General features: G+C 49.3%; 3 protein-coding genes across 4 annotated transcripts; all 3 read left to right on the top strand.

Moving 5' to 3' along the window:
- Positions 1-152,855: 152,855 nt before the first annotated feature.
- KIF17 (kinesin family member 17) lies at positions 152,856-211,844 on the top strand. Of its 2 annotated transcripts, XM_077260435.1 has the most exons (14): positions 152,856-153,556; positions 159,499-159,645; positions 159,841-159,942; positions 176,073-176,262; positions 176,746-177,198; positions 177,384-177,472; positions 179,600-179,747; positions 180,113-180,174; positions 187,776-187,906; positions 200,078-200,309; positions 200,417-200,675; positions 208,085-208,149; positions 209,102-209,219; positions 211,373-211,844. In XM_077260435.1, the coding sequence occupies exons 1-14, from the start codon at positions 153,326-153,328 to the stop codon at positions 211,579-211,581; spliced, it is 2,436 nt and encodes an 811-aa protein (XP_077116550.1). In that variant the 5' UTR covers positions 152,856-153,325; the 3' UTR covers positions 211,582-211,844. The 2 variants fall into 2 exon arrangements, with proteins under 2 accessions (XP_077116550.1, XP_077116551.1); XM_077260436.1 differs by lacking the exons at positions 159,499-159,645; positions 159,841-159,942 and having other exon boundaries at positions 153,178-153,556.
- Positions 211,845-226,125: 14,281 nt separating this feature from the next.
- On the top strand, positions 226,126-232,282 carry DDOST (dolichyl-diphosphooligosaccharide--protein glycosyltransferase non-catalytic subunit). Its single transcript, XM_077260434.1, has 11 exons — positions 226,126-226,434; positions 228,715-228,825; positions 228,947-229,033; positions 229,143-229,246; positions 229,330-229,424; positions 229,497-229,590; positions 229,681-229,829; positions 229,922-230,069; positions 230,212-230,332; positions 230,418-230,524; positions 231,885-232,282. Exons 1-11 carry the CDS (start codon positions 226,284-226,286, stop codon positions 232,032-232,034), a joined length of 1,317 nt encoding a protein of 438 aa, XP_077116549.1. The 5' UTR covers positions 226,126-226,283; the 3' UTR covers positions 232,035-232,282.
- Positions 232,283-233,248: 966 nt separating this feature from the next.
- On the top strand, positions 233,249-282,031 carry DDI2 (DDI proteasomal shuttling factor 2). Its single transcript, XM_077260433.1, has 10 exons — positions 233,249-233,513; positions 259,685-259,829; positions 261,831-262,055; positions 262,126-262,252; positions 262,808-262,935; positions 263,010-263,138; positions 263,913-264,016; positions 265,246-265,438; positions 271,442-271,500; positions 280,516-282,031. Exons 1-9 carry the CDS (start codon positions 233,376-233,378, stop codon positions 271,456-271,458), a joined length of 1,206 nt encoding a protein of 401 aa, XP_077116548.1. The 5' UTR covers positions 233,249-233,375; the 3' UTR covers positions 271,459-271,500; positions 280,516-282,031.
- The last annotated feature ends 6,327 nt before the right edge of the window (positions 282,032-288,358 follow it).

The raw sequence follows: 288,358 nt of genomic DNA, 5'->3' as shown, positions 1-288,358 counted from the left end.
GCCACTCTGGGTCCGATTTGGCGGGCGGCGCCACTCTGGGTCCGATTTGGCGGGCGGCGCCACTCTGGGTCCGATTTGGCGGGCGGCGCCACTCTGGGTTCGATTTGGCGGGCGGCGCCACTCTGGGTCCGATTTGGCGGGCGGCGCCACTCTGGGTCCGATTTGGCGGGCGGCGCCACTCTGGGTCTGATTTGGCGGGCCGGGTCACTCTGGGTCCGATTTGGCGGCCCGGGTCACTCTGGGTCCGATTTGGTGGTCCGGGTCACTCTGGGTCCGATTTGGTGGGCCGGGTCACTCTGGGTCCGATTTGGTGGCCCGGGTCACTCTGAGTCCGATTCGGTGGCCCGGGTCACTCTGGGTCCGATTTGGTGGCCCGGGTCACTCTGGGTCCGATTTGGTGGCCCGGGTGACTCTGGGTCCGATTTGGTGGCCCGGGTCACTCTGGGTCCGATTTGGTGGGCCGGGTCACTCTGGGTCCGATTTGATAAACGCGGGTCACTCTGGGTCTGATTTGGTGGGCCGGGTCACTCTGGGTCCGATTTGGTGGGCCGGGTCACTCTGGGTCCGATTTGGTGGGCCGGGTCACTCTGGGTCCGATTTGGTGGGCCGGGTCACTCTGGGTCCGATTTGGTGGGCCGGGTCACTCTGGGTCCGATTTGGTGGGCCGGGTCACTCTGGGTCCGATTTGGTGGGCCGGGTCACTCTGGGTCCGATTTGGTGGCCCGGGTCACTCTGGGTCCGATTTGGTGGCCCGGGTCACTCTGGATCCGATTTGGTGACACGGGTCACTCTGGGTCCGATTTGGTGGCCCGGGTCACTCTGGGTCCGATTTGGTGGGCCGGGTCACTCTGGGTCCGATTTGGTGGCCCGGGTCACTCTGGGTCCGATTTGGTGGCCCGGGTCACTCTGGGTCCGATTTGGTGGGCCGGGTCACTCTGGGTCCGATTTGGTGGGCCGGGTCACTCTGGGTCCGATTTGGTGGCCCGGGTCACTCTGGGTCCGATTTGGTGGCCCGGGTCACTCTGGGTCCGATTTGGTGGGCCGGGTCACTCTGGGTCCGATTTGGTGGCCCGGGTCACTCTGGGTCCGATTTGGTGGCCCGGGTCACTCTGGGTCCGATTTGGTGGCCCGGGTCACTCTGGGTCCGATTTGGTGGCCCGGGTCACTCTGGGTCCGCTTTGGTGGCCCGGGTCACTCTGGGTCCGCTTTGGTGGCCCGGGTCACTCGGTCCGATTTGGTGGCCCGGGTCACTCTGGGTCCGATTTGGCGGGCGGCGCCACTCTGGGTCCGATTTGGCAGGCGGCGCCACTCTGGGTCCGATTTGGCGGGCGGCGCCACTCTGGGTCGATTTGGCGGGCGGCGCCACTCTGGGTCCGATTTGGCGGGCGGCGCCACTCTGGCGGGCGGCGCCACTCCGGGTCCGATCTGGCGGGCGGCGCCACTCCGGGTCCGATTTGGCGGGCTTCGCCACTCCGGGTCCGATTTGGCGGGCGGCGCCACTCTGGGTCCGATTTGGTGGGCGGCGCCACTCTGGGTCCGATTTGGCGGGCGGCGCCACTCCGGGTCCGATTTGGCGGGCGGCGCCACTCCGGGTCCGATTTGGCGGGCGGCGCCACTGTGGGTCCGATTTGGCGGGCGGCGCCACTCTGGGTCCGATTTGGCGGGCTGGGTCCGATTTGGTGAGCGGGGCAATAATTATAATAAGACTATAGATAGTGCTTTGAAATTGTGCTGTGCTATCAAACTGTCCTGCTAGGGTCATGTACAGTTCGCAGGCGTTGGCATAGTAACTGGGCCTGACTGAGCATATCAATGAGCTAATCAGCCAGGTGGCAGGTACATTTCAAATTGCCTCAGAAACCCGGCCATTATAACCTATGTGAAAATTTCCCTATTGAAAAGCATTACAATGAGGGGAAAAAACATTTTCAAACGCAAATTGCGCCAAAACTACAAATCCGATCGACACGAAAAATACTTAGCACACCTCTTGGGGACGCTGGCTTCGAAATGACACCTCACTGGAGTCTGTGAGTGAAGCGGTTCGGGCCGCATTACGTGCGGACTGAATAATAATAAGAACTAGATGGGTATTTCCTGAAGGAACTACAGATAGTGCTTTGGAATGGTGCCCGGGCTGCCCCTGCAAGACTTTCACACTTGGGTGCCCCTCAGGCGCTGGCTTGGTAGTTGTAGCCCCTAAAGGGGTGAGGCCACTCTGGGACAGATTTGGCGGGCGGGGTCACTCTGGGACCAATTTGGCGGGCGGCGCCACTCTGGGTCCGATTTGGCGGGCGGCGCCACTCTGGGTCCGATTTGGCGGGCGGCGCCACTCTGGGTCCGATTTGGCGGGCGGCGCCATTCTGGGTCCAATTTGGCGGGCGGCGCCACTCTGGGTCCGATTTGGCGGGCGGCGCCACTCTGGGTCCGATTTGGCGGGCGGCGCCACTCTGGGTCCGATTTGGCGGGCGGTGCCACTCTGGGTCCGATTTGGCGGGCGGCGCCACTCTGGGTCCGATTTGGCGGGCGGCGCCACTCTGGGTCCGATTTGGCGGGCGGCGCCACTCTGGGTCCGATTTGGCGGGCGGCGCCACTCTGGGTCCGATTTGGCGGGCGGCGCCACTCTGGGTCCGATTTGGTGGGCGGCGCCACTCTGGGTCCGATTTGGCAGGCGGCGCCACTCTGGGTCCGATTTGGCGGGCGGCGCCACTCTGGGTCCGATTTGGCGGGCGGCGCCACTCTGGGTCCGATTTGGCGGGCGGCGCCACTCTGGGTCCGATTTGGCGGGCGGCGCCACTCTGGGTCCGATTTGGCGGGCGGCGCCACTCTGGGTTCGATTTGGCGGGCGGCGCCACTCTGGGTCCGATTTGGCGGGCGGCGCCACTCTGGGTCCGATTTGGCCGAACGGCGCCACTCTGGGTCCGATTTGGCGGGCGGCGCCACTCTGGGTCCGATTTGGCGGGCGGCGCCACTCTGGGTCCGATTTGGCAGGCGGCGCCACTCTGGGTCCGATTTGGCGGGCGGCGCCACTCTGGGTCCGATTTGGCGGGCGGCGCCACTCTGGGTCCGATTTGGCGGGCTGGGTCCGATTTGGTGAGCGGGGCAATAATTATAACTAGATGGGTATTTCCTGAAGGAACTACAGATAGTGCTTTGGAATGGTGCCCGGGCTGCCCCTGCAAGACTTTCACACTTGGGTGCCCCTCAGGCGGTCCGATTTGGTGGGTTGGGTCAATCTGGGTCTGATTTTGTGGGCGGGGTAAATCTAGGTCCGATTCGGTGGGCGGGGTCACTTTTGGTCCGATTCTGTGGGCGCGGCCACTCTGGGTCCGATTCGGTGGGCGGAGCCACTCTGGGTCCGATTTGGTGGGCGGGGCACCTTAGGGACCAATTTGGTGGGTGGGGTCACTCGGTCCGATTTGGTGGGCTGGGCACCTCAGGGTCTGATTTGGTGGGCTGGGCACCTCAGGGTCCGATTTGGTGGGTGGGGTCACTCTGGGTCCGATTTGGTGGGCGGGGTCACTCTGGGCCCGATTTGGTGGAAGGGGTCACTCTGGGTCCGATTTGGTGGAAGGGGTCACTCTGGGTCTGATTTGGTGGAAGGGGTCACTCTGGGTCCGATTTGGTGGGCGGAGCCACTCTGGGTCCGATTTGGTGGGCGGGGTCACTCTGGGTCTGATTTAGGGGGCGGGGTCACTCTGGGTCCGATTTGGTGGGCCGGGCCCCTCGGGGTCCGATTTGGTGGGCCGGGCCTCTCGGGTTCCGAATTGGTGAGCGGGGTAATCTACTATCTAATTATCTAAGGGCACTTCCGTCTTTCTGTCTCACAACACCGCTACGTCATCATCTCGTGAGACCGCAATGCACTCTTGGGACCGGAGCGCGCAACAAGCATCGGGTACCGGCCACTCCAGGTGCAACAAGCATCGTGTACCGGCCGCTCTAGGAGGTGCAACAACCTCCTATACCGGCCGCTCCAGGAGGTGAGTATGTAACTTTTTTATTTTAATTCTTTTTTTTTTTAACAGGGATATGCAGTATACTATGTGACTGGACAATATACTACGTGACTGGGCAGTATAACTACGTGGCTCTGCGCTGTATACTGCGTGGCTCTGTGCTGTATACTGCGTGGCTCTGCGCTGTATACTACGCGGCTCTGCGCTGTATACTACGCGGCTCTGCGCTGTATACTGCGTGGCTCTGCGCTGTGTACTGCGCGGCTCTGCGCTGTGTACTGCACGGCTCTGCGCTGTGTACTGCGCGGCTCTGCACTGTGTACTGCGCGTTCTGCGCTGTATACTGCGCGGCTCTGCGCTGTATACTGCGCAGCTCTGCGCAGCTCTGCGCTTTGTACTGCGCGGCTCTGCGCTATATACTGCGTGGCTCTTCGCTGTATACTACGCGGCTCTGCGCTGTGTACTGCGCGGCTCTGCACTGTGTACTGCGCGGCTCTGCGCTGTGTACTGCGCGGCTCTGCGCTTTATACTGTGCGGCTCTGCGCTCTGTACTGCGCGGCTCTGCGCTGTGTACTGCGCAGCTCTGCGCTGTATACTGCGCGGCTCTGCGCTGTGTACTGCGCGGCTCTGCGCTGTGTACTGCGCGGCTCTGCGCTGTGTACTGCTCGGCTCTGCGCTGTGTACTGCGCGGCTCTGCGCTGTGTACTGCGCGGCTCTGCACTGTGTACTGCGCGGCTCTGCGCTGTGTACTGCGCGGCTCTGCGCTGTGTACTGCACGGCTCTGCGCGGTATACTGCGCGGCTCTCCGCTTTATACTGCGCGGCTCTGCGCTTTATACTGCGCGGCTTTGCGCTGTGTACTGCATGGCTCTGCGCTGTGTACTGCGCGGCTCTGCGCTGTGTACTGCACGGCTCTGCGCTGTGTACTGCACGGCTCTGCGCTTTATACTGCGCGGCTCTGCGCTGTGTACTGCACGGCTCTGCGCTGTGTACTGCGCGGCTCTGCGCTGTGTACTGCACGGCTCTGCGCTTTATACTGCGCGGCTCTGCGCTGTGTACTGCACGGCTCTGCGCTGTGTACTGCGCGGCTCTGCGCTGTGTACTGCGCGGCTCTGCGCTTTATACTGCGCGGCTCTGCGCTTTATACTGCGCGGCTCTGCGCTGTGTACTGCGCGGCTCTGCGCTGTGTACTGCGCGGCTCTGCGCTGTGTACTGCACGGCTCTGCGCTTTATACTGCGCGGCTCTGCGCTGTGTACTGCACGGCTCTGCGCTGTGTACTGCGCGGCTCTGCGCTGTGTACTGCGCGGCTCTGCGCTGTGTACTGCACGGCTCTGCGCTTTAAACTGCGCGGCTCTGCGCTGTGTACTGCACGGCTCTGCGCTGTGTACTGCGCGGCTCTGCGCTGTGTACTGCGCGGCTCTGCGCTTTATACTGCGCGGCTCTGCGCTGTGTACTGCGCGGCTCTGCGCTGTGTACTGCGCGGCTCTGCGCTGTGTACTGCACGGCTCTGCGCTTTATACTGCGCGGCTCTGCGCTGTGTACTGCACGGCTCTGCGCTGTGTACTGCGCGGCTCTGCGCTGTGTACTGCACGGCTCTGCGCTTTATACTGCGCGGCTCTGCGCTGTGTACTGCACGGCTCTGCGCTGTGTACTGCGCGGCTCTGCGCTGTGTACTGCGCGGCTCTGCGCTTTATACTGCGCGGCTCTGCGCTGTGTACTGCGCGGCTCTGCGCTGTGTACTGCGCGGCTCTGCGCTGTGTACTGCACGGCTCTGCACTGTATACTGCGTGGCTGTGCAATATACTACGTGGACATGCATATTCTAGAATACCCGATGAGTTAGAATCGGGCCACAGTCTAATAATCATAAGACTACGGATAGTGGTTTGGAATTGTGCTGTACTGTCACTTTAAGAGCTGATATTATCTGACAAAACTTGTGACCTGGTGAGCTGATGTAGATTTCATAGGAGTTGGCATAGTAACTGTGTCTGACTGCGCATATCAATGAGCTAATCAGCCAGGTGGCAGTTATTTTTAGAAATTGCCTCAGAAACCAGCCCATTATAAACGTATAGGAAAATTTCTCCATTGAAACGCATTGAAAGACTTTTTTCAAACACAAATTGCGCAAAAAGTACAAATCCGATCGACACGAAAAATACTTAGCACACCTCTCAGGAACGCTGGCTTCGAAATGACACCTCACTGGAGTCTGTGAGTTTAGCGGTTCGGGCCGCATTACGTGCGGACTGAATAATAAGAATAAGAAGAAGTTTACCACGGTGGAATAACAGTATAGTGCTTTGTTCCAAAGCACTATAATAAGAACTAGATGGGTATTTCCTGAAGGAACTACAGATAGTGCTTTGGAATGGTGCCCGGGCTGCCCCTGCAAGACTTTCACACTTGGGTGCCCCTCAGGCGGTCCGATTTGGTGGGTTGGGTCAATCTGGGTCTGATTTTGTGGGCGGGGTAAATCTAGGTCCGATTCGGTGGGCGGGGTCACTTTTGGTCCGATTCTGTGGGCGCGGCCACTCTGGGTCCGATTCGGTGGGCGGAGCCACTCTGGGTCCGATTTGGTGGGCGGGGCACCTTAGGGACCAATTTGGTGGGTGGGGTCACTCGGTCCGATTTGGTGGGCTGGGCACCTCAGGGTCTGATTTGGTGGGCTGGGCACCTCAGGGTCCGATTTGGTGGGTGGGGTCACTCTGGGTCCGATTTGGTGGAAGGGGTCACTCTGGGTCTGATTTGGTGGAAGGGGTCACTCTGGGTTCGATTTGGTGGGCGGAGCCACTCTGGGTCCGATTTGGTGGGCGGGGTCACTCTGGGTCCGATTTGGTGGGCGGGGTCACTCTGGGTCCGATTTGGTGAGCCGGGCCCCTCGGGGTCCGATTTGGTGAGCGGGGTAATCTACTATATAATTGTCTAAGGGCACTTCCGTCTTTCTGTCTCACAACACCGCTACGTCATCATCTCATGAGACCGCAATGCACTCTTGGGACCGGAGCGCGCAACAAGCATCGGGTACCGGCCACTCCAGGTGCAACAAGCATCGTGTACCGGCCGCTCTAGGAGGTGCAACAACCATCAGATACCGGCCGCTCCAGGAGGTGAGTATGTAACTTTTTTATTTTAATTCTTTTTTTTTTTTTTAACAGGGATATGCAGTATACTATGTGACTGGACAATATACTACGTGACTGGGCAGTATAACTACGTGGCTCTGCGCTGTATACTGCGTGGCTCTGCGCTGTATACTGCGTGGCTCTGCGCTGTATACTACGCGGCTCTGCGCTGTATACTACGCGGCTCTGCGCTGTATACTGCGCGGCTCTGCGCTGTATACTGCGCGGCTCTGCGCTGTATACTGGGCGGCTCTGCGCTGTGTACTGCGCGGCTCTGCGCTGTATACTGCGCGGCTCTGCGCTGTATACTGCACGGCTCTGCGCTGTGTACTGCGCGGCTCTGCGCTGTGTACTGCGCGGCTCTGCGCTGTGTACTGCGCGGCTCTGCGCTGTGTACTGCGCGGCTCTGCGCTGTGTACTGCGCGGCTCTGCGCTGTGTACTGCGCGGCTCTGCGCTTTACACTGCGCGGCTCTGCGCTTTATACTGCGCGGCTCTGCGCTGTGTACTGCGCGGCTCTGTGCTGTGCACTGCACGGCTCTGCGCTGTGCACTGCACGGCTCTGCGCGGTATACTGCGCGGCTCTGCGCTCTGTACTGCGCGGCTCTGCGCTGTGTACTGCGCGGCTCTGCGCTGTATACTGCGTGGCTCTGCGCTGTGTACTGCGCGGCTCTGCGCTGTGTACTGCGCGGCTCTGCGCTGTGTACTGCGCGGCTCTGCGCTGTGTACTGCGCGGCTCTCCGCTTTATACTGCGCGGCTCTGCGCTGTGTACTGCGCGGCTCTGCGCTGTGTACTGCGCGGCTCTGCGCTTTATACTGCGCGGGTCTGCGCTTTGTACTGCGCGGCTCTGCGCTGTGTACTGCGCGGCTCTGCGCAGCTCTGCGCTGTGTACTGCGCGGCTCTGCGCTGTGTACTGCGCGGCTCTGCGCTGTGTACTGCGCGGCTCTGCGCTGTGTACTGCGCGGCTCTGCGCTGTGTACTGCGCGGCTCTGCGCTGTATACTGCGTGGCTCTGCGCTGTGTACTGCGCGGCTCTGCGCTGTGTACTGCGCGGCTCTGCGCTGTGTACTGCGCGGCTCTGCGCTTTATACTGCGCGACTCTGCGCTTTGTACTGCGCGGCTCTGCGCTGTGTACTGCGCGGCTCTGCGCTGTGTACTGCGCGGCTCTGCGCTGTGTACTGCGCGGCTCTGCGCTGTGTACTGCGCGGCTCTGCGCTGTGTACTGCGCGGCTCTGCGCTGTGTACTGCGCGGCTCTGCGCTTTATACTGCGCGACTCTGCGCTGTGTACTGCGCGGCTCTGCGCTGTGTACTGCGCGGCTCTGCGCTTTATACTGCGCGACTCTGCGCTTTGTACTGCGCGGCTCTGCGCTGTGTACTGCGCGGCTCTGCGCTGTGTACTGCGCGGCTCTGCGCTGTGTACTGCGCGGCTCTGCGCTTTATACTGCGCGACTCTGCGCTTTGTACTGCACGGCTCTGCGCTGTGTACTGCGCGGCTCTGCGCTGTGTACTGTGCGGCTCTGCGCTGTGTACTGCGCGGCTCTGCGCTGTGTACTGCGCGGCTCTGCGCTGTATACTGCGCGGCTCTGCTCTGTGTACTGCGCGGCTCTGCGCTGTGTACTGCGTGGCTCTGCGCTTTATACTGCGCGACTCTGCGCTTTGTACTGCGCGGCTCTGCGCTGTGTACTGCGCGGCTCTGCGCTGTGTACTGCGCGGCTCTGCGCTGTGTACTGCGCGGCTCTGCGCTTTATACTGCGCGACTCTGCGCTTTGTACTGCGCGGCTCTGCGCTGTGTACTGCGCGGCTCTGCGCTGTGTACTGCGCGGCTCTGCGCTGTGTACTGCGCGGCTCTGCACTGTATACTGCGTGGCTGTGCAATATACTTCGTGGACATACATATTCTAGAATACCCGATGAGTTAGAATCGGGCCACAGTCTAATAATCATAAGACTACAGATAGTGGTTTGGAATTGTGCTGTACTGTCACTTTAAGAGCTGATATTATCTGACAAAACTTGTGACCTGGTGAGCTGATGTAGACTTCATAGGCGTTGGCATAGTAACTGTGTCTGACTGCGCATATCAATGAGCTAATCAGCCAGGTGGCAGTTATTTTTAGAAATTGCCTCAGAAACCAGCCCATTATAAACGTATGGGACAATTTCCCTATTGAAACGCATTGAAAGACTTTTTTCAAACACAAATTGCGCAAAAACTACAAATCCGATCGGCACGAAAAATACTTAGCACACCTCTCAGGAACGCTGGCTTCGAAATGACACCTCACTGGAGTCTGTGAGTTTAGCGGTTCGGGCCGCATTACGTGCGGACTGAATAATAAGAATAAGAAGAAGTTTACCACGGTGGAAAAACAGTATAGTGCTTTGTTCCAAAGCACTATAATAATAAGAAGAAGAAGTTATCCACGGTGGAATAACAGTATAGTGCTTTGTTCCAAAGCACTATAACTAGATGGGTATTTCCTGAAGGAACTACAGATAGTGCTTTGGAATGGTGCCCGGGCTGCCCCTGCAAGACTTTCACACTTGGGTGCCCCTCAGGCGCTGGCTTGGTAGTTGTAGCCCCTAAAGGGGTGAGGCCACTCTGGGTCCGATTTGGTGGGCGGGGTCACTCTGGGACCAATTTGGTGGGAGGGGTCACTCTGGGACCGATTTGGTGGGCGGCGCCACTCTGGGTCCGATTTGGCGGGCGGCGCCACTCTGGGTCCGATTTGGCGGGCGGCGCCACTCTGGGTCCGATTTGGCGGGCGGCGCCACTCTGGGTCCGATTTGGCGGGCGGCGCCACTCTGGGTTCGATTTGGCGGGCGGCGCCACTCTGGGTCCGATTTGGCGGGCGGCGCCACTCTGGGTCCGATTTGGCGGGCGGCGCCACTCTGGGTCTGATTTGGCGGGCCGGGTCACTCTGGGTCCGATTTGGCGGCCCGGGTCACTCTGGGTCCGAATTGGTGGGCCGGGTCACTCTGGGTCCGATTTGGTGGGCCGGGTCACTCTGGGTCCGATTTGGTGGCCCGGGTCACTCTGAGTCCGATTCGGTGGCCCGGGTCACTCTGGGTCCGATTTGGTGGCCCGGGTCACTCTGGGTCCGATTTGGTGGCCCGGGTGACTCTGGGTCCGATTTGGTGGCCCGGGTCACTCTGGGTCCGATTTGGTGGGCCGGGTCACTCTGGGTCCGATTTGATAAACGCGGGTCACTCTGGGTCTGATTTGGTGGGCCGGGTCACTCTGGGTCCGATTTGGTGGGCCGGGTCACTCTGGGTCCGATTTGGTGGGCCGGGTCACTCTGGGTCCGATTTGGTGGGCCGGGTCACTCTGGGTCCGATTTGGTGGGCCGGGTCACTCTGGGTCCGATTTGGTGGGCCGGGTCACTCTGGGTCCGATTTGGTGGCCCGGGTCACTCTGGGTCCGATTTGGTGGCCCGGGTCACTCTTGGTCCGATTTGGTGGCCCGGGTCACTCTGGATCCGATTTGGTGACACGGGTCACTCTGGGTCCGATTTGGTGGCCCGGGTCACTCTGGGTCCGATTTGGTGGGCCGGGTCACTCTGGGTCCGATTTGGTGGCCCGGGTCACTCTGGGTCCGATTTGGTGGCCCGGGTCACTCTGGGTCCGATTTGGTGGGCCGGGTCACTCTGGGTCCGATTTGGTGGGCCGCGTCACTCTGGGTCCGATTTGGTGGCCCGGGTCACTCTGGGTCCGATTTGGTGGCCCGGGTCACTCTGGGTCCGATTTGGTGGGCCGGGTCACTCTGGGTCCAATTTGGTGGCCCGGGTCACTCTGGGTCCGATTTGGTGGCCCGGGTCACTCTGGGTCCGATTTGGTGGCCCGGGTCACTCTGGGTCCGATTTGGTGGCCCGGGTCACTCTGGGTCCGCTTTGGTGGCCCGGGTCACTCTGGGTCCGCTTTGGTGGCCCGGGTCACTCTGGGTCCGATTTGGTGGCCCGGGTCACTCTGGGTCCGATTTGGCGGGCGGCGCCACTCTGGGTCCGATTTGGCGGGCGGCGCCACTCTGGGTCCGATTTGGCGGGCGGCGCCACTCTGGGTCGATTTGGCGGGCGGCGCCACTCTGGGTCCGATTTGGCGGGCGGCGCCACTCTGGCGGGCGGCGCCACTCCGGGTCCGATCTGGCGGGCGGCGCCACTCCGGGTCCGATTTGGCGAGCTTCGCCACTCCGGGTCCGATTTGGCGGGCTTCGCCACTCCGGGTCCGATTTGGCGGGCGGCGCCACTCTGGGTCCGATTTGGCGGGCGGCGCCACTCTGGGTCCGATTTGGCGGGCGGCGCCACTCCGGGTCCGATTTGGCGGGCGGCGCCACTCCGGGTCCGATTTGGCGGGCGGCGCCACTCTGGGTCCGATTTGGCGGGCGGCGCCACTCTGGGTCCGATTTGGCGGGCGGCGCCACTCTGGGTCCAATTTGGCGGGCGGCGCCACTCTGGGTCCGATTTGGCGGGCGGCGCCACTCTGGGTCCGATTTGGCGGGCGGCGCCACTCTGGGTCTGATTTGGCGGGTGGCGCCACTCTGGGTCCGATTTGGCGGGCGGCGCCACTCTGGGTCCGATTTGGCGGGCGGCGCCACTCTGGGTCCGATTTGGCGGGCGGCGCCACTCTGGGTCCGATTTTGCGGGCGGCGCCACTCTGGGTCCGATTTGGCGGGCGGCGCCACTCTGGGTCCAATTTGGTGAGCGGGGCAATAATTATAATAAGACTACAGATAGTGCTTTGAAATTGTGCTGTGCTATCACTTTAAGAGCTGATATTATCTGGCAAAACTAGCTGGTGTGGTCATGTACAGTTCGCAGGCGTTGGCATAGTAACTGGGCCTGACTGCGCATATCAATGAGCTAATCAGCCAGGTGGCAAGTGGCAGGTACATTTCAAATTGCCTCAGAAACCCGGCCATTATAACCTATGGGAAAATTTCCCTATTGAAATGCATTACAATGAGGGGAAAAAACATTTTCAAACGCAAATTGCGCCAAAACTACAAATCCGATCGACACGAAAAATACTTAGCACACCTCTTGGGGACGCTGGCTTCGAAATGACACCTCACTGGAGTCTGTGAGTGAAGCGGTTCGGGCCGCATTACGTGCGGACTGAATAATAATAAGAACTAGATGGGTATTTTCTGAAGGAACTACAGATAGTACTTTGGAATGGTGCCCGGGCTGCCCCTGCAAGACTTTCACACTTGGGTGCCCCTCAGGCGCTGGCTTGGTAGTTGTAGCCCCTAAAGGGGTGAGGCCACTCTGGGTCCGATTTGGTGGGCGGGGTCACTCTGGGACCAATTTGGTGGGCGGGGTCACTCTGGGACCGATTTGGCGGGCGGCGCCACTCTGGGTCCAATTTGGCGGGCGGCGCCACTCTGGGTCCGATTTGGCGGGCGGCGCCACTCTGGGTCCGATTTGGCGGGCGGCGCCACTCTGGGTCCGATTTGGTGGGCGGCGCCACTCTGGGTCCGATTTGGCAGGCGGCGCCACTCTGGGTCCGATTTGGCGGGCGGCGCCACTCTGGGTTCGATTTGGCGGGCGGCGCCACTCTGGGTCCGATTTGGCGGGCGGCGCCACTCTGGGTCCGATTTGGCGGGCGGCGCCACTCTGGGTCCGATTTGGCGGGTGGCGCCACTCTGGGTCCGATTTGGCGGCCGGGTCACTCTGGGTCCGATTTGGCGGCCCGGGTCACTCTGGGTCCGATTTGGCGGCCCGGGTCACTCTGGGTCCGATTTGGTGGGCCGGGTCACTCTGGATCCGATTTGGTGGGCCGGGTCATTCTGGGTCCGATTTGGTGGGCCGGGTCACTCTGGGTCCGATTTGGTGGGCCGGGTCACTCTGGGTCCGATTTGGTGGGCCGGGCCACTCTGGGTCCAATTTGGTGGGCCGGGCCACTCTGGGTCCGATTTGGTGGGCCGGGTCACTCTGGGTCCGATTTGGTGGCCCGGGTCACTCTGGGTCCGATTTGGTGGCCCGGGTCACTCTGGGTCCGATTTGGTGACCCGGGTCACTCTGGGTCCGATTTGGTGGCCCGGGTCACTCTGGGTCCGATTTGGTGGGCCGGGTCACTCTGGGTCCGATTTGGTGGGCCGGGTCACTCTGGGCCCGATTTGGTGGGCCGGGTCACTCTGGGCCCGATTTGGTGGCCCGGGTCACTCTGGGTCCGATTTGGTGGCCCGGGTCACTCTGGGTCCGATTTGGTGGCCCGGGTCACTCTGGGTCCGATTTGGTGGCCCGGGTCACTCTGGGTCCGATTTGGTGGCCCGGGTCACTCTGGGTTTGATTTGGTGGCCCGGGTCACTCTGGGTTTGATTTGGTGGCCCGGGACACTCTGGGTCCGATTTGGTGGGCCGGGTCATTCTGGGTCCGATTTGGTGGCCCGGGTCACTCTGGGTCCGATTTGGTGGCCCGGGTCACTCTGGGTCCGATTTGGTGGGCCGGGTCACTCTGGGTCTGATTTGGTGGGCCGGGTCACTCTGGGTCCGATTTGGTGGGCCGGGTCACTCTGGGTCCGATTTGGTGGGCCGGGTCACTCTGGGTCCGATTTGGTGGGCCGGGTCACTCTGGGTCCGATTTGGTGGGCCGGGTCACTCTGGGTCCGATTTGGTGGGCCGGGTCACTCTGGGTCCGATTTGGTGGGCCGGGTCACTCTGGGTCCGATTTGGTGGGCCGGGTCACTCTGGGTCCGATTTGGTGGGCCGGGTCACTCTGACTGACAGCAGGATAAGGGAATGGCTGATAACAGAGAATAGTCTGACAGCAGGACAAGGGAATGGCTGATAACAGAGAGAATAGACTGACAGCAGGACAGGGGAATTGCTGATAACAGAGAGAAATAGACTGACAGCAGGACGGAGAATGGCTGATAACAGAGAGAATAGACTGACAGCAGGACAGGGGAATGGCTGATAACAGAGAGAATAGGCTGACAACAGGACGGGGAATGGCTGATAACAGAGAGAATAGACTGACAGCAGGACAGGGGAATGGCTGATAACAGAGAGAAATAGACTGACAGCAGTACGGGGAATGGCTGATAACAGAGAGAAATAGACTGACAGCAGGACGGGGAATGGCTGATAACAGAGAGAATAGACTGACAGCAGGACGGGGAATGGCTGATAACAGAGAGAATAGACTGACAGCAGGACGGGGAATGGCTGATAACAGAGAGAATAGACTGACAGCAGGACAGGGGAATGGCTGATAACAGAGAGAAATAGACTGACAGCAGTACGGGGAATGGCTGATAACAGAGAGAAATAGATGGGTATTTCCTGAAGGAACTACAGATAGTGCTTTGGAATGGTGCCCGGGTTGCCCCAGCAAGACTTTCACACTTGGGTGCCCCTCAGGCGCTGGTTTGGTAGTTGTAGCCACTCTGGGTCCGATTTGGTGGGTGTGGCCCCTCAGGGGCCGATTTGGTGGGCGCTGTATACTGCGGGGCTCTGCGCTGTATACTGCGCGGCTCTGCGATGTATGCTGCGGGGCACTGCGCTGTATGCTGCGCGGCTCTGCGCTGTATACTGCGCGGCTCTGCGCTGTATGCTGCGCGGCTCTGCGCTGTATACTGCGGGGCTCTGCGCTGTATGCTGCGGGGCTCTGCGCTGTATGCTGCGCGGCTCCGCGCTGTATGCTGCGTGGCTCTGCGCTGTATAATGCGCGGCTCTGCGCTGTATACTGCGCAGCTCTGCGCTGTATACTGCGCGGCTCTGCGCTGTATACTGTGGGGCTCTGCGCTGTATGCTGCGTGGCTCTGCGCTGTATACTGTGGGGCTCCGCGCTGTATGCTGCGCGGCTCCGCGCTGTATGCTGCGCGGCTCCGCGCTGTATGCTGCGTGGCTCTGCGCTGTATAATGCGCGGCTCTGCGCTGTGTACTGTAATAATAATAAGACTACAGATAGTGCTTTGAAATTGTGCTGTGCTGTCACTTTAAGAGCTGATATTATCTGGCAAAACTGTGCTGGTGTGGTCATGTACAGTTCGTAGGCGTTGGCATAGTAACTGGGCCTGACTGCGCATATCAATGAGCTAATCAGCCAGGTGGCAGGTACATTTCAAATTGCCTCAGAAACCCGGCCATTATAACCTATGGGAAAATTTCCCTATTGAAATGCATTACAATGAGGGGAAAAAACATTTTCAAACGCAAATTGCGCCAAAACTACAAATCCGATCGACACGAAAAATACTTAGCACACCTCTTGGGGACGCTGGCTTCGAAATGACACCTCACTGGAGTCTGTGAGTGAAGCGGTTCGGGCCGCATTACGTGCGGACTGAATAATAATAAGAACTAGATGGGTATTTCCTGAAGGAACTACAGATAGTGCTTTGGAATGGTGCCCGGGCTGCCCCTGCAAGACTTTCACACTTGGGTGCCCCTCAGGCGGTCCGATTTGGTGGGTTGGGTCAATCTGGGTCTGATTTTGTGGGCGGGGTAAATCTAGGTCCGATTCGGTGGGCGGGGTCACTTTTGGTCCGATTCTGTGGGCGCGGCCACTCTGGGTCCGATTCGGTGGGCGGAGCCACTCTGGGTCCGATTTGGTGGGCGGGGCACCTTAGGGACCAATTTGGTGGGTGGGGTCACTCGGTCCGATTTGGTGGGCTGGGCACCTCAGGGTCTGATTTGGTGGGCTGGGCACCTCAGGGTCCGATTTGGTGGGTGGGGTCACTCTGGGTCCGATTTGGTGGGCGGGGTCACTCTGGGCCCGATTTGGTGGAAGGGGTCACTCTGGGTCCGATTTGGTGGAAGGGGTCACTCTGGGTCTGATTTGGTGGAAGGGGTCACTCTGGGTCCGATTTGGTGGGCGGAGCCACTCTGGGTCCGATTTGGTGGGCGGGGTCACTCTGGGTCTGATTTAGGGGGCGGGGTCACTCTGGGTCCGATTTGGTGGGCCGGGCCCCTCGGGGTCCGATTTGGTGGGCCGGGCCTCTCGGGTTCCGAATTGGTGAGCGGGGTAATCTACTATCTAATTATCTAAGGGCACTTCCGTCTTTCTGTCTCACAACACCGCTACGTCATCATCTCGTGAGACCGCAATGCACTCTTGGGACCGGAGCGCACAACAAGCATCGGGTACCGGCCACTCCAGGTGCAACAAGCATCGTGTACCGGCCGCTCTAGGAGGTGCAACAACCATCAGATACCGGCCGCTCCAGGAGGTGAGTATGTAACTTTTTTATTTTAATTCTTTTTTTTTTTAACAGGGATATGCAGTATACTATGTGACTGGACAATATACTACGTGACTGGGCAGTATAACTACGTGGCTCTGCGCTGTATACTGCGTGGCTCTGTGCTGTATACTGCGTGGCTCTGCGCTGTATACTACGCGGCTCTGCGCTGTATACTACGCGGCTCTGCGCTGTATACTGCGTGGCTCTGCGCTGTGTACTGCGCGGCTCTGCGCTGTGTACTGCACGGCTCTGCGCTGGGTACTGCGCGGCTCTGCACTGTGTACTGCGCATTCTGCGCTGTATACTGCGCGGCTCTGCGCTGTATACTGCGCAGCTCTGCGCAGCTCTGCGCTTTGTACTGCGCGGCTCTGCGCTATATACTGCGTGGCTCTTCGCTGTATACTACGCGGCTCTGCGCTGTGTACTGCGCGGCTCTGCGCTGTGTACTGCGCGTGTCCGTGCTGTGTACTGCGCGTGTCTGCGCTGTATACTGCGGGGCTCTGCACTGTATACTGCGGGGCTCTGCGCTGTATACTACGCGGCTCAGCGCTGTATACTGCGCGGCTCTGCGCTGCATACTGCGTGGCTCTACGCTGCGTACTGCGCGGCTCTGCGCTGTATACTGGGTGGCTCTGCGCTGTGTACTGCGCGGCTCTGTGCTGTGTACTGTGCGGCTCTGCACTGTGTACTGCGCGGCTCTGCGCTGTGTACTGCGCGGCTCTGCGCTGTGTACTGCGCGGCTCTGCGCTTTATACTGTGCGGCTCTGCGCTCTGTACTGCGCGGCTCTGCGCTGTGTACTGCGCAGCTCTGCGCTGTATACTGCGTGGCTCTGCGCTGTGTACTGCGCGGCTCTGCGCTGTGTACTGCGCGGCTCTGTGCTGTGTACTGCTCGGCTCTGCGCTGTGTACTGCGTGGCTCTGCGCTGTGTACTGCGCGGCTCTGCGCTGTGTACTGCGCGGCTCTGCGCTGTGTACTGCGCGGCTCTGCGCTGTGTACTGCACGGCTCTGCGCGGTATACTGCGCGGCTCTGCGCTTTATACTGTGCGGCTCTGCGCTCTGTACTGCACGGCTCTGCGCTGTCTACTGCGCGGCTCTGCGCTGTGTACTGCTCGGCTCTGCGCTGTGTACTGCGCGGCTCTCCGCTTTATACTGCGCGGCTCTGCGCTTTATACTGCGCGGCTTTGCGCTGTGTACTGCATGGCTCTGCGCTGTGTACTGCGCGGCTCTGCGCTGTGTACTGCACGGCTCTGCGCTGTGTACTGCACGGCTCTGCGCTTTATACTGCGCGGCTCTGCGCTGTGTACTGCACGGCTCTGCGCTGTGTACTGCGCGGCTCTGCGCTGTGTACTGTACGGCTCTGCGCTTTATACTGCGCGGCTCTGCGCTGTGTACTGCACGGCTCTGCGCTGTGTACTGCGCGGCTCTGCGCTTTATACTGCGCGGCTCTGCGCTTTGTACTGCGCGGCTCTGCGCTGTGTACTGCGCGGCTCTGCGCTGTGTACTGCGCGGCTCTGCGCTGTGTACTGCACGGCTCTGCGCTTTATACTGCGCGGCTCTGCGCTGTGTACTGCACGGCTCTGCGCTGTGTACTGCGCGGCTCTGCGCTGTGTACTGCACGGCTCTGCGCTTTAAACTGCGCGGCTCTGCGCTGTGTACTGCACGGCTCTGCGCTGTGTACTGCGCGGCTCTGCGCTGTGTACTGCGCGGCTCTGCGCTTTATACTGCGCGGCTCTGCGCTGTGTACTGCGCGGCTCTGCGCTGTGTACTGCGCGGCTCTGCGCTGTGTACTGCACGGCTCTGCGCTTTATACTGCGCGGCTCTGCGCTGTGTACTGCACGGCTCTGCGCTGTGTACTGCGCGGCTCTGCGCTGTGTACTGCACGGCTCTGCGCTTTATACTGCGCGGCTCTGCGCTGTGTACTGCACGGCTCTGCGCTGTGTACTGCGCGGCTCTGCGCTGTGTACTGCGCGGCTCTGCGCTGTGTACTGCACGGCTCTGCACTGTATACTGCGTGGCTGTGCAATATACTACGTGGACATGCATATTCTAGAATACCCGATGAGTTAGAATCGGGCCACAGTCTAATAATCATAAGACTACGGATAGTGGTTTGGAATTGTGCTGTACTGTCACTTTAAGAGCTGATATTATCTGACAAAACTTGTGACCTGGTGAGCTGATGTAGATTTCATAGGCGTTGGCATAGTAACTGTGTCTGACTGCGCATATCAATGAGCTAATCAGCCAGGTGGCAGTTATTTTTAGAAATTGCCTCAGAAACCAGCCCATTATAAACGTATAGGAAAATTTCTCCATTGAAACGCATTGAAAGACTTTTTTCAAACACAAATTGCGCAAAAACTACAAATCCGATCGACACGAAAAATACTTAGCACACCTCTCAGGAACGCTGGCTTCGAAATGACACCTCACTGGAGTCTGTGAGTTTAGCGGTTCGGGCCGCATTACGTGCGGACTGAATAATAAGAATAAGAAGAAGTTTACCACGGTGGAATAACAGTATAGTGCTTTGTTCCAAAGCACTATAACTAGATGGGTATTTCCTGAAGGAACTAGAGATAGTGCTTTGGAATGGTGCCCGGGTTGCCCCAGCAAGACTTTCACACTTGGGTGCCCCTCAGGCGGTCCGATTTGGTAGACGGAGTCACTCTGGGTCCGGTTTGGTGGGCGGGGTCACTCTGGGTCCGATTTGGCGGGCGGCGCCACTCTGGGTCCGATTTGGCGGGCGGCGCCACTCTGGGTCCGATTTGGCGGGCGGCGCCACTCTGGGTCCGATTTGTCGGGCGGCACCACTCTGGGTCCGATTTGGCGGGCGGCGCCACTCTGGGTCCGATTTGGCGGGCAGCGCCACTCTGGGTCCGATTTGGCGGGCGGCGCCACTCTGGGTCCGATTTGGCGGGCGGCGCCACACTGGGTCCGATTTGGCGGGCGGCGTCACTCTGGGTCCGATTTGGCGGGCGGCGCCACTCTGGGTCCGATTTGGCGGGCGGCGCCACTCTGGGTCCGATTTGGCGGGCGGCGCCACTCTGGGTCCGATTTGGCGGGCGGCGCCACTCTGGGTCCGATTTGCCGGGCGGCGCCACTCTGGGTCCGATTTGGCGGGCGGCGCCACTCTGGGTCCGATTTGGCGGGCGGCGCCACTCTGGGTCCGATTTGGCGGGCGGCGCCACACTGGGTCCGATTTTGCGGGCGGCGCCACACTGGGTCCGATTTTGCGGGCGGCGCCACTCTGGGTCCGATTTGGCGGGCGGCGCCACTCTGGGTCCGATTTGGCGGGCGGCGCCACTCTGGGTCCGATTTGGTGAGCAGGGCAATAATTATAATAATTATTATTACCCCACCCCCCCATGTCCGTCCGTCATTAGGACCTGTAGAAGCGCAGCCGCGCGAAACAGCTGTTGTCCTTTCTTTTGCACGTTCTTCTATCTTCCCCGCGGATTTTTGTCTCTATGTTTCAATAAAGGACATTTAGTACTGGACCCGTGAGTGCGCATCATCTTCTTGTGTTTTACCTTTGGACAACTATCATTACTCCTGGATGCAGCACCTGAAGTGGCCAGAATAGGAGGCATTGGAATAACAGCATGATGGCAACAAGGCTAACACACGAGGGGTAAGTCAGCTGCAGCGGTGCTGATTTTTTCCTTTTCTTCTTCTGTTTGTGATAATTATAATAAGACTACAGATAGTGCTTTGAAATTGTGCTGTGCTATCACTTTAAGAGCTGATATTATCTGGCAAAACTGTGCTGGTGTGGTCATGTACAGTTCGCAGGCGTTGGCATAGTAACTGGGCCTGACTGCGCATATCAATGAGCTAATCAGCCAGGTGGCAGGTGGCAGGTACATTTCAAATTGCCTCAGAAACCCGGCCATTATAACCTATGGGAAAATTTCCCTATTGAAATGCATTACAATGAGGGGAAAAAACATTTTCAAACGCAAATTGCGCCAAAACTACAAATCCGATCGACACGAAAAATACTTAGCACACCTCTTGGGGACGCTGGCTGCGAAATGACACCTCACTGGAGTCTGTGAGTGAAGCGGTTCGGGCCGCATTACGTGCGGACTGAATAATAATAAGAATAAGAATAAGAAGAAGTTATCCACGATGGAATAACAGTATAGTGCTTTGTTCCAAAGCACTATAATAAGAAGTTTACCACGGTGGAATAACAGTATAGTGCTTTGTTCCAAAGCACTATAATAAGAAGAAGTTATCCACGATGGAATAACAGTATAGTGCTTTGTTCCAAAGCACTATAATAAGAAGAAGTTATCCACGATGGAATAACAGTATAGTGCTTTGTTCCAAAGCACTATAATAATAAGTTATCCACGTTCGGATTACAATATAGTGCTTTGTTCCAAAGCACTATAATAAGTTTACCACGATGGAATAACAGTATAGTGCTTTGTTCCAAAGCACTATAATAAGTTTACCACGATGGAATAACAGTATAGTGCTTTGTTCCAAAGCACTATAATAATAACTAGATGGGTATTTCCTGAAGGAACTACAGATAGTGCTTTGGAATGGTGCCCGGGCTGCCCCTGCAAGACTTTCACACTTGGGTGCCCCTCAGGCGGTCCGATTTGGTGGGTTGGGTCAATCTGGGTCTGATTTTGTGGGCGGGGTAAATCTAGGTCCGATTCGGTGGGCGGGGTCACTTTTGGTCCGATTCTGTGGGCGCGGCCACTCTGGGTCCGATTCGGTGGGCGGAGCCACTCTGGGTCCGATTTGGTGGGCGGGGAACCTTAGGGACCAATTTGGTGGGTGGGGTCACTCGGTCCGATTTGGTGGGCTGGGCACCTCAGGGTCTCATTTGGTGGGCTGGGCACCTCAGGGTCCGATTTGGTGGGTGGGGTCACTCTGGGTCCGATTTGGTGGAAGGGGTCACTCTGGGTCTGATTTGGTGGAAGGGGTCACTCTGGGTTCGATTTGGTGGGCGGAGCCACTCTGGGTCCGATTTGGTGGGCGGGGTCACTCTGGGTCCGATTTGGTGGGCGGGGTCACTCTGGGTCCGATTTGGTGAGCCGGGCCCCTCGGGGTCCGATTTGGTGAGCGGGGTAATCTACTATATAATTGTCTAAGGGCACTTCCGTCTTTCTGTCTCACAACACCGCTACGTCATCATCTCGTGAGACCGCAATGCACTCTTGGGACCGGAGCGCGCAACAAGCATCGGGTACCGGCCACTCCAGGTGCAACAAGCATCGTGTACCGGCCGCTCTAGGAGGTGCAACAACCATCAGATACCGGCCGCTCCAGGAGGTGAGTATGTAACTTTTTTATTTTAATTCTTTTTTTTTTTTTTAACAGGGATATGCAGTATACTATGTGACTGGACAATATACTACGTGACTGGGCAGTATAACTACGTGGCTCTGCGCTGTATACTGCGTGGCTCTGCGCTGTATACTGCGTGGCTCTGCGCTGTATACTACGCGGCTCTGCGCTGTATACTACGCGGCTCTGCGCTGTATACTGCGCGGCTCTGCGCTTTGTACTGCGCGGCTCTGCGCTATATACTGCGTGGCTGTTCGCTGTATACTACGCGGCTCTGCGCTGTGTACTGCGCGGCTCTGCGCTGTGTACTGCGCGTGTCCGTGCTGTGTACTGCGTGTGTCTGCGCTGTATACTGCGCGGCTCTGCGCTGTGTACTGCGCGGCTCTGCACTTTGTACTGCACGGCTCTGCGCTGTATACTGCGGGGCTCTGCACTGTATACTGCGGGGCTCTGCGCTGTATACTACGCGGCTCTGCGCTGTATACTGCGCGGCTCTGCGCTGTATACTGCGTGGCTCTACGCTGTGTACTGCGCGGCTCTGCGCTGTATACTGGGCGGCTCTGCGCTGTGTACTGCGCGGCTCTGCGCTGTATACTGCGCGGCTCTGCGCTGTATACTGCACGGCTCTGCGCTGTGCACTGCACGGCTCTGCGCGGTATACTGCGCGGCTCTGCGCTCTGTACTGCGCGGCTCTGCGCTGTGTACTGCGCGGCTCTGCGCTGCATACTGCGCGGCTCTGCGCTGTGTACTGCGCGGCTCTGCGCTGTGTACTGCGCGGCTCTGCGCTGTGTACTGCGCGGCTCTCCGCTTTATACTGCGCGGCTCTGCGCTGTGTACTGCGCGGCTCTGCGCTGTGTACTGCGCGGCTCTGCGCTTTATACTGCGCGGCTCTGCGCTTTGTACTGCGAGGCTCTGCGCTGTGTACTGCGCGGCTCTGCGCTGTGTACTGCGCGGCTCTGCGCTGTGTACTGCGCGGCTCTGCGCTGTGTACTGCGCGGCTCTGCACTGTATACTGCGCGGCTCTGCGCTGTGTACTGCGCGGCTCTGCGCTGTGTACTGCGCGGCTCTGCGCTTTATACTGCGCGACTCTGCGCTTTGTACTGCGCGGCTCTGCGCTGTGTACTGCGCGGCTCTGCGCTGTGTACTGCGCGGCTCTGCGCTGTGTACTGCGCGGCTCTGCGCTGTGTACTGCGCGGCTCTGCGCTGTATACTGCGCGGCTCTGCGCTGTGTACTGCGCGGCTCTAAGCTGTGTACTGCGCGGCTCTGCGCTGTGTACTGCGCGGCTCTGCGCTTTGAACTGCGCGACTCTGTGCTTTGTACTGCGCGGCTCTGCGCTGTGTACTGCGCGGCTCTGCGCTGTGTACTGCGCGGCTCTGCGCTGTGTACTGCGCGGCTCTGCGCTGTGTACTGCGCGGCTCTGCGCTGTGTACTGCGCGGCTCTGCGCTGTGTACTGCGCGGCTCTGCGCTTTATACTGCGCGACTCTGCGCTTTGTACTGCGCGGCTCTGCGCTGTGTACTGCGCGGCTCTGCGCTGTGTACTGCGCGGCTCTGCGCTGTGTACTGCGCGGCTCTGCGCTTTATACTGCGCGACTCTGCGCTTTGTACTGCGCGGCTCTGCGCTGTGTACTGCGCGGCTCTGCGCTGTGTACTGCGCGGCTCTGCGCTGTGTACTGCGCGGCTCTGCGCTGTGTACTGCGCGGCTCTGCGCTGTATACTGCGCGGCTCTGCGCTGTGTACTGCGCGGCTCTGCGCTGTGTACTGCGCGGCTCTGCGCTGTGTACTGCGCGGCTCTGCGCTTTATACTGCGCGACTCTGCGATTTGTACTGCGCGGCTCTGCGCTGTGTACTGCGCGGCTCTGCGCTGTGTACTGCGCGGCTCTGCGCTGTGTACTGCGCGGCTCTGCACTGTATACTGCGTGGCTGTGCAATATACTTCGTGGACATACATATTCTAGAATACCCGATGAGTTAGAATCGGGCCACAGTCTAATAATCATAAGACTACAGATAGTGGTTTGGAATTGTGCTGTACTGTCACTTTAAGAGCTGATATTATCTGACAAAACTTGTGACCTGGTGAGCTGATGTAGACTTCATAGGCGTTGGCATAGTAACTGTGTCTGACTGCGCATATCAATGAGCTAATCAGCCAGGTGGCAGTTATTTTTAGAAATTGCCTCAGAAACCAGCCCATTATAAACGTATGGGACAATTTCCCTATTGAAACGCATTGAAAGAGTTTTTTCAAACACAAATTGCGCAAAAACTACAAATCCGATCGGCACGAAAAATACTTAGCACACCTCTCAGGAACGCTGGCTTCGAAATGACACCTCACTGGAGTCTGTGAGTTTAGCGGTTCGGGCCGCATTACGTGCGGACTGAATAATAAGAATAAGAAGAAGTTTACCACGGTGGAATAACAGTATAGTGCTTTGTTCCAAAGCACTATAATAATAAGTTTACCACGATGGAATAACAATATAGTGCTTTGTGCCAAAGCACTATAATAAGAAGTTATCCACGGTGGAATAACAGTATAGTGCTTTGTTCCAAAGCACTATAAATACAGAAAATCACATTGTATAAATTATATACATTTATTTGCATTTTGCAGTGAGAAATAAGTATTTGATCTCTCGTGCAAACAAGACTCAATACTTGGTGGTAAAACCCTTGTTGGCAAGCCCAGCAGTCAGATGTTTTTTGTAGTTGATGAGGTTTGCGCACGTGTCAGGAGGAATTTTGCTCCACTCCTCTTTGCAGATCATCTCTAAATCATTAAGATTTTGAGGTTGTCGCTTGACAACTCGGAGATTCAACTCCCTCTGACCCGTAGAAGCGCAAAGCACAGCGCGAAACGGCCGTCGTCTCCTTCCTTCCCTGCTCACACGAGCTTCGGCTCCGACGTTCCCGGCCATGAATTTTATTTATATGTATTGCTAATAAAGACTGAAACATGAAGACCGGTGAGTGCCCTCTATTTTTCTGTTTTTGGATTGATATCTATATGTGTGTAGTGACATATGTCTAGGGTTATATGTGTGACTAGTGATAATGTAACATCTGTCCTGAAGGCAAGTCGCACCTAGGTGTTAATAGGTACTTCCTTGGGACTAGTAGAAATTGTGTCTCCATATCTCACCAGGAGGTCTAGCTAGGGCCAAGAAGAAAGGTAACACTTGACACCTCCTAGCTCTTGGAGGGGAGATGCTAATTGCGGCCTGAGGTCATTTCTGGGAGAGCTGTTACACAAAAGATCTCAAGAGAAAATAATGTATTCATTTGGGGCGCGGCCGTGGCCCAATCAAACAGGCAGCAGTTATGATATTGACCTGAGGGGCCGGTCTAGAAACCTGACCTCCAGACCAAAGCTATAAGTCCGATATAGGATATACTTGGCACACTCTCGTGGGTCTGATGCAATAAAGTGTTTATTATGATACATACAGTATTCACAATGTTCACAAACGTTTCGGTCATAGGACCTTCATCAGTGTGCTCTAGAAGTAAACAAAAAAAGTGCATAGACATAATATAAACAAAATACCAAAAACAAATAAAGTATATACAAATCAATACATATGGTCATATATTTTAGAACGATAGAGAACAGTAGGGACCTACCAAACAATATCACTTACAAGCCCCGTATGTACGGTGCATAAATAGAATGCAAGGAAAATCCATGAGACACCGGTCCATGGACTACATACTGGAGAAAAAAGGAGGGGGGGGGGGAAGGAGAAGGTTAGAGTATATGCGGTGCTGATAGGTATTAAGAGGAGTACATACCTATAAAAGTGGAAAAAGGGTATATGGCACAAACCCTTAAAAGAGAGTATTTGCATCTGCAGTGAGACAAAATATATAGGTATGCAAAATGCATATATATGTGCAGTCTAGCATAGTGGCTAAAATATATACCTATGGACATACCAAAAACATGTAGCAAGCAGGACATCCTGAGGTAGAGGGCTATAAGCCAGCTGATCTATAAGGAGATTGGTGCTGTTAGGATAAACGCCAGTCCATGTAGCATATGGGCGCTCATATGAAAACACACTTACCAAGCCATAAGTGGGGCTTGGTAAGTGTGTTTTCATATGAGCGTTCTAAAATATATGACCATATGTATTGATTTGTATATACTTTATTTGTTTTTGGTATTTTCTTTATATTATGTCTATGCACTTTATTTGTTTACTTCTAGAGCACACTGATGAAGGTCCTATGACCGAAACGTTTGTGAACATTGTGAATACTGTATGTATCATAATAAACACTTTATTGCATCAGACCCACGAGAGTGTGCCAAGTATATCCTATATCGTATCTTAAGGTCTGGGCACCTACTTCTCTGGCACCTCCACCCTCGGGCTGTGCTTACCATCTATCGTACTACAAAGCTATAAGTCCGGCCTGTGTACAGAGAATTGTGTTCACATAATGGGGGCAGCCTGAGAAGCTGGTGTGATCCAATCTACATTCGTCCTACCCTCAGGGAGCAGAAAGCAACTACCAGTTAGATAATTTCTGTAAGTTTCTCCTCTTTATTTTATACTGTTTTGCATAAGTTGTATGTCTTTTTATTATATTTTTATACCTTTTTCTTATTGTAAGCATTGAACCTTTTGTTATTAAAGTATAAAACTTTAACAAGTTAAACCTTGAATGTTCTAAAAGAATCCATAGCCTAAGGTGTGTGAGCCTTATGAGTGATAGACATATTTTTATTAGTATTAATTCCGGGACTCATCGCCCGTGTATTCGATGAGTGGTGGCAGCGTGTATGAGCGGGTGTGTGGCCTGGGTCAGGGTGTGATTTATGCTCCCATTACAGCATAGGACAGAGGTTGAATGCTGAACTGAGAGTGGGGAGATAGATTAACCCTTGCAGGCACAACCCCAAGTCACGTGTGAGAGCGGGCACGTGACGAATAAGTGGCACCACGGAGAAGGGATCCGTAACAGTGACCCAGATCGATGTCAATTGATAGTCATTTTGTATTTCTGCCATTTTCTTACTATTGCACCAACAGTTGTCTCCCTCTCACCCAACATCTTACTTATGGGTTTGTAGCCCATTCCAGCTTTGTGCAGGTCTATGATCTTGTCCCTGATCCTTAGAAAGCTCTTTGGTCTTGCCCATGTTGTAGAGGTTAGAGTCTGACTAATTAATATAGAGTCTATGGACAGGAGTCTTTTATAAAGGTGACTATGTAAGACAGCTGTCTTTAATGCAGGGAACAAGTTGATTAGGAGCGTCTAACTGGTCTGTAGGAGCCAGAACTTTTAATGGTTGGTAGGGGATCAAATACTTATTTCTCACTGCAAAATGCAAATACATTTATATAATTTATACAATGTGATTTTCTGGATTTTATTTTTGTTAAAATTAACCTACCCTTAAAATTATAGACTGTTCATTTCTTTGTCAGTGGGGAAACTTTCAAAATCAGCAAGGGATCAAATACTTATTTCCCCCCACTATATACATATACACATACAAATACACATGCATACATATACACATGCATACACATATATACATACATATATGTCACGGATCCCACAGTGTTGCCACCAATTTATCACGTTCCTGATCTCACACGCGACTTGGGGTTGCGCCTGCAAGGGTTAATCTATCTCCCCTCTCTCAGTCCAGCATTCAACCTCTGTCCTATGCTGTAATGGGAGCATAAATCACACACCGACCCAGGCCACACACCCGCTCATACACGCTGCCACCATTCACCGAACACACGGGCGATGAGTCCCGGAAATATTACTACTACTGTCTGCCAATCATAAGGCTCACACAGTTTAAGGTTATGGATTCTTTAGAACATACAAGGTTCAACTTGTTAAAGTTGTATGCTTTAATACAAAAAGGTACAGTGCTTACAATAAAAAAAGGTATAAAAATATGGTAATAAAAAGACATACAACTATGCAAAACAGTATAAAAATAAACAGGAGAAAACTTACAGAAATACCTAACTTTGTAGTCTGCTTTCTGCTTCCTGAGGGGGGATGAATATGGACTGGAACACATCAGCTCGGCTGCCCTCAATCTGTGAACAACTTTGTATGCGTACAAGCCTAATTTATAGAGTTAACTTGGAGGTCAGGTTTCTAGAACAGCCTCAGGTTAATATTATAATTGCTTGTTTTTGATTGGACCACGGCCGCTCCCCCAATGAATATATTGTTTTCCTCTGAACACTCTTTGCCTAAAGCTTCACACAGATAGATAGTGTCAGGCCGTAATTTACATCTCTCTTCAAAAGAGCTAGAAGGTGTGAAATGTTTCCCTTTCCTGGTTCCCAGCAAGACCCCCTGGCGAGATTGGAGACAGCAGACTGCTTGCTCAGGATACCATGTGCTGTGACCCCCTGTGAGACCTGCAGTCTCCGGACAGATGTTAAATTATTGCTAGTCACACATATATACCTATACATATTTCACTAATATATATATATATACATACATATATACAAACAAACACCCCCACCCAAAATCAGACCATCGGAGGAAGAAGACCACCATGGAGGAAACCATCGATTTCACACAGAGACACACAAAACAGAGGCATCCAGAGCAGAGATATACAGAGCAGAGATATGGAGGAGATAAGGACTCTGTTCAGCACATTGTGCAGGAGACTAACAGGACTGGATGGAACCAACATCATTACTAAACCAGTCAGAGATCCGGTGTGTCCTACACAGCCACACTCGTTATTATTTATTTATATAGCACCATTGATTCCACGGTGCTGTACATGAGAAGGGGTTACATACAAGTTACAGATATCACTTACAGTAAGCAAACTAACAATTACAGACTGATACAGAGGGGCGAGGACCATGCCCTTGCGGGCTTACATTCTACAGGATGGTGGGGATGGAGACAATAGGTTGAGGGTTACAGGAGCTCCGGTGTTGGTGAGGCGGTAGCTCCGGTAGTGATGAGGAGGCAGCGGGGTCAGTGCAGGCTGTAGGCTTTCCTGAAGAGGTGGGTTTTCAGGTTCCGTCTGAAGGATCCGAATGTGGTTGATAGTCAGACGTGTTGGGGCAAAGAATTCCAGAGGATGGGGGATATTCTGGAGACGTCTTGGAGGCGGTTGGGTGAGGAGCAGATAAGTGTGGAGGAGAGAAGGAGGTCTTGGGAGGACCGGAGATTACGTGAGGGAAGATATCGGGAGATTAGTTCAGAGATATATGGAGGAGACAGGTTATGGATGGCTTTGTAGGTCAGAATTAGTAATGTGAACTGGATACGCCGAGGGAATGGGAGCCAGTGAAGAGATTTGCAGAGGGGCGAAGCGGAGGAGTAGCGAGGAGAGAGATGAATTAGTCGGGCAGCAGAATTAAGGATGGACTGGAGAGGTGCAAGAGTGTTAGCAGGGAGGCCACAGAAAAGGATGTTGCAGTAGTCGAGGCAGGAGATAAGGGCATGCACAAGCATTTTTGTAGATTGATGGTTGAGGAAAGGACGGATTCTGGAGATATTTTTGAGCTGGAGGGGACAGGAGGTGGAAAGAGCTTGGATGTGCGGTTTGAAGGACAGGGCAGAGTCGAAGGTTACTCCGAGGCAGCGGACTTCCGGTACGGGGGAAAGCGTGATGTCGTTAATTGCGATAGATAGGTCAGGTATGGAAGATCTATGAGATGGAGGAAAGATGATGAGTTCAGATTTGTCCACATTGAGTTTGAAGAAGCGAGAGGAGAAGAAGGAGGATATGGCTGATAGACACTCTGGGATTCTGGACATCAGAGCGGTGACGTCTGGGCCAGAGAGGTAGATCTGAGTGTCATCAACATAGAGGTGGTACTGGAATCCATTGGACGCTATGAGTTGTCCCAGGCCAAGTATGTAGATTGAGAAGAGTAGGGGTCCTAGAACAGAGCCTTGGGGGACTCCAACATTGAGAGGGTGGGATGAGGAGGTAGTGTATACACACACACAAGTAATAAAAAAATGACTTCACTTAAAATTAGCAGCTGGAACATCCAAGACCTGAACACCTCGGCATTTGGATGTTAAACAAATTACCCGGATTTTATACAAAGACTGAAAAACATATAGACATTCAGATTCTAGAAACATGGACCAGGGCCGAAAATGAATCCCTGGTGCCCATCGGGAAATCTGTGTCCCTGCCCTGAAAAATAAAAAACATTAAACAGGGCCGCTGCTCAGGAGGAATATATAATAATAATAATAATAATAATAATAATAATCTTTATTTATGTAGCGCCAACATATTCCGCAGTGCTTTACAGGAATATTGATCTGGCATAAAGAAGAGCTCCACCAGTACATCAAACCGGTGAAGAGAGGAGACAGCCACATATGGTTTAGAATCAGCAGCTCCATAGTCACCTCTCAGTCTGATGTCTGATGTCTATGTCTGTGCCATCTATATAACACCACCAGAGTCACCCTACTTCAATCCAGAGAGCTTTGAGATCTTATAAGGAGAAGCCGCCCATTTTCAGGCCCTGGGCAAAGTTCTCATCATCGGAGACCTCAACGCAAGAAATGGGAGAGAAAAAGACTTTCTGACCACGGATGGAAACATCTACATACTTGGAGCAGAGGCTGACAGCCATGACTCAATACACATCGAGAGAAACAGCTACGACAGTACAGTCAACAAAAGTGGCAAAAAGATCCTGAACCTATGTAGAAGTTTAGGACTTAATATTCTTAATGGCCGCACCAAGGGAGACTCCCTAGGAACATATACATTGGACTCCCATGTAGGAAGGAGTGTAGTAGACTACGCCACTATAGATATGGACATGGAAAATATCGGCGGCTTCATAGTCACCCCACAAACGCACCTGTCAGATCACAGACAACTTCTTCTGTACTGTACATAAAATCTACAAAGAAACCATCGGCACAAAAGCCTCAGCAGAGCAGCCTCTTCAACCTGCCTCCATCCTATAAATGGTCCAAGACGTCAGCAATAAAATATCAAGAGGTTCCCAGCAGACCCAGAATACAGGAGATGCTCCACCACTTCTACAACTACGAGTACAAGCCTAACCCAGAAGGAGTGAACCAAGCTACAAAAGACCTCAATGATATATTCTACACCATGGCCGAACTGTCCGACCTTAAAAAAGTAAACTATAAAAGGCCAAAAGAAAAACAGACCAACGGTTGGTTTGACAGAGAATGTAAAGCCATACGGAAGATCCTGAGAACAGCCTCAAACAAGAAACACAGAGACCCCAACCATCCGGGCCTGGGGGATGCCTACGACACCATACAAAGGCAATATAAAACCATCCTCAAGAGGAAGAAAGAGTTACATCTCCACCAAACTAAACCAACTCCAAGAGGCCCTCCCGGACAACTCCTTCTGGGAACTATTGAACCACATGTGCACAAAAAACAAGAAAAACAACATCCATATCCAAAATGGCAATATCTGGCTTCAGTACTTCAGAGAACTCTACAAAGACATCCCGAAGGAAGAACTAAACCAAGAACAGAAAAACATAACGGAAAAACTAAAAGCTATGGAAGAAAAAGTCAAACATTTCCAAAACCCACTGGATACACCAATCACACTTCAGGAAGTTACAGAGAGAATATCTTCCATAAGGTGTAGAAAAGCCAGCGGCCCGGATGGAATCCCACCAGAAATGCTGAAATACAGCCCACCGGAAATACAGGCAGCAATGGTTAAACTGTTCAATATTGTGCTGAGTGCTGGATGCTTCCCTCATACCTGGAATCAAGGCCTCATCTCACCCATTTACAAGAGTAGGGACAGGTACGACCCTGCCAACTACAGAGGAATATGTGTCAGCAGCAACCTGGGGAAACTGTTCAACAGCATCCTGAACAAAAGGATCTTTAATTTCCTCATCGAGCATAACCATGACCTGGAGCACGAGGGTAAATAGAGCAGCCAAAAAATACCACAGAATGCTTACACGGGCATGTGCACCCTAAAGGAGGTTTAGTGCGGGCAGCAGACACCCAACGCGTGTCGCCACACTGCGGTGGCTTCGTGTAAGCATTCTGTGGTATTTTTTGGCTGCTCTATTTACCCTCGTGCTCCAGGTCATGGTCCTTTATTTCCTGGTGGGTATTTCATCCATGTCAGCTTATAATATGCTGTCCAAGTCTGGTTACATATAATGCTTAGGATTGTGTGCATTTTTGTCTTTTTCCAGATTGCATGTCATCATTAGGCATGCACCTTATTTCTGCAATTTGGTGTTAGTGAGCATTGGGGGAGCCGGTTATTTTCAGCCATTATTTCAAGCCATCACACTATTTTGTAGGATAGGCTATTCATCACTTTGGGCATGTGCAAATAATACCCCTTTGAGGGTGGTGTGGTGCTGTGGCCGTATTATGGGCCTCTTGGTTCACTTAGGGATATGTTACATCCCTTTGTTTTTAATGTTTTTAAATGTTCTGTCTCTTGCATATGTGTGAAATAAAGCTGTTATCCTGTTATTTATATGGTGGTGACTCCCGCTTTGTTAGGCCTAGCCTTTTCTCTCTCTATATGCTTTACAATGACCAGACCACATATTACCACCACATAGTGACTGAATACTGCAATACTGATCATTAATAAAAAAAAACCCTCAATACGAATATCACCATATGTGCCATTATACACAGGAAATCTGTACTTAGTATGCAGTGTCCGTGTACAGGTTAACACACTGACTCACCAGTGACGTCTCTAGATGAAGTCCTTAAGCCACGCTTTCCATCTTCATCCAGCAGACCGCCATCACGTCTTCCAGCCAGGACTTGTCTCTGCAGAAAATAACAGTTATCTAGAGCTCCTCTTGCAGAACACATTGCTTAATTTTTTCCACAACTTCTACACTACACCAGATGAAGAAAAAAAGGCGACAGTGTCACTCTACACAGCAACAGGACCGCCCCCCATTTAAAACAGTATCCTCTAAAAATAAAATAAATACATCACTGCAGTAATAATATCCCTTTAATTAGACCCTGTGGTAATAATATTCCCCATCCTGGCCCGTGTATCTCATTCCTGGCTCCAGCCATATGTTCTCACATTCTGCCCCCATATGATCTCCCCATCTGTCCCATGATCCTGCCCTATCTGTCCCATGATCCTGACCCATCTGTCCCATGATCCTGCCGCCCCATCTGTCTCCATCGTATCCATCCTGCCCCATCTGTCTCCATCCTGCAACATATTCCTGCCCATCTGTCTCCATCCTGCCCCATCTGTCTCCATCCTGCCCCATATTCCTGCCCATCTGTCTCCATCCTGCCCTATATTCCTGCCCCATTTGTCTCCATCCTGCCCTGTGTGTCCATCCTGCCCCATGTCTCCATCCCGCCCCATATCCCTGCCCTATCTGTCTCCATCCTGCCCCATGTCTCCATCCTGCCCTATATTCCTGCCCCATTTGTCTCCATCCTGCCCTGTGTCTCCATCCTGCCCCATGTTCAACCGTACTTTAGTCCAAAGTAATGAATGAGGACCCGAACTTTGGAGCTGGAAAAACTCTGTCTACATCAGTAGAGCAGCTGAGGTCTCTGATTGGCTGCAACGCTGCTGAGGTGACATCAGGTGGGTGAGTAAAACAGTTTGGTTTTCAACTTATAGGAAAAACTTTTCTGGAAGGACAACCTCTGTAATGGATAACGTGCAGTGTTTTTTGTTTTTACAATGGCTGACACCTGCCACTAAATGCCCATACAGGGTTTGGTGGCTCCCGACAAACATCTAATGCAGAAAGACTGAAGAGACCTATCTAGTCACAGATGCCAGAATTATGGGCCACTACGTGCTGCCCGGACCCCATCAGGCCATCCCCATAGGACGGAGCACAACACTGGCAATCCAGTGCCCAGCCTGGCTTCCTCAGCAGCCTCACCATGGCAGGAGGCACCACAGTAGCTGGGTCACAGGACACCACAGTGCTCACTCAATGTACCTCAGCAGGGACAGCGCCAAACACTCCTGTGCCCTGCATGTCCTGTCTCCTAGTGCCAAAGCCAGAAGTGTGAGATGAGGTGGTGGAGCCTGCAGACATGGGTGACAGTATCAGCTGTGAGGTAAAGAGCAGGAAGAGCCGTCCACAGTCCTGTCATACGTAGTGTCCCGACTAGTGTTGAGCGATACCTTCCGATACTTGAAAGTATCGGTATCGGATAGTATCGGCCGATACCCGAAAAATATCGGATATCGCCGATACCGATACCCAATACCAATACAAGTCAATGGGACACAAGTATCGGAAGCTATCCTGGATGGTTCCCAGGGTCTGAAGGAGAGGAAACTCTCTTTCAGGCCCTGGGATCCATATTCATGTAAAAAATAAAGAATTAAAATAAAAAATATGGATATACTCACCCGTCCGGCGGCCCCTGGACCTTACCGATTGTAACCGGCAGCCTCCGTTCCTAAGAATGAGGAGTTTAGGACCTGCGATGACGTCGCGGCTTGTGACTGGTCGCGTGAGCGGTCACATGAGCGGCACGCGACCAATCACAAGCCGCGACGTCATCGAGGGTCCTAAACTCCTCATTCTTAGGAACGGAGGCTGCCGGTTACAATCGGTAAGGTCCAGGGGCCACCGGACGGGTGAGTATATCCATATTTTTTATTTTAATTCTTTATTTTTTACATGAATATGGATCCCAGGGCCTGAAGGAGAGTCCCCTCTCCTCCAGACCCTGGGAACCATACACTGGGAACTTCCGATTCTGATTTCCGATACCACAAAAATATCGGAACTCGGTATCGGAATTCCGATACCGCAAGTATCGGCCGATACCCGATACTTGCGGTATCGGAAAGCTCAACACTAGTCCCGACATGTTCAGCATCCCTGGTGCAGTCCTGTAACAGTGCTGCTCCCTGTCATCCCATCCTCTGCCACCATCCTAGGACGGATCCTACCTGCTGGATGATAGCGTTGTCCGGCCGCAAAAGATTAGTCAGTATGGCCTCCAGTATGTGCGTGATACCTAACGGCTTCTTTCGGTCCTACCAAAGCCAGCAACCGGGAACTGCCACTAACTGTCTCCTCCTCGTGGTTGACAGGCAGAGCGAGGACCGAGCATAGCGCCACCTGCTGCTGGGAGGAGAAGAGCGCGCCGTTCCTTCACATGGAGGAGGTCACTGGATTCAATGCTACAGGGCCGGGCCCGATGGGCAGATGAGACGGGGCCCGATGCGGGACCCCTCTGCCCACCGGGCCCCATACAAAAGTCACGGCCATAATGCCCTGATGGCGGCCCTGTCTACATTAATGAGCTGGCCACTGCTCTGGAATCTTCCACGGCACCAGGTCTCACACTCCATGACGCCCAGGTGAAATTGCCTGCTGTATGCAGATGACCTACTGCTGCTGTCAAAAACTGAGAAAGGTCTCCAAGAAAACCTGAAAATCCTGGAGAAATTCAGCTCCATATGGGCACTACCGTTCAATGCAAAGAAAACCAACATCATGGTGTTCCAGAAGAGAAAGCCAAGACCGTACCAGCACCTTCCATTCGTGCTAAACAGCGCTTACAGAAACAGACAAATATATCTACCTGGGCCTAGAAATTCACCAGTCAGGGAGCTTCAAACAAGCCATAGAGACCCTGAAGGTCTCAAGCCATAGAGACCCAGGGGCGCATTTCGAAGTCCAGCAGCCCCGGTGGTGCGTTTTGAGGTCCGGCAGCCGCGGGGGCGCGTTTCAAGGTAAGGCAGCCGCTGGGGTGCGTTTCGATGTACGGCAGCACCGGCGGTGCGTTTCGAGGTCCGGCAGCCCCGGCGGCGCGTTTCGAGGTCCGGCAGCCCCAGCGGCGCGTTTCGAGGTCCGGCAGCCCCGGCGGCGCGTTTCGAGGTCCGGCAGCTGCTGGAGTGCGTTTCGAAGTCCGGCAGCCCCGACGGTGCATTTCGAGGTCCGGCAGCTCTGGTGGTGCGTTTCGAGGTCCGGCAGCCCTGGCTGCGCATTTTGGGTTCTGGCAGCCCCAGCAGCGCATTTTGAGGTTTGGCAGCCCCGGGGGCTCGTTTCAGGTTCCAGCAGCATGTTTTGAGGTCCAGCAGCACTTTTCGAGGTCCGGCAGCCCCAAGGGCGCATTTTGGGTTCCAGCAGCCCCAGTGGCGTGTTTTGAGGTCCGGCTGCTACGGCGACACGTTTGGAGGTCTGGCAGCCCCGGCGGCGTGTTTCGGGTTCCGGCAGTGTGTTTCGGGTTCAGGCAGCCGCGGAGTCGTTTTTCGGGTTTTGGCAGCCCCGGGGGCGTTTCAAGGTCTGGCAGCCATGCAAAGCGCTTTTTGAGGCCTGGCAGCCGCATGGGGTGAGTTTCGAGGTCTGGCAGCCCCAGGTGCGCGTTTCGGGTTCCGGTGGTGCGTTTCAAGGTCCTGCAGCCACGGCGGTGCGTTTCGAGGTCCTGCAGCCCCATGGGCGCGTTTTGGGTTCCAGCAGCTCCAGTGGCGTGTTTTGAGGTCAGGCTGCTACGGCGACACGTTTCGAGGACTGGCAGCCCCGGCGGCGTGTTTCGGGTTCCGGCAGTGTGTTTCGTGTTCAGGCAGCCGCGGAGGCGTTTTTCGGGTTTTGGCAGCCCCGGGGGAGTTTCAAGGTCTGGCAGCCATGCGAAGCGCTTTTTGAGGTCTGGCAGCCGCATGGGGTGCTGTTGTGAATTCTGTTGTGGGTTCTGCTCTTGGGCTCCCTCCGGTGGTTATAAGTGTAGTGCTGCTGTTTGTCCTTCACAGCAGTCATCAGGTGCTTCCACTTTGGACGGGGCTATTTAGTCTGGCTTCACTCTTTAGTGAGTGCCAGTTGTCCATTGTTTTCTGGAGGATTAACATCTCTGCTTGGTTTCTCCTGCTGGATTGTCCAAATCATCAAAGATAAGTCCTGGCTTTGTTTTTGCAGTACACATGCGGTGGACTTTATAGTTCAGTGAATTGCTATGTTTTTTCTTGTCCAGCTTTGTCTGTGTAAGGATTTATTCAGCCAAGCTGGAAGCTTTGGAGTCGCAGTTACCCTCCATGCCTTTAGTTAGGTGTGGAGATTTTTGTATTCTCTGTGGTGGATTTTGTAGTATTTTAATACTGACCGCACAGTACACTGTCCTGTCTTTTCTTTCTAGGTAGCGTGGCCTCCTTTGCTAAATTCTGTTTTCAGTCTGCGTTTGTAATTTCACTCTCCTCTCACAGTCAATATTTGTGGGGGCCTGTCTTTCCTTTGGGGATTTTCTCTGAGGCAAGATAGTTTTCCTGTTTCTTTCTTTAGGGGTAATTAGTCCTCCGGCTGTGACGAGGTGTCGAGGGAGTGACAGGAACATCCCACGGCTGCTTATAGTTGCGGTGTTAAGTTCAGGGTCTGCGGTCAGTATAGAGGCCACCTACTCCAGAGCTCGTCCATGCTGCTCCTAGGCCACCAGATCATAACAGGGTGCGTTTCGAGGTCCGGCAGCCCAAGGTGCGCGTTTCAGGTTCCGGTGGTGCGTTTCAAGGTTCTGCAACCACGGCGGCGCGTTTCGAGGTCCGGCAGTCACGGTGGCGCGTTTCGAGGTCCAGCAGCCGCTTTGGTGATTTTCTAGGTCTGATAGCTGCGGCGGTGTGTTCCGAGGTTCGGCAGCCCCGAGGGCATGTTTCCAGTTCTGGCGGCACGTTTCAGGTTCTGGCAGGCGTGGGGGAGCATTTCGGGTTCTGGCAGCCCCAGGGGCGCATTTTGAAGAATGTCAGCCGCTAGGGCGCATTTCAAGTTCCTGCAGCCCCGGGGGCACGTTTTTCGGTTTCCGATAGCTCCGGCGGAGCGTTTTGAGGTCCGGCAGCCTCTGCGACGCGTTTCGAGGTTTGGCTGCCCTGGGGTCACATTTCGGGTTTTGACAGCCTGGGTGGCACGTTTCGAGGTCCAGCAGCCCCTGCGACGCGTTTCGAGGTCCGGCTGTCCCGGAGACACGTTTCGAGGTCCGGTAGCTATGGTAGCGTGTTTTGAGGTCCGTCAGCAGCAGGGGAGCGTTTCGAGGTCCGGCAGCCGCGGGGGCGTGTTTCGAGGTCCGTAAGCCTCGGCGGCGTTTCAAGGTCTGGCAACCGCGGTGGGTGCGTCTTGAGGTCCGGCAGCCACGGGGGTGCGTTTCGAGGTCCCGCATCCCCGGCGGTGCATTTCGAGGTCCGGCAGCCCAAGGGGCGGGTTTCAGGTTCCGGCAGCCCCGGGGGTGCGTTTCGGGTTCTGGTGGCGCATTTCGAGGTCTTGAAGCCACAGCGGCACGTTTCGAAGTCCGGCAGCCCCGGCAGCGCGCTTCGAGTTCCGGCAGCCAATGCGATGCGTTTCGAGGTCCGGCAGCCCCTACGGCGCGGTTCGAGGTCCGGCAGCCCTGAGGGTGTGTTTGAGGTACCGGCAGCCCCTGCGAGGCATTTCAAGGTCTGGTAGCCCCAGCAACACGTTTCGGGTTCTGGCAACCCCGGCGACGCATTTCGAGGACCGGCAGCTCCATGGGTGCGTTTCGGGTTCCTGCAGCCCCGGCGGTGCATTTCCAGCTGCCCTTGGGGCACTTCTCGGGTTCCAGCAGCTGCAGGGGCGTGTTTCGGGTGATGGCACCTCTGCGGCTGTCGAAACGCACCTCTGCAGCTGCAAAACCTCAAAAGGCACATGTATGTATGTATGTATGTATATATGCTGCACATCTCGTATCGTAAGGCAATTGTCTATGCTGTGAAGATACGAGATGTGCAGCATCTGAAACAACGGATGCTGGAAGCCTGTGCTAGCATTTCTTCTGCGGTGTTGCTATCAGTGTGTCAAGAGTGGGAGAGAGGATTGCATTTACAATCCAACCCAATGGGCAGCACTTTGAACACATTTTATAAGTGGTCATAAACTTGTAAATAACTCATGAAAAAACAAAGTCACGTTAAAACCAAGCACACCATTGTTTTTCTTGTGAAATTCTCAATAAGTTCGATGTGTCACATGACCCTATTCCCATTGGAAAAAATAAAGTTGGATACATATGAATACATGTAGATTTTAAGCTTGCGAGCAGGGACCTCACTCCTAATGTCACTGTTTAAATTGTCTTAACTTGTATTGAATTTATTGTCTGTACATGTCCCCGCTAATTGTAAAGTGCTGCGGAATATGTTGGCGCTATATAAATAAAAATTATTATTATATATATATACATACATACATACATATATACACACTGTCACAGATCCAACTCAGTGCTGATACCAATTCGTCACGTGCCCGCTCTCAGCACGTGACTTGGAGTTGCGCCTGCAAGGGTTAATCTATCTCCCCTCTCTCAGTCCAGCATTCAACCTCTGTCTTATGCTGTAATGGGAGCATAAATCACACACCAACCCAGGCCACAGACCCGCTCATACACGCTGCCACCACTCACCGAATACACGGGCGATGAGTCCCGGAAATTACTAATACTGTCTGCCAATCATAAGGTTCACACACCTTATGCTATGGATTCGTTAGAACATTTGTGACGGGGTGTGCGACAGAGCAAGCAGGGACAGCAGACCGATGAATAATCCAAGAGACCTTTATTGCAACTGAGAGAATATTCCGACAAACAGTGATCAGGTTCTTCAATTTACAATAAGGCCGCAACAAAATAACAAATCCAGGGCGACACCCGATAATACGACTCCAGGGAAAACAAAACACTAGTTCATAGACAGGCACCAGGATCTGGCCACAGCAGCAGATCCTAGCTCCTCACACCACACAGGTCCCAGAAGAATGATAGTATATCCATGGGCTTATTGTTCCACCCTCTAGGGATCAGCCCCTTGGATGGGTGGAGGGGCTCACACCCACCCTCAAACATTTGTTACCTGGAGCTGAAAGTATAAGAGGCTCCAGATGTCCAGTCCCACTGTCCCAGCCAGTCTGAGAAGCCCCCTGCAGAGAGCAACAAATGAACACAATGACCCCCACCAGGAGCAGGGTAGGAAATGTTAATGAAGTATGGTCTATGAAATCAGGGTGGGGGTGGTACTCCGTAATTGTTCAACTGTTAAAGTTTTATGCTTTAATGCAAAAAGGTTCAGTGCTTACAATAAAGAAAAAGGTATAAAAATATGGGAATACAAATACATACAGCTATGCAAAACAGTATAAAATAAACAGGAGAAATCTTACAGAACTAGCCAACTTGTAGTCTGCTTCTGCTCCCTGAGGGGGGATAAATATAGACTGGATCACATCAGCTTCACATGTGAACAATTTTGAATGTCTACAAGTCAAATTTATAGTCACCCTGGAGGTCAGATTTCTAGACCAGCCCCTCAAGTTGATATTCTAATTGCTTGTTTTTGATTGGACCACGGCCGCGCCCACAATGAATATATTATTTTCTCTGAGATCCTTTGTGTAAAGCTTTCCACAGATAGATAGTGTCAGGCTGTAATTGACATCTCTCTTCCAAAGAGCTAGGAGGTGTCAAATGTTCCCTTTCTTCTTGGGTCCCAGCAAGACCCCCTGGTGAGATTGGAGACAGAAGTCTGCTGTTTCAGGAAAATACATATTAACACCTGGGTGGGACCTGCAGCCTTCAGGACAGATGTTCAATTATTACTAGTCACACAATAAACCTATACATAGTTCACTGCACAAATACTTTTATACATATTTCACTACACATACATATATACATACAGCGTGTTCCAAATTATTATGCAAATTGGATTTAAGTGTCATAAAGATTTAATTGTTTTGTTTCTCAAATAAACTCGTGGATGGTATTGTGTCCCAGGCCTCAATGGATCACTGAAATCAATCTTAAACACAAGTGATAATTAGTTTTGCAGGTGATTCGAATTAAAGGAAAACTACTTAAAAATAATGTTCCACATTATTAAGCAGGCCACAGGTTTCAAGCAATATGGGAAATAAAAAGGATCTCTCTGCTGCCGAAAAGCATTAAATAGTGCAATGCCTTGGTCAAGGGATGAAAACATTAGATATTTCCCAAAAATGTAAGAGTGATCATCATACTGTTAAGAGATTTGTGGCTGAATCTGAGCACAGACAGAGTTCATGCAGATAAAGGCATAATGAGGAAGGTTTCTGCCAGACTAATTCATTGGATTAAGAGAGCAGCTGCCAAAATACCATTACAAAGCAGCAAACAGATATTTGAGGCTGCTGGTGCCTCTGGAGTCCCCCGAACCTCAAGGTGTAGGATCCTTCAAAGGCTTGATGTGGTGCATAAACCTACTATTCAGCCACCCCTAAACAGTGTTCACAAGCAGAAACGGTTGTAGTGGGCCCAGACACACATGAAGACTAATATTCAAACAGTCTTGTTTACTAATAAGTGTTGAGCAACCCTGGATGGTCCAGATGGATGGAGTAGAAGATGGTTGGTGGATGGCCACCATGTCCCAACAAGGCTGTGATGTCAGCAAGGAGGTGGAGGAGTCATGTTTTGGGCCGGAATCATGGGGAAACAGCTGGCAAGGCCCTTTAAAGGTTCCTGAAGGTGTGAAAATGACCTCTGCAAAGTATATAGAGTTTCTGACTGACAACTTTCTTCTATGGTATAAAAAGCAGAAACGTGTCTTCAGGAGCAAAATCATCTTCATGCTGACAAAGCACCATCTCATGCGGTGAAGAATCCCTCTGAGTCATTGGCTGCTATGGGCATAAAAGGAGATAAACTCATGGTGTGGCCGCCATCTTCCCCTGACCTCAACCCTATAGAGAACCTTTGTAGGATCATCAAGCCAAAGATCTATGAGGGTGGGAGGCCGTTCACATCAAAACAGCAGCTCTGGGAGGGAAGAAATACAAGCAGAAACTCTCCAAAAACTCACAAGTTCACGGTAAAGTCCTTCTTTGACATCTTTTTGTTTCCTGTCTGGAAGGCCATTGGAATGCTGGTCAGTGCTCGCTTTAGGGTAGTTTTTCCGCTGCTGTTCCTCCTTTTTCTACATATATTATAGCTTTGTCGCCTTAAAAGGAGAGGGCCCAGACACATTTCCTGCACAGGGGCCCCAAGCTGTGTCCGCTCCTGCAGTGACACTATGGATTCTTTACGGTAAGAGCAGTGAGACTGTGGATTCCGCCGTGTCATCCACCAAGCAGGCCACATTACCAGGAACCACCGAACACGACAAAACATCTGACAGGAGTAATGGGCTACAAGCGGCAATGTGGCCGGGGACGGGTTTTTTTGCTGGGGGGTGATGGGGGCAGGGGATTTATTAGGGGGGTATTCCTGGACGAGGCTGAAGTTGGTTTCTTATTCGTTCAGTTTCTTATTCGGAGCTGAAGTTGGTTTCTTATTCGTCAGTTTCTTATTCGGCAATTTTTTCTTTTCTGTTTTTTATAGGTTTAACAACAAAAAATAATCATCACAATAATAAAACACAATGCAGTGAGGAGCCCTGATGTGAATAAGCTTAAAAAGGGCTACAAAAACAATAAAACTGGCACAAAAATGGGCATCAAAGTGGGCACCAAAGAGCGCTGAAGAAAGGGTTAAATGCCTTTGGGCCACTGATCTCACACTGCTGACATATAGAACAAGGCGCCCCACATCCAAACCAGTTATTTCCAGCCTGGCCCAAATGGGTTCTGGGCACCAGAACTGGCATCAAAGTGGGCAAACAGCCCATTTTCACAGATTTGAATAAGTAACTGATGTTTTTAAGGGGTTAAATGCCTTTGTGCCACTGATCTGACACTTAAAATACACAGAAAGTGATGCCCTGCATCAAACCCAGGTCCCTTCAGCCTGGCCCAAATGGGTTCTGGGCACCAGAACTGGCATCAAAGTGGGCAAAGCCCATTTTCACAGATTTGAATAAGTAACTGATGTTTTTAAGGGGTTAAATGCCTTTGGGCCACTGATCCGACACTTAAAATACACAGACAGTGATGCCCTGCATCAAACCCAGGTCCCTTCAGCCTGGCCCAAATGGGTTCTGGGCACCAGAACTGGCATCAAAGTGGGCAAACAGCCCATTTTCACAGATTTGAATAAGTAACTGATGTTTTTAAGGGGTTAAATGCCTTTGGGCCACTGATCTGACACTTAAAATACACAGAAAGTGATGCCCTGCATCAAACCCAGGTCCCTGCAGCCTGGCCCAAATGGGTTCTGGGCACCAGAACTGGCATCAAAGTGGGCAAACAGCCCATTTTCACAGATTTGAATAAGTAACTGATGTTTTTAAGGGGTTAAATGCCTTTGTGCCACTGATCTGACACTTAAAACACACAGACAGTGATGCCCTGCATCAAACCCAGGTCTCTCCAGCCTGGCCCAAATGGGTTCTGGGCACCAGAACTGGCATCAAAGTGGGCAAACAGCCCATTTTCACAGATTTGAATAAGTAACTGATGTTTTTAAGGGGTTAAATGCCTTTGGGCCACTGATCTGACACTTAAAATACACAGAAAGTGATGCCCTGCATCAAACCCTGGTCTCTCCAGCCTGGCCCAAATGGGTTCTGGGCACCAGAACTGGCATCAAAGTGGGCAAACAGCCCATTTTCACAGATTTGAATAAGTAACTGATGTTTTTAAGGGGTTAAATGCCTTTGGGCCACTGATACGACACTTAAAATACACAGACAGTGATGCCCTGCATCAAACCCAGGTCTCTCCAGCCTGGCCCAAATGGGTTCTGGGCACCAGAACTGGCATCAAAGTGGGCAAACAGCCCATTTTCACAGATTTGAATAAGTAACTGATGTTTTTAAGGGGTTAAATGCCTTTGTGCCACTGATCTGACACTTAAAATAAACAGAAAGTGATGCCCTGCATCAAACCCAGGTCCCTTCAGCCTGGCCCAGATGGGTTCTGGGCACCAGAACTGGCATCAAAGTGGGCAAACAGCCCATTTTCACAGATTTGAATAAGTAACTGATGTTTTTAAGGGGTTAAATGCCTTTGTGCCACTGATACGACACTTAAAATACACAGAGAGTGATGCCCTGCATCAAACCCAGGTCTCTCCAGCCTGGCCCAAATGGGTTCTGGGCACCAGAACTGGCATCAAAGTGGGCAAACAGCCCATTTTCACAGATTTGAATAAGTAACTGATGTTTTTAAGGGGATAAATGCCTTTGGGCCACTGATCTGACACTTAAAATACACAGAAAGTGATGCCCTGCATCAAACCCAGGTCTCTCCAGCCTGGCCCAAATGGGTTCTGGGCACCAGAACTGGCATCAAAGTGGGCAAACAGCCCATTTTCACAGATTTGAATAAGTAACTGATGTTTTTAAGGGGTTAAATGCCTTTGGGCCACTGATACGACACTTAAAATACACAGACAGTGATGCCCTGCATCAAACCCAGGTCTCTCCAGCCTGGCCCAAATGGGTTCTGGGCACCAGAACTGGCATCAAAGTGGGCAAACAGCCCATTTTCACAGATTTGAATAAGTAACTGATGTTTTTAAGGAGTTAAATGCCTTTGGGCCACTGATCTGACACTTAAAATTCACAGAAAGTGATGACCTGCATCAAACCCAGGTCCCTTCAGCTTAGCCCAAATGGGTTCTGGGCACCAGAACTGGCATCAAAGTGGGCAAACAGCCCATTTTCACAGATTTGAATAAGTAACTGATGTTTTTAAGGGGTTAAATGCCTTTGGGCCACTAATATGACACTTAAAATACACAGACAGTGAAGCCCTGCATCAAACCCAGGTCTCTCCAGCCTGGCCCAAATGGGTTCTGGGCACCAGAACTGGCATCAAAGTGGGCAAACAGCCCATTTTCACAGATTTGAATAAGTAACTGATGTTTTTAAGGGGTTAAATGCCTTTGGGCCACTAATACGACACTTAAAATACACAGACAGTGATGCCCTGCATCAAACCCAGGTCTCTCCAGCCTGGCCCAAATGGGTTCTGGGCACCAGAACTGGCATCAAAGTGGGCAAACAGCCCATTTTCACAGATTTGAATAAGTAACTGATGTTTTTAAGGGGTTAAATGCCTTTGGGCCACTGATCTGACACTTAAAATACACAGAAAGTGATGCCCTGCATCAAACCCCGGTCCCTTGAGCCTGGCCCAAATGGGTTCTGGGCACCAGAAATGGCATCAAAGTGGGCAAACAGCCCATTTTCACAGATTTGAATAAGTAACTGATGTTTTTAAGGGGTTAAATGCCTTTGGGCCACTAATACGACACTTAAAATACACAGACAGTGATGCCCTGCATCAAACCCAGGTCCCTCCAGCCTGGCCCAAATGGGTTCTGGGCACCAGAACTGGCATCAAAGTGGGCAAACAGCCCATTTTCACAGATTTGAATAAGTAACTGATGTTTTTAAGGGGTTAAATGCCTTTGGGCCACTGATACGACACTTAAAATACACAGACAGTGATGCCCTGCATCAAACCCAGGTCTCTCCAGCCTGGCCCAAATGGGTTCTGGGCACCAGAACTGGCATCAAAGTGGGCAAACAGCCCATTTTCACAGATTTGAATAAGTAACTGATGTTTTTAAGGGGTTAAATGCCTTTGGGCCACTGATCTGACACTTAAAATACACAGAAAGTGATGCCCTGCATCAAACCCAGGTCTCTCCAGCCTGGCCCAAATGGGTTCTGGGCACCAGAACTGGCATCAAAGTGGGCAAACAGCCCATTTTCACAGATTTGAATAAGTAACTGATGTTTTTAAGGGGTTAAATGCCTTTGGGCCACTAATACGACACTTAAAATACACAGACAGTGATGCCCTGCATCAAACCCAGGTCTCTCCAGCCTGGCCCAAATGGGTTCTGGGCACCAGAACTGGCATCAAAGTGGGCAAACAGCCCATTTTCACAGATTTGAATAAAAAACTGATGTTTTTAAGGGGTTAAATGCCTTTGGGCCACTGATCTGACACTTAAAATACACAGAAAGTGATGACCTGCATCAAACCCAGGTCCCTACAGCCTGGCCCAAATGGGTTCTGGGCACCAGAACTGGCATCAAAGTGGGCAAACAGCCCATTTTCACAGATTTGAATAAGTAACTGATGTTTTTAAGGGGTTAAATGCCTTTGGGCCACTAATACGACACTTAAAATACACAGACAGTGATGCCCTGCATCAAACCCAGATCTCTCCAGCCTGGCCCAAATGGGTTCTGGGCACCAGAACTGGCATCAAAGTGAGCAAACAGCCCATTTTCACAGATTTGAATAAGTAACTGATGTTTTTAAGGGGTTAAATGCCTTTGGGCCACTGATACGACACTTAAAATACACATAAAGTGATGCCCTGCATCAAACCCAGGTCCATTCAGCCTGGCCCAAATGGGTTCTGGGCACAAGAACTGGCATCAAAGTGGGCAAACAGCCCATTTTCACAGATTTGAATAAGTAACTGATGTTTCTAAGGGGTTAAATGCCTTTGGGCCACTAATACGACACTTAAAATACACAGACAGTGATGCCCTGCATCAAACCCAGGTCTCTCCGGCCTGGCCCAAATGGGTTCTGGGCACCAGAACTGGCATCAAAGTGGGCAAACAGCCCATTTTCACAGATTTGAATAAGTAACTGATGTTTTTAAGGGGATAAATGCCTTTGGGCCACTGATCTGACACTTAAAATACACAGAAAGTGATGCCCTGCATCAAACCCAGGTCTCTCCAGCCTGGCCCAAATGGGTTCTGGGCACCAGAACTGGCATCAAAGTGGGCAAACAGCCCATTTTCACAGATTTGAATAAGTAACTGATGTTTTTAAGGGGTTAAATGCCTTTGGGCCACTGATACGACACTTAAAATACACAGACAGTGATGCCCTGCATCAAACCCAGGTCTCTCCAGCCTGGCCCAAATGGGTTCTGGGCACCAGAACTGGCATCAAAGTGGGCAAACAGCCCATTTTCACAGATTTGAATAAGTAACTGATGTTTTTAAGGAGTTAAATGCCTTTGGGCCACTGATCTGACACTTAAAATACACAGAAAGTGATGCCCTACATCAAACCCAGGTCCCTTCAGCCTAGCCCAAATGGGTTCTGGGCACCAGAACTGGCATCAAAGTGGGCAAACAGCCCATTTTCACAGATTTGAATAAGTAACTGATGTTTTTAAGGGGTTAAATGCCTTTGGGCCACTGATACGACACTTAAAATACACAGACAGTGATGCCCTGCATCAAACCCAGGTCTCTCCAGCCTGGCCCAAATGGGTTCTGGGCACCAGAACTGGCATCAAAGTGGGCAAACAGCCCATTTTCACAGATTTGAATAAGTAACTGATGTTTTTAAGGGGATAAATGCCTTTGGGCCACTGATCTGACACTTAAAATACACATAAAGTGATGCCCTGCATCAAACCCAGGTCTCTCCAGCCTGGCCCAAATGGGTTCTGGGCACCAGAACTGGCATCAAAGTGGGCAAACAGCCCATTTTCACAGATTTGAATAAGTAACTGATGTTTTTAAGGAGTTAAATGCCTTTGGGCCACTGATCTGACACTTAAAATACACAGAAAGTGATGACCTGCATCAAACCCAGGTCCCTTCAGCCTAGCCCAAATGGGTTCTGGGCACCAGAACTGGCATCAAAGTGGGCAAACAGCCCATTTTCACAGATTTGAATAAGTAACTGATGTTTTTAAGGGGTTAAATGCCTTTGGGCCACTGATACGACACTTAAAATACACAGACAGTGATGCCCTGCATCAAACCCAGGTCTCTCCAGCCTGGCCCAAATGGGTTCTGGGCACCAGAACTGGCATCAAAGTGGGCAAACAGCCCATTTTCACAGATTTGAATAAGTAACTGATGTTTTTAAGGGGATAAATGCCTTTGGGCCACTGATCTGACACTTAAAATACACATAAAGTGATGCCCTGCATCAAACCCAGGTCTCTCCAGCCTGGCCCAAATGGGTTCTGGGCACCAGAACTGGCATCAAAGTGGGCAAACAGCCCATTTTCACAGATTTGAATAAGTAACTGATGTTTTTAAGGGGTTAAATGCCTTTGGGCCACTGATACGACACTTAAAATACACAGACAGTGATGCCCTGCATCAAACCCAGGTCTCTCCAGCCTGGCCCAAATGGGTTCTGGGCACCAGAACTGGCATCAAAGTGGGCAAACAGCCCATTTTCACAGATTTGAATAAGTAACTGATGTTTTTAAGGGGATAAATGCCTTTGGGCCACTGATCTGACACTTAAAATACACATAAAGTGATGCCCTGCATCAAACCCAGGTCTCTCCAGCCTGGCCCAAATGGGTTCTGGGCACCAGAACTGGCATCAAAGTGGGCAAACAGCCCATTTTCACAGATTTGAATTAGTAACTGATGTTTTTAAGGGGTTAAATGCCTTTGGGCCACTGATACGACACTTAAAATACACAGACAGTGATGCCCTGCATCAAACCCAGGTCTCTCCAGCCTGGCCCAAATGGGTTCTGGGCACCAGAACTGGCATCAAAGTGGGCAAACAGCCCATTTTCACAGATTTGAATAAGTAACTGATGTTTTTAAGGAGTTAAATGCCTTTGGGCCACTGATCTGACAGTTAAAATACACAGAAAGTGATGACCTGCATCAAACCCAGGTCCCTTCAGCCTAGCCCAAATGGGTTCTGGGCACCAGAACTGGCATCAAAGTGGGCAAACAGCCCATTTTCACAGATTTGAATAAGTAACTGATGTTTTTAAGGGGTTAAATGCCTTTGGGCCACTAATATGACACTTAAAATACACAGACAGTGATGCCCTGCATCAAACCCAGGTCTCTCCAGCCTGGCCCAAATGGGTTCTGGGCACCAGAACTGGCATCAAAGTGGGCAAACAGCCCATTTTCACAGATTTGAATAAGTAACTGATGTTTTTAAGGGGTTAAATGCCTTTGGGCCACTGATACGACACTTAAAATACACAGACAGTGATGCCCTGCATCAAACCCAGGTCCCTTGAGCCTGGGCCAAATGGGTTCTGGGCACCAGAACTGGCATCAAAGTGGGCAAACAGCCCATTTTCACAGATTTGAATAAGTAACTGATGTTTTTAAGGGGTTAAATGCCTTTGGGCCACTAATACGACACTTAAAATACACAGACAGTGATGCCCTGCATCAAACCCAGGTCTCTCCAGCCTGGCCCAAATGGGTTCTGGGCACCAGAACTGGCATCAAAGTGGGCAAACAGCCCATTTTCACAGATTTGAATAAGTAACTGATGTTTTTAAGGGGTTAAATGCCTTTGGGCCACTGATACGACACTTAAAATACACAGAAAGTGATGCCCTGCATCAAACCCAGGTCTCTCCAGCCTGGCCCAAATGGGTTCTGGGCACCAGAACTGGCATCAAAGTGGGCAAACAGCCCATTTTCACAGATTTGAATAAGTAACTGATGTTTTTAAGGGGTTAAATGCCTTTGGGCCACTAATACGACACTTAAAATACACAGACAGTGATGCCCTGCATCAAACCCAGGTCTCTCCAGCCTGGCCCAAATGGGTTCTGGGCACCAGAACTGGCATCAAAGTGGGCAAACAGCCCATTTTCACAGATTTGAATAAGTAACTGATGTTTTTAAGGGAATAAATGCCTTTGGGCCACTGATCTGACACTTAAAATACACAGAAAGTGATGCCCTGCATCAAACCCAGGTCTCTCCAGCCTGGCCCAAATGGGTTCTGGGCACCAGAACTGGCATCAAAGTGGGCAAACAGCCCATTTTCACAGATTTGAATAAGTAACTGATGTTTTTAAGGAGTTAAATGCCTTTGGGCCACTGATCTGACACTTAAAATACACAGAAAGTGATGACCTGCATCAAACCCAGGTCCCTTCAGCCTAGCCCAAATGGGTTCTGGGCACCAGAACTGGCATCAAAGTGGGCAAACAGCCCATTTTCACAGATTTGAATAAGTAACTGATGTTTTTAAGGGGTTAAATGCCTTTGGGCCACTGATACGACACTTAAAATACACAGACAGTGATGCCCTGCATCAAACCCAGGTCTCTCCAGCCTGGCCCAAATGGGTTCTGGGCACCAGAACTGGCATCAAAGTGGGCAAACAGCCCATTTTCACAGATTTGAATAAGTAACTGATGTTTTTAAGGGGATAAATGCCTTTGGGCCACTGATCTGACACTTAAAATACACATAAAGTGATGCCCTGCATCAAACCCAGGTCTCTCCAGCCTGGCCCAAATGGGTTCTGGGCACCAGAACTGGCATCAAAGTGGGCAAACAGCCCATTTTCACAGATTTGAATTAGTAACTGATGTTTTTAAGGGGTTAAATGCCTTTGGGCCACTGATACGACACTTAAAATACACAGACAGTGATGCCCTGCATCAAACCCAGGTCTCTCCAGCCTGGCCCAAATGGGTTCTGGGCACCAGAACTGGCATCAAAGTGGGCAAACAGCCCATTTTCACAGATTTGAATAAGTAACTGATGTTTTTAAGGAGTTAAATGCCTTTGGGCCACTGATCTGACAGTTAAAATACACAGAAAGTGATGACCTGCATCAAACCCAGGTCCCTTCAGCCTAGCCCAAATGGGTTCTGGGCACCAGAACTGGCATCAAAGTGGGCAAACAGCCCATTTTCACAGATTTGAATAAGTAACTGATGTTTTTAAGGGGTTAAATGCCTTTGGGCCACTAATATGACACTTAAAATACACAGACAGTGATGCCCTGCATCAAACCCAGGTCTCTCCAGCCTGGCCCAAATGGGTTCTGGGCACCAGAACTGGCATCAAAGTGGGCAAACAGCCCATTTTCACAGATTTGAATAAGTAACCAATGTTTTTAAGGGGTTAAATGCCTTTGGGCCACTGATACGACACTTAAAATACACAGACAGTGATGCCCTGCATCAAACCCAGGTCCCTTCAGCCTGGCCCAAATGGGTTCTGGGCACCAGAACTGGCATCAAAGTGGGCAAACAGCCCATTTTCACAGATTTGAATAAGAAACTGATGTTTTTAAGGGGTTAAATGCCTTTGGGCCACTGATACGACACTTAAAATACACAGACAGTGATGCCCTGCATCAAACCCAGGTCTCTCCAGCCTGGCCCAAATGGGTTCTGGGCACCAGAACTGGCATCAATGTGGGCAAACAGCCCATTTTCACAGATTTGAATAAGTAACTGATGTTTTTAAGGGGTTAAATGCCTTTGGGCCACTGATCTGACACTTAAAATACACAGAAAGTGATGCCCTGCATCAAACCCAGGTCCCTTGAGCCTGGCCCAAATGGGTTCTGGGCACCAGAACTGGCATCAATGTGGGCAAACAGCCCATTTTCACAGATTTGAATAAGTAACTGATGTTTTTAAGGAGTTAAATGCCTTTGGGCCACTGATCTGACACTTAAAATACACAGAAAGTGATGACCTGCATCAAACCCAGGTCCCTTCAGCCTAGCCCAAATGGGTTCTGGGCACCAGAACTGGCATCAAAGTGGGCAAACAGCCCATTTTCACAGATTTGAATAAGTAACTGATGTTTTTAAGGGGTTAAATGCCTTTGGGCCACTGATACGACACTTAAAATACACAGACAGTGATGCCCTGCATCAAACCCAGGTCTCTCCAGCCTGGCCCAAATGGGTTCTGGGCACCAGAACTGGCATCAAAGTGGGCAAACAGCCCATTTTCACAGATTTGAATTAGTAACTGATGTTTTTAAGGGGTTAAATGCCTTTGGGCCACTGATACGACACTTAAAATACACAGACAGTGATGCCCTGCATCAAACCCAGGTCTCTCCAGCCTGGCCCAAATGGGTTCTGGGCACCAGAACTGGCATCAAAGTGGGCAAACAGCCCATTTTCACAGATTTGAATAAGTAACTGATGTTTTTAAGGAGTTAAATGCCTTTGGGCCACTGATCTGACAGTTAAAATACACAGAAAGTGATGACCTGCATCAAACCCAGGTCCCTTCAGCCTAGCCCAAATGGGTTCTGGGCACCAGAACTGGCATCAAAGTGGGCAAACAGCCCATTTTCACAGATTTGAATAAGTAACTGATGTTTTTAAGGAGTTAAATGCCTTTGGGCCACTGATCTGACAGTTAAAATACACAGAAAGTGATGACCTGCATCAAACCCAGGTCCCTTCAGCCTAGCCCAAATGGGTTCTGGGCACCAGAACTGGCATCAAAGTGGGCAAACAGCCCATTTTCACAGATCTGAATAAGTAACTGATGTTTTTAAGGGGTTAAATGCCTTTGGGCCACTAATATGACACTTAAAATACACAGACAGTGATGCCCTGCATCAAACCCAGGTCTCTCCAGCCTGGCCCAAATGGGTTCTGGGCACCAGAACTGGCATCAAAGTGGGCAAACAGCCCATTTTCACAGATTTGAATAAGTAACTGATGTTTTTAAGGGGTTAAATGCCTTTGGGCCACTGATACGACACTTAAAATACACAGACAGTGATGCCCTGCATCAAACCCAGGTCCCTTCAGCCTGGCCCAAATGGGTTCTGGGCACCAGAACTGGCATCAAAGTGGGCAAACAGCCCATTTTCACAGATTTGAATAAGTAACTGATGTTTTTAAGGGGTTAAATGCCTTTGGGCCACTAATACGACACTTAAAATACACAGACAGTGATGCCCTGCATCAAACCCAGGTCTCTCCAGCCTGGCCCAAATGGGTTCTGGGCACCAGAACTGGCATCAATGTGGGCAAACAGCCCATTTTCACAGATTTGAATAAGTAACTGATGTTTTTAAGGGGTTAAATGCCTTTGGGCCACTGATCTGACACTTAAAATACACAGAAAGTGATGCCCTGCATCAAACCCAGGTCCCTTGAGCCTGGCCCAAATGGGTTCTGGGCACCAGAACTGGCATCAAAGTGGGCAAACAGCCCATTTTCACAGATTTGAATAAGTAACTGATGTTTTTAAGGGGTTAAATGCCTTTGGGCCACTAATACGACACTTAAAATACACAGACAGTGATGCCCTGCATCAAACCCAGGTCTCTCCAGCCTGGCCCAAATGGGTTCTGGGCACCAGAACTGGCATCAAAGTGGGCAAACAGCCCATTTTCACAGATTTGAATAAGTAACTGATGTTTTTAAGGGGTTAAATGCCTTTGGGCCACTGATACGACACTTAAAATACACAGACAGTGATGCCCTGCATCAAACCCAGGTCTCTCCAGCCTGGCCCAAATGGGTTCTGGGCACCAGAACTGGCATCAAAGTGGGCAAACAGCCCATTTTCACAGATTTGAATAAGTAACTGATGTTTTTAAGGAGTTAAATGCCTTTGGGCCACTGATCTGACACTTAAAATACACAGAAAGTGATGACCTGCATCAAACCCAGGTCCCTTCAGCCTAGCCCAAATGGGTTCTGGGCACCAGAACTGGCATCAAAGTGGGCAAACAGCCCATTTTCACAGATTTGAATAAGTAACTGATGTTTTTAAGGGGATAAATGCCTTTGGGCCACTGATCTGACACTTAAAATACACATAAAGTGATGCCCTGCATCAAACCCAGGTCTCTCCAGCCTGGCCCAAATGGGTTCTGGGCACCAGAACTGGCATCAAAGTGGGCAAACAGCCCATTTTCACAGATTTGAATTAGTAACTGATGTTTTTAAGGGGTTAAATGCCTTTGGGCCACTGATACGACACTTAAAATACACAGACAGTGATGCCCTGCATCAAACCCAGGTCTCTCCAGCCTGGCCCAAATGGGTTCTGGGCACCAGAACTGGCATCAAAGTGGGCAAACAGCCCATTTTCACAGATTTGAATAAGTAACTGATGTTTTTAAGGAGTTAAATGCCTTTGGGCCACTGATCTGACAGTTAAAATACACAGAAAGTGATGCCCTGCATCAAACCCAGGTCTCTCCAGCCTGGCCCAAATGGGTTCTGGGCACTAGAACTGGCATCAAAGTGGGCAAACAGCCCATTTTCACAGATTTGAATAAGTAACTGATGTTTTTAAGGGGTTAAATGCCTTTGGGCCACTAATATGACACTTAAAATACACAGACAGTGATGCCCTGCATCAAACCCAGGTCTCTCCAGCCTGGCCCAAATGGGTTCTGGGCACCAGAACTGGCATCAAAGTGGGCAAACAGCCCATTTTCACAGATTTGAATAAGTAACTGATGTTTTTAAGGGGTTAAATGCCTTTGGGCCACTGATACGACACTTAAAATACACAGACAGTGATGCCCTGCATCAAACCCAGGTCCCTTCAGCCTGGCTCAAATGGGTTCTGGGCACCAGAACTGGCATCAAAGTGGGCAAACAGCCCATTTTCACAGATTTGAATAAGTAACTGATGTTTTTAAGGGGTTAAATGCCTTTGGGCCACTAATACGACACTTAAAATACACAGACAGTGATGCCCTGCATCAAACCCAGGTCTCTCCAGCCTGGCCCAAATGGGTTCTGGGCACCAGAACTGGCATCAATGTGGGCAAACAGCCCATTTTCACAGATTTGAATAAGTAACTGATGTTTTTAAGGGGTTAAATGCCTTTGGGCCACTGATCTGACACTTAAAATACACAGAAAGTGATGCCCTGCATCAAACCCAGGTCCCTTGAGCCTGGCCCAAATGGGTTCTGGGCACCAGAACTGGCATCAAAGTGGGCAAACAGCCCATTTTCACAGATTTGAATAAGTAACTGATGTTTTTAAGGGGTTAAATGCCTTTGGGCCACTAATACGACACTTAAAATACACAGACAGTGATGCCCTGCATCAAACCCAGGTCTCTCCAGCCTGGCCCAAATGGGTTCTGGGCACCAGAACTGGCATCAATGTGGGCAAACAGCCCATTTTCACAGATTTGAATAAGTAACTGATGTTTTTAAGGGGTTAAATGCCTTTGGGCCACTGATCTGACACTTAAAATACACAGAAAGTGATGCCCTGCATCAAACCCAGGTCCCTTGAGCCTGGCCCAAATGGGTTCTGGGCACCAGAACTGGCATCAAAGTGGGCAAACAGCCCATTTTCACAGATTTGAATAAGTAACTGATGTTTTTAAGGGGTTAAATGCCTTTGGGCCACTGATCTGACACTTAAAATACACATAAAGTGATGCCCTGCATCAAACCCAGGTCTCTCCAGCCTGGCCCAAATGGGTTCTGGGCACCAGAACTGGCATCAAAGTGGGCAAACAGCCCATTTTCACAGATTTGAATTAGTAACTGATGTTTTTAAGGGGTTAAATGCCTTTGGGCCACTGATACGACACTTAAAATACACAGACAGTGATGCCCTGCATCAAACCCAGGTCTCTCCAGCCTGGCCCAAATGGGTTCTGGGCACCAGAACTGGCATCAAAGTGGGCAAACAGCCCATTTTCACAGATTTGAATAAGTAACTGATGTTTTTAAGGAGTTAAATGCCTTTGGGCCACTGATCTGACAGTTAAAATACACAGAAAGTGATGCCCTGCATCAAACCCAGGTCTCTCCAGCCTGGCCCAAATGGGTTCTGGGCACCAGAACTGGCATCAAAGTGGGCAAACAGCCCATTTTCACAGATTTGAATAAGTAACTGATGTTTTTAAGGGGTTAAATGCCTTTGGGCCACTAATATGACACTTAAAATACACAGACAGTGATGCCCTGCATCAAACCCAGGTCTCTCCAGCCTGGCCCAAATGGGTTCTGGGCACCAGAACTGGCATCAAAGTGGGCAAACAGCCCATTTTCACAGATTTGAATAAGTAACTGATGTTTTTAAGGGGTTAAATGCCTTTGGGCCACTGATACGACACTTAAAATACACAGACAGTGATGCCCTGCATCAAACCCAGGTCCCTTCAGCCTGGCTCAAATGGGTTCTGGGCACCAGAACTGGCATCAAAGTGGGCAAACAGCCCATTTTCACAGATTTGAATAAGTAACTGATGTTTTTAAGGGGTTAAATGCCTTTGGGCCACTAATACGACACTTAAAATACACAGACAGTGATGCCCTGCATCAAACCCAGGTCTCTCCAGCCTGGCCCAAATGGGTTCTGGGCACCAGAACTGGCATCAATGTGGGCAAACAGCCCATTTTCACAGATTTGAATAAGTAACTGATGTTTTTAAGGGGTTAAATGCCTTTGGGCCACTGATCTGACACTTAAAATACACAGAAAGTGATGCCCTGCATCAAACCCAGGTCCCTTGAGCCTGGCCCAAATGGGTTCTGGGCACCAGAACTGGCATCACAGTGGGCAAACAGCCCATTTTCACAGATTTGAATAAGTAACTGATGTTTTTAAGGGGTTAAATGCCTTTGGGCCACTAATACGACACTTAAAATACACAGACAGTGATGCCCTGCATCAAACCCAGGTCTCTCCAGCCTGGCCCAAATGGGTTCTGGGCACCAGAACTGGCATCAAAGTGGGCAAACAGCCCATTTTCACAGATTTGAATAAGTAACTGATGTTTTTAAGGGGTTAAATGCCTTTGGGCCACTAATACGACACTTAAAATACACAGACAGTGATGCCCTGCATCAAACCCAGGTCTCTCCAGCCTGGCCCAAATGGGTTCTGGGCACCAGAACTGGCATCAAAGTGGGCAAACAGCCCATTTTCACAGATTTGAATAAGTAACTGATGTTTTTAAGGAGTTAAATGCCTTTGGGCCACTGATCTGACACTTAAAATACACAGAAAGTGATGACCTGCATCAAACCCAGGTCCCTTCAGCCTAGCCCAAATGGGTTCTGGGCACCAGAACTGGCATCAAAGTGGGCAAACAGCCCATTTTCACAGATTTGAATAAGTAACTGATGTTTTTAAGGGGTTAAATGCCTTTGGGCCACTGATACGACACTTAAAATACACAGACAGTGATGCCCTGCATCAAACCCAGGTCTCTCCAGCCTGGCCCAAATGGGTTCTGGGCACCAGAACTGGCATCAAAGTGGGCAAACAGCCCATTTTCACAGATTTGAATAAGTAACTGATGTTTTTAAGGGGATAAATGCCTTTGGGCCACTGATCTGACACTTAAAATACACATAAAGTGATGCCCTGCATCAAACCCAGGTCTCTCCAGCCTGGCCCAAATGGGTTCTGGGCACCAGAACTGGCATCAAAGTGGGCAAACAGCCCATTTTCACAGATTTGAATTAGTAACTGATGTTTTTAAGGGGTTAAATGCCTTTGGGCCACTGATACGACACTTAAAATACACAGACAGTGATGCCCTGCATCAAACCCAGGTCTCTCCAGCCTGGCCCAAATGGGTTCTGGGCACCAGAACTGGCATCAAAGTGGGCAAACAGCCCATTTTCACAGATTTGAATAAGTAACTGATGTTTTTAAGGAGTTAAATGCCTTTGGGCCACTGATCTGACAGTTAAAATACACAGAAAGTGATGACCTGCATCAAACCCAGGTCCCTTCAGCCTAGCCCAAATGGGTTCTGGGCACCAGAACTGGCATCAAAGTGGGCAAACAGCCCATTTTCACAGATTTGAATAAGTAACTGATGTTTTTAAGGGGTTAAATGCCTTTGGGCCACTAATATGACACTTAAAATACACAGACAGTGATGCCCTGCATCAAACCCAGGTCTCTCCAGCCTGGCCCAAATGGGTTCTGGGCACCAGAACTGGCATCAAAGTGGGCAAACAGCCCATTTTCACAGATTTGAATAAGTAACTGATGTTTTTAAGGGGTTAAATGCCTTTGGGCCACTGATACGACACTTAAAATACACAGACAGTGATGCCCTGCATCAAACCCAGGTCCCTTCAGCCTGGCCCAAATGGGTTCTGGGCACCAGAACTGGCATCAAAGTGGGCAAACAGCCCATTTTCACAGATTTGAATAAGTAACTGATGTTTTTAAGGGGTTAAATGCCTTTGGGCCACTAATACGACACTTAAAATACACAGACAGTGATGCCCTGCATCAAACCCAGGTCTCTCCAGCCTGGCCCAAATGGGTTCTGGGCACCAGAACTGGCATCAATGTGGGCAAACAGCCCATTTTCACAGATTTGAATAAGTAACTGATGTTTTTAAGGGGTTAAATGCCTTTGGGCCACTGATCTGACACTTAAAATACACAGAAAGTGATGCCCTGCATCAAACCCAGGTCCCTTGAGCCTGGCCCAAATGGGTTCTGGGCACCAGAACTGGCATCAAAGTGGGCAAACAGCCCATTTTCACAGATTTGAATAAGTAACTGATGTTTTTAAGGGGTTAAATGCCTTTGGGCCACTAATACGACACTTAAAATACACAGACAGTGATGCCCTGCATCAAACCCAGGTCTCTCCAGCCTGGCCCAAATGGGATCTGGGCACCAGAACTGGCATCAAAGTGGGCAAACAGCCCATTTTCACAGATTTGAATAAGTAACTGATGTTTTTAAGGGGTTAAATGCCTTTGGGCCACTGATACGACACTTAAAATACACAGACAGTGATGCCCTGCATCAAACCCAGGTCTCTCCAGCCTGGCCCAAATGGGTTCTGGGCACCAGAACTGGCATCAAAGTGGGCAAACAGCCCATTTTCACAGATTTGAATAAGTAACTGATGTTTTTAAGGGGTTAAATGCCTTTGGGCCACTAATACGACACTTAAAATACACAGACAGTGATGCCCTGCATCAAACCCAGGTCTCTCCAGCCTGGCCCAAATGGGTTCTGGGCACCAGAACTGGCATCAAAGTGGGCAAACAGCCCATTTTCACAGATTTGAATAAGTAACTGATGTTTTTAAGGGGATAAATGCCTTTGGGCCACTGATCTGACACTTAAAATACACATAAAGTGATGCCCTGCATCAAACCCAGGTCTCTCCAGCCTGGCCCAAATGGGTTCTGGGCACCAGAACTGGCATCAAAGTGGGCAAACAGCCCATTTTCACAGATTTGAATAAGTAACTGATGTTTTTAAGGAGTTAAATGCCTTTGGGCCACTGATCTGACACTTAAAATACACAGAAAGTGATGACCTGCATCAAACCCAGGTCCCTTCAGCCTAGCCCAAATGGGTTCTGGGCACCAGAACTGGCATCAAAGTGGGCAAACAGCCCATTTTCACAGATTTGAATAAGTAACTGATGTTTTTAAGGGGTTAAATGCCTTTGGGCCACTGATACGACACTTAAAATACACAGACAGTGATGCCCTGCATCAAACCCAGGTCTCTCCAGCCTGGCCCAAATGGGTTCTGGGCACCAGAACTGGCATCAAAGTGGGCAAACAGCCCATTTTCACAGATTTGAATAAGTAACTGATGTTTTTAAGGGGATAAATGCCTTTGGGCCACTGATCTGACACTTAAAATACACATAAAGTGATGCCCTGCATCAAACCCAGGTCTCTCCAGCCTGGCCCAAATGGGTTCTGGGCACCAGAACTGGCATCAAAGTGGGCAAACAGCCCATTTTCACAGATTTGAATTAGTAACTGATGTTTTTAAGGGGTTAAATGCCTTTGGGCCACTGATACGACACTTAAAATACACAGACAGTGATGCCCTGCATCAAACCCAGGTCTCTCCAGCCTGGCCCAAATGGGTTCTGGGCACCAGAACTGGCATCAAAGTGGGCAAACAGCCCATTTTCACAGATTTGAATAAGTAACTGATGTTTTTAAGGAGTTAAATGCCTTTGGGCCACTGATCTGACAGTTAAAATACACAGAAAGTGATGACCTGCATCAAACCCAGGTCCCTTTAGCCTAGCCCAAATGGGTTCTGGGCACCAGAACTGGCATCAAAGTGGGCAAACAGCCCATTTTCACAGATTTGAATAAGTAACTGATGTTTTTAAGGGGTTAAATGCCTTTGGGCCACTAATATGACACTTAAAATACACAGACAGTGATGCCCTGCATCAAACCCAGGTCTCTCCAGCCTGGCCCAAATGGGTTCTGGGCACCAGAACTGGCATCAAAGTGGGCAAACAGCCCATTTTCACAGATTTGAATAAGTAACTGATGTTTTTAAGGGGTTAAATGCCTTTGGGCCACTGATACGACACTTAAAATACACAGACAGTGATGCCCTGCATCAAACCCAGGTCCCTTCAGCCTGGCCCAAATGGGTTCTGGGCACCAGAACTGGCATCAAAGTGGGCAAACAGCCCATTTTCACAGATTTGAATAAGTAACTGATGTTTTTAAGGGGTTAAATGCCTTTGGGCCACTAATACGACACTTAAAATACACAGACAGTGATGCCCTGCATCAAACCCAGGTCTCTCCAGCCTGGCCCAAATGGGTTCTGGGCACCAGAACTGGCATCAATGTGGGCAAACAGCCCATTTTCACAGATTTGAATAAGTAACTGATGTTTTTAAGGGGTTAAATGCCTTTGGGCCACTGATCTGACACTTAAAATACACAGAAAGTGATGCCCTGCATCAAACCCAGGTCCCTTGAGCCTGGCCCAAATGGGTTCTGGGCACCAGAACTGGCATCAAAGTGGGCAAACAGCCCATTTTCACAGATTTGAATAAGTAACTGATGTTTTTAAGGGGTTAAATGCCTTTGGGCCACTAATACGACACTTAAAATACACAGACAGTGATGCCCTGCATCAAACCCAGGTCTCTCCAGCCTGGCCCAAATGGGATCTGGGCACCAGAACTGGCATCAAAGTGGGCAAACAGCCCATTTTCACAGATTTGAATAAGTAACTGATGTTTTTAAGGGGTTAAATGCCTTTGGGCCACTGATACGACACTTAAAATACACAGACAGTGATGCCCTGCATCAAACCCAGGTCCCTTCAGCCTGGCCCAAATGGGTTCTGGGCACCAGAACTGGCATCAAAGTGGGCAAACAGCCCATTTTCACAGATTTGAATAAGTAACTGATGTTTTTAAGGGGTTAAATGCCTTTGGGCCACTAATACGACACTTAAAATACACAGACAGTGATGCCCTGCATCAAACCCAGGTCTCTCCAGCCTGGCCCAAATGGGTTCTGGGCACCAGAACTGGCATCAATGTGGGCAAACAGCCCATTTTCACAGATTTGAATAAGTAACTGATGTTTTTAAGGGGTTAAATGCCTTTGGGCCACTGATCTGACACTTAAAATACACAGAAAGTGATGCCCTGCATCAAACCCAGGTCCCTTGAGCCTGGCCCAAATGGGTTCTGGGCACCAGAACTGGCATCAAAGTGGGCAAACAGCCCATTTTCACAGATTTGAATAAGTAACTGATGTTTTTAAGGGGTTAAATGCCTTTGGGCCACTAATACGACACTTAAAATACACAGACAGTGATGCCCTGCATCAAACCCAGGTCTCTCCAGCCTGGCCCAAATGGGATCTGGGCACCAGAACTGGCATCAAAGTGGGCAAACAGCCCATTTTCACAGATTTGAATAAGTAACTGATGTTTTTAAGGGGTTAAATGCCTTTGGGCCACTGATACGACACTTAAAATACACAGACAGTGATGCCCTGCATCAAACCCAGGTCCCTTCAGCCTGGCCCAAATGGGTTCTGGGCACCAGAACTGGCATCAAAGTGGGCAAACAGCCCATTTTCACAGATTTGAATAAGTAACTGATGTTTTTAAGGGGTTAAATGCCTTTGGGCCACTAATACGACACTTAAAATACACAGACAGTGATGCCCTGCATCAAACCCAGGTCTCTCCAGCCTGGCCCAAATGGGTTCTGGGCACCAGAACTGGCATCAATGTGGGCAAACAGCCCATTTTCACAGATTTGAATAAGTAACTGATGTTTTTAAGGGGTTAAATGCCTTTGGGCCACTGATCTGACACTTAAAATACACAGAAAGTGATGCCCTGCATCAAACCCAGGTCCCTTGAGCCTGGCCCAAATGGGTTCTGGGCACCAGAACTGGCATCAAAGTGGGCAAACAGCCCATTTTCACAGATTTGAATAAGTAACTGATGTTTTTAAGGGGTTAAATGCCTTTGGGCCACTAATACGACACTTAAAATACACAGACAGTGATGCCCTGCATCAAACCCAGGTCTCTCCAGCCTGGCCCAAATGGGATCTGGGCACCAGAACTGGCATCAAAGTGGGCAAACAGCCCATTTTCACAGATTTGAATAAGTAACTGATGTTTTTAAGGGGTTAAATGCCTTTGGGCCACTGATACGACACTTAAAATACACAGACAGTGATGCCCTGCATCAAACCCAGGTCTCTCCAGCCTGGCCCAAATGGGTTCTGGGCACCAGAACTGGCATCAAAGTGGGCAAACAGCCCATTTTCACAGATTTGAATAAGTAACTGATGTTTTTAAGGGGTTAAATGCCTTTGGGCCACTAATACGACACTTAAAATACACAGACAGTGATGCCCTGCATCAAACCCAGGTCTCTCCAGCCTGGCCCAAATGGGTTCTGGGCACCAGAACTGGCATCAAAGTGGGCAAACAGCCCATTTTCACAGATTTGAATAAGTAACTGATGTTTTTAAGGGGATAAATGCCTTTGGGCCACTGATCTGACACTTAAAATACACATAAAGTGATGCCCTGCATCAAACCCAGGTCTCTCCAGCCTGGCCCAAATGGGTTCTGGGCACCAGAACTGGCATCAAAGTGGGCAAACAGCCCATTTTCACAGATTTGAATAAGTAACTGATGTTTTTAAGGAGTTAAATGCCTTTGGGCCACTGATCTGACACTTAAAATACACAGAAAGTGATGACCTGCATCAAACCCAGGTCCCTTCAGCCTAGCCCAAATGGGTTCTGGGCACCAGAACTGGCATCAAAGTGGGCAAACAGCCCATTTTCACAGATTTGAATAAGTAACTGATGTTTTTAAGGGGTTAAATGCCTTTGGGCCACTGATACGACACTTAAAATACACAGACAGTGATGCCCTGCATCAAACCCAGGTCTCTCCAGCCTGGCCCAAATGGGTTCTGGGCACCAGAACTGGCATCAAAGTGGGCAAACAGCCCATTTTCACAGATTTGAATAAGTAACTGATGTTTTTAAGGGGATAAATGCCTTTGGGCCACTGATCTGACACTTAAAATACACATAAAGTGATGCCCTGCATCAAACCCAGGTCTCTCCAGCCTGGCCCAAATGGGTTCTGGGCACCAGAACTGGCATCAAAGTGGGCAAACAGCCCATTTTCACAGATTTGAATTAGTAACTGATGTTTTTAAGGGGTTAAATGCCTTTGGGCCACTGATACGACACTTAAAATACACAGACAGTGATGCCCTGCATCAAACCCAGGTCTCTCCAGCCTGGCCCAAATGGGTTCTGGGCACCAGAACTGGCATCAAAGTGGGCAAACAGCCCATTTTCACAGATTTGAATAAGTAACTGATGTTTTTAAGGAGTTAAATGCCTTTGGGCCACTGATCTGACAGTTAAAATACACAGAAAGTGATGACCTGCATCAAACCCAGGTCCCTTTAGCCTAGCCCAAATGGGTTCTGGGCACCAGAACTGGCATCAAAGTGGGCAAACAGCCCATTTTCACAGATTTGAATAAGTAACTGATGTTTTTAAGGGGTTAAATGCCTTTGGGCCACTAATATGACACTTAAAATACACAGACAGTGATGCCCTGCATCAAACCCAGGTCTCTCCAGCCTGGCCCAAATGGGTTCTGGGCACCAGAACTGGCATCAAAGTGGGCAAACAGCCCATTTTCACAGATTTGAATAAGTAACTGATGTTTTTAAGGGGTTAAATGCCTTTGGGCCACTGATACGACACTTAAAATACACAGACAGTGATGCCCTGCATCAAACCCAGGTCCCTTCAGCCTGGCCCAAATGGGTTCTGGGCACCAGAACTGGCATCAAAGTGGGCAAACAGCCCATTTTCACAGATTTGAATAAGTAACTGATGTTTTTAAGGGGTTAAATGCCTTTGGGCCACTAATACGACACTTAAAATACACAGACAGTGATGCCCTGCATCAAACCCAGGTCTCTCCAGCCTGGCCCAAATGGGTTCTGGGCACCAGAACTGGCATCAATGTGGGCAAACAGCCCATTTTCACAGATTTGAATAAGTAACTGATGTTTTTAAGGGGTTAAATGCCTTTGGGCCACTGATCTGACACTTAAAATACACAGAAAGTGATGCCCTGCATCAAACCCAGGTCCCTTGAGCCTGGCCCAAATGGGTTCTGGGCACCAGAACTGGCATCAAAGTGGGCAAACAGCCCATTTTCACAGATTTGAATAAGTAACTGATGTTTTTAAGGGGTTAAATGCCTTTGGGCCACTAATACGACACTTAAAATACACAGACAGTGATGCCCTGCATCAAACCCAGGTCTCTCCAGCCTGGCCCAAATGGGTTCTGGGCACCAGAACTGGCATCAAAGTGGGCAAACAGCCCATTTTCACAGATTTGAATAAGTAACTGATGTTTTTAAGGGGTTAAATGCCTTTGGGCCACTGATACGACACTTAAAATACACAGACAGTGATGCCCTGCATCAAACCCAGGTCTCTCCAGCCTGGCCCAAATGGGTTCTGGGCACCAGAACTGGCATCAAAGTGGGCAAACAGCCCATTTTCACAGATTTGAATAAGTAACTGATGTTTTTAAGGGGTTAAATGCCTTTGGGCCACTGATACGACACTTAAAATACACAGACAGTGATGCCCTGCATCAAACCCAGGTCTCTCCAGCCTGGCCCAAATGGGTTCTGGGCACCAGAACTGGCATCAAAGTGGGCAAACAGCCCATTTTCACAGATTTGAATAAGTAACTGATGTTTTTAAGGGGTTAAATGCCTTTGGGCCACTAATACGACACTTAAAATAAACAGACAGTGATGCCCTGCATCAAACCCAGGTCTCTCCAGCCTGGCCCAAATGGGTTCTGGGCACCAGAACTGGCATCAAAGTGGGCAAACAGCCCATTTTCACAGATTTGAATAAGTAACTGATGTTTTTAAGGGGTTAAATGCCTTTGGGCCACTGATACGACACTTAAAATACACAGACAGTGATGCCCTGCATCAAACCCAGGTCTCTCCAGCCTGGCCCAAATGGGTTCTGGGCACCAGAACTGGCATCAAAGTGGGCAAACAGCCCATTTTCACAGATTTGAATAAGTAACTGATGTTTTTAAGGGGATAAATGCCTTTGGGCCACTGATCTGACACTTAAAATACACAGAAAGTGATGCCCTGCATCAAACCCAGGTCTCTCCAGCCTGGCCCAAATGGGTTCTGGGCACCAGAACTGGCATCAAAGTGGGCAAACAGCCCATTTTCACAGATTTGAATAAGTAACTGATGTTTTTAAGGGGATAAATGCCTTTGGGCCACTGATCTGACACTTAAAATACACATAAAGTGATGCCCTGCATCAAACCCAGGTCTCTCCAGCCTGGCCCAAATGGGTTCTGGGCACCAGAACTGGCATCAAAGTGGGCAAACAGCCCATTTTCACAGATTTGAATTAGTAACTGATGTTTTTAAGGGGTTAAATGCCTTTGGGCCACTGATACGACACTTAAAATACACAGACAGTGATGCCCTGCATCAAACCCAGGTCTCTCCAGCCTGGCCCAAATGGGTTCTGGGCACCAGAACTGGCATCAAAGTGGGCAAACAGCCCATTTTCACAGATTTGAATAAGTAACTGATGTTTTTAAGGAGTTAAATGCCTTTGGGCCACTGATCTGACAGTTAAAATACACAGAAAGTGATGACCTGCATCAAACCCAGGTCCCTTCAGCCTAGCCCAAATGGGTTCTGGGCACCAGAACTGGCATCAAAGTGGGCAAACAGCCCATTTTCACAGATTTGAATAAGTAACTGATGTTTTTAAGGGGTTAAATGCCTTCGGGCCACTAATATGACACTTAAAATACACAGACAGTGATGCCCTGCATCAAACCCAGGTCTCTCCAGCCTGGCCCAAATGGGTTCTGGGCACCAGAACTGGCATCAAAGTGGGCAAACAGCCCATTTTCACAGATTTGAATAAGTAACTGATGTTTTTAAGGGGATAAATGCCTTTGGGCCACTGATCTGACACTTAAAATACACAGAAAGTGATGCCCTGCATCAAACCCAGGTCTCTCCAGCCTGGCCCAAATGGGTTCTGGGCACCAGAACTGGCATCAAAGTGGGCAAACAGCCCATTTTCACAGATTTGAATAAGTAACTGATGTTTTTAAGGGGTTAAATGCCTTTGGGCCACTGATACGACACTTAAAATACACAGACAGTGATGCCCTGCATCAAACCCAGGTCTCTCCAGCCTGGCCCAAATGGGTTCTGGGCACCAGAACTGGCATCAAAGTGGGCAAACAGCCCATTTTCACAGATTTGAATAAGTAACTGATGTTTTTAAGGGGATAAATGCCTTTGGGCCACTGATCTGACACTTAAAATACACATAAAGTGATGCCCTGCATCAAACCCAGGTCTCTCCAGCCTGGCCCAAATGGGTTCTGGGCACCAGAACTGGCATCAAAGTGGGCAAACAGCCCATTTTCACAGATTTGAATTAGTAACTGATGTTTTTAAGGGGTTAAATGCCTTTGGGCCACTGATACGACACTTAAAATACACAGACAGTGATGCCCTGCATCAAACCAGGTCTCTCCAGCCTGGCCCAAATGGGTTCTGGGCACCAGAACTGGCATCAAATTGGGCAAACAGCCCATTTTCACAGATTTGAATAAGTAACTGATGTTTTTAAGGAGTTAAATGCCTTTGGGCCACTGATCTGACAGTTAAAATACACAGAAAGTGATGACCTGCATCAAACCCAGGTCCCTTCAGCCTAGCCCAAATGGGTTCTGGGCACCAGAACTGGCATCAAAGTGGGCAAACAGCCCATTTTCACAGATTTGAATAAGTAACTGATGTTTTTAAGGGGTTAAATGCCTTCGGGCCACTAATATGACACTTAAAATACACAGACAGTGATGCCCTGCATCAAACCCAGGTCTCTCCAGCCTGGCCCAAATGGGTTCTGGGCACCAGAACTGGCATCAAAGTGGGCAAACAGCCCATTTTCACAGATTTGAATAAGTAACTGATGTTTTTAAGGGGTTAAATGCCTTTGGGCCACTGATACGACACTTAAAATACACAGACAGTGATGCCCTGCATCAAACCCAGGTCCCTTCAGCCTGGCCCAAATGGGTTCTGGGCACCAGAACTGGCATCAAAGTGGGCAAACAGCCCATTTTCACAGATTTGAATAAGTAACTGATGTTTTTAAGGGGTTAAATGCCTTTGGGCCACTAATACGACACTTAAAATACACAGACAGTGATGCCCTGCATCAAACCCAGGTCTCTCCAGCCTGGCCCAAATGGGTTCTGGGCACCAGAACTGGCATCAATGTGGGCAAACAGCCCATTTTCACAGATTTGAATAAGTAACTGATGTTTTTAAGGGGTTAAATGCCTTTGGGCCACTGATCTGACACTTAAAATACACAGAAAGTGATGCCCTGCATCAAACCCAGGTCCCTTGAGCCTGGCCCAAATGGGTTCTGGGCACCAGAACTGGCATCAAAGTGGGCAAACAGCCCATTTTCACAGATTTGAATAAGTAACTGATGTTTTTAAGGGGTTAAATGCCTTTGGGCCACTAATACGACACTTAAAATACACAGACAGTGATGCCCTGCATCAAACCCACGTCTCTCCAGCCTGGCCCAAATGGGTTCTGGGCACCAGAACTGGCATCAAAGTGGGCAAACAGCCCATTTTCACAGATTTGAATAAGTAACTGATGTTTTTAAGGGGTTAAATGCCTTTGGGCCACTGATACGACACTTAAAATACACAGACAGTGATGCCCTGCATCAAACCCAGGTCTCTCCAGCCTGGCCCAAATGGGTTCTGGGCACCAGAACTGGCATCAAAGTGGGCAAACAGCCCATTTTCACAGATTTGAATAAGTAACTGATGTTTTTAAGGGGTTAAATGCCTTTGGGCCACTAATACGACACTTAAAATACACAGACAGTGATGCCCTGCATCAAACCCAGGTCTCTCCAGCCTGGCCCAAATGGGTTCTGGGCACCAGAACTGGCATCAAAGTGGGCAAACAGCCCATTTTCACAGATTTGAATAAGTAACTGATGTTTTTAAGGGGTTAAATGCCTTTGGGCCACTGATCTGACACTTAAAATACACAGAAAGTGATGACCTGCATCAAACCCAGGTCCCTTCAGCCTGGCCCAAATGGGTTCTGGGCACCAGAACTGGCATCAAAGTGGGCAAACAGCCCATTTTCACAGATTTGAATAAGTAACTGATGTTTTTAAGGGGTTAAATGCCTTTGGGCCACTAATACGACACTTAAAATACACAGACAGTGATGCCCTGCATCAAACCCAGATCTCTCCAGCCTGGCCCAAATGGGTTCTGGGCACCAGAACTGGCATCAAAGTGAGCAAACAGCCCATTTTCACAGATTTGAATAAGTAACTGATGTTTTTAAGGGGTTAAATGCCTTTGGGCCACTGATCTGACACTTAAAATACACATAAAGTGATGCCCTGCATCAAACCCAGGTCCCGTCAGCCTGGCCCAAATGGGTTCTGGGCACAAGAACTGGCATCAAAGTGGGCAAACAGCCCATTTTCACAGATTTGAATAAGTAACTGATGTTTCTAAGGGGTTAAATGCCTTTGGGCCACTAATACGACACTTAAAATACACAGACAGTGATGCCCTGCATCAAACCCAGGTCTCTCCAGCCTGGCCCAAATGGGTTCTGGGCACCAGAACTGGCATCAAAGTGGGCAAACAGCCCATTTTCACAGATTTGAATAAGTAACTGATGTTTTTAAGGGGTTAAATGCCTTTGGGCCACTAATATGACACTTAAAATACACAGACAGTGGATGCCCTGCATCAAACCCAGGTCTCTCCAGCCTGGCCCAAATGGGTTCTGGGCACCAGAACTGGCATCAAAGTGGGCAAACAGCCCATTTTCACAGATTTGAATAAGTAACTGATGTTTTTAAGGGGTTAAATGCCTTTGGGCCACTAATACGACACTTAAAATACACAGACAGTGATGCCCTGCATCAAACCCAGGTCTCTCCAGCCTGGCCCAAATGGGTTCTGGGCACCAGAACTGGCATCAAAGTGGGCAAACAGCCCATTTTCACAGATTTGAATAAGTAACTGATGTTTTTAAGGGGATAAATGCCTTTGGGCCACTGATCTGACACTTAAAATACACAGAAAGTGATGCCCTGCATCAAACCCAGGTCTCTCCAGCCTGGCCCAAATGGGTTCTGGGCACCAGAACTGGCATCAAAGTGGGCAAACAGCCCATTTTCACAGATTTTAATAAGTAACTGATGTTTTTAAGGAGTTAAATGCCTTTGGGCCACTGATCTGACACTTAAAGTACACAGAAAGTGATGACCTGCATCAAACCCAGGTCCCTTCAGCCTAGCCCAAATGGGTTCTGGGCACCAGAACTGGCATCAAAGTGGGCAAACAGCCCATTTTCACAGATTTGAATAAGTAACTGATGTTTTTAAGGGGTTAAATGCCTTTGGGCCACTGATACGACACTTAAAATACACAGACAGTGATGCCCTGCATCAAACCCAGGTCTCTCCAGCCTGGCCCAAATGGGTTCTGGGCACCAGAACTGGCATCAAAGTGGGCAAACAGCCCATTTTCACAGATTTGAATTAGTAACTGATGTTTTTAAGGGGTTAAATGCCTTTGGGCCACTGATACGACACTTAAAATACACAGACAGTGATGCCCTGCATCAAACCCAGGTCTCTCCAGCCTGGCCCAAATGGGTTCTGGGCACCAGAACTGGCATCAAAGTGGGCAAACAGCCCATTTTCACAGATTTGAATAAGTAACTGATGTTTTTAAGGAGTTAAATGCCTTTGGGCCACTGATCTGACAGTTAAAATACACAGAAAGTGATGACCTGCATCAAACCCAGGTCCCTTCAGCCTAGCCCAAATGGGTTCTGGGCACCAGAACTGGCATCAAAGTGGGCAAACAGCCCATTTTCACAGATTTGAATAAGTAACTGATGTTTTTAAGGGGTTAAATGCCTTCGGGCCACTAATATGACACTTAAAATACACAGACAGTGATGCCCTGCATCAAACCCAGGTCTCTCCAGCCTGGCCCAAATGGGTTCTGGGCACCAGAACTGGCATCAAAGTGGGCAAACAGCCCATTTTCACAGATTTGAATAAGTAACTGATGTTTTTAAGGGGTTAAATGCCTTTGGGCCACTGATACGACACTTAAAATACACAGACAGTGATGCCCTGCATCAAACCCAGGTCCCTTCAGCCTGGCCCAAATGGGTTCTGGGCACCAGAACTGGCATCAAAGTGGGCAAACAGCCCATTTTCACAGATTTGAATAAGTAACTGATGTTTTTAAGGGGTTAAATGCCTTTGGGCCACTAATACGACACTTAAAATACACAGACAGTGATGCCCTGCATCAAACCCAGGTCTCTCCAGCCTGGCCCAAATGGGTTCTGGGCACCAGAACTGGCATCAATGTGGGCAAACAGCCCATTTTCACAGATTTGAATAAGTAACTGATGTTTTTAAGGGGTTAAATGCCTTTGGGCCACTGATCTGACACTTAAAATACACAGAAAGTGATGCCCTGCATCAAACCCAGGTCCCTTGAGCCTGGCCCAAATGGGTTCTGGGCACCAGAACTTGCATCAAAGTGGGCAAACAGCCCATTTTCACAGATTTGAATAAGTAACTGATGTTTTTAAGGGGTTAAATGCCTTTGGGCCACTAATACGACACTTAAAATACACAGACAGTGATGCCCTGCATCAAACCCAGGTCTCTCCAGCCTGGCCCAAATGGGTTCTGGGCACCAGAACTGGCATCAAAGTGGGCAAACAGCCCATTTTCACAGATTTGAATAAGTAACTGATGTTTTTAAGGGGTTAAATGCCTTTGGGCCACTGATACGACACTTAAAATACACAGACAGTGATGCCCTGCATCAAACCCAGGTCTCTCCAGCCTGGCCCAAATGGGTTCTGGGCACCAGAACTGGCATCAAAGTGGGCAAACAGCCCATTTTCACAGATTTGAATAAGTAACTGATGTTTTTAAGGGGTTAAATGCCTTTGGGCCACTAATACGACACTTAAAATACACAGACAGTGATGCCCTGCATCAAACCCAGGTCTCTCCAGCCTGGCCCAAATGGGTTCTGGGCACCAGAACTGGCATCAAAGTGGGCAAACAGCCCATTTTCACAGATTTGAATAAGTAACTGATGTTTTTAAGGGGTTAAATGCCTTTGGGCCACTGATCTGACACTTAAAATACACAGAAAGTGATGACCTGCATCAAACCCAGGTCCCTTCAGCCTGGCCCAAATGGGTTCTGGGCACCAGAACTGGCATCAAAGTGGGCAAACAGCCCATTTTCACAGATTTGAATAAGTAACTGATGTTTTTAAGGGGTTAAATGCCTTTGGGCCACTAATACGACACTTAAAATACACAGACAGTGATGCCCTGCATCAAACCCAGATCTCTCCAGCCTGGCCCAAATGGGTTCTGGGCACCAGAACTGGCATCAAAGTGAGCAAACAGCCCATTTTCACAGATTTGAATAAGTAACTGATGTTTTTAAGGGGTTAAATGCCTTTGGGCCACTGATCTGACACTTAAAATACACATAAAGTGATGCCCTGCATCAAACCCAGGTCCCTTCAGCCTGGCCCAAATGGGTTCTGGGCACAAGAACTGGCATCAAAGTGGGCAAACAGCCCATTTTCACAGATTTGAATAAGTAACTGATGTTTCTAAGGGGTTAAATGCCTTTGGGCCACTAATACGACACTTAAAATACACAGACAGTGATGCCCTGCATCAAACCCAGGTCTCTCCAGCCTGGCCCAAATGGGTTCTGGGCACCAGAACTGGCATCAAAGTGGGCAAACAGCCCATTTTCACAGATTTGAATAAGTAACTGATGTTTTTAAGGGGTTAAATGCCTTTGGGCCACTAATATGACACTTAAAATACACAGACAGTGATGCCCTGCATCAAACCCAGGTCTCTCCAGCCTGGCCCAAATGGGTTCTGGGCACCAGAACTGGCATCAAAGTGGGCAAACAGCCCATTTTCACAGATTTGAATAAGTATCTGATGTTTTTAAGGAGTTAAATGCCTTTGGGCCACTGATCTGACACTTAAAATACACAGAAAGTGATGACCTGCATCAAACCCAGGTCCCTTCAGCCTAGCCCAAATGGGTTCTGGGCACCAGAACTGGCATCAAAGTGGGCAAACAGCCCATTTTCACAGATTTGAATAAGTAACTGATGTTTTTAAGGGGTTAAATGCCTTTGGGCCACTAATATGACACTTAAAATACACAGACAGTGATGCCCTGCATCAAACCCAGGTCTCTCCAGCCTGGCCCAAATGGGTTCTGGGCACCAGAACTGGCATCAAAGTGGGCAAACAGCCCATTTTCACAGATTTGAATAAGTAACTGATGTTTTTAAGGGGTTAAATGCCTTTGGGCCACTGATCTGACACTTAAAATACACAGAAAGTGATGACCTGCATCAAACCCAGGTCCCTTCAGCCTGGCCCAAATGGGTTCTGGGCACCAGAACTGGCATCAAAGTGGGCAAACAGCCCATTTTCACAGATTTGAATAAGTAACTGATGTTTTTAAGGGGTTAAATGCCTTTGGGCCACTAATACGACACTTAAAATACACAGACAGTGATGCCCTGCATCAAACCCAGATCTCTCCAGCCTGGCCCAAATGGGTTCTGGGCACCAGAACTGGCATCAAAGTGAGCAAACAGCCCATTTTCACAGATTTGAATAAGTAACTGATGTTTTTAAGGGGTTAAATGCCTTTGGGCCACTGATCTGACACTTAAAATACACATAAAGTGATGCCCTGCATCAAACCCAGGTCCCTTCAGCCTGGCCCAAATGGGTTCTGGGCACAAGAACTGGCATCAAAGTGGGCAAACAGCCCATTTTCACAGATTTGAATAAGTAACTGATGTTTCTAAGGGGTTAAATGCCTTTGGGCCACTAATACGACACTTAAAATACACAGACAGTGATGCCCTGCATCAAACCCAGGTCTCTCCAGCCTGGCCCAAATGGGTTCTGGGCACCAGAACTGGCATCAAAGTGGGCAAACAGCCCATTTTCACAGATTTGAATAAGTAACTGATGTTTTTAAGGGGTTAAATGCCTTTGGGCCACTAATATGACACTTAAAATACACAGACAGTGATGCCCTGCATCAAACCCAGGTCTCTCCAGCCTGGCCCAAATGGGTTCTGGGCACCAGAACTGGCATCAAAGTGGGCAAACAGCCCATTTTCACAGATTTGAATAAGTAACTGATGTTTTTAAGGAGTTAAATGCCTTTGGGCCACTGATCTGACACTTAAAATACACAGAAAGTGATGACCTGCATCAAACCCAGGTCCCTTCAGCCTAGCCCAAATGGGTTCTGGGCACCAGAACTGGCATCAAAGTGGGCAAACAGCCCATTTTCACAGATTTGAATAAGTAACTGATGTTTTTAAGGGGTTAAATGCCTTTGGGCCACTAATATGACACTTAAAATACACAGACAGTGATGCCCTGCATCAAACCCAGGTCTCTCCAGCCTGGCCCAAATGGGTTCTGGGCACCAGAACTGGCATCAAAGTGGGCAAACAGCCCATTTTCACAGATTTGAATAAGTAACTGATGTTTTTAAGGGGTTAAATGCCTTTGGGCCACTAATATGACACTTAAAATACACAGACAGTGATGCCCTGCATCAAACCCAGGTCTCTCCAGCCTGGCCCAAATGGGTTCTGGGCACCAGAACTGGCATCAAAGTGGGCAAACAGCCCATTTTCACAGATTTGAATAAGTAACTGATGTTTTTAAGGGGTTAAATGCCTTTGGGCCACTAATATGACACTTAAAATACACAGACAGTGATGCCCTGCATCAAACCCAGGTCTCTCCAGCCTGGCCCAAATGGGTTCTGGGCACCAGAACTGGCATCAAAGTGGGCAAACAGCCCATTTTCACAGATTTGAATAAGTAACTGATGTTTTTAAGGAGTTAAATGCCTTTGGGCCACTGATCTGACACTTAAAATACACAGAAAGTGATGACCTGCATCAAACCCAGGTCCCTTCAGCCTAGCCCAAATGGGTTCTGGGCACCAGAACTGGCATCAAAGTGGGCAAACAGCCCATTTTCACAGATTTGAATAAGTAACTGATGTTTTTAAGGGGTTAAATGCCTTTGGGCCACTAATATGACACTTAAAATACACAGACAGTGATGCCCTGCATCAAACCCAGGTCTCTCCAGCCTGGCCCAAATGGGTTCTGGGCACCAGAACTGGCATCAAAGTGGGCAAACAGCCCATTTTCACAGATTTGAATAAGTAACTGATGTTTTTAAGGGGTTAAATGCCTTTGGGCCACTGATACTGTCAAGGTGAAAATATATTTCTTATATATCTTTTTGTACTTTTATACTCTTATACTGTGAAACAATAAGTTTTTTCCTATCTGCTAGCTAATGCATATGTAATTGTATTTAACCCCTTCCCGACATTTGACGTACTATCCCGTCGAGGTGGGGTGGGCCCGTATGACCGCCGACGGGATAGTACGTCATACACGATCGGCCGCGCTCACGGGGGGAGCGCGGCCGGGTGTCAGCTGCATATCGCAGCTGACATCCGGCACTATGTGCCAGGAGCGGTCACGGACCGCCCCCGGCACATTAACCCCCGGCACACCGCGATCAAACATGATCGCAGTGTACCGGCGGTATAGGGAAGCATCGCGCAGGGAGGGGGCTCCCTGCGGGCTTCCCTGAGACCCCCGGAGCAACGCGATGTGATCGCGTTGCTGCGAGGGTCTCCTACCTCCTTCCTGGCTGCAGGTCCCGGATCCAAGATGGCCGCGGCATCCGGGTCCTGCAGGGAAGGAGGTGGCTTACCGAGTGTCTGCTCAGAGCAGGCGCTTGGTAAGCCTGCAGTGCTGTAAGTCAGATCGGTGATCTGACAGAGTGCTCTGCAAACTCTGCTCTGTGATGTCCCCCCCGGGACAAAGTAAAAAAGTTAAAAAAAATTTTTTCCACATGTGTAAAAAAAAAAAAAAAAAAAATCCTAAATAAATAATAAAAAAAAAAAATATATTATTCCCATAAATACATTTCTTTATCTAAATAAAAAAAACAAAAACAATAAAAGTACACATATTTAGTATCGCCGCGTCCGTAACGACCCAACCTATAAAACTGCCCCACTAGTTAACCCCTTCAGTAAACACCGTAAGAAAAAAAAAAAAAAAACGAGGCAAAAAACAACGCTTTATTACCATACCGCCGAACAAAAAGTGGAATAACACGCGATCAAAAAGACTGATATAAATATCCATGGTACCGCTGAAAACGTCATCTTGTCCCGCAAAAAACAAGCCGCCATACAACATTATCAGCAAAAAAATAAAAAAGTTATAGTCCTGAGAATAAAGCGATACGAAAATAATTATTTTTTCTATATTTTAGTTTTTATCGTATAAAAGCGCCAAAACATAAAAAAATGATATAAATGAGATATCGCTGTAATCGTACTGACCCGAAGAATAAAACTGCTTTATCAAGTTTACCAAACGCGGAACGGTATAAACGCCTCCCCCAAAAGAAATTCATGAATAGCTGGTTTTTGGTCATTCTGCCTCACAAAAATCGGAATAAAAAGCGATCAAAAACGGTCACGTGTCCGAAAATGTTACCAATAAAAACGTCAACTCGTCCCGCAAAAAACAAGACCTCACATGACTCTGTGGAGCAAAATGTGGAAAAATTATAGGTCTCAAAATGTGGAGACGCAAAAACTTTTTTGCTATAAAAAGCGTCGCTGGTTTCACACTTGCGTTTTTGTCTGCAGCGTTTTTTGCACAAAAAAACGCATGCGTTTTTTCCCTATATTTAACATTGAAAACGCATGCGGTTTTTTTGTACGCGTTTGGTCGCGTTTTCAAACGCATGCGTTTTTTTTCTGCATGCGTTCATTTTCAGAAATACAACCTGCAGTATTTTCTTGCGTTTTTAAGCACATGCGTTTGTTTGCGTTAAAAACGCATGCATTTAAACACACTGAAAAGCCACCCACCACCATCAAGGTGATAAAGGGATCCAAACCCTAACCCTAACTCTACCCCTAACCTCACCCCTAACCGTTTAATGAACATTTTCTGACAGTCATAGTGCCACGTATTTCAGTGCCACGTATTTCAGTGCCACGTATTTCAGTGCCACGTGTTTCAGTGCCACGTATTTCAGTGCCACGTATCACATATTTCAGTGCCACGTATCACGTATTTCAGTGCCACGTATCACGTATTTCAGTGCCACATATTTTAGTACCACGTATTTCAGTGCCACGTATTTCAGTGCCACGTATTTCAGTGCCACGTATTTCAGTGCCACGTATTTCAGTGCCACGTATTTCAGTGCCACGTATCACGTATTTCAGTGCCACGTATTTCAGTGCCACGTATTTCAGTGCCACGTATTTCAGTGCCACGTATTTCAGTGCCACGTATTTCAGTGCCACGTATTTCAGTGCCACGTATCACGTATTTCAGTGCCACGTGTTTCAGTGCCACGTATTTAAGTGCCACGTATCACGTATTTCAGTGCCACGTATTTCAGTGCCACGTATTTCAGTGCCACGTATCACGTATTTCAGTGCCACGTATTTCAGTGCCACGTATTTCAGTGCCACGTATTTCAGTGCCACGTATCAGTGCCACGTATCACATATTTCAGTGCCACGTATTTCAGTGCCACGTATTTCAGTGCCACGTATCACGTATTTCAGTGCCACGTATTTCAGTGCCACGTATTTCAGTGCCACGTATTTCAGTGCCACGTATTTCAGTGCCACGTATCACGTATTTCAGTGCCACGTGTTTCAGTGCCACGTATTTAAGTGCCACGTATCACGTATTTCAGTGCCACGTATTTCAGTGCCACGTATTTCAGTGCCACGTATCACGTATTTCAGTGCCACGTATTTCAGTGCCACGTATTTCAGTGCCACGTATTTCAGTGCCACGTATCAGTGCCACGTATCACATATTTCAGTGCCACGTATTTCAGTGCCACGTATTTCAGTGCCACGTATTTCAGTGCCACGTATTTCAGTGCCACGTATCACGTATTTCAGTGCCACGTGTTTCAGTGCCACGTATTTAAGTGCCACGTATCACGTATTTCAGTGCCACGTATTTCAGTGCCACGTATTTCAGTGCCACGTATTTCAGTGCCACGTATTTCAGTGCCACGTATTTCAGTCACGTTTAGGGTTAGGGTTAGGGGTAGGGTTAGGGCTAGGGTTGGAGGTAAAGTTAGGGTTGGGGCTAAAGTTAGGGTTGGGGCTAAAGTTAGGGTTAGAGTTTGGATTACATTTACGTTTGGATTAGGGTTGGGATTAGAATTATGGGTGTGTCAGGGCTAGGGGTGTGGTTAGGGTTACCGTTGGGATTAGGGTTAGGGGTGTGTTTGGGTTAGGGTTTCAGGTAGAATTGGGGAGTTTCCACTGTCCAGGCACATCAGGGGCTCTACAAGCGCGACATGGCGTCCAATCTCAATTCCAGCCAATTCTGCGTTGAAAAAGTAAAACAGTGCTCCTTCCCTTCCGAGCTCTCCCGTGCGCCCAAAAAGGGGTTTACCCCAACATATGTGTTATCAGCGTACTCGGGACAAATTGAACAACAACTTCTGGGGTCCAAGTTCTCTTGTTATCCTTAGGAAAATAAAAATTTGGGGGGCTAAAAATCATTTTTGTGGGAAAAAAAAGATGTTTTATTTTCATGGCTCTGCGTTATAAACTGTAGTGAAACACTTGGGGGTTCAAAGTTCTCACAACACATCTAGATAAGTTCCTTGGGAGGTCTAGTTTCCAATATGGGGTCACTTGTGGGGGGTTTGTACTGTTTGGGTACATCAGGGGCTCTGCAAATGCAACGTGACGCCTGCAGACCAATCCATTTAAGGCTGCATTCCAAATGGCGCTCCTTCCCTTCCGAGCTCTGTCATGCACCCAAACAGTGGTTCCCCCCCACATATGGGGTATCAGCGTACTCAGGACAAATTGGACAACAACTTTTGGGGTCTAATTTATCCTGTTACCCTTGTGAAAATACAAAACTGGGGGCTAAAAAATCATTTTTGTGAAAAAAAAAAAGAATTTTTATTTTCACGGCTTTGCGCTATAAACTTTAGTGAAACACTTGGGGGTTCAAAGTTCTCAAAACACATCTAGATAAGTTCTTTGGGAGGTCTAGTTTCCAATATGGGGTCACTTGTGGGGGGTTTGTACTGTTTGGGTACATCAGGGGCTCTGCAAATGCAACGTGACGGCTGCTGACCAATCCATTTAAGTCTGCATTCCAAATGGCGCTCCTTCCCTTCCGAGCTCTGTCATGCGCCCAAACAGTGGTTCCCCCCCACATATGGGGTATCAGCGTACTCAGGACAAATTGGAAAACAAATTTTGGGGTCCAATTTATTCTGTTACCCTTGTAAAAATACAAAGCTGGGTGCTAAAAAATCATTTTTGAGAAAAAAAATAAAAATTATTTTCACGGCTCTGCGTTATAATCTGTAGTGAAACACTTGGGGGTTCAAAGCTCTCAAAACACATCTAGATAAGTTCCTTAGGGGGTCTACTTTCCAAAATGGTGTCACTTGTAGGGAGTTTCAATGTTTAGGCACATCAGGGGCTCTCCAAACGCAACATGGCGTCCCATCTCAATTCCAGTCAATTTTGCATTGAAAAGTCAAATGGCGCTCCTTCCCTTCCAAGCTCTGCCATGCGCCCAAACAATGGTTTACACCCACATATGGGGTATCAGCGTACTCAGGACAAATTGCACAACATTTTTTGGGGTCCAATTTCTTCTCTTACCCTTGGGAAAATAAAAAATTGGGGGCGAAAAGATCATTTTTGTGAAAAAATATGATTTTTTATTTTTACGGCTCTGCATTATAAACTTCTGTGAAGCACTTGGTGGGTCAAAGTGCTCACCACACATCAAGATAAGTTCCTTAGGGGGTCTACTTTCCAAAATGGTGTCACTTGTAGGGGGTTTCAGTGTTTAGGCACATCAGGGGCTCTCCAAACGCAACATGGCGTCCCATCTCAATTCCAGTCAATTTTGCATTGAAAAGTCAAATAGCGCTCCTTCCCTTCCAAGCTCTGCCATGCGCCCAAACAATGGTTTACACCCACATATGGGGTATCAGCGTACTCAGGACAAATTGCACAACATTTTTTGGGGTCCAATTTCTTCTCTTACCCTTGGGAAAATAAAAAATTGGGGGCAAAAAGATCATTTTTGTGAAAAAATATGATTTTTTATTTTTACGGCTCTGCATTATAAACTTCTGTGAAGCACTTGGTGGGTCAAAGTGCTCACCACACATCTAGATAAGTTCCTTAGGGGGTCTACTTTCCAAAATGGTGTCACTTGTAGGGAGTTTCAATGTTTAGGCACATCAGGGGCTCTCCAAACGCAACATGGCGTCCCATCTCAATTCCAGTCAATTTTGCATTGAAAAGTCAAATGGCGCTCCTTCCCTTCCAAGCTCTGCCATGCGCCCAAACAATGGTTTACACCCACATATGGGGTATCAGCGTACTCAGGACAAATTGCACAACATTTTTTGGGGTCAAATTTCTTCTCTTACCCTTGGGAAAATAAAAAATTGGGGGCGAAAAGATCATTTTTGTGAAAAAATATGATTTTTTATTTTTACGGCTCTGCATTATAAACTTCTGTGAAGCACTTGGTGGGTCAAAGTGCTCACCACACATCAAGATAAGTTCCTTAGGGGGTCTACTTTCCAAAATGGTGTCACTTGTAGGGGGTTTCAGTGTTTAGGCACATCAGGGGCTCTCCAAACGCAACATGGCGTCCCATCTCAATTCCAGTCAATTTTGCATTGAAAAGTCAAATAGCGCTCCTTCCCTTCCAAGCTCTGCCATGCGCCCAAACAATGCTTTACACCCACATATGGGGTATCAGCGTACTCAGGACAAATTGCACAACATTTTTTGGGGTCCAATTTCTTCTCTTACCCTTGGGAAAATAAAAAATTGGGGGCGAAAAGATCATTTTTGTGAAAAAATATGATTTTTTATTTTTACGGCTCTGCATTATAAACTTCTGTGAAGCACTTGGTGGGTCAAAGTGCTCACCACACATCAAGATAAGTTCCTTAGGGGGTCTACTTTCCAAAATGGTGTCACTTGTAGGGGGTTTCAGTGTTTAGGCACATCAGGGGCTCTCCAAACGCAACATGGCGTCCCATCTCAATTCCAGTCAATTTTGCATTGAAAAGTCAAATAGCGCTCCTTCCCTTCCAAGCTCTGCCATGCGCCCAAACAATGGTTTACACCCACATATGGGGTATCAGCGTACTCAGGACAAATTGCACAACATTTTTTGGGGTCCAATTTCTTCTCTTACCCTTGGGAAAATAAAAAATTGGGGGCAAAAAGATCATTTTTGTGAAAAAATATGATTTTTTATTTTTACGGCTCTGCATTATAAACTTCTGTGAAGCACTTGGTGGGTCAAAGTGCTCACCACACATCTAGATAAGTTCCTTAGGGGGTCTACTTTCCAAAATGGTGTCACTTGTAGGGAGTTTCAATGTTTAGGCACATCAGGGGCTCTCCAAACGCAACATGGCGTCCCATCTCAATTCCAGTCAATTTTGCATTGAAAAGTCAAATGGCGCTCCTTCCCTTCCAAGCTCTGCCATGCGCCCAAACAATGGTTTACACCCACATATGGGGTATCAGCGTACTCAGGACAAATTGCACAACATTTTTTGGGGTCCAATTTCTTCTCTTACCCTTGGGAAAATAAAAAATTGGGGGCGAAAAGATCATTTTTGTGAAAAAATATGATTTTTTATTTTTACGGCTCTGCATTATAAACTTCTGTGAAGCACTTGGTGGGTCAAAGTGCTCACCACACATCAAGATAAGTTCCTTAGGGGGTCTACTTTCCAAAATGGTGTCACTTGTAGGGGGTTTCAGTGTTTAGGCACATCAGGGGCTCTCCAAACGCAACATGGCGTCCCATCTCAATTCCAGTCAATTTTGCATTGAAAAGTCAAATGGCGCTCCTTCCCTTCCAAGCTCTGCCATGCGCCCAAACAATGGTTTACACCCACATATGGGGTATCAGCGTACTCAGGACAAATTGCACAACATTTTTTGGGGTCCAATTTCTTCTCTTACCCTTGGGAAAATAAAAAATTGGGGGCAAAAAGATCATTTTTGTGAAAAAATATGATTTTTTATTTTTACGGCTCTGCATTATAAACTTCTGTGAAGCACTTGGTGGGTCAAAGTGCTCACCACACATCTAGATAAGTTCCTTAGGGGGTCTACTTTCCAAAATGGTGTCACTTGTAGGGAGTTTCAATGTTTAGGCACATCAGGGGCTCTCCAAACGCAACATGGCGTCCCATCTCAATTCCAGTCAATTTTGCATTGAAAAGTCAAATGGCGCTCCTTTCCTTCCGAGCTCTGCCATACGCCCAAACAGTGGTTTACCCTCACATATGGGGTATCAGCGTACTCAGGACAAATTGTACAACAACTTTGGGGGTCCATTTTCTCCTGTTACCCTTGGTAAAATAAAACAAATTGGAGCTGAAATAAATTGTGTGTGAAAAAAAGTTAAATGCTTATTTTTATTTAAACATTCAAAAAATTCCTGTGAAACACCTGAAGGGTTAATAAACTTCTTGAATGTGGTTTTGAGCACCTTGAGGGGTGCAGTTTTTAGAATGGTGTCACACTTGAGTATTTTCTATCATATAGACCCCTCAAAATGACTTCAAATGAGATGTGGTCCCTAAAAAAAAATGGTGTTGTAAAAATGAGAAATTGCTGGTCAACTTTTAACCCTTATAACTCCGTCACAAAAAAAAATTTTGGTTCCAAAATTGTACTGATGTAAAGTAGACATGTGGGAAATGTTACTTATTAAGTATTTTGCGTGACATATGTCTGTGATTTAAGGGCATAAAAATTCAAAGTTGGAAAATTGCGAAATTTTCAAAATTTTCGCCAAATATTCGTTTTTTTCACAAATAAATGCAAGTTATATCGAATAAATTTTACCACTAACATGAAGTACAATATGTCACGAGAAAACAATGTCAGAATCGCCAAGATCCGTCAAAGCGTTCCAGAGTTATAGCCTCATAAAGGGACAGTGGTCAGAATTGTAAAAATTGGCCCGGTCATTAACGTGCAAACCACCCTTGGGGGTGAAGGGGTTAAAGATGGTTGCCAGTGTTCAGTTTCGTTTCAGGTTAGTGACCGAAGGGTTAAGTCATTTCTTTGGAAATCGAAACTTAAGGAATGTGAAGAAAAGGAGGAATCCACCAGAAGACGTCAGAACAAATCAGAAAGACTGGATGCTAGCTTAGACCCCGTCTAATGCACGCCTTCCCCTAACACTCAATATAGTATTGTGTATTTTAGAATAAAGCCAGATGTTGTGACCGTTGCAGACATGAGTAGATGCACGGGCATTCAATTGAGATTGAATAAGCACCTTGTCTGAGTCATTCTTACCCGGTACCAAATGCTCGGCTCATGCTTATAGTTTAATTTGGAATGACTGGTGAATGAGGATTTAAATTGTCGTTTTACGACCCCGACAATTTTGGCAGCCCAACGGGGGGCGTGGCCAGCGATCCGAGACCCCCTGGACCCATGCCTGGATGTCTGTGGATGATACCCGTAGTGGCTGACCTCGAGGACTGATCACCCTCCGAACACGGTAAGTGGCGATCATGTACACTGTATATGTCATACTTGCTAGTGTCTCAGCCGTTATTGGTTTGTCTGTGGTCTCTTTGGGTCTGGGGAGGTGAACGGTCGAGTGGTGAGATCGAATGTGATCCTGTGCCACGCTCTGAACCAGCAACTGAGAGACGTCACATCCTGTGCGACCTCTGTACACCATACCTCCTCCACCGGTCATTGTACTCCGTTCAACCACCTTACCCGTGACTATTGTCCAGTAGTGAAGTGGAGTGAAAGATTGAGCTAGTTGTAGATTGTGGGGCGGCTTAGAGAAGGGATAGGGGACGCAGCCTCTGTGATATTGTACCAGCTAGGTAATTAAGACGTCCCAAGCAGGGACCACCTGTATTTCTGTGGAGGGCTCTCACTAGGAGACCGCCTCCCGACTGTTTAGAATATCGTGGCAGGATAGTCTGTTAATCACTGGTGTTCAGGTTAGGGACAGAAAATGTTGAGCGCGAGGCTCTTCTTTTTCCAATACGTTGAGCGAGATTCCGTATTGTAGAATACCAGTGTTGAAATCGCTGCCAGCGATCCTGAGCTATAGCAGGGCGTAGTATTCTGTGAGCCAAGCTGCGTATCTTACAGCAAAAGAAGTCTGTGCCCCACAAGTTAGATGAGGATGTCGTGGAAGTCAAGACAATGGTCACGGGAGGGCAAGAGACAGTCAAGAAGCTTATCTGCGAGTTGCGCGAGGCTTAAAGAACAAAGGATGAAAATAGGTTGAGAGGAAGGATCAGAGAATACAGAACCCGTATTTGGTTATAAAATGCCTTTGAACTGTGATTTTACAGATTGTAAAATGGCCGCCGTGCCACTGATGATGAAAATGCAGTCTCAGCCAGCGCCCTGTAATGGCGGCGGAAAGAGATCTCCAGAAGCGTAGGTGTGTCCTGTTTGTGTTGTGCAGAATCCAACCTGGGTGGAGACCTGCCGCGTGTGTGTGTACGGACCGTCCTTGGGGCTCCGCCCAGACCACGGAGGATTATAGGAAAGTTTTGTAGAAATTAGGTCTGAAAACTGCTGTAATTTGTGACTTTGTAGAGGATACGGAGCTTTGTATCAGTGCTATGTAGTGTAGGGGAGGGGCTGAGCAGACCGCTGCGAGATTTCTTTGTCAGTTCTTCTTCTTCTTTCTCCTTATCTGCGCTACGTGCTGGAGAAAGGGGGGTATAGAGTTGGGCTCTTGCTCTCCCTTCAGCGCTGAAGAATGCAGTGGAAGTTCTTATCTCCGTGTTACTAGATGGGAGGGGGTGAGTGAATCCCTGCACGATCTGCTTGAAATTTTTCCCTTCGGTGCTGGCTCACTAGCCGTAGTGATTCTTGCTCGATCACTGGCCCCCACCGCTGCAGCTGCGAGATCAGTGTTTCTTATCTCCATGTAACAGACTCCAGTTTTTGCCCCCTCCTATCGTACATGCAAGTCCAGCTTCACACTGCAATACGCCTTTAACCCTGTATAGGAATCTAACTCCCTCCCCAGCCCCATGTCAATTTTCAGACCAAGAGCTTGCTTTAATCGGTGTGGATGCCAGACCTCCCAGCCCGGAAAGGCCTCTACATCTCCTCTTCCCGTGAAACCTTCACACTTACAAGGCCAGACTTTCTAGGAATCTGAAGTTTGGTTTCCCTGTCATTCACGCTACTATATCACACCTCAGGAATCCCAGGTCCTTTTCTCAGTGGGGTATGGGGACATAATTACCCACTAGGCAGGAGCCATAGTGAACCCAGCTAATTCTACCCTGTCATATAGAGGTGGTTTGGCCCAACAGATAGCAAAAAAAAAAGGGGGGCCAGTTATAGCCCAAGAGTGTCAGGCCTACCTTGCCGCTCATGGCCCCTTGCATCCAGGAGACGCTATGTCCACCCAAAGAGGGAATTTGCCCTGTGATACAGTGTTACACACTGCAGGCCCCGTATATGATTCCAAGACACCCGAGCACTGCTGCACAGTATTGCAGACAGAGCTCACCTGCAGGACATGCTACAGGTGTGCTGATTCAGCTTCATGGAGACAAACAGAGACCTGTTGCTTATTATAGTGGCCGCCTGGATACGGTGGCAAGAGGAAGCCCCTTCTGTGTTCGGGCCGTGTTGTCTGTCCAGCTGTTGCTACACAAGTCTTCAGAGATTGTTTTGGATCACCCACTGATGGTCCACACCCCACACGATGTATATAGTATCCTTAACCAAGTATAATCTAGCCACATGTCCATGACCAGACAGCTGCGACTTCGGTGTGCTATTCTCATGCCTACTAATGTGACTTTGAAAAGGTGCACTGTCCTAAACCCCGTTACTCTTCTCCTAGTTCCTATGGATCCAAAGGGGGGAGGAGTAGGTGACATGAAAAAGGACACTCTTTTTCTTTCTAAAATGGATCCAGAAGAACAAGATTAGGTTTCCAAACCATATGATTGTCTAGAATTGATGTCTCAGGAAACGGCTGGTCTCTAGTGTGCCCATTCTAATGCTGATTTTGAGCTTTTTGTAGATGGATCCTGTCACCAAGATGACCAAGGACGCTACTGTACCAGATATGCTGTGGTCTCAGAACATGAGGTAATCAAGGCAGAGTCAATGCCAGCTCATATGTCTGCACAAGAAGCAGAAGCTCAAGGCGCTTACAGAAGCGTGCAAACTAGCAGAAGGTAAGACTGTAAATATCTACACTGATTCTAGGTATGCTTTTGGCATTGCACACGATTATGGGCCTATCTGGAGAGCCAGGGCTTTCCTGACAGCAAATGGCCACCCCTTTAAACGTGCTGAGGCAGTCCAGCAACTTATGAATGCACTACAGCTTCCCACCCAAGCAGGCATTATAAAGGTAAAGGCACATACCAAAGGCACTGATGGACGGACAAAAGGGTAACGCACTGGCAGACCAGGCTGCCAAGAAAGCAGCAAGCACTCCTGTAGCCTCTCAAGTACATCACCTAGACACCCCACCATCTCCACTTGTGTTGAAAGACATCTTAGCCCAGTTACAAGAACAGGCAAGTAAGGAGGAGAAAAATAGGTGGCAAAAGACAGGGGCTTGCTCTGATACCGTCACTGGGCTATGGGGGAGGGGTGAAAAGGTCTGCCTACCACAGGTACTGTACCCAATGATGGCACAGGTTCTGCACGGGAATGTGCACCACTCGAAGACGGCCATGTGTGACACCCTACAGAAACAATGGATTGCCCTCCGGGTTTTCCACCTGCGCAGAAAGGCAGGTACAGAGCTGCATGATATGTGCCACACATAATCAGAGTAGGACAGTGAAAACCCCTGAAGTCATTGAAAGCGATCAGGGTTCCCATTTTACTGGAGAGATCATGTCAGAGGTAATGGCAGCACTGGGGGTAAGTCAAGCATTGCATACTCCATGCACAGAGTAGTGGAAAAGTGGAGAGACTAAATGGAATTCTTAAGCTTAAAATCCAGAAGGCAATGACAGAGACTGGTAAACCATGGACAGAATGCCTTCCTCTGGCTTTGTTTTCAGTAAGATATACCCCAAACAGGAAGACAGGACAGTCACCGTATAAGATTCTGTTTGGCAGGAGCCCCAATTTTGAATGTTTCTTTCCACAACAGTTGCAGCTCAAGTACCAGGACTTGACTAGCTATGTGCAGGCCTTACATGGACACCTTGCCAAAGTGCATTTAACTGTCTTCAGTTCTCTTCCAGACCCAGACAAGGTTTCTGGACACCATCCCTTTGTGCCAGGAGACCTGGTGTATGTGAAAAAGTTTGTGCGCAGAGATTGTCTCCAGCCGAGATTTGAAGGACTTCACACGGTGATCCTGGTCACCCCCACCGCAGTAAAACTTGAAGGAAAGAGCACTTGGATCCACGCCTCATATTGTAAAAGAGACCGAACCAGTGTTTAGTCACAGTAGTGACTGAAGGGAAATGTTGCTGTTGTTTTTGATCCTGGAAATGGGGGCCATCCTCGCCCCTACCTTCTCGGCCCCTAATGTAAATGAAAATACTAAGGTCCCACTATTCTCTGGGTAAATCTGACAGCCCCGGTAAATATCTGGCGATTTGATTTCTGTGATGTAGTCAAGTGTCTCGAGACTGAACGGGTGGTAGAGGGAATCATCCAGTTTTATATATGTGTGCTACCAGAAATGACAACAGTAACTGTTATTATTGGACAGATGCTGCCTGGAATACGGGAGATGATTGGGGATATAAATCTAGTGAAGCCATGTTCCCTAAGGATGGGACGGGTAGAAGTCTTCGTGAGAGAATGCATCTAACAGCCCTTCTGCAACCACCTAGAGGCTGTAAATGGGGTAGAAGTTGTTACCCCCTTCTCCTGAATCTTGAAAACCCCCAATCTGCTGATCTGCAGACATTTGTACTGGGAAGGCATTATAATTATGTATTTAGTAGTGGATATCATGGGAATTTAGGCCATATACAGCTCCAGGATATTAGTTTCAGACCAACCAAAGCCCCCGTTACCAGTACACCTAAAACAGGCCCAGGTGAGCGTTTGCAAAATGAAGTTAATAAAGTGATCCCCATTCCAGGTCTCAGTTGGCAAGAGGTTTTCTCCATAGAAACACAAACAGCCCCAAGGAAAAACCTATGGTTAGAATGGGTGAGATACAATGTAAGAGTCCAGAATATCTCTGTAGGATGTATTGCTTGTGCTGCTGCGACTACACATCTATACACACATGCATTACTTTTTCCTGATGACAACATCACTGCCTGTGTTATGAATCTGTTGAAAGGTTTGAAGCCCACTGATTGTCCAGATTACGTCCCACTATTTCATAAGGAACCTAAACTAAAGGTCCCAGGAGAAGTAACCGTATTAGCTGACAATTACACCTGCTATAATTCCCACGACACCACAGGTACACTAGTAGGGATCTTCGAGACAGGTTTCTGCAAGGAGAACAGTTCCTTAGATACTGACTTGCTAATCAAACATACACATTATATGTACGACATTTATTGGTTATGTGGGGATGGTAAGCTCCGTCCTAGGTTGCCTAATGCCTGGATAGGCCAATGCACCCTTGTTAAACTAGCCATGCAGTTCAAGATTTTACCTTGGGATCCAAAGATACCTGATGAACCTACCAGAAAGAGGAGAAGCCTTGATCAGCTCCATATGAGTTATGAAGAAGATCCACTAGTATATATTGATGCCATTGGAGTGCCAAGGGGGGTGCCTGACCAGTTTAAAGCCCAGAACCAGATTTATGCCGGCATTGCTTCTATAATCCCACAGGTGCAGATTAATAAAAAATGTTGAATGGATCAAATATATATATGTATGTATATATTACAGTGAACAAAGATTTGTTAATTATAGCTGTGATGCCTTTTAGGGTATAGTTGAGGATTTGGGCCCTAACACTTGTATGACCCGCGCTGCAACCCGACCTAAGAGAATTACACTGAATCCTGTCCAGACAAGATCACATGTAGTGACATAAGAAGCTGACACAGGATTGTGGTTGGCGGATAGTGGGGACATTAACTTTTAGGAGTAGGCTGACAGTAATCCTTTTGGGAAGGAGCTGTAGACCAGCATGTCATGTCGCCCCCACCACCAGAGAACCAACCACATCAGGTAGGGTAAGACAGATACAGGAGTATTATCCCTGGAGGCCCACTGACTAGCTAGCTACGCAAAAACAATTAGCTGACCCTGAGAACCAACCTTTCTCATTCTACAGACAAATAATGACCATATGATGGACGTATTAAGTGCACCTGGGCAGGCCTAGGTAGTTAGTGAGCACAAAAACAGGTGACGTGCTAGGACGCAAATTAAGACTTTTTGCAGATGTGACAAAAGGAGAGAGTGTAGAGCTATACTTTGGACGGTTACAGCTGAAATAGGAAGACATGGAGTACAGTCCCATAAACCCACTTGATGTTAAAGTATTGGTAAATACATTCATTGACGGTATGACCAAAGACATACGAGACGAAATATAGACAGCCAGACCTGAATGGCGAAATGTAGATCCGAAAGATCTCCTGAAGGTTGCAAAAAGAAGTTGAACAAATTAGGACAATGAGACGACGTGTCATGTATGCTGTAGCAGACACATCTTTCTTCTCCAGTTGGTTAGGTGGGATCAAGGGATTCCTTCAATAAGTTTGTTTAGTACTGATTGCCCTCCTTGTAATTGGATCGATAATTCTCTGTTGTGTTATTCCCTTGTATAAAAAGGTTATTGCCAAAGCAACTCCGACTGGCGCCTTCCTCAATCAAGAAGTAGACCCACCAGAGTACGATGGTACTGATCCAGGGGAGATCCCGAAGTATATTCCTCTCAAGAGAATAGACAAAATCCCCCATTCTCAGATGATGCTAAGAGATTTAGTTTAGGGACAGTGGGAGAACTCCATGTGAGGTTAGTGAAGGGTCCAGCTGCCTGGAGGCCTCTCGCTAGGGGAGAGTTTCTGAGGTGTCTGGATGAAGAAATCCACCTCCCCTTTTCCCATCACATGGACAGTCTCAAAGGATCTTTCTTTAAGGGAAAAACTTAGTGTTTAGGGGGGATTGTCAAGGTGAAAATATATTTCTTATATATCTTTTTGTACTTTTATACTCTTATACTGTGAAACAATAAGTTTTTTCCTATCTGCTAGCTAATGCATATGTAATTGTATTTAAAGATGGTTGCCAGTGTTCAGTTTCGTTTCAGGTTAGTGACCGAAGGGTTAAGTCATTTCTTTGGAAATCGAAACTTAAGGAATGTGAAGAAAAGGAGGAATCCACCAGAAGACGTCAGAACAAATCAGAAAGACTGGATGCTAGCTTAGACCCCGCCTAATGCACGCCTTCCCCTAACACTCAATATAGTATTGTGTATTTTAGAATAAAGCCAGATGTTGTGACCGTTGCAGACATGAGTAGATGCACGGGCATTCAATTGAGATTGAATCAGCACCTTGTCTGAGTCATTCTTACCCGGTACCAAATGCTCGGCTCATGCTTATAGTTTAATTTGGAATGACTGGTGAATGAGGATTTAAATTGTCGTTTTACGACCCCGACAATTTGACACTTAAAATACACAGACAGTGATGCCCTGCATCAAACCCAGGTCCCTTCAGCCTGGCCCAGATGGGTTCTGGGCACCAGAACTGGCATCAAAGTGGGCAAACAGCCCATTTTCACAGATTTGAATAAGTAACTGATGTTTTTAAGGGGTTAAATGCCTTTGGGCCACTAATACGACACTTAAAATACACAGACAGTGATGCCCTGCATCAAACCCAGGTCTCTCCAGCCTGGCCCAAATGGGTTCTGGGCACCAGAACTGGCATCAAAGTGGGCAAACAGCCCATTTTCACAGATTTGAATAAGTAACTGATGTTTTTAAGGGGATAAATGCCTTTGGGCCACTGATCTGACACTTAAAATACACAGAAAGTGATGCCCTGCATCAAACCCAGGTCTCTCCAGCCTGGCCCAAATGGGTTCTGGGCACCAGAACTGGCATCAAAGTGGGCAAACAGCCAATTTTCACAGATTTGAATAAGTAACTGATGTTTTTAAGGGGTTAAATGCCTTTGGGCCACTGATACGACACTTAAAATACACAGACAGTGATGCCCTGCATCAAACCCAGGTCTCTCCAGCCTGGCCCAAATGGGTTCTGGGCACCAGAACTGGCATCAAAGTGGGCAAACAGCCCATTTTCACAGATTTGAATAAGTAACTGATGTTTTTAAGGAGTTAAATGCCTTTGGGCCACTGATCTGACACTTAAAATACACAGAAAGTGATGACCTGCATCAAGCCCAGGTCCCTTCAGCCTAGCCCAAATGGGTTCTGGGCACCAGAACTGGCATCAAAGTGGGCAAACAGCCCATTTTCACAGATTTGAATAAGTAACTGATGTTTTTAAGGGGTTAAATGCCTTTGGGCCACTAATATGACACTTAAAATACACAGACAGTGATGCCCTGCATCAAACCCAGGTCTCTCCAGCCTGGCCCAAATGGGTTCTGGGCACCAGAACTGGCATCAAAGTGGGCAAACAGCCCATTTTCACAGATTTGAATAAGTAACTGTTGTTTTTAAGGGGTTAAATACCTTTGGGCCACTAATACGACACTTAAAATACACAGACAGTGATGCCCTGCATCAAACCCAGGTCTCTCCAGCCTGGCCCAAATGGGTTCTGGGCACCAGAACTGGCATCAAAGTGGGCAAACAGCCCATTTTCACAGATTTGAATAAAAAACTGATGTTTTTAAGGGGTTAAATGCCTTTGGGCCACTGATCTGACACTTAAAATACACAGAAAGTGATGCCCTGCATCAAACCCAGGTCCCTTGAGCCTGGCCCAAATGGGTTCTGGGCACCAGAACTGGCATCAAAGTGGGCAAACAGCCCATTTTCACAGATTTGAATAAGTAACTGATGTTTTTAAGGGGTTAAATGCCTTTGGGCCACTAATACGACACTTAAAATACACAGACAGTGATGCCCTGCATCAAACCCAGGTCTCTCCAGCCTGGCCCAAATGGGTTCTGGGCACCAGAACTGGCATCAAAGTGGGCAAACAGCCCATTTTCACAGATTTGAATAAGTAACTGATGTTTCTAAGGGGTTAAATGCCTTTGGGCCACTGATACGACACTTAAAATACACAGACAGTGATGCCCTGCATCAAACCCAGGTCTCTCCAGCCTGGCCCAAATGGGTTCTGGGCACCAGAACTGGCATCAAAGTGGGCAAACAGCCCATTTTCACAGATTTGAATAAGTAACTGATGTTTTTAAGGGGTTAAATGCCTTTGGGCCACTGATCTGACACTTAAAATACACAGAAAGTGATGCCCTGCATCAAACCCAGGTCTCTCCAGCCTGGCCCAAATGGGTTCTGGGCACCAGAACTGGCATCAAAGTGGGCAAACAGCCCATTTTCACAGATTTGAATAAGTAACTGATGTTTTTAAGGGGTTAAATGCCTTTGGGCCACTAATACGACACTTAAAATACACAGACAGTGATGCCCTGCATCAAACCCAGGTCTCTCCAGCCTGGCCCAAATGGGTTCTGGGCACCAGAACTGGCATCAAAGTGGGCAAACAGCCCATTTTCACAGATTTGAATAAGTAACTGATGTTTTTAAGGGGTTAAATGCCTTTGGGCCACTGATCTGACACTTAAAATACACAGAAAGTGATGACCTGCATCAAACCCAGGTCCCTTCAGCCTGGCCCAAATGGGTTCTGGGCACCAGAACTGGCATCAAAGTGGGCAAACAGCCCATTTTCACAGATTTGAATAAGTAACTGATGTTTTTAAGGGGTTAAATGCCTTTGGGCCACTAATACGACACTTAAAATACACAGACAGTGATGCCCTGCATCAAACCCAGATCTCTCCAGCCTGGCCCAAATGGGTTCTGGGCACCAGAACTGGCATCAAAGTGAGCAAACAGCCCATTTTCACAGATTTGAATAAGTAACTGATGTTTTTAAGGGGTTAAATGCCTTTGGCCCACTGATCTGACACTTAAAATACACATAAAGTGATGCCCTGCATCAAACCCAGGTCCCTTCAGCCTGGCCCAAATGGGTTCTGGGCACAAGAACTGGCATCAAAGTGGGCAAACAGCCCATTTTCACAGATTTGAATAAGTAACTGATGTTTTTAAGGGGTTAAATGCCTTTGGGCCACTGATACGACACTTAAAATACACAGACAGTGATGCCCTGCATCAAACCCAGGTCCCTTCAGCCTGGCCCAAATGGGTTCTGGGCACCAGAACTGGCATCAAAGTGGGCAAACAGCCCATTTTCACAGATTTGAATAAGTAACTGATGTTTTTAAAGGGGTTAAATGCCTTTGGGCCACTAATACGACACTTAAAATACACAGACAGTGATGCCCTGCATCAAACCCAGGTCTCTCCAGCCTGGCCCAAATGGGTTCTGGGCACCAGAACTGGCATCAAAGTGGGCAAACAGCCCATTTTCACAGATTTGAATAAGTAACTGATGTTTTTAAGGGGTTAAATGCCTTTGGGCCACTAATATGACACTTAAAATACACAGACAGTGATGCCCTGCATCAAACCCAGGTCTCTCCAGCCTGGCCCAAATGGGTTCTGGGCACCAGAACTGGCATCAAAGTGGGCAAACAGCCCATTTTCACAGATTTGAATAAGTAACTGATGTTTTTAAGGGGTTAAATGCCTTTGGGCCACTGATCTGACACTTAAAATACACAGAAAGTGATGCCCTGCATCAAACCCAGGTCCCTTGAGCCTGGCCCAAATGGGTTCTGGGCACCAGAACTGGCATCAAAGTGGGCAAACAGCCCATTTTCACAGATTTGAATAAGTAACTGATGTTTTTAAGGGGTTAAATGCCTTTGGGCCACTGATCTGACACTTAAAATACACAGAAAGTGATGCCCTGCATCAAACCCAGGTCCCTTGAGCCTGGCCCAAATGGGTTCTGGGCACCAGAACTGGCATCAAAGTGGGCAAACAGCCCATTTTCACAGATTTGAATAAGTAACTGATGTTTTTAAGGGGTTAAATGCCTTTGGGCCACTAATACGACACTTAAAATACACAGACAGTGATGCCCTGCATCAAACCCTGGTCTCTCCAGCCTGGCCCAAATGGGTTCTGGGCACCAGAACTGGCATCAAAGTGGGCAAACAGCCCATTTTCACAGATTTGAATAAGTAACTGATGTTTTTAAGGGGTTAAATGCCTTTGGGCCACTGATACGACACTTAAAATACACAGACAGTGATGCCCTGCATCAAACCCAGGTCTCTCCAGCCTGGCCCAAATGGGTTCTGGGCACCAGAACTGGCATCAAAGTGGGCAAACAGCCCATTTTCACAGATTTGAATAAGTAACTGATGTTTTTAAGGGGTTAAATGCCTTTGGGCCACTAATACGACACTTAAAATACACAGACAGTGATGCTCTGCATCAAACCCAGATCTCTCCAGCCTGGCCCAAATGGGTTCTGGGCACCAGAACTGGCATCAAAGTGAGCAAACAGCCCATTTTCACAGATTTGAATAAGTAACTGATGTTTTTAAGGGGTTAAATGCCTTTGGGCCACTGATCTGACACTTAAAATACACATAAAGTGATGCCCTGCATCAAACCCAGGTCCCTTCAGCCTGGCCCAAATGGGTTCTGGGCACAAGAACTGGCATCAAAGTGGGCAAACAGCCCATTTTCACAGATTTGAATAAGTAACTGATGTTTTTAAGGGGTTAAATGCCTTTGGGCCACTAATACGACACTTAAAATACACAGACAGTGATGCCCTGCATCAAACCCAGATCTCTCCAGCCTGGCCCAAATGGGTTCTGGGCACCAGAACTGGCATCAAAGTGAGCAAACAGCCCATTTTCACAGATTTGAATAAGTAACTGATGTTTTTAAGGGGTTAAATGCCTTTGGCCCACTGATCTGACACTTAAAATACACATAAAGTGATGCCCTGCATCAAACCCAGGTCCCTTCAGCCTGGCCCAAATGGGTTCTGGGCACAAGAACTGGCATCAAAGTGGGCAAACAGCCCATTTTCACAGATTTGAATAAGTAACTGATGTTTTTAAGGGGTTAAATGCCTTTGGGCCACTGATACGACACTTAAAATACACAGACAGTGATGCCCTGCATCAAACCCAGGTCCCTTCAGCCTGGCCCAAATGGGTTCTGGGCACCAGAACTGGCATCAAAGTGGGCAAACAGCCCATTTTCACAGATTTGAATAAGTAACTGATGTTTTTAAGGGGTTAAATGCCTTTGGGCCACTAATACGACACTTAAAATACACAGACAGTGATGCCCTGCATCAAACCCAGGTCTCTCCAGCCTGGCCCAAATGGGTTCTGGGCACCAGAACTGGCATCAAAGTGGGCAAACAGCCCATTTTCACAGATTTGAATAAGTAACTGATGTTTTTAAGGGGTTAAATGCCTTTGGGCCACTAATATGACACTTAAAATACACAGACAGTGATGCCCTGCATCAAACCCAGGTCTCTCCAGCCTGGCCCAAATGGGTTCTGGGCACCAGAACTGGCATCAAAGTGGGCAAACAGCCCATTTTCACAGATTTGAATAAGTAACTGATGTTTTTAAGGGGTTAAATGCCTTTGGGCCACTGATACGACACTTAAAATACACAGACAGTGATGCCCTGCATCAAACCCAGGTCTCTCCAGCCTGGCCCAAATGGGTTCTGGGCACCAGAACTGGCATCAAAGTGGGCAAACAGCCCATTTTCACAGATTTGAATAAGTAACTGATGTTTTTAAGGGGTTAAATGCCTTTGGGCCACTAATACGACACTTAAAATACACAGACAGTGATGCTCTGCATCAAACCCAGATCTCTCCAGCCTGGCCCAAATGGGTTCTGGGCACCAGAACTGGCATCAAAGTGAGCAAACAGCCCATTTTCACAGATTTGAATAAGTAACTGATGTTTTTAAGGGGTTAAATGCCTTTGGGCCACTGATCTGACACTTAAAATACACATAAAGTGATGCCCTGCATCAAACCCAGGTCCCTTCAGCCTGGCCCAAATGGGTTCTGGGCACAAGAACTGGCATCAAAGTGGGCAAACAGCCCATTTTCACAGATTTGAATAAGTAACTGATGTTTTTAAGGGGTTAAATGCCTTTGGGCCACTAATACGACACTTAAAATACACAGACAGTGATGCCCTGCATCAAACCCAGATCTCTCCAGCCTGGCCCAAATGGGTTCTGGGCACCAGAACTGGCATCAAAGTGAGCAAACAGCCCATTTTCACAGATTTTAATAAGTAACTGATGTTTTTAAGGGGTTAAATGCCTTTGGCCCACTGATCTGACACTTAAAATACACATAAAGTGATGCCCTGCATCAAACCCAGGTCCCTTCAGCCTGGCCCAAATGGGTTCTGGGCACAAGAACTGGCATCAAAGTGGGCAAACAGCCCATTTTCACAGATTTGAATAAGTAACTGATGTTTTTAAGGGGTTAAATGCCTTTGGGCCACTGATACGACACTTAAAATACACAGACAGTGATGCCCTGCATCAAACCCAGGTCCCTTCAGCCTGGCCCAAATGGGTTCTGGGCACCAGAACTGGCATCAAAGTGGGCAAACAGCCCATTTTCACAGATTTGAATAAGTAACTGATGTTTTTAAGGGGTTAAATGCCTTTGGGCCACTAATACGACACTTAAAATACACAGACAGTGATGCCCTGCATCAAACCCAGGTCTCTCCAGCCTGGCCCAAATGGGTTCTGGGCACCAGAACTGGCATCAAAGTGGGCAAACAGCCCATTTTCACAGATTTGAATAAGTAACTGATGTTTTTAAGGGGTTAAATGCCTTTGGGCCACTAATATGACACTTAAAATACACAGACAGTGATGCCCTGCATCAAACCCAGGTCTCTCCAGCCTGGCCCAAATGGGTTCTGGGCACCAGAACTGGCATCAAAGTGGGCAAACAGCCCATTTTCACAGATTTGAATAAGTAACTGATGTTTTTAAGGGGTTAAATGCCTTTGGGCCACTGATCTGACACTTAAAATACACAGAAAGTGATGCCCTGCATCAAACCCAGGTCCCTTGAGCCTGGCCCAAATGGGTTCTGGGCACCAGAACTGGCATCAAAGTGGGCAAACAGCCCATATTCACAGATTTGAATAAGTAACTGATGTTTTTAAGGGGTTAAATGCCTTTGGGCCACTGATCTGACACTTAAAATACACAGAAAGTGATGCCCTGCATCAAACCCAGGTCCCTTGAGCCTGGCCCAAATGGGTTCTGGGCACCAGAACTGGCATCAAAGTGGGCAAACAGCCCATTTTCACAGATTTGAATAAGTAACTGATGTTTTTAAGGGGTTAAATGCCTTTGGGCCACTAATACGACACTTAAAATACACAGACAGTGATGCCCTGCATCAAACCCAGGTCTCTCCAGCCTGGCCCAAATGGGTTCTGGGCACCAGAACTGGCATCAAAGTGGGCAAACAGCCCATTTTCACAGATTTGAATAAGTAACTGATGTTTTTAAGGGGTTAAATGCCTTTGGGCCACTGATACGACACTTAAAATACACAGACAGTGATGCCCTGCATCAAACCCAGGTCTCTCCAGCCTGGCCCAAATGGGTTCTGGGCACCAGAACTGGCATCAAAGTGGGCAAACAGCCCATTTTCACAGATTTGAATAAGTAACTGATGTTTTCAAGGGGTTAAATGCCTTTGGGCCACTAATACGACACTTAAAATACACAGACAGTGATGCTCTGCATCAAACCCAGATCTCTCCAGCCTGGCCCAAATGGGTTCTGGGCACCAGAACTGGCATCAAAGTGAGCAAACAGCCCATTTTCACAGATTTGAATAAGTAACTGATGTTTTTAAGGGGTTAAATGCCATTGGGCCACTGATCTGACACTTAAAATACACATAAAGTGATGCCCTGCATCAAACCCAGGTCCCTTCAGCCTGGCCCAAATGGGTTCTGGGCACAAGAACTGGCATCAAAGTGGGCAAACAGCCCATTTTCACAGATTTGAATAAGTAACTGATGTTTTTAAGGGGTTAAATGCCTTTGGGCCACTAATACGACACTTAAAATACACAGACAGTGATGCCCTGCATCAAACCCAGATCTCTCCAGCCTGGCCCAAATGGGTTCTGGGCACCAGAACTGGCATCAAATTGAGCAAACAGCCCATTTTCACAGATTTGAATAAGTAACTGATGTTTTTAAGGGGTTAAATGCCTTTGGCCCACTGATCTGACACTTAAAATACACATAAAGTGATGCCCTGCATCAAACCCAGGTCCCTTCAGCCTGGCCCAAATGGGTTCTGGGCACAAGAACTGGCATCAAAGTGGGCAAACAGCCCATTTTCACAGATTTGAATAAGTAACTGATGTTTTTAAGGGGTTAAATGCCTTTGGGCCACTGATACGACACTTAAAATACACAGACAGTGATGCCCTGCATCAAACCCAGGTCCCTTCAGCCTGGCCCAAATGGGTTCTGGGCACCAGAACTGGCATCAAAGTGGGCAAACAGCCCATTTTCACAGATTTGAATAAGTAACTGATGTTTTTAAGGGGTTAAATGCCTTTGGGCCACTAATACGACACTTAAAATACACAGACAGTGATGCCCTGCATCAAACCCAGGTCTCTCCAGCCTGGCCCAAATGGGTTCTGGGCACCAGAACTGGCATCAAAGTGGGCAAACAGCCCATTTTCACAGATTTGAATAAGTAACTGATGTTTTTAAGGGGTTAAATGCCTTTGGGCCACTAATACGACACTTAAAATACACAGACAGTGATGCTCTGCATCAAACCCAGATCTCTCCAGCCTGGCCCAAATGGGTTCTGGGCACCAGAACTGGCATCAAAGTGAGCAAACAGCCCATTTTCACAGATTTGAATAAGTAACTGATGTTTTTAAGGGGTTAAATGCCTTTGGGCCACTGATCTGACACTTAAAATACACATAAAGTGATGCCCTGCATCAAACCCAGGTCCCTTCAGCCTGGCCCAAATGGGTTCTGGGCACAAGAACTGGCATCAAAGTGGGCAAACAGCCCATTTTCACAGATTTGAATAAGTAACTGATGTTTTTAAGGGGTTAAATGCCTTTGGGCCACTAATACGACACTTAAAATACACAGACAGTGATGCCCTGCATCAAACCCAGATCTCTCCAGCCTGGCCCAAATGGGTTCTGGGCACCAGAACTGGCATCAAAGTGAGCAAACAGCCCATTTTCACAGATTTTAATAAGTAACTGATGTTTTTAAGGGGTTAAATGCCTTTGGCCCACTGATCTGACACTTAAAATACACATAAAGTGATGCCCTGCATCAAACCCAGGTCCCTTCAGCCTGGCCCAAATGGGTTCTGGGCACAAGAACTGGCATCAAAGTGGGCAAACAGCCCATTTTCACAGATTTGAATAAGTAACTGATGTTTTTAAGGGGTTAAATGCCTTTGGGCCACTGATACGACACTTAAAATACACAGACAGTGATGCCCTGCATCAAACCCAGGTCCCTTCAGCCTGGCCCAAATGGGTTCTGGGCACCAGAACTGGCATCAAAGTGGGCAAACAGCCCATTTTCACAGATTTGAATAAGTAACTGATGTTTTTAAGGGGTTAAATGCCTTTGGGCCACTAATACGACACTTAAAATACACAGACAGTGATGCCCTGCATCAAACCCAGGTCTCTCCAGCCTGGCCCAAATGGGTTCTGGGCACCAGAACTGGCATCAAAGTGGGCAAACAGCCCATTTTCACAGATTTGAATAAGTAACTGATGTTTTTAAGGGGTTAAATGCCTTTGGGCCACTGATACGACACTTAAAATACACAGACAGTGATGCCCTGCATCAAACCCAGGTCCCTTCAGCCTGGCCCAAATGGGTTCTGGGCACCAGAACTGGCATCAAAGTGGGCAAACAGCCCATTTTCACAGATTTGAATAAGTAACTGATGTTTTTAAGGGGTTAAATGCCTTTGGGCCACTAATACGACACTTAAAATACACAGACAGTGATGCCCTGCATCAAACCCAGGTCTCTCCAGCCTGGCCCAAATGGGTTCTGGGCACCAGAACTGGCATCAAAGTGGGCAAACAGCCCATTTTCACAGATTTGAATAAAAAACTGATGTTTTTAAGGGGTTAAATGCCTTTGGGCCACTGATCTGACACTTAAAATACACAGAAAGTGATGCCCTGCATCAAACCCAGGTCCCTTGAGCCTGGCCCAAATGGGTTCTGGGCACCAGAACTGGCATCAAAGTGGGCAAACAGCCCATTTTCACAGATTTGAATAAGTAACTGATGTTTTTAAGGGGTTAAATGCCTTTGGGCCACTAATACGACACTTAAAATACACAGACAGTGATGCCCTGCATCAAACCCAGGTCTCTCCAGCCTGGCCCAAATGGGTTCTGGGCACCAGAACTGGCATCAAAGTGGGCAAACAGCCCATTTTCACAGATTTGAATAAGTAACTGATGTTTCTAAGGGGTTAAATGCCTTTGGGCCACTGATACGACACTTAAAATACACAGACAGTGATGCCCTGCATCAAACCCAGGTCTCTCCAGCCTGGCCCAAATGGGTTCTGGGCACCAGAACTGGCATCAAAGTGGGCAAACAGCCCATTTTCACAGATTTGAATAAGTAACTGATGTTTTTAAGGGGTTAAATGCCTTTGGGCCACTGATCTGACACTTAAAATACACAGAAAGTGATGCCCTGCATCAAACCCAGGTCTCTCCAGCCTGGCCCAAATGGGTTCTGGGCACCAGAACTGGCATCAAAGTGGGCAAACAGCCCATTTTCACAGATTTGAATAAGTAACTGATGTTTTTAAGGGGTTAAATGCCTTTGGGCCACTAATACGACACTTAAAATACACAGACAGTGATGCCCTGCATCAAACCCAGGTCTCTCCAGCCTGGCCCAAATGGGTTCTGGGCACCAGAACTGGCATCAAAGTGGGCAAACAGCCCATTTTCACAGATTTGAATAAGTAACTGATGTTTTTAAGGGGTTAAATGCCTTTGGGCCACTGATCTGACACTTAAAATACACAGAAAGTGATGACCTGCATCAAACCCAGGTCCCTTCAGCCTGGCCCAAATGGGTTCTGGGCACCAGAACTGGCATCAAAGTGGGCAAACAGCCCATTTTCACAGATTTGAATAAGTAACTGATGTTTTTAAGGGGTTAAATGCCTTTGGGCCACTAATACGACACTTAAAATACACAGACAGTGATGCCCTGCATCAAACCCAGATCTCTCCAGCCTGGCCCAAATGGGTTCTGGGCACCAGAACTGGCATCAAAGTGAGCAAACAGCCCATTTTCACAGATTTGAATAAGTAACTGATGTTTTTAAGGGGTTAAATGCCTTTGGCCCACTGATCTGACACTTAAAATACACATAAAGTGATGCCCTGCATCAAACCCAGGTCCCTTCAGCCTGGCCCAAATGGGTTCTGGGCACAAGAACTGGCATCAAATTGGGCAAACAGCCCATTTTCACAGATTTGAATAAGTAACTGATGTTTTTAAGGGGTTAAATGCCTTTGGGCCACTGATACGACACTTAAAATACACAGACAGTGATGCCCTGCATCAAACCCAGGTCCCTTCAGCCTGGCCCAAATGGGTTCTGGGCACCAGAACTGGCATCAAAGTGGGCAAACAGCCCATTTTCACAGATTTGAATAAGTAACTGATGTTTTTAAGGGGTTAAATGCCTTTGGGCCACTAATACGACACTTAAAATACACAGACAGTGATGCCCTGCATCAAACCCAGGTCTCTCCAGCCTGGCCCAAATGGGTTCTGGGCACCAGAACTGCCATCAAAGTGGGCAAACAGCCCATTTTCACAGATTTGAATAAGTAACTGATGTTTTTAAGGGGTTAAATGCCTTTGGGCCACTAATATGACACTTAAAATACACAGACAGTGATGCCCTGCATCAAACCCACGTCTCTCCAGCCTGGCCCAAATGGGTTCTGGGCACCAGAACTGGCATCAAAGTGGGCAAACAGCCCATTTTCACAGATTTGAATAAGTAACTGATGTTTTTAAGGGGTTAAATGCCTTTGGGCCACTGATCTGACACTTAAAATACACAGAAAGTGATGCCCTGCATCAAACCCAGGTCCCTTGAGCCTGGCCCAAATGGGTTCTGGGCACCAGAACTGGCATCAAAGTGGGCAAACAGCCCATTTTCACAGATTTGAATAAGTAACTGATGTTTTTAAGGGGTTAAATGCCTTTGGGCCACTGATCTGACACTTAAAATACACAGAAAGTGATGCCCTGCATCAAACCCAGGTCCCTTGAGCCTGGCCCAAATGGGTTCTGGGCACCAGAACTGGCATCAAAGTGGGCAAACAGCCCATTTTCACAGATTTGAATAAGTAACTGATGTTTTTAAGGGGTTAAATGCCTTTGGGCCACTAATACGACACTTAAAATACACAGACAGTGATGCCCTGCATCAAACCCTGGTCTCTCCAGCCTGGCCCAAATGGGTTCTGGGCACCAGAACTGGCATCAAAGTGGGCAAACAGCCCATTTTCACAGATTTGAATAAGTAACTGATGTTTTTAAGGGGTTAAATGCCTTTGGGCCACTGATACGACACTTAAAATACACAGACAGTGATGCCCTGCATCAAACCCAGGTCTCTCCAGCCTGGCCCAAATGGGTTCTGGGCACCAGAACTGGCATCAAAGTGGGCAAACAGCCCATTTTCACAGATTTGAATAAGTAACTGATGTTTTTAAGGGGTTAAATGCCTTTGGGCCACTAATACGACACTTAAAATACACAGACAGTGATGCTCTGCATCAAACCCAGATCTCTCCAGCCTGGCCCAAATGGGTTCTGGGCACCAGAACTGGCATCAAAGTGAGCAAACAGCCCATTTTCACAGATTTGAATAAGTAACTGATGTTTTTAAGGGGTTAAATGCCTTTGGGCCACTGATCTGACACTTAAAATACACATAAAGTGATGCCCTGCATCAAACCCAGGTCCCTTCAGCCTGGCCCAAATGGGTTCTGGGCACAAGAACTGGCATCAAAGTGGGCAAACAGCCCATTTTCACAGATTTGAATAAGTAACTGATGTTTTTAAGGGGTTAAATGCCTTTGGGCCACTAATACGACACTTAAAATACACAGACAGTGATGCCCTGCATCAAACCCAGATCTCTCCAGCCTGGCCCAAATGGGTTCTGGGCACCAGAACTGGCATCAAAGTGAGCAAACAGCCCATTTTCACAGATTTGAATAAGTAACTGATGTTTTTAAGGGGTTAAATGCCTTTGGCCCACTGATCTGACACTTAAAATACACATAAAGTGATGCCCTGCATCAAACCCAGGTCCCTTCAGCCTGGCCCAAATGGGTTCTGGGCACAAGAACTGGCATCAAAGTGGGCAAACAGCCCATTTTCACAGATTTGAATAAGTAACTGATGTTTTTAAGGGGTTAAATGCCTTTGGGCCACTGATACGACACTTAAAATACACAGACAGTGATGCCCTGCATCAAACCCAGGTCCCTTCAGCCTGGCCCAAATGGGTTCTGGGCACCAGAACTGGCATCAAAGTGGGCAAACAGCCCATTTTCACAGATTTGAATAAGTAACTGATGTTTTTAAGGGGTTAAATGCCTTTGGGCCACTAATACGACACTTAAAATACACAGACAGTGATGCCCTGCATCAAACCCAGGTCTCTCCAGCCTGGCCCAAATGGGTTCTGGGCACCAGAACTGGCATCAAAGTGGGCAAACAGCCCATTTTCACAGATTTGAATAAGTAACTGATGTTTTTAAGGGGTTAAATGCCTTTGGGCCACTAATATGACACTTAAAATACACAGACAGTGATGCCCTGCATCAAACCCAGGTCTCTCCAGCCTGGCCCAAATGGGTTCTGGGCACCAGAACTGGCATCAAAGTGGGCAAACAGCCCATTTTCACAGATTTGAATAAGTAACTGATGTTTTTAAGGGGTTAAATGCCTTTGGGCCACTGATACGACACTTAAAATACACAGACAGTGATGCCCTGCATCAAACCCAGGTCTCTCCAGCCTGGCCCAAATGGGTTCTGGGCACCAGAACTGGCATCAAAGTGGGCAAACAGCCCATTTTCACAGATTTGAATAAGTAACTGATGTTTTTAAGGGGTTAAATGCCTTTGGGCCACTAATACGACACTTAAAATACACAGACAGTGATGCTCTGCATCAAACCCAGATCTCTCCAGCCTGGCCCAAATGGGTTCTGGGCACCAGAACTGGCATCAAAGTGAGCAAACAGCCCATTTTCACAGATTTGAATAAGTAACTGATGTTTTTAAGGGGTTAAATGCCTTTGGGCCACTGATCTGACACTTAAAATACACATAAAGTGATGCCCTGCATCAAACCCAGGTCCCTTCAGCCTGGCCCAAATGGGTTCTGGGCACAAGAACTGGCATCAAAGTGGGCAAACAGCCCATTTTCACAGATTTGAATAAGTAACTGATGTTTTTAAGGGGTTAAATGCCTTTGGGCCACTAATACGACACTTAAAATACACAGACAGTGATGCCCTGCATCAAACCCAGATCTCTCCAGCCTGGCCCAAATGGGTTCTGGGCACCAGAACTGGCATCAAAGTGAGCAAACAGCCCATTTTCACAGATTTTAATAAGTAACTGATGTTTTTAAGGGGTTAAATGCCTTTGGCCCACTGATCTGACACTTAAAATACACATAAAGTGATGCCCTGCATCAAACCCAGGTCCCTTCAGCCTGGCCCAAATGGGTTCTGGGCACAAGAACTGGCATCAAAGTGGGCAAACAGCCCATTTTCACAGATTTGAATAAGTAACTGATGTTTTTAAGGGGTTAAATGCCTTTGGGCCACTGATACGACACTTAAAATACACAGACAGTGATGCCCTGCATCAAACCCAGGTCCCTTCAGCCTGGCCCAAATGGGTTCTGGGCACCAGAACTGGCATCAAAGTGGGCAAACAGCCCATTTTCACAGATTTGAATAAGTAACTGATGTTTTTAAGGGGTTAAATGCCTTTGGGCCACTGATACGACACTTAAAATACACAGACAGTGATGCCCTGCATCAAACCCAGGTCTCTCCAGCCTGGCCCAAATGGGTTCTGGGCACCAGAACTGGCATCAAAGTGGGCAAACAGCCCATTTTCACAGATTTGAATAAGTAACTGATGTTTTTAAGGGGTTAAATGCCTTTGGGCCACTAATATGACACTTAAAATACACAGACAGTGATGCCCTGCATCAAACCCAGGTCTCTCCAGCCTGGCCCAAATGGGTTCTGGGCACCAGAACTGGCATCAAAGTGGGCAAACAGCCCATTTTCACAGATTTGAATAAGTAACTGATGTTTTTAAGGGGTTAAATGCCTTTGGGCCACTGATCTGACACTTAAAATACACAGAAAGTGATGCCCTGCATCAAACCCAGGTCCCTTGAGCCTGGCCCAAATGGGTTCTGGGCACCAGAACTGGCATCAAAGTGGGCAAACAGCCCATATTCACAGATTTGAATAAGTAACTGATGTTTTTAAGGGGTTAAATGCCTTTGGGCCACTGATCTGACACTTAAAATACACAGAAAGTGATGCCCTGCATCAAACCCAGGTCCCTTGAGCCTGGCCCAAATGGGTTCTGGGCACCAGAACTGGCATCAAAGTGGGCAAACAGCCCATTTTCACAGATTTGAATAAGTAACTGATGTTTTTAAGGGGTTAAATGCCTTTGGGCCACTAATACGACACTTAAAATACACAGACAGTGATGCCCTGCATCAAACCCAGGTCTCTCCAGCCTGGCCCAAATGGGTTCTGGGCACCAGAACTGGCATCAAAGTGGGCAAACAGCCCATTTTCACAGATTTGAATAAGTAACTGATGTTTTTAAGGGGTTAAATGCCTTTGGGCCACTGACACGACACTTAAAATACACAGACAGTGATGCCCTGCATCAAACCCAGGTCTCTCCAGCCTGGCCCAAATGGGTTCTGGGCACCAGAACTGGCATCAAAGTGGGCAAACAGCCCATTTTCACAGATTTGAATAAGTAACTGATGTTTTCAAGGGGTTAAATGCCTTTGGGCCACTAATACGACACTTAAAATACACAGACAGTGATGCCCTGCATCAAACCCAGATCTCTCCAGCCTGGCCCAAATGGGTTCTGGGCACCAGAACTGGCATCAAAGTGAGCAAACAGCCCATTTTCACAGATTTGAATAAGTAACTGATGTTTTTAAGGGGTTAAATGCCATTGGGCCACTGATCTGACACTTAAAATACACATAAAGTGATGCCCTGCATCAAACCCAGGTCCCTTCAGCCTGGCCCAAATGGGTTCTGGGCACAAGAACTGGCATCAAAGTGGGCAAACAGCCCATTTTAACAGATTTGAATAAGTAACTGATGTTTTTAAGGGGTTAAATGCCTTTGGGCCACTAATACGACACTTAAAATACACAGACAGTGATGCCCTGCATCAAACCCAGATCTCTCCAGCCTGGCCCAAATGGGTTCTGGGCACCAGAACTGGCATCAAAGTGAGCAAACAGCCCATTTTCACAGATTTGAATAAGTAACTGATGTTTTTAAGGGGTTAAATGCCTTTGGCCCACTGATCTGACACTTAAAATACACATAAAGTGATGCCCTGCATCAAACCCAGGTCCCTTCAGCCTGGCCCAAATGGGTTCTGGGCACAAGAACTGGCATCAAAGTGGGCAAACAGCCCATTTTCACAGATTTGAATAAGTAACTGATGTTTTTAAGGGGTTAAATGCCTTTGGGCCACTGATACGACACTTAAAATACACAGACAGTGATGCCCTGCATCAAACCCAGGTCCCTTCAGCCTGGCCCAAATGGGTTCTGGGCACCAGAACTGGCATCAAAGTGGGCAAACAGCCCATTTTCACAGATTTGAATAAGTAACTGATGTTTTTAAGGGGTTAAATGCCTTTGGGCCACTAATACGACACTTAAAATACACAGACAGTGATGCCCTGCATCAAACCCAGGTCTCTCCAGCCTGGCCCAAATGGGTTCTGGGCACCAGAACTGGCATCAAAGTGGGCAAACAGCCCATTTTCACAGATTTGAATAAGTAACTGATGTTTTTAAGGGGTTAAATGCCTTTGGGCCACTAATACGACACTTAAAATACACAGACAGTGATGCCCTGCATCAAACCCAGGTCCCTTCAGCCTGGCCCAAATGGGTTCTGGGCACCAGAACTGGCATCAAAGTGGGCAAACAGCCCATTTTCACAGATTTGAATAAGTAACTGATGTTTTTAAGGGGTTAAATGCCTTTGGGCCACTAATACGACACTTAAAATACACAGACAGTGATGCCCTGCATCAAACCCAGGTCTCTCCAGCCTGGCCCAAATGGGTTCTGGGCACCAGAACTGGCATCAAAGTGGGCAAACAGCCCATTTTCACAGATTTGAATAAGTAACTGATGTTTTTAAGGGGTTAAATGCCTTTGGGCCACTGATACGACACTTAAAATACACAGACAGTGATGCCCTGCATCAAACCCAGGTCCCTTCAGCCTGGCCCAAATGGGTTCTGGGCACCAGAACTGGCATCAAAGTGGGCAAACAGCCCATTTTCACAGATTTGAATAAGTAACTGATGTTTTTAAGGGGTTAAATGCCTTTGGGCCACTAATACGACACTTAAAATACACAGACAGTGATGCCCTGCATCAAACCCAGGTCTCTCCAGCCTGGCCCAAATGGGTTCTGGGCACCAGAACTGGCATCAAAGTGGGCAAACAGCCCATTTTCACAGATTTGAATAAGTAACTGATGTTTTTAAGGGGTTAAATGCCTTTGGGCCACTAATATGACACTTAAAATACACAGACAGTGATGCCCTGCATCAAACCCAGGTCTCTCCAGCCTGGCCCAAATGGGTTCTGGGCACCAGAACTGGCATCAAAGTGGGCAAACAGCCCATTTTCACAGATTTGAATAAGTAACTGATGTTTTTAAGGGGTTAAATGCCTTTGGGCCACTGATACGACACTTAAAATACACAGACAGTGATGCCCTGCATCAAACCCAGGTCCCTTCAGCCTGGCCCAAATGGGTTCTGGGCACCAGAACTGGCATCAAAGTGGGCAAACAGCCCATTTTCGCAGATTTGAATAAGTAACTGATGTTTTTAAGGGGTTAAATGCCTTTGGGCCACTAATACGACACTTAAAATACACAGACAGTGATGCCCTGCATCAAACCCAGGTCTCTCCAGCCTGGCCCAAATGGGTTCTGGGCACCAGAACTGGCATCAAAGTGGGCAAACAGCCCATTTTCACAGATTTGAATAAGTAACTGATGTTTTTAAGGGGTTAAATGCCTTTGGGTCACTGATCTGACACTTAAAATACACAGAAAGTGATGCCCTGCATCAAACCCAGGTCCCTTGAGCCTGGCCCAAATGGGTTCTGGGCACCAGAACTGGCATCAAAGTGGGCAAACAGCCCATTTTCACAGATTTGAATAAGTAACTGATGTTTTTAAGGGGTTAAATGCCTTTGGGCCACTGATCTGACACTTAAAATACACAGAAAGTGATGCCCTGCATCAAACCCAGGTCCCTTGAGCCTGGCCCAAATGGGTTCTGGGCACCAGAACTGGCATCAAAGTGGGCAAACAGCCCATTTTCACAGATTTGAATAAGTAACTGATGTTTTTAAGGGGTTAAATGCCTTTGGGCCACTAATACGACACTTAAAATACACAGACAGTGATGCCCTGCATCAAACCCAGGTCTCTCCAGCCTGGCCCAAATGGGTTCTGGGCACCAGAACTGGCATCAAAGTGGGCAAACAGCCCATTTTCACAGATTTGAATAAGTAACTGATGTTTTTAAGGGGTTAAATGCCTTTGGGCCACTGATACGACACTTAAAATACACAGACAGTGATGCCCTGCATCAAACCCAGGTCTCTCCAGCCTGGCCCAAATGGGTTCTGGGCACCAGAACTGGCATCAAAGTGGGCAAACAGCCCATTTTCACAGATTTGAATAAGTAACTGATGTTTTTAAGGGGTTAAATGCCTTTGGGCCACTAATACGACACTTAAAATACACAGACAGTGATGCTCTGCATCAAACCCAGATCTCTCCAGCCTGGCCCAAATGGGTTCTGGGCACCAGAACTGGCATCAAAGTGAGCAAACAGCCCATTTTCACAGATTTGAATAAGTAACTGATGTTTTTAAGGGGTTAAATGCCTTTGGGCCACTGATCTGACACTTAAAATACACATAAAGTGATGCCCTGCATCAAACCCAGGTCCCTTCAGCCTGGCCCAAATGGGTTCTGGGCACAAGAACTGGCATCAAAGTGGGCAAACAGCCCATTTTCACAGATTTGAATAAGTAACTGATGTTTTTAAGGGGTTAAATGCCTTTGGGCCACTAATACGACACTTAAAATACACAGACAGTGATGCCCTGCATCAAACCCAGATCTCTCCAGCCTGGCCCAAATGGGTTCTGGGTACCAGAACTGGCATCAAAGTGAGCAAACAGCCCATTTTCACAGATTTGAATAAGTAACTGATGTTTTTAAGGGGTTAAATGCCTTTGGCCCACTGATCTGACACTTAAAATACACATAAAGTGATGCCCTGCATCAAACCCAGGTCCCTTCAGCCTGGCCCAAATGGGTTCTGGGCACAAGAACTGGCATCAAAGTGGGCAAACAGCCCATTTTCACAGATTTGAATAAGTAACTGATGTTTTTAAGGGGTTAAATGCCTTTGGGCCACTGATACGACACTTAAAATACACAGACAGTGATGCCCTGCATCAAACCCAGGTCCCTTCAGCCTGGCCCAAATGGGTTCTGGGCACCAGAACTGGCATCAAAGTGGGCAAACAGCCCATTTTCACAGATTTGAATAAGTAACTGATGTTTTTAAGGGGTTAAATGCCTTTGGGCCACTAACACGACACTTAAAATACACAGACAGTGATGCCCTGCATCAAACCCAGGTCTCTCCAGCCTGGCCCAAATGGGTTCTGGGCACCAGAACTGGCATCAAAGTGGGCAAACAGCCCATTTTCACAGATTTGAATAAGTAACTGATGTTTTTAAGGGGTTAAATGCCTTTGGGCCACTAATATGACACTTAAAATACACAGACAGTGATGCCCTGCATCAAACCCAGGTCTCTCCAGCCTGGCCCAAATGGGTTCTGGGCACCAGAACTGGCATCAAAGTGGGCAAACAGCCCATTTTCACAGATTTGAATAAGTAACTGATGTTTTTAAGGGGTTAAATGCCTTTGGGCCACTGATCTGACACTTAAAATACACAGAAAGTGATGCCCTGCATCAAACCCAGGTCCCTTGAGCCTGGCCCAAATGGGTTCTGGGCACCAGAACTGGCATCAAAGTGGGCAAACAGCCCATTTTCACAGATTTGAATAAGTAACTGATGTTTTTAAGGGGTTAAATGCCTTTGGGCCACTGATCTGACACTTAAAATACACAGAAAGTGATGCCCTGCATCAAACCCAGGTCCCTTGAGCCTGGCCCAAATGGGTTCTGGGCACCAGAACTGGCATCAAAGTGGGCAAACAGCCCATTTTCACAGATTTGAATAAGTAACTGATGTTTTTAAGGGGTTAAATGCCTTTGGGCCACTAATACGACACTTAAAATACACAGACAGTGATGCCCTGCATCAAACCCAGGTCTCTCCAGCCTGGCCCAAATGGGTTCTGGGCACCAGAACTGGCATCAAAGTGGGCAAACAGCCCATTTTCACAGATTTGAATAAGTAACTGATGTTTTTAAGGGGTTAAATGCCTTTGGGCCACTGATACGACACTTAAAATACACAGACAGTGATGCCCTGCATCAAACCCAGGTCCCTTCAGCCTGGCCCAAATGGGTTCTGGGCACAAGAACTGGCATCAAAGTGGGCAAACAGCCCATTTTCACAGATTTGAATAAGTAACTGATGTTTTTAAGGGGTTAAATGCCTTTGGGCCACTGATCTGACACTTAAAATACACATAAAGTGATGCCCTGCATCAAACCCAGGTCCCTTCAGCCTGGCCCAAATGGGTTCTGGGCACAAGAACTGGCATCAAAGTGGGCAAACAGCCCATTTTCACAGATTTGAATAAGTAACTGATGTTTCTAAGGGGTTAAATGCCTTTGGGCCACTAATACGACACTTAAAATACACAGACAGTGATGCCCTGCATCAAACCCAGGTCTCTCCAGCCTGGCCCAAATGGGTTCTGGGCACCAGAACTGGCATCAAAGTGGGCAAACAGCCCATTTTCACAGATTTGAATAAGTAACTGATGTTTTTAAGGGGTTAAATGCCTTTGGGCCACTGATACGACACTTAAAATACACAGACAGTGATGCCCTGCATCAAACCCAGGTCTCTCCAGCCTGGCCCAAATGGGTTCTGGGCACCAGAACTGGCATCAAAGTGGGCAAACAGCCCATTTTCACAGATTTGAATAAGTAACTGATGTTTTTAAGGGGTTAAATGCCTTTGGGCCACTAATATGACACTTAAAATACACAGACAGTGATGCCCTGCATCAAACCCAGGTCTCTCCAGCCTGGCCCAAATGGGTTCTGGGCACCAGAACTGGCATCAAAGTGGGCAAACAGCCCATTTTCACAGATTTGAATAAGTAACTGATGTTTTTAAGGGGTTAAATGCCTTTGGGCCACTGATACGACACTTAAAATACACAGACAGTGATGCCCTGCATCAAACCCAGGTCCCTTCAGCCTGGCCCAAATGGGTTCTGGGCACCAGAACTGGCATCAAAGTGGGCAAACAGCCCATTTTCACAGATTTGAATAAGTAACTGATGTTTTTAAGGGGTTAAATGCCTTTGGGCCACTAATACGACACTTAAAATACACAGACAGTGATGCCCTGCATCAAACCCAGGTCTCTCCAGCCTGGCCCAAATGGGTTCTGGGCACCAGAACTGGCATCAAAGTGGGCAAACAGCCCATTTTCACAGATTTGAATAAGTAACTGATGTTTTTAAGGGGTTAAATGCCTTTGGGTCACTGATCTGACACTTAAAATACACAGAAAGTGATGCCCTGCATCAAACCCAGGTCCCTTGAGCCTGGCCCAAATGGGTTCTGGGCACCAGAACTGGCATCAAAGTGGGCAAACAGCCCATTTTCACAGATTTGAATAAGTAACTGATGTTTTTAAGGGGTTAAATGCCTTTGGGCCACTGATCTGACACTTAAAATACACAGAAAGTGATGCCCTGCATCAAACCCAGGTCCCTTGAGCCTGGCCCAAATGGGTTCTGGGCACCAGAACTGGCATCAAAGTGGGCAAACAGCCCATTTTCACAGATTTGAATAAGTAACTGATGTTTTTAAGGGGTTAAATGCCTTTGGGCCACTAATACGACACTTAAAATACACAGACAGTGATGCCCTGCATCAAACCCAGGTCTCTCCAGCCTGGCCCAAATGGGTTCTGGGCACCAGAACTGGCATCAAAGTGGGCAAACAGCCCATTTTCACAGATTTGAATAAGTAACTGATGTTTTTAAGGGGTTAAATGCCTTTGGGCCACTGATACGACACTTAAAATACACAGACAGTGATGCCCTGCATCAAACCCAGGTCTCTCCAGCCTGGCCCAAATGGGTTCTGGGCACCAGAACTGGCATCAAAGTGGGCAAACAGCCCATTTTCACAGATTTGAATAAGTAACTGATGTTTTTAAGGGGTTAAATGCCTTTGGGCCACTAATACGACACTTAAAATACACAGACAGTGATGCTCTGCATCAAACCCAGATCTCTCCAGCCTGGCCCAAATGGGTTCTGGGCACCAGAACTGGCATCAAAGTGAGCAAACAGCCCATTTTCACAGATTTGAATAAGTAACTGATGTTTTTAAGGGGTTAAATGCCTTTGGGCCACTGATCTGACACTTAAAATACACATAAATTGATGCCCTGCATCAAACCCAGGTCCCTTCAGCCTGGCCCAAATGGGTTCTGGGCACAAGAACTGGCATCAAAGTGGGCAAACAGCCCATTTTCACAGATTTGAATAAGTAACTGATGTTTTTAAGGGGTTAAATGCCTTTGGGCCACTAATACGACACTTAAAATACACAGACAGTGATGCCCTGCATCAAACCCAGATCTCTCCAGCCTAGCCCAAATGGGTTCTGGGTACCAGAACTGGCATCAAAGTGAGCAAACAGCCCATTTTCACAGATTTGAATAAGTAACTGATGTTTTTAAGGGGTTAAATGCCTTTGGCCCACTGATCTGACACTTAAAATACACATAAAGTGATGCCCTGCATCAAACCCAGGTCCCTTCAGCCTGGCCCAAATGGGTTCTGGGCACAAGAACTGGCATCAAAGTGGGCAAACAGCCCATTTTCACAGATTTGAATAAGTAACTGATGTTTTTAAGGGGTTAAATGCCTTTGGGCCACTGATACGACACTTAAAATACACAGACAGTGATGCCCTGCATCAAACCCAGGTCCCTTCAGCCTGGCCCAAATGGGTTCTGGGCACCAGAACTGGCATCAAAGTGGGCAAACAGCCCATTTTCACAGATTTGAATAAGTAACTGATGTTTTTAAGGGGTTAAATGCCTTTGGGCCACTAACACGACACTTAAAATACACAGACAGTGATGCCCTGCATCAAACCCAGGTCTCTCCAGCCTGGCCCAAATGGGTTCTGGGCACCAGAACTGGCATCAAAGTGGGCAAACAGCCCATTTTCACAGATTTGAATAAGTAACTGATGTTTTTAAGGGGTTAAATGCCTTTGGGCCACTAATATGACACTTAAAATACACAGACAGTGATGCCCTGCATCAAACCCAGGTCTCTCCAGCCTGGCCCAAATGGGTTCTGGGCACCAGAACTGGCATCAAAGTGGGCAAACAGCCCATTTTCACAGATTTGAATAAGTAACTGATGTTTTTAAGGGGTTAAATGCCTTTGGGCCACTGATACGACACTTAAAATACACAGACAGTGATGCCCTGCATCAAACCCAGGTCCCTTCAGCCTGGCCCAAATGGGTTCTGGGCACCAGAACTGGCATCAAAGTGGGCAAACAGCCCATTTTCACAGATTTGAATAAGTAACTGATGTTTTTAAGGGGTTAAATGCCTTTGGGCCACTGATCTGACACTTAAAATACACAGAAAGTGATGCCCTGCATCAAACCCAGGTCCCTTGAGCCTGGCCCAAATGGGTTCTGGGCACCAGAACTGGCATCAAAGTGGGCAAACAGCCCATTTTCACAGATTTGAATAAGTAACTGATGTTTTTAAGGGGTTAAATGCCTTTGGGCCACTGATCTGACACTTAAAATACACAGAAAGTGATGCCCTGCATCAAACCCAGGTCCCTTGAGCCTGGCCCAAATGGGTTCTGGGCACCAGAACTGGCATCAAAGTGGGCAAACAGCCCATTTTCACAGATTTGAATAAGTAACTGATGTTTTTAAGGGGTTAAATGCCTTTGGGCCACTAATACGACACTTAAAATACACAGACAGTGATGCCCTGCATCAAACCCAGGTCTCTCCAGCCTGGCCCAAATGGGTTCTGGGCACCAGAACTGGCATCAAAGTGGGCAAACAGCCCATTTTCACAGATTTGAATAAGTAACTGATGTTTTTAAGGGGTTAAATGCCTTTGGGCCACTGATACGACACTTAAAATACACAGACAGTGATGCCCTGCATCAAACCCAGGTCCCTTCAGCCTGGCCCAAATGGGTTCTGGGCACAAGAACTGGCATCAAAGTGGGCAAACAGCCCATTTTCACAGATTTGAATAAGTAACTGATGTTTTTAAGGGGTTAAATGCCTTTGGGCCACTGATCTGACACTTAAAATACACATAAAGTGATGCCCTGCATCAAACCCAGGTCCCTTCAGCCTGGCCCAAATGGGTTCTGGGCACAAGAACTGGCATCAAAGTGGGCAAACAGCCCATTTTCACAGATTTGAATAAGTAACTGATGTTTCTAAGGGGTTAAATGCCTTTGGGCCACTAATACGACACTTAAAATACACAGACAGTGATGCCCTGCATCAAACCCAGGTCTCTCCAGCCTGGCCCAAATGGGTTCTGGGCACCAGAACTGGCATCAAAGTGGGCAAACAGCCCATTTTCACAGATTTGAATAAGTAACTGATGTTTTTAAGGGGTTAAATGCCTTTGGGCCACTGATACGACACTTAAAATACACAGACAGTGATGCCCTGCATCAAACCCAGGTCTCTCCAGCCTGGCCCAAATGGGTTCTGGGCACCAGAACTGGCATCAAAGTGGGCAAACAGCCCATTTTCACAGATTTGAATAAGTAACTGATGTTTTTAAGGAGTTAAATGCCTTTGGGCCACTGATCTGACACTTAAAATACACAGAAAGTGATGACCTGCATCAAACCCAGGTCCCTTTAGCCTAGCCCAAATGGGTTATGGGCACCAGAACTGGCATCAAAGTGGGCAAACAGCCCATTTTCACAGATTTGAATAAGTAACTGATGTTTTTAAGGGGTTAAATGCCTTTGGGCCACTAATATGACACTTAAAATACACAGACAGTGATGCCCTGCATCAAACCCAGGTCTCTCCAGCCTGGCCCAAATGGGTTCTGGGCACCAGAACTGGCATCAAAGTGGGCAAACAGCCCATTTTCACAGATTTGAATAAGTAACTGATGTTTTTAAGGGGTTAAATGCCTTTGGGCCACTAATACGACACTTAAAATACAGACAGTGATGCCCTGCATCAAACCCAGGTCTCTCCAGCCTGGCCCAAATGGGTTCTGGGCACCAGAACTGGCATCAAAGTGGGCAAACAGCCCATTTTCACAGATTTGAATAAGTAACTGATGTTTTTAAGGGGTTAAATGCCTTTGGGCCACTGATCTGACACTTAAAATACACAGAAAGTGATGCCCTGCATCAAACCCAGGTCCCTTGAGCCTGGCCCAAATGGGTTCTGGGCACCAGAACTGGCATCAAAGTGGGCAAACAGCCCATTTTCACAGATTTGAATAAGTAACTGATGTTTTTAAGGGGTTAAATGCCTTTGGGCCACTAATACGACACTTAAAATACACAGACAGTGATGCCCTGCATCAAACCCAGGTCTCTCCAGCCTGGCCCAAATGGGTTCTGGGCACCAGAACTGGCATCAAAGTGGGCAAACAGCCCATTTTCACAGATTTGAATAAGTAACTGATGTTTTTAAGGGGTTAAATGCCTTTGGGCCACTAATACGACACTTAAAATACAGACAGTGATGCCCTGCATCAAACCCAGGTCTCTCCAGCCTGGCCCAAATGGGTTCTGGGCACCAGAACTGGCATCAAAGTGGGCAAACAGCCCATTTTCACAGATTTGAATAAGTAACTGATGTTTTTAAGGGGTTAAATGCCTTTGGGCCACTGATCTGACACTTAAAATACACAGAAAGTGATGCCCTGCATCAAACCCAGGTCCCTTGAGCCTGGCCCAAATGGGTTCTGGGCACCAGAACTGGCATCAAAGTGGGCAAACAGCCCATTTTCACAGATTTGAATAAGTAACTGATGTTTTTAAGGGGTTAAATGCCTTTGGGCCACTAATACGACACTTAAAATACACAGACAGTGATGCCCTGCATCAAACCCAGGTCTCTCCAGCCTGGCCCAAATGGGTTCTGGGCACCAGAACTGGCATCAAAGTGGGCAAACAGCCCATTTTCACAGATTTGAATAAGTAACTGATGTTTTTAAGGGGTTAAATGCCTTTGGGCCACTAATACGACACTTAAAATACAGACAGTGATGCCCTGCATCAAACCCAGGTCTCTCCAGCCTGGCCCAAATGGGTTCTGGGCACCAGAACTGGCATCAAAGTGGGCAAACAGCCCATTTTCACAGATTTGAATAAGTAACTGATGTTTTTAAGGGGTTAAATGCCTTTGGGCCACTGATCTGACACTTAAAATACACAGAAAGTGATGCCCTGCATCAAACCCAGGTCCCTTGAGCCTGGCCCAAATGGGTTCTGGGCACCAGAACTGGCATCAAAGTGGGCAAACAGCCCATTTTCACAGATTTGAATAAGTAACTGATGTTTTTAAGGGGTTAAATGCCTTTGGGCCACTGATCTGACACTTAAAATACACAGAAAGTGATGCCCTGCATCAAACCCAGGTCCCTTGAGCCTGGCCCAAATGGGTTCTGGGCACCAGAACTGGCATCAAAGTGGGCAAACAGCCCATTTTCACAGATTTGAATAAGTAACTGATGTTTTTAAGGGGTTAAATGCCTTTGGGCCACTAATACGACACTTAAAATACACAGACAGTGATGCCCTGCATCAAACCCAGGTCTCTCCAGCCTGGCCCAAATGGGTTCTGGGCACCAGAACTGGCATCAAAGTGGGCAAACAGCCCATTTTCACAGATTTGAATAAGTAACTGATGTTTTTAAGGGGTTAAATGCCTTTGGGCCACTGATACGACACTTAAAATACACAGACAGTGATGCCCTGCATCAAACCCAGGTCTCTCCAGCCTGGCCCAAATGGGTTCTGGGCACCAGAACTGGCATCAAAGTGGGCAAACAGCCCATTTTCACAGATTTGAATAAGTAACTGATGTTTTTAAGGGGTTAAATGCCTTTGGGCCACTAATACGACACTTAAAATACACAGACAGTGATGCTCTACATCAAACCCAGATCTCTCCAGCCTGGCCCAAATGGGTTCTGGGCACCAGAACTGGCATCAAAGTGAGCAAACAGCCCATTTTCACAGATTTGAATAAGTAACTGATGTTTTTAAGGGGTTAAATGCCTTTGGGCCACTGATCTGACACTTAAAATACACATAAAGTGATGCCCTGCATCAAACCCAGGTCCCTTCAGCCTGGCCCAAATGGGTTCTGGGCACAAGAACTGGCATCAAAGTGGGCAAACAGCCCATTTTCACAGATTTGAATAAGTAACTGATGTTTTTAAGGGGTTAAATGCCTTTGGGCCACTAATACGACACTTAAAATACACAGACAGTGATGCCCTGCATCAAACCCAGATCTCTCCAGCCTGGCCCAAATGGGTTCTGGGCACCAGAACTGGCATCAAAGTGAGCAAACAGCCCATTTTCACAGATTTTAATAAGTAACTGATGTTTTTAAGGGGTTAAATGCCTTTGGCCCACTGATCTGACACTTAAAATACACATAAAGTGATGCCCTGCATCAAACCCAGGTCCCTTCAGCCTGGCCCAAATGGGTTCTGGGCACAAGAACTGGCATCAAAGTGGGCAAACAGCCCATTTTCACAGATTTGAATAAGTAACTGATGTTTTTAAGGGGTTAAATGCCTTTGGGCCACTGATACGACACTTAAAATACACAGACAGTGATGCCCTGCATCAAACCCAGGTCCCTTCAGCCTGGCCCAAATGGGTTCTGGGCACCAGAACTGGCATCAAAGTGGGCAAACAGCCCATTTTCACAGATTTGAATAAGTAACTGATGTTTTTAAGGGGTTAAATGCCTTTGGGCCACTGATCTGACACTTAAAATACACAGAAAGTGATGCCCTGCATCAAACCCAGGTCCCTTGAGCCTGGCCCAAATGGGTTCTGGGCACCAGAACTGGCATCAAAGTGGGCAAACAGCCCATTTTCACAGATTTGAATAAGTAACTGATGTTTTTAAGGGGTTAAATGCCTTTGGGCCACTAATACGACACTTAAAATACACAGACAGTGATGCCCTGCATCAAACCCAGGTCTCTCCAGCCTGGCCCAAATGGGTTCTGGGCACCAGAACTGGCATCAAAGTGGGCAAACAGCCCATTTTCACAGATTTGAATAAGTAACTGATGTTTTTAAGGGGTTAAATGCCTTTGGGCCACTGATACGACACTTAAAATACACAGACAGTGATGCCCTGCATCAAACCCAGGTCTCTCCAGCCTGGCCCAAATGGGTTCTGGGCACCAGAACTGGCATCAAAGTGGGCAAACAGCCCATTTTCACAGATTTGAATAAGTAACTGATGTTTTTAAGGGGTTAAATGCCTTTGGGCCACTGATACGACACTTAAAATACACAGAAAGTGATGCCCTGCATCAAACCCAGGTCCCTTCAGCCTGGCCCAAATGGGTTCTGGGCACCAGAACTGGCATCAAAGTGGGCAAACAGCCCATTTTCACAGATTTGAATAAGTAACTGATGTTTTTAAGGGGTTAAATGCCTTTGGGCCACTGATCTGACACTTAAAATACACAGAAAGTGATGCCCTGCATCAAACCCAGGTCCCTTCAGCCTGGCCCAAATGGGTTCTGGGCACCAGAACTGGCATCAAAGTGGGCAAACAGCCCATTTTCACAGATTTGAATAAGTAACTGATGTTTTTAAGGGGTTAAGTGCCTTTGGGCCACTAATACGACACTTAAAATACACAGACAGTGATGTCCTGCATCAAACCCAGGTCTCTCCAGCCTGGCCCAAATGGGTTCTGGGCACCAGAACTGGCATCAAAGTGGGCAAACAGCCCATTTTCACAGATTTGAATAAGTAACTGATGTTTTTAAGGGGTTAAATGCCTTTGGGCCACTGATACGACACTTAAAATACACAGACAGTGATGCCCTGCATCAAACCCAGGTCTCTCCAGCCTGGCCCAAATGGGTTCTGGGCACCAGAACTGGCATCAAAGTGGGCAAACAGCCCATTTTCACAGATTTGAATAAGTAACTGATGTTTTTAAGGGGTTAAATGCCTTTGGGCCACTGATCTGACACTTAAAATACACAGAAAGTGATGCCCTGCATCAAACCCAGGTCTCTCCAGCCTGGCCCAAATGGGTTCTGGGCACCAGAACTGGCATCAAAGTGGGCAAACAGCCCATTTTCACAGATTTGAATAAGTAACTGATGTTTTTAAGGGGTTAAATGCCTTTGGGCCACTAATACGACACTTAAAATACACAGACAGTGATGCCCTGCATCAAACCCAGGTCTCTCCAGCCTGGCCCAAATGGGTTCTGGGCACCAGAACTGGCATCAAAGTGGGCAAACAGCCCATTTTCACAGATTTTAATAAGTAACTGATGTTTTTAAGGGGTTAAATGCCTTTGGCCCACTGATCTGACACTTAAAATACACATAAAGTGATGCCCTGCATCAAACCCAGGTCCCTTCAGCCTGGCCCAAATGGGTTCTGGGCACAAGAACTGGCATCAAAGTGGGCAAACAGCCCATTTTCACAGATTTGAATAAGTAACTGATGTTTTTAAGGGGTTAAATGCCTTTGGGCCACTGATACGACACTTAAAATACACAGACAGTGATGCCCTGCATCAAACCCAGGTCCCTTCAGCCTGGCCCAAATGGGTTCTGGGCACCAGAACTGGCATCAAAGTGGGCAAACAGCCCATTTTCACAGATTTGAATAAGTAACTGATGTTTTTAAGGGGTTAAATGCCTTTGGGCCACTAATACGACACTTAAAATACACAGACAGTGATGCCCTGCATCAAACCCAGGTCTCTCCAGCCTGGCCCAAATGGGTTCTGGGCACCAGAACTGGCATCAAAGTGGGCAAACAGCCCATTTTCACAGATTTGAATAAGTAACTGATGTTTTTAAGGGGTTAAATGCCTTTGGGCCACTGATACGACACTTAAAATACACAGACAGTGATGCCCTGCATCAAACCCAGGTCCCTTCAGCCTGGCCCAAATGGGTTCTGGGCACCAGAACTGGCATCAAAGTGGGCAAACAGCCCATTTTCACAGATTTGAATAAGTAACTGATGTTTTTAAGGGGTTAAATGCCTTTGGGCCACTAATACGACACTTAAAATACACAGACAGTGATGCCCTGCATCAAACCCAGGTCTCTCCAGCCTGGCCCAAATGGGTTCTGGGCACCAGAACTGGCATCAAAGTGGGCAAACAGCCCATTTTCACAGATTTGAATAAGTAACTGATGTTTTTAAGGGGTTAAATGCCTTTGGGCCACTAATATGACACTTAAAATACACAGACAGTGATGCCCTGCATCAAACCCAGGTCTCTCCAGCCTGGCCCAAATGGGTTCTGGGCACCAGAACTGGCATCAAAGTGGGCAAACAGCCCATTTTCACAGATTTGAATAAGTAACTGATGTTTTTAAGGGGTTAAATGCCTTTGGGCCACTGATTCGACACTTAAAATACACAGACAGTGATGCCCTGCATCAAACCCAGGTCCCTTCAGCCTGGCCCAAATGGGTTCTGGGCACCAGAACTGGCATCAAAGTGGGCAAACAGCCCATTTTCACAGATTTGAATAAGTAACTGATGTTTTTAAGAGGTTAAATGCCTTTGGGCCACTAATACGACACTTAAAATACACAGACAGTGATGCCCTGCATCAAACCCAGGTCTCTCCAGCCTGGCCCAAATGGGTTCTGGGCACCAGAACTGGCATCAAAGTGGGCAAACAGCCCATTTTCACAGATTTGAATAAGTAACTGATGTTTTTAAGGGGTTAAATGCCTTTGGGTCACTGATCTGACACTTAAAATACACAGAAAGTGATGCCCTGCATCAAACCCAGGTCCCTTGAGCCTGGCCCAAATGGGTTCTGGGCACCAGAACTGGCATCAAAGTGGGCAAACAGCCCATTTTCACAGATTTGAATAAGTAACTGATGTTTTTAAGGGGTTAAATGCCTTTGGGCCACTGATCTGACACTTAAAATACACAGAAAGTGATGCCCTGCATCAAACCCAGGTCCCTTGAGCCTGGCCCAAATGGGTTCTGGGCACCAGAACTGGCATCAAAGTGGGCAAACAGCCCATTTTCACAGATTTGAATAAGTAACTGATGTTTTTAAGGGGTTAAATGCCTTTGGGCCACTAATACGACACTTAAAATACACAGACAGTGATGCCCTGCATCAAACCCAGGTCTCTCCAGCCTGGCCCAAATGGGTTCTGGGCACCAGAACTGGCATCAAAGTGGGCAAACAGCCCATTTTCACAGATTTGAATAAGTAACTGATGTTTTTAAGGGGTTAAATGCCTTTGGGCCACTAATATGACACTTAAAATACACAGACAGTGATGCCCTGCATCAAACCCAGGTCTCTCCAGCCTGGCCCAAATGGGTTCTGGGCACCAGAACTGGCATCAAAGTGGGCAAACAGCCCATTTTCACAGATTTGAATAAGTAACTGATGTTTTTAAGGGGTTAAATGCCTTTGGGCCACTAATACGACACTTAAAATACACAGACAGTGATGCCCTGCATCAAACCCAGGTCTCTCCAGCCTGGCCCAAATGGGTTCTGGGCACCAGAACTGGCATCAAAGTGGGCAAACAGCCCATTTTCACAGATTTGAATAAGTAACTGATGTTTTTAAGGGGTTAAATGCCTTTGGGCCACTAATACGACACTTAAAATACACAGACAGTGATGCTCTGCATCAAACCCAGATCTCTCCAGCCTGGCCCAAATGGGTTCTGGGCACCAGAACTGGCATCAAAGTGAGCAAACAGCCCATTTTCACAGATTTGAATAAGTAACTGATGTTTTTAAGGGGTTACATGCCTTTGGGCCACTGATCTGACACTTAAAATACACATAAAGTGATGCCCTGCATCAAACCCAGGTCCCTTCAGCCTGGCCCAAATGGGTTCTGGGCACAAGAACTGGCATCAAAGTGGGCAAACAGCCCATTTTCACAGATTTGAATAAGTAACTGATGTTTTTAAGGGGTTAAATGCCTTTGGGCCACTAATACGACACTTAAAATACACAGACAGTGATGCCCTGCATCAAACCCAGATCTCTCCAGCCTGGCCCAAATGGGTTCTGGGTACCAGAACTGGCATCAAAGTGAGCAAACAGCCCATTTTCACAGATTTGAATAAGTAACTGATGTTTTTAAGGGGTTAAATGCCTTTGGCCCACTGATCTGACACTTAAAATACACATAAAGTGATGCCCTGCATCAAACCCAGGTCCCTTCAGCCTGGCCCAAATGGGTTCTGGGCACAAGAACTGGCATCAAAGTGGGCAAACAGCCCATTTTCACAGATTTGAATAAGTAACTGATGTTTTTAAGGGGTTAAATGCCTTTGGGCCACTGATACGACACTTAAAATACACAGACAGTGATGCCCTGCATCAAACCCAGGTCCCTTCAGCCTGGCCCAAATGGGTTCTGGGCACCAGAACTGGCATCAAAGTGGGCAAACAGCCCATTTTCACAGATTTGAATAAGTAACTGATGTTTTTAAGGGGTTAAATGCCTTTGGGCCACTAACACGACACTTAAAATACACAGACAGTGATGCCCTGCATCAAACCCAGGTCTATCCAGCCTGGCCCAAATGGGTTCTGGGCACCAGAACTGGCATCAAAGTGGGCAAACAGCCCATTTTCACAGATTTGAATAAGTAACTGATGTTTTTAAGGGGTTAAATGCCTTTGGGCCACTAATATGACACTTAAAATACACAGACAGTGATGCCCTGCATCAAACCCAGGTCTCTCCAGCCTGGCCCAAATGGGTTCTGGGCACCAGAACTGGCATCAAAGTGGGCAAACAGCCCATTTTCACAGATTTGAATAAGTAACTGATGTTTTTAAGGGGTTAAATGCCTTTGGGCCACTGATACGACACTTAAAATACACAGACAGTGATGCCCTGCATCAAAACCAGGTCCCTTCAGCCTGGCCCAAATGGGTTCTGGGCACCAGAACTGGCATCAAAGTGGGCAAACAGCCCATTTTCACAGATTTGAATAAGTAACTGATGTTTTTAAGGGGTTAAATGCCTTTGGGCCACTGATCTGACACTTAAAATACACAGAAAGTGATGCCCTGCATCAAACCCAGGTCCCTTGAGCCTGGCCCAAATGGGTTCTGGGCACCAGAACTGGCATCAAAGTGGGCAAACAGCCCATTTTCACAGATTTGAATAAGTAACTGATGTTTTTAAGGGGTTAAATGCCTTTGGGCCACTGATCTGACACTTAAAATACACAGAAAGTGATGCCCTGCATCAAACCCAGGTCCCTTGAGCCTGGCCCAAATGGGTTCTGGGCACCAGAACTGGCATCAAAGTGGGCAAACAGCCCATTTTCACAGATTTGAATAAGTAACTGATGTTTTTAAGGGGTTAAATGCCTTTGGGCCACTAATACGACACTTAAAATACACAGACAGTGATGCCCTGCATCAAACCCAGGTCTCTCCAGCCTGGCCCAAATGGGTTCTGGGCACCAGAACTGGCATCAAAGTGGGCAAACAGCCCATTTTCACAGATTTGAATAAGTAACTGATGTTTTTAAGGGGTTAAATGCCTTTGGGCCACTGATACGACACTTAAAATACACAGACAGTGATGCCCTGCATCAAACCCAGGTCCCTTCAGCCTGGCCCAAATGGGTTCTGGGCACAAGAACTGGCATCAAAGTGGGCAAACAGCCCATTTTCACAGATTTGAATAAGTAACTGATGTTTTTAAGGGGTTAAATGCCTTTGGGCCACTGATCTGACACTTAAAATACACATAAAGTGATGCCCTGCATCAAACCCAGGTCCCTTCAGCCTGGCCCAAATGGGTTCTGGGCACAAGAACTGGCATCAAAGTGGGCAAACAGCCCATTTTCACAGATTTGAATAAGTAACTGATGTTTCTAAGGGGTTAAATGCCTTTGGGCCACTAATACGACACTTAAAATACACAGACAGTGATGCCCTGCATCAAACCCAGGTCTCTCCAGCCTGGCCCAAATGGGTTCTGGGCACCAGAACTGGCATCAAAGTGGGCAAACAGCCCATTTTCACAGATTTGAATAAGTAACTGATGTTTTTAAGGGGTTAAATGCCTTTGGGCCACTAATATGACACTTAAAATACACAGACAGTGATGCCCTGCATCAAACCCAGGTCTCTCCAGCCTGGCCCAAATGGGTTCTGGGCACCAGAACTGGCATCAAAGTGGGCAAACAGCCCATTTTCACAGATTTGAATAAGTAACTGATGTTTTTAAGGGGTTAAATGCCTTTGGGCCACTAATACGACACTTAAAATACAGACAGTGATGCCCTGCATCAAACCCAGGTCTCTCCAGCCTGGCCCAAATGGGTTCTGGGCACCAGAACTGGCATCAAAGTGGGCAAACAGCCCATTTTCACAGATTTGAATAAGTAACTGATGTTTTTAAGGGGTTAAATGCCTTTGGGCCACTAATACGACACTTAAAATACAGACAGTGATGCCCTGCATCAAACCCAGGTCTCTCCAGCCTGGCCCAAATGGGTTCTGGGCACCAGAACTGGCATCAAAGTGGGCAAACAGCCCATTTTCACAGATTTGAATAAGTAACTGATGTTTTTAAGGGGTTAAATGCCTTTGGGCCACTGATCTGACACTTAAAATACACAGAAAGTGATGCCCTGCATCAAACCCAGGTCTCTCCAGCCTGGCCCAAATGGGTTCTGGGCACCAGAACTGGCATCAAAGTGGGCAAACAGCCCATTTTCACAGATTTGAATAAGTAACTGATGTTTTTAAGGGGTTAAATGCCTTTGGGCCACTGATACGACACTTAAAATACACAGAAAGTGATGCCCTGCATCAAACCCAGGTCCCTTCAGCCTGGCCCAAATGGGTTCTGGGCACCAGAACTGGCATCAAAGTGGGCAAACAGCCCATTTTCACAGATTTGAATAAGTAACTGATGTTTTTAAGGGGTTAAATGCCTTTGGGCCACTGATCTGACACTTAAAATACACAGAAAGTGATGCCCTGCATCAAACCCAGGTCCCTTCAGCCTGGCCCAAATGGGTTCTGGGCACCAGAACTGGCATCAAAGTGGGCAAACAGCCCATTTTCACAGATTTGAATAAGTAACTGATGTTTTTAAGGGGTTAAGTGCCTTTGGGCCACTAATACGACACTTAAAATACACAGACAGTGATGTCCTGCATCAAACCCAGGTCTCTCCAGCCTGGCCCAAATGGGTTCTGGGCACCAGAACTGGCATCAAAGTGGGCAAACAGCCCATTTTCACAGATTTGAATAAGTAACTGATGTTTTTAAGGGGTTAAATGCCTTTGGGCCACTGATACGACACTTAAAATACACAGACAGTGATGCCCTGCATCAAACCCAGGTCTCTCCAGCCTGGCCCAAATGGGTTCTGGGCACCAGAACTGGCATCAAAGTGGGCAAACAGCCCATTTTCACAGATTTGAATAAGTAACTGATGTTTTTAAGGGGTTAAATGCCTTTGGGCCACTGATCTGACACTTAAAATACACAGAAAGTGATGCCCTGCATCAAACCCAGGTCTCTCCAGCCTGGCCCAAATGGGTTCTGGGCACCAGAACTGGCATCAAAGTGGGCAAACAGCCCATTTTCACAGATTTGAATAAGTAACTGATGTTTTTAAGGGGTTAAATGCCTTTGGGCCACTAATACGACACTTAAAATACACAGACAGTGATGCCCTGCATCAAACCCAGGTCTCTCCAGCCTGGCCCAAATGGGTTCTGGGCACCAGAACTGGCATCAAAGTGGGCAAACAGCCCATTTTCACAGATTTGAATAAGTAACTGATGTTTTTAAGGGGTTAAATGCCTTTGGGCCACTGATCTGACACTTAAAATACACAGAAAGTGATGACCTGCATCAAACCCAGGTCCCTTCAGCCTGGCCCAAATGGGTTCTGGGCACCAGAACTGGCATCAAAGTGGGCAAACAGCCCATTTTCACAGATTCGAATAAGTAACTGATGTTTTTAAGGGGTTAAATGCCTTTGGGCCACTAATACGACGCTTAAAATACACAGACAGTGATGCCCTGCATCAAACCCAGATCTCTCCAGCCTGGCCCAAATGGGTTCTGGGCACCAGAACTGGCATCAGTGGGCAAACAGTCCATTTTCACAGATTTGAATAAGTAACTGGTGTTTTTAAGGGGTTAAATTCCTTTGTGCCACTGATACCAGAGTGCATACATATAGAACAGGGAGCCCCACAATAAAACCAGGTCTCTTCAGCCTGGCCCAAATTAGTTCTGGGCATCAGAACTGTCATGAAACTGGGCAAACAGCCAATTTTAACAGATTTGAATAGGGACCTGCTGTTTTTAAGGGGTTAAATGGTTTTGGGCCACTGATCTGACACTTAAAATACACAAATAGTGATGCCCTGCATCAAACCCAGGTCCCTCCAGCCTAGCCCAAATGGGTTCTGGGCACCAGAATTAGCATCAAAGTGGGCAAATATAGTGGGTTGGTGTCGGGAATGCCTTGGTTACAGCATCAAAACCCTTTTATTAACTGGGTTACTGAGGAAATTGTTCAATGGTCCTTATCTAAGTCCTTGAAGTGTGTATCTGTGTTGTCTGTCGGTCTGGAAGCTATTTCGGAGTATCTGAAGGTCTTTGAAGACGTGTTCTCTGAAAGCAAGGCTGAGGTTCTACCGCCACATCCATCTTTTAATTGTGCCATCAATTTAATCTGTCTTGTCCTGAGCGGCTGGCCATGAAGGAGTATATTGCCGAGAGTCTTCGTAAGGGGCATGTCCGCCCTTATGTTTCTCCTGTGGCAGCTGGCTTTTTCTTTGTAAAGAAAAAAGATGGTGGTTTGAGTCCTTGCCTCGACTTTCTTGAACTCAACAAAATCACTGTGAGAAACACTTACCCACTTCCTCTCATTCCTGACTTGTGTAACCAGTTGTCTGGGGCCAAATGATTTTCAAAGTTCGATTTGTGGGGAGCCTATACTTGGATAAGTGTTTGAGAGGGAGACGAGTGGAAGACGGCGTTTCTCACGTGAGAAGTTCTTTTTGAGAATCTCTTTACGTCCTTCGGGCTAACAAACACCCCTGGCCATTTTTCAAAATTTTATTAATATTGTGTTTGCTGATCTGATCGGTCACTTTGCGATTATTTACCTTGACGACATCTTGATTTACTCCCTTGACAGTGAAACCCATTTTCACTATTCGCGTACTGTCCTTCATAGACTCAGGGAAAAACTACTTTTTTCAAAATTTGAAATGTTAATTTTTTGTACCGGAGTTATCATTTTTGGGTTTGATTGTTTCCAATGAGGGGTTTCGCATGGATCCCAAGAAGGTGCAGGCTATTAGTGATTGGGTTCAGCCCCGTGACTTGAAGGGTTTGCAACTAGTGATGAGCGAGTATACTCGTTACTTGGGTTTTCCCGAGCACACTCGGGTGGTCTCCAAGTATTTATGTCTGATCAGAGATTTAGTTTTCCTTGCCGCAGCTGCATGATTTACAGCTACTAGACAGCTTGATTACATGTGGGGATTCCCTGGCAAACAGGCAACCCCCACATGTACTCAGGCTGGCTAGCAGCCATACATTATGCAGCTGCATCAACAAAAACTAAATCTCTGAGCAGTCACAAATACTCGGGAGACCACCCGAGCGTGCTCGGGAAAGCCCGAGCAACGAGTATACTTGCTCATCACTATTTGCAACGCTTCTTGGGGTTTGCAAACTACTATCGAAAGTTCAAGTGTTTTTTGCAGGTAGTTAATAGTGATGAGCGAATATACTTGTTGCTCGGGAAATCTCCGAGTATTTGTGACTGCTCAGAGATTTAGTTTTTGTTGACGCAGCTGCATGATTTATGGCAATTATGGCACTTAGCCTCTCTCTTCCCACTGCCCTGTAGCGGTGGCAATGGGGTAATAGTTGGGTGGTTGATGTGACCTTTGAATTGTAAGGTCACATCAAGCCCGGCTTAGTAATGGAGAGGTGTCAATAAGACAGCTATCCATTACTAATCCTATAGTTGTTAGAGGTTCAATAAAGACACAGCCAGAATAAAGTCTTTTAATTAAATAAAACAATAAACACATTTTGCCATCTTTATTATTCAGCTAATCCATGAGACGCCCTCGATCTCCTGTAATGAATAAAAAAAACAAAAAAACAATATACCTGTCCGTCGTTCTGTCCCACGCAGTAATCCATATCTGGGGAAAATACAGTTTGCAACCAGGACTGTGCTAAGATGCTACCAGCCCAGCTGCAAACTACTGGGGAATTAGGATATGCTGCCAGCGTACCCTCAGTGACTAGCGGTGAAGTCACTGAGTCTACCCTCCCTGCTTGCCTGACCCGCGCTGAACTCTGGAGCGTGGGAAAATGCCAGTTCATTTTCCCACGCTGCAGAGTTCATTGCAGTTCAAGCCGGAAGGGAGGGCAGACTATGTGACATCAGCGCTAGTCTCTGTAGCTGCGCTGGCAGCATCTCCTCATTCCCCAGTAGTTTGCAGCCATGGCGGTTGCATTTCAGCACCGCTCCTAGTTGCAAACTGTATTTTCCCCAGATATTGATCACTGCGTGGGACAGAACGACTGACAGGTATGGTATATTGTTTTTTTTTTTGTTTTTTTTTAATTACAGGAGAACAAGGGCGTTGTATGTATTAGCTGGATAATAAGGATGAAAAACTGTGTTTAGTGTTTTATTTCATTAAAAGACTTTATCCTGGCTGCGTCTTTATTGAACCTGTAAAAACTATAGGATTAGCAATGGATAGGTGTCTTCTTGACACTTCTCCATTACTAAGCCGGGCTTGATGTGACCTTACAATATAAAGGTCACATCAACCCCCAAACTATTACCCCATATACCACCGATACAGGACAGCGGGAAGGGAGAGGCTAAGTGCTGAAATTGGTGAATCTTATAAATGCGACATTTCTGGGGAGGCTGAGAGCTAGTGTTTGTAGCCATGAGGGGTCAATATCCATGGCCCCTTCCTAGGCTATGAATATCAGCCCGCAGCTGTCTGCATAGCTTTTTCTGGAATTTAATTATAAGGGTACCCCATGTCATTTTTGGGGGACCACCCTATTTTAATAGCCAGTAAACACTAAAAATACAGCTGTGGGCTCATATTCATAGCCTGGGGAGATCCATGGGTATTAACCCCTTCTTAGGCTATAAACATTGGCCTCCAGTCGCTGGCTTTCCCTCTCTGGATTGGAACATTACGCGGGAGCCCGCAACATTTTTTCCCCCCAAAATAATCTTTTATTAATTACATACATGTCCTCTAATTTGCACACACACTATAGTAATTGTATTGATCACTGACATATACAGTACATATCTAACTATTCTGCATCTACTTAGTGTATGTAAACCATGTCTTCTATCCTGTCGGCTCCAGCAGTGATTTTAGAGAGGCTGACAAATGAATTACCAGCTATTCTTCTATGTATCTCTCTCTGCAATATAAAGACTATATATATACAGTGTATATATATATATATATATATATATATATATATATATATATATATATATATATATGTCACGATCCCTTAGCCGCTGCCACCAATTGGTCACGAAATCCACAGGGATTCCTGACCACTGTCAACAATATGTCACGGATTGGGGTGACTTTAGACCAACAGACGGCTATCACATGTGCAGGGGGCTTATCTTAGTTATCCCTCCACTGCCACAATGTGATGAAAAAACACACACGAGGCTAGGGACCTCTTAGTTTACAGCAGGGGCTTATTTTAGGTATCCCACTGCTCTTCAATATACCACGAACTGCAGGGATTTTTGTGTATCCCGCTTACAGTTCCCCTTAAAGCTTGCAGCTCTCTGGCGCCCCCCTTTCTATCAGGTCAGGTTAGGTACTGCACCTAGGGTAATTAGTCGCCAGAAAGGCTGCCTGCTTTGTACTGGCTATTGGGCACGCTGCAGCGACGCAATAAACTACTCCCACTCAGGCAGGAACAATAATTATCAATGCCGCAGTCGCTACAACACCCAAAGGCCTGCACAGTACACGGTATTACTGCCACCAGCTTCGATTAAACGGGTCCGAAGCTAACCCAAAACAGTAGCGTAAATTCCCTTCAGAAGACTTAGGGTACGTTTTTAGAGCATGGAGAAAGAACTGGCATGAAATAATATACCCCACAAAATGTAGGCAGTGCTTTATCAAAATATTTTACAAAGATGTTACAAATGAGACAATTGCAAATATGTACAAGGTAATTATAACATAAAGGGGATTAAAAGAGAAAAGATAACACTCACATATTCTCAGTTCATTGCATTGCAGGCAACCATACGTCCCAGCTCATTGGACGTGCTCAGGGCTCTCCAGGAAAAAGACAAGAAATCCTGCTGGGGAGCCTGCCACAAACTTAAAACCTGCAGCTAGTTGTGACGGGGTGTACGGCAGAGCAAGAAGGGACAACAGGCCAAGGGATGATTCCACAGATTTATTATCAAGAACTGTCATGGTTCTCAATGGCAAGAGAACGTAATTAAGCATTCAAAAGGACTAGCTCTTGGAAGATGGGAACTCGAGCTGACCATGAGCTAAACCTACCGCACAACTAACAGTGGCCGGGTAGCGTGCCTACGTTTTATCCCTAGACGCCCAGCGCCAGCCGGAGAACTGACTGACCCTAGCAGAGGAAAATACAGACCTGGCTTACCTCTAGAGAAATTTTCCCCAAAAGGCAGACAGTAGCCCCCACATATATTGGCGGTGATTTTAGAGGAAATTGACATACAAAGTATGAAGATAGGTTTAGCAAATTGAGGTCCGCTTACTAGATAGTAGGAAGACAGAAAAGGAAACTTCACGGTCAGCTGAAAACCCTTTCAAAATACCATCCTGAAATTACTTTAAGACTCTAATATCAACTCATGACACCAGAGTGGCAATTTCAGCTCACAAGAGCTTCCAGCCTCAGAAATAATCAATCACAGAGAACTGGAACAAAAATGCAAAACAAACTAGGACAACAAGTCCAACTTAGCTGATAGTTGTCTAGGAGCAGGAACATGCAACAGAAAGGCTTCTGGTAACATTGTTGGCCGGCATAGAAATGACTGAGGAGCAAGGCTAAATAGAAAACTCCCACATCCAGATGGAAAACAGGTGAACAGAGGAGATGAAGCACACAAGTGCAGTACCACCAGAAACCACCGGGGGAGCCCAGAAACCAAAATCACAACAGTACCCCCCCCTCAAGGAGGGGGCACCGAACCCTCACCAGAACCACCAGGGCGATCAGGATGAGCCCTATGAAAGGCACGGACCAAATCGGAGGCATGAACATCAGAGGCTGTCACCCAAGAGTTATCCTCCTGACCGTAGCCCTTCCACTTGACCAGATACTGAAGTCTCCGTCTGGAAACACGGGAGTCCAAGATCTTCTCGACAACGTACTCCAACTCACCCTCAACCAACACTGGAGCAGGAGGCTCCACGGAAGGCACAACCGGTACCTCATACCTGCGCAACAATGACCGATGGAAGACATTATGAATAGAAAAAGATGCAGGGAGGTCCAAACGAAAGGACACAGGGTTAAGAATCTCCAATATCTTGTACGGGCCGATGAACCGAGGCTTAAACTTAGGAGAAGAAACCTTCATAGGGACAAAACGAGAAGATAACCACACCAAGTCCCCAACACAAAGACGAGGACCAACACGACGACGGCGGTTGGCAAAATGCTGAGTCTTCTCCTGGGACAACTTCAAATTGTCCACCACATGCCCCCAAATCTGATGCAACCTCTCCACCACAGCATCCACTCCAGGACAATCCGAAGACTCCACCTGACCGGAAGAGAAACGAGGATGAAACCCCGAATTACAGAAGAAAGGAGAAACCAAGGTGGCAGAACTAGCCCAATTATTGAGGGCAAACTCCGCCAAGGGCAAAAAGGCAACCCAATCATCCTGATCCGCAGACACAAAACACCTCAAATAAGTCTCCAAGGTCTGATTAGTTCGCTCGGTCTGGCCATTAGTCTGAGGATGGAAAGCAGACGAAAAAGACAAATCAATGCCCATCCTAGCACAGAACGCTCGCCAAAATCTAGACACGAATTGGGTTCCCCTGTCAGAAACGATATTCTCCGGAATACCATGCAAGCGCACCACATTTTGAAAAAACAGAGGAACCAGCTCGGATGAGGAAGGCAATTTGGGCAAGGGAACCAAATGGACCATCTTAGAGAAACGGTCACACACCACCCAGATGACAGACATCTTCTGAGAAACAGGGAGATCAGAAATAAAATCCATGGAGATGTGAGTCCAAGGCCTCTTCGGAATAGGCAAGGATAACAACAATCCACTAGCCCGAGAACAACAAGGCTTGGCCCGAGCACAAACATCACAAGACTGCACAAAACCTCGCACATCTCGCGACAGGGAAGGCCACCAGAAGGACCTAGCCACCAAATCCCTGGTACCAAAGATTCCAGGATGACCTGCTAACGCAGAAGAATGGACCTCCGAGACGACTCTACTGGTCCAATCATCAGGAACAAACATTCTACCAGGTGGGCAACGATCAGGTCTATTCGCCTGAAACTCCTGCAAGACCCGTCGCAAGTCTGGGGAAACAGCAGATAATATCACTCCATCCTTAAGGATACCTGTAGGTTCAGAATTACCAGGGGAATCAGGCTCAAAACTCCTAGAAAGGGCATCCGCCTTCACATTTTTAGAACCTGGTAGGTAAGAAACCACAAAATTAAACCGAGAGAAAAATAACGACCAGCGCGCCTGTCTAGGATTCAGGCGCCTGGCAGACTCAAGATAAATCAAATTCTTGTGGTCGGTCAATACCACCACCTGATGTCTAGCCCCCTCAAGCCAATGACGCCACTCCTCAAAAGCCCACTTCATAGCCAAGAGCTCCCGATTACCAATATCATAATTTCGCTCAGCGGGCGAAAATTTACGAGAAAAGAACGCACAAGGTCTCATCACGGAGCAGTCGGAACTTTTCTGCGACAAAACCGCCCCACCTCCGATTTCTGAAGCGTCAACCTCAACCTGAAAAGGAAGAGTAACATCAGGCTGACGCAATACAGGGGCGGAAGAAAAGCGGCGCTTAAGCTCCCGAAAGGCCTCCACAGCAGCAGGGGACCAATCAGCAACATCAGCACCCTTCTTAGTCAAATCAGTCAACGGTTTAGCAACATCAGAAAAACCAGTTATAAATCGACGATAAAAATTAGCAAAGCTCAAAAACTTCTGAAGACTCTTAAGAGAAGAGGGTTGCGTCCAATCACAAATAGCCTGAACCTTGACAGGGTCCATCTCAATGGAAGAGGGGGAAAAAATGTACCCCAAAAATGAAATCTTTTGAACCCCAAAAACGCACTTAGAACCCTTTACACACAAGGAATTAGAGCGCAAAACCTGAAAAACCCTCCTGACCTGTTGGACATGAGAGTCCCAGTCATCCGAAAAAATCAAAATATCATCAAGATACACAATCAAAAATTTATCCAAATAATCACGGAAAATGTCATGCATAAAGGACTGAAAGACTGAAGGGGCATTTGAAAGACCAAAAGGCATTACTAAGTACTCAAAATGGCCCTCAGGTGTATTAAATGCGGTTTTCCACTCATCCCCCTGCTTAATTCGCACCAAATTATACGCCCCACGAAGATCAATCTTAGAGAACCACTTGGCCCCCTTTATTCGAGCAAACAAATCAGTAAGCAGTGGCAAAGGATACTGATATTTAACCGTGATTTTATTCAAAAGCCGATAATCAATACACGGCCTCAAAGAGCCATCTTTTTTAGATACAAAGAAAAAACCGGCTCCTAAGGGAGATGACGAAGGACGAATATGTCCCTTTTCCAAGGACTCCTTAATATATTCCCACATAGCAGCATGTTCAGGCACAGATAGATTAAATAAACGACCCTTTGGAAACTTACTGCCCGGAATCAGATCTATAGTACAATCGCAATCTCTGTGCGGAGGTAGTGAACCAAGTTTAGGCTCCTCAAAAACGTCACGATAATCAGATAAAAATTCCGGAATCTCAGAGGGAATAGATGACGAAATGGAAACCAAAGGTACGTCCCCATGAGTCCCCTGACATCCCCAGCTTAACACAGACATTGCTTTCCAGTCGAGGACTGGGTTATGAGATTGCAGCCATGGCAATCCAAGCACCAACACATCATGTAGATTATACAACACAAGGAAGCGAATAATCTCCTGGTGATCCGGATTAATACGCATAGTTACTTGTGTCCAGTATTGTGGTTTGTTACTAGCCAATGGCGTGGAGTCAATACCCTTCAGAGGTATAGGAACTTCCAGAGGCTCTAAATCAAACCCACAGCGTTTGGCAAAGGACCAATCCATAAGACTCAAAGCGGCGCCAGAGTCGACATAGGCGTCCGCGGTAAAAGACGATAAAGAGCAAATCAGGGTCACAGATAGAATAAACTTAGACTGTAAAGTGCCAATTGAAACAGACTTATCAACCTTCTTAGTACGTTTAGAGCATGCTGATATAACATGAGTTGAATCACCACAATAGAAGCATAACCCATTTTTTCGCCTAAGATTCTGTCGTTCGCTTCTGGACAGAATTCTATCACATTGCATAATCTCTGGCGTCTTCTCAGTAGACACCGCCAAATGGTGCACAGGTTTGCGCTCCCGCAAACGCCGATCAATCTGAATAGCCATTGTCATGGACTCATTCAGACCTGTAGGCACAGGGAACCCCACCATAACATCTTTAATGGCATCAGAGAGACCCTCTCTGAATTTCGCCGCCAGGGCGCACTCATTCCACTGAGTAAGCACAGACCACTTACGAAATTTTTGGCAGTATATTTCAGCCTCATCTTGCCCTTGAGACAGGGCCATTAAGGCTTTTTCAGCCTGAATTTCTAAATGAGGTTCCTCATAAAGCAACCCCAAAGCCAGGAAAAACGCATCCACATTGAGCAACGCAGGATCCCCTGGTGCCAAAGCAAATGCCCAATCCTGAGGGTCGCCCCGAAGCAAGGAAATTACAATCCTGACCTGCTGTGCAGGATCTCCAGCGGAGCGAGATCTCAGAGACAAAAATAATTTACAATTATGTTTGAAATTCTGGAAGCGAGATCTATCCCCAGAGAAAAATTCAGGTAAAGGAATTCTAGGTTCAGATGTAGGAGCATGAATAACGAAATCCTGTAAGCTTTGAACCTTCATAGCGAGATTATTCAAACCTGTAGCTAAACTCTGAGGATCCATATTAATCAGGTGAAATCAGAACCATTCAAGGATTAGAAGGAGAGAGAGACGAAGGCTGCAGTAAGCAGAGATGCTAGTGAATCAACTAATGAGCAAACTCAGGGAAAAAAAAAAAAAATCTCTGCAGACTTCTTTTCTCTCCTTTCTTCTGCCAATTATTTTAACTCTTGGCCGGCCAAACTGTCATGGTTCTCAATGGCAAGAGAACGTAATTAAGCATTCAAAAGGACTAGCTCTTGGAAGATGGGAACTCGAGCTGACCATGAGCTAAACCTACCGCACAACTAACAGTGGCCGGGTAGCGTGCCTACGTTTTATCCCTAGACGCCCAGCGCCAGCCGGAGAACTGACTGACCCTAGCAGAGGAAAATACAGACCTGGCTTACCTCTAGAGAAATTTTCCCCAAAAGGCAGACAGTAGCCCCCACATATATTGGCGGTGATTTTAGAGGAAATTGACATACAAAGTATGAAGATAGGTTTAGCAAATTGAGGTCCGCTTACTAGATAGTAGGAAGACAGAAAAGGAAACTTCACGGTCAGCTGAAAACCCTTTCAAAATACCATCCTGAAATTACTTTAAGACTCTAATATCAACTCATGACACCAGAGTGGCAATTTCAGCTCACAAGAGCTTCCAGCCTCAGAAATAATCAATCACAGAGAACTGGAACAAAAATGCAAAACAAACTAGGACAACAAGTCCAACTTAGCTGATAGTTGTCTAGGAGCAGGAACATGCAACAGAAAGGCTTCTGGTAACATTGTTGGCCGGCATAGAAATGACTGAGGAGCAAGGCTAAATAGAAAACTCCCACATCCAGATGGAAAACAGGTGAACAGAGGAGATGAAGCACACAAGTGCAGTACCACCAGAAACCACCGGGGGAGCCCAGAAACCAAAATCACAACAAAGAACGCTGGAACAACACATGCAGGTAGATCTACAGAGTCCACAATTAGTCCACGGAACAGGTTCGGGGCACCTCCCGATAATCCTTGTGCCCGCTAACAAAGCAATAGTCCACACGAGTCCAAAGGATCCCAAAACAATCTCACGAACGACGAGATATGTCCTCAGCTTAAGTCTCGCCCCGTTCGCTTCCGCAGTCACAGATGGACGTGGGGTCTTGCCTCAGCTAAGAATCCCCACTCCTCCTTCAAGGATCAACTCACATCTGATCTCAAAAATAAGAATGGCTTGTCTGAGCTCCTGGGATCTGCACATGAAAGGGGTAGGGGTCTGTTATGATCCGGTGGTAGGATCTCAAAACTGACCTGATACATATAACCAGAATGTTAGGACAAGTTCTGGGAATGTGGAAGCTATACTGACCGCAATCCTGATCCTATCCAAACACACCAAAGGCAGCCGTGGAGCGTTACCTAAAAACCTAGACGCCTCTTCACAGCCTGAGAAACTGACTGCCTGTAGAGAGAAAGCAAAGACCTCACTTGCCTCAGAGAAATAACCCCAAAGTTTTAGACAGCCCCCCACAAATAATAACGGTGAGTTAAGGGGAAAATACAAACGTAGAAATGAAACAGGTTTAGCAAATGAGGCCCGCTAATACTAGATAGACAGAAAATAGATAGGAATCTGTGCGGTCAGTACAAAAGCTATAAAAAATAAACCACGCAGAGAATACAAGAACCCCCACACCGACTCACGATGTGAGGGGCGCACTCTGCACCCCAGAACTAACCAGCAAGCAAAAAATCACATAAAAGCAAGCTGGACTTAACTCATCATATACTGAGAAACGTTTTCAAGGAAATAATGAGCAAAATGAACAAGCAAACTTAGCTTCTCCAGCAGGAGACTGGTCACAAGGAATATTCAGGAAAGCTCAGAATCAGGACTGAATACACCGACAGCAGGCAACAAATGAAGGTCCAGGTGAGTTAAATAGGCCCAGCATAGCAGGAAATGAAGCAGCTGAGCCCAGCCAAGACCAGCCATATCGCTAAAGGCCACCAGAGGGAGCCCAAGAACAAACTCACACAGTACCACTCATGACCAAAGGAGGGAGCCCGAGAACGGAATTCACAACAGTACCCCCACCTTGAGGAGGGGTCACCGAACCCTCACCAGAGCTCCCAGGCCGATCAGGACGAGCCGAATGAAAGGCACGAACCAAATCGGCCGCATGGACATCAGAGGCGACAACCCAGGAATTATCCTCCTGACCATAGCCCTTCCATTTAACTAAGTACTGAAGCTTCCGTCTCGAAATACGAGAATCCAAGATCTTCTCCACCACATACTCCAACTCCCCTTCGACCAAGACAGGAGCAGGAGGATCAACAGAAGGAATCACAGGCACCACATATCTCCGCAACAATGACCTATGGAACACATTATGAATGGCAAACAATGTTGGGAGGTCCAAACGAAATGACACAGGGTTGAGGATTTCCAAAATCTTATAAGGACCGATGAAACGAGGCTTGAACTTAGGAGAGGAAACCTTCATCGGAACATAACGAGAAGACAACCATACCAAATCCCCTACACGAAGTCGGGGACCCACACAGCGACGGCGGTTAGCAAAGCGCTGAGCCTTCTCTTGGGACAACGTCAAATTGTCCACCACATGGTTCCAAATCTGCTGCAACCTATCCACCACAGAATCCACCCCAGGACAGTCAGAGGGTTCAACCTGACCCGAGGAAAAACGAGGATGAAAACCAGAATTGCAAAAGAAAGGTGAAACCAAAGTAGCAGAACTAGCCCGATTATTGAGAGCGAACTCAGCCAATGGCAAAAAAGTCACCCAATCATCCTGATCAGCAGAAACAAAACATCTCAAATAAGTTTCCAAGGTCTGATTAGTTCGTTCGGTATGGCCATTCGTCTGAGGATGGAAGGCCGACGAAAAAGACAATTCAATGCCCATCTTAGCACAAAAGGACCGCCAAAATCTGGACACAAACTGGGATCCTCTGTCAGACACAATGTTCTCCGGAATACCATGTAAACGAACCACATTCTGAAAAAACAGTGGCACCAAATCGGAGGAGGAAGGCAGCTTAGGCAAGGGCACCAAATGGACCATTTTAGAAAAACGATCACAAACCACCCAGATGACAGACATCCTCTGAGAGACAGGAAGATCCGAAATAAAATCCATGGAAATATGCGTCCAAGGCCTCTTCGGGACAGGCAAAGGCAAAAGCAATCCACTGGCATGAGAACAGCAAGGCTTGGCCCGAGCACAAATCCCACAGGACTGCACAAAGGAACGCACATCCCGCGACAAGGAAGGCCACCAAAAGGACCTCGCCACCAAATCCCTGGTACCAAAAATCCCAGGATGACCCGCCAACACCGAAGAATGAACCTCAGAAATAACTCTACTGGTCCATCTGTCCGGGACAAACAGTCTCTCCGGTGGACAACGGTCAGGTCTATTGGCCTGAAACTCCTGCAACACCCGTCGCAGATCAGGAGAGATGGCAGACAAAATCACCCCCTCTTTGAGGACACCAGTCGGTTCAGAAACTTCCGGGGAGTCAGGTACAAAACTCCTAGAAAGGGCATCAGCCTTCACGTTTTTCGAACCCAGAAGATATGAAACCACGAAATCGAAACGAGAGAAAAACAGCGACCATCGAGCCTGTCTCGGATTCAACCGTTTGGCAGACTCGAGATAAGTCAAATTCTTGTGATCCGTCAAGACCACCACACGATGCTTGGCTCCTTCAAGCCAATGTCGCCACTCCTCAAATGCCCACTTCATTGCCAACAACTCACGATTACCAACATCATAATTCCGCTCAGCAGGCGAAAACTTTCTTGAAAAGAAAGCACATGGTCTCATCACAGAGCCATCAGAGCTTCTCTGCGACAAGACAGCCCCTGCTCCAATCTCAGAAGCATCAACCTCGACCTGAAAGGGAAGAGAGACATCGGGCTGGCGCAAGACAGGAGCCGAAGAAAACCGACGTTTCAGCTCCTGAAAGGCCTCCACGGCTGCAGGAGACCAATTCGTCACATCAGAACCCTTCTTGGTCAAATCCGTCAAAGGCTTAACCACACTAGAAAAATTAGTGATGAAGCGACGGTAAAAATTAGCAAAACCCAAGAACTTCTGAAGACTCTTCACAGATGTCGGTTGAGTCCAGTCATGAATAGCCTGGACCTTGACTGGATCCATCTCAATAGTAGAAGGAGAAAAAATAAAGCCCAAAAAGGAAACCTTCTGGACTCCGAAGAGACATTTAGAGCCCTTCACAAACAAGGCATTGGCACGCAGGACCTGAAATACCATCCTGACCTGCTTCACATGAGACTCCCAATCATCAGAAAAGACCAAAATATCATCCAGGTACACAATCATAAATCTATCCAGATACTCTCGGAAGATGTTGTGCATGAAGGACTGAAACACAGAGGGGGCATTAGAAAGCCCAAAAGGCATCACCAAGTACTCAAAATGGCCTTCGGGCGTATTAAATGCTGTTTTCCATTCATCGCCCTGCTTTATGCGCACAAGATTATATGCTCCTCGAAGATCTATCTTGGTGAACCAACTGGCCCCCCTAATCCGGGCAAACAGATCGGACAACAGTGGCAAGGGGTACTGAAATTTGACCGTGATGTTATTTAGAAGGCGATAATCTATACAGGGTCTCAGAGAACCATCCTTCTTGGCCACAAAAAAGAACCCCGCACCCAAAGGGGACGAGGACGGGCGAATATGCCCCTTCTCCAAGGACTCCTTTATATAACTCCGCATAGCGGCATGTTCCCGTACAGATAAATTAAAAAGTGGTCCCTTAGGGAACTTACTACCAGGAATCAGATTTATAGCACAATCACAATCCCTATGAGGAGGTAGGGCACTGGATTTGGGCTCATCAAATACATCCTGGTAGTCCGACAAAAATTCAGGGACTTCAGAAGGAGTAGAAGAAGCAATTGACACCAAAGGAGCATCGCCATGAATTCCCTGGCAACCCCAACTTGACACAGACATTGCTTTCCAATCCAGGACTGGATTATGAGCCTGCAGCCATGGCAGACCCAGCACGACAACATCATGCAAATTATGTAGCACAAGAAAGCGAATCACCTCCTGATGTGCAGGAGCCATGCACATGGTCACTTGAGTCCAGTACTGAGGTTTATTCTTGGCCAATGGCGTAGCATCAATTCCCTTTAGTGGGATAGGGAATTGTAAAGGCTCCAAGATAAAACCACAGCGCCTGGCAAATGACAAATCCATCAAATTCAGGGCGGCACCTGAATCCACAAAAGCCATAACTGAGTAGGATGACAGAGAGCAAATCAAGGTAACAGACAAAATGAATTTAGGTTGTACAGTACCAATGGTGACAGACTTGGCGAACCTTTTTGTGCGCTTAGAACACTCTGAGATAACATGAGCAGAATCACCACAGTAAAAGCACAACCCATTCTGACGTCTGTGGTTTTGCCGTTCAACTCTGGTCAGAATCCTGTCGCATTGCATAGGCTCAAGTTTCTGCTCAGAAAATACCGCCAGATGGTGCACAGGTTTGCGCTCCCGCAAACGCCGATCAATCTGAATGGCCAAAGACATTGACTCATTCAGACCCGCAGGCGTGGGGAACCCCACCATAACATCTTTAAGGGCTTCAGAAAGACCCTTTCTGAAAATCGCCGCCAGGGCGCACTCATTCCGTTGAGTGAGCACAGACCACTTCCTAAACTTTTGACAGTAAACCTCTGCTTCATCTTGACCCTGAGAGAGAGCCAGCAAAACCTTCTCTGCTTGGTCTACCAGATTTGGTTCCTCATAAAGCACTCCAAGCGCCAGAAAAAACGCATCCACATTTAGCAATGCAGGATCTCCTGGCGCCAGAGAGAATGCCCAATCTTGAGGGTCACCACGTAACAAAGAAATAACAATTTTAACTTGCTGAACAGAGTCACCAGAGGAGCGAGGTCTCAGAGAAAGGAATAACTTACAATTATTCTTAAAGTTCAAAAACCTAGATCTATCTCCGGAGAACAGCTCAGGAATTGGTATTTTAGGCTCTGACATAGGACTGCGGACTACATAATCCTGAATGCCCTGTACCCTTGCAGTGAGATGATCCACACTAGAAGACAGACTCTGAATGTCCATATCTGAAACTGAATTCAGAACCACCCAGAGATTAAGGAGAGGAGAGAGGCTAAACACAGTGCAGAAAAAAAAAAAATGACTTCAGGATTTCTCTTCTCCCTCTTCTGCTGCATTAACACTTTGTGGCCTGCTGTACTGTTATGATCCGGTGGTAGGATCTCAAAACTGACCTGATACATATAACCAGAATGTTAGGACAAGTTCTGGGAATGTGGAAGCTATACTGACCGCAATCCTGATCCTATCCAAACACACTAAAGGCAGCCGTGGAGCGTTACCTAAAAACCTAGACGCCTCTTCACAGCCTGAGAAACTGACTGCCCCTAGAGAGAAAGCAAAGACCTCACTTGCCTCAGAGAAATAACCCCAAAGTTTTAGACAGCCCCCCACAAATAATAACGGTGAGTTAAGGGGAAAATACAAACGTAGAAATGAAACAGGTTTAGCAAATGAGGCCCGCTAATACTAGATAGACAGAAAATAGATAGGAATCTGTGCGGTCAGTACAAAAGCTATAAAAAATAAACCACGCAGAGAATACAAGAACCCCCACACCGACTCACGATGTGAGGGGCGCACTCTGCACCCCAGAACTAACCAGCAAGCAAAAAATCACATAAAAGCAAGCTGGACTGAACTCATCATATACTGAGAAACGTTTTCAAGGAAATAATGAGCAAAATGAACAAGCAAACTTAGCTTCTCCAGCAGGAGACTGGTCACAAGGAATATTCAGGAAAGCTCAGAATCAGGACTGAATACACCGACAGCAGGCAACAAATGAAGGTCCAGGTGAGTTAAATAGGCCCAGCATAGCAGGAAATGAAGCAGCTGAGCCCAGCCAAGACCAGCCATATCGCTAAAGGCCACCAGAGGGAGCCCAAGAACAAACTCACACAGTACCACTCATGACCACAGGAGGGAGCCCGAGAACGGAATTCACAACAGGGGTCACACCTTCTATTCAATGGTTGGGTCCATCAGAAGATTCTATTCTGGTCGGCTCCGCTTAGTCTACGTAGTATGTACATTTGACTAGCCACCTGCTGTGAGGAAGAATGGCTATTCCTTCACTAGTTGACAAAGCTTAATTACATTAAAGCTTAGGGCTGCAAGTATTGGGGGAAGGAGACATTGTTACAGGTGACTCCCAGCACAAGAAAATACATAAATTACAGCTAATAGAAACCAGAGAACAGTTACATACATCAAATGGCATATTATTCAAATACAGGACAGGGCAAAAGTACATATCATGACACTAGTGACATCACAGAAAGGCTGGCTTATCCAGACCCTCCTCTCTCTACATTCTGATTACTTCAACCTTAAATTTATCTACTTTCTATAACTTCGCTACAAAACATGTCATAGTCGTAACCAACCCAACATTCATCTCGGATTAACGTGGGCATTCTAATGAGATCAAATATGTCCTATCTGGGATACATATTTACAGAGAAATCCCTACTTCTTTACTAGATGGAGTTAGACGCTCATGTTTAGTGTGGCGGATAGATCTATCGAGGGGGATTAAGAATATATATTCTCGTGTTCTTAACGTAAACGGTTTGCGTAATATCTTACAAAAACAAAACAAAGAACTTCCATGTGTTCTAGAGACTTAGAATCCAGTTCTTGCTGGAGGAAGATTCTAACCTGGTCGTAAAAATTCCTTAAGGCAATAAAACGCTCTTCCCCCATGTACATTGGCAAGGCAGCTCTTGGCTGAGTGAAAGGGAAGGGGGGCTTTTTTAGCCCACAGCTTGCTAGCAAGAGAAACTACTTATATGATATTTCATACCATATCGTGACAATATATATATATAACCATATGCAAGAAGAAAGAGAAGGCACTCACCGATCTAAATTTCCCAACTTTATTTCATCTTAATGTTAAAAAAATTCCATGGCCGGGGGAGTGAGGAGCGGAGTTCTTGTGAGCAGGGATAGACGACGGCCGTTTGTGCTTGCGCTTCCACGGGTCAGTATATTTTTAACATGAAGATGAAAGAAAGTTGGGAATTTTAGATCGGTGAGTGCCTTCTCTTTCTTCTTGCATATGGTCATGGATTTTCGTGTATTTTCAGAAGAGCACCTATGATCTTGATGCATGGCTGATGCTAGGACTATTATTCATTAATACCTGAACCCGAAATTTTTGGATAACCTCGTTTCACAGACAGTGCCGTTCGTTTTTGGTCTTCTTGGCGTTAGATATATATATATACAGTGGGGCAAAAAAGTATTTAGTCAGTCAGCAATAGTGCAAGTTCCACCACTTAAAAAGATGAGAGGCGTCTGTAATTTACATCATAGGTAGACCTCAACTATGGGAGACAAACTGAGAAAAAAAAATCCAGAAAATCACATTGTCTGTTTTTTTATCATTTTATTTGCATATTATGGTGGAAAATAAGTATTTGGTCAGAAACAAAATTTCAAGATTTCTGGCTCTCACAGACCTGTAACTTATTCTTTAAGAGTCTCCTCTTTCCTCCACTCATTACCTGTAGTAATGGCACCTGTTTAAACTTGTTATCAGTATAAAAAGACACCTGTGCACACCCTCAAACAGTCTGACTCCAAACTCCACTATGGTGAAGACCAAAGAGCTGTCAAAGGACACCAGAAACAAAATTGTAGCCCTGCACCAGGCTGGGAAGACTGAATCTGCAATAGCCAACCATCTTGGAGTGAAGAAATCAACAGTGGGAGCAATAATTAGAAAATGGAAGACATACAAGACCACTGATAATCTCCCTTGATCTGGGGCTCCACACAAAATCCCACCCCGTGGGGTCAGAATGATCACAAGAACGGTGAGCAAAAATCCCAGAACCACGCGGGGGGACCTAGTGAATGAACTGCAGAGAGCTGGGACCAATGTAACAAGGCCTACCATAAGTAACACACTATGCCACCATGGACTCAGATCCTGCAGTGCCAGACGTGTCCCACTGCTTAAGCCAGTACATGTCCGGGCCCGTCTGAAGTTTGCTAGAGAGCATTTGGATGCTCCAGAGGAGTTTTGGGAGAATGTCCTATGGTCTGATGAAACCAAACTGGAACTGTTTGGTAGAAACACAACTTATCGTGTTTGGAGGAAAAAGAATACTGAGTTGCATCCATCAAACACCATACCTACTGTAAAGCATGGTGGTGGAAACATCATGCTTTGGGGCTGTTTCTCTGCAAAGGGGCCAGGACGACTGATCCGGGTACATGAAAGAATGAATGGGGCCATGTATCGTGAGATTTTGAGTGCAAACCTCCTTCCATCAGCAAGGGCATTGAAGATGAAACGTGGCTGGGTCTTTCAACATGACAATGATCCAAAGCACACCGCCAGGGCAACGAAGGAGTGGCTTCGTAAGAAGCATTTCAAGGTCCTGGAGTGGCCTAGCCAGTCTCCAGATCTCAACCCTATAGAAAACCTTTGGAGGGAGTTGAAAGTCCGTGTTGCCAAGCGAAAAGCCAAAAACATCACTGCTCTAGAGGAGATCTGCATGGAGGAATTGGCCAACATACCAACATCAGTGTGTGGCAACCTTGTGAAGACTTACAGAAAACGTTTGACCTCTGTCATTGCCAACAAAGGATATATTACAAAGTATTGAGATGAAATTTTGTTTCTGACCAAATACTTATTTTCCACCATAATATGCAAATAAAATGATAAAAAAACAGACAATGTGATTTTCTGGATTTTTTTTTCTCAGTTTGTCTCCCATAGTTGAGGTCTACCTATGATGTAAAATACAGACGCCTCTCATCTTTTTAAGTGGTGGAACTTGCACTATTGCTGACTGACTAAATACTTTTTTGCCCCACTGTATATATATATATATATATATATATATATATATATACACACACTAGCTATTGAACCTGTTCTACGCCCGGGTGGCGAGCATTTATATTGGTATATGGTCTCCATCCTGGTATGCGCCTCTTCCATCCTGCCCCCTAATCTTGTCATGTGCTGCTACCATCTTGCACCCCCATCCTGTCATACGCTGCTCCCATCCTGCGCCCCCTTCCTGTCATGTGCAGCCCCATCCTGCGCCCTCATCCTGTTTTGTGCGCCTCCATCTTGTCATGTGCTACTCTTTTCCTGTGCCCTCATCCTGTCATGTGCTGCTCCCATCCTGCGCCCCCATCCTGTCATGTGCTGCTTTCATCCTGCGCCCCATCCTGTCATGTGCTGCTCCCATCCTGCGCCCCCATTCTGTAATGTGCTGCTCCCATCCTGCGCCCCCATTCTGTCATATGCTACTCCCATCCTGCGCCCCCATTCTGTCATGTGCTACTCCCATCCTGCGCCCCCATTCTGTCATGTGCTGCAACCATTCTGCGCCCCCATTGTCATGTGCTGCTCCCATCCTGCGCCCCATTCTGTAATGTGCTGCACCCATTCTGCGCCCCCATTCTGTCATGTGCTGCTCCCATCGTTGATGGCCCCCATAAGATGCTCCATAGCATAATATGCCCCGTATGCTGCTGCTGCGATTTAAAAAAAAAAAAGACAGACTCACCTCTCGTCGCTGGGCGCCGAGTGCCTAAGCAGGCGGGAACACCAGCGCACTATGGGGGTCAGGTGCTGGAGTCGCCGCTGGCTAAGGCCCCCGGTGTAACAGCGTGTCCCTCCCCCGGCCTGTGTCCCTGGACTGCTATGTAATCAGGCTTGAGTCAACAACCAGAAGGGGGAGCTTTCCCTCATGGAGGGATGGATCCCAGGACACAGAACAATAGACTCATGTGTTGGCTGATTCAATTGTGTGGTGACTTGCGAAGGGCTGGGATCGTATGCTGAGGCGAGATCCTGGTGCCCGTGTGTGGAGGGTTAAAAGCTGCCACGTGGAATGGTGTTGTGTCCCTCATCTGTTGGATCCAGTAAACCCATCCCAGGATTATTTTTCTTTTCCCTGGCTTCGGATTGCCAGGTGGCGCCCCCGGATCTGCTCCCTTTGTGTGGACTAATTGTAGACTAATTACGGACGCTGCAGAATTACTTTGATTTGTGTTGTCCCAGTTCCCTGTTCCGATAAATTTTATTGGATTGATTACTGGCGTGGTGTCTCTTCCTGCTCTGTCGCATGCCCCGTCACACCCGGCACTTGCGATATTCACCTGTCCCTGTTCCACCGTCGCGCGCCACTCTGTCATCCGTGTCCTCTGGCTGTGACTGTTGAGGCAGGGGGCGCGCACTGACCACGTCATCACGCCCTATGACCTGAACGTCACAGCCAGAGGATGCGGAAGACCCGGCGGTGGAACGGGGACAGGTGAATATAGCATGGCTCACCCCCCCCCCCTTCATACTCACCCTCCTGGTGCGTCTCTGCTTCTCCGTCGGAGATCGCGGTATGCGTTCAGTGCTTATATTAGGGTTGAACAATTAATATAAATGTTCAATTCTCTAGTTGCCTACTCCTGGCCTAATGGATATTGATCATGTGCACTAAAGAAATACACCAGACACAGTCAGCTGTAACTCTCCTTGATCAATGTGTGGCTCAGCTCCAAGAAGGCAAGTTTATTAGTCAAACACAATGTTATATATCTCCTGTAAGGGGGCTCGGTTAGCTCTAAAATGGGAGTGATCGGATGTATTCCATTGGTTAGTGGGTTGGGCATGAGCAAGTCCATGGGCGGATCCATGAGGTCATCAAGGTGGGTTGGTCCGTGAGGTCATCAGGGTGGGCGTCGCTGTGGGTGGATCCATGAGGTCATCGGGGTGGGCGTCATCTTGGATACCAGACCACACGGTCTGCTGAAACAGGAAATGGCGGCCATCTTCAGTGTCTTCATTGTTCATCTTGGATACCAGACCACACGGCTCTGGTACAGGAGATGGCAGCCATCTTAAGTGTCTTACTTTGTCTGAGGAAAACTTATGTAAGGTTAAACAATACATGTTATAGGTTGCTTCCCTCAATTACCTTATGTGTTGAGGTTAATTAAGTATTTGATCTTATGGCTCTCCTCAACACTTACTCATACCGCGATCTCCTGGGCCACAATCCTCCTCCCCGGATGCGTCACACTGTGGGATCCAGACTGTGCAGACGCGTCGCGCTTGCGCAGTCTATAAAGGCTTTGCACAGAGTGACGCTATCAGCGTTATATTATATATATATATATATATATATATATATATATATATATATACACTGTATATATACTGTATATATATATATATATGTATACACACACACCACACATTTATTCTATGTGTATATCTCTATTCTATCGTAATCTAACCTGTCACTCTGATTAAAATTTACGTGGCTGATCATTTGCCAGCTTTTAATCTATCTATCTATCTAGAATATATATATACATTTTGAAGAATATTACGTTTTAAAACTATGTGTAAATGATTAATAACATTTCTGTATGTAAAATCTCATGTTAAAATCGCACTGCAGTCAGATGTAGATCGGGTGTTAGGTGTGAGAAGTCAGATTGTACTCGCACAAAAAACGCCTGACACTCACATGACACTTGCATTGCACTCGTCAGACTTTCCTGCAATAAATAGGACCGATTTTTAAATCGCTAGTGTGTCTCCAGCCTGTGTATGTAATAGTGGTGTGAGATCAGTGGCCAAGGTCATTTAACCCCTTAAAATTCAGTTACTTATTCAAATCATTACAATCAATGCCAACTTTGATGCCAATTCTCACGGCCAGAACCCATTTGTGAAAAGCTAAAGTGACATGAATTTCATGCAGGGCATCAAAATGCATGTAATAATGGTGTCAGATCAGTGGCCCAAAGTCATTTAACCTCTTAAAAAATCACTTACTTATTCAAATCTGTGAAAATGAGCTGTTTGCCCACTTTGATGCCAGTTCTAATGCCCAGTACCCATTTGGGCCAGGCTAAAGGGACCTGAGTTTGATGCAGGGCATCACTATCTGTGAATTTTAATCGTCAGATCAGTGGCCCAAAGACATTTAACCCCTTAAAAACATCAGTTACTTATTCAAATCCGTGAAAATGGGCTGTTTACCCACTTTGATGCCAGTTCTGATGCCCAGAACCCATTTGGGCCAGGCTGAAGAGACCTGTTTTTTATGTGGGGCTCCCTGTTTTATATGTATGCACTGTGGTATCAGTAGCCCAAAGGCATTTAACCCCTTAAAAACATCAGTTACTTATTCAAATCTGCGAAAATGGGCTGTTTGCCCACTTTGATGCCAGTTCTGATGCCCAGTACCCATTTGGGCCAGGCTAAAGGGACCTGAGTTTAATGCAGGGCATCACTATCTGTGAATTTTAATCGTCAGATCAGTGGCCCAAAGACATTTAACCCCTTGAAAACATCAGTTACTTATTCAAATCTGCGAGAATGGGCTGTTTGCCCAGTTTGATGCCAATTCTGGTGCTCAGAAAGCATTTGGGCCAGGCTGAAGGAACCTTGGTTTGATGCAGGGCATCACTTTCTGTGTATTTTAAGTGTTGTATCAGTGGCCCAAAGGCATTTAACCGCTTAAAAACATCAGTTACTTATTCAAATCTGTGAAAATGGGCTGTTTGCCCATTTTGATGCCAGTTCTGGTGCCCAGAACCCATTTGGGCCAGGCTGCTGGGACCTGGATTTGATGCAGGGCATCACTTTCTGTGTATTTTAAGTGTCAGATCAGTGGCCCAAAGGCATTTAACCCCTTTAAAACATCAGTTACTTATTCAAATCTGCGAAAATGGGCTGTTTGCCCATTTTGATGCCAGTTCTGGTGCCCAGAACCCATTTGGGCCAGGCTGCTGGGACCTGGATTTGATGCAGGGCATCACTTTCTGTGTATTTTAAGTGTCAGATCAGTGGCCCAAAGGCATTTAACCCCTTTAAAACATCAGTTACTTATTCAAATCTGTGAAAATGGGCTGTTTGCCCATTTTGATGCCAGTTCTGGTGCCCAGAACCCATTTGGGCCAGGCTGCTGGGACCTGGATTTGATGCAGGGCATCACTTTCTGTGTATTTTAAGTGTCAGATCAGTGGCCCAAAGGCATTTAACCCCTTTAAAACATCAGTTACTTATTCAAATCTGCGAAAATGGGCTGTTTGCCTAAATTGATGCCAGTTCTGATGCCCAGAACCCATTTGGGCCAGGCTGAAGGGACCTGGGTTTGATGCAGGGCATCACTTTGTGTGTATTTTAAGTGTCATATCAATGGCCCAAAGGCATTTAACCCCTTAAAAACATCAGTTACTTATTCAAATCTGTGAAAATGGGCTGTTTGCCCACTTTGATGCCAGTTCTGATGCCCAGTACCCATCCCATTTGGGCCAGGCTAAAGGGACCTGAGTTTGATGCAGGGCATCACTATCTGTGAATTTTAATCGTCAGATCAGTGGCCCAAAGACATTTAACCCCTTGAAAACATCACTTATTCAAATCTGCGAGAATGGGCTGTTTGCCCAGTTTGATGCCAATTCTGGTGCCCAGAAAGCATTTGGGCCAGGCTGGAGGAACCTTGGTTTGATGCAGGGCATCACTTTCTGTGTATTTTAAGTGTTGTATCAGTGGCCCAAAGGCATTTAACCCCTTAAAAACATCAGTTACTTATTCAAATCCGTGAAAATGGGCTGTTTACCCACTTTGATGCCAGTTCTGATGCCCAGAACCCATTTGGCCAGGCTGAAGAGACCTGTTTTTGATGTGGGGCTCCCTGTTTTATATGTATGCACTGTGGTATCAGTAGCCCAAAGGCATTTAACCCCTTAAAAACATCAGTTACTTATTCAAATCTGTGAAAATGGGCTGTTTGCCCATTTTGATGCCAGTTCTGCTGCCCAGAACCCATTTGGGCCAGGCTGCTGGGACCTGGATTTGATGCAGGGCATCACTTTCTGTGTATTTTAAGTGTCAGATCAGTGGCCCAAAGGCATTTAACCCCTTTAAAACATCAGTTACTTATTCAAATCTGCGAAAATGGGTTGTTTGCCTAAATTGATGCCAGTTCTGATGCCCAGAACCCATTTGGGCCAGGCTGAAGGGACCTGGGTTTGATGCAGGGCATCACTTTGTATGTATTTTAAGTGTCGTATCAGTGGCCCAAAGGCATTTAACCCCTTAAAAACATCAGTTACTTATTCAAATCTGTGAAAATGGGCTGTTTGCACACTTTGATTCCAGTTCTGATGCCCAGAACCCATTTGGGCCAGGCTGCTGGGACCTGGATTTGATGCAGGGCATCACTTTCTGTGTATTTTAAGTGTCAGATCAGTGGCCCAAAGGCATTTAACCCCTTAAAAACATCAGTTTCTTATTCAAATCTGTGAAAATGGTCTGTTTGCCCACTTTGATGCCAGTTCTGGTGCCCAGAACCCATTTGGGCCAGGCTGGAGAGACCTGGGTTTGATGCAGGGCATCACTGTCTGTGTATTTTAAGTGTCGTATTAGTGGCCCAAAGGCATTTAACCCCTTAAAAACATCAGTTACTTATTCAAATCTGTGAAAATGGGCTGTTTGCCCACTTTGATGCCAGTTCTGGTGCCCAGAACCCATTTGGGCCAGGCTGGAGAGACCAGGGTTTGATGCAGGGCATCACTGTCTGTGTATTTTAAGTGTCGTATTAGTGGCCCAAAGGCATTTAACCCCTTAAAAACATCAGTTACTTATTCAAATCTGTGAAAATGGGCTGTTTGCCCACTTTGATGCCAGTTCTGGTGCCCAGAACCCATTTGGGCCAGGCTGGAGAGACCTGGTTTGATGCAGGGCATCCCTGTCTGTGTATTTTAAGTGTTGTATTAGTGGCCCAAAGGTATTTAACCCCTTAAAAACATCAGTTACTTATTCAAATCTGTGAAAATGGGCTGTTTGCCCACTTTGATGCCAGTTCTGGTGCCCAGAACCCATTTAGGCCAGGCTGGAGAGACCTGGGTTTGATGCAGGGCATCACTTTCTGTGTATTTTAAGTGTCAGATCAGTGGCCCAAAGGCAATTAACCCCTTAAAAACATCAGTTACTTATTCAAATCTGTGAAAATGGGCTGTTTGCCCACTTTGATGCCAGTTCTGGTGCCCAGAACCCATTTGGGCCAGGCTGGAGAGACCTGGGTTTGATGCAGGGCATCACTGTCTGTGTATTTTAAGTGTCGTATTAGTGGCCCAAAGGCATTTAACCCCTTAAAAACATCAGTTACTTATTCAAATCTGTGAAAATGGGCTGTTTGCCCACTTTGATGCCAGTTCTGGTGCCCAGAACCCATTTGGGCCAGGCTGGAGAGACCTGGGTTTGATGCAGGGCATCACTTTCTGTGTATTTTGAGTGTCAGATCAGTGGCCCAAAGGCAATTAACCCCTTAAAAACATCAGTTACTTATTCAAATCTGTGAAAATGGGCTGTTTGCCCACTTTGATGCCAGTTCTGGTGCCCAGAACCCATTTGGGCCAGGCTGGAGAGACCAGGGTTTGATGCAGGGCATCACTGTCTGTGTATTTTAAGTGTCGTATTAGTGGCCCAAAGGCATTTAACCCCTTAAAAACATCAGTTACTTATTCAAATCTGTGAAAATGGGCTGTTTGCTCACTTTGATGCCAGTTCTGGTGCCCAGAACCCATTTGGGCCAGGCTGAAGGGACCTGGGTTTGATGCAGGGCATCACTGTCTGTGTATTTTAAGTGTCGTATTAGTGGCCCAAAGGCATTTAACCCCTTAAAAACATCAGTTACTTATTCAAATCTGTGAAAATGGGCTGTTTGCCCACTTTGATGCCAGTTCTAGTGCCCAGAACCCATTTGGGCCAGGCTGAAGGGACCTGGGTTTGATGCAGGGCATCACTTTCTGTGTATTTTAAGTGTCAGATCAGTGGCCCAAAGGCATTTAACCCCTTAAAAACATCAGTTACTTATTCAAATCTGTGAAAATGGTCTGTTTGCCCACTTTGATGCCAGTTCTGGTGCCCAGAACCCATTTGGGCCAGGCAGGAGAGACCTGGGTTTGATGCAGGGCATCACTGTCTGTGTATTTTAAGTGTCGTATCAGTGGCCCAAAGGCATTTAACCCCTTAAAAACATCAGTTACTTATTCAAATGGCCAAAATTGACTGTTTGCCCACTTTGATGCCAGTTCTGGTGCCCAGAACCCATTTGGGCCAGGCTGGAAATAACTGGTTTGGATGTGGGGCGCCTCGTTCTATATGTCAGCCGTGTGAGATCAGTGGCCCAAAGGCATTTAACCCTTTCTTCAGCGCTCTTTGGTGCCCACTTTGATGCCCATTTTTGTGCCAGTTTTATTGTTTTTGTAGCCGTTTTAAGCGTATTCACATCAGGGCTCCTCACTGCATTGTGTTTTATTATTTTGATGATTATTTTTGGTTGTTAAACCTATAAAAAACAGAAAAGAAAAAACTGCCGAATAAGAAACTGCCGAATAAGAAACCAACTTCAGCCTCGTTCCCGAGTCCGCATCAGCCCCAGGGAGCAGAGCAGCTGGTGTCCATAGCAGCCAGTCACGTGCTGACAGCAGAGACTAGACTGGGGCTGCTGGGATGTGTAGTCCACCCTGTCCTAGTCCTCAGCATCTGGAGGCCCCGAGCACATGATGGGGGTTGTAGTTGAAAGGGAACTGCAGGCTCCGCCCCCCGCTCGTGACGTCATACAGCGGCGGCGCTGGTTGCTAGGTGACGGGAATGCGGTCGAGAGGTGCAGGGGATTCTCAGGATTCGGGGGCCACCGCGCTATCGGGGAGGACGGAGCAGGCGGCTGCGGGGGCGACATCCAGCGAGAGACCCCCGGGGAGAGACATCCGGGAGAGACAGAGAGCGACCCCCAGGGAGAGAGACAGCCTGAGATAGACCCCCGTAGAGAGAGACAGAGACCACCGGGGACAGAGACAGCCTGGGAGAGACAGCCTGAGAGACCCCCGGAGAGAGAGACATCCGGTTAGAGACCCCCAGGGAGAGAGCCATCCGGTCAGAGACTGCCGGGGAGAGAGACAGCCGGGGGCTGAGAGAGACAGCACCCAGATAATGGAGTAAGAGCGCTGTGCTGGTGACCGCCCAGTACTGGGGTCAGTCACCTTGGGGCCCCCTGGGGCGGGACATAGAGGGGCTGGCCAGGAGCAGAGAGCACTGACACTACCTGGGGTCATGGCGTCAGAGTGTGTGAAGGTGGTGGTCCGCTGCCGGCCCATGAACAGCAGAGAGCGAGAGCTGAAGTGCCGAGCCGTGGTCACCATGGACAGCACCCGGGGCCAGTGCTTCATCAGGAGGCCGGAGGGAGAAGAGGAGACCCCCAAACAGTTCACCTTTGATGGGGCGTACTACGTGGAGCACTGCACTGAGCAGATCTACAATGAGATCGCCTTCCCGCTGGTGGAGGTAAGTGTGCGAGACCCCCCACCCTGTGGGGCACCAGCTTTCTGCACTCAGACCCCCGGGTCAGTACTGGACGGAGGAGCGCACAGGACCCCTGTATGGCTGCGCACTGCCCCCTCTACCCCCCACACAGTGAAGCCAGAAACATTCGGATGGTGACACAAGTGTTGGTATTTTAGCCGTCTGGGCCGGCGCTCAGCTTTGGGGCTTGTTCACACTGGCGCAGTCTGAGGTCATCACAGGCCGACGTTCACAATGGGGGAGATGGAGAAATTAAGCGATTCTGTCATGTGAGACAGTCGGATCAGACTGTCAGAGCGTCATTAGCACAACTGAACCGATACTCTGACACAGAGACCACACGCCAGTGTGAGCGGACCCTTCATCTGAGGGATGCACACCCTAACTGTAGGAAGGGCTTCGGAATTACAGCTCTTTAATATGGAGCTGCCTCTTTTTCAAGGGGCCAAAAGTGATTGGACAATTATCTCAGAAGCTCATTAATGAGCTGCATGGGCTTTTCCCTCTTTAATCCATAAACTATTAAACAGGTAAAAGGTCTGGAGCTGATTTCCGGGTGGCATTTGTATTTGGGAGATGTTGCTGTGAACCCACAACATGCAGTCAGAGGAGCTCTCAGTGGAAGAGAAACAAACCATGATTAGGCTGAAAAAAAAAAGCTAAGGATCCACCCAAGTGAAGACTCTCTGGGTAGGTCAGAGCCTCAGTGTCCAAGTTACCATAATAATAATAATCTTTATTTACATAGCGCCAACATATTCCGCAGCGCTTTACAGCTTAACAATTTCAAACACAACAGTCATAAGTAACAACGTTAACAATACAATAATTAGAGCACAATAAGCCGCCCCTGCTCGTGAGAGCTTACAATCTACCATGAGGTGGGGGAGATACAAAGTACAGGTGTGTATTTACAATGATGTATTTACAATGATGGTCCGGCCATCTTCAGGGGGTGGGGGATAGATGGAGATAGTGAATGGGCTACACACACACAAACAAAATAACTGATTAGGGAATATGATAGGCCGCTCTGAACAAATGTGTTTCGAGGGAGCGCCTAAAACTATGTAAACTGTGGATGGTCCTAATATCTTGGGGTAGAGCATTCCAGAGGATTGGCGCAGCACGGGAGAAGTCTTGGAGTCGGGAGTGGGAGGTACAGATTAGGCTACTTTCACACTAGCGTCGTTTGGCCTCCGTCGCAATGCGTCGTTTTGGAGAAAAAACGCATCCTGCAAAAGTGCTTGCAGGATGCGTTTTTTCTCCATTGACTTGCATTAGCGACGCATTGCGAGTGATTGCCACACATTGCATCCGTCGTGCGACGGATGCGTCGTGTTTTGGCGGACCGTCGGCACAAAAAAAGCTACATGTAACGTTTTTTTGTGCAACGTGTCCGCCATTTCCGACCGCGCATGCGCGACCGGAACTCCGCCCCCTCCTCCCCGGACCTTACAATGGGGCAGCGGATGCGTTGAAAAACTGCATCCGCTGCCCCCGTTGTGCGGCGCTTTCAACGCTAGCGTCGTTGCGTCGGCACATCGCATTGCGACGTGCAGTGCACGATGCTAGTGTGAAAGTAGCCTTATTGCAGAGGTTAGTCGAAACTCATTTGCAGAGCGCAGCGGTCTGTTAGGCCGATAGACAGAGATGAGGGAGGAGATGTAAGGGGGTGCTGCACTGTGGAGAGCTTTGTGGGTGAGAACAAGTACTTTGAATTGTATCCTGTAATGTATAGGCAGCCAGTGTAACGACTGGTGAAGAGCGGACACGTCTGAATACCGATTAGCCAGATGGACAACCCTGGCTGCCGCATTAAGGATGGACTGGAGAGGGGAAAGTCGAGTAAGGGGGAGGCCAATTAGTAGAGCATTGCAGTAGTCCAGGCAGGAGTGGATCAGGGTGACAGTGAGGGTTTTTGTTGTTTCCATGGTGAGAAAAGGGCGGATTCTAGAGATGTTCTTTAGGTGTAAGCGGCACGAGCGGGCAAGAGATTGTATATGGGATGTGAAGGAGAGATCGGAGTCAAACATAACACCCAGACAGCGCACCTGCTGCCGGGGTGTTATTATGGTGCCACCCAAGGAGAGGGAAATGTCAGATTTAGGGAGGTTAGTAGATGGCGGGAGCAGAAGTTCAGTTTTGGAGAGGTTGAGTTTCAGATAGAGAGCGGACATGATGTCAGAGACTGAGGACAGACAGTCAGTGGCGTTCTGTAGTAAGGTCAGGGGATGATGTGTATAGTTGTGTGTCAGCATAAAGATGGAACTGAAAGCCAAATCTGCTGATAGTCTGTCCAATTGGGGCCGTGTAGAGAGAGAAGAAAAGGGGGCCAAGGACTGAGCCCAGGGGTACCCCGACAGCGAGAGGAAGAGGAGATGAAGTGGAGCCAGAGAACAGAACACTGAAGGAGCGGCCAGTGGGTTTCATTAGTAATGGAGTAATGATAGAGTGTTTGAAGGAGGAGGGGAAGATGCCTGAGGAGAGGGAGAGATTAAAGATTGTAGTAAGGTGAGTTGTGACGACTGGAGAGAGAGACTGGAGGAGATATGAGGGAATGTGGTCGGTAGTGCATGTTGTCGGACGAGAAGAGGAGAGGAGCCTGGAGACTTCTGTGATGGGATCGAATGTTGAGAGTGAGCCAGGGGAGATGCAGGGAGGGATGGGAGTCACTGCACTTGGTGGCTGGGAGCGGATTTCCTGACGGATGTTATCTATTTTCTCTATAAAGTGAGAGGCCAGGTCATCAGCACAAATGTCTGTGATAGGGGCTTGTTTCTTATGTTATTAGAGTAAATACAGAGGGGTCACAACAAGGTGCAAACCATTAAATTAGCCTAAAAGTAGAAAGGCCAGAGTAGACTTTACCAAAACATTTAAAGAAGCCGCCCAGGAAAGGCAAATCAACCTGCACCAGAACGATGTGAAAAAGACAGCCCGGTGAAGGCAGGAGTGGCCCCCGATCCTCGGCACACCTGTGCAGCACATGGTGGAGGCGGTGTAGTGGTGCGGACAGGCATGGCTTCTAATGGCATCGGGTCACTAGTGGTTATTGATGATGTGACTGAAGACAGGAGCAGTCGGATGAATCCTGTGTGTTCAGGGCAAAACGCTCTGCTCACATCCAACCAAATGCAGCAAGGATCATCGGACGGTGCTCCACAGGACAGACGAACAATGATCCAAAACATCCTTTTAAAGGCAAAGAAGTGGCAGATTCTGCAATGACCGAGTCCTCACCAGATCTCAGCCCATCGAGCCGCACGTCACCGGCTGAAGGCAGAAAGTGCCACAAACAAGCGAGAACTAAAGTCACTGAACTGAAAGCGACAAAGCCTCACACCAGAGGAGACCAGCAATGGTGACATCCATGGCCTCCAGACCTCAGGCCATCATTGCTGTAAAGCCTCACACCGGAGATCAGCCGTGGTGACGTCCATGGCCTCCAGTCTGTCATTGCTACAAAGCCTCACACCGGAGGACACCATTGATGGTGACATCCATGGCCTCCAGACTTCAGGCCATCATTTCTTTAAAGCCTCACACAGGAGGAGATCAACGATAGTGACTGCCACAGCCTCCAGGCCGTCATTCCTGCAAAGCCTCACACCAGAGGACCCCAGTGATGATGACGTCCACGGCTCTAGACTTCAGGCAGCTATTGCTGCAAAGCCACACACAGGAGGAACACCAGTGATGGTGACGTCCATGGCTCCAGACTTCAGGCAGCTATTGCTGCAAAGCCACACACAGGAGGAACACCAGTGATGGTGACATGCATGGCCTCCAGACTTCAGGTCATCATTGCTGTAAAGTCTCACACAGGAGGAGACCAGCAATAGTGACTGTCACAGCCTCCAGACCGTCATTGCTGCAAAGCCTCACACCGGCGAAGACCAGCGATGGTGACGTCCATGGCCTTCAGACATCAGGCCATCATTGCTGTAAAGCCTCACACCGGAGGACCCCAGTGATGGTGACGTCCATGGCTCCGGACTTCAGGCAGCTATTGCTGTAAAGCCTCACACCTTAGGACCCCAGTAATGGTGACGTCCATGGCTCCGGACTTCAGGCAGCTATTGCTGTAAAGCCTCACACCAGAGGACCCCAGCGATGGTGACGTCCATGGCTCCGGACTTCAGGCAGCTATTGCTTTAAAGCCTCACACCGGAGAACCCCAGCGATGGTGATGTCCATGGCCTCCAGACTTCAGGCCGTCATTGCTGTAAAGCCTCACACAGGAGGAAACCAGCGATGGTGACGTCCATGGCCTCCAGCCATCATTGCTACAAAGCCTCACAGATTTTATTTATGGGAAAGTAAATTAGTCCAATTACTTCTGAGCCCCTGAAACGGGGAAGATTTGTAGGAAAATGGCTCCAATTCCTAAACAATTTTCAGGAGATTTCTGTTCAACCCCTTAAACCTTAAAGTCTCCACTTTAGTTGTTTCATTTTACATCCAAAATAGCGGCCTGCAGAGCTGAAATCACAAAGTTCTGGTCACTGGCCAAATATTTCTGGACCTCACTGTATACAGGTGGAGGGTGGAGGACGAATGCTGCTGAGTCTGAAGCGTCACACACAAAAGTATGTATAATGTACGGTATACAGGGGGTCAGCGTGTATAATGTACGGTATACAGGGGGTCAGCGTGTATAATGTACGATATACAGGGGGTCAGCGTGTATAATGTACGGTATATAGGGGGTCAGAGTGTATAATGTACGGTATACAGGGGGTCAGAGTGTATAATGTACGGTATACAGGGGGTCAGCGTGTATAATGTACGGTATACAGGGGGTCAGCGCATATAATGTACGGTATACAGGGGGTCAGCGCGTATAATGTACGGTATACAGGGGGTCAGCGTGTATAATGTACGGTATACAGGGGGTCAGAGTGTATAATGTACAGTATACAGGGGGTCAGCGTGTATAATGTACGGTATACAGGGGGTCAGCGCATATAATGTACGGTATACAGGGGGTCAGCGCATATAATGTACGGTATACAGGGGGTCAGCGCGTATAATGTACGGTATACAGGGGGTCAGAGTGTATAATGTACGGTATACAGGGGATCAGAGTGTATAATGTACGGTATACAGGGGGTCAGCGTGTATAATGTACGGTATACAGGGGGTCAGAGTGTATAATGTACGGTATACAGGGGGTCAGGGTGCATAATGTACGGTATACAGGGGGTCAGGGCGTATAATGTACGGTATACAGGGGGTCAGAGTGTATAATGTACGGTATACAGGGGGTCAGCTCGTATAACGTACGGTATACAGGGGTCAGCGCGTATAATGTACGGTATACAGGGGGTCAGCGCGTATAATGTACGGTATACAGGGGGTCAGCGCGTATAATGTACGGCATACAGGGGGTCAGCGCGTATAATGTACGGCATACAGGGGGTCAGCGTGTATAATGTACGGTATACAGGAGGTCAGCGTGTATAATGTACGGTATACAGGGGGTCAGCGTGTATAATGTACGGTATACAGGTGTCAGCGCGTATAATGCTCGGTATACAGGGGGTCAGCGTGTATAATGTACAGTATACAGGGGGTCAGCACGTATAATGTACGGTATACAGGTGTCAGCGCATATAATGCTCGGTATACAGGGGGTCAGCGTGTATAATGTACTGTATACAGGGGGTCAGCGTGTATAATGTACGGTATACAGGGGGTCAGCGTGTATAATGTACGATATGCAGGGGGTCAGCGTGTATAATGTACGATATATAGGGGGTCAGCGTGTATAATGTACGGTATACAGGGGGTCAGCGTGTATAATGTACGGTATACAGGGGGTCAGCGTGTATAATGTACGGTATACAGGGGGTCAGCGTGTATAATGTACGGTATACAGGGGGTCAGGAACCTTTTCATATTCTGCATCCTGTTTGCAGGGGGTGACGGAAGGATATAATGGCACCATATTCGCCTATGGTCAGACTGGCAGCGGGAAGTCGTTCAGCATGCAGGGGGTCTCGGATCCAGCGGCTCAGCGAGGCATCATTCCTCGGGCCTTCGAGCACGTCTTTGAGAGTATTCAGGTGAGACATGAGATCCTGGAGATCTGTCTGCGGTCACCCTCAGCTCCGTGTATAGAGCCAGAGGACCAGACCTCATCCGGGATGGCAGGAGAATTACCAGCCCTCAACAAGAAGCTTTTCTGCCTTCCACTGATGATGATGATGATGGGCCTTCAGCCCCAGTGTGAATAAAGCCATGTCTGCTTCTGTTCGCAGTGCGCAGAGAACACCAAGTTCTTGGTCCGCGCATCTTATCTGGAGATCTACAATGAAGAGATTCGGGATCTGTTGGGAGAGGACACGAAGCTGAAGCTGGAGGTAATGATGGTAACAGAGTAGTGTCACGGATCCCTACTCGTGCCTGCTCTCACACGTGACTTGGGGTTGTGCCTGCAAGGGTTAATCTATCTCCCCACTCTCAATCCAGCATTCAACCTCTGTCCTATGCTGTAATGGGAGCATAAATCACACACCGACCCAGGCCACACACCCGCTCATACGCGCTGCCACCACTCATCGAATACACGGGCGATGAGTCCCAGACTAATAATAATACTAATAAAAATATGTCTATCACTCATAAGGCTCACACACCTTTAGGCTATGGATTCTTTAGAACATTCAAGGTTCAACTTGTTAAAGTTTTATACTTTAATAACAAAAGGGTCAGTGCTTACAATAAGAAAAGGTATAAAAATATGATAATAAAAAGACATACAACTTATGCAAAACAGTATCAAAATAAACAGGAGAAACTTACAGAAGTTATCTAACTGGTAGTTGCTTCTGCTCCCTGAGGGTAGGACGAATGTAGATTGGATCACAACAGCTTCTCAGGCTGCCCTCACATGTGAACACAATTCTCTGTCTGCAGCCTAAATTTATAACTTTGGTCTGAGGTCAGCTCAGAGGTGTCAAGTGTTCCTTTGTTCTTGGCCTTAGCCAGACCTCCTGGTGAGATCTGGAGACAGCATTTCTACTAATTCCAAGGAAGTACATATTAACACCTAGGTGCGACTTGCCTTCAGGACAGATGTTACATTATCACCATTCACACATATAACCCTAGACATATGCCACTACACACATATAGATATATACTGTATACACATATTTCACCACACCTCCCTCCTTGTGAACGTGCATGGGGGTTGACTTACAGGTCAACCCCCGAGCACGTATCTGGTTCTGCCCCATCTTGGCGAGAAAGGCCATCAGCATTGCCATGATCGACTCCCTTCTTGTGCTGAATTGTGAAATCATATTGCTGAAGTATCAAACTCCATCTCAGCAATTTCCCATTGTCCCCAACTACTCTGTTGAGCCAACTCAATGGGTTATGATCTGTGATCATGGTGAAGTTGCGCCCATAGAGGTATGGTTGCAGCTTCTGCAGAGCCCACACAATTGCCAAACATTCTTTTTCAATGGTGGCATAAGCCACTTCTCTGGGCAGAAGTTTCCTGCTTAGGTACAGAATTGGGTGTTCCTCTCCTTGTTGATTCACCTGGCTGAGAACTGCACCTAGCCCATAGGTGCTGGCATCTGTCTGCACCACAAACCGGCGAGTGAAATCTGGGGCCTGCAGGACGGGTGAACTAACCAATGCCGACTTTAGGGCAGAAAATGATTCCTCACACTGAGGACTCCAGGAGACAATTTTAGGAAGTCTCTTCCTGGTCAGATCAGTTAACGGTTTGGCCAGAGCACTGTAGTTTGGTACAAACCTTCTATAGTAGCCAGCCGTACCCAGGAAGGACAGTACCTGCTTCTTGGTTCGTGGGGTGGCCCAGGCTGTAATGGCTTCTACCTTCCCTGGCTCAGGTTTTAGCAGTCCTCCCCCCACACGGTGTCCCAGGTATTGTACTTCCCGCATGGATACCCGACACTTCCCTGGCATAACAGTAAGACCTGCAGTTTTAAGCTTTTGCAACACCTGCGAAAGATGTACGAGGTGTTCCTCCCAAGAATCACTAAAGATGGCTATATCATCAAGATAAGCGACTGCAAAACCATCACATCCTTCCAATAAGTGATTGACCAACATCTGGAAGGTCGCAGGGGCATTCTTCATACCAAAGGGCATCACCAGAAACTCAAACAGCCCGAATGGCGTTATAAAGGCAGACCTCTCCTGAGCTTCTCTGGTCAGGGGTATCTTCCAGTATCCCCTACTCAGGTCCATGATGGTAAGGTACGATGCTTTAGCTAGCTGCTCTAACAGCTCATCTATCCTCGGCATGGGGTAGACTTCACATGTAGTCAGCACATTTAATTTCCTGTAGTCTACACAGAACCGGGTAGTACGGTCCTATTTTGGGACAAGAACCACAGGCGAGGCCCAGGCACTCTGGGATTTTTGTATCACCTTGAGTTTCAGCATCTCCTCTACCTGTTCCCTCATGTGTGCCTTCACCTCTGCTGACACACGGTATGCAGACTGCCGTACTGGGGGATTAGTACCAGTGTCCACATGGTGAACTGCTAAGTGTGTCCTCCCAGGCTCCCCTGTGAAGACTTCGGTGAACTCGCTGAGCGTCCCCATCAGCTCAGACCTCTGACTGTTGGATAGCTCAGGGTTAAACTCTGCTGACTCCAGGGACTCCATGTACTGAGTCACGGCCCCCACATCCAGTAACAGATCAGCCTCCCCCTCTTCAGGCAGGCTACAGACAGGTAAGACACAGGCCTCCCTGGCATGATGTGCCTTCAACATATTTACATGAAACACTTTCTGACGCTTTGCATGCTCATTGTCACGGGGAGACTAGGTGAGCGAGAGCTAATAACCCGGGCCCCTGCAATTTCCCTTAGACTAGGGAAATCCTGACTGACCCTCAACCTGGTTGAACAAATCTGGTATCAGTGGCATCGGGTATGGATCACGAACCGTAATCTGGTTCAACTCCCTGAAATCCAAACACGGGCGTAATCCATCATCTTTCTTCACGAAGAAGAACCCTGCTGCCACCGGCGAGGATGACGGCCTGATGTGCCCTTTGCTCAAGCTTTCAGCAATATAATCTTTTAACGCTTGTCTCTCCGGACCGGAGATGTTAAACATCCTTGCTTTAGGCAACTTGGCCCCTGGTTTAAACCTGATAGAACAGTCATAGGGACGATGTGGCGGCAACTCTGAACAACCCTTTTCAGAGAACACATCCACAAAATCCAGAAGTGACTCCGGAACGCTTGAAGTCACCACAGCCACACGTGGCCAGGCAATTCTCCTGGCAGAACTCGCTCCACTGAATTATGTCCTGAGTTTTCCAGTCAATTACCGGGTTGTGCATGGACAACCAAGGAAAACCCAAAACCACCTGAGCAGGAAGATTCCTGAGCACCTTACATGTAACCCGCTCGGAATGTAGAACCCCAATGTGGAGTTTCACCTCAGCCACAAATTCAGTAATCTCCCCCTGAGAGAGAGGAGCAGCATTGATGGTGACCACGCGGATAGGATGAGACAGTTTTTCAATCCTAAAACCTGCTGTGCGCGCAAACTCCTCATCAATGAGATTTGTGGCTGAACCACTATCCACAAAAACAGTAATTGGCAGCTCACTGCCAGCGATAAAAACCTTAGCAGGGAGCATGCATTGAGAAACCACCATGGAGGATATACATAAGCTCAGATTGGTCTCCTCCACAACCTCTGAGCTTAGAAGTTTTCCGCCGTTGCGTTTTTCTTAGACAGCAGAGGACAGATGTTAATAAAATGACCAGTTTTACCACAGTAACATGTCACAGTCACATGTGACACCCCTGCGATTTGCATAGGCTCCGTGGGCTCACCTGCAGCAACCTAACGTGAACCTAAACCCTCTCCCATAGGCGGTGTCTCATGCTCCCCCTGACGCAAACGGCGATCAATGCAGACAACCAGACTCATAGCGGAATCTAGAGAAGCAGGAGTCTCGTACATCAGAAGGGCTTTTTTAACCCTTCCAGAAACCCCATGAATAAACTGACTCCGCAATGCTGGATCATTCCATTGTGTATCGATCGCCCAGCGACCAAAGGGGGAGAATCCAGTAGACGCCTGGGGTACCTCTCTGTAGGCAAACAACAGATGGGGGAGGTACCGCTGGTTTGGGGATGATAGGCGCTGGCCACAAAATGCTGTACTTGTATTCTTTCACAGAGGCTTTCCATCAGATCAGACATGAACTGGGTTCCCTGATCGGTCAACATTTCCCCGGGGAAACCCACATGAGAGAACACAGTCAGTAAAGCATCCGCCACTTTGTCTGCTCGGATGGAGGATAGTGCCACAGCTTCCGGGTATCGTGTAGCATAGTCCACCACTGTGAGAATGTACTTTTTGCTAGAGCTGCTATGGATTGCAAGTGGCCCTATGATATCCACAGCCACCCGCTGGAAAGGTTCATCGATCACAGGCAGTGGTATCAATGGAGCTTTCTGTATATTCCCAGACTTTCCAACTCTCTGACAAACTACGCACGATCGGCAGTAATTGGCAATATCTGTCCCCATCTTGGGCCAATAGAAGTTATGTGTCAGGCGAGCTTTAGTCTTTTGTATTCCAAGGTGTCCGGCCAAAGGAATTTCATGGGCAATTCTCAATAATTGTTCTCTAAATGGATAAGGGACGATCAGCCGCCGTTCATAGTCCCAAGATTCTGTAGTATCCGTGGGGATAGTCTCTGTATACAGTCTGCCCTGGTCCCAGTATACTCTCTCTTTGCCAGAAGCAGCAGGGGGTTGGTCTGCAAGACATCTGAGCTCCTCCAGACTGACATCTGTCTGCAGGGCCTCCTGGAAGCTCTGACGGTCAGCCTGCAGGCCCTGGCCTAGTGTGACTGCCAGGCCCTGGTCTGAAGCTGAGTTTTCAATGTCTGTTATCAGGGACCTTGGTGGGTCTGCCATGTATGGAGGCTCCGGGACCACAGTATGGGCCTCCTGTCCTGGCAGTTCTGTCTGACACTCATCCTCTAATCTCTGGGCCTGAGTCTGAGCCGCAGCCTGACTCCGGGTCACAGCTGCCACATAATTACAGTCCTGTGCACGGGGACATTTGCCCTCCTCGCACGGGATCTCAGGTGGGTCTCCTTCTTCCACCTTCTCTGCATCATTTACTTGCAAGGGAGGAACATAGTGGGACACCATCCTCCCCAGGTCCGTGCCTAGCAACACATTGGTGGGAATAGCCTCTGATACTCCCACTTCTCTCAGTCCTTTCCCTGCTCCCCAGTCCAGGTACACACGGGTCATAGGCAGGCAGGCCTGACCCCTCCAATCCCGGTTATAGACATAGTCTTTCCTGGTATGATATCGGCATTGGTTATCATGGCTGGACGCACCAGGGTCACCTCTGCCCCAGTGTCTCTGAGACCAATGGTGACTTTATTGCCAACAGTGACAGATTGACAGTTCTCATTCGCCCTCGCATCAGAGCCGGTTACAAAGAGGACATACAGTGGGGACACAGACGGCTTTGTGGTGGTAGTTGGGCGTTTCTCCCTATCAGGGCAGACAGCACTAACATGTCCCACTTTGTTGCAGGAGAAGCACCGGCGTGCATCACCTAGAGAATGTCTATTCCCCGGGGCCCCATAGAAGGTGGGTGTAACGCCCACAGGGCGTGGGGAAATATAGCGGACTCACTAGACCACTGATGGAGCAGTGGTAGCTGTATACCCGGTACACAAGAGACAGGAGAATGTGTTTCCAAAAAGCAAAGGTATTTATTTAAATGAGAAACAAACAGAAAGAGGTGCCTGAGAGAAGAACCCTCTGGACCACAACACTGAACCATGTAGTGGAGCACCGGGCAAGGTGTACCCCTATACAGGGATTCCCCCGTCACAACACCAGATGGCCTAAATGCCACAGTACTCGGACCAAAGGAACGACCCGTACAGACCGTATAAACAAGATGGTGGAACTCAGGCTCTATCAGTGAAGAGAATCCTGGAAGCTCTGTGAAGTTTCGGAAAGGCTGATCCAGCCGGCAGCCATATCTAGATGGTTCAGTGAGAGCAGCTTAGCCAGCCTGGAGTGGAAACCGGAGAGTCCAGAAGGATCCAGAATAGAGAACTGCCAGCAGAGGATACTGAGTAGACAGAGGGATTAGCAAACCAAAAGTGATAAACTACACTTTGCAGAGCTGAGCACAGCAGAATGTGGCCTGAGCAGAAGGCCACAAACAATGGAATGAACACATTGCCCAGGCACCTCCCTTAAGGGGAGGGTGCTTTTTATGCACAGAGCATCACAACATAGACAGCCCTAATAGCGAACAGGTGTCCTGCTGTTTCAAGTATGTGCAGGAAGCGGGGCGCGGCTCCTAAGAGCATTTCCAGGAGACCTGCCAAGAGGATGCAGGTTCTTAGCAGAGAAAGAAGCCGCTGATCGTCTGGAGCCACGGACAGGGTGAGTAAGGCTGTGTGATAGGCGCCGGTCTCCCTGCACAGCGGAGACTGGACCTGCGGCTGAGGGCATGACAATACCCCACCCCTACTTACGCCCCCCCTTCTTCAAACCTGTCAGGAACCTTCTAAGAAGAACTGGGGCATTAATGTTCTCCTCAGGCTCCCAGGATCTCTCTTCAGGGCCGTATCCCTTCCAGTCAACCAGAAAGAGTGACCTGCCCCCTCTTTTCTTCATGGCCAGGATGTCCTTCACTTCATAAACATCCTCGGACTGACAGGAGAAGGAAAATTACCTGGATCCTGGGTGAAGCGGCTGAGAACAACTGGTTTCAGCAGGGATACATGGAAAGAGTTATGGATTCGTAAGGAGGCAGGCAATTTCAAACGATAGCACACATCGTTGATTCGGTGGAGTACTTCAAAAGGACCGATGAAACGAGGAGCCAGCTTATAAGGAGGGACTTTAAGTCGGATGTGCCTGGAAGACAGCCATACCTTATCTCCGGGATGGAAAGGTGGAGGATCCAGACGTCTCTTATCCGCATGTTCCTTGGTTCGAACCGATGCCTGCTCCAGCGAGGTCCTCGTCTCAGTCCAGACTTTTGTGAAGTCCTTGGCCAGGGACTCAGCTGCAGGATTGCCGGAAGCAAGAGGCAGTGGAGTCGGGATCTTAGGATGCTGTCCATAAACAATGAAAAATGGGGAGTTAGAGGAGGACTCACCGACATGATTATTGTAGGAAAACTCAGCCCATGGCAGCAGGTCGGCCCAGTCGCTGTGGTGACCATTCACGAAGTGTCGCAGATAGTTGGTGAGGACTTGATTCACTCTCTCCACTTGGCCATTAGATTGTGGGTGATAAGCTGAGGAGAAGTCCAGGGTGACATCCAACAGTTTACAGAGGGACCGCCAGAATCGGGAAATGATTTGGACTCCTCTGTCAGAAACAATGTGGAGTGGCAGTCCGTGAAGACGAAGGACAAGCTGAATGAAGAGCTCTGCGAGTTTAGGAGCGGAAGGAAGACCAGACTGTGGAGTGAAATGTCCCATCTTGGAGAACCGGTCAATAACAACCCAGATTACTGTACAACCAGATGATGCTGGCAGATCTGTGATGAAATCCATGGCAATGTGTTGCCAGGGAGCAGACAGAATCGGGAGCGGAAGGAGGTGACCGGCTGGCAGTTTCTTGGGTGTTTTATTACGAGCACAGGAGGGACAGGCTGCAACAAAGTTCAGAACATCTTGGCGCAAGGTGGACCACCAGTAGTGTCGAGAAATTAGTTGTAACGTCTTCTTTTGACCAGCATGTCTGGCAAGCTTAGAAGAATGACCCCAGCGTAGAACTCGCTTCTTGTCTCTTTCAGTTACAAGGGTCTTACCAGGAGGGAGCTGCGACAGCCTGACTGGAGCCACCGTGATCATCTTGGACGGTTCAATGATATGTTGAAGCTCCTCTTCAAGGTCGTCTGACACGAAGGACCTGGAAAGCGCATCGGCTTTGATATTCTTCTCTGCAGGATGGAAATGGAGAGAGAAATTGAACCGAGCAAAGAATAATGACCAACGAGCCTGGCAAGGATTGAGCCTTTGAGCAGACTGAAGATAGGACAGATTCTTATGATCAGTGTAAATGATGACTGGATGAACTGCGTCTTCAAGCAGATATCGCCATTCCTCTAAGGCTAGCTTAATTGCCAGTAACTCTCTATCACCAATTGAGTAGTTACGCTCACAGGGTGAAAATGCCTTGGAGAAGAAACCACAGGTCACCATCTTACCGGTAGGCAGTTTTTGTGTGAGGACGGCTCCGGATGACGAGGCGTCCACTTCAAGGAAAAACTGTTTGTTGATCATAGGCCGATGAAGAGCTGGTGCGGTTGAGAAGGCTTGTTTGAGGGAGGCGAAAGCTGATTCGGCCTCAGGAGTCCAATCCTTAGGTTTGGGACCTTTACAAGTCAGGGCAGTGAGTGGTCTTACCAGAGAGGAGAATTGGGGAATGAATTGCCGATATTAGTTGGCGAATACAAGGAACCGCTGAATGGCCTTGATTCCCTCAGGTTTTGGCCACTTTAACACGGCAGAGACCTTCTCTGGATCCATCTCGAGACCTGTATCGGAAATAATATAGCCAAGAAAGGGTAAAGACCTCCGTTCCAACAGACATTTCTCAAACTTTGCGTAGAGACGATTCTCCCTCAATCTTTGAAGAACGAGACGAACATTCCTCCTGTGAGTTGGTAAGTCGGGAGAAAACACCAGGATGTCATCCAGATACACCACCACACAAACATAGAGCAGGTCACGGAATACATAATTGACAAACTCCTGGAAGACGGCGGGTGCATTGCTTAACCCGAAAGGCATGACCAGATATTCGTAGTGACCATCTCGCGTGTTGAAGGCGGTTTTCCACTCATCCCCGGATCGTATCCTGACGAGGTTGTAAGCCCCACGGAAATATGTATATAAGAGAAAGCGGAGGGCACCACTGATTGTGGGAATTAGGGGCTCACCATGGACAAAAGAACACTGAAGGCTGAGTGGAAGAGAAGATCATGTCCATACAAATGGGAGCAAACCCAAAAACATATTAGAATATTCAAAAAAGGTAAGGCTTTTATTTATAATAGCACAGCAAAAACAATATCACACAACACAATTAAAACCAATTAAAAATGCAAAATGCAACACACAAGAAAACAAAGCAGTCATCTCCTAATATGGGGAAGATGACAGCCCACATCCCTGCCCTCTCCAACAAATGGTTGGGAGATCCAACTTGGTGAAAATCCTGGAACCTCGAAGCCGATCAAAGAGCTCTGGAATTAAGGGAAGAGGGTATCTGTTTTTTACCGTTATTAGGTTGAGACCACGGTAGTCGATGCCTGGGCGAAGAGACCCATCTTTCTTCTTGACGAAGAAGAACCCAGCTCCAGCTGGGGAGGAGGACTTCTGGATAAACCCTCGAGCCAAATTCTCCTTGATGTAATCGGACATGGCTTCAGTCTCAGTAGGAGAAAGAGGGTAGATCCTACCTCGAGGCGGAGTAGATCCAGGGATTAGATCGATGGGGCAATCGTAAGGCCTGTGCGGTGGAAGTGTCTCAGCTTCCCTCTTGTTGAATGCATCTGCGAAGGACCAGTAGGCAGACGGTAACCCGGGTAAAGCTGCCGGAGGCCGTGGGGTAGAACCAGGCCGTACTGGTTTGAGGCAGTGTTCGTGACAAGACTGACCCCATCGAAGGACATCTCCAGACCACCAATCCAGGACAGGTTCATGGAGGCGCAGCCACGGAAGACCTAGAAGGAATGGTGGAGAAAAATTCGGTAACACATAGAAGGTAATTTTCTCCCTGTGGAGTGCTCCGATTAGAAGCTCCACCTCTTCAGTGATACCGATAATGGCATCTTTCAGGGGTCTACCATCTACGGAGGCGATGCGCCAGGACCGCTGCAGTGGAACAATTGGAATCCCGAACCGCCTGGCCACAGCTTGCTGGATGAAATTTCCACCAGATCCAGAGTCCAGATAGGCCGTCTCGGAGAACCGCACCTTCCCGAAGATCACCTGTATGGATATGGTTAGCGGGAGAGAAGAGTCATTCTCACCTAGGGAGCTCTCCCTTACCTGTCCTAGGCGGACAAGTTTTTCTGACCTCTCAGTTCCACTGCATTGACCGGAAGTGGAGCGTCCACCGTAACTATATGGATTCCTAGAGGGAATCTCCTCCTGCTGATTCCTCTTCACCTTTACGCTATCAAGCTCCATGGGCTCATCCTTAAAGACCGGAGCAGGACAAGGCGGAAACCAAGGTTTCGGTGAAGAAGACGCTGGATGAGGAAATTGCTTCTCGAGAAGCCTCTCTCTGGAGCGCTGCTGAAGACGCAGGTCAATCCGAATGGCGAGGGATATGAGATCATCCAGGGTTTCGGGTAGGTCCCTGCCTGCCAATTCATCCTTGATTCTTCCAGATAACCCTCGCCGGAAGACTCCGACCAGGGGCTCATTGGTCCACTGGAGCTTTGAAGCCAAGGTGCGGCAACGGATGGCATACTGACCGACAGAGAGAGAGCTCTGTTGCAAATTGAAGAGAGACTCCATGGCAGATGTGGCACAACCAGGCTCATCAAATATCTTGCGGAACGTGTCCAAGAATACCTGCAGATCACACACGATGGGATCATTCCGCTCCATTAGGGGGTTGAACCAAGCTAAAACCTCTCCCTCCAGATGAGAGGCAAGGAAAGCCACCTTGGCCATGTCTGTCTGAAAATGCTGAGGCAAAAAATGAAAATGCAGCAAGCATAAGTTGAGAAATCCTCTGCACAACTTGGGGTCACCATAGTAACGAGGAGGCTTGCAGAGACGAGGACAGGGTCTCATGGTGGGCTCAACCATCGGATGCTGTACCTTAGTTAATCGGTCATCCACAGAGGTCATGTAGTCCAACAAGCGGGTCTGCGTCTCATGTTGGCGATTGAATTCCAGACGGAGCTCTGCTAGCTGGGTCACGTTGGTGGACTCGGCAGCCTGTAGGGTAGATAAGCGGATATCCAGAGTTTGCATGAATGCAATTAGGTGATCCTGACTCTGACAAAGCGTAGCCAGCTCTCTCTGGACTGAGTATCGGGTATCAGCGGAGTCCATGGCCTGGGCAAACTGTAACGCCCACAGGGCGTGGGGAAATATAGTGGACTCACTAGACCACTGATGGAGCAGTGGTAGCTGTATACCCGGTACACAAGAGACAGGAGAATGTGTTTCCAAAAAGCAAAGGTATTTATTTAAATGAGAAACAAACAGAAAGAGGTGCCTGAGAGAAGAACCCTCTGGACCACAACACTGAACCATGTAGTGGAGCACCAGGCAAGGTGTACCCCTATACACGGATTCCCCCGTCACAACACCAGATGGCCTAAATGCCGCAGTACCCGGACCAGAGGGACGACCCGTACAGACCGTATAAACAAGATGGTGGAACTCAGGCTCTATCAGTGAAGAGAATCCTGGAAGCTCTGTGAAGTTTCGGAAAGGCTGATCCAGCCGGCAGCCATATCTAGATGGTTCAGTGAGGAGCAGCTTAGCCAGCCTGGAGTGGAAACCGGAGAGTCCAGAAGGATCCAGAATAGAGAACTGCCAGCGGAGGATACTGAGGAGACAGAGGGATTAGCAAACCAAAAGTGATAAACTACCCTTTGCAGAGCTGAGCACAGCAGAATGTGGCCTGAGCAGAAGGCCACAAACAATGGAATGAACACATTGCCCAGGCACCTCCCTTAAGGGGAGGGTGCTTTTTATGCACAGAGCATCACAACACAGACAGCCCTAATAGCGAACAGGTGTCCTGCTGTTTCAAGTATGTGCAGGAAGCGGGGCGTGGCTCCTAAGAGCATTTCCAGGAGACCTGCCAAGAGGATGCAGGTTCTTAGCAGAGAAAGAAGCCTCTGATCGTCTGGAGCCACGGACAGGGTGAGTAAGGCTGTGTGATAGGCGCCGGTCTCCCTGCACAGCGGAGACTGGACCTGCGGCTGAGGGCATGACAGTGGGCTTGGACAGCACTGGTGATCGGCCGGCAGAGGGAGAAGGGTCCCCGTTTGGCTTACCTCCCCTCCAGCTGAATCCCGATGGCTTCCGCACCTCAGGCATCCTGTTAGCCACATAGCAGTCCGCAATCCTTGCAGCCTGATCCGCAGTTTGTGGCTCCCGATCACACACAAATTGTCGTACATCCGTGGGGCACATGTGAAGAAACTGATCCTTGACCATAAGATCCGTTAAGTCCTCAAAACTGTTAACAGAAAGTCCCCTAATCCATTGGTGGAACGTGGTCCTCAAGGTGCTCACAACATCCGCATAGCTGTCAGTGGATCCACGTTGTAGGTTCCGGAACTTCCTACGATACACTGCTGGTGTCAGGTTGTATTTCCTGATCAGGGCCTCTTTTATGGCCTCATAGTTCGCATCTAGCTCTGGTGAGAGGCCAGCAAAAACTTCCAGGGCTTTGCCTCTCAACCCTGGAGTTAGATACTGTGCCCACTGCTCACAGGGTAGATGGTACTGTCTGCAGGTTTTTTCAAATCCTCGCAGGAAAGTATCTAAGTCCGTATCCTTCTCCATCACAGGGAAGTTTTCTAGACGTGGTCTCCTTAGATTTATGTCCTGGGAGGGGGTTATCTGAGGACTGATATCCCGCTCTATTTGAGCCATCTGAAGCTGGAAAGCTCTCTCCTCACGGCGTTCTGCAGCAGCAGCCTGGCGTTCTGCAGCCTCTCTCTCAGCCTGGCGTTCTGCAGCCTGTCGGTGCTGTAGGATAAGCTGCATGCGCAGATTGGGATCACTTGTTCCCAGCCGTTGTAAGTCCATTTGTAAAGTACAGTCCATAGGCTCCTCAGCACTGGCATTTCCATCAGGTATCTCCGGTGTAAGAGCTGGCATTGCTGGGTCTCTCTGAGGTGGGCTCTCTCCTTTCCCTGATGTTCCAGCACTTTGCTCTATGTCCTGCTCGACCAGGGCGCGTATCAGCAGCTCCCTGGATCTGTCGGCTGTCTCTATTCCTCTCTGCTCACAGAGGTCGGTCAGAGCCTCTTTGCTCTGCTTCTTGTACTGGGCTGCCATATCGATGAACAACCTTTGCCAAATAAAAGATAGAAAAGAAAAACGGGGAGGGGAAACTGTTTGCAAGTATGTCTAAGTAAGGACTGAGTTGAACCTTGAAGAACTGGTGCACTCCTCGCAAGGATACCAATTCTTTAGTACAGGGAATAATTGCTTAAACCATGCACTAATGCTCTAATAGAAATAATTCTATCCCACCGCTTGCCACCAATTGTCACGGATCCCTACTCCGTGGTGTCACTTATTCGTCACGTGTCTGCTCTCACACGTGACTTGGGGTTGTGCCTGCAAGGGTTAATCTATCTCCCCACTCTCAATCCAGCATTCAACCTCTGTCCTATGCTGTAATGGGAGCATAAATCACACACCGACCCAGGCCACACACCCGCTCATACGCGCTGCCAGCACTCATCGAATACACGGGCGATGAGTCCCGGACTAATAATAATACTAATAAAAATATGTCTATCACTCATAAGGCTCACACACCTTTAGGCTATGGATTCTTTAGAACATTCAAGGTTCAACTTGTTAAAGTTTTATACTTTAATAACAACAGGGTCAGTGCTTACAATACGAAAAGGTATAAAAATATGATAATAAAAAGACATACAACTTATGCAAAACAGTATCAAAATAAACAGGAGAAACTTACAGAAGTTATCTAACTGGTAGTTGCTTCTGCTCCCTGAGGGTAGGAAGAATGTAGATTGGATCACAACAGCTTCTCAGGCTGCCCTCACATGTGAACACAATTCTCTGTCTGCAGCCTAAATTTATAACTTTGGTCTGAGGTCAGGTTTCTAGACCGGCCCCTCAGGCCAATATCATAACTGCTGCCTGTTTGATTGGGCCACGGCCGCACCCCCAATGAATATATTATTCTCTCTTGTGGAGAGGTTCTCAGGGATAGATTACCTCAGGCCACAATTTAGCATCTCCCCTCCAAGACCTCAGAGGTGTCAAGTGTTCCTTTGTTCTTGGCCTTAGCCAGACCTCCTGGTGAAATCTGGAGACAGCATTTCTACTAGTTCCAAGGAAGTACCTATTAACACCTAGGTGCGACTTGCCTTCAGGACACACATATAGATATATATACACATATTTCACCAAAGAGATTCGGGATCTGTTGGGAGAGGACACGAAGCAGAAGCTGGAGGTAATGATGGTAACAGGAGGACGGGCAAAAGTACAACCACTCCGGCCACAATCTGTGTGGAGCCCCCCAGTCACCTACTGACCAGCAGGTTACACATCGCTCCAGTGACTATATGATGTACCACTGATGGAGGGACGGCAGGAAGACAGGCCCTGCACCCCCGGCAGACAGGCAGGCCCCGCGTACCCCCGGCAGACAGGCAGGCCCCACGCACCCCCGGCAGGAAGACAGACCCCGCACACCCCCAGCAGACAGACAGGCCCCGCGCACCCCCGGCAGGCAGACAGGCAGGCCCCGCACACCCCCAGCAGACAGGCCCCGCGCACCTCCAGCAGACAGGCCCCGCGCACCCCAGGCAGACAGGCCCCGCGCACCCCTGGCAGACAGGCCCCGCGCACCCCCGGCAGACAGGCCCCGCGCACCCCCGGCAGACAGGCCCCGCGCACCCCCGGCAGACAGGCCCCGCGCACCCCCGGCAGACAGGCCCCGCGCACCCCCGGCAGACAGGCCCCGCGCACCCCCGGAAGACAGACAGGCCCCGCGCACCCCCGGAAGACAGACAGGACCCGCGCACCCCCGGCAGACAGACAGGCCCCGCGCACCCCCGGCAGACAGACAGGCCCCGCGCACCCCCGGCAGACAGACAGGCCCCGCGCACCCCCGGCAGGAAGACCCACTCACACCCGTCAGACAGGCAGGCCCCGCGCACCCCCGGCAGACAGGCAGGCCCCGCGCACCCCCGGCCGACAGGCAGGCCCCGCGCACCCCCGGCAGACAGGCAGGCCCCGCGCACCCCCGGCAGACAGGCAGGCCCCGCGCACCCCCGGCAGGAAGACAGGCCCCGCGCACCCCCGGCAGACAGGCAGGCCCCGTGCACCCCCGGCAGACAGGCAGGCCCCGTGCACCCCCGGCAGGAAGACAGGCCCCGCGCACCCCCGGCAGACAGACAGGCCCCGCGCCCCCCGCAGACAGGCCCCGCGCACCCCCGGCAGGAAGACAGGGCCCGCGCACCCCCGGCAGACAGGCCCAGTGCACCCCCAGCAGACAGGCCCCACGCACCCCCGGCAGACAGGCCCCACGCACCCCCGGCAGACAGGCCCCGCGCACCCCTGGCAGACAGACAGGCCCCGCGCACCCCCGGCAGACAGACAGGCTCCGCGCCCCCCCGCAGACAGGCCCCGCGCACCCCCGCTAGGCATGCTCAGCGCACCCCCGGCAGGCAGACAGGCCCCGTGCACCCCCGGCAGGCAGGCAGGACCCGCTCCCTTGGCAGACCCCGCGCCCCCAGCAAACAGGCAGGAAAAGAGGCAGCCAGTGCCTGCAAGAATCTCGGTGATGGGATGATTTGCCATCATGTAATAATAATCTAATAATCTCTTTACTTATATAGCGCTAACATATTCCGCAGCGCTTTACAGTTTGCACACATTATCATTGCTGTCCCCGTTGGGGCTCACAATCTACATTCCCTATCAGTATGTCTTTGGAATGTGGGAGGAAACCGGAGAATGTGGAGGAAACACACGCAAACATGGGGAGAACATACAAACTGCTGTATAATCCTGTATAGTGACACATATGCCGCATCCTCCATCATTTGTATTCTGGGGTCTCGTCCTCTGTAGTGGCCATCATCTCTGCTAATACCTTTGGTTTGTAGCTGTCAAACCAGCGATGGCGGCAGCCATAGGAATGAGGCAACAGGCATTGCCTGAAGATGCGAGTGCAGCGCCGGCCTGTGCAATGTTCAACCATAGACCCCGTTCATACGGCTGAAGTAAACATGGTCTTTTTTCCCTCCTGCGGTTCACCAGACAGCCAGGTGTTGCCCAGGGGGCCGCGGGCAGGCGGGTGTAGCCCAGGGGGGCCCTGTACAGGCTGGTGTAGCCCAGGGGGTCTCGGGCAGGCGTGTGTAGCCGAGGGGGTCTCGGGCAGGCTGGTGTAGCCCAGGGGGGCCCTGTACAGGCTGGTGTAGCCCAGGGGGGCCGCGGGCAGGCGGGTGTAGCCCAGGGGCTGCTGAGTGTATTCCACTCTTGACACATTCAGGCCGGACCGCTTCACAATCTGCAGACCTGGAGGGTCCAGATGAAGCACAGAACCACGCCTGATCACCTGGAAGATGCACAGTCCTCACCTCCGGAGGATCGGCCCGGCACTCGTCCCTCACACATCGCAGCCCTGCCGCCATGGTCCAGCAGGGCTTATAGTGAGATTGGTTAGATCCTGGGATAAAACTTCTCCTACATGATATCTAACAAAATTATGATTGTCCTCAGCTTAAGGAGCACCCTGACCGGGGGGTGTACGTGAAAGCACTGTCCCAGCATACTGTGCACAGCGTGGCCGAGTGTGAGAAGATCATGGACACGGGCTGGAGGAATCGTTCTGTAGGGTACACACTGATGAATAAGGACTCGTCCCGGTCACACTCCATATTCACCATCACTATAGAGATCTGTACCACAGGTAAGAGGGCGACACGTGGGCATCGGTGACCTGTTATGGGATGGGTGTGACATTTGGGCACTGGTGACCCGTTATAGGATGGGTGTGACACGTGGGCACTTGTGACCCGTTATAGGATGGGTGTGACACGTGGGCACTGGTGACCCGTTATAGGATGGGTGTGACACGTGGGCACTGGTGACCCGTTATAGGATGGGTGTGACACGTGGGCACTGGTGACCCGCTATAGGATGGGTGTGACACGTGGGCACTGGTGACCCGTTATAGGATGGGTGTGACACGTGGGCACTGGTGACCCGTTATAGGATGGGTGTGACACGTGGGCACTGGTGACCCGTTATGGGATGGGTGTGGCACGTGGGCACTGGTGGCCTGTTATTGGTGGCAACGTGGGCACTGGTGACCTGTTATGGGAGGGGTGTCGCACATACAGTATTGGGGTGGTGGTGTCACTACTGACACACGACTTGTCTCTGTTGGCAGATGAGAACGGAGAAGATCATCTCCGTGCCGGGAAACTCAATCTGGTGGATCTTGCTGGCAGTGAGAGACAATCCAAAACTGGGGCCACTGGGGAGAGGTTGAAGGAGGCCACAAAGATAAACCTGTCCCTCTCAGCTTTGGGCAACGTCATCTCGGCTCTAGTGGATGGAAAGTCCAAGCACATTCCCTACAGGGACTCCAAACTCACGCGCCTTCTGCAGGACTCACTGGGAGGAAACACCAAGACCCTGATGGTGGCGTGCCTGTCCCCCGCCGACAACAACTACGACGAGACCCTCAGCACCCTGCGGTATGCGAACCGGGCCAAAAACATCAAGAACAAGCCACGTATTAATGAAGACCCCAAGGACGCCCTGCTCAGAGAGTACCAGGATGAGATTAAGAAGTTAAAAGCAATGCTTTCTGAGCAGGCCGACATCCAGGAGCTCCCAGGTGAGGCTCTCACAGTATGGAGGATTTCCTGCATGTCGGCCTCCCGCCATTCACTGAACGATCGGATGAGAGATGGAAACCTCACCATGTGCATTATCGCCAGGGATATGGGGGATCATGAGTCTCCTCTCCCCACCTATGGTCAGACAGGAGACAGTACTGACCATGTCACCTTCTCTCGGCAGCACCGCAGAGACCTCCGGTGAAGCCCACACAGACCCAAGTAAATGGACATGAAGGGGACATGGAGTCTGAAAAACAGATGATCCGACAGGTAAATCCATGGAGGGCATGTTCACACAGGGCGGATTATTGGATATAAACTATGCAGTGCAGGACAGGAGATAAATGCAGGAGATTTCCACAGCAGAAGCCGGTGCTGCAGTCGCTGTGCGCTCCCGTGTTCACGGCCCTGCAGGGCCTGATACAAGCGTTCTGTACTGAACATTTGCAGATTTTTCTGCAGTGGATTTCACCACATTGAAAATCTTCAGCTTTCCTGCCACATGTGAACATGTCCTGAGCCTGCAGTCACAGTTAATAAATGGCCCAAACCCCAAATCTAATAGTAATTTATGAGATTTTATGTGGAATCTGGAGCAGATCTGCCTCGAAATCCACACTGAATAACTGAATGTGAACATAACCTACGGTGGGCCCAATCCTCCTGCAGTCTGTGTGTCGGCCAGTAGAGGGGGCTATATTCAGTGTAATCTCGGGGTGTGTGAAGCCTCACAGGGCGAGTGCTGCAGAGATGACAGTGCCAGCGTCACAGGAATCCGAAGACAGACACCGGCAGTTCAGGAATCCACATCTAGAGACCGCGAGTAACAGAATCCGCGAGTAACAGAGACCGCGAGTAACGCAGACCGCGAGTAACAGAGACCGCGAGTAACAGAGACCGCGAGTAACGCAGACCGCGAGTAACGCAGACCACGCTTTATGGCACAGTCTGGTAACACCACCTGCTTTTAGGTCTTCTCAATTATAAGGCATGTCATTTTTGGTGGATTTTCATTACGAAATCCTAGCAAGAGAAAATGCACCAAAACCGTGCGATTTCCCTCGATTTACACACAAGAAAGGGTCAAGAGCTGACATCCCGCTGTGTCTAAGCCGCGACTTGCACTATCGGCGTGTTCCCCCAGTCAGAAGAATCGGAGAAGATTGTTAGAGGACATGTAGATGCAGAATTTGTGCCATAAACCTGTGAACGTATGTACAGAACTGCATGTAGTACCTGCTCCGCCGACCTGACTCGCTCTGCTGACATGACGCGTTCTGCCGACATTATGTGCTCCGCTGACACGACGCGCTCTGCCGACATTATGTGCTCCGCTGACACGACGCGCTCTGCCGACATTATGTGCTCCGCTGACACGACGCGCTCTGCCGACATTATGTGCTCTGCCGACACGACGCGCTCTGCCGACATTATGTGCTCTGCCGACATGACGCGTTCTGCCGACATTATGTGCTCCACTGACACGTCGCGCTCTGCCGACATTATGTGCTCCGCTGACACGTCGCGCTCTGCCGACATTATGTGCTCCGCTGACACGACGCGCTCTGCTGACATTATGTGCTCCACTGACACGTCGCGCTCTGCCGACATTATGTGCTCCGCTGACACGACGCGCTCTGCTGACATTATGTGCTCCGCTGACACGACGAACTCTGCCGACATTATGGGCTCTGCCGACATTATGTGCTCCACCGACGTGACGCGCTGTGCCGACATTATGTGCTCCGCCGACAAGACGCGCTCTGCCGACATTATGTGCTCCGCCGACAAGACGCGCTCTGCCGACATTATGTGCTCCGCTGACACGACGCGCTCTGCCGACATTATGTGCTCCGCTGACACGACGCGTTCTGCCGACATTATGTGCTCCGCTGACACGTCGCACTCTGCCGACATTATGTGCTCCGCTGACACGACGCGCTCTGCTGACATTATGTGCTCCGCTGACACGACGAACTCTGCCGACATTATGGGCTCTGCCGACATTATGTGCTCCACCGACGTGACGCGCTGTGCCGACATTGTGCTCCGCCGACAAGACGCGCTCTGCCGACATTATGTGCTCCGCCGACACGACGCGCTCTGCCGACATTATATGCTCTGCCGACATTATGTGCTCCGCCGACACCACGCGCTCTGTCGACATTATGTGCTCTGCCGACATTATGTGCTCCGCCGACACAACACGCTCTGCCAACATTATGTGCTCCGCCGACACGACGCGCTCTGCCGACATTATGTGCTCCGCCAACCTGACGCGCTTTGCCGACACGACGCGCTCTGCCGACATTATGTGCTCTGCCAACATGACGTGCTCTGCCGACATTATGTGCTCCGCTGACACGACGCGCTCTGCTAACCTGATGTGCTCCGCAGGAATACGAGGAACGGTTCGCCCGTCTGAAGGCCGAATATGAGGCGGAGCAGAAGTCTCGAGCGCGGCTGGAAGAGGACATTAACAACCTGAGGAACTCGTACAATCAGCAGCTGGCCGACATGGAGCAGGACCTGAAAAAGAAAGCAGGTGACCATTACAGGGATGTCCCCCCATACTCTGCCCCTGCTGGGCAGGGGGTCCCACTGCTGAACCCCGAGGAGGTTATGTAACATCCCTCAATGCTGCTGAATCTGGAACATGTACATACGTAGATTAGATATGCAGATTAGATAACCACAGTGAGGAGCTTGTATGTTCTCTGATAGGGAGTGTAGATTGTGAGCCCCAATGGGAACAGCGATAATGATGTCTGTACAGCGCTGTGGTATAAGATGGCGACATATAAGGAATATAATAAACTACAAAGTGGTGAAATGTAGTCAGGAAACAAATATTACGCAGCGCGACATCAGACGTCATGTACATGACAGGAGCCTGTGCTTTGTCCACAGATGCCAGTATCAATGGTGCAGCCGAGGGCTCCGGGGCCACAACACCCGGCTCACAAAACCAGGTACGTAGAGCGACAACCTGAGGAAGGAAGACGACCATGTGTGCACGGAGGCAGAGCGAGAACAGTCAGAACGCGGCCGTCCTAGCGCAAAGTGTAGTGAGGAGCGTCCGTGTGTGACCACAGATGTTATACATATATACGGTATATATACACACACACACACACGTTACACACATGTAATACACACACGTTATACAGATATACGGTATATATACACACACGTTATACAGATATACGGTATATATACACACGTTATACAGATATACGGTATATACACACACGTTATACAGATATACGGTGTATATACACACACATCCTATACACATGTAATATACACACACATCATATACACATGTAATATACACACACACACATATACACATGTAATACACACATATCATATACACATGTAATATACACACACATCATATACACATGTAATATACACACACATCATATACACATGTAATATACACACACACACATCATATACACATGTAATACACACATCATATACACATGTAATATACACATACATCATATACACATGTAATACACACATATCATATACACATGTAATACACACACACACACATCATATACACATGTAATATACACATGTAATATACACACGGAATATACACACATATCCTATACACATGTAATACACACACATCATATACACATGTGATATACACACACACACATCCTATACACATGTAATATACACACACATCATATACACATGTAATACACACATATCATATACACATGTAATATACACACACATCATATACACATGTAATATACACACATCATATACACATGTAATATACACACACATCATATACACATGTAATATACACACATCATATAAACATGTAATATACACACACACACACACATCATATAAACATGTAATATACACACACACACATCATATACACATGTAATACACACACATCATATACACATGTAATATACACACACATCATATACACATGTAATATACACACACATCATATACACATGTAATACACACACATCATATACACATGTAATATACACACATCATATACACATGTAACATACACATGTAATATATACACAGACATCATATACTGTACACATGGAATATACACACATATCCTATATACATGTAATACACACACATCATATACACATGTAATATACACACACACATCATATACACATGTAATATACACATGTAATACACACACACACATATACACACATGTAATATACACACATATCCTAAACACATGTAATATACACACACACACACGTAATATACACACACATCATATACACATGTAATATACACGCACACATCATATACACATGTAATATACACACACATCATATACACATGTAATATACACATGTAATACACACACACACACATATACACACATGTAATATACACACATATCCTAAACACATGTAATATACACACACACACACACACACGTAATATACACACACATCATATACACATGTAATATACACGCACACATCATATACACATGTAATATACACACATCCTATACACATGTAATATACACACACACATCATATACACATGTAATATACACACATATCATATACACATGTAATATACATACACATCATATACACATGTAATATACACACATGTAATATACACACATCCTATACACATGTAATATACACACATATCCTATACACATGTAATATACACACACATCATATACACACATGTAATATACACATGTAATACACACATCATATACACATGTAATATACACACATATCCTATACACATGTCATATACACGCACACATCATATACACATGTAATATACACATGTAATACACACACATCATATACACATGTAATATACACATGTAATACACACATCATATACACATGTAATATACACACATCCTATACACATGTAATATACACACATCCTATACACATGTAATATACACACATATCCTATACACATGTCATATACACGCACACATCATATACACATGTAATATACACATGTAATACACACACATCATATACACATGTAATACACACATCATATACACATGTAATATACACACATCCTATACACATGTAATATACACACATATCCTATACACATGTCATATACACGCACACATCATATACACATGTAATATACACATGTAATACACACACACACATATACACATGTAATATACACACATATCCTAAACACATGTAATATACACACACACACGTAATATACACACACATCATATACACATGTAATATACACGCACACATCATATACACATGTAATATACACACATATCATATACACATGTAATATACACATGTAATATACACACATCCTATACACATGTAATATACACACACACATCATATACACATGTAATATACACACATATCATATACACATGTAATATACATACACATCATATACACATGTAATATACACACATCCTATACACATGTAATATACACACATATCCTATACACATGTAATATACACACACATCATATACACATGTAATATACACATGTAATACACACATCATATACACATGTAATATACACACATCCTATACACATGTAATATACACACATATCCTATACACATGTCATATACACGCACACATCATATACACATGTAATATACACATGTAATACACACACATCATATACACATGTAATATACACATGTAATACACACATCATATACACATGTAATATACACACATCCTATACACATGTAATATACACACATATCCTATACACATGTCATATACACGCACACATCATATACACATGTAATATACACATGTAATACACACACATCATATACACATGTAATATACACATGTAATACACACATCATATACACACATCCTATACACATGTAATATACACACATATCCTATACACATGTCATATACACGCACACATCATATACACATGTAATATACACATGTAATACACACACATCATATACACATGTAATATACACACGTCATATACACATGTAATATACACACATCCTATACACATGTAATATACTGTGTTGCAGTGACCAATGTTACAGCCAGGGGGCGCTGTGTGTGCACTTCAAGATGCACTTGGAGGCATAGTTGTGATGAAACAGTGACTGTCAGTGTTGTGAATGGCCGATATGTATCGCAGAGGTGGGTGGCCCTGTGATGGAAGCCTGGGTATGTTTTGCTTAAGTAGATCTACTGCTGAGGGATTTGTTTACATTGGGAAGGCTTCCAGGTGATTGGAGAGATGGGTGGGTCCAGTCACCTACAAACCCACCCAAAGAGGCATGTCTGAACACCTAAGATGGCTTTGTGTTTTAAGGATTTTGTGTTTTAGGACCTGTGGTGATGTCACGCTCACCTGACTGGCCATATGACAGGTACCTGGGTGTGGTTACACCTATGTAAAGGAGGTATGTGTAGCACATGGTGGGAGTGTTTGGTAGTCTGCAAGTGTGGACAGACTTCCATGTGTCCTGGCTGGACACTGCAGAGTGGCCTGTGTGCTGTAGGTCCTGGATGGTCAGTGTTGGAGGCTCCTGGGAGTGGAGTCGTCCTGGAAGCACCTAGAGACCGTAGACCTGGACGGTCTGTGTTGAGGACCTGGGACTGACGTGAAGTCAGCATGAGGAGTGGAACTCCTGAAAGGTAACCCTGGACAAGGGGATTGTAATATATGGCAGAGAAGTTTATCTGCTGCATGAACAGACTGGTGGTCGTGATAAGTTCATGGACATAATGAAATAGACTGTATGTCATGTGGTTTATGAAGTTTAATAAACCAGATTTGTGTGAGGTACCGTGCCTGAGTGCTTGAATCTTATGCCAAGCGAGTGTCCCCCAACACACTCAGGTAGCGTATCACCACAATACACACATATCATATACACATGTAACACACACACACACACGTATATAAGAAGCTGCGTGGGTGTGTTCTAGAGTTGAACGCAGATGTAGAGGATGTTTTTGGTCTGGTTGATTTGGGGAGCCCGGTGACCCTGGTAAGGGCTGTAGAAGATAAATTTATAATGTCTGAAAGGAAGATTGAGGTCACATGCATCCATGGGGACACTAAGGTTTATCCAGTGGCCTTGGTGCAACTCGAGACGGTCATGAGCCATACAAGTCTGGAGGCGGCCATAGTCCCTAACCTATCTTGTCCGGTGATAGTAGGCCAGGACTGTAAGTTATTCTCAGACTTGTGGGAGGAGGGCGTTCCTCTGCAGTACGAGGATGGAAGTCTCATTACTGTTGCAGGGGCATACATTAAGTCAGTAATACATCCCAGAATTGACGGGTCAGACATCGGGGTGACCAGTGTGAAGGGTTCGTCTGCCCAACTTACTGACATGATGTCACCTGTCATGTACCCCAAGATGACTGGTAGTGGTGTGTTAAATAAAACCTGTGTAGCTGACACCCGATTAGAAAGCAACTTGAGCGTTCACCATGTTGTGGGGCGTGACACAGACTCTGGGGGTGACTGTGACATTTCATTACCAGTAGCAACCACTAGAGCTGAGTATGAGGTTGTGCGGACAGAAACACTGACACAGGGGAACAACAGTGCTCCACAAGGTAAAGTCAGGATGGCAGGGGCAGCCATAACGGAAATTATGACCTGTGTAAGGGGCGACTGCAGGTTCCAGGATGACCGATTGGGCGGTGGTGACTCCCATTCAGATGAGGACGCCAGCGGAAAAGAGTGCAGTATAGCTGAGTCAAGTGCAAGTGGCAAGTCTTCCTCCCATCGCCGGAGACGTAAAAGAGGCAAAGGGGCTGAACAAATTGCACCCTCTGAGAAGGTTGATAAAGAGGAGGTCCAGGATCTCGCTAATGAGTTGTCTCATGAGAAGCAAAAGGTGACAGATTTACAGGCCGAGTTAAGGCATCTGAGACAAGCAGCTGAGCACAGGGTGGATGAGCTGGAGAAGGAAGTATCTGAGCTCCGAGGTCACCTAAGTGACCATTGACCAAGTGACTATTCACCAAAGTGTGAATAAAGCCTTAAGGAAAGATGTGGAAGAGCTCAGAGAAGCATTAAGTGGTCTTCTGCAAGAGAAGGAGATGCTGGTCACAGACTCACAGCGGCGGTACCAGAATGGTAACGAGGTAAAGATGCCAGTGCCCATCCTAGCCAGGGATCTGAAAGAGTGTAAAGCGGAGGAAGAATTGGCACTAAAAACAGAACAAGACAGTCACCCGGTCGTGGCAGATGTCTTAATGGAAAGGTCCATGGCAAAAAGGGAGCCGTCCGTCTATGAAGAGAGTGAGACTCCGCTCTTCAAGTGCGTGATAGATGTACCTGAAGAGGCGCAAGATGCATGTACCAGTGAGGGTGTGCATGAGGCCTTTAAAAAGGCAGTAGCAGCGTGTAGTGTGCACTGGGCACCAGAGACGAAAAAGTTGGTGATACTGTCGACTAGGGAAGTCACAGTGAAGCGGGTGGCTATCCTGAAGGATATGCATCTACAATGTCTCCGTACAAAACAGATGATCTTGTTGAGAAATAAGGAAGCCGCTCGACGTTTGAAGCATACCAGGAAAGCTCAAAGTCGGCTGGGCTTTGTGGAAGACATTGTTCAAATACCCAGAAGTCTGGTGGGGAAAGTCATTGGAAGATTTGGAAAAGTGATGCAGGACCTGGTGAACAGATCCGGTGTGGTAAGACTGAGGATTCCGGATGATGGTGAAGTCCAGGTAACTGGTGAAGATGAGATGGTTCCATTTGTTTTAATTGGCTCAGTAGATAGCCTTAGGAACATTCGAGTGCTTCTTGAATACCGGGTGACGTATCTAAAGGAGATAGAGCAGCTAAGACTGGAACGTCTGAAGATTAATAAACAGCTGCAGAATATAAGATGGCGACCACTTCCAACCCAGGGTATGGAGATACGAAAAGATACCCTAAAGAATAGAAGACTCCAAAGAAGTGACTCCTCTGTTAGCTCAGGGCTGAGTGACCGTGGTAGGAGACCCACTAGCAGATGTAGTAGCGAAGGGTCAGACGCAGACCAGACAGTCAGCGCGACTACAAGTGAGACTTATGACCGTGTCAAACGGGGAAGTCAACTATTTAAAGAAAGCTCACGTGAAAGAGTACATGTGGAAAGTGGGTTGACCAAAAAGGGTCTGGTGACACAGACGGATGGTAACTCAAGGGTTGAAGCCCAAGGCCGACAAACTGACCGCTGGGGGCAGGGAAGGCCTATCAAAGGTGATGTGGATTCCCGGTTTCGGAACCCCGGGTTTATGTCATGTGTCCACCCCAATAGGGTTGAACAAAGGGGGGAGGTATGTGGTGCAGTGACCAATGTTACAGCCAGGGGGCGCTGTGTGTGCACTTCAAGATGCAATTGGAGGCATAGTTGTGATGAAACAGTGACTGGCAGTGTTGTGAATGGCCGATATGTATCGCAGAGGTGGGTGGCCCTGTGATGGAAGCCTGGGTATGTTTTGCTTAAGTAGATCTACTGCTGAGGGATTTGTTTACATTGGGAAGGCTTCCAGGTGATTGGAGAGATGGGTGGGTCCAGTCACCTACAAACCCACCCAAAGAGGCATGTCTGAACACCTAAGATGGCTTTGTGTTTTAAGGATTTTGTGTTTTAAGGACCTGTGGTGATGTCACGCTCACCTGACTGGCCATATGACAGGTACCTGGGTGTGGTTACACCTATGTAAAGGAGGTATGTGTAGCACATGGTGGGAGTGTTTGGTAGTCTGCAAGTGTGGACAGACTTCCATGTGTCCTGGCTGGACACTGCAGAGTGGCCTGTGTGCTGTAGGTCCTGGATGGTCAGTGTTGGAGGCTCCTGGGAGTGGAGTCGTCCTGGAAGCACCTAGAGACCGTAGACCTGGACGGTCTGTGTTGAGGACCTGGGACTGACGTGAAGTCAGAATGAGGAGTGGAACTCCTGAAAGGTAACCCTGGACAAGGGGATTGTAATATATGGCAGAGAAGTTTATCTGCTGCATGAACAGACTGGTGGTCGTGATAAGTTCATGGACATAATGAAATAGACTGTATGTCATGTGGTTTATGAAGTTTAATAAACCAGATTTGTGTGAGGTACCGTGCCTGAGTGCTTGAATCTTATGCCAAGCGAGTGTCCCCCAACACACTCAGGTAGCGTATCACCACAATACACACATATCATATACACATGTAACACACACACACACGCGTAATATACACACATATATCCTATACACATGTAATACACACACACATCATATACACATGTAATAACACACACACACACACACATCATATACACACATCGTATACACATGTAATATACATACACACACACACACATCATATACACACATCCTATACACATGTAATATACACACATATATCCTATACACATGTAATACACACACGCGCGCTGTGGACAGAGTGGATCCACCAGTGACTTCTCGCCATCAATGTTCAGTCATTCCCACCATTTTTGGGAGTCACTGTTGCCCCGGAACTTGTGATTTAATTTTCACCTTTCCCTTTGCCGTTCTTCTTAGTCGGAGGCACAAGTGGCTGAACATGTCCGCAGCATCAGAAGAGAAAACCTGGGGGTGGATCCTGCGTCCAGCACACTCGTCCCCCCACAGGAGAGCCCGCGGTCCGTCAGCCCCCAGCAAGTGCTCGCCAGGTACCCGCTACATTTTTCTAAGTAGCATCTGTGTACCAGCAGCCCCCCGCACTGCAGGAGCTCCGGGTGGGATTCCATACAATGCCAGATTCACATCACGGTTATGATCGTCACACAGATCTAGAACAAGGGCATATAGCAGCCACATAGTGCCCGGTGACAAGCTGTGGCGGCCCCCGGGATGACACCCCTATATTACAGGCGTAAGCCCCCAGTATTCGCACAGCGCAGATACAGCGGAGTTGCCAAGATCTCCACCAGTTCCTAAAATAATGCTGACATGGCAAAAATTTGGATTGAAGTCCGGAGACCCCGTTATCACTAAAATGAGTACAATAATGAGTGGAGAGCCGATCACAGCTCACTGCTCCGGCTCATTTATTCCAGTGATCGTGGGGGTCTCGGCACAGGAAGCCCACCCATTCAGAAACCTCATGATGTTAGGGGTCGAGTTCCCGCCTCTGCACAGGGGGAATCTCGGGCCATCTCCGCTGCGGTCTCCCATTCTTCTCCTGTCGCAGTGGAGCCTGCTCAGCGGAGACGTCGGTCCCAGCGTCTCGCTCAGTCTGACTCTGTGCAAAGGGTTACTGCTGCTTTTCCAGCTTCTGCCATTGAAGTCAGTGCTGGGCAGCGGTGAGCAGACGCTTTTGGGACTAAGTCCTGCTTTTCTCCTTCTGAGCATGCCCAGGGTAAGATCTCTCACTGGAGATCGAGGGTCACATGCTTGGATACTGCAGCAAAGAAGGAAGGTCTTGTACTTGCTGCAGCTATATAAGGTTCGCATGGCCGCACGACCATGCGCTAGTATCAATGCATGTTATGAGTTTTGCGCCAATGTGGTCACGCTTGTGTGGATTCAGGGACCCGGCTGAAATAAGCCACTTAGAATACCGGCACCTCCGGTGAGGAGATTGTATGTTTGCCTCCTTGACTGCGTGACCACAAGCTGCTATCTGCTCAGCAGTTACTGTGTATTCCTGTGGAGTTTAACAGGACACAGTCCTTTCTTTATAGCGACTCTGTGAAGCAACAGAGATCGCTTCTACTGCCATATAGTGCCGCCGTTTGCCAGCAGCAGGTTATTTTCCTGCACGGTGGACCCCGGGCTGCGAACGCACCAAATAACATCTCTATATTTAATCGGTGCGTTCCGCCAGCCCTAACAGTATACTAGTGCCAGGGTCTGGCTGGTAAATGGCAGACGATCAGTGTCTACAGCGGTACATCCAGCAGCTGGAGGGTAGGTTGGCGGCTCTTGAGCACACAACCTCAGCTGTGGATGTTACCGCAGTCGCTGCTCAGGCTGCCAGTGTAGCTGCAGCCAGTTTGTCCTCTGCCACCCCTGCTCCGACTTTATCCCGTTTCCCGCTTCCAGACAAGTTTGCTGGTGACAGTAAGCTATGTCGGAGATTCGTGAGTCAGTGCTCCATACATCTTGAGCTCCTGGCTGCATGTTTTCCTACGGAAAGGGCGAAAGTGGGATTTATTTTATCCCTTTTGTCGGGCAGGGCGTTGGAGTGGGCAACGCCGCTATGGGAGCGTAATGATCGTGTGGTGCAGAGTGCTCCTCTCTTCCTGGACGCTCAGAAATAGGTCTTTTTGGGACCTCGTGTCACCCACGATACCGCGCTCCAATTGTTGGCAATAGCACAGGGTTCGTCCATGGTCAGCCAGTTCGCCGTCCAATTCCGGACTCTGGTCTCTGAGCTGGAGTGGCCGGATAAAGTCCTTACTCCGGTGTTCTGGAAAGGACTGGCAGACCATGTGAAGGACGCCTTGGCCACCAGGGAGATTCCCGCCACACTGGAGGAGCTCATTACTATATCTACCCGCATCGACCTCCGTTTTAACGAGCGGAGGTTAGAGCGGACCCAGTGTAGGCAGAGGTTTCGGCTGGCTCCCACCTTCGCCAGACCTCTAGAATCTTCCGTTCAGGCGTCCGACTCCCATGAGGCCATGGAGGTTTCTCGAGCGGGACCTAAGTCTCGGACCGCTCGAGTACCCGTGGTTTGTAGAAATTGCCAACAACAAGGACATTATGCAAATAAATGTCCACGGCGGTCGGGTAAACGATCGCGTCTAGTAACCATTGGAGGAGGTTCACTAGACACAGCGGCGTTTTCCTCCAAGCTATCCTTCAAAGGGACAATCATGTTAGGTTCATCCTCTCTAACAGTCGGGCTTTGTGTGGACTCTGGAGCAGAGGGGAATTTCATGTCGCAAAAAATCGGCTGCAAAGCCGTAGCCAGCTCACCAACCAGACCAAAGGCACGAAGCACAGGAGTCCGTCCTGACCCAGACGTCAAACAGCAGCAGCAAATCCAAACATACGTCGATACTCCAGCTCCGATAAAAGTGGGTAAAGTCTTTATTATTCCAAAATGGTTAAAACACGATCCTTACATCAATGGACCAGACAGGTGCTTATAAATGATATGGCAACGCGTTTCGACCCATATAGGTCTTACTCATGCCCTATTCACAGCAGGAATGAGAATTACATATATAGTGCTCATGAGCCTGAGACCCGCCCCTTAAAAGTCACATGATTCACTATACAGGTCCTGCAAACATATGTGTCCAAATGACTAAAATACACAAATACAAAGAATATATACATAAAAATGGAGGCAAATAATAACAATAAATAATCAATAATGATACAATATTTCGTTTCTTTTGTTCAAGCCTACAGGGAAGCGAGTATTCAAGTTATAAATCCAAAACGCTTCTCTTGTGAGTAAACGTCTTTTCATTTCTCCCCCTCGATTAGGAGGATGGACTTTTTCTATGCCATGAGCTTTAAAGGCTGTGGTATCTCCGTTGTGTACTGTGTGGAAATGTTTAGCTGCCATGGAAACGTTTCTGTTAGGAATATTGCAGTTATTTACATCTCTAAGATGTTCTGTTTTTAGTTTCCGTGACGTGCATCCTACATATTCCACAAATCCCGGTATGGCAGACACATCGCCCCCCCAAATAATGAGGGTGTCATACCAGGAGATGTGTTCAACATAAGGATTCTCAGCAGAATATATAAATTTTTGTTCCCAATATGCCATTGTCAGATTGGCTCGTTGTACACGAGCATACCTCATGATATAGCAATGAAAGCGTTAGAATTTCACCTAATGGACTATGGTCAATATTCACAAGATCTTATCAATTTTGCATTGAAAGTAACGTTTTTTTCTCATGAAACATAATATTTTTTCATTTGATGGAGAAATTTATGCACAAAAGTCGGGAGTTCCTATGGGGGCTAAATATTCACCGTCCCTAGCCAATCTGACAATGGCATATTGGGAACAAAAATTTATATATTCTGCTGAGAATCTCCTGGTATGACACCCTCATTATTTGGGGGGGCGATGTGTCTGCCATACCGGGATTTGTGGAATACATTTGTAGCGCCCCCACTGCCGCAGGGCCGAGGGGTACCCGGTACCGGGCCTCTGAGTCTCTGCTCTGGGGTTGTCACGGTGGCTAGACCCGGTCCGTGACCCTGCTGAGGGGCGTACAGTAATAGATGTGGATGGTGGTGGAGGTGTGGTGCAGTAAATAATGAAGACACCAGGTTGCAGTCTCTTTACCTCTTTACTGAAGGCTTCCGAGTCCTCAATCCGGAATACGGTTAACAGGGCTGCGCAAGTCCAGCCGGTCCGATGGCACCTCCAGAGTTCCCTTTGCAGGTAGAAATCTGTGCCTACCTTCCTGCGCTTGTGTCGTGGTCCTCCCCTGCTGTGCTTACGGGATAGTACCCCACAACTGTTGTGTCTGTTTCTCATGTTCCCTCACAACTCGATTCTGATGTTCTCCCTCTACGTCCCCCTGATCTTACGGTTAGGACGCACCCGTATGACGGGAGGCTCGGAGCTCTTCCAGGACTCTTGAATCGCCCCTCTCCTGTTACCCCCCTGTGTCTTCCTGGGTCTGGGTGAGACAGCCCGCCTGTAACTGACTGTCCTGCCGTAGGTTTGAAGTTTGGCTTGGAGCTCTGTACTTCCTCGGCGTTCCGGCCACCGGTTATGCGCCTCAATAGGATGTTGCCTCGTCTTACAGCACGACTCCTACTGGTGTTTCTCCTTGTTGCGTTGGTCTCGTTTCTCACTCAGCACAATAAATCTCGCTTCTTATCCTTTCTTGGGGTACCGCCGCTATATCGTGCAGGTGCGGTCCCGTAACGTTCTCTGTTCGCTAGGCCTCTGTCAGGATCCCACCCCTGATAGGGACCCCTCTGAATCTTCCCCTACAACACCCTCTGCCACAAGGTGTTGCCTGGTTCCAACCCAGTCAGCTTTCTGTCTAACTTCCTGCCTAACCCCCAGTTTTACCAGACTGTGAGGAGTGGCCTAATAAATAGAACCCTTAGCTCCCCCTGGAGGCCAGACTGTGAAATGTATTGGTGTCTGTGATACCTGGTCAGGTGAACTCCTTCAGTGCCATCAGACGTACCATAGCCCCCCTTAGCGGCGGAGCCACAGTACTGCAACGACCAGGACTCTGGGGCGCTGCACATTAATTCTAACAAATTTGGTATAAAATTTACATTTGTGTATGATCAAAAAAATATTTCTTTTTTGGATTTGGAATTATGTGGCATCGCTGGAGAATATGTCATTAGTCGAACTCACATAAAACCAATTAGTGGGAATACGATATTGCACGCAAATAGCAGCCACCCAGCCCATACTATCAAATCCATAACTGTGGGGGAATTCACCAGGCTGAAGCGTAATTGTAGCAAGGAGGAAGACAAACTAAATGAATTTCAGGAATTAAAAAAGAAATTAAAAGTCCGAAAGTATCCAAATTGGACATTGGAGAGGGCCACAAATATAGTAGACAAAAAACGCAGAGAAGATCTGTTGGTATCCAGTACATCGAATAATGCCGCAAATAAAACACTCGCTAATAGTGTTGAGCGATACCGTCCGATACTTGAAAGTATCGGTATCGGAAAGTATCGGCCGATACCGGCAAAGTATCGGATCCAATCCGATACCGATACCCGATACCAATACAAGTCAATGGGACTCAAGTATCGGACGGTATTCCTGATGGTTCCCAGGGTCTGAAGGAGAGGAAACTCTCCTTCAGGCCCTGGGATCCATATAAATGTGTAAAAGAAAGAATTAAAATAAAAAATATCGCTATACTCACCTCTCCGACGCAGCCTGGACCTCAGCGAGGGAACCGGCAGCGTTGTTTGTTTAAAATTCGCGCTTTTACTTGGTTACGTGAAGTCCCGGCTTGTGATTGGTCAGGGCGGCCATGTTGCCGGGACGCGGACCAATCACAGCAAGCCGTGACGAAATTACGTCACGGCTTGCTGTGATTGGTCCGCGTCCCGGCAACATGGCCGCCATTAACCAATCACAAGCCGGGACGTCACGGGAGGCTGGACACGCGCCCATTTTAAAAAGCGCGCGTGTCCAGCCTCCAGTGACGTCCCGGCTTATGATTGGTCACGGCGCCATGTTGCCGGGACGCGGACCAATCACAGCAAGCCGTGACGAAATTACGTCACGGCTTGCTGTGATTGGTCCGCGTCCCGGCAACATGGCCGCCATTAACCAATCACAAGCCGTGACGTCACGGGAGGCTGGACACGCGCGCTTTTTAAAATGGGCGCGTGTCCAGCCTCCCGTGACGTCCCGGCTTGTGATTGGTTGCGCCGCGGTCAACCAATCACAAGCCGGGAGGCTGGACACGCGCGCATTTTAAAATTTTAAAATGGGCGCGTGTCCAGCCTCCCGGCTTGTGATTGGTTGATCGCGGCGCAACCAATCACAAGCCGGGACGTCACGGGAGGCTGGACACGCGCCCATTTTAAAAAGCGCGCGTGTCCAGCCTCCCGTGACGTCACGGCTTGTGATTGGTTGCGTCTCCCATGTGACTGCGACGCAACCAATCACAAAGCCGGGACGTAATTTTAAAATCCTTAAGGACCTGAAATTACGTCACGGCTTGCTGTGATTGGTTGCGTCGCCCATGTGACTGCGACGCAACCAATCACAACGCCGGAACGTAATTTTAAAATCCTGAAGGACCTGAAATTACGTCACGGCTTGCTGTGATTGGTTGCGTCCCGGTCACATGGGCGGCACGCAACCAATCACAAGCCGGGACTCACGTAAAGGAAAGAAAAGCGCGAATTTTAAACAAAGAACGCTGCCGCTTCCCTCGGTAAGGTGCAGGCTGCGTCGGAGAGGTGAGTATAGCAATATTTTTTATTTTAATTCTCTCTTTTACACATTTTTACATTAATGTTGTTTCGATACCGATACCCGATATCACAAAAATATCGGATCTCGGTATCGGAATTCCGATACAGCAAGTATCGGCCGATACCCGATACTTGCAGTATCGGAATGCTCAACACTACTCGCTAATAAATGACATCTATGTTTACAATTTTCTCCTCAATTCAATCAAATTAAAAAAATTATTAATAAGAGATTACCTATTTTGTGTGAGGATAACACGTTAACGCACATATTAAAAGATGGAATTAATATAGTAGCGAGGAGAGCGCGAACAATTGGTGATAATTGCCCCAAACTCTGCTTTGTTAAAATCCGGATCCAGGTCCAACACATGGTTGGATTGTAAAGGTTTTTATAAATGTGGTACCGCTGCCTGTAGTACGTGCATTCATGCACAATTAGGGAATACTTTCCAAAATACTGAGAAAACCAGACATTATGCTATAAATAGTTTTATTAATTGCCACACTAAAAACGTGGTTTACAAAATAGATTGCACAATTTGTCATATATCTTATGTAGGATGCACGTCACGGAAACTAAAAACACGCATAACAGAACATCTTAGGCTACTTTCACACTAGCGTTAACTGCATTACGTCGCAATGCGTCGTTTTGCCGAAAAAACGCATCCTGCAAAAGTGCTTGCAGGATGCGTTTTTTCTGCATTGACTAACATTAGCGACGCATTTGCGACGCAATGACACACGTCGCAACCGTCGTGCGACGGTTGCGCCGTGCTGTGGCGGACCGTCGGGAGCAAAAAACGTTACATGTAACGTTTTTTGCTCCCGACGGTCCGCTTTTTCCGACCGCGCATGCGCGGCCGGAACTCCACCCCCACCTCCCCGCACCTCACAATGGGGCAGCGGATGCGCTGGAAAAATGCATCCGCTGCCCCCGTTGTGCGGCGGAGACAACGCTAGCGTCGGGAACCTCGGCCCGACGCACCGCAACGGGCCGAGCCCGACGCTAGTGTGAAAGTAGCCTTAGAGATGTAAATAACTGCAATATTCCTAACAGAAACGTTTCCATGGCAGCTAAACATTTCCACACAGTACACAACGGAGATACCACAGCCTTTAAAGCTCATGGCATAGAAAAAGTCCATCCTCCTAATCGAGGGGGAGAAATGAAAAGACGTTTACTCACAAGAGAAGCGTTTTGGATTTATAACTTGAATACTCGCTTCCCTGTAGGCTTGAACAAAAGAAACAAAATATTGTATCATTATTGATTATTTATTGTTATTATTTGCCTCCATTTTTATGTATATATTCTTTGTATTTGTGTATTTTAGTCATTTGGACACATATGTTTGCAGGACCTGTATAGTGAATGATGTGACTTTTAAGGGGCGGGTCTCAGGCTCATGAGCACTATATATGTAATTCTCATTCCTGCTGTGAATAGGGCATGAGTAAGACCTATATGGGTCGAAACGCGTTGCCATATCATTTATAAGCACCTGTCTGGCCCATTGATGTAAGGATCGTGTTTTAACCATTTTGGAATAATAAAGACTTTACCCACTTTTATCGGAGCTGGAGTATCGACGTATGTTTGGATTTGCTGCGGGAATTTCATGTCCTCTGCTTTTGCTCTGCGCCATGCAATACCTCTGGTGATGCTCGCCAAACCAGTGACTGTTAGAGTAGTGAATGGGTCGACACTTCCCTCACAAATCACACACCAGACTGTCCCTTTCACGTTATCTATGTCCCCTTCCCACCAGGAGATTATTTCCCTTCTTGTTCTTCCCGAGGGAATGGACGAGATTCTGCTGGGAATACCCTGGCTCAGTTTCCACTCCCCACATATTGAGTGGACCTCTGGGAGGATATTGGATTGGAGTGATTCATGTAAGGGCAGATGTGTGAGGGAGTGCGTTCAGGTTTCCTCTACTGAGATACCCGCAGATCTCTCTTCCCTTCCCAGGTGCTATTGGTCCTATGCAGATGTCTTCTCCAAAAAGGCTGCGGAGACCCTTCCGCCTCACCGTTCCTATGACTGTCCTATTGATCTCTTGCCTGGAGCAGAACCTCCTCGGGGACGGGTCTATCCCCTCTCTCTCCCGGAAGCAGAGGCTATGTCCCAATACATCCAGGAGAATTTGGCAAGAGGGTTCATTAGGAAGTCAGTGTCACCTGCAGGGGCGGGGTTCTTCTTCGTGCAGAAGAAGAACGGAGAATTACGTCCTTGCATAGATTACAGGGGTCTTAACGCCATCACCGTTAAGAATAAATACCCGTTGCCCCTGATTTCTGAGCTCTTTGATAGGCTACGGGGAGCAAGGGTATTTACCAAATTAGATCTGCGTTGTGCTTATAACCTGACTAGATTGTGGCCCGATTCTAACGCATCGGGTATTCTAGAATATGCATGTCCCCGTAGTATATGGACAATGATGATTCCAGAATTCGCGGCAGACTGTGCCCGTCGCTGATTGGTCGAAGCAACCTTTATGACATCATCGTCTCCATGGCAACCATTATGACATCTACGTCGATACTGTGCCCGTCGCCTGGTGGCCTCGACCAATCAGAGACGCGGGATTTCCAGGACAGACAGACAGAAAAACCCTTAGACAATTATATATATAGATTCGCATCCGTGAGGGGGACGAATGGAAGACGGCGTTTAATACCAGGGATGGGCACTATGAGTATCTGGTGATGCCCTTCGGGCTCTGTAATGCCCCAGCCGTTTTCCAAGACTTTGTCAACGATATCTTCCGGGATATGCTCTCCACCTCGGTCGTAGTCTATCTGGATGATATTCTCATCTTCTCTCCAGATATTGACTCCCACCGGAGAGATGTTGGCAGAGTCTTCGACCTCTTACGGGCAAACTCCCTCTATGCAAAGTTGGAGAAGTGTATGTTTGAGCAGGAGTCTTTACCTTTCCTGGGCTATATCATCTCCGCCCAGGGATTGGCTATGGATCCTGCCAAACTACAGGCTGTGATGGACTGGCAAGAACCCCATTCTCTTAAAGCGGTGCACTTTATGGGGTTCATAAATTACTATCGTCAGTTCATTCCCCACTTCTCAACTTTGGTAGCTCCCTTGGTAGCCCTCACTAAGAAGGGAGCAAATCCCAAATTGTGGTCTGAAGAGGTCTCCAAGGCTTTTTCTTCTATTAAGTCTCATTTTGCTAGCGCTCCCATCCTACATCGTACCGATGTTGATAAGCCGTTTATAATGGAGGTGGATGCCTCATCCGTTGGTGCAGGAGCAGTCCTCTTCCAAAAGGATGCTCAAGGTCGGAAGCATCCTTGCTTCTTCTTCTCCAAGACCTTCACACCAGCGGAGAGGAATTATTCCATCGGGGACAGGGAGTTGCTAGCAATGAAGTTAGCCTTCTCGGAGTGGAGACATCTTTTGGAAGGGGCTCGCTTTCCCTTCCAGGTCTTCACGGACCACAAAAATTTGGTTTATTTACAAACAGCCCAGCGGCTAAATTCCCGTCAGGCCAGATGGTCCTTGGTCTTCTCCCGGTTACACTTCACCCTCCATTATCTCGCTGGGGAGAAGAACATTCGTGCTGACGCCCTCTCTCGCTCCGTTGTGTCATCTGAGGAGGAGGAAGGGGAGCCTCGGCTTATTGTCCCTTCTGAGAGCTTGAAAACCGTAGCTCCGGTTTCGCTAGAGTCTGTGCCTCCGGGCAAGACTTTTGTACCCATTAATTTGCAACTGGAGGTTCTCTCTTGGACTCATTTGTCCAGGGTGGGTGGACACTTTGGGACAAAGAGGACATCTGAGCTGCTGGCGAGGACGTGCTGGTGGCCACATATGGTCCGTGACATCGGAGATTATATTCGGGCGTTTGTCTCCTGCGCCAAAAATAAGTCTCCTCGACAACGGCCAGCTGGGTTACTCTATCCCTTGCCAGTGGCAGACAGGCCCTGGGAGATGGTCGGGATCGACTTTGTGGTGGGTTTGCCCAAGTCTCGTGGCTGTACCATCATTTGGGTTATCACCGATCATTTTTCTAAAATGGTGCATTTGGTGCCGCTTCCACGGCTACCTTCTGCACGGGCCTTGGCAGCGTTGTTCATAAAACACATCTTCCGCCTACACGGTATGCCGGACAAAATTGTCAGTGACCGGGGTCCCCAGTTTGCGTCTCGGTTCTGGAGAGAGCTTTGTCGTCTTCTCAGCATTGAGTTGAATCTCTCTTCCGCATATCATCCTGAGACGAATGGGTTGGTAGAGAGGGCCAACCAGACCTTGGTCACATATCTGCGACATTTTGTCTCAGCCAGGAAGGATGACTGGGCTTCCCTGCTACCGTGGGCGGAGTTTGCGCTGAACAATGCCGTAGCCGACTCCACTGGACAAACCCCATTCCTCCTTAACTACGGTCAGCATCCGCGGGTACCTGTACCTATGCCCGTGTCTTCCGCTGACTCCAGGGTCGCAGACTGGGCTGTGGAGGCACGAGATATTTGGGACCACACTCAGGATGCCATTCAGGCCTCCAAGGAGAGAATGAGGTCCTCCGCCGATGCACATCGGCGCCCCGCTCCTACCTTTGCTCCTGACGACTTGGTGTGGCTCTCCACCCGTAACATCATGCTGCGAGTTGAGTCCACTAAGTTTGCACCTCGCTACTTGGGCCCTTTCAAGGTCCTCGAACAGGTTAACCCTGTGGTCTACCGTTTAGCCCTTCCACCACGCCTGGGTATCACCGACACCTTTCATGTGTCCCTCTTGAAACCCGTATACATGTCTCGGTTTTCCTAGTCATCTGCCGGGATATCGGGTTCGTCTACGGACGATTACGAGGTGAACGCTATTTTAGGGTGCAAGGTGGTACGTGGCAAAAAAATTTATTTGGTGGACTGGAAGGGTTATGGTCCTGAGGACAGGTCCTGGGAGCCTGCTGAGCACATTCAGGCTCTGCAGCTCATTGCTGCCTTTGAGCGTAGCGAGGTCCAAGGAGGGGGGGGCCCCTAGGAGGGGGGGGGGGGGTAATGTTAGGGGTCGAGTTCCCGCCTCTGCACAGGGGGAATCTCGGGCCATCTCCGCTGCGGTCTCTCATTCTTCTCCTGCCGCAGTGGAGCCTGCTCAGCGGAGACGTCGGTCCCAGTGTCTCGCTCAGTCTGACTCTGTGCAAAGGGTTACTGCTGCTTTTCCAGCTTCTGCCATTGAAGCCAGCGGTGAGCAGACGCTTTTGGGACTAAGTCCTGCTTTTCTCCTTCTGAGCCCAGGGTAAGATCTCTCATTGGAGATCGAGGGTCGCATGCTTGGATACTGCAGCAAAGCCCATTGGTTCTCCAGGAAGGTCCTGAAGGTGCTCAGGCTCTGTGGCAGCCTCTCATTGGTCCTTCTAGGAAGGTCTTGTACTTGCTGCAGCTATATAAAGTTTGCATGGCCGCATGGCCATGCGCTAGTATCAATGCATGTTATGAGTTTTGCGCCAATGTGGTCACGCTTGTGTGGATTCAGGGACCCGGCTGAAATAAGCCACTTAGAATACCGGCACCTCCGGTGAGGAGATTGTGTGTATGGTTTCAGGGCCCCGGCTGAAATAAGCCACCTAGAATACCGGCTCCTCTGGTGAGGAGATTGTATGTTTGCCTCCTTGACTGCGTGACCACAAGCTGCTATCTGCTCAGCAGTTACTGTGTATTCCTGTGGAGTTTAACAGGACACAGTCCTTTCTTTATAGCGACTCTGTGAAGCAACAGAGATCGCTTCTACCGCGATATAGTGCCGCCGTTTGCCAGCAGCAGGTTATTTTCCTGCACGGTGGACCCCGGGCTGCGAACGCACCAAATAACATCTCTATATTTAATCGGTGCGTTCCGCCAGCCCTAACACATGATGACATGTCAAAGATGTTTGGAAGCGGCAGGCACTTTTATCCTAATTGTGAGCGAGGCTGTGATTTTTAGGTTGCAGATGCTGGAGCAGCAGGTGGTCGGAGGCGAACAGGCCAAAAACAAGGACCTGAAGGAAAAACAGAAGCGCAGGAAGAAGTATGCGGACGAGCGCAAAAAGGAACTGATTGAGGCGCTGCAAAACGTAGACGAGGACGGCGGCGACCGAATGCTGCTGAACGTCTACGAGTCCATTCAGGAGGAGCTGCAGGCCAAGAGCAAACATCTAGAGAAGATCCAGAAGAAGGTAAGCCGTCCACATATCCCATGGCTGCCGGTGTCCAGGGAACGTGTGCTGCAGACGAGCCACGTCCCCTAAACTTCCACTCGCCTCTCCTCGTTTCTGCGCCACAGCTCAAGGCGGCAGACATCGAAATTGAAGACCTGCACTCAGAGTTTGAGAGAGACAGAGACGATTACCTGGTGACGATCAGACGGCAGGAAAGGGACCTGCTTCTCTTCCAGCAGATGCTGGAACAGATCCAGCCGCTAATCCGGAGAGACTGTAATTACAGCAACCTGGACAAGATCAGGAGGGAGGCTTCGTGGGACGAGGACAGCGGCAGCTGGAGGATCCCCGAAATCACCGTCCAGAAAACCAGCCTCCCCTCAGGTAACCACCTCTCATCCCAGGTCCCTGCAGAGTGCAGAATACAGACGTGTCTGCCCCCTCCTGATACAGGTAGACGCCACTGGGGAAGGCGCGTGGGCAGTGGTGACCGATGCGGGTCCCTGCAGAATACAGACGCGTCTGCCCCCTCCTGTGGCAGGCAGACGCCACAGGGGAAGGCGCGTGGGAAGTGGTGACAGACGCTGGTCCCTGCAGAGTGCAGAATACAGACGCGTATGCTCCCTCCTCGTAAAGGCAGACGCCACTGGGGAAGGCGTGTGGGCAGTGGTGACCGACGCTGGTCCCTGCAGAATACAGACGTGTCTGCTCCCTCCTGGTACAGGTAGACGCCACTGGGGAGGGCGTGAGGGCAGTGGTGACCAACACTGGTCCCTGCAGAATACAGACGTGTCTGCTCCCTCCTGGTACAGGTAGACACCACTGGGGAAGGCGCGTGGGCAGTGGTGACCGACGCTGGTCCCTGCAGATTGCAGAATACAGATGCGTCTGCCCCCTACTGAGACCGGCAGACGCCACTGGGGAAGGCGCGTGGGCAGTGGTGACCGACGCTGGTCCCTGCAGAGTGCAGAATACAGACGTCTGCTCCCTCCTGGTACAGGTAGACACCACTGGGGAAGGCGGGTGGGCAGTGGTGACTGACACTGGTCCCTGCAGAGTGCAGAATACAGACGCGTCTGCCCCCTCCTGAGACAGGCCGACGCCACTGGGGAAGGCGCGTGGGCAGTGGTGGCTGACGCTGGTCCCTGCAGAAGACAGACTCGTATGCTGACTCCTGAGACAGGCAGACACCACTGGGGAAGGCGTGAGGGCAGTGGTGAGCTACGCTGGTCCCTGCAGAGTGCAGAATACAGACTCGTACGCTGCCTCCTGAGACAGGCAGACGCCACTGGGGAAGGCGCGAGGGCAGTGGTGACCGACGCTGGTCCCTGCAGAATACAGACGTGTCTGCTCCCTCCTGGTACAGGTAGACGCCACTGGGGAAGGCGCGTGGGCAGTGGTGACCGACGCTGGTCCCTGCAGAGTGCAGAATACAGACGCGTCTGCCCCCTCCTGGGACAGGCAGACGCCACTGGGGAAGGCGCGTGCTCAGTGGTGACCGGCGCTGGTCCCTGTAGAGTGCAGAAAACAGACGCGTATGCTCCCTCCTGGTACAGGCACACGCCACTGGGAGAGGCGCATGGGCAGTGGTGACCGACGCTGGTCCCTGCAGAATACAGACAGGTCTGCTCCCTCCTGGTACAAGTAGACGCCACTGGGGAAGGCGCGAGGGCAATGGTGACCGACGCTGGTCCCTGCAGAATACAGACGTGTCTGCTCCCTCCTGGTACAGGTAGACGCCACGGGGGAAGGCGCGTGGGCAGTGGTGACCGACGCTGGTCCCTGCAGTGTGCAGAATACAGACGTGTCTGCTCCCTCCTGGCACAGGTAGACGCCACTGGGGAAGGCGCGTGGGCAGTGGTGACTGACGTTGGTCCCTGCAGAATACAGACTCGTATTCTGCCTCCTGAGACAGGCAGACACTACTGGGGGAAGGCGCGAGGGCAGTGGTGAGCGACGCTGGTCCCTGCAGAGTGCAGAATACAGACTCGTATGCTGCCTCCTGAGACAGGCAGACGCCACTGGGGAAGGCGCGAGGGCAGTGGTGACCGACACTGGTCCCTGCAGAATACAGACGTGTCTGCTCCCTCCTGGTACAGGTAGATGCCACTGGGGAAGGCGCGTGGGCAGTGGTGACCGATGCTGGTACCTGCAGAATACAGACGCGTCTGCCCCCTCCTGTGGCAGGCAGACGCCACAGGGGAAGGTGCGTGGGAAGTGGTGACAGACGCTGGTCCCTGCAGAGTGCAGAATACAGACGCGTATGCTCCCTCCTGGTACAGGCAGACGCCACTGGGGAAGGCGTGTGGGCAGTGGTGACCGACGCTGGTCCCTGCAGAATACAGACGTGTCTGCTCCCTCCTGGTACAGGTAGACGCCACTGGGGAGGGCGTGAGGGCAGTGGTGACCGTCACTGGTCCCTGCAGAATACAGACGTGTCTGCTCCCTCCTGGTACAGGTAGACGCCACTGGGGAAGGCGCGTGGGCAGTGGTGACCGACGCTGGTCCCTGCAGAGTGCAGAATACAGATGCGTCTGCCCCCTACTGAGACCGGCAGACGCCACTGGGGAAGGCGCGTGGGCAGTGGTGACCGACGCTGGTCCCTGCAGAGTGCAGAATACAGACGCGTCTGCCCCCTCCTGAGACAGGCAGACGCCACTGGGGAAGGCGCGTGGGCAGTGGTGACTGACGCTGGTCCCTGCAGAAGACAGACTCGTATGCTGACTCCTGAGACAGGCAGACACCACTGGGGAAGGCGTGAGGGCAGTGGTGAGCTACGCTGGTCCCTGCAGAGTGCAGAATACAGACTCGTACGCTGCCTCCTGAGACAGGCAGACGCCACTGGGGAAGGCGCGAGGGCAGTGGTGACCGACGCTGGTCCCTGCAGAATACAGACGTGTCTGCTCCCTCCTGGTACAGGTAGACGCCACTGGGGAAGGCGCGTGGGCAGTGGTGACCGACGCTGGTCCCTGCAGAGTGCAGAATACAGACGCGTCTGCCCCCTCCTGAGACAGGCAGACGCCACTGGGGAAGGCGCGTGCTCAGTGGTGACCGACGCTGGTCCCTGTAGAGTGCAGAAAACAGACGCGTATGCTCCCTCCTGGTACAGGCACACGCCACTGGGAGAGGCACATGGGCAGTGGTGACCGACGCTGGTCCCTGCAGAATACAGACAGGTCTGCTCCCTCCTGGTACAAGTAGACGCCACTGGGGAAGGCGCGAGGGCAATGGTGACCGACGCTGGTCCCTGCAGAATACAGACGTGTCTGCTCCCTCCTGGTACAGGTAGACGCCACAGGGGAAGGCGCGTGGGAAGTGGTGACAGACGCTGGTCCCTGCAGAGTGCAGAATACAGACGCGTATGCTCCCTCCTGGTACAGGCAGACGCCACTGGGGAAGGCGTGTGGGCAGTGGTGACCGACGCTGGTCCCTGCAGAATACAGACGTGTCTGCTCCCTCCTGGTACAGGTAGACGCCACTGGGGAGGGCGTGAGGGCAGTGGTGACCGTCACTGGTCCCTGCAGAATACAGACGTGTCTGCTCCCTCCTGGTACAGGTAGACGCCACTGGGGAAGGCGCGTGGGCAGTGGTGACCGACGCTGGTCCCTGCAGAGTGCAGAATACAGATGCGTCTGCCCCCTACTGAGACCGGCAGACGCCACTGGGGAAGGCGCGTGGGCAGTGGTGACCGACGCTGGTCCCTGCAGAGTGCAGAATACAGACGCGTCTGCCCCCTCCTGAGACAGGCAGACGCCACTGGGGAAGGCGCGTGGGCAGTGGTGACTGACGCTGGTCCCTGCAGAAGACAGACTCGTATGCTGACTCCTGAGACAGGCAGACACCACTGGGGAAGGCGTGAGGGCAGTGGTGAGCTACGCTGGTCCCTGCAGAGTGCAGAATACAGACTCGTACGCTGCCTCCTGAGACAGGCAGACGCCACTGGGGAAGGCGCGAGGGCAGTGGTGACCGACGCTGGTCCCTGCAGAATACAGACGTGTCTGCTCCCTCCTGGTACAGGTAGACGCCACTGGGGAAGGCGCGTGGGCAGTGGTGACCGACGCTGGTCCCTGCAGAGTGCAGAATACAGACGCGTCTGCCCCCTCCTGAGACAGGCAGACGCCACTGGGGAAGGCGCGTGCTCAGTGGTGACCGACGCTGGTCCCTGTAGAGTGCAGAAAACAGACGCGTATGCTCCCTCCTGGTACAGGCACACGCCACTGGGAGAGGCACATGGGCAGTGGTGACCGACGCTGGTCCCTGCAGAATACAGACAGGTCTGCTCCCTCCTGGTACAAGTAGACGCCAATGGGGAAGGCGCGAGGGCAATGGTGACCGACGCTGGTCCCTGCAGAATACAGACGTGTCTGCTCCCTCCTGGTACAGGTAGACGCCACAGGGGAAGGCGCGTGGGCAGTGGTGACCGACGCTGGTCCCTGCAGTGTGCAGAATACAGACGTGTCTGCTCCCTCCTGGCACAGGTAGACGCCACTGGGGAAGGCGCGTGGGCAGTGGTGACTGACGTTGGTCCCTGCAGAATACAGACTCGGATTCTGCCTCCTGAGACAGGCAGACACTACTGGGGGAAGGCGCGAGGGCAGTGGTGAGCGACGCTGGTCCCTGCAGAGTGCAGAATACAGACTCGTATGCTGCCTCCTGAGACAGGCAGACGCCACTGGGGAAGGCGCGAGGGCAGTGGTGACCGACGCTGGTCCCTGCAGAATACAGACGTGTCTGCTCCCTCCTGGTACAGGTAGACGCCACTGGGGAAGGCGCGTGGGCAGTGGTGACCGATGCTGGTACCTGCAGAATACAGACGCGTCTGCCCCCTCCTGTGGCAGGCAGACGCCACAGGGGAAGGCGCGTGGGAAGTGGTGACAGACGCTGGTCCCTGCGGAGTGCAGAATACAGACGCGTATGCTCCCTCCTGGTACAGGCAGACGCCACTGGGGAAGGCGTGTGGGCAGTGGTGACCGACGCTGGTCCCTGCAGAATACAGACGTGTCTGCTCCCTCCTGGTACAGGTAGACGCCACTGGGGAAGGCGCGTGGGCAGTGGTGACCGGTGCTGGTACCTGCAGAATACAGACGCGTCTGCCCCCTCCTGTGGCAGGCAGACGCCACAGGGGAAGGCGCGTGGGAAGTGGTGACAGACGCTGGTCCCTGCAGAGTGCAGAATACAGACGCGTATGCTCCCTCCTGGTACAGGCAGACGCCACTGGGGAAGGCGTGTGGGCAGTGGTGACCGACGCTGGTCCCTGCAGAATACAGACGTGTCTGCTCCCTCCTGGTACAGGTAGACGCCACTGGGGAGGGCGTGAGGGCAGTGGTGACAGACACTGGTCCCTGCAGAATACAGACGTGTCTGCTCCCGCCTGGTACAGGTAGACGCCACTGGGGAAGGCACGTGGGCAGTGGTGACCGACGCTGGTCCCTGCAGAGTGCAGAATACAGATGCGTCTGCCCCCTACTGAGACCGGCAGACGCCACTGGGGAAGGCGCGTGGGCAGTGGTGACCGACGCTGGTCCCTGCAGAGTGCAGAATACAGACGTCTGCTCCCTCCTGGTACAGGTAGACACCACTGGGGAAGGCGCGTGGGCAGTGGTGACTGACGCTGGTCCCTGCAGAAGACAGACTCGTATGCTGACTCCTGAGACAGGCAGACACCACTGGGGAAGGCGTGAGGGCAGTTGTGAGCTACGCTGGTCCCTGCAGAGTGCAGAATACAGACTCGTACGCTGCCTCCTGAGACAGGCAGACGCCACTGGGGAAGGCGCGAGGGCAGTGGTGACCGACGCTGGTCCCTGCAGAATACAGACGTGTCTGCTCCCTCCTGGTACAGGTAGACGCCACTGGGGAAGGAGCGTCGGCAGTGGTGACCGACGCTGGTCCCTGCAGAGTGCAGAATACAGACGCGTCTGCCCCCTCCTGAGACGCCACTGGGGAAGGCGCGTGGGCAGTGGTGACTGACGCTGGTCCCTGCAGAAGGCAGACTTGTCTGCTCCCTCCTGAGACAGGCAGACACCACTGGGGAAGGCGCGAGGGCAGTGGTGAGCGACGCTGGTCCCTGCAGAATACAGACGTGTCTGCTCCCTCCTGTTACAGGTAGACGCCACTGGGGAAGGCGCGTGGGCAGTGGTGACCGACGCTGGTCCCTGCAGAATACAGACGTGTCTGCTCCCTCCTGAGACAGGCAGACGCCACTGGGGAAGGCGCGTGGGCAGTGGTGACCGACACTGGTCCCTGCAGAAGGCAGACTCGTATGCTGCCTCCTGAGACAGGCAGACACCACTGGGGAAGGCGCGAGGGCAGTGGTGAGCGACGCTGGTCCCTGCAGAGTGCAGAATACAGACGCGTCTGCTCTCTCCTGTTACAGGTAGACGCCACTGGGGAAGGCGCGTGGGCAGTGGTGACCGACGCTGGTCCCTGCAGAATACAGACGTGTCTGCTCCCTCCTGAGACAGGCAGACGCCACTGGGGATGGCGCGTGGGCAGTGGTGACCGACGCTGGTCCCTGCAGAATACAGAGGTGTCTGCCCCCTCCTGAGACAGGCAGACGCCACTGGGGAAGGCGCGTGGGCAGTGGTGAGCGACGCTGGTCCCTGCAGAGTGCAGAATACAGACTTGTATGCTGCCTCCTGGTACAGGCAGACGCCACTGGGGAAGGCGCGTGGGCAGTGGTGAGCGACGCTGGTCCCTGCAGAGTGCAGAATACAGACGCGTATGCTCCCTCCTGGTACAGGCAGACGCCACTGGGAGAGGCGCGTGGGCAGTGGTGACCGACGCTGGTCCCTGCAGAATACAGACGTGTCTGCTCCCTCCTGGTACAGGTAGACGCCACTGGGGAAGGAGCGAGGGCAGTGGTGACCGACGCTGGTCCCTGCAGAATACAGACGTGTCCGCTCCCTCCTGGTACAGGTAGACGCCACTGGGGAAGGCGCGTGGGCAGTGGTGACCGACGCTGGTCCCTGTAGAATAAAGACGACGCTGGTCCCTGCAGAGTGCAGAATACAGACGTGTCTGCTCCCTCCTGGTACAGATAGACGCCACTGGGGAAGGAGCGTGGGCAGTGGTGACCGACGCTGGTCCCTGCAGAGTGCAGAATACAGACGTGTCTGCTCCCTCCTGGTACAGGCAGACACCACTGGGGAAGGTGCGTGGGCAGTGGTGACCGACGCTGGTCCCTGAATAGTGCAGAATACAGACGTGTCTGCTCCCTCCTGGTACAGGCAGACGCCACTGGGGAAAGCGCGTGGGCAGTGGTGACCAACGCTGGTCCCTACAGAGTGCAGAATACAGACGCGTCTGCTCCCTCCTGGGACAGGCAGACCTCACTGGGGAAGGCGCGTGGGCAGTGGTGACCGACTATCACATGGGTCCAGGTAAAGGACCAGGTCTCACAACGGCAGCCCCCAACAACGTCCACATGTGTTACTTGCCAGGTTTGGGGCGTCTTTTGGAGCAGATCTCACGCTCTGCATTGTGATCGGTGACTGCAGGTCCGTTCACGTGTGGAGGAGATTCTGGCCGTCTCGTCACTTAGCGGGAGCTGTCCTATACTGGGGATGGTCCACACCAGATCCACAATGACCCCTGAAGACTGCTGGAACAGGGGATCTTGTTCCATCGAGCCGCAGCCAGATGGGGTCACTGAGTGGAATACTACTCATAGTCATCCTACACGGCAGACAGTACAACAGCCCCTTCTGCCCCAAGGAGCTTACCATCTTTTCTGGTAACTGAACGGGCGCCGGATGTAATGTCACACTAATGTCTTATTCCTGATCCTTGTACAGCCCCCGGCCTTCCATCAGCCAAACCCAAGTGGACGTCATCACGTGAGAACGGCGAGCACCATCTGGTAGGTGGTCTGACGAGTGTACGTAGTGTGGTCACACGGGGTGATGAGGTGCAGACTCCCGGGGAGAGGGAGCGTGGGATACACGTTAGTGGTGGTGGTGGTGGGGGGGACAGCAGCGTGAGCCCCCAATGCAGCAGAAGACTCCTCACATCCATGGTTAGATGGGTCGTCACCGGGCCGAGTTCGGTTCATGTACTGTTAGGGCACGAGGACGGCACAGCGGCAGACTCCTGCGTTCCTTACATCACTGACAGCCACATATGTGAATGGGGGCCACGTGACGGTACACCGGACCTGACAGCCGCATATGTAAATGGCGGCCACGTGACGGTACACCGGACCTGACAGCCGCATATGTGAACGGCGGCCACGTGACGGTACACCGGACCTGACAGCCGCATATGTGAATGGCGGCCACGTGACAGTACACCGGACCTGACAGCCGCATATGTGAATGGCGGCCAGGTGACGGTACACCCAACCTGACAGCCACATATGTGAATGGCGGCTACGTAACAGTACACCTCACCTGACAGCCACATATGTGAATGGCGGCGACGTGACGGTACACCCGACCTGACAGCCGCATATGTGAATGGTGGCTACGTGACAGTACACCTCACATGACAGCCACATATGTGAATGGCGACCACGTGACGGTACACCCGACCTGACAGCCACATATGTGAATGGCGGGCACGTGACGGTACACCCGACCTGACAGCCACATATGTGAATGGCAGCCATCATGCCAGTGTGCGAGAATCATGATTGGCGGCAGCACACTCAGAATATAGGGCCCCCTGTCTGCTGTGCAGGGTCCGGCATGCAGCAATGCTATATGGACAGTTTTCAGTGGTTCGAATGAGCTAGAACAGAAAACATCGCCACTGCACACATCGCCGATATCTACTGCAGCCTCACTAAAGCCCAAATATAATTCTCTCATCAGGGGGAAGACCGGTACAAGGCCATGCTCTGCAAGAGCGACAGCGAAAACCTCGCCAGCAACTACTTCAGGTCTAAGCGAGCCAGCGAAATCCTCAGTAGCGATCCGATGAAGAGCCTGGGTGAGCGCTCATATCTGCGGTGGTCTGCCCCCAACACAGGACATCGGTGATAGCACGGGGGGTCACATCGGGGGCAGCACATCGGTGATAGCACGCGGGGGCAGCACATCGGTGATAGCACGGGGGGGGGAGCGGTCACAGCGGGGGCAGCACATCGGTGATAGCACGGGGGGTATCACAGCGGGGGCAGCACATCGGTGATAGCACGGGGGAGTCACATCGGTGATAGCACAGGGGGAGTCACAGCGGGGGCAGCACATCGGTGATAGCACAGGGGGAGTCACAGCGGGGGCAGCACATCGGTGATAGCACGGGGGAGTCACAGCAGGGGCAGCACATCGGTGATAGCACGGGGGAGTCACAGCAGGGGCAGCACATCGGTGATAACATATGGGGGTCACAGCGGGGCAGCACATCGGTGATAGCACAGGGGGGGTCACAGCGGGGGCAGCACATCGGTGATAGCACGGGGGAGTCACAGCAGGGGCAGCACATCGGTGATAGCACGGGGGAGTCACAGCGGGGGCAGCACATCGGTGATAGCACGGGGGGGTCACAGCGGGGGCAGCACATCGGTGATAACATATGGGGGTCACAGCGGGGGCAGCACATCGGTGATAGCACAGGGGGGTCACAGCGGGGCAGCACATCGGAGCAGACGCTGTGACAGTCGTACAGCTCCTGCAGTATGGCAGCCATAGGGCCTGTTGTAGTGTAGGCAGTGATCCCACCTGACATATGATACAGAAACTGAAGCATATCACTCAGAAAATGTACTAAGAAGGGTGTACTTTATTTACAATAGAAATATATTATAAAGTACAGGCAATTGCAATTCAACCAAATATCACAGAGCTATCTGAATGTGCGGTACAGGTGCCCCAATGGAAGGTGTCACTATAGGAACAAGGTTTGGGCAAAGAGGCACCAAAAGGGTCAATATAACTTCCTATTACCAGATAACAAAGTGCCGCTGCATAAATCAGTATGAAGGCGGCCAGACTCCCCTGCTATTACATAGGTAGAAGACCAGACTCCCCTGCTATTACATAGGTATAAAACCAGACTCCCCTGCTATTACATAGGTATAAGACCAGACTCCCCTGCTATTACATAGGTATAAGACCAGACTCCCCTGCTATTACATAGGTATAAGACCAGACTCCCCTGCTATTACATAAGTATAAGACCAGACTCCCCTGCTATTACATAGGTATAAGGCGGCGAGACTCCCCTGCTATTACATAGGTATAAGACGCATCAGTATAAGGCGGCGAGACTCCACTGCTATTACGTAGGTATAAGACGCATCTCCCCAATTTCAAAACAGTCAATGAGCACATAGTGAAAACCTATGTAAGGAAAGCAGTGTTCCGATGATCTGCTCTCACCCACATCACTGTCCATTGGGGCAGCACATTCAGATAGCTCTGTGATACTTATGTTTGAATTGCAATTGCCTGTACTTTATAATATACAGTATTTCTATTGTAAATAAAGTACACCCTTTTAGTATATTTTCTGGGAGTAATATGCTTCAGTTTCTGTATCTTATGTCATTGGGAGGCTTCACAGGGTATTATCCCAAGTAGTTTTGGGTGGTCTCCGCAGGACTACTGTATGATTATAGTATCTGAGATTTTGTATCTGAGTGATCCCACCGGAGCATGGCTGCTTACTGGGGGCTTGTGACCACACACATCCATTAGAGAGCATTGCACTCCCCATAGGTTCTGAAACAATGATATTCAATGATATTTCTGGTCCCAGCCTTGTCAGTTGTCGGCGTGGTTGAACAGCGGACCACCAAGCAGATGACTTTACACCCTGATCTGCACTTTCAGAGCAGGGTGATGACGGAGCACTCTGCACTTTGTCAGAGTTATGTCAGACTGGTTTTACTCCACGATGACCAGAACAGCCGGAGATTTCTCGGACGTTACTTTCCAGAAAGCGCAGAAATCCGCGGGGTTTTAGTGAAACTTGTGGCTGTTTTATTGGACTTGACTAATGATGCGCTTAGAAGGAAGAGTGGCTCCCGTGCAGCTGAGGGGCCCGGCGTCACCGGTATAGTCACCCACAGCCCCTCAGTGTGTCTGGCGCACCCACCATGGCTGTATTTCACATTTCTGGCATTTCTTTGTCCCCTGCAGCTCTGCACAGCAGCGTCCAGGCGTACAGCTCTCCGCTCACCACGCCGCCTTCCATCATGTCTGCCAGTCTCAACGCCGTGTCCCCGGTTCAATGCCTGGACGTTCCCCTCCCCCGACCATTTAGACTCGAGTCCCTGGAGGTCCCATCCTCATCTGCCAAAGCCAAGCGCAAAAAAAGCAAAGGCCACATGAATACTGAGGCTTTCTGAACACTTGTGGAGACCTGGGACCCCCAGAATGATGGAAGAGTCTTCTGCACTGCCCGGACACACGCAGCGTGACGCCCTGTGTATAACACATGGGGAGGGTACAACTTCGCCGAGGACAATGTGAATTAGGACAAATTATTTCTGGCCCCCAGAGGTGGAGCGTTGCATCTACTACTAGGCTGCAGCGGCACAGGGAGACTGATGTGCATGTGTTGTGTGCATTACCATATTATGTGCAAATACATCTCTAAAGAGAGAGCGCCATCTTATGTCACCACATTGTAATACCATGCATCCAGTCTGCACAAAAATATGTAATGTGCCCCTACACGCCCATTATAGCTGATGCTGCACCGCAAGCACAACTGTGAGCTGCCTGTCCCAGCCACCCCTGCGCGAGTCCCGGCCCCAGCCGCCCCCTGCGCGAGTCCCGGCCCCAGCCGCCCCCTGCGCGAGTCCCGGCCCCAGCCGCCCCCTGCGCGAGTCCCGGCCCCAGCCGCCCCCTGCGCGAGTCCCGGCCCCAGCCGCCCCCTGCGCGAGTCCCGGCCCCAACCGCCCCTGCGCGAGTCCCGGCCCCAGCCGCCCCTGCGCGAGTCCCGGCCCCAGCCGCCCCTGCGCGAGTCCCGGCCCCAGCCGCCCCTGCGCGAGTCCCGGCCCCAACCGCCCCTGCGCGAGTCCCGGCCCCAGCCGCCCCTGCGCGAGTCCCAACCCCAGCCTCCCCTGCGCGAGTCCCGGCCCCAGCCGCCCCTGCGCAAGTCCCGGCCGCCCCTGCGCAAGTCCCGGCCCCAGCCTCCCCTGCGCAAGTCCCGGCCCCAGCCACCTCTGCGCAAGTCCCAACCCCAGCCACCCCTGCGCAAGTCCCAACCCCAGCCGCACCTGCGCAAGTCCCAACCCCAGCCGCACCTGCGCAAGTCCCAACCCCAGCCGCACCTGCGCAAGTCCCAACCCCAGCCGCACCTGCGCAAGTCCCAACCCCAGCCGCACCTGCGCAAGTCCCAACCTCAGCCGCACCTGCGCAAGTCCCAACCCCAGCCGCACCTGCGCAAGTCCCAACCCCAGCCGCACCTGCGCAAGTCCCAACCCCAGCCGCACCTGCGCAAGTCCCAACCCCAGCCGCACCTGCGCAAGTCCCAACCCCAGCCGCACCTGCGCAAGTCCCAACCCCAGCCGCACCTGCGCAAGTCCCAGCCCCAGCCGCACCTGCGCAAGTCCCAGCCGCACCTGCGCAAGTCCCAGCTGCACCTGCGCAAGTCCCAGCCGCACCTGCGCAAGTCCCAGCCGCACCTGCGCAAGTCCCAGCCGCACCTGCGCAAGTCCCAGCCGCACCTGCGCAAGTCCCAGCCGCACCTGCGCAAGTCCCAGCCGCACCTGCGCAAGTCCCAGCCGCACCTGCGCAAGTCCCAGCCGCACCTGCGCAAGTCCCAGCCGCACCTGCGCAAGTCCCAGCCGCACCTGCGCAAGTCCCAGCTGCACCTGCGCAAGTCCCAACCCCAGCCGCACCTGCGCAAGTCCCAGTCGCACCTGCGCAAGTCCCAACCCCAGCCGCACCTGCGCAAGTCCCAACCCTAGCCTCCCCTGCACAAGTCCCAACCACCCCTGCGCAAGTCCCAACCCCAGCCGCCCCCTACGTAAGTCCTGGCCCCAGCTGCCCCTGCTCAAGTCCCAGGCCCCTTTTTTTTCCTGTTCTAGTCTCTTTTTGGGGTTTCTTATATGGTATTCATTTGCAAATGCTTAGTATCCACAGTTAGTCATTGCACCCCCATGTCTGCTTCATGTAACCTGTTCTACTGCTAGGATTCTTATAGGCTAATATGACTGCGGTGGTCATCTGAACAAGACGCAACATCATCGGGGGCCATAGCGACAACAACTACCAGAGAAATAACAGTCTGCAGTAAGAACCCGGACACCCCATCCTCCAGTATACAGACGCCGGGCCAGATCTCCACCCCCTCCCGCGGTATTCACACAGACACGTTCCCCCTCTTGAGTGGGGAATGAGCGGCCCCTCACAGACACGTGCCCCTCAAGAGGAGCGGGGAATGAGCGGCTCCTCACAGACACGTGCCCCCTCATCAGGAGCGGGGAATGAGAGGCCCCTCACAGACACGTGCCCCCTAATCAGGAGCGGGGAATGAGAGGCCCCTCAGACACGTGCCCCCTCATCAGGAGCGGGGAATGAGAGGCCCCTCACAGACATGTGCCCCCTCATCAGGAGCGGGGAATGAGAGGCCCCTCACAGACATGTGCCCCCTCATCAGGAGCGGGGAATGAGAGGCCCCTCAGACATTTGCCCCCTCATCAGGAGCGGGGAATGAGCGGCCCCTCACAGACGTGCCCCCTCATCAGGAGCGGGGGATGAGCGGCTCCTCACAGACACGTGCCCCCTCATCAGGAGCAGGGAATGAGAGGCCCCTCACAGACACGTGCCCCCTCATCAGGAGCCGGCCCCACTGCTGGGGGGTTGCAGTGTCCGCCGTGCTGGGGGCTGTAGCATTCGCCGTGCTGGGGGTTGTAGTGCACACCACGGCTGTGTGACCGCAGCTTTGCTTCCATCTTACACTATGGCGGTCCGTACACTGACGGCAGATGTCACCATCGCCCTCTGTGTCCCTGTCTTCTCATAGATTGTATCTGGTGACCAGTGGGGCCCTCACTCCTCCTGTATCTGGTGATTTATGTGATTATTGTTATGCTGTATTGTCTGGACAATAGTTTAGAGGGACGCGGCACTCAAGGATTGTGGTGCTGTTGGTGCCCAAGTCAGGTATCCAACCCGTCAATATAAAATGGAACAAACTTGGCACTCGGTACTTAAAAAGCAGAGGTTCCTTTTATTAAGCATCAAAAAAAAATGTTCTGAACGTTTCCGGTCCGGCATGGGACCTTCATCAGATCAATTCTAACCATGAGCTGAATGCGAAGGAACGACCTTATACGCAAAGGTGCAGCAGGGCACGGAGCCTGGTATGGTAGGTAGAACCGCGGTCCGTGGAGCAGAGCCGTGGGATGGAGCAGAGCCGTGGGAGGGCAGAGCTGGCTGTGGTAGGTAGAAGCTGAACAGCTGCTTGGTACCGCGTGGCACATACAGCGCATGGGGTAGAGGCAACAACGCTGCAATGGAGGAGCGCTGAGAACCGTGGAGCAGAGTTGTGGGAGTGGGCCCTCCCATGGCTCTGCTCCCTCCAGCGGCTCCACGGAGCACGGTATACACCTAGTATATATTGTGACAACAAAACACCTAATCATATCCACATGTTCAGGCCGTGAAGTAAATATCATAAGAACACCAAATTAACAACTTCACACAAGGCTAATAAATATACTTCAATTTTATTAGTTACACAAACAAAATATATATGACAATGGAGGTAACCTCCTAACACACAGGAACAAGGTGGGCAAGCCAAACAAAAGCTCCCAATATAGTACAATCAAGGACCAAATGATAATATAGTCATATAGTTAGTCATTGTGCCAGTGATCACATGAAGATAAATTGACAAGCATAATGCAGGAGATACAATAATAGCAAGTAAAGGTATAGTTACCAAAGGAAGCGTTGCTGGATGCCCACCAACTCCCGACGCGCGTTTCGCACCGAAATGCTTCGTCTGGGGAATGGTGAGGCATTGGCCATAGATGGTATTTATATATACAGGGCCCAATAGGGAGATGTCAATCATAGGGTAAGAAAATAACAGCTGTGTACACATGCGCAAAACTACCTCTCAATTTAGTCACACACGCACTCACATGTGGCGCCAGAACACGTGCAGCCGTTGGTAAATGAAGGACGCCATCATAGCATGTGGCCGTTCAAAGAGAATAAGCCGGAGGTAAGCCGGAAACCGTGTAATAGCTACCGTCACTGAACAGAGACGTCACATCCGGAAAACAGCGTCTTGTAGTCAAGACGACCAGGAACGCACAGAGTCTGCGCGAGAAAGCTGGCAATCCTCAACTGGATAACATCCGGAACTGGCATATCATCGTCACGGCAACCAGAAAAACATCGAGACTGCGCAGAAAACACCAACAGCATAGGGCTGAATAACATACAGATACCACATGTACTAATAAAGACCACCGAAAAGCGCAAGATATAAGCGCCAAACGAGACAACATACATATATAACAGAAAAAGTGTAAGTGAGGGGCAGTGCGCAGTGAAACCGAATAAGACAAAAACCTAAGGAAAACCATGTTAATAAATACAAACAGGTATAAACATAAATATAATATAAACATGAATATAATATAAATACACAGGCACCAATCTGAAAAACATACATAAGATATGTGCCAAAATTGCATATAAAAATGCTAAATGTTAAGAATAGTGCATGAAAATCTAAGTACAATATAATAAATAGCTGGCAACAAAAGTGACATATGTATAAAAATACAGTTAAAAACACATATAATAATATACATAGCTATATAATGAATAAAATACACATGACCACTAGCACACTGACAACCCAAATGTAAAAAGAACCGCAAGTCCGACAAGCATGATGGATTCAACACAAATCCTACGGTGGCTAAACCGGATGGTAGCATGTATCCACATGAAAGAACATCAGCCCTGAAAAAAGACAAACACAAATGAAAACAAAAATTAAAAACTGTAAAACCAGTTAAAACCAAAAAGAGAAGACTGCACCGCATTTGTTGCCGTAACCATAGTATAAAAAGAGTCTAAGGCCAGATGACTCATGGAAGAAAGATGACACAATCAAACACCAATTAAAGGGGACTAGACCGGAAGAAAAGGAGTAAAACTATTGTGGTCATTAACCCCTTCGTGACATGCGCCGTACTAGTACGGCGCTGCCGGCACTGCATTAGTGCCAGCCGCAGTACTAGTACGGCGCCCCGATCACCGCGGTCTCACGCTGAGCGCCGCGGTGATCGGGTGCGGGTGTCAGCTGTATATGACAGCTGACACCCCGCAGCAATGCCCACGATCGGCGCTGTCGCCGATCGCGGGCATTTAACCCCTCTGATGCCGCTGTCAATAGTGACAGCGGCATAGAGGGGGATCGCGCAGGGACGGGGGCTCCCTGCGCTCTCCCACCGGAGCAACGCGATGAGGTCGCACTGCTCCGGTGACCTGGAAGGAGTCCCCGGATCCAAGATGGCCGCGGGACTCCTTCCGGGTCATAAGATGACCCTGCTTGCCGGCGTCTGCTGAGAATCCTCATAGCAGGCGCCGGCAAGCCTCTGTTACGTGCCTGTCACATCGGTGATCAGACCGAGTGCTATGCACACGGTCTGATCACCGATCTGTGATGTCCCCTCCTGGGACAAAGTAAAAAAGTAAAAAAAAATTTTTTCCAAATGTGTAAAAAAAAAAAAAAAAAAATTCCTAAATAAAGAAAAAAAAAATAAATATATTCCCATAAATACATTTCTTTATCTAAATAAAAAAAACACCACACAATAAAAGTACACATATTTAGTATCGCCGCGTCCGTAACAACCCCACCTATAAAACTATATCACTAGTTAACCCCTTCAGTGAACACCGTAAAAAAAAAAAAAAAAAAACGAGGCAAAAAACAACGCTTTATTCTCATACCGCCAAACAAAAAGTGGAATAACACGCGATCAAAAAGACGGATATAAATAACCATGGTACCGCTGAAAACGTCATCTTGTCCCGCAAAAAAAAAGCCGCCATACAGCATCATCAGCAGAAAAATAAAAAAGTTATAGCTCTCAGAATAAAGCGATGCAAAAACAATTATTTTTTTATATAAAATAGTTTTTATTGTGTAAAAGCGCCAAAACATAAAAAAATTACATAAATGAGGTATCGCTGTAATCGTACTGACCCGAAGAATAAAACTGCTTTATCCTTTTTACCAAACGCGGAACGGTATAAACGCCCCCCCTAAAAGAATTTCAGGAATTGCTGGTTTTTGTTCATTCCGCCTCCCAAAAATCGGAATAAAAAGCGATCAAAAAATGTCATGTACCCGAAAATGGTACCAGCAAAAACGTCAACTCGTCCCGCAAAAAACAAGATCTCACATGACTCTGTGGACCAAAATATGGAAAAATTATAGCTCTCAAAATGTGGTGATGCAAAAACTATTGTTTGCAATAAAAAGCGTCTTTTAGTGTGTGACGGCTGCCAATCATAAAAATCCGCCCAAAAAACGCTATATAAGTAAATCAAATCCCCCTTCATCACCCCCTTAGTTAGGAAAAATAATAAAATTTTAAAAAATATATTTATTTCCATTTTCCCGTTAGGCTACTTTCACACTAGCGTCGGTACGGGGCCGTCGCGCTGCGTCGGCCCGACATACCGACGCATACTGTGCAAGCGCCGCACAACGGGGGCAGCGGATGCTGTTTTTCCACGCATCCGCTGCCCCATTGTGAGGTGCGGGGAGGTGGGGGCGGAGTTCCAGCCGCGCATGCGCGGTCGGAAATGGTGGACCGTCGGCACAAAAAAACGTTACATGTAACGTTTGTTGCTGCCGGCTGTCCGCCACAACACGACGCAACCGTCGCACGACGCTTGCGACGTGTGTCAATACGTCGCTAATGTTAGTCTATGGGGAAAAAACGCATCCTGCAGATGACTTTGCAGGATGCGTTTTTTCGCCAAAACGACGCATTGCGACGTATGCAAAAAAACGCTAGTGTGAAAGTAGCGCTAGGGTTAGGACTAGGGTTAGGGTTGGGGTTAGGGTTTCAGTTAGAATTGGGGAGTTTTCACTGTTTAGGCACATCAGGGGCTCTCCAAACGCGACATGGCGTCCGATCTCAACGCGTTTGTTTGCGTTAAAAACGCATGCGTTTTTATAGAAAAAAAACAGAACACACTGAAAAGTCACCCACCACCATCAAGGTGATAAAGGGATCCAAACCCTAACCCTACCCCTAAACTCATCCCTAACCGTTTAATGAACATTTTCTGACAGTCATAGTGCCACGTATTTCAGTGCCACGTATTTCAGTGCCACGTATTTCAGTGCCACGTATTTCAGTGCCACGTATTTCAGTGCCACGTATTTCAGTGCCACGATATTTCAGTGCCACGATATTTCAGTGCCACGATATTTCAGTGCCACGATATTTCAGTGCCACGTATTTAAGTGCCACGGTATTTCAGTGAAATATGTGGCACTGAAATATCGTGGCATTTACGTGAAATACATGGCACTTAAATACGTGGCACTTAAATACGTGGCACTTAAATACGTGGCACTTAAATACGTGGCACTTAAATACGTGGCACTTAAATACGTGGCACTTAAATACGTGGCACTTAAATACGTGGCACTTAAATATCGTGGCATGTACATGAAATACGTGGCACTTATATACGTGGCACTTATATACGTGGCACTTATATACGTGGCACTTATATACGTGGCACTTATATACGTGGCACTTATATACGTGGCCACTGAAATATCGTGGCACTTATATACGTATATACGTATATACGTATATAAACGTATTTCAGTGCCACGTATTTCAGTGCCACGTATTTCAGGTTAGGGGTAGGGTTAGGGGTAGGGTTAGGGTTTTTTGGTTTTTTCTTGTTTTCTTGTGTTTTTCTATAAAAACGCATGCGTCTAAAAAAACGCATGTGTTTTACCGCGATTACATGCGTTTTTTCACACATGCGTTTTTAAAAAAAACGCAAGTGTGAAACCAGCCTTATCCTTGGAAAAATAAAAACATGGGGGCTAAAATATAATTTTCGTGGAAAAAAATATATTTTTTATTTTCGCGGCTCTGCGTTATAAACTGTAGTGAAGCACTTGGGGGTTCAAAGTTCTCACAACACATCTAGATAAGTTCCGTGGGGGGTCTAGTTTCCAATATGGGGTCACTTGTGGGGGGTTTCTACTGTTTAGGTACATCAGGGGCTCTGCAAATGCAACATGACACCTGCAGACCAATCCATCTAAGTCTGCATTTCAAACGGCACTCCTTCCCTTCCGAGCTCTGCCGTGCGCCCAAACAGTGGTTTATCCCCATATATGAAGTATCAGCGTACTCAGGACAAATTGGACAATAACTTTTGTGGTCCAATTTCTCCTGTTACCCTTGGGGGAAAAAAAATTGCGGGCTAAAACATCATTTTGTGGAAAGAAAAAATGATTTTTTGATTTTCACAGCGCTACATTCTAAACTTTAGTGAAACAACTGGGGGTTAAAAGTGCTCACCACACATCTAAATAAGTTCCTTAGGGGGTCTTCTTTCCAAAATGGTGTCACTTGTGGGGGTTTCCACTGTTTAGGCACGTCAGGGGCTCTCCAAACACGACATGGGTTCCGATCTCAATTCCAGCCAATTTTGCATTGAAAAGTCAAATGGCGCTCCTTCCCTTCCGAGCTCTGCCATGCGCCCAAACAGTGGTTTATCCCCATATATGAAGTATCAGCGTACTCAGGACAAATTGCACAACAACTTTTGGCATCCAATTTATCCTGCTACTCTTGGGAAAATAAAAAATTTGGGGCAAAAAGATCATTTTTTGTGAAAATTAATATTAATTTTTTTTACGGCTCTACATTATAAACTTCTGTGAAGCACTTGGAGGTTCAAAGTGCTCACCACACATCTAGATAAGTTCCTTAGGGGGTCTTCTTTCCAAAATGGTGTCACTTGTGGGGGTTTCCACTGTTTAGGCACGTCAGGGGCTCTCCAAACACGACATGGGTTCCGATCTCAATTCCAGCCAATTTTGCATTGAAAAGTCAAATGGCGCTCCTTCCCTTCCGAGCTCTGCCATGCGCCCAAACAGTGGTTTATCCCCATATATGAAGTATCAGCGTACTCAGGACAAATTGCACAACAACTTTTGGCATCCAATTTATCCTGCTACCCTTGGGAAAATAAAAAATTTGGGGCAAAAAGATCATTTTTTGTGAAAATTAATATTAATTTTTTTTTACGGCTCTACATTATAAACTTCTGTGAAGCACTTGGAGGTTCAAAGTGCTCACCACACATCTAGATAAGTTCCTTAGGGGGTCTTCTTTCCAAAATGGTGTCACTTGTGGGGGTTTCCACTGTTTAGGCACGTCAGGGGCTCTCCAAACACGACATGGGTTCCGATCTCAATTCCAGCCAATTTTGCATTGAAAAGTCAAATGGCGCTCCTTCCCTTCCGAGCTCTGCCATGTGCCCAATCAATGGTTTACCCCAACATGTGGGGTATCGGCGTACTCAGGACAAATTGTACAACAACTTTTTTGGTCCAATTTCTCTTGTTACCCTTGGTAAAATAAAACAAATTGGATCTGAAGTAAAAATTTTGTGAAAAAAAAGTTAAATGTTCAATTTTTTTTAAACATTCCAAAAATTCCTGTGAAGCACCTGAAGGGTTAATAAACTTTTTGAATGTGGTTTAGAGTACCTTGAGGGGTGCAGTTTTTAGAATGGTGTCACTTTTGGACATTTTCTGTCATATAGACCCCTCAAAGTCACTTCAAGTGTGAGGTGGTCCGTAAAAAAAATGGTTTTGCAAATTTTGTTGCAAAAATGAGAAATCGCTGGTCAACTTTTAACCCTTATAACTCCCTAACAAAAAAAAATTATGTTTCCAAAATTGTGCTGATGTAAAGCAGACATGTGGGAAATGTTGTTTATTAACTATATTATGTGATATAACTCTCTAATTTAAGGGCATAAAAACGAAAAATTTAAAAATTGCTAAATTTTCATAATTTTCGACAAATTTCTGTTTTTTTCACAAATAAATGCAAGTCATATCGAAGAAGTTTTACCACTATCATAAAGTACAATATGTCACGAGAAAACAATCTCAGAATCACCAGGATCCGTTGAAGCGTTTCAGAGTTATGACCTCATAAAGTGACAGTGGTCAGAATTGTAAAAATTGGCCGTGTCACTTAGGTGAAAACAGGCTTTGGGGTGAAGGGGTTAAGGCCTTTGGGAGCAATCGTATCCAGCTTAAAAATCCACCTGGCCTCCCTCTGGGCCAATAGTCTTTTCCAATTGCCCCCTCTTGGTCCAATAAATACCCGATCAATACCTTTGACACGCAATCCCGTAGGGTCACAGCCATGGAAGTCCTTGAAGTGCCTAGGGATAGGTTTAAGTTTTTTGGTATCAACTTCAGAGGCAGCCCCCTCTATGTCAAGAGCGTGTTCTCGTACTCTCCTACGAAGTTCCCGTGTGGTCATCCCAATATATATGAGACCACATGGGCAGGTGGCATGGTAAACCACAGCTCTAGTAGTACATGTGATAGTGTGCGTAATCTGATACGTTTTGTCTCCTTTGGAGTCAAGGAAATCAGTGGCTGTTTGGATGTTACAACATGCAACACACTTACCACAACTAGTACAACCCCATTTTGGTCCCTTAGTGCCAAAGATATAATTAGGCCCAGGTCCCCTGTGGTAGCTATGTACCAATTGATCTCGTAGGTTGGGTGACCGTCTATACGTGATAGAAGGACTAGGTCCAATGAATTTGGCAATGGTTTTATCCATTTGGAGTACCGACCAGTATTTGGTGATGACTTTCCCAATGTCTTCACTCCTGGAATTAAAATCCAGGATACAACGTACCTGGTCAGTGTCCTTATTCTTTTTTTGTTTTTGTAAAAGGGCACTCCTCTGACTGTAATGGGCTTTTTTGTAGGATCGACAGATAGTCTTTTTTCCATAACCGCGATCCCTGAAGCGTATACACAAATCCTGGGCCTGTTTCTCAAAGAGGTCATCATTGGAGCATATTCTTCTGGCACGTAAAAATTGTCCAGTTGGGATATTCCTAATCAAGTGACGTGGATGCTGTGAAGATGAATGTAGCAAGGAATTAACTGAGGTTTCTTTGCGGAACAAGTCAGTATGAATTGTACCATCCTCATCCACAGTAATTGAAACATCCAAAAAATCAATTTTCCTAGTTTCATATTTATAGGTCAATTTAATGTTCTTTTCATTTGAATTCAAATTGCCCATAAAAAGTTTAAGATCCTCCTGTGTCCCCTGCCATACCATGATCACGTCATCAATATATCTCCACCATGAGACTACTTTCAGACTCAGAGGATGTGGATTAGTCTGAAAGACATCCCGCTCCCATAATCCCAAAAATAAATTTGCATAAGAGGGCGCACAAGACGCCCCCATTGCAGTGCCCTGTAACTGAAGAAAAAAAGAATCCCGAAACATAAAAAAATTGTGTGTAAGAACAAAATCCAAAGCATGAACCAAAAAATTACAAAAATCATAATCCAAACCACTATTATTTTTTTCCTGTTCTAGTCTCTTTTTGGGGTTTCTTATATGGTATTCATTTGCAAATGCTTAGTATCCACAGTTAGTCATTGCACCCCCATGTCTGCTTCATGTAACCTGTTCTACTGCTAGGATTCTTATAGGCTAATATGACTGCGGTGGTCATCTGAACAAGACGCAACATCATCGGGGGCCATAGCGACAACAACTACCAGAGAAATAACAGTCTGCAGTAAGAACCCGGACACCCCATCCTCCAGTATACAGACGCCGGGCCAGATCTCCACCCCCTCCCGCGGTATTCACACAGACACGTTCCCCCTCTTGAGTGGGGAATGAGCGGCCCCTCACAGACACGTGCCCCTCAAGAGGAGCGGGGAATGAGCGGCTCCTCACAGACACGTGCCCCCTCATCAGGAGCGGGGAATGAGAGGCCCCTCACAGACAAGTGCCCCCTAATCAGGAGCGGGGAATGAGAGGCCCCTCAGACACGTGCCCCCTCATCAGGAGCGGGGAGTGAGAGGCCCCTCACAGACATGTGCCCCCTCATCAGGAGCAGGGAATGAGAGGCCCCTCAGACACGTGCCCCCTCATCAGGAGCGGGGAATGAGCGGCTCCTCACAGACACGTGCCCCCTCATCAGGAGCGGGGAATGAGAGGCCCCTCACAGACAAGTGCCCCCTAATCAGGAGCGGGGAATGAGAGGCCCCTAACAGACATGTGCCCCCTCATCAGGAGCGGGGAATGAGAGGCCCCTCACAGACAAGTGCCCCCTAATCAGGAGCGGGGAATGAGAGGCCCCTAACAGACATGTGCCCCCTCATCAGGAGCGGGGAATGAGAGGCCCCTCACAGACATGTGCCCCCTCATCAGGAGCGGGGAATGAGAGGCCCCTCAGACATTTGCCCCCTCATCAGGAGCGGGGAATGAGCGGCCCCTCACAGACGTGCCCCCTCATCAGGAGCGGGGGATGAGCGGCTCCTCACAGACACGTGCCCCCTCATCAGGAGCAGGGAATGAGAGGCCCCTCACAGACACGTGCCCCCTCATCAGGAGCCGGCCCCACTGCTGGGGGGTTGCAGTGTCCGCCGTGCTGGGGGCTGTAGCATTCGCCGTGCTGGGGGTTGTAGTGCACACCACGGCTGTGTGACCGCAGCTTTGCTTCCATCTTACACTATGGCGGTCCGTACACTGACGGCAGATGTCACCATCGCCCTCTGTGTCCCTGTCTTCTCATAGATTGTATCTGGTGACCAGTGGGGCCCTCACTCCTCCTGTATCTGGTGATTTATGTGATTATTGTTATGCTGTATTGTCTGGACAATAGTTTAGAGGGACGCGGCACTCAAGGATTGTGGTGCTGTTGGTGCCCAAGTCAGGTATCCAACCCGTCAATATAAAATGGAACAAACTTGGCACTCGGTACTTAAAAAGCAGAAGTTCCTTTTATTAAGCATCAAAAAAAAATGTTCTGAACGTTTCCGGTCCGGCATGGGACCTTCATCAGATCAATTCTAACCATGAGCTGAATGCGAAGGAACGACCTTATACGCAAAGGTGCAGCAGGGCACGGAGCCTGGTATGGTAGGTAGAACCGCGGTCCGTGGAGCAGAGCCGTGGGATGGAGCAGAGCCGTGGGAGGGCAGAGCTGGCTGTGGTAGGTAGAAGCTGAACAGCTGCTTGGTACCGCGTGGCACATACAGCGCATGGGGTAGAGGCAACAACGCTGCAATGGAGGAGCGCTGAGAACCGTGGAGCAGAGTTGTGGGAGTGGGCCCTCCCATGGCTCTGCTCCCTCCAGCGGCTCCACGGAGCACGGTATACACCTAGTATATATTGTGGTGAAATATGTGTATATATATATATATATATATATATATATATATATATATATATATATATATGTGTGTGTAGTGACATATGTCTAGGGTTATATGTGTGACTAGTGATAATGTAACATCTGTCCTGAAGGCAAGTTGCACCTAGGTGTTAACAGGTACTTCCTTGGGATTAGTAGACATTGTGTCTCCCTATCTCACCAGGACGTCTGGCTAAGGCCAAGAACAAAGGAACACTTGACACCTCTGAGGTCTTGGAGGGGAGATGCTAAATTGCGGCCTAAAGTAATCTACCCCTGAGAACCTCTCCACAAGAGAGAATAATATATTCATTGGGGGCGCAGCCGTGGCCCAATCAAACAGGCAGCAGTTATGATATTGGCCTGAGGGGCCGGTCTAGAAACCTGACCTCAGACCAAAGTTATAAAGTTAGGCTGCAGACAGAGAATTGTGTTCACATGTTGGGGGCAGCCTGAGTAGCTTGTGTGATCTAATCTACATTCGTCCTACCCCAGGGAGCAGAAAGCAACTACCAGTTAGATAATTTCTGTAAGTTTCTCCTGTTTATTTTGATACTGTTTTGCATAAGTTGTATGTCTTTTTATTATCATATTTTTATACCTTTTTCTTACTGTAAGCATTGAACCTTTTGTTATTAAAGTATAAAACTTTAACAAGTTGAACCTTGAATGTTCTAAAGAATCCATAGCCTAAAGGTGTGTGAGCCTTATGAGTGATAGACATATTTTTATTAGTATTATTAATAGTCCGGGACTCATCGCCCGTGTATTTGATGAGTGGTGGCAGCGCGTATGAGCGGGTGTGTGGCCTGGGTCGGTGTGTGATTTATGCTCCCATTACAGCATAGGACAGAGGTAGAATGCTGGATTGAGAGTGGGGAGATAGATTAACCCTTGCAGGCACAACCCCCAGTCACGTGTGAGAGCAGGCACGTGACGAATAAGTGACACCACGAAGTAGGGATCCGTGACATATATATACCTACCACAGCCGGCTCAGGGCCTACTATTGCGTATAAGGCCGCTCCGCCACATACAGCTCATGGTTAGAATTGATCTGATGAAGGTCCCAAAAGTTAATAATAATGGGACCTCTGCTTTTCAAGTACCGAGCGCCAAGTTTGTTCCATTTGATATTGTCTGGACAAGTAGACTCTATAATGTACAGTGCTGCGGAATATGCCGGCGCTACAGAAATAACATTAATATTATCTCCTTGCCTTGTTACACCTGCATTCACCTGCTGGGGGCAATGAACGCTGGCTGAGATTTGTGGTTCCTCTGAGGCCTGGAGAGACGCAAACGGCCTCATCCCGTTTCAATCACCTCAAATTTCCAGCGCTTTTCAAATCCATCACGTGACTTACGTCTCGATCACTGATTAGTTTAGAGCAAACCTGATTCTTTACACATGCGCACACCTAACCAAGTCTAAGACCCGGAAATGGACTTCCTCTCTGCCCGAAAAAAAGATGGCGGCTGTAACAGGAGGGCGTCGGTCACGTGACGGCGAGTTGACAGTGGTGGCGCGGTGTGATTGGGCAGCTACTCTGCACTTCCGGTGACGTGGAGGAGGCTCTTAGGACCAGGAATGATGGCTGCTCCCTTGTGTTCCGCGCTGCCGCTTCTGGCCGCTCTTCTGGTGCTGAGTCCCAGGGCTTCTGCCGCACCCCGCACCCTGGTCCTGCTGGAGAACATCAACCTGCGGGAGACGCACTCCCTGTTCTTCCGCAGTCTGAGCGGTGAGAGCCATTGTACTGTGTGCAGCTGAGGGGCCGTGTCACTGTGTCAGCAGCGGCGGGGCTGGAGGCGACTGTGCCAGCGACAGGAAGGGATGGATGCTGACAGGGCGGCGGTCCGACATCACTGCCCCTGTCCTCGGGTTACAGGGCTCTGCTGTACTGTGCTGCTCGTTACCCAGGTAACTGACCGCCTCTGCACAGTGTCAGCAGTGGCCGAGGAGCGCAGGGCTCTCCTGTACTGTACTGCTCGTTACCCAGGTAACAGGCTGCCTCTGCAGAGTGTCAGCAGTGGTTGAGGAGTGCAGGGCTCTCCTGTACTGTACTGCTCGTTACCCAGGTAACAGGCTGCCTCTGCAGAGTGTCAGCAGTGGTTGAGGAGTGCAGGGCTCTCCTGTACTGTACTGCTCGTTACCCAGGTAACCGGCCGCCTCTGCAGAGTGTCAGCAGTGGTTGAGGAGTGCAGGGCTCTCCTGTACTGTACTGCTCGTTACCCAGGTAACCGGCTGCCTCTGCAGAGTGTCAGCAGTGGTTGAGGAGCGCAGGGCTCTCCTGTACTGTACTGCTCGTTACCCAGGTAACCGGCCGCCTCTGCAGAGTGTCAGCAGTGGCCGAGGAGCGCAGGGCTCTCCTGTACTGTACTGCTCGTTACCCAGGTAACCGGCTGCCTCTGCAGAGTGTCAGCAGTGGTTGAGGAGCGCAGGGCTCTCCTGTACTGTACTGCTCGTTACCCAGGTAACCGGCCGCCTCTGCAGAGTGTCAGCAGTGGTTGAGGAGCGCAGGGCTCTCCTGTACTGTACTGCTCGTTACCCAGGTAACCGGCCGCCTCTGCATAGTGTCAGCAGTGGCCCGCAGGGCTCTCCTGTACTGTACTGCTCGTTACCCAGGTAACCGGCCGCCTCTGCAGAGTGTCAGCAGTGGCCGAGGAGCGCAGGGCTCTCCTGTACTGTACTGCTCGTTACCCAGGTAACCGGCCGCCTCTGCAGAGTGTCAGCAGTGGTTGAGGAGCGCAGGGCTCTCCTGTACTGTACTGCTCTTTACCCAGGTAACCGGCCGCCTCTGAAGAGTGTCAGCAAATACACACAACCCCGTTAACTGCTATTTTTATAGGTGTCCACTCGTGACACATCCTCAGACATGGGGGGGATTATGTAGAAGGTGGGGGTCTCGCCTCTTCTGCCTGCCGTGTCCACATCCTCAGACATGGGGGGGATTATGTGGAAGGTGGGGGGTCTCACCTCTCCAGGCTGCCGTGTCCACATCCTCAGACATGGGGGGATTATGTAGAAGATGTGGGTCTCGCCTCTCCTGCCGGCCGTGTCCACATCCTCAGACATGGGGGGATTATGCAGAAGCTGGGGGTCTCGCCTCTCCAGCCTGCCGTGTCCACATCCTCAGACATGGGGGGATTATGTAGAAGATGTGGGTCTCGCCTCTCCTGCCTGCCGTGTCCACATCCTCAGACATGGGGGGATTATGCAGAAGCTGGGGGTCTCGCCTCTCCAGCCTGCTGTGTCCACATCCTCAGACATGGGGGGGATTATGTAGAAGGTGGGGGTCTCGCCTCTCCCGGCTGCCGTGTCCACATCATCAGACATGGGGAGGGGGGGGGGTTTGTAGAAGGTGGGGGTCTCTCCTCACCAGCCTGCTGTGTCCACATCCTCAGACATGGGGGGGATTATGTAGAAGGTGGGGGTCTCGCCTCTCCAGCCTGCCGTGTCCACATCCTCAGACATGGGGGGTTATGTAGAAGGTGGGGGTCTCGCCTCTCCAGCTTGCTGTGTCCACATCCTCAGACATGGGGGGTTATGTAGAATGTGGGGGTCTCGCCTCTCCAGCCTGCTGTGTCCACATCCTCAGACATGGGGGGATTATGTAGAAGGTGGGGGTCTCGCCTCTCCAGCCTGCCGTGTCCACAGCATCAGACATGGGGGGTTATGTAGAAGGTGGGGGTCTCGCCTCCAGCCTGCTGTGTCCACATCCTCAGACATGGGGGGGTTATGTAGAAGGTGGGGGTCTCGCCTCTCCAGCCTGCTGTGTCCACATCCTCAGACATGGGGGGGATTATGTAGAAGGTGGGGGTCTCGCCTCTCCAGCCTGCCGTGTCCATATCATCAGACATGGGGGGGATTATGTAGAAAGTGGGGGTCTCGCCTCTCCAGCCTGCCGTGTCCACATCCTCAGACATGGGGGGTATTATGTATAAGGTGGGGGTCTCGCCTCTCCAGGCTCTTGTGTTGCTCTTATCGCTCCTTGTGCCAGTCATTGTCCTCTCGGTTACAGATCGCGGTTTCGACCTTTCCTTTAAGACGGCGGACGACCCCAGCCTGTCCCTGATAAAGTACGGAGAGTTCCTCTACGACAACCTCATCATCTTCTCTCCATCTGTGGAAGGTTTGTGGAGCCCCTGACATCCCGGGGGGCCGTCCTGGGTCACTGCTACCTCTGGGGCCCCGGAATCCCAGGTGCTCGGTCCTGCGCCGGCTGTCATGTCTTCTGTTGCTTTTTCCTTCAGATTTTGGGGGGAACATCAATGTGGAGACTATCAGCTCGTTCATAGATGGCGGTGGCAGCGTGCTGGTGGCGGCTGGCTCTGACATAGGTGAGATGTGGCCGGCGGCTCCTGGAGATCCTGATGAAGGACACCGCCCCATCGCAGCGGCGCTCCTCCTTTCTGCTCTCAAGTCTTGTTCTTGTGTTTCTGCTGTCAGGGGATCCGCTCCGGGAGTTGGGCAGTGAATGTGGAATTGAGTTTGATGAAGAGAAGACGTCCGTCATCGACCACCACAACTACGATGTGTCCGATCCCGGCCAGGTGGGTGCCCGGGAGGGGGACCTGGGATCTCCGGGTCTCTGTGCCCCCGTCCTCTCTACACTGTCTGTTTATATTCCCTGCAGCACACAATGATTGTCGCCGACCCCGAAAACCTGCTGAAGGCTCCGACCATTGTGGGGAAAGCTGCCCTGAACCCCATCCTGTTCCGAGGCGTGGGGTAAGTGCCCGCTGTCCGCGGTCATGTGACGGGACCTGCATGTAATAACGGTGGTCCTGGTATTCTGTGCAGCATGGTGGCCGATCCGGACAACCCCCTGGTGCTGGACATCCTCACCGGATCCTCCACCTCCTACTCCTTCTTCCCTGATAAGCCCATCACCCAGGTGAGTCGGATGCACGGGGCTGACGGGTCTGGGGGGCCGGCAGGTCTGTGCTCCGCTCCCCAGGCTCACGGCCCGCTTTGTGTCGCACAGTACCCTCATGCAGTTGGGAAGAACACACTCCTGATTGCAGGGCTGCAGGCCCGGAACAACGCCCGCGTGGTCTTCAGCGGCTCGCTGGATTTCTTCAGTGACGCCTTCTTTAATTCTGCCGTGCAGAAAGCCACTCCCGGCTCCCCCAGGTGCGCCCCGCCATCCTGCACGCCCGTGTTACAGCAGCTGACCGTGACAGCACCGCTTATTCACCTGAACGTTCTGCTCTCTCTGGATTCAGATTTGCAAAGACAGGGAACTATGAGCTGGCGGTCGCCCTGTCGCAGTGGGTGTTCAAGGAGGAGGGCGTGCTGCGGGTGGGTGCCGTGTCTCACCACCGCGTGGGGGAAGCCCAGCCGCCCAGCGCCTACACCATCACTGACCTCGTGGTAAGGATCCTGCTCAGCTGCCCACACCCTGCTATTGTCTACTGTTATCAGCCCTGGCCCAACTGCTTCCTATAGGAGTGGCTGTTTTCAGGGGTCTGTGTGAGACTCCTGCACCCGGTCCTGACCCCATCTCTCTCCGCAGGAGTACAGCGTCGTCATCGAGAAGCTGTCACACGGGAAGTGGATTCCTTTTGATGGAGACGACATTCAGCTGGAATTTGTCCGCATAGATCCATTTGTTCGTACCTTCCTGAAGAAGAATGGTGAGCTCGTTATCGGGCTCCCCGCTCGTTATCGGGCTCCCCACCGTGGTCACAACGCACATTTTACAATTTTTCTCTTATACAGGTGGGAAGTACAGCGTCCAGTTCAAGCTTCCAGATGTGTACGGCGTGTTCCAGTTCAAAGTAGATTATAACAGGCTGGGATATACTCACCTGTACTCCGCCACCCAGGTACCCGCAGAATAGTGAGCGCACTACTCAGGATCAGTATTATAATGTATGTACACAGTGACTGCACCAGCAGAATAGTGAGTGCAGCTCTGGGGTATAATACAGGATGTAACTCAGGATCAGTAATGTATGTACACAGTGACTGCACCAGCAGAATAGCGAGTGCAGCTCTGGGGTATATTACAGGATGTAACTCAGGATCAGTAATGTATGTACACAGTGACTGCACCAGCAGGATAGTGAGTGCAGCTTTGGGGTATAATACAGGATGTAACTCAGGATCAGCAGTAATGTAATGTATGTACACAGTGACTGCACCAGCAGAATAGTGAGTGCAGCTCTGGGGTATAATACAGGAGGTAACTCAGGATCAGTAATGTATGTACACAGTGACTGCACCAGCAGAATAGTGAGCACAGCTCTAGGGTATAATATAGGATGTAGCTCAGGATCAGTGATGTAATGTATGTACACAGTGACTTCACCAGCAGAATAGTGAGTGCAGCTCTGGGGTATAATACAGGATGTAACTCAGGATGAGTAATGTATGTACACAGTGACTGCACCAGCAGAATAGCGAGTGCAGCTCTGGGGTATAATACAGGATGTAACTCAGGATCAGTAATGTATGTATACAGTGACTGCAACAGCAGAATAGTGAGTGCAGCTCCGGGGTATAATACAGGATCTAACTCAGGATCAGTAATGTAATGTATGTACACAGTGACTGCACCAGAAAAATAGTGAGTGCAGCTCTGGGGTATACAGGAGGTAACTCAGGATCAGTAATGTATGTACACAGTGACTGCACCAGCAGAATAGTGAGCACAGCTCTAGGGTATAATATAGGATGTAGCTCAGGATCAGTGATGTAATGTATGTACACAGTGACTTCACCAGCAGAATAGTGAGTGCAGCTCTGGGGTATAATACAGGATGTAACTCAGGATGAGTAATGTATGTACACAGTGACTGCACCAGCAGAATAGCGAGTGCAGCTCTGGGGTATAATACAGGATGTAACTCAGGATCAGTAATGTATGTATACAGTGACTGCAACAGCAGAATAGTGAGTGCAGCTCCGGGGTATAATACAGGATCTAACTCAGGATCAGTAATGTAATGTATGTACACAGTGACTGCACCAGAAAAATAGTGAGTGCAGCTCTGGGGTATAATACAGGATGTAACTCAGGATCAGCAGTAATGTAATGTATGTACACAGTGACTGCACCAGCAGAATAGTGAGTGCAGCTCTGGGGTATAATACAGGAGGTAACTCAGGATCAGTAATGTATGTACACAGTGACTGCACCAGCAGAATAGTGAGTGCAGCGCTGACTCTGCTCTTGTACTGCAGGTGTCTGTCCGGCCGCTGCAGCACACACAGTATGAACGATTTATTCCCTCGGCCTTCCCATACTACGCCAGCGCTTTTTCCATGATGTTCGGCCTCTTCATCTTCAGCGTTGTTTTCTTGCACATGAAGGAGAAAGAGAAGGCAGACTGAAACCAATGGACTGAATTCCTCAGAACACAGATGTCGTCACTGGTCCCAGAAGGAGGAGGAGGGGGGGAGAAATCTTGGTTGTAAATTTTGAGGGTTTTTTTTTTTGTGTGGCAATTTTGTACATTTGATTCCTTTTGTGTTATTATCTGTGGCAGAGGAGTGAGGCTGGGACTCTGCGGGGGGTGAAGTTTTGGGCACATGAGGATTTTATTTGATTTCTTGGAACAATAAACGTGTCCTACTCCTCACCTCTGTGCCGCCGTGTGCTCCATCCGGTATTCCTGCCCCTTCTCCCTCCACCCAGTGCCCCCGTATTTCCTCATCACCCGCCCCGCAACTCTAACCCCCCCCCTGCAACTTCCCCCCCCCCCCTGCAACTCTAACCCCTCTTCCTCCCCCTCCCCTCTTCCTCCCCCTTCCCCCCCCTCTTCCCCCCCCCTTCCCCCCCCTTCCCCCCCTCTTCCTCCCCCTTCCCCCCCCTCTTCCTCCCCCTTCCCCCCCCTCTTCCTCCCCCTTTCCCTCCCCCTTTCCCCCCTCTTCCTCCCCCTTTCCCCCCCACCCTTCCCCTCCCCCCCTTTCCCCCCCACCCTTCCCCTCCCCCCCTTTCCCCCCCACCCTTCCCCTCCCCCTCCCCCCTTTCCTCCCACCCTTTCCCCCCCACCTTCCCCCCCACCTTCCCCTCCCACCCTTCCCCTTTCCCCCCCACCCTTTCCCCCCCACCCTTTCCCTTTCCCCCCCACCCTTCCCCTTTCCCCCCCACCCTTTCCCTTTCCCCCCCACCCTTCCCCTTTCCCCCCCACCCTTTCCCTTTCCCCCCCACCCTTCCCCTTTCCCCCCCACCCTTCCCCTTTCCCCCCCACCCTTCCCCTTTCCCCCCCACCCTTCCCGTCCCCCCACTTTCTTCCCCTCCCCCTTTCCCCCCCACCCTTCCCCTCCCCCCTTTCCCCCCCACCCTTCCCCTCCCCCCTTTCCCCCCCACCCTTCCCCTCCCCCCTTTCCCCCCCACCCTTCCCCCCTTTCCCCCCCACCCTTCCCCTCCCCCCACTCTCTTCCCCTCCCCCCCACTCCCCCTCTTGCTCTGATGTTATTACTCCCATCATGCTTTGCGCTGTGCGGCACTACAGTTCCCAGCGCGCCTGCGGCCCCAATAATAAGCGCAGCTTCCTACTGCCGCAGAGGATACTGGGAAATACAGCCGTAGCAGGACCGGGCGGAAGTGTTCTGAGTCACGTGACGGTCAGGTGATTCTCCTCGCCGGAAACTACGCCTGCGCTGTGAGCGGCGCTGTGGCCCCGCCCCCCGGTGTTGGTGCTCGGTGTGGGCGACAGCAGCGGAGCCGCCATGTTGATCACAGTGTACTGTGTCCGCCGCGACCTGTCGGAGATCACATTCTCCCTGGACGTGGACCAGGACTTCGAGCTGGAGAACTTCCGCGCCCTGTGTGAGCTGGAGAGCGGCGTCCCTGCCGCGGAGTCCCTGGTGAGGAGGACCGGAGGGTGCGGGGATACTGATATATACCGGAGGGTGCGGGGATACTGATATGTACCGGAGGGGGCGGGGATACTGATATATATACCGGAGGGGGCGGGGACACTGAAATATACCGGAGGGGGCGGGGACACTGAAATGTACCGGAGGGGGCGGGGATACTGATATGTACCGGAGGGGGCGGGGATACTGATATGTACCGGAGGGGGCGGGGATACTGATATGTACCGGAGGGGGCGGGGACGTGTATGTACGCGGTGTAGACCGGAGAAGGCGGGGACATGTATGTACGTGGTATAGACCGGAGGGGCAAGGATGTGTATGTACGCGTTATAGACCGGAGGGGGCGGAGACGTGTATGTACGCGATATAGACCGGAGGAGGCGGGGACGTGTATGTACGTGGTATAGACCGGAGGAGGCTTGGACGTGTATGTACGCGGTATAGACCGGAGGAGGCGGGGACGTGTATGTACGCGGTGTAGACCGGAGGTGGCATGGACGTGTATGTACGCGGTGTGGACCGGAGGGGGCGGGGACCAGGGCTGTGGAGTCGGTAAGCCACAGTTGCGACTCCGACTCCTGGATTTTATCTGGTTCCGACTCCGACTCCTTCATAAATGGCCAATTCGTAACAATAAATTTACTGTTGTAAAATATTAACATCGTGCTTATTCAGTTTCTCACCATCATATAAGTAATCAGACCACTTAGAGCAAAAACTATATTTATTAGAATACAATTAGAATATAGCAAATAACTTTTATAAACTTTTCTAAATTCTTGTAAGTAAATATGCAATAAACACTGTTATGCAGTATCACGGATCCCTACTCCGTGGTGTCACTAATTCGTCACGTGCCTGCTCTCACACGTGACTTGGGGTTGTGCCTGCAAGGGTTAATCTATCTCCCCACTCTCAGTCCAGCATTCAACCTCTGTCCTATGCTGTAATGGGAGCATAAATCACACACCGACCTAGGCCACACACCAGCTCATACGCGCTGCCACCACTCATCGAATACACGGGCGATGAGTCCCGGAAAATAATAATAATACTAATAAAAATATGTCTATCACTCACAAGGCTCACACACCTTTAGGCTATGGATTCCTTAGAACCTTCAAGGTTCAACTTGTTAAAGTTTTATACTTTAGTAACAAAAAGGTCAGTGCTTACAATAAGAAAAGGTATAAAAATATGATAATAAAAAGACATACAACTTATGCAAAACAGTATCAAAATAAACAGGAGAAACTTACAGAAGTTATCTAACTGGTAGTTGCTTCTGCTCCCTGAGGGTAGGATGAATGTAGATTGGATCACAACAGCTTCTCAGGCTGCCCTCACATGTGAACACAATTCTCTGTCTGCAGCCTAACTTTATAACTTTGGTCTGAGGTCAGGTTTCTAGACCGGCCCCTCAGGCCATGTGCACACGTTCAGTATTTTTCGCTATAAAAACGCGAAAAAAACGCTTAAATATGCCTCCTATTATTTACAGTGTATTCCGCATTTCTTGAGCAAATGTTGCATTTTTTTCCGCGAAAAAATCGCATCGCGGAAAAAAAAGCAACATGTTCATTAAATTTGCAGAATTGCTGGGATTCCGCACACCTAGGAATGCATTGTTCTACTTACTTTCCGCATGTGGCTATGCCCACCATGCGGGAAGTAAGCAGATCATGTGCGGTTGGTACCCAGGGTGGAGGAGAGGAGACTCTGTCCTATGCTGTAATGGGAGCATAAATCACACACCGACCCAGGCCACACACCAGCTCATACGCGCTGCCACCATTCATCGAATACACGGGCGATGAGTCCCGGAAAATAATAATAATACTAATAAAAATGTCTATCACTCATAAGGCTCACACACCTTTAGGCTATGGATTCCTTAGAACCTTCAAGGTTCAACTTGTTAAAGTTTTATACTCTCCTCCACGGACTGGGCACCATATAATTGATAAAAAAAAAAAAATAGTGATATACTCACCTTCGATGGCCCCCGGAGTCTTCCCGCCTCTCAGGTGCATGCTGCCGCTTCCGTTCCTATAGATGTTGTGTGTGAAGGACCTGCGATGACGTCGCGGTCTTGTGATTGGTCGCGAGACCGCTCATGTGACTGCTCACGTGACTGCGACGTCATCGAAGGTCCTGCACACACACACCATCTATAGGAACGGACGCCGCTGAGGAGATCGGCTGTCTGCAGGTGAGTATAACTATTTTTTTTATTATTTTTAAACATTCTATCTTTTACTATTGATGCCGCATAGGCAGCATCTATAGTAAAAAGTTGGTCACACTTGTCAAACACTATGTTTGACAAGTGTGACCAACCTGTCAGTCAGTTTTCCAAGCGATGCTACAGATCGCTTGGAAAACTTTAGCATTCTGCAAGCTGATTTCGCTTGCAAAATGCTAAAAAAAACCGCAAAAAAAAATGCGGATTTCTTGCAGAAAATTTCCGGTTTTCTTCAGGAAATTTCTGCAAGAAATCCTGACGTGTGCACATACCCTCAGGCCAATATCATAACTGCTGCCTGTTTGATTGGGCACGGCCGCTCTACTAATGAATATATATTATTTTCCTCTGGAGACACTTGTGAGATGGTTCCCAGGAATAGCTAACCTCCAAGCAATTAACATCTCCCCTCCAAGCACTAGGAGGTGTCAAGTGTTCCTTTCTTCTTGGCTCTAGCTAGGCCTCCTGGTGAGATTTGGAGACAGAGGTCTTAAGGTACCGTCACATTTAGCGACGCTGCAGCGATCTAGACAACGATCTAGATCGCTGCAGCGTCGCTGTGTGGTCGCTGGAGAGCTGTTACACAGACAGCTCTCCAGCGACCAACGATGCCGGTCCCCGGATAACCAGGGTAAACATCAGGTTACTAAGCGCAGGGCCGCGCTTAGTAACGCGATGTTTACCCTGGTTACCGGTGCTAATGTAAAAAAAAAACAAACACTACATACTTACATTCCGGTGTCTGTTCCCCGGCGCTGTGCTTTCCTGCACTGACTGTGAGCGCCGGCCGGAAAGCACAGCGGTGACGTCACCGCTGTAATCTGCTTTACGGCTGGCCGGCGCTGACAGTGCAAGAAAGCACAGCGCCGGGGGACAGACACCGGAATGTAAGTATGTAGTGTTTGTTTTTTTTACATTTACACTGGTAACCAGGGTAAACATCGGGTTACTAAGCGCGGCCCTGCGCTTAGTAACCCGATGTTTACCCTGGTTACCAGTGAAGACATCGCTGAATCGGCGTCACACACGCCGATTCAGCGATGTCTGCGGGAGTCCAGCGACGAAATAAAGTTCTGGACTTTCTGCTCCGACCAACGATGGCACAGCAGGATCCTGATCGCTGCTGCGTGTCAAACTCAACGATATCGCTATCCAGGACGCTGCAACGTCACGGATCGCCAGCGATATCGTTCAGTGTGAAGGTACCTTTACTCGTCCCAAGGAAGTACCTATTAACACCTAGGTGCGACTTGCCTTCAGGATAGATGTTACATTATCACTAGTCACACATATAACCCTATATATATGTCACTACACACACATATATATATATATATATATATATATATATATATATATATATATATATATATATATATATATATATACATATTTCACCACACCTCCCTCCTTATGAACGTGCATGGGGGTTGACTTACAGGTCAGCTCCTGAGCACGTATCTGGTTCTGCCCCATCTTGGCGAGAGAGGCCATCAGCATTGCCATGATCGACTCCCTTCTTGTGCTGAATTGTGAAATCATATTGCTGAAGTATCAAACTCCATCTCAGCAATTTCCCATTGTCCCCAACTACTCTGTTGAGCCAACTCAATAGGTTATGATCTGTGATCACGGTGAAGTTGCGCCCATAGAAGTATGGTTGCAGCTTCTGCAGAGCCCACACAATTGCCAAACATTCTTTTTCAATGGTGGCATAAGCCACTTCTCTGGGCAGGAGTTTCCTGCTTAGGTACAGAATTGGGTGTTCCTCTCCTTGTTGGTTCACCTGGCTGAGAACTGCACCTAGCCCATAGGTGCTGGCATCTGTCTGCACTACAAACCTGCGAGTGAAATCTGGGGTTTTTGTATCACCTTGAGTTTCAGCATCTCCTCTACCTGTTCCCTCATGTGTGCCTTCACCTCTGCTGACACACGGTATGCAGACTGCCGTACTGGGGGATTAGTACCAGTGTCCAGGGCTGTATTTGCCATTAGGCACTTGAGGGCATGTGCCTAGGGCGGGGACAATGCAGGGGGTGGCACCTGAGCAAGGTTTGTTTTTTTTGTTTTTTTGTTTGTTTTTTTTCCTGGGTCTCCTCCCGACCGACCAACCCCCTCGCGCCCTCCCCCCGGCCGCCCGCCTCCCACCCACCCTCCTTGAAGAGGATACTCACCTTGCTCCAGCAATGCCTGGTCTCGGCGTACACAGCTCGTCCTGAATGAGCGGTCACGTGGTACCGCTCATTAAGGTCATGACCTTAATGAGCGGTATCACCTGACCGCTTATGCAGGAAGAAGGTGCTGCGCAGGTAGTCGGGACAGAGCGAAAGGGATGTCGGCGAGGAACAGGTAAGTATGAGGGACGGGGGGGATGAAGGAGGACATAAGCCGGAGCGCCATGGAAGATGGGAGGGGGGGTGGAGAGATAAGCCATGCATTCGGGGGGGGGGGAATATGAGCCATGCATACAGGAGAGGGGAATATGAGCCATGCATACAGGAGGGGAGAATATGAGCCATGCATTCGGGGGGGGGGGGGGGAGGAATATGAGCCATGCATACAGGAGGGGGAATATGAGCCATGCATACAGGGGGGGAATATGAGCCATGCATTCAGGGGGGAATATGAGCCATGCATACAGGGGGGTAATATGAGCCATGCATACAGGGGGTAATATGAGCCATGCATTCAGGGGGGGAATATGAGCCATGCATATGGGATGGGAGGGAGATGAGCCATGCATACAGGGGGGGGGGGGGGTCATTATACAGTATTGAGCATCATGTGGGATCATTATACAGTATGGAGAACTGTGTGTGGCCGTTATACAGTATAGAGCATCATGTGTGGCCGTTATACAGTATGGAGCATCATGTATGGCCAATGGCCATTATACAGTATTGAGCATCATGTGGGATCATTATACAGTATGGAGAACTGTGTGGCCATTATACAGTATGGAGCACTATGTGTGGCCATTATACAGTATGGAGCACTATGTGTGGCCATTATACAGTATGGAGCATCATGTGTGGCTATTATACAGTATGGAGCACTATGTGTGGCCATTATACAGTATGGAGCATCATGTGTGGCCATTATACACTATGGAGCATCATGTGTGGCGATTATACAGTATGTAGCACTGTGTGGCCATTATACAGTATGGAGCACTGTGTGGCCATTATACAGTATGGAGCATCATGTGTGGCCATTATACAGTATGGGGCATCATGTGTGGCCATTATACAGTATGGAGCATCATGTGTGGCCATATTTTTTTGTTTATAGTTATTGTATATAAAACCGTGTGAGCAGCAGTGCTAAATGGCTGTGGTTGGGACGTGGATATGGGTGGGACTAGTTGTGAAATGGGTGTGGTCAGAGGCGTGGCCTAAAATTTGCTGCGGCGCACGTAGTACCTCCTTCCCTTCTTCAAAAGTTGGGAGGTATGGTACCGCATTTGCCAGATCATGGCAAGTGCCGCAAATCCCATAGGGAATGAATGAGGCCAAACGCAGTGTTGCCGTAAGTGATCCGTTACGCGGCAGATGCAGAAAAACTGCCGGATCTGCTGCAAAAGGCGACTTTCACATCAGCGATTCTTGCCAAAGTCACTGCCGATAGTGTCATACTCACCAAAGGGGGAGGCAGCACTAAAAGTGCCTAGGGCAGCAGAAACTCTAAATACGGCCCTGCCAGTGTCCACATGGTGAGCTGCTAAGTGTGTCCTCCCAGGCTCCCCTGTGAAGACTTCGGTGAACTCGCTGAGCGCCCCCATCAGCTCAGACCTCTGACTGTGGGATAGCTCAGGGTTAAACTCTGCTGACTCCAGGGACTCCATGTACTGAGTCCCGGCCCCCACATCCAGTAACAGATCAGCCTTCCCCTCTTCAGGCAGGCTACAGACAGGTAAGACACAGGCCTCCCTGGCATGATGAGCCTTCAACATATTTACATGAAACACTTTCTGACGCTTTGCATGCTCATCTAGTGTCACCACATAATTAACATCATTCAGCCGCTTATGTACAGTATATGTTCCCTCCCATGCGGCCTGCAATTTATTCTGTATCATAAGGACCAACACCCAAACCTTCTGCCCTTCCTCGTGGGCCCTTAGTCTGGCATTACGGTCGTACCAGACCTTCTGGTTGATTTGGGCCTGCGTCACGTTCTCATGGGCCAGGTTGCTCAGTTTTTGCATTCTCTCTCTGAGCCGCAGTACATATTCGACCACTGAGACTCCAGTAGTTCTGGGGTCGTCCTCCCAACAGTCCTTAATCAAATCAAGTGGCCCCCTGACCCTCCTCCTATAAACCAGTTCAAAGGGGGAGAATCCAGTAGACGCCTGGGGTACCTCTCTGTAGGCAAACAAATGGGGGAGGTACCGCTCCCAGTCTCTCCCTTCAGTCTCCACCAGCATTTTGAGCATTTGTTTTAATGTTCCATTGAAACGCTCGCAGAGTCCGTTGGTTTGGGGATGATAGGCGCTGGCCACAAAATTCTGCACTTGTATTCTTTCACAGAGGCTTTCCATCAGATCAGACATGAACTGGGTTCCCTGATCGGTCAACATTTCCCTGGGGAAACCCACACGAGGTAACACAGTCAGTAAAGCATCCGCCACTTTGTCTGCTCGGATGGAGGATAGTGCCACAGCTTCCGGGTATCGTGTAGCATAGTCCACCACTGTGAGAATGTACTTTTTGCCAGAGCTGCTAGGGATTGCTGGAAAGGTTCATCGATCACAGCAGGCAGTGGTATCAATGGAAGTTTCTGTATATTCCCAGAATTTTCAACTCTCTGACAAACTACTCACGATCGGCAGTAATGGGCAATATCTGTCCCCATCTTGGGCCAATAGAAGTTATGTGTCAGGCAAGCTTTAGTCTTTTGTATTCCAAGGTGTCCGGCCAAAGGAATTTCATAGGCAATTCTCAATAATTGTTCCCTAAATGGATAAGGGACGATCAGCCGCCGTTCATAGTCCCAAGTTTCTGTAGTATCCGTGGGGATAGTCTCTGTATACAGTCTGCCCTGGTCCCAGTATACTCTCTCTTTGTCAGAAGCAGCAGGGGGTCGGTCTGCAAGACATCTGAGCTCCTCCAGACTGACATCTGTCTGCAGAGCCTCCTGGAAGCTCTGACGGTCAGCCTGCAGGTCCTGGCCTAGTGTGACTGCCAGGCCCTGGTCTGAAGCTGAGTTTTCAATGTCTGTTATCAGGGACTTTGGTGGGTCTGCCATGTATGGAGGCTCCGGGACCACAGTATGGGCCTCCTGTCCTGGCAGTTCTGTCTGACACTCATCCTCTAATCTCTGGGCCTGAGTCTGAGCCGCAGCCTGACTCCAGGTCACAGCTGCCACATACAGTGGGGCAAAAAAGTATTTAGTCATTCAGCAATAGTGCAAGTTCCACCACTTAAAAAGATGAGAGGCGTCTGTAATTTACATCATAGGTAGACCTCAACTATGGGAGACAAACTGAGAAAAAAAAATCCAGAAAATCACATTGTCTGTTTTTTTATCATTTTATTTGCATATTATGGTGGAAAATAAGTATTTGGTCAGAAACAAAATTTCATCTCAATACTTTGTAATATATCCTTTGTTGGCAATGACAGAGGTCAAACGTTTTCTGTAAGTCTTCACAAGGTTGCCACACACTGTTGTTGGTATGTTGGCCCATTCCTCCATGCAGATCTCCTCTAGAGCAGTGATGGTTTTGGCTTTTCGCTTGGCAACACGGACTTTCAACTCCCTCCAAAGGTTTTCTATAGGGTTGAGATCTGGAGACTGGCTAGCCCACTCCAGGACCTTGAAATGCTTCTTACGAAGCCACTCCTTCGTTGCCCTGGCGGTGTGCTTTGGATCATTCTCATGTTGAAAGACCCAGCCACGTTTCATCTTCAATGCCCTTGCTGATGGAAGGAGGTTTGCACTCAAAATCTCATGATACATGGCCCCATTCATTCTTTCATGTACCCGGATCAGTTGTCCTGGCCCCTTTGCAGAGAAACAGCCCCAAAGCATGATGTTTCCACCACCATGCTTTACAGTAGGTATGGTGTTTGATGGATGCAACTCAGTATTCTTTTTCCTCCAAACACGACAAGTTGTGTTTCTACCAAACAGTTCCAGTTTGGTTTCATCAGACCATAGGACATTCTCCCAAAACTCCTCTGGATCATCCAAATGCTCTCTAGCAAACTTCAGACGGGTCCGGACATGTACTGGCTTAAGCAGTGGGACACGTCTGGCACTGCAGGATCTGAGTCCATGGTGGCGTAGTGTGTTACTTATGGTAGGCCTTGTTACATTGGTCCCAGCTCTCTGCAGCTCATTCACTAGGTCCCCCCGCGTGGTTCTGGGATTTTTGCTCACCGTTCTTGTGATCATTCTGACCCCACGGGGTGGGATTTTGCGTGGAGCCCCAGATCGAGGGAGATTATCAGTGGTCTTGAATGTCTTCCATTTTCTAATTATTGCTCCCACTGTTGATTTCTTCACTCCAAGCTGGTTGGCTATTGCAGATTCAGTCTTCCCAGCCTGGTGCAGGGCTACAATTTTGTTTCTGGTGTCCTTTGACAGCTCTTTGGTCTTCACCATAGTGGAGTTTGGAGTCAGACTGCTTGAGGGTGTGCACAGGTGTCTTTTTATACTGATAACAAGTTTAAACAGGTGCCATTACTACAGGTAATGAGTGGAGGAAAGAGGAGACTCTTAAAGAAGAAGTTACAGGTCTGTGAGAGCCAGAAATCTTCATTGTTTGTTTCTGACCAAATACTTATTTTCCACCATAATATGCAAATAAAATGATAAAAAAACAGACAATGTGATTTTCTGGATTTTTTTTCTCAGTTTGTCTCACATAGTTGAGGTCTACCTATGATGTAAATTACAGACGCCTCTCATCTTTTTAAGTGGTGGAACTTGCAGTATTGCTGAATGACTAAATACTTTTTTGCCCCACTGTAATTACAGTCCTGTGCACTGGGACATTTGCCCTCCTCGCACGGGATCTCAGGTGGGTCTCCTTCTTCCACCTTCTCTGCATCATTTACTTGCAAGGGAGGAACATAGTGGGACACCATCCTCCCCAGGTCCGTGCCTAGCAACACATTGGTGGGAATAGCCTCTGATACTCCCACTTCTCTCAGTCCTTTCCCTGCTCCCCAGTCCAGGTACACACGGGCCATGGGCAGGCAGGGCTGACCCCTCCAATCCCGGTTATAGACATAGTCTTTCCTGGTATGATATCGGCTGGGGTTATCATGGCTGGACGCACCAGGGTCACCTCTGCCCCAGTGTCTCTGAGACCAATGGTGACTTTATTGCCAACAGTGACAGATTGGCAGTTCTCATTCGCCCTCGCATCAGAGCCGGCTACAAAGAGGACAGACGGTGAGGGCACAGACGGCTTTGTGGTGGCAGTTGGGGGTTTCTCCCTATCAGGGCAGACAGCGCTAAGATGTCCCACTTTGTTGCAGGAGAAGCACCGGCGTGCTTCGCCTAGAGAATGTCTATTCCCCGGGGCCCCATAGAAGGTGGGCTTGGACAGCACTGGTGATCGGCCGGCAGAGGGAGAAGGGTCCCCATTTGGCTTACCTCCCCTCCAGCTGAATCCCGATGGCTTCCGCACCCCAGGCATCCTGTTAGCCACATAGCAGTCCGCGATCCTTGCAGCCTGATCCGCAGTTTGTGGCTCCCGATCACATACAAATTGTCATACATCCGTGGGGCACATGTGAAGAAATTGATCCTTGACCATAAGATCCGTTAAGTCCTCAAAACTGTTAACAGAAAGTCCCCTAACCCATTGGTGGAACATGGTCCTCAAGGTGCTCACAACATCCGCATAGCTGTCCGTTGATCCACGTTGTAGGTTCCGGAACTTTCTACGATATACTTCTGGTGTTAGGTTGTTTTTCCTGATCAGGGCCTCTTTTATGGCCTCAAAGTTCGCGTCTAGCTCTGGTGGGAGGCCAGCAAAAACTTCCAGGGCCTTGCCTCTCAACCCTGGAGATACTGTGCCCACTGCTCACGGGGTAGATGGTACTGCCTGCAGGTTTTTTCAAATCCCCGCAGGAAAGTATCTAAGTCCGTATCCTTCTCCATCACAGGGAAGTTTTCAAGACGTAGCCTCCTTGCATTTATGTCCTGGGAGGGGGTTATCTGAGGACTGATACCCTGCTCTAGTTGAGCCATCTGAAGCTGGAAAGCTCTCTCCTCCCAGCGTTCTGCAGCCTCTCTCTCAGCCTGTCGGTCTGCAGCCTGTCGGTACTGTAGAATCAGCTGCATGCGCAGATTGGGATCACTTGTTCCCAGACGTTGTGAGTCCATTTGTAAAGTACAGTCCATAGGCTCCTCAGCACTGGCATTTCCATCAGGCATCTCCGGTGCAAGAGCTGGCATTGCTGGGTCTCTCTGAGGTGGGCTCTCTCCTTGCCCAGATGTTCCAGCACTTTGCTCTATGTCCTGTTCGACCAAGGCGCGTATCAGCAGCTCCTTGGATCTGTCGGCTGTCTCTATTCCTCTCTGGTCACAGAGGTCGGTCAGAGCTTCTTTGCTCTGCTTCTTGTACTGGGCTGCCATATCGATGTACAGCCTTTGCCAAATAAAAGATAGAATAGAAAAACGGGGAGGGGAAACTGTTTGCAAGTATGTCTAAGTAAGCACTGAGTTGAACCTTGAAGAACTGGTGCACTCCTCGCAAGGATACCAATTCTTTAGTACAGGGAATAATTGCTTAAACCATGCACTAATGCTCTAATAGAAATAATTCTATCCCACCGCTTGCCACCAATTGTCACGGATCCCTACTCCGTGGTGTCACTAATTCGTCACGTGCCTGCTCTCACATGACTTGGGGTTGTGCCTGCAAGGGTTAATCTATCTCCCCACTCTCAGTCCAGCATTCAACCTCTGTCCTATGCTGTAATGGGAGCATAAATCACACACCGACCCAGGCCACACACCCGCTCATACGCTCTGCCACCACTCATCGAATACACGGGTGATGAGTCCCGGAAAATAATAATAATACTAATAAAAATATGTCTATCACTCACAAGGCTCACACACCTTTAGGCTATGGATTCCTTAGAACATTCAAGGTTCAACTTGTTAAAGTTTTATACTTTAATAACAAAAATCTCAGTGCTTACAATAAGAAAAGGTATAAAAATATGATAATAAAAAGACATACAACTTATGCAAAACAGTATCAAAATAAACAGGAGAAACTTACAGAAGTTATCTAACTGGTAGTTGCTTCTGCTCCCTGAGGGTAGGATGAATGTAGTTTGGATCACAACAGCTTCTCAGGCTGCCCTCACATGTGAACACAATTCTCTGTCTGCAGCCTAAATTTATAACTTTGGTCTGAGGTCAGGTTTCTAGACCGGCCCCTCAGGCCAATATCATAACTGCTGCCTGTTTGATTGGGCACGGCCGCTGTACTAATGAATATATATTATTTTCCTCTGGAGACACTTGTGAGATGGTTCCCAGGAATAGCTAACCTCCAAGCAATTAACATCTCCCCTCCAAGCACTAGGAGGTGTCAAGTGTTCCTATCTTCTTGGCTCTAGCTAGGCCTCCTGGTGAGATTTGGAGACAGAGGTCTTACTTGTCCCAAGGAAGTACCTATTAACACCTAGGTGCGACTTGCCTTCAGGATAGATGTTACATTATCATTAGTCACACATATAACCCTAGACATATGTCACTACACACATATATATATATATATATATATATATATATATATATATATATATATATATATATATATATATATATATATATATATATACACACATATTTCACCACATGCAGTTAATAAGAAGAAATCTATAAATTTGTCCTCAGAAAAAGTATTGCCTCTGTCAGATCCTCCTTCATGGATGCCCTCAGATCTGATCTAATTATTTTGAGAGCAGAGAACAACCTCTCTACACTAACATGGGTTAGTGGCAAAGCAGTAACCACTCGGGCAACATCTCTGACAATGTCAGGATACAGAGGAATCGCTTGTTGCTCTTATTTTTGATGAACGGTCAAATTTCTCAATTTCTTTTAGTGCACATGAAAAATTCTGCTGAAATGTACTGGCTGTGTTCTTTGATGGGGATGACTCTTCTTCTATGCGGGAAAGCTTTGCACGGTCCTTGCGATCCAAATATTTTTCAAAATTAAATTCTTCATCAGTTGATGAGGGTGAAGATGTGGCAGGACGACAAAATTCTTCTTGTTCCTCCTGACTGTTCTGCAACCCTTTCATCCTTACTGCTATTTCAAACAGAGCTTCTTTTCCTTTAGTTAGCTGTGGATCATCTAGAATTATCCGATGCATTGGGTCTACATAAACAGCTGCCAAAAGAATGTTATTTTGTAATAGTAGCTCCTCTCTCCGTTTCATTGATGTAACAATGCCACTTGCAATTAACCCTCCTCTTTGGGACAGGCGAAACATCAGGTTCTTCCACTCCTTTAAGAAAATACCTGGAGTTAAAGGGGTTGTCCACTACTTTCAATTAACCCCCCAATGTATCCCCCCTGGGCCCCTGATGAATTGTGTAATTACCTTCCGTTGCCGTTTTCGCCTGAGCGGCGCTATTCCGGCGGCTGAGTCCGGGTCACGTGACCCCCAGGCTGCAGCCACCGCTTATTTCCGCCGACGTCACGTCAATTTCCAGACTCTGGAAATTGACGTGACGTCTGCAGCAGGCGTGAGCCAGCCTCACAGTCAGCAGTCACTCATCAAGAGTGACTGGGCTGTGGGCGGGGCTGGTGGCTGCCTGTGGGGCTGTGCTGGGGGTGGGCGGGGCTAGGCAGGGATGATTGTGCGGGCCGACGCCGGGGCTCTGTGTGCCGGCGCCGGTATGTGGGGGCCGGGGCTCTGCGTGCCGGCGCCGGTATTTGCTGGGTCTGCTGGGGGGGGTCTTTGGGGTGTGTGTGTGTGTGTGTGTGTCTCTGTGTGCAGACTTGTAGTCCCATCGGGCTCTGCCTGCTACAGTGACAGTGAGTGACACATTAGCCAATGATGGGACAGTAGTAGTCCCATCATCCGGCTAATGTGTTGAATGTAAAAAAAAAAAAAATATACACATATACAGTACATACATACATACAACACATACCATGTGACATGTAACAACATGCGACATGTGACAACATGCAACATACGACATGCAATGACATGCAGCATGCGACGACATGCAACATGTGACATGCGACATGCACCATGCGACGACATGCACCATGCGACGACATGTGCCATGCACCATGCGACGACATGCACCATGCGACACCATGCAGCGACATGCACCATGCAACAACATGCACCATGCGACAACATGCGACATGCACCATGCGGCAACATGCACCATGCGACAACATGCACCATGCAACGACATGCACCATGCAACGACATGCACCATGCGGTGACATGCGACGACATGCACCATGTGACGACATGCGCCATGCGATAACATGCACCATGCAACGACATGCACCATGCGACGACAAGCGACGACATGCACCATGCGACGACTGGCGACATGTGAAGACATGCACCATGCGGCGACATGCACCATGCGGCGACATGCAACATATGACATGCACAATGCGACGACATGCACCATGCGACGACATGCACCATACGACGACTGGCGACATGTGAAAACATGCGACATGCACCATGCGACGACATGCACCATGCGGCGACATGCACCATGCAACATATGACATGCACCATGCGACGACATGCACCATGCGACAACATGCGACATCATGCGACATGCACCATGCGACGACCTGCAACATGCGACAACATGCGACGACATGCACCATGTGACGCATTGCAACATGCACCATGCGATGACATGCGTCATGCTGCATGCAACATGCAATGACATGCAACATGTGACATGCAACATGCCACATACAGTACGTACATACAACATACATAGACATACAGTACATATAACATAGAATACATACTCACCATCACTTGTCACCTTGATCCCCGAAGCCAGTGTCATCTGTAAAAAATATTAAAATAATAAACAACCAATATACTCCCTGATCCGCAGAAATCCAATTAAAAAGAGTGTCCCTCGACGATCTCCCGTGGAGAGCAGGAGCATCTGCTGATGCGACTGCTCCCTAGGGGCTCCAGGAATACAATGATGGAAGGTATCCTTCCACAATGTATTCCTCACAATGTATTCCTACGCCCCTGTGAGAAAATAGTCCCTAGTCTCACTTTATGCCATTGCTGTTGAGAAATGTTCCCAGGCAGCAATTGCCATAAAGTGAGCCTGTCCTCAGGTAACCTCAGTGATGCACTGCAGGAGCCATTGTCTCCTGTCAGTGTGTCACTGAGGGTCCTATGGAGCAGTGACATCACCCGATGTCACTGTTCTATAGGGGAGATCGTCGTGGGACACTCGTTATTGGACTACGGCGGACAGGTAGTATACGGTTTGTTATTTTACGTTTTTTGCAGGCGTTGAAGTATGGTAAGTATGGTGAATTGAAGAATATTAACCCCTTAAGCCCCGAGGGTGGTTTGCACGTTAATGACCGGGCCAATTTTTACAATTCTGACCACTGTCCCTTTATGAGGCTATAACTCTGGAACGCTTTGACGGATCTTGGCGATTCTGACTTTGTTTTCTCGTGACATATTGTACTTCATGTTAGTGGTAAAATTTATTCGATACAACTTGCGTTTATTTGTGAAAAAAATGGAAATTTGGCAAAAATTTTGAAAATTTTGCAATTTTCCAACTTTGAATTTTTATGCCCTTAAATCACAGACATATGTCACGCAAAATACTTAATAAGTAACATTTCCCACATGTCTACTTTACATCAGTACAATTTTGGATCCAAAATTTTTTTTTGTGACGGAGTTATAAGGGTTAAAAGTTGACCAGCAATTTCCCATTTTTACAACACCATTTTTTTTTAGGGACCACATCTCATTTGAAGTCATTTTGAGGGGTCTATATGATAGAAAATACTCAAGTGTGACACCATTCTAAAAACTGCACCCCTCAAGGTGCTCAAAACCACATTCAAGAAGTTTATTAACCCTTCAGGTGTTTCACAGGAATTTTTGGAATGTTTAAATAAAAATGAACATTTAACTTTTTTTCACACAAAATGTATTTCAGCTCCAATTTGTTTTATTTTACCAAGGGTAACAGGAGAAAATGGACCCCCAAAGTTGTTGTACAATTTGTCCTGAGTACGCTGATACCCCATATGTGGGGGTAAACGACTGTTTGGGCGTATGGCAGAGCTCGGAAGGAAAGGAGCGCCATTTGACTTTTCAATGCAAAATTGACTGGAATTGAGATGGGACGCCATGTTGCGTTTGGAGAGCCCCTGATGTGCCTAAACACTGAAACCCCCTACAAGTGACACCATTTTGGAAAGTAGACCCCCTAAGGAACTTATCTTGATGTGTGGTGAGCACTTTGACCCACCAAGTGCTTCACAGAAGTTTATAATGCAGAGCCGTAAAAATAAAAAATCATATTTTTTCACAAAAATGATCTTTTCGCCCCCAATTTTTTATTTTCCCAAGGGTAAGAGAAGAAATTGGACCCCAAAAAATGTTGTGCAATTTGTCCTGAGTACGCTGATACCCCATATGTGGGTGTAAACCATTGTTTGGGCGCATGGCAGAGCTTGGAAGGGAAGGAGCGCCATTTGACTTTTCAATGCAAAATTGACTGGAATTGAGATGGGACGCCATGTTGCGTTTGAACAGCCCCTGATGTGCCTAAACATTGAAACCCCCCACAAGTGACACCATTTTGGAAAGTAGACCCCCTAAGGAACTTATCTAGATGTGTTTTGAGAGCTTTGAACCCCCAAGTGTTTCACTACAGATTATAACGCAGAGCCGTGAAAATAATTTTTTTTTTTTCTCAAAAATGATTTTTTAGCCCCCAGTTTTGTATTTTCACAAGGGTAACAGGATAAATTAGACCCCAGAAGTTGTTGTCCAATTTGTCCTGAGTACGCTGATACCCCATATGTGGGGGGGAACCACTGTTTGGGTGCATGACAGAGCTCGGAAGGGAAGGAGCGCCATTTGGAATGCAGCCTTAAATGGATTGGTCTGCAGGCGTCACGTTGCATTTGCAGAGCCCCTGATGTACCCAAACAGTACAAACCCCCCACAAGTGACCCCATATTGGAAACTAGACCTCCCAAGGAACTTATCTAGATGTGTTGTGAGAACTTTGAACCCCCAAGTGTTTCACTACAGTTTATAACGCAGAGCCGTGAAAATAAAACATCTTTTTTTTCCCACAAAAATGGTTTTTAGCCCCCCAAATTTTTATTTTCCTAAGGATAACAAGAGAACTTGGACCCCAGAATTTGTTGTTCAATTTGTCCCGAGTACGCTGATAACATATATGTTGGGGTAAACCCCTTTTTGGGCGCATGGGAGAGCTCGGAAGGGAAGGAGCACTGTTTACTTTTTCAACGCAGAATTGACTGGAATTGAGATTGGACGCCATGTCGCGCTTGGAGAGCCCCTGATGTGCCTGGACAGTGGAAACTCCCCAATTCTACCTGAAACCCTAACCCAAACACACCCCTAACCCTAATCCCAACGGTAACCCTAACCACACCCCTAGCCCTGACACACCCATAATTCTAATCCCAACCCTAATCCAAACCGTAAATGTAATCCAAACCCCAACCCTAACTTTAGCCCCAACCCTAACTTTAGCCCCAACCCTAACTTTACCTCCAACCCTAGCCCTAACCCTACCCCTAACCCTAAACGTGACTGAAATACGTGGCACTGAAATACGTGGCACTGAAATACGTGGCACTGAAATACGTGGCACTGAAACACGTGGCACTGAAATACGTGATACGTGGCACTGAAATACGTGGCACTGAAATACGTGGCACTGAAATACGTGGCACTGAAATACGTGGCACTGAAATACATGGCACTGAAATACATGATACGTGGCACTGAAATACGTGGCACTGAAATACGTGGCACTGAAATACGTGGCACTGAAATACGTGGCACTGAAATATGTGGCACTGAAATACGTGATACGTGGCACTGAAACACGCGGCACTGAAATACGTGATACGTGGCACTGAAATACGTGCAACTGAAATACGTGGTACTAAAATATGTGGCACTGAAATACGTGATACGTGGCACTGAAATACGTGATACGTGGCACTGAAACACGTGGCACAGAAATACGTGGCACTGAAATACGTGGCACTTAAATACGTGGCACTTAAATACGTGGCACTTAAATACGTGGCACTATGACTGTCAGAAAATGTTCATTAAACGGTTAGGGGTGAGGTTAGGGGTAGAGTTAGGGTTAGGGTTTGGATCCCTTTATCACCTTGATGGTGGTGGGTGGCTTTTCAGTGTGTTTTCTGTTTTTTTTCGATAAAAACACATGCGTTTTTAACGCAAACAAACGCATGTTCTTAAAAACGCAAGAAAATACTGCAGGTTGTATTTCTGAAAATGAACGCATGCAGAAAAAAAACGCATGCGTTTGAAAACGCGACCAAACGCGTACAAAAAAACGCATGCGTTTTCAATGTTAAATATAGGGAAAAAACGCATGCGTTTTTTTGTGCAAAAAACGCTGCAGACAAAAACGCAAGTGTGAAACCAGCGACGCTTTTTATAGCAAAAAAGTTTTTGCGTCTCCACATTTTGAGACCTATAATTTTTCCACATTTTGCTCCACAGAGTCATGTGAGGTCTTGTTTTTTGCGGGACGAGCTGACGTTTTTATTGGTAACATTTTCGGACACGTGACAGTTTTTGATCACTTTTTATTCCGATTTTTGTGAGGCAGAATGACCAAAAACCTGCTATTCATGAATTTCTTTTGGGAGAGGCGTTTATACCGTTCCGCGTTTGATAAAATTGATAAAGCAGTTTTATTCGTCGGGTCAGTACGATTACAGCGATATCTCATTTATATCATTTTTTTATGTTTTGGCGCTTTTATACGATAAAAACTATTTTATAGAAAAAATAATTATTTTGGTATCGCTTTATTCTGAGGACTATAACTTTTTTATTTTTTTGCTGATGATGCTGTATGGCGGCTTGTTTTTTGCGGGACAAGATGACGTTTTCAGCGGTACCATGGATATTTATATCAGTCTTTTTGATCGCGTGTTATTCCACTTTTTGTTCGGCGGTATGGTAATAAAGCGTTGTTTTTTGCCTCGTTTTTTTTTTTTCTTACGGTGTTTACTGAAGGGGTTAACTAGTGGGGCAGTTTTATAGGTTGGGTCGTTACGGACGCGGCGATACTAAATATGTGTACTTTTATTGTTTTGTTTTTTTTATTTAGATAAAGAAATGTATTTATGGGAATAATATATATATTTTTTTTATTATTTATTTAGGAATTTTTTTATTTTTTTTTTTACACATGTGGAAAAATTTTTTTTTACTTTGTCCCAGGGGGGGACATCACAGATCGATGATCTGATAGTGTGCACAGCACTCTGTCAGATCACCGATCTCACTGACAGGGCTGCAGGCTTACCAGCGTCTGCTCTGAGCAGACACTCGGTAAGCCACCTCCTTCCCTGCAGGACCCGGATGCCGCGGCCATCTTGGATCCGGGACCTGCAGCCAGGAAGGAGGTAGGAGACCCTCGCAGCAACGCGATCACATCGCGTTGCTCCGGGGGTCTCAGGGAAGCCCGCAGGGAGCCCCCTCCCTGCGCGATGCTTCCCTATACCGCCGGTACACCGCGATCATGTTTGATCGCGGTGTGCCGGGGGTTAATGTGCCGGGGGCGGTCCGTGACCGCTCCTGGCACATAGTGCCGGATGTCAGCTGCGATAGGCAGCTGACACCCGGCCGCGATCGGCCGCGCTCCCCCCGTGAGCGCGGCCGATCGTGTATGACGTACTATCCCGTCACCGGGAATTAAGTCCCAGGTCACCTTGACGGGATAGTACGTCATACGGGATTAAGGGGTTAAAATACTTTTTTCCTAATGTGTGTGTGTGTTTTATTAACCCTTTATTAGTATTGGATTACTAATGGATAGGCGTCTTATTGACGCCTCTCCGTTATTAACCCGGCTTAATGTCACCTTACAATAGCAAGGTGACATTAACCCCTCATTACCCCATATCCCACCGCTACACAGGAGTGGGAAGAGGGGCTAAGTGCCGGAATTGGGGCATCTCACAGATGCGCCATTTCCGGGGTGGCTGCGGACTGGTATTTGTAACCGGGGGGGGGGGGACCAATATCCATGGCCCCTCTCTAGGCTATGAATATCAGCCCGCAGCTGTCTGCGTAGCCTTTCTGGCTATAAAATATAGGGGAACCCCACGTCATTTTTTGGTGGGTCCCCCTATTTTAATAGCCAGTAAAGGCTACGCAGACAGCTGTGGGCTGATATTCATAGCAGGCTACAAATATTGGCCTCTGGCCGTCGGCTTTCCCCCTCTGGCGCAGAAAATTGCGCGGGAGTCCGCCGTTTTTTTCCGTTTTTTAATTAAATTAAACACTCATAAAGGCCTATTTCACCCTTGCGTCGGTACGGGTCAGTCGCTATGCGTCGGGCCTGCGTACTGATGCACGTTGTGAAATTTGTGCACGTTGTGGGCAGCGGATGCAGTTTTTCAATGCATCCGCTGCCCATTCTGAAGTCCAGGGAGGAGGGGGCGTAGTTTTGGCCGTGCATGCGCGGTACAAAATGGCAGACGCGACAGACGAAAAAACTTTCACTTTAATGTTTTTTCGTCCCAACGGTCCGCCAAAACACGACGCATCCGTTGCACGACGGACGCGACGAGTGGCCATCCGTCGCGATCCGTCACTAATACAAGTCTATGGGTAAAAAACGCATCCTGCAAGCACAATTGCAAGATCCCTTTTTTTTCCCAAAAAGACGGATTGCTAAAAACGCAAGTGTGAAAGTAGCCTTAGGCTGCTTTCACACTAGCGTCGGTAAGGGGCCGTCGCGCTGCGTCGGCCCGACGTACCGACGCATACTGGTCCAATCTTAAGACGCTTCCGCTGCCCCATTGCAAGGTCCGGGGAGGAGGGGGCTGCGTTTCGCCCGCGCATGCGCGGTCGAAAATGGCGGACTAGACGCACAAAAAAAGTTACATGTAACTTTTTTTGTGCTGGCGGTGCGCCAAAACACGGCGCAACCGTCGCACGACGGTTGCGACGTGTGGCACTGCGTCGCTAATAAAAGTCTATGGAGAAAAAACGCATCCTGCGGACAACTTTGCAGGATGCGTTTTTTCTCCAGAACGACGCATTGCGATGTGCAGTGCACGACACTAGTGTGAAAGTAGCCTTAGAAACATCGGCCTTTCTATTATATATCTATGGATATATCTATCCATACATATATTTATAGATACATAGATGTAATCTATCCATATATTTGGCTGCTTTCACATCAGGTTTTTGCCGTCAGGCACAATCCGGCGAGTTTTGAAAAAAACTGATCTATTTTTTTCCGCCAGATCCGTTTTTTTCTCTTGGAGTTGTATTAGCGCCGGATTGCGCCTGATGGCCACACGTTTCATACGTTTTTTGCCGGATCCGTCAAAAAAGCTGTTTCATATCTCAGTTTCATACGTTTTTTGCCGGATCCATCGCTGTGCGTTTTTTCGCCGGACATAAAAAACGTTCCTCTGTATGTGTTTTCCGTCCGGCGAAAAAACGCACAGCGACGGATCCGGCAAAAAACGTATGAAACTGAGATGTGAAATGATGAATCCGGCCTTGGAATCCGTTTTTTCATTCATGTTTCCATTTAAATCATGCACATTTTCCGTTTATTTATTTCCAAAAACTGCATTAAAACCGCGCATAAACCGCACCAAAAAAAGTATCAAAACTGCACCAAAAACTGCATCAAAACTGCACCAAAAACTGCATCAAAACCTGGTGCAGTTTTGGTGCGGTTTTGATGCAGTTTTTGGTGCGGTTTTGATGCAGTTTTTGGTGCGGTTTTGATGCAGTTTTTGGTGCGGTTTTGATGCAGTTCTTGGTGCGGTTTTGATGCAGTTCTTGGTGCGATTTTGATGGAGTTTTTGGTCCGGTTTTTGTGCAGTTTTGATGCAGTTTTTGGATCGGTTTTGGTGCGGTTTTGATGCAGTTTTTGGTGCAGTTTTGATGCGTTTTTTATGCATTTTTTTGCACGGTTTTGATGCATTTTTTAATCGCTTTTGGTGTGGTTTTTGCGCGGTTTTTCTGCGTTTTGGAAAGCTAAATAAAGATGTATTATTGAACAAAAAAAAAAAGATTTGTGATGTCATTATTGTCCAACCTCCTCTTTTACATTTGTCCAACCCACACTCCATTACACACACAGATAGACATATAGATGATAGATGAAATGGATAGACAGAGCTACATATAGATAGATCTATAGATGCATACATCTATCTATTCATATATCTATCTATAGATATATCTGGATAGCTATATCTATTGATAGATGTATGGATAGCGTAGGGTGTGTGTCCACTGTCCGGATTACATCCGAATGAGCTGCAGATTGGATACTGCGTACTTGTAGTCCCATCGGATGATGCCTGCACACACACCCCAAAAGACCCCCTGCACAGCCCCGCACACACCTGAACAGACCCGCACAGCGCTGCACACACCCGAACAGGGCCGCACGCATCTGAACAGGGCCGCGCGCATCTGAACAGGGCCGCGCGCATCTGAACAGGGCCGCGCGCATCTGAACAGGGCCGCGCGCATCTGAACAGGGCCGCGCGCATCTGAACAGGGCCGCGCGCATCTGAACAGGGCCGCGCGCATCTGAACAGGGCCGCGCGCATCTGAACAGGGCCGCGCGCATCTGAACAGGGCCGCGCGCATCTGAACAGGGCCGCGCGCATCTGAACAGGGCCGCGCGCATCTGAACAGGGCCGCGCGCATCTGAACAGGGCCGCACTCATCTGAACAGGGCCGCACACATCTGAACAGCCCCGCACACCTAGCACACACCTGAACAGTCCCGCACAGCGCCGCACACACCTGAACAGCCCGCAGACCCAGCACACACATACACGCACACCGTCACTGCCCACATTCCGCCCAACACACTTCCCTCCTCCCGAACTGCAGCGTTTCTCGGACCCACATCCGCATCTAAACTGCAGATCTTTTTTACATCTGCGGTTTTGCTGCGCATGTGTTCCCGACTCAATGAAAGTCTAAGGCTATGTGCACACGTTGCAGATTATTTGCGGTTTTTTAGCGTTTTTGCGCTATAAAAACGCTATAAAACCGCAAATAATCTGCATACATTAAGCATCCCATCATTTTTAATGAAATCCGCAATTTCTGTGCACATGATGTGCGTTTTTCTGCATGAAAAATGCATTGCGGAAAAATAATGAACATGCTCATTAATTTTGCGGGTTTTTTCGCGGTTTTCCCACTGTCTAATGCAATGGGAAATGTCCGGGAAAAAACGTGTCAAAACCGCGCAAAAAACGTGCTAAAAAACGCATGCGGTTTTCATGCGGAAATCCGGCAGAAATGTCCGGATTTTCACGGAATTTTCTGCATGAATTCCTGAACGTGTGTAGGGGGCCTTAAGGTGCAGAAACGCTGCAATTCGGCACAAAAGAAGTGACATGCTGCAAGAAAAAAAAGCTGTGTTTCGGTGCGGCTTTTTCCGCAGCATGTGCACAAGTCCGCGGCTCCCATAGACTTACATTGGTTGTGCACTACACTGCGGATTTGATGCAATTCAGTGCGGATAAAAACCCTGCGGATCTGCAATCAAATCCGCAACGTGTGCACACAGCCTTAGCATTTAATGAACCTAGCAAAAAAGCCAAGCAAAAAACAAGTGTGGGATTGCACTTTTTTGCAATTTCATTGCACTTTGAATTTTTTTCACATTTTCTGTTACACGACATGGTAAAACCAATGGTGTCGTTCAAAAGTAGAACTTGTCCCGCAAAAGATAAGCCCCCACATGGCCATATTGACGGAAAAATTATGGCTCTGGAAAGAAGGGGAGCGATAAACGAAAACAAAAAAGCTCCAGGGGTGAAGGGGTTTAGAAACATGGATATGGACATCTCTTTGGAAATAGACAGATATATAGAGATATCTGTATGTATGCGTCTATCTATCTATTTGTTATCTATCTATTTGTTATCTATCCATCTATCCATTTATCCGTGTGTAATGGAGTGTGGGTTGTACTAATGTAAAAGAGGAGGTTGGACAGAAATGACATCACAAATCTTTTTGAAGATAGAGGGGGGAGAGGAGGGAGGGGTTGGGTGTCTTTTGGAGTGGGTGTGCCAGGTGCAGAGTTACAGGCGATTGCAATGCATCATGGAACTTGTAGTATTAGAGCACAGTAAGTTAGGAGAAAGGAAGTTGTCGATTAACCCCATGAGAGCTGGATCCAGCACTAAAGATGTGCTGCTACAGCATGATAAAAGGTAATATTGCTAAAATAAACACAGTAGATGTTTTCAGTGGCACATAATAGCAAGATTTATGAAAAAAAAAAAAAGGTTATAGTAGTGGACAACTTCTTTAAGTCCTCTGCTTGTAATTTTGTAGTCACTGTAAATGGGTGCTCTAGCAATTTTTCCAGCTCAGTCACCTGATTCCACTGACTTTCATTTAGCGTCAGTTGAGGGTTAGCCATGTCTACAAGAAAGGTTTTCAGTTCAACCAAGCGCTGAATCATTAAGTACTGCACCATCGTGTGGCTTGATCAATAATTGCCCCTTTTCCAGCATGTCTCTTCAAAATTGAGTCAACTTTAGGGGTTCTGGCAACAGTAGCCAATTTTCTCACCTTGCCAATCAGTGCAGCAGCATGTCCTTCTTGCAGACTGTCTCTTATAGCCAGCTGTAGCGTATGCATAACACAGCGCATGTGATGAATGAAAGAACGTATTGACAGTTTCAACAAGATCATCTAAACTATCATGTTGCTGTTCATCTGAAGCAACTTCAGTTTGCTCCTCAGTTACAATACTGTGTTCCTCTATTTCAAACATTTCTGTGTCTGAGGACCCAGAATGTTCTTCTAGCTGCTGGTCACCATCATTACTCTCATTCATTAGATTAATAGTACGTATCATATTTGAAGCATTGTCAGTTACGACAGAAAGAACTTGCTCTTTTTTAAGTTCATAGTCTTGCAGAACCTTTTCCACCAAGACCTGGAGAAACTCACTGGTGTGATGAGCTTTGGTGTCTTTTACTGCCAATGTCTTGGTAACTATTTCATTTTTGTCACAAACAAATCGGACATTGATGGCAAAATAGTTCACTCTGTGACGTGTGCAGGGATCCATTTTAAGAAACAGAAAGCGTCCCTTGAGAGTTTTTTTAAGTTCTTCCTTTTGTTTAAAAGGCTCTTAGATTAATAATTTTCTAATACTCTCTCTCTCCAGAGAAACACCAAGCTTGCAGGCCATTTCCCCATTCAGACACATAAAAGCTGGTCGTGAAAATAATGAAATAGGCACACTATCCTTTACAACAAGCTCTGTGATCTGTTTTTTAAATGTATCTACTGTCATTGTCACAGTAACTTTGTCACTGACAAAATATCTTGCAACTGATGGCAGCAAAGTTCTCTGCTCCTTTGTTTGGCTGGAAGAGCTGGGCACTGGTTCATTGGTTTGGATGCAGTCTTTCTCATCCACTGCTTTCAGTACTTCTGGATGAAAGCGCTGTAAATGTCTCTTTAGATTAGAAGCTCTGGTAGGAGCATTTTATCTTTTGCCTGAATATGCACTGATCTTGGCTTCACAGCATTTGTTTTCGTCTGGATCATTTGTCATACACTGACAGACATAACGTTTTCTATCTTGAGTGATGGTGAAATGTTCAAATATAGCTGATTTACCAGCGTAAACGTAAAAAAAACAAACAGTACATACTTACATTCTGGTGTCTGTCCCCCGGAGCTGTGCTTCTCTGCACTGTGTAAGCACCATAGCCGGAAAGCAGAGCGGTGACGTCAGACGTCACCGCTGTGCTCGCTTTCCGGCTGGCCGGCGCTCACAGTGCAGAGAAGCTGAGACGCCGGAGGACAGACACCGGAATGTGAGTATGTACTGTTTTTTTTTTTTTACGTTTACGCTGGTAACCACGGTAAACATCGGGTTACTAAGCGCGGCCCTGCGCTTAGTTACCCGATGTTTACCCTGGTTACAAGCGAACACATCGCTGGATCGCTGTCACACACAACGATCCAGCGATGTCAGCGGGTGATCAAGCAACGAAAGAAAGTTCCATACGATCTGCTACGACGTACGATTCTCAGCAGGGTCCCTGATCGCTGCTGCGTGTCAGACACTGCGATATCGTAACGATATCGCTAGAACGTCACGAATCGTCCCGTCGTAGCGATGAAAATGGCACTGTGTGACGGTACCCTAAGAAATGTCTCTATCTCCAGCAGAACTGCTTATCACTGTTGTTCATAGTTTGATAGAACATATATATTTGAGTAACATTTATAAAATTCATATGAAAGTTCAATTATGAAATATTAATAAATTTTTTTTCAAGCTGGAGTTGGAGTCGGTACATTTCTACCGACTCCAACTCCAACCAAAACTAACTCCGACTCCACGACTCCGACTCCACAGCCCTGGCGGGGACGTGTATGTACGTGGTGTAGACCGGCGGGGGCATGTATGTACGCGGTATAGACCGGAGGGGGCGGGGACGTGTATGTACGCCATATAGACCGGAGGTTCTATACCCCAGTGGGTAACGGCAATCGGAGCTCGATGTCGACCATGTTTGATGTGCTGGGCGCCGTGCCTCGCTGTGGGGGAGGGAATGGTTTCCTGTGACCCCCGTTGTCCTCCGCTTCTTGCAGATCATCTACGCTGAGCAGCCGCTGACCGACAACCAGCGATCTCTCTCCTCCTACGGCTTAAAGGATGGCGACGTGGTGGTCCTGCGGCAGAAAGATCCGGCCGACTCAAGGCCCTCCGCCCCCCGTCCTGCTGCAGCCTTCCCCGGTGAGACGCGGACCCCTGGAGTGCAGCACACATAGTCCCATCCTCCAGTCACTGCCAGAGCTGCGGATAATCGCTGCACACCACAACTCCCAGTGCAGCAGAGCGTGGATCTGTGGCTGCAGCTCTGGAGGTGACTGGAGCAGAGATGGCTGTCTCTTGTCTCCTCTCTGTGCAGGGTGTCATGGCAGCTGGTGGGCCACTAGTTCGTCACGTGCCTGCTCTCAGCACGTGACTGGGGATTGTGCCTGCAAGGGTTAATCTACCCACTCTCAGTCCAGCATTCAACCTCTGTCCTATGCTGTAATGGGAGCATAAATCACACACCGACCCAGGCCTCACACCCGCTCATACACACTGCCAACACACGGGCGGTGAGTCCCGGAAATATTACTACCACTGTCCGCCAAGCATAAGGATCACACACTGTAAGGCTATGGATTCTTTAGAGCATACAGGGTTCAGACTTATTAAAGTTTTATGCTCTAATATAAAAAGGTACAGTGCTTATAATAAAAAAGGTATAAAAATAAAGGGAATAAGTTCACATACAAATATGCAAACAGTGATAAAAATAAACGGGAGAAAATCTACAGAAATATCAAACTTTGCATTTTGATTCTCTGTCCCTGAGGGGGAGGGAATATGGGATGGCTCACATCAGCTTTCCAGGCTGCCCTCACATGTGAACATCTTTCTTTGTGTGTAGGCCTAATTTATAGAGTCAACCTGGAGGTCGAATTTCTAGACCAGCCTCTCAGGTTAATATTATAATTGCTGGTTTGTGACTGGATCATGGCCGCTCCACCAATGAGTGTTTTATTGTCTCTGAAACTCTTAGTGTAACGTTTCTCACAGATAGATAGTGTCAGGCTGTAATTGACATCTCTCTTCAAAAGAGCTAGAAGGTGTGAAATGTTTCCCCTTCCTGGTTCTTAGCGAGACCCCCTGGCGAGATTGGAGACAGTAGACTGCCTTCTCAGGATACTGTATGCTGTGACCCCTGGAGTCTCAGGACAGATGTTAAGTTACTAAAGACAAAAACCACGGCACTCAAGGATCCTGTGTGGTGCACAAGTCAGGTTTCCAGCCCGTCACATCAATAATAATAAATCACTTGGCACTCAGAGGGTTTTTTTCAAGATGAAAGGTGAACATCCCATTTATTTGTGCATCCAGTTCAAAGATTTAAACGTTTTCGGTCAAATCACAAGACCTTCATCAGAAATATCCTTTACAAAACTGGAAGCAATATAACAAGGGAGTATGTGAGCCTAGGTAGCCCGGGATGGAGAGTGCACCTGGAGCGTCTCAGAGATCCTGGATCAATCAACTTGAGGAGAAGCGCTAAAGAAAAGGCGTATGTACGCCGATATGGATGGCGCTTGAAATACCAGGTCCGTGGCGCCGTGTAGGGTGCTCCCAGGGGCTGCCCCTGGGAGCACCCTACACGGCGCCACGGACCTGGTATTTCAAGCGCCATCCATATCGGCGTACATACGCCTTTTCTTTAGCGCTTCTCCTCAAGTTGATTGATCCAGGATCTCTGAGACGCTCCAGGTCCACTCTCCATCCCGGGCTACCTAGGCTCACATACTCCCTTGTTATATTGCTTCCAGTTTTGTAAAGGATATTTCTGATGAAGGTCTTGTGATTTGACCGAAAACGTTTAAATCTTTGAACTGGATGCACAAATAAATGGGATGTTCACCTTTCATCTTGAAAAAAACCCTCTGAGTGCCAAGTGATTTATCATTACAGATGTTAAGTTACTGCCAGTCACACATTCATACCTATACATATTTCACCACACTCTCCCTGCAGGCTGTTCTCTCTTATCAGCTCTGGAGGTGACTGGAGCAGAGATTGCTGTCAGTTGTCTTCTCCCTGTCACGGGTGTCATGGCGGCTGGTGGGCCGCTCTCCCTGCAGGCTGTTGCCTCTGTTATCAGCTTTGGTGTCGCCCCCTAGTGGTCGCCCCGCTGACTTTTGTTCCTCTCCGCAGGTTTGCCCCGGATAGATTTCAGTAGCATTGCTGTTCCCGGGACCTCCAGGCCGCCCGCTGCGCCCCCCCAGCCCCGGCCGCCGGCTCCGGACTCCACGTCCTTCCCTCAGGGGCTGGATAACCCGGCTCTGCTGCGGGAGATGCTGCTTGCCAATCCCCACGAGCTCTCGCTGCTGAAGGAGCGCAATCCTCCCCTGGCGGAGGCGCTGCTGAGCCAGGACCTGGGTAGGTAGTGCTGCCCCCTCCTGGCGCTGCCGGCAGCGGACCCCTCATGCCTCACTTTGTTTCCTTACAGAAAAATTCACCAAAGTTCTGGTGGAGCAGCAGCAGGAGCGGGCGCGGCGGGAGCAGGAGCGGATCAGACTCTTCTCCGCGGACCCCTTTGATCTGGAGGCTCAGGCTAAGATAGAGGAAGACATCAGGTGCGGCCCCTGGGGGTCCTTGTGCTCGGCTATTGTCTCACTGTTATCCAGCAGCATATGTCCGCGCTGCCGACCTCGGGATCTGTAGGAACGCATTACAACGTGATGATGGCTGGCCACCAGCTGCTCGGACACTACTGCTCCCAGCATGCACTGGCTGCTGCAGACTAGGAGTGATTGTGGCGCTCTCCTGCTGATCCTATGTCCTGTAGTGTTCTCTAGTCACACCCAAAGCTGCTGTGCGGCCAGTGTATGCAGTGATTGATTGTACACCCTCTCCTGCTGATCCTATGTCTGGTAATGTTCTCTAGTCACCCCCGGAGCTGCTGTGCGGCCAGTGTATGCAGTGGGTGATTGTGCACGCTCTCCTGCTGATCCTATGTCCTGTAGTGTTCTCTAGTCACCCCCGGAACTGCTGTGCCACCAGTGTATGCAGTGGGTGATTGTGCACGCTCTCCTGCTGATCCTATGTCCTGTAGTGTTCTCTAGTCACCCCAGGAGCTGCTGTGCGGCCAGTGTATGCAGTGGGTGATAGTAGCGCCTCCTTTCCCTCAGGCAGCAGAACATTGAGGAGAACATGACCATCGCCATGGAGGAGGCCCCGGAGAGCTTCGGCCAGGTGGTGATGCTCTACATCAACTGCAAGGTGAATGGCTACCCAGTGAAGGCCTTCGTGGACTCAGGTGCGGACGTTCGGCTCTCGGGGGGCTGCGGGGCTCACGCTGCGGGGGCTCAATCTCCCATGCTCTCCTTACAGGAGCGCAGATGACCATAATGAGCCAGGCCTGTGCCGAGCGCTGCCATATCATGAGGCTGGTGGACAGGAGGTGGGCCGGCATCGCCAAGGGGGTCGGCACTCAGAAGATCATCGGCAGAGTGCACCTAGGTGAGTCCTTCCATCACCGCCCGCAAGGAATGGCCGTCTTCACCTAGTAGTCCCCCACCACTGGTTAATGGACCCTGACAGCTGTTGCATCAGCCCCCCGCAAGGAGAACCGGCCCCTGGCTCTGACGTTTCCACCAGGCTGTCCGGTCAACATGCTGCTCAGGTGACTAGTCCAAAATGTCGGTCCCTGTACGCCTGATGGGTACATCACCATACTTCTGGGGGGCTCTGGCCGCCATGTCTGCAGGGCACCTCGTCTGGGGGCGCGGGGCACCTCATCTGTGGGCTCTGGCCGCCTCGTCTGCGGGGCACCTCGTCTGGGGGATCGGGGCACCTCGTCTGTGGGCTCTGGCCCCTTCGTCTGCGGGGCACCTCGTCTGGGGGCTCTGGCGGGCTCCTCTGCAGGACACCTTGTCTATTGGCTCTGGCCACCTCGTCTGGGGGCACCTCGTCTGTGGGCTCTGGACGGCTCCTCTGCAGGGCACCTCGTCTGCAGGGCACCTTGTTTGGGGGCTCTGGCCGCCTCGTCTGTGGGGGGCGCTGACCGTCACGTCTGCGGGGCGCCTCGTCTTCGGGGCATCTCATCTGGGAGCTCTGGCCGCTTCGTCTGTGGGCCACCTCGTTTGGGGGATCCGGTTGCCTCGTCTGGGGGGCACCTTGTCTGGGGGGCGTGGACCATCACATCTGCGGGGCACCTCGTCTAGGGCTCTGGCCGCCTCGTCTGGGGGCGCGGTGATCCGATCTGTGGTGTGATCAGTGTCTTCTATGTTGCAGCTCAGGTGCAGATCGAGGGAGACTTCCTGCCCTGCTCCTTCTCCATCTTGGAGGAGCAGCCCATGGACATGCTGCTCGGCCTGGACATGTTGAAGCGACATCAGGTATTTCCATCCCGGCGGAGGTGACTCCCAACACGGGAAGGAGACCATCAGATTGTAGCCACAAAGCTGCAGCCTCCCCGGGGCCACCTCTGTAGTAGCTGCTCTGCAGCACGCGGCCTCTACGCCTGCAGACCCCTGCTGATCCTCGCCATAAACCTTCTTAAATTCTGCCGCCCTAAGATGAGACCCCAGTGCTGCCTGTCGGACTCCCAGCAATCTCATACTGACAGATTATCAGCATCTAAGTAGCAGATAACACCTTTAACAGCGGAGATGGTGCAGATGCGTGGCCTTAGGGTACCGTCACACATTGAAATTTCCATCGCTACGACGTTACGATTCGTGACGTTCTAGCGATATCGTTACGATATCGCTGTGTCTGACACGCTACTGCGATCAGACACCCTGCTGAGAATCGTACGTCGTAGCAGATCGTTTGGAACTTTCTTTCGTCGCTTGATCACCCGCTGACATCGCTGGATCGTTGTGTGTGACAGCGATCCAGCGATGTGTTCGCTTGTAACCAGGGTAAACATCGGGTAACTAAGCGCAGGGCCGCGCTTAGTAACCCGATGTTTACCCTGGTTACAAGCGTAAACGTAAAAAAACAAACCGTACATACTCACCCGTCGGTGTCCTTCAGGTCCCTTGCCGTCTGCTTCCTGCTCTGAGTGCCGGCCGGAAAGTGAGAGCAGATCACAGCGGTGCTGCGCTCTGCTCTCACTGTACGGCTGCACTCAGAGCAGGAAGCAGACGGCAAGGGACCTGAAGGACACCGACGGGTGAGTATGTACTGTTTGTTTTTTTACGTTTACGCTGGTAACCAGGGTAAACATCGGGTTACTAAGCGCGGCCCTGCGCTTAGTTACCCGATGTTTACCCTGGTTACCCGGGGACTTCGGCATCGCTCCAGCGCCGTGATTGCAACGTGTGACCGCAGTCTACGACGCTGGAGCGATGATTATACGACGCTGCGACGTCACGAATCGTGCCGTCGCAGCGATGAAAATTTCAATGTGTGACGGTACCCTTACTCTCCGGAGCTGCACTCACCACTCCGCAGCGTGTTCCCTTCTTGCTCTGTCCTCATTGCTGCCCTCGGTATTAGAGGACCCCGCTCAGATGTTGGGGAGCTCGCCATCTACCAGCTTGCTGACTGTTTCCAGTAATGAAGCCATAGTAGTGAGTGCAGCCGAGCCGCTCGGTGCTGAGGTGTTGTCTCCCCACAGTGCTCCATAGACCTGGAGAAGAATGTCTTAGTTATTGGCACCACGGGCACGCGCACCAGCTTCCTCCCTGAGGGCGAGCTCCCGGAGTGTGCCCGGCTGGCATATGGCCCAGGAACGGAGGACATCATCCGCCCCGAGGACATTGCAGACCAGGAGCTCGCAGAAGTATTGCAGAAGTCTGCCGAGGAAGCAGGTACGTCGCATGTCCGAGGCATGCTGTGTGGAGTGGGCACATGTCCGAGGCATGCTGTGTGGAGTGGGCGGGTGTCCGTGGAGTGGGCGCATGTCCGTGGTGTACTGTGTGGAGTTGGCGTGTCCGTAGCGTGCTGTGTGGAGTGGGCGCGTCTCCGTGGCATGCTGTGTGGAGTGGGCACGTGTCTGGCGTGCTGTGTGAAGAGGGCGCGTGTCCGTGGGGTGCTGTGGAGTGGGCGCGTGTCCGTGGGGTGCTGTGTGTGTGGAGTGGGCACGTGTCTGTGGCATGCTGTGTGGAGTGGGCGCGTGTTCTGCGTGGCGTGCTGTGTGGAGTGGGCGCGTGTCCGTAGGGTGCTATGTGAAGTGGGCGCGTGTCTGTGGCGTGCTGTGTGGAGTGGGCACGTGTCTGTGGCGTGCTGTGTGGAGTGGGCGCGTGTCTGTGCCGTGCTGTGTGAAGTGGGCGCATGTCCGTGGGGTGCTGTGTGGAGTGGGCACGTGTCTGTGGCATGCTGTGTGGAGTGGGCGCGTGTTCTGCGTGGCGTGCTGTGTGGAGTGGGCACGTGTCCGTGGGGTGCTGTGTGGAGTGGGCACGTGTCCGTGGCGTGCTGTGTGGAGTGGGCGCGTGTCCGTGGGGTGCTGTGTGGAGTGGGCACGTGTCTGTGGCGTGCTGTGTGGAGTGGGCGCGTGTTCTGCGTGGGGTGCTGTGTGGAGTGGGCGCGTGTCTGTGGGGTGCTGTGTGGAGTGGGCGCGTGTCTGTGGGGTGCTGTGAAGTGGGCGCGTGTCTGTAGCGTGCTGTGTGGAGTGGGCGCGTGTCCGTGGGGTGCTGTGTGGAGTGGGCGCGTGTCTGTGGCATGCTGTGTGGAGTGGGCGCGTGTCCGTGGCGTGCTGCGTGGAGTGGGCGCGTGTCCGTGGCGTGCTGCGTGGAGTGGGCGCGTGTCTGTGGGGTGCTGTGTGGAGTGGGCGTGTGTCTGTGGCGTGCTGTGTGGAGTGGGCGCGTGTTCTGCGTGGGGTGCTGTGGAGTGGGCGCGTGTTCTGCGTGGGGTGCTGTGGAGTGGGCGCGTGTTCTGCGTGGGGTGCTGTGTGGAGTGGGCGCGTGTCTGGGGTGCTGTGTGGAGTGGGCGCGTGTCTGGGGTGCTGTGTGGAGTGGGCGCGTGTCTGGGGTGCTGTGTGGAGTGGGCGCGTGTCTGTGGGGTGCTGTGTGGAGTGGGCGCGTGTCAGTGGCGTGCTGTGTGGAGTGGGCGCGTGTCTGTGGCGTGCTGTGTGGAGTGGGCGCGTGTCCGTGGGGTGCTGTGTGGAGTGGGCGCGTGTCCGTGGGGTGCTGTGTGGAGTGGGCACGTGTCTGTGGCATACTGTGTGGAGTGGGCGCATGTTCTGCGTGGCGTGCTGTGTGGAGTGGGCGCGTGTCCGTAGGGTGCTGTGTGAAGTGGGCGCGTGTCTGTGGCGTGCTGTGTGGAGTGGGCGCGTGTCTGTGGCGTACTGTGTGGAGTGGGCGCGTGTTCTGCGTGGCGTGCTGTGTGGAGTGGGCGCGTGTCTGTGCCGTGCTGTGTGGAGTGGGCGCGTGTCTGGCGTGCTGTGTGAAGTGGGCGCATGTCCGTGGGGTGCTGTGTGGAGTGGGCATGTGTCTGTGGCATGCTGTGTGGAGTGGGCGCGTGTTCTGCGTGGCGTGCTGTGTGGAGTGGGCGCGTGTCCTTGGGGTGCTGTGTGGAGTGGGCACGTGTCCGTGGCGTGCTGTGTGGAGTGGGCGCGTGTTCTGCGTGGGGTGCTGTGTGGAGTGGGCGCGTGTCTGTGGGGTGCTGTGTGGAGTGGGCGCGTGTCCATAGCGAGCTGTGTGGAGTGGGAGCGTGTCCGTGGGGTGCTGTGTGGAGTGGGCACGTGTCTGTGGCATGCTGTGTGGAGTGGGCGCGTGTTCTGCGTGGCGTGCTGTGTGGAGTGTGCGCGTGTCCGTGGGGTGCTGTGTGGAGTGGGCACGTGTCCGTGGCGTGCTGTGTGGAGTGGGCACGTGTCTGTGGCGTGCTGTGTGGAGTGGGCGCGTGTTCTGCGTGGGGTGCTGTGTGGAGTGGGCGCGTGTCTGTGGGGTGCTGTGTGGAGTGGGCGCGTGTCCATAGCGAGCTGTGTGGAGTGGGCGCGTGTCCGTGGGGTGCTGTGTGGAGTGGGCGCGTGTCTGTGGCATGCTGTGTGGAGTGGGAGCGTGTCCGTGGCGTGCTGCATGGAGTGGGCGCGTGTCCGTGGCGTGCTGCGTGGAGTGGGCGCGTGTCTGTGGGGTGCTGTGGAGTGGGCGCGTGTCTGTAGCGTGCTGTGTGGAGTGGGTGCGTGTCCGTGGGGTGCTGTGTGGAGTGGGCGCGTGTCTGTGGCATGCTGTGTGGAGTGGGCGCGTGTCCGTGGCGTGGGCGCGTGTCCGTGGCGTGCTGCGTGGAGTGGGCGCGTGTCTGTGGGGTGCTGTGTGGAGTGGGCGCGTGTCTGTGGCGTGCTGTGTGGAGTGGGCGCGTGTTCTGCTTGGGGTGCTGTGTGGAGTGGGCGTGTGTCTGTGGCGTGCTGTGTGGAGTGGGCGCGTGTTCTGCGTGGGTTGCTGTGGAGTGGGCGCGTGTTCTGCGTGGGGTGCTGTGTGGAGTGGGCGCATGTCTGGGGTGCTGTGTGGAGTGGGCGCGTGTCTGGGGTGCTGTGTGGAGTGGGCGCGTGTCTGGGGTGCTGTGTGGAGTGGGCGCGTGTCTGTGGGGTGCTGTGTGGAGTGGGCGCGTGTCAGTGGCGTGCTGTGTGGAGTGGGCGCGTGTCTGTGGCGTGCTGTGTGGAGTGGGCGCGTGTCCGTGGGGTGCTGTGTGGAGTGGGCGCGTGTCCGTGGGGTGCTGTGTGGAGTGGGCGCGTGTCCGTGGGGTGCTGTGTGGAGTGGGCACGTGTCTGTGGCGTGCTGTGTGGAGTGGGCGCGTGTTCTGCGTGGCGTGCTGTGTGGAGTGGGCGCGTGTCCGTGGGGTGCTGTGTGGAGTGGGCACGTGTCCGTGGCGTGCTGTGTGGAGTGGGCGTGTGTCCGTGGGGTGCTGTGTAGAGTGGGCACGTGTCTGTGGCGTGCTGTGTGGAGTGGGCGCGTGTTCTGCGTGGGGTGCTGTGTGGAGTGGGCGCGTGTCTGTGGGGTGCTGTGTGGAGTGGGCGCGTGTCCATAGCGAGCTGTGTGGAGTGGGCGCGTGTCCGTGGGGTGCTGTGTGGAGTGGGCGCGTGTCTGTGGCATGCTGTGTGGAGTGGGAGCGTGTCCGTGGCGTGCTGCGTGGAGTGGGCGCGTGTCTGTGGGGTGCTGTGGAGTGGGCGCGTGTCTGTAGCGTGCTGTGTGGAGTGGGCGCGTGTCCGTGGGGTGCTGTGTGGAGTGGGCGCGTGTCTGTGGCATGCTGTGTGGAGTGGGCGCGTGTCCGTGGCGTGCTGCGTGGAGTGGGCGCGTGTCCGTGGCGTGCTGCGTGGAGTGGGCGTGTGTCTGTGGGGTGCTGTGTGGAGTGGGCGCGTGTCTGTGGCGTGCTGTGTGGAGTGGGCGCGTGTTCTGCGTGGGGTGCTGAGGAGTGGGCGCGTGTTCTGCGTGGGGTGCTGTGTGGAGTGGGCGCGTGTCTGGGGTGCTGTGTGGAGTGGGCGCGTGTCTGGGGTGCTGTGTGGAGTGGGCGCGTGTCCGTAGGGTGCTGTGTGAAGTGGGCGCGTGTCTGTGGCGTGCTGTGTGGAGTGGGCGCGTGTCTGTGGCGTGCTGTGTGGAGTGGGCGCGTGTCTGTGCCGTGCTGTGTGGAGTGGGCGCGTGTCTGGCGTGCTGTGTGAAGTGGGCGCATGTCCGTGGGGTGCTGTGTGGAGTGGGCACGTGTCTGTGGCATGCTGTGTGGAGTGGGTGCGTGTTCTGCGTGGCGTGCTGTGTGGAGTGGGCGTGTGTCCGTGGGGTGCTGTGTGGAGTGGGCACGTGTCCGTGGCGTGCTGTGTGGAGTGGGCGTGTGTCTGTGGGGTGCTGTGTGGAGTGGGCGCGTGTCCATAGCGAGCTGTGTGGAGTGGGCGCGTGTCCGTGGGGTGCTGTGTGGAGTGGGCACGTGTCTGTGGCATGCTGTGTGGAGTGGGCGCGTGTTCTGCGTGGCGTGCTGTGTGGAGTGGGCGCGTGTCCGTAGGGTGCTGTGTGAAGTGGGCGCGTGTCTGTGGCGTGCTGTGTGGAGTGGGCGCGTGTCTGTGGCGTGCTGTGTGGAGTGGGCGCGTGTCTGTGCCGTGCTGTGTGGAGTGGGCGCGTGTCTGGCGTGCTGTGTGAAGTGGGCGCATGTCCGTGGGGTGCTGTGTGGAGTGGGCACGTGTCTGTGGCATGCTGTGTGGAGTGGGCGCGTGTTCTGCGTGGGGTGCTGTGTGGAGTGGGCGCGTGTCTGGGGTGCTGTGTGAAGTGGGCGCATGTCCGTGGGGTGCTGTGTGGAGTGGGCACGTGTCTGTGGCATGCTGTGTGGAGTGGGCGCATGTTCTGCGTGGCGTGCTGTGTGCAGTGGGCGCGTGTCCGTGGGGTGCTGTGTGGAGTGGGCACGTGTCCGTGGCGTGCTGTGTGGAGTGGGCGTGTGTCCGTGGGGTGCTATGTGGAGTGGGCACGTGTCTGTGGCGTGCTGTGTGGAGTGGGCGCGTGTTCTGCGTGGGGTGCTGTGTGGAGTGGGCGCGTGTCTGGGGTGCTGTGTGGAGTGGGCGCGTGTCCATAGCGAGCTGTGTGGAGTGGGCGCGTGTCCGTGGGGTGCTGTGTGGAGTGGGCACGTGTCTGTGGCATGCTGTGTGGAGTGGGCGCGTGTTCTGCGTGGCGTGCTGTGTGGAGTGGGCGCGTGTCCGTGGGGTGCTGTGTGGAGTGGGCACGTGTCCGTGGCGTGCTGTGTGGAGTGGGCGTGTGTCCGTGGGGTGCTGTGTGGAGTGGGCACGTGTCTGTGGCGTGCTGTGTGGAGTGGGCGCGTGTTCTGCGTGGGGTGCTGTGTGGAGTGGGCGCGTGTCCATAGCGAGCTGTGTGGAGTGGGCGCGTGTCCGTGGGGTGCTGTGTGGAGTGGGCGCGTGTCTGTGGCATGCTGTGTGGAGTGGGAGCGTGTCCGTGGCGTGCTGCGTGGAGTGGGCGCGTGTCCGTGGCGTGCTGCGTGGAGTGGGCGCGTGTCTGTGGGGTGCTGTGGAGTGGGCGTTTGTCTGTGGCGTGCTGTGTGGAGTGGGCGCGTGTTCTGCGTGGGGTGCTGTGTGGAGTGGGCGCGTGTCTGTGGCGTGCTGTGTGGAGTGGGCGCGTGTTCTGCGTGGGGTGCTGTGGAGTGGGCGCGTGTTCTGCGTGGGGTGCTGTGTGGAGTGGGCGCGTGTCTGTGGGGTGCTGTGTGGAGTGGGCGCGTGTTCTGCGTGGGGTGCTGAGGAGTGGGCGCGTGTTCTGCGTGGGGTGCTGTGTGGAGTGGGCGCGTGTCTGGGGTGCTGTGTGGAGTGGGCGCGTGTCTGTGGGGTGCTGTGTGGAGTGGGCGCGTGTCTGGGGTGCTGTATGGAGTGGGCGCGTGTCTGTGGGGTGCTGTGTGGAGTGGGCGCGTGTCTGTGGGGTGCTGTGTGGAGTGGGCGCGTGTCTGGGGTGCTGTGTGGAGTGGGCGCGTGTCTGTGGCGTGGTGTGTGGAGTGGGCGTGTGTCCGTGGGGTGCTGTGTGGAGTGGGCGCGTGTCCGTGGGGTGCTGTGTGGAGTGGGCGCGTGTCTGTGGAATGCTGTGTGGAGTGGGCACGAAATGTTGGCTGGCCTGTGTCCTGCAGTGTAAAGAATGGTGGCCTAGATGTCGGCTTACACGCAGGTTGTAGGTGACGAGGAGAATGAAAACCTCCGTTCTTTACACTGCAGGCTGCGTCCCAAGAACCAGCAATGTCTGCTCACGTAATGACGGACTCCCTATAATGAGCCGCACAGCGTCCTGTACTTCCCCCGCAGCATGGCGGCTCGTGGCCAGGTGGCTTCCTGGGGTTTGTGACTAACTGCACGCAGCTCGTTGTGTTCTCCTAATATCGTTTGCTGTTTTGTCTCCTAATCCTCACAGACCAACAGAACCCGTGATGCATGTGTGTGTAGTCTGCCGCCGGAGGGGCCGCACCGCAGGTAATCCCACCGCATAGACTCAGGATCCCTCCTAATAATCTGATAGATAGGAGGCATTCTCAGTGATGTCACCGCTGATCTCTGGTGATGGATAGGAGGCATTGTCAGTGATGTCACCTCTGATCTCTGGTGATGGATAGGAGGCATTCTCATTGATGTCACCGTTGATCTCTAGTGATGGATAGGAGGCATTCTCAGTGATGTCACCTCTGATCTCAAGTGATGGATGGAAGGCATTCTCAGTGATGTCACCTCTGATATCTAGTGATGGATAGGAGGCATTCTCAGTGATGTCACCTCTGATCTCTGGTGATGGATAGGAGGCATTCTCAGTGATGTCACCTCTGATATCTAGTGATGGATAGGAGGCATTCTCAGTGATGTCACCGCTGATCTCTAGTGATGGATAGGAGGCATTCTCAGTGATGTCACCTCTGATCTCTAGTGATGGATAGGAGGCATTCTCAGTGATGTCACCTCTGATATCTAGTGATGGATAGGAGGCATTCTCAGTGATGTCACCGCTGATCTCTGGTGATGGATAGGAGGCATTCTCAGTGATGTCACCTGATCTCTAGTGATGGATTGGAGGCATTCTCAGTGATGTCACCTCTGATCTCTGGTGATGGATAGGAGGCATTCTCAGTGATGTCACAGCTGATCTCTAGTGATGGATAGGAGGCATTCTCAGTGATGTCACTGCTGATCTCTAGAGATGGATAGGAGGCATTGTCAGTGATGTCACCTCTGATCTCTAGTGATGGATGGGAGGCATTCTCAGTGATGTCACCGCTGATCTCTAGTGATGGATAGGAGACATTCTCAGTGATGTCACCTCTGATCTCGGGTGATGGATAGGAGGCATTCTCAGTGATGTCACCGCTAATCTCTGGTGATGGATAGGAGGCATTCTCAGTGATGTCACCTCTGATCACTGGTGATGGATAGGAGGCATTCTCAGTGATGTCACCCCTGATCTCTGGTGATGGATAGGAGGCATTCTCAGTGATGTCACAGCTGATCTCTAGTGATGGATAGGAGGCATTCTCAGTGATGTCACCTCTGATCTCTAGTGATGGATTGGAGGCATTCTCAGTGATGTCACCGCTGATCTCTGGTGATGGATAGGAGGCATTCTCAGTGATGTCACCTCTGATCTCTGGTGATGGATAGGAGGCATTCTCAGTGATGTCACCACTGATCTCTAGTGATGGATAGGAGGCATTCTCAGTGATATCACCGCTGATCTCTGGTGATGGATAGGAGGCATCCTCAGTGATGTCACCTCTGATCTCTGGTGATGGATAGGAGGCATTCTCAGTGATGTCACCTCTGATCTCTAGTGATGGATAGGAGGCATTCTCAGTGATGTCACCTCTGATCTCTGGTGATGGATAGGAGGCATTCTCAGTGATGTCACTGCTGATGTCTAGTGATGGATAGGAGGCATTCTCAGTGATGTCACCTCTGATCTCGGGTGATGGATAGGAGGCATTCTCAGTGATGTCACCGCTGATCTCTGGTGATGGATAGGAGGCATTCTCAGTGATGTCACCTCTGATCACTGGTGATGGATAGGAGGCATTCTCAGTGATGTCACCCCTGATCTCTGGTGATGGATAGGAGGCATTCTCAGTGATGTCACCTCTGATCTCTGGTGATGGATAGGAGGCATTCTCATTGATGTCACCGTTGATCTCTAGTGATGGATAGGAGGCATTCTCAGTGATGTCACCTCTGATCTCAAGTGATGGATGGAAGGCATTCTCAGTGATGTCACCTCTGATATCTAGTGATGGATAGGAGGCATTCTCAGTGATGTCACCTCTGATCTCTGGTGATGGATAGGAGGCATTCTCAGTGATGTCACCTCTGATATCTAGTGATGGATAGGAGGCATTCTCAGTGATGTCACCGCTGATCTCTAGTGATGGATAGGAGGCATTCTCAGTGATGTCACCTCTGATCTCTAGTGATGGATAGGAGGCATTCTCAGTGATGTCACCTCTGATATCTAGTGATGGATAGGAGGCATTCTCAGTGATGTCACCGCTGATCTCTGGTGATGGATAGGAGGCATTCTCAGTGATGTCACCTGATCTCTAGTGATGGATTGGAGGCATTCTCAGTGATGTCACCTCTGATCTCTGGTGATGGATAGGAGGCATTCTCAGTGATGTCACAGCTGATCTCTAGTGATGGATAGGAGGCATTCTCAGTGATGTCACTGCTGATCTCTAGAGATGGATAGGAGGCATTGTCAGTGATGTCACCTCTGATCTCTAGTGATGGATGGGAGGCATTCTCAGTGATGTCACCGCTGATCTCTAGTGATGGATAGGAGACATTCTCAGTGATGTCACCTCTGATCTCGGGTGATGGATAGGAGGCATTCTCAGTGATGTCACCGCTAATCTCTGGTGATGGATAGGAGGCATTCTCAGTGATGTCACCTCTGATCACTGGTGATGGATAGGAGGCATTCTCAGTGATGTCACCCCTGATCTCTGGTGATGGATAGGAGGCATTCTCAGTGATGTCACAGCTGATCTCTAGTGATGGATAGGAGGCATTCTCAGTGATGTCACCTCTGATCTCTAGTGATGGATTGGAGGCATTCTCAGTGATGTCACCGCTGATCTCTGGTGATGGATAGGAGGCATTCTCAGTGATGTCACCTCTGATCTCTGGTGATGGATAGGAGGCATTCTCAGTGATGTCACCACTGATCTCTAGTGATGGATAGGAGGCATTCTCAGTGATATCACCGCTGATCTCTGGTGATGGATAGGAGGCATCCTCAGTGATGTCACCTCTGATCTCTGGTGATGGATAGGAGGCATTCTCAGTGATGTCACCTCTGATCTCTAGTGATGGATAGGAGGCATTCTCAGTGATGTCACCTCTGATCTCTGGTGATGGATAGGAGGCATTCTCAGTGATGTCACAGCTGATCTCTAGTGATGGATAGGAGGCATTCTCAGTGATGTCACTGCTGATCTCTAGAGATGGATAGGAGGCATTGTCAGTGATGTCACCTCTGATCTCTAGTGATGGATGGGAGGCATTCTCAGTGATGTCACCTCTGATCTCGGGTGATGGATAGGAGGCATTCTCAGTGATGTCACCGCTGTTCTCTGGTGATGGATAGGAGGCATTCTCAGTGATGTCACCTCTGATCACTGGTGATGGATAGGAGGCATTCTCAGTGATGTCACCCCTGATCTCTGGTGATGGATAGGAGGCATTCTCAGTGATGTCACCTCTGATCTCTGGTGATGGATAGGAGGCATTCTCATTGATGTCACCGTTGATCTCTAGTGATGGATAGGAGGCATTCTCAGTGATGTCACCTCTGATCTCGGGTGATGGATGGAAGGCATTCTCAGTGATGTCACCTCTGATATCTAGTGATGGATAGGAGGCATTCTCAGTGATGTCACCTCTGATCTCTGGTGATGGATAGGAGGCATTCTCAGTGATGTCACCTCTGATATCTAGTGATGGATAGGAGGCATTCTCAGTGATGTCACCTCTGATATCTAGTGATGGCTAGGAGGCATTCTCAGTGATGTCACCGCTGATCTCTAGTGATGGATAGGAGGCATTCTCAGTGATGTCACCTCTGATCTCTAGTGATGGATAGGAGGCATTCTCAGTGATGTCACCTCTGATCTCTGGTGATGGATAGGAGGCATTCTCAATGATGTCACCTGATCTCTAGTGATGGATTGGAGGCACTCTCAGTGATGTCACCTCTGATCTCTGGTGATGGATAGGAGGCATTCTCAGTGATGTCACAGCTGATCTCTAGTGATGGATAGGAGGCATTCTCAGTGATGTCACTGCTGATCTCTAGAGATGGATAGGAGGCATTCTCAGTGATGTCACCTCTGATCACTGGTGATGGATAGGAGGCATTCTCAGTGATGTCACCCCTGATCTCTGGTGATGGATAGGAGGCATTCTCAGTGATGTCACCTCTGATCTCTGGTGATGGATAGGAGGCATTCTCAGTGATGTCACCACTAATCTCTAGTGATGGATAGGAGGCATTCTCAGTGATGTCACCGCTGATCTCTGTTGATGGATAGGAGGCATTCTCAGTGATGTCACCTCTGATCTCTGGTGATGGATAGGAGGCATTCTCAGTGATGTCACCTCTGATCTCTAGTGATAGGAGGTATTCTCAGTGATGTCACCGCTGATCTCTAGTGATGGATAGGAGGCATTCTCAGTGATGTCACCGCTGATCTCTAGTGATGGATAGGAGGCATTCTCAGTGATGTCACCTCTGATCTCTGGTGATGGATAGGAGGCATTCTCAGTGATGTCACCTCTGAACTCTGGTGATGGATAGGAGGCATTCTCAGTGATGTCACCTCTGATCTCTGGTGATAGATAGGAGGCATTCTCGGTGATGTCACCGCTGATCTCTAGTGATGGATAGGAGGCATTCTCAGTGATGTCACCGCTGATCTCTGGTGATGGATAGGAGGCATTCTCAGTGATGTCACCTGATCTGTAGTGATGGATTCGAGGCATTCTCAGTGATGTCACCTCTGATCTCTGGTGATGGATAGGAGACATTCTCAGTGATGTCACCTGATCTGTAGTGTTGGATTCGAGGCATTCTCAGTGATGTCACTGCTGATCTCTGGTGATGGATAGGAGGCATTCTCAGTGATGTCACCTCTGATCTCTAGTGATGGATTGGAAGCATTCTCAGTGATGTCACCGCTGATCTCTAGTGATGGATAGGAGACATTCTCAGTGATGGCACCTCTGATCTCGGGTGATGGATAGGAGGCATTCTCAGTGATGTCACCGCTGATCTCTGGTGATGGATAGGAGGCATTCTCAGTGATGTCACCTCTGATCACTGGTGATGGATAGGAGGCATTCTCAGTGATGTCACCCCTGATCTCTGGTGATGGATAGGAGGCATTCTCAGTGATATCACCGCTGATCTCTGGTGATGGATAGGAGGCATTCTCAGTGATGTCACCTCTGATCTCTGGTGATGGATAGGAGGCATTCTCAGTGATGTCACCTGATCTCTAGTGATAGATAGGAGGTATTCTCAGTGATGTCACCGCTGATCTCTAGTGATGGATAGGAGGCATTCTCAGTGATGTCACCTCTGAACTCTGGTGATGGATAGGAGGCATTCTCAGTGATGTCACCTCTGATCTCTGGTGATAGGAGGCATTCTCAGTGATGTCACCTCTGATCTCTGGTTATGGATAGGAGGCATTCTCAGTGATGTCACAGCTGATCTCTAGTGATGGATAGGAGGCATTCTCAGTGATGTCACTGCTGATCTCTAGTGATGGATAGGAGGCATTCTCAGTGATGTCACCTCTGATCTCTAGTGATGGATTGGAGGCATTCTCAGTGATGTCACCGCTGATCTCTAGTGATGGATAGGAGACATTCTCAGTGATGTCACCTCTGATCTCGGGTGATGGATAGGAGGCATTCTCAGTGATGTCACCGCTGATCTCTGGCTGGTGATGGATAGGAGGCATTCTCAGTGATGTCACCTGATCTCTAGTGATGGATTGGAGGCATTCTCAGTGATGTCACCTCTGATCTCTGGTGATGGATAGGAGGCATTCTCAGTGATGTCACAGCTGATCTCTAGTGATGGATAGGAGGCATTCTCAGTGATGTCACTGCTGATCTCTAGTGATGGATAGGAGGCATTCTCAGTGATGTCACCTCTGATCTCTAGTGATGGATTGGAGGCATTCTCAGTGATGTCACCGCTGATCTCTGGTGATGGATAGGAGGCATTCTCAGTGATGTCACCTCTGATCACTGGTGATGGATAGGAGGCATTCTCAGTGATGTCACCCCTGATCTCTGGTGATGGATAGGAGGCATTCTCAGTGATGTCACCTCTGATCTCTGGTGATGGATAGGAGGCATTCTCAGTGATGTCACCTGATCTCTAGTGATGGATTGGAGGCATTCTCAGTGATGTCACCTCTGATCTCTGGTGATGGATAGGAGGCATTCTTAGTGATGTCACCCCTGATCTCTAGTGATGGATAGGAGGCATTCTCAGTGATGTCACCTCTGATCTCTGGTGATGGATAGGAGGCATTCTCAGTGATGTCACCTGATCTCTAGTGATGGATTGGAGGCATTCTCAGTGATGTCACCTCTGATCTCTGGTGATGGATAGGAGGCATTCTCAGTGATGTCACCTCTGATCTCTGGTGATGGATAGGAGGCATTCTCAGTGATGTCACCTGATCTCTAGTGATGCATTGGAGGCATTCTCAGTGATGTCACCTCTGATCTCTGGTGATGGATAGGAGGCATTCTCAGTGATGTCACAGCTGATCTCTAGTGATGGATAGGAGGCATTCTCAGTGATGTCACTGCTGATCTCTAGTGATAGATAGGAGGCATTCTCAGTGATGTCACCTCTGATCTCGGGTGATGGATAGGAGGCATTCTCAGTGATGTCACCGCTGATCTCTGGTGATGGATAGGAGGCATTCTCAGTGATGTCACCTCTGATCACTGGTGATGGATAGGAGGCATTCTCAGTGATGTCACCCCTGATCTCTGGTGATGGATAGGAGGCATTCTCAGTGATGTCACCTCTGATCTCTGGTGATGGATAGGAGGCATTCTCAGTGATGTCACCACTGATCTCTAGTGATGGATAGGAGGCATTCTCAGTGATGTCACCGCTGATCTCTGTTGATGGATAGGAGGCATTCTCAGTGATGTCACCGCTGATCTCTAGTGATGGATAGGAGGCATTCTCAGTGATGTCACCTCTGATCTCTAGTGATAGATAGGAGGCATTCTCAGTGATGTCACCGCAGATCTCTAGTGATGGATAGGAGGCATTCTCAGTGATGTCACCGCTGATCTCTGGTGAAGGATAGGAGGCATTCTCAGTGATGTCACCTCTGATCTCTGGTGATGGATAGGAGGCATTCTCAGTGATGTCACAGCTGATCTCTAGTGATGGATAGGAGGCATTCTCAGTGATGTCACTGCTGATCTCTAGTGATGGATAGGAGGCATTCTCAGTGATGTCACCTCTGATCTCTAGTGATGGATTGGAGGCATTCTCAGTGATGTCACCGCTGATCTCTAGTGATGGATAGGAGGCATTCTCAGTGATGTCACCGCTGATCTCTGGTGATGGATAGGAGGCATTCTCAGTGATGTCACCTCTGATCACTGGTGATGGATAGGAGGCATTCTCAGTGATGTCACCCCTGATCTCTGGTGATGGATAGGAGGCATTCTCAGTGATGTCACCTCTGATCTCTGGTGATGGATAGGAGGCATTCTCAGTGATGTCACCACTGATCTCTAGTGATGGATAGGAGGCATTCTCTGTGATATCACCGCTGATCTCTGGTGATGGATTGGAGGCATTCTCAGTGATGTCACCTCTGATCTCTGGTGATGGATGGGAGGCATTCTCAGTGATGTCACCTGATCTCTAGTGATGGATTGGAGGCATTCTCAGTGATGTCACCTCTGATCTCTGGTGATGGATAGGAGGCATTCTCAGTGATGTCACAGCTGATCTCTAGTGATGGATAGGAGGCATTCTCAGTGATGTCACTGCTGATCTCTAGTGATGGATAGGAGGCATTGTCAGTGATGTCACCTCTGATCTCTAGTGATGGATGGGAGGCATTCTCAGTGATGTCACCGCTGATCTCTAGTGATGGATAGGAGACATTCTCAGTGATGTCACCTCTGATCTCGGGTGATGGATAGGAGGCATTCTCAGTGATGTCACCTCTGATCACTGGTGATGGATAGGAGGCATTCTCAGTGATGTCACCGCTGATCTCTGGTGATGGATAGGAGGCATTCTCAGTGATGTCACCTCTGATCTCTGGTGATGGATAGGAGGCATTCTCAGTGATGTCACCTGATCTCTAGTGATGGATTGGAGGCATTCTCAGTGATGTCACCTCTGATCTCTGGTGATGGATAGGAGGCATTCTCAGTGATGTCACAGCTGATCTCTAGTGATGGATAGGAGGCATTCTCAGTGATGTCACCTCTGATCTCTAGTGATGGATTGGAGGCATTCTCAGTGATGTCACCGCTGATCTCTAGTGATGGATAGGAGGCATTCTCAGTGATGTCACCGCTGATCTCTGGTGATGGATAGGAGGCATTCTCAGTGATGTCACCTCTGATCACTGGTGATGGATAGGAGGCATTCTCAGTGATGTCACCTCTGATCTCTGGTGATGGATAGGAGGCATTCTCAGTGATGTCACAGCTGATCTCTAGTGATGGATAGGAGGCATTCTCAGTGATGTCACCTCTGATCTCTAGTGATGGATTGTAGGCATTCTCAGTGATGTCACCGCTGATCTCTGGTGATGGATAGGAGACATTCTCAGTGATGTCACCTCTGATCTCGGGTGATGGATAGGAGGCATTCTCAGTGATGTCACCGCTGATCTCTGGTGATGGATAGGAGGCATTCTCAGTGATGTCACCTCTGATCACTGGTGATGGATAGGAGGCATTCTCAGTGATGTCACCCCTGATCTCTGGTGATGGATAGGAGGCATTCTCAGTGATGTCACCTCTGATCTCTAGTGATAGATAGGAGGTATTCTCAGTGATGTCACCGCTGATCTCTAGTGATGGATAGGAGGCATTCTCAGTGATGTCACCTCTGAACTCTGGTGATGGATAGGAGGCATTCTCAGTGATGTCACCTCTGATCTCTGGTGATAGATAGGAGGCATTCTCAGTGATGTCACCGCTGATCTCTGGTGATGGATAGGAGGCATTCTCAGTGATGTCACCGCTGATCTCTGGTGATGGATAGGAGGTATTCTCAGTGATGTCACCGCTGATCTCTAGTGATGGATAGGAGGCATTCTCAGTGATATCACTGCTGATCTCTATTGACAGATTTGGTTTGGGGGGTCCAGTGTTTCGGGGGACATCGTTTCTTGAGCTCCAGCTGTGATGATTGATTCTTGTTTTTCTGCTTTGCAGCCAAGGAATCTACCTCAGAGGCAGGTCCTACACTGGAGCCAGCGCTGGATGGATCTGACGACCCTGTCCACGCTTCAGACACCATCTCTCTCTCCCCGTCCTGTGCCGCAGACTTTCCCTGTGCAGATGTCTCCTGCAGCGGCAGCTTCCATCCAGGCGGCAGTGGGTGTACGGGTGACGTGTCTGATGCTTTCAGATCTGCAGTCACTGATGACCTCCCAGGAGCACAGTCTTCAGCTTCTCCATCATCATCCTCTGATTGGGGCCCGGGGCCCACACTGACCTCTGCTGCTGATTGCGGCCCAGGGCCCACGCTGACCTCCGATGTTGCAGTTTATCCCCTTCCCCTTGCTGGATCGGTGGCTTATGAGGAATCGGAGTGGGGGCCTCATCCACGGGCCACGCTTCCTCCTTCCAGATCATCCTTGGTGGAAGATGGAGAAGTGACACCAACTCCTTGTGCCATCCCTGAAGACATGATGGAATTGGACACACAAGTAATTCCTGATCTCGATGGCTGCAGATCTGGGGGGATCCTCACTATCCAGGGTCCGGAGTGCCAAAACCTGTCCTGTAACAACCTCCCCCCTAACCCAGAGGGGTCTGACGACGCATGCAGTGTGACCACACAAGACTGCCCAAAGCCCCCGGCCACTTCTGGCCAGGAAGGGGAGGACGGCTGCTTCTCCCTGGCCTCTGCTTTGAAAGAACTCCATAAGTTGGTGGTCATCAGCGGTCAGGGATCTGCTCCCTCCGGAGGTGAGGATGGCGCTCATCGCTCTGGAGCCGATAGTTGTGAATTCAGTCAGGACTTTCATCAGGAATCTGAGCAAAATGGAGACGTGGACAGTGACCTCCATCAGGAGAACGGATCGAGCGGCGCTGAGTGTAACATGGCAGATTCCCCGCGACACTGTTCTAGTGACTGCATGGAGTCGGCATCTATGGGTAGGTCTGCTGATCAGCCCCTGTCTGGCGCTGTGCTGATCCGTGGGGCCACGAGTGTCTCTGGAGACTCAGCAGCAGGGGATGAATGGCTCCCAGGACTAAGCAGGGACCCTGAGCGGGCGGTCCATGAACGGAGCCCCTCTGCGGTGGAGCGCATTGTGGCCGCAGGGTTCACCAGGCCGGATGCCCTTGTAGCCCTGGAAAAAGCTGACGGGGACGTGGAGCTGGCGCTGCTCGCTTTACTCGCCAAGAACATTGTGGTGCCCACCTAAGTGAGGGCGTCTTCCAGCTCGGCCGGACGTGGGAGGAGATCTCCGCTCCTGACAGCCATGTCCGGCAGACAGACAGGACTCGCTCACTGGGGCCGGCAGCCTCCTCTCTGCTGCGCTCTCCCCGAATGTCGTCCTGTGACGAGATCTCGACGGAACTGTCTGTCTGCCTCTCGAGCTGTAGGGGGCAGTGTGTGCAGAAGCCTCCGACCCATAACCAGGCGTTTTCAATCCGTGTCCTGTGACGCCGGAGCTCCGTCTCCTCCGCCCGCTTACATCAAACTAAAGTTTTATGTTTACATCATTGTTTGTTTGTTCGTTTTCTCTGTGTCGCATCCGAAGCTGCAGGCACAATCGCGTGTGATTGTGGGAGCTCAGTGAGGTTACATCAGCAGAATATTAGATGCAGCTCTGGATGTGACCAGAGAAAAAGCTCTAGTATAGCTTCAGGTAAGGTGAGGAAACGACTGAATGATGCATGAGGCAGCATGGACACGTGTGGGGTGGTGCCGCCATCACTGGAATACATAAGAGAAATATCTGACTGCAACTATCCTGCTCCGGAAAACTGCCTCAAATCTCAGCTATTGCTTTCTGTCGTCACCCTCTGGACAGGGGCTCGACAGTCTCCTCCGCACAGGACACTTGTCTTTGTAGGCCTTCATTACATCGTCTGCTATGAGAGCGCGGCTGCCTGCAGCTCTGCGGGTCTCACCTGACGCCATTATCATTCTGCCCCTCCGTCAGCGTCCTTCGTGTGATGGATCCCACCCTGCGTCGTTGTTGAAGTCACGATGCAGATTTGAACAGAGGCTTAGTGATGTTGTAATATTGGTGTGTGCCACCTTTGAGCCCACCACCACTGCTATGAAGACAGTGTTAAGGACAGCCGACTGAGGGGACTGGACATCTTCAGGGTCACACTTGAGTGGAATTGAAGGGCTATCTGCACCCTGCCACTCCGTTCATCTCCTTCCGGCTGCCATGTTGATGCCAGGAGACTAAAGAAAACCAGCCACAAGAATTTTCTCTGGTGGAAACGTCTGCTACTCTGCTGAGATAATGTATCTTGGCTCCATAGTGGCAAGTCAATACAAAGGCTGAGGATCACTGACCCCAAGAGGGAAGAGAAGAACGAGAACTGAGCCCTGAGGAGCCCCGACTACAAGAGGGAAGAGAAGACCCAGAACTGAATGTCACGGATCCCTTCTCCGTGGTGTCACTTATTCGTCACGTGCCTGCTCTCACACGTGACTTGGGGTTGTGCCTGCAAGGGTTAATCTACCTCCCCACTCTCAGTCCAGCATTCAACCTCTGTCCTATGCTGTAATGGGAGCATAAACACCCGCTCATACACGCTGCCACCACTCATCGAATACACGGGCGATGAGTCCTGGAACTAATAATACTAATAATGTCTATCACTCATAAGGCTCACACACCTTAGGCTATGGATTCTTTAGAACATTCAAGGTTCAACTTGTTAAAGTTTTATACTTTAATAACAAAAGGTTCAATGCTTACAATAAGAAAAAGGTATAAAAATATGATAATAAAAAGACATACAACTTATGCAAAACAGTATCAAAATAAAGAGGAGAAACTTACAGAAATTATCTAACTGGTAGTTGCTTTCTGCTGTCAACCCAAAAACAATATATGTTGGAACCCTAGAAAAACTTGCAAAACCTAAACAACACAAGGATCCCTAAAATATAACTTTTATTAAACACCAATAAAACTCTTTTCATAAACAATCAAAAATAATAAACAGCAACAAGTTGTGTACATATAAGGTCCTAGGGAGTCACTGCGCTTAATACTTCCTAGCAGTGGGGGTTGGCACCCTAATTTACTGCGGTAGGTGCCCCCACTCGACGTCGACTTAACCTCAAAAAATCCCTAGAATTCCCTAAATTAGGAATCCTTAAATAACTCTAGAAAATCCCTATAGGGAAATTACTACCTAGCAGTGGGGGTAGGCGCCCTAATGTGAAGCAGTAAGCGCCCCCACTCCGCGTCGACTGACCCTAGAGACCCTGCAATATCCCTAAATATGTATTTACACAAGATTTGAGATATTTTTTGATTTTTTTCTTTATTTTTGTTTTCTGATATCTTGTTTTCTAGATTTTTGGGTGTTGGGGTGTTTTGGGACATTTCTTTACTTCTCTATCTCTATTTAGGGATTTTGCAGGGTCTCTAGGGTCAGTCGACGCGGAGTGGGGGAGCTTACCGCTTCACATTAGGGCGCCTACCCCCACTGCTAGGTAGTAATTTCCCTATAGGGATTTTCTAGAGTTTTTTTAGGATTCCTAATTTAGGGAATTCTAGGGATTTTTTGAGGGTAAGTCGACGTCGAGTGGGGGCACCTACCGCAGTAAATTAGGGTGCCAACCCCCACTGCTAGGAAGTATTAAGCGCAGTGACTCCCTAGGACCTTATAGGTACACAACTTGTTGCTGTTTATTATTTTTGATTGTTTATGAAAAGAGTTTTATTGGTGTTTAATAAAAGTTATATTTTAGGGATCCTTGTGTTGTTTAGGTTTTGTTAGTTGCTTTCTGCTCCCTGAGGGTAGGATGAATGTAGATTGGATCACACCAGCTTCTCAGGCTGCCCCCATCATGTGAATACAATTCTCTGTACACAGGCCGGACTTATAGCTTTGGTCTGGAGGTCAGGTTTCTAGACCGGCCCCTCAGGTCAATATCATAACTGCTGCCTGTTTGATTGGGCCACGGCCGCGCCCCCAATTAATATATTATTTTCTCTTGAGATCTTTTGTGTAACAGCTCTCCCACAAATGACCTCAGGCCGCAATTAGCATCTCCCCTCCAAGAGCTAGGAGGTGTTAAGTGTTACCTTTCTTCTTGGCCCTAGCTAGACCACCTGGTGAGATACGGAGACACAATTTCTACTAGTCCCAAGGAAGTACCTATTAACACCTAGGTGCGACTTGTCTTCAGGACAGATGTTACCTTATCACTAGTCACACATATAACCCTAGACATATGCCACTACACACATATAGATATATATACGCATATTTCACCACACCTCCCTCCTTATGAATGTGCATGGGGGTTGACTTACAGGTCAGCTCCCGAGCACGTATCTGGTTCTGCCCCATCTTGGCGAAAAAGTACATTTAATTTCCTGTAGTCTACACAGAACCGGGTAGTACGGTCCTTTTTTGGGACAAGAACCACAGGCGAGGCCCAGGCACTCTGGGATTTTTGTATCACCTTGAGTTTCAGCATCTCCTCTACCTGTTCCCTCATGTGTGCCTTCACCTCTGCTGACACACGGTATGCAGACTGCCGTACTGGGGGATTAGTACCAGTGTCCACATGGTGAACTGCTAAGTGTGTCCTCCCAGGCTCCCCTGTGAAGACTTCGGTGAACTCGCTGAGTGCCCCCATCAGCTCAGACCTCTGACTGTGGGATAGCTCAGGGTTAAACTACTCTGCTGACTCCAGGGACTCCACGTACTGAGTCCCGGCCCCCACATCCAGTAACAGATCAGCCTCCCCCTCTTCAGGCAGGCTACAGACAGGTAAGACACAGGCCTCCCTGGCATGATGAGCCTTCAACATATTTACATGAAATACTTTCTGACGCTTTGCCTGCTCATCTAGTGTCACCACATAATTAACATCATTCAGCCGCTTATGTACAGTGTATGGTCCCTCCCATGCGGCCTGCAATTTATTCTGTAAAATAGGTACCAACACCCAAACCTTCTTCCCTTCCTCATAGGCCCTCAGAAAACAAAGAACCCGGCACACAGCCCTAGACCTAATGTAAAGACCGGGGTGCAATAGGTAGAGAAAATATCAGCAATAACATGAAAAAAAAGGCACTACCATAGTATGCACACCACAGCAAATGGTAAGATAGAAAAATCCACTTTATTGGTTAACAACTAAAACATAATTTAAAAAAACAACACACAAAACTGTTGCCAACCCGGGCACATATTCTATATGTATATTTATATATATATATATATGTATTTGATCTGTATTACTGAGTACCAAGTTAAATATTTGGGGTGATCATATGTGCCCGGGTTGGCAACAGTTTTGTGTGTTGTTTTTTTAATTATGTTTTTATTGTTAACCAATAAAGTGGATTTTTCTATCTTACCATTTGCTGTGGTGTGCATACCATGGTAGTGCCTTTTCTTTCATGTTATCCCTGATAGGCCCTCAGTCTGGCATTACGGTCGTACCAGACCTTCTGATTGATTTGGGCCTGGGTCACGTTCTCATGGGCCAGGTTGCTCAGTTTTTGCATTCTCTCTCTGAGCCGCAGTACATATTCGACCACTGAGACTCCCCTAGTTTTGGGGTCGTCCTCCCAACAGTCCTTAATCAAATCAAGTGGCCCCCTGACCCTCCTCCCATAAACCAATTCAAAGGGGGAGAATCCAGTAGACGCCTGGGGTACCTCTCTGTAGGCAAACAGATGAGGGAGGTACTGCTCCCAGTCTCTCCCTTCAGTCTCCACCAGCATTTTGAGCATTTGCTTTAATGTTCCATTAAAACGCTCGCAGGGTCCATTGGTTTGGGGATGATAGGCGCTGGCCAGAAAATGCTGTACTTGTATTCTTTCACAGAGGCTTTCCATCAGATCAGACATGAACTGGGTTCCCTGATCGGTCAACATTTCCCTGGGGAAACCCACACAAGAGAACACAGTCAGTAAAGCATCCGCCACTTTGTCTGCTCGGATGGAGGACAGTGCCACAGCTTCCGGGTATCGTGTAGCATAGTCCACCACTGTGAGGATGTACTTTTTGCCAGAGCTGCTAGGGATTGCAAGTGGCCCTGTGATATCCACAGCCACTCTCTGGAAAGGCTCATCGATCACAGGCAGTGGTATCAATGGAGCTTTCTGTATATTCCTGGACTTTCCAACTCTCTGACAAACTACACAAGATCGGCAGTAATTGGCAATATCTGTCCCCATCTTGGGCCAATAGAAGTTATGTGTCAGGCGAGCTTTAGTCTTTTGTATTCCAAGGAGTCTGGCCAAAGGAATTTCATGGGCAATCCTCAATAATTGTTCCCTATATGGATAAGGGACGATCAACCGCCGCTCATAGTCCCAAGATTCTGTAGTATCTGTGGGGATAGTCTCTGTATACAGTCTGCCCTGGTCCCAGTATACTCTCTCTATGTCAGAAGCAGCAGGGGGTCGGTCTGCAAGACATCTGAGCTCCTCCAGACTGACATCTGTCCGCAGGGCCTCCTGGAAGCTCTGACGGTCAGCCTGCAGGCCCTGGCCTAGTGTGACTGCCAGGCCCTGGTCTGAAGCTGAGTTTTCAATGTCTGTTATCAGGGACCTTGGTGGGTCTGCCATGTATGGAGACTCCGGGACCACAGTATGGGCCTCCTGTCCTGGCAGTTCTGTCTGAGACTCATCCTCTAATCTCTGGGCCTGAGTCTGAGCCGCAGCCTGACTCCGGGTCACAGCTGCCACATAATTACAGTCCTGTGCATTGGGACATTTTCCCTCCTCGCACGGGATCTCAGGTGGGTCACTTTCTTCCACCTTATCTGCATCACTTACTTGCAAGGGAGGAACATAGTGGTACACCATCCTCCCCAGGTCCGTACCTAGCAACACATTGGTGGGAATAGCCTCTGATACTCCCACTTCTCTCAGTCCCTTCCCTGCTCCCCAGTCCAGGTACACACGGGCCATGGGCAGGGCTGACCCCTCCAATCCCGGTTATAAACATAGTCTTTCCTGGTATGATATCGGCAGGGTTTATCATGGCTGGACGCACCAGAGTCACCTCTGCCCCAGTGTCTCTGAGACCAATGGTGACTTTATTGCCAACAGTGACAGTTCTCATTAGCTCTCGCATCAGAGCCGGCTACAAAGAGGACAGACGGTGGTGGCACAGACGGCTTTGTGGTGGTAGTTGGGCGTTTCTCCCTATCAGGGCAGACAGCGCTAACATGTCCCACTTTGTTGCAGGAGAAGCAGCGGCGTGCATCACCTAGAGAATGTCTATTCCCCGGGGCCCCATAGAAGGTGGGCTTTTGGCTGGCAGAGGGAGAAGGGTCCCCGTTTGGCTTACCTCCACTCCAGCTGAATCCCGATGGCTTCCGCACCTCAGGCATCCTGTTAGCCACATAGCAGTCCGCAATCCTTGCAGCCTGATCTGCAGTTTGAGGCTCCCGATCACACACAAATTGTCGTACATCCGTGGGGCACATGTGAAGAAATTGATCCTTGACCATAAGATCCGTTAAGTCCTCAAAACTGTTAGCCGAAAGTCCCCTAGTCCATTGGTGGAATGTGGTCCTCAAGGTGCTAACAACATCCGCATAGCTGTCAGTTGATCCACGTTGTAGGTTCCGGGAACTTTCTACGATACACTTCTGGTGTCAGGTTGTATTTCCTGATCAGGGCCTCTTTTATGGCCTCATAGTTCGCATCTAGCTCTAGTGGGAGGCCAGCAAAAACTTCCAGGGCTTTGCCTCTCAACCCTGGGGTTAGATACTGCGCCCACTGCTCACGGGGTAGATGGTATTGCCTGCAGGTTTTTTCAGCCCCCCAAAGGAAAGTATCTAAGTCCGTATCCTTCTCCATCACAGGGAAGTTTT

Source organism: Ranitomeya variabilis, chromosome 4 (genome assembly GCF_051348905.1).
Source record: "Ranitomeya variabilis isolate aRanVar5 chromosome 4, aRanVar5.hap1, whole genome shotgun sequence".
NCBI classification, from domain to species: Eukaryota; Metazoa; Chordata; class Amphibia; order Anura; family Dendrobatidae; genus Ranitomeya; species Ranitomeya variabilis.
This window is presented reverse-complemented; position numbering and strand designations above follow the sequence as displayed.

What these genes read in the sequence shown, in the direction of transcription:
- KIF17 (XM_077260435.1), top strand. Translation starts at nt 153,326, where the DNA reads ATGGCGTCAGAGTGTGTGAAGGTGGTGGTCCGCTGCCGGCCCATGAAC. An exon ending in ACACGAAGCTGAAGCTGGAG is followed by an intron (nt 159,943 to 176,072) that starts GTAATGATGGTA and finishes GATTGTCCTCAG; the next exon opens with CTTAAGGAGCACCCTGACCG. An exon ending in GGACCTGAAAAAGAAAGCAG is followed by an intron (nt 179,748 to 180,112) that starts GTGACCATTACA and finishes CTTTGTCCACAG; the next exon opens with ATGCCAGTATCAATGGTGCA.
- DDOST (XM_077260434.1), top strand. Translation starts at nt 226,284, where the DNA reads ATGATGGCTGCTCCCTTGTGTTCCGCGCTGCCGCTTCTGGCCGCTCTT. An exon ending in GTTCTTCCGCAGTCTGAGCG is followed by an intron (nt 226,435 to 228,714) that starts GTGAGAGCCATT and finishes TCTCGGTTACAG; the next exon opens with ATCGCGGTTTCGACCTTTCC. An exon ending in ACCTGTACTCCGCCACCCAG is followed by an intron (nt 230,525 to 231,884) that starts GTACCCGCAGAA and finishes CTTGTACTGCAG; the next exon opens with GTGTCTGTCCGGCCGCTGCA.
- DDI2 (XM_077260433.1), top strand. Translation starts at nt 233,376, where the DNA reads ATGTTGATCACAGTGTACTGTGTCCGCCGCGACCTGTCGGAGATCACA. An exon ending in GCTGCTGAGCCAGGACCTGG is followed by an intron (nt 262,056 to 262,125) that starts GTAGGTAGTGCT and finishes GTTTCCTTACAG; the next exon opens with AAAAATTCACCAAAGTTCTG. An exon ending in CATCGGCAGAGTGCACCTAG is followed by an intron (nt 263,139 to 263,912) that starts GTGAGTCCTTCC and finishes TCTATGTTGCAG; the next exon opens with CTCAGGTGCAGATCGAGGGA.